This window comes from Parambassis ranga, chromosome 8 (assembly GCF_900634625.1).
Source record: "Parambassis ranga chromosome 8, fParRan2.1, whole genome shotgun sequence".
In the NCBI taxonomy this organism is placed as follows: domain Eukaryota; kingdom Metazoa; phylum Chordata; class Actinopteri; family Ambassidae; genus Parambassis; species Parambassis ranga.
This window is the reverse complement of record NC_041029.1, coordinates 8,617,344-8,879,883: the sequence shown is the minus strand read 5'-3', so window position 1 is coordinate 8,879,883 and position 262,540 is coordinate 8,617,344. Positions and strand designations below refer to the sequence as shown.

General features: G+C 41.2%; 21 protein-coding genes and 1 long non-coding RNA gene across 33 annotated transcripts; 10 read left to right on the top strand and 12 right to left on the bottom strand.

Moving 5' to 3' along the window:
* Positions 1–5,224: 5,224 nt before the first annotated feature.
* On the top strand, positions 5,225–19,440 carry LOC114440221 (uncharacterized). Its single transcript, XR_003671106.1, has 3 exons — positions 5,225–5,236; positions 12,006–12,009; positions 18,711–19,440. It is a non-coding gene; the product is annotated as an uncharacterized LOC114440221 (long non-coding RNA).
* On the top strand, positions 12,599–18,717 carry cyth4a (cytohesin 4a). Its single transcript, XM_028412548.1, has 13 exons — positions 12,599–12,709; positions 13,169–13,254; positions 13,524–13,588; positions 14,235–14,301; positions 15,458–15,576; positions 15,778–15,858; positions 15,994–16,106; positions 16,294–16,442; positions 16,784–16,895; positions 16,996–17,072; positions 17,148–17,219; positions 17,433–17,581; positions 18,162–18,717. Exons 1-13 carry the CDS (start codon positions 12,670–12,672, stop codon positions 18,238–18,240), a joined length of 1,209 nt encoding a protein of 402 aa, XP_028268349.1. The 5' UTR covers positions 12,599–12,669; the 3' UTR covers positions 18,241–18,717.
* A 1,670-nt stretch (positions 19,441–21,110) lies between the features above and the next one.
* On the bottom strand, positions 21,111–28,276 carry fam83fa (family with sequence similarity 83 member Fa). The gene is made up of 5 exons (XM_028412047.1): positions 27,539–28,276; positions 24,521–24,688; positions 22,936–23,057; positions 21,377–22,164; positions 21,111–21,164 (listed from the first exon to the last, which is right to left on the bottom strand). The coding sequence occupies exons 1-5, from the start codon at positions 28,010–28,012 to the stop codon at positions 21,115–21,117; spliced, it is 1,602 nt and encodes a 533-aa protein (XP_028267848.1). The 5' UTR covers positions 28,013–28,276; the 3' UTR covers positions 21,111–21,114.
* Positions 28,277–28,887: 611 nt separating this feature from the next.
* Positions 28,888–38,909, bottom strand: grap2a (GRB2 related adaptor protein 2a). The gene is made up of 8 exons (XM_028412048.1): positions 38,669–38,909; positions 33,898–34,057; positions 33,719–33,810; positions 33,400–33,519; positions 31,275–31,464; positions 30,785–30,877; positions 30,584–30,700; positions 28,888–29,453 (listed from the first exon to the last, which is right to left on the bottom strand). The coding sequence occupies exons 2-8, from the start codon at positions 33,973–33,975 to the stop codon at positions 29,274–29,276; spliced, it is 870 nt and encodes a 289-aa protein (XP_028267849.1). The 5' UTR covers positions 33,976–34,057; positions 38,669–38,909; the 3' UTR covers positions 28,888–29,273.
* A 2,250-nt stretch (positions 38,910–41,159) lies between these two features.
* Positions 41,160–63,395, top strand: radil2a (Ras association and DIL domains 2a). Its single transcript, XM_028412434.1, has 16 exons — positions 41,160–41,761; positions 43,171–43,509; positions 44,026–44,261; positions 45,729–46,057; positions 47,998–48,687; positions 48,802–48,839; positions 49,832–50,001; positions 50,086–50,198; positions 53,317–53,536; positions 53,782–53,954; positions 56,959–57,103; positions 58,184–58,365; positions 58,484–58,862; positions 60,979–61,100; positions 61,566–61,705; positions 61,952–63,395. The coding sequence occupies exons 1-16, from the start codon at positions 41,634–41,636 to the stop codon at positions 62,049–62,051; spliced, it is 3,504 nt and encodes a 1,167-aa protein (XP_028268235.1). The 5' UTR covers positions 41,160–41,633; the 3' UTR covers positions 62,052–63,395.
* Positions 63,357–66,123, bottom strand: LOC114440143 (uncharacterized). The gene is made up of 4 exons (XM_028412435.1): positions 66,029–66,123; positions 64,967–65,087; positions 64,765–64,887; positions 63,357–64,169 (listed from the first exon to the last, which is right to left on the bottom strand). Exons 2-4 carry the CDS (start codon positions 65,080–65,082, stop codon positions 63,797–63,799), a joined length of 612 nt encoding a protein of 203 aa, XP_028268236.1. The 5' UTR covers positions 65,083–65,087; positions 66,029–66,123; the 3' UTR covers positions 63,357–63,796.
* An 11,116-nt stretch (positions 66,124–77,239) lies between these two features.
* On the top strand, positions 77,240–87,325 carry unm_sa1261 (un-named sa1261). The gene is made up of 4 exons (XM_028412182.1): positions 77,240–77,528; positions 83,391–83,647; positions 85,164–85,366; positions 85,508–87,325. The coding sequence occupies exons 2-4, from the start codon at positions 83,476–83,478 to the stop codon at positions 86,321–86,323; spliced, it is 1,191 nt and encodes a 396-aa protein (XP_028267983.1). The 5' UTR covers positions 77,240–77,528; positions 83,391–83,475; the 3' UTR covers positions 86,324–87,325.
* A 5,684-nt stretch (positions 87,326–93,009) lies between these two features.
* On the bottom strand, positions 93,010–98,732 carry LOC114440519 (transcription factor 20). Of its 2 annotated transcripts, XR_003671148.1 has the most exons (7): positions 98,374–98,732; positions 95,838–97,801; positions 95,550–95,643; positions 95,238–95,287; positions 95,005–95,073; positions 94,284–94,382; positions 93,010–93,610 (listed from the first exon to the last, which is right to left on the bottom strand). XR_003671148.1 is itself a non-coding variant. In XM_028412990.1 (6 exons), the coding sequence occupies exons 2-5, from the start codon at positions 97,797–97,799 to the stop codon at positions 95,032–95,034; spliced, it is 2,148 nt and encodes a 715-aa protein (XP_028268791.1). In that variant the 5' UTR covers positions 97,800–97,801; positions 98,374–98,732; the 3' UTR covers positions 94,154–94,382; positions 95,005–95,031. The 2 variants fall into 2 exon arrangements, 1 of the variants encoding a protein (XP_028268791.1); XM_028412990.1 differs by lacking the exon at positions 93,010–93,610 and having other exon boundaries at positions 94,154–94,382.
* A 697-nt stretch (positions 98,733–99,429) lies between these two features.
* LOC114439587 (myosin phosphatase Rho-interacting protein-like) lies at positions 99,430–118,432 on the bottom strand. 2 transcript variants are annotated; one of them, XM_028411625.1, is made up of 22 exons: positions 118,187–118,432; positions 116,709–116,786; positions 116,551–116,616; positions 116,022–116,173; positions 115,844–115,928; positions 114,994–115,156; positions 113,345–113,522; positions 110,018–110,123; positions 106,658–106,756; positions 106,182–106,238; positions 106,004–106,072; positions 105,821–105,910; positions 105,617–105,726; positions 103,879–104,401; positions 103,584–103,676; positions 101,297–103,468; positions 101,019–101,166; positions 100,711–100,834; positions 100,461–100,620; positions 100,223–100,324; positions 99,871–99,957; positions 99,430–99,680 (listed from the first exon to the last, which is right to left on the bottom strand). In XM_028411625.1, the coding sequence occupies exons 1-22, from the start codon at positions 118,310–118,312 to the stop codon at positions 99,540–99,542; spliced, it is 4,929 nt and encodes a 1,642-aa protein (XP_028267426.1). In that variant the 5' UTR covers positions 118,313–118,432; the 3' UTR covers positions 99,430–99,539. The 2 variants fall into 2 exon arrangements, with proteins under 2 accessions (XP_028267426.1, XP_028267427.1); XM_028411626.1 differs by having other exon boundaries at positions 100,717–100,834.
* A 1,110-nt stretch (positions 118,433–119,542) lies between these two features.
* Positions 119,543–128,080, bottom strand: LOC114439588 (splicing factor U2AF 65 kDa subunit-like). Its single transcript, XM_028411627.1, has 11 exons — positions 127,936–128,080; positions 126,595–126,769; positions 126,049–126,152; positions 125,454–125,605; positions 125,254–125,370; positions 124,325–124,463; positions 124,176–124,255; positions 122,069–122,191; positions 121,903–121,989; positions 121,558–121,800; positions 119,543–121,029 (listed from the first exon to the last, which is right to left on the bottom strand). Exons 1-11 carry the CDS (start codon positions 127,982–127,984, stop codon positions 120,898–120,900), a joined length of 1,401 nt encoding a protein of 466 aa, XP_028267428.1. The 5' UTR covers positions 127,985–128,080; the 3' UTR covers positions 119,543–120,897.
* Positions 128,081–130,350: 2,270 nt separating this feature from the next.
* On the top strand, positions 130,351–132,184 carry dhrs7ca (dehydrogenase/reductase (SDR family) member 7Ca). Its single transcript, XM_028412544.1, has 7 exons — positions 130,351–130,404; positions 130,663–130,828; positions 130,907–131,019; positions 131,282–131,492; positions 131,569–131,661; positions 131,742–131,894; positions 131,979–132,184. Exons 1-7 carry the CDS (start codon positions 130,351–130,353, stop codon positions 132,182–132,184), a joined length of 996 nt encoding a protein of 331 aa, XP_028268345.1.
* A 600-nt stretch (positions 132,185–132,784) lies between these two features.
* On the top strand, positions 132,785–133,870 carry LOC114440226 (protein NATD1-like). The gene is made up of 3 exons (XM_028412553.1): positions 132,785–133,009; positions 133,427–133,545; positions 133,628–133,870. The coding sequence occupies exons 1-3, from the start codon at positions 132,847–132,849 to the stop codon at positions 133,742–133,744; spliced, it is 399 nt and encodes a 132-aa protein (XP_028268354.1). The 5' UTR covers positions 132,785–132,846; the 3' UTR covers positions 133,745–133,870.
* Positions 133,871–135,834: 1,964 nt separating this feature from the next.
* On the bottom strand, positions 135,835–138,838 carry LOC114440218 (germ cell-specific gene 1-like protein). The gene is made up of 5 exons (XM_028412546.1): positions 138,535–138,838; positions 137,865–137,912; positions 137,291–137,443; positions 136,218–136,329; positions 135,835–136,138 (listed from the first exon to the last, which is right to left on the bottom strand). Exons 1-5 carry the CDS (start codon positions 138,836–138,838, stop codon positions 135,835–135,837), a joined length of 921 nt encoding a protein of 306 aa, XP_028268347.1.
* Positions 138,839–141,561: 2,723 nt separating this feature from the next.
* Positions 141,562–142,397, top strand: rcvrna (recoverin a). Its single transcript, XM_028412455.1, has 3 exons — positions 141,562–141,942; positions 142,070–142,181; positions 142,279–142,397. The coding sequence occupies exons 1-3, from the start codon at positions 141,562–141,564 to the stop codon at positions 142,395–142,397; spliced, it is 612 nt and encodes a 203-aa protein (XP_028268256.1).
* A 2,125-nt stretch (positions 142,398–144,522) lies between these two features.
* On the bottom strand, positions 144,523–166,939 carry gas7a (growth arrest-specific 7a). 3 transcript variants are annotated; one of them, XM_028412043.1, is made up of 15 exons: positions 166,806–166,939; positions 166,608–166,645; positions 164,460–164,583; positions 161,996–162,073; positions 159,722–159,792; positions 157,864–157,926; positions 153,759–153,848; positions 152,994–153,109; positions 151,026–151,100; positions 150,556–150,634; positions 149,598–149,729; positions 148,472–148,595; positions 147,467–147,546; positions 147,168–147,266; positions 144,523–146,069 (listed from the first exon to the last, which is right to left on the bottom strand). In XM_028412043.1, the coding sequence occupies exons 2-15, from the start codon at positions 166,608–166,610 to the stop codon at positions 145,956–145,958; spliced, it is 1,248 nt and encodes a 415-aa protein (XP_028267844.1). In that variant the 5' UTR covers positions 166,611–166,645; positions 166,806–166,939; the 3' UTR covers positions 144,523–145,955. The 3 variants fall into 3 exon arrangements, with proteins under 3 accessions (XP_028267844.1, XP_028267843.1, XP_028267845.1); XM_028412042.1 differs by having other exon boundaries at positions 166,608–166,851; XM_028412044.1 differs by lacking the exons at positions 159,722–159,792; positions 161,996–162,073; positions 164,460–164,583; positions 166,608–166,645; positions 166,806–166,939 and having other exon boundaries at positions 157,864–158,158.
* A 2,331-nt stretch (positions 166,940–169,270) lies between these two features.
* On the top strand, positions 169,271–179,332 carry LOC114439935 (myosin-4-like). The gene is made up of 38 exons (XM_028412146.1): positions 169,271–169,474; positions 169,644–169,787; positions 170,043–170,199; positions 170,276–170,303; positions 170,389–170,497; positions 170,580–170,672; positions 170,761–170,824; positions 170,913–171,011; positions 171,088–171,191; positions 171,273–171,411; positions 171,506–171,624; positions 171,938–172,087; positions 172,172–172,342; positions 172,418–172,724; positions 172,919–172,995; positions 173,168–173,255; positions 173,330–173,447; positions 173,523–173,646; positions 173,731–173,867; positions 173,958–174,213; positions 174,288–174,530; positions 174,600–174,776; positions 174,863–175,008; positions 175,107–175,197; positions 175,698–176,087; positions 176,173–176,299; positions 176,383–176,501; positions 176,572–176,768; positions 176,848–177,031; positions 177,225–177,390; positions 177,488–177,612; positions 177,688–177,996; positions 178,062–178,265; positions 178,350–178,475; positions 178,546–178,716; positions 178,799–178,903; positions 178,984–179,079; positions 179,171–179,332. The coding sequence occupies exons 1-38, from the start codon at positions 169,271–169,273 to the stop codon at positions 179,330–179,332; spliced, it is 5,826 nt and encodes a 1,941-aa protein (XP_028267947.1).
* A 711-nt stretch (positions 179,333–180,043) lies between these two features.
* On the bottom strand, positions 180,044–190,081 carry LOC114439793 (myosin heavy chain, fast skeletal muscle-like). The gene is made up of 39 exons (XM_028411956.1): positions 189,878–190,081; positions 189,631–189,774; positions 189,387–189,543; positions 189,254–189,281; positions 189,049–189,160; positions 188,858–188,950; positions 188,714–188,777; positions 188,531–188,629; positions 188,323–188,426; positions 188,108–188,246; positions 187,903–188,021; positions 187,463–187,612; positions 187,208–187,378; positions 186,824–187,133; positions 186,649–186,734; positions 186,465–186,552; positions 186,266–186,383; positions 186,066–186,189; positions 185,841–185,977; positions 185,503–185,758; positions 185,179–185,421; positions 184,938–185,114; positions 184,714–184,859; positions 184,548–184,638; positions 184,080–184,469; positions 183,870–183,996; positions 183,669–183,787; positions 183,367–183,563; positions 182,874–183,057; positions 182,624–182,789; positions 182,422–182,546; positions 182,042–182,350; positions 181,727–181,930; positions 181,531–181,656; positions 181,281–181,451; positions 181,071–181,175; positions 180,902–180,997; positions 180,687–180,821; positions 180,044–180,482 (listed from the first exon to the last, which is right to left on the bottom strand). Exons 1-39 carry the CDS (start codon positions 190,079–190,081, stop codon positions 180,459–180,461), a joined length of 5,838 nt encoding a protein of 1,945 aa, XP_028267757.1. The 3' UTR covers positions 180,044–180,458.
* Positions 190,082–193,457: 3,376 nt separating this feature from the next.
* Positions 193,458–209,216, bottom strand: LOC114439794 (myosin-1B-like). 5 transcript variants are annotated; one of them, XM_028411961.1, is made up of 39 exons: positions 209,202–209,216; positions 203,322–203,507; positions 203,099–203,242; positions 202,870–203,026; positions 202,599–202,626; positions 202,404–202,518; positions 202,226–202,318; positions 201,967–202,030; positions 201,760–201,858; positions 201,570–201,673; positions 201,220–201,358; positions 200,965–201,083; positions 200,748–200,897; positions 200,494–200,664; positions 200,110–200,416; positions 199,967–200,037; positions 199,482–199,569; positions 199,281–199,398; positions 199,081–199,204; positions 198,869–199,005; positions 198,478–198,733; positions 197,943–198,185; positions 197,687–197,863; positions 197,456–197,601; positions 197,171–197,261; positions 196,705–197,094; positions 196,501–196,627; positions 196,311–196,429; positions 195,886–196,082; positions 195,631–195,814; positions 195,389–195,554; positions 195,194–195,318; positions 194,816–195,124; positions 194,536–194,739; positions 194,330–194,455; positions 194,077–194,247; positions 193,900–194,004; positions 193,694–193,789; positions 193,458–193,601 (listed from the first exon to the last, which is right to left on the bottom strand). In XM_028411961.1, the coding sequence occupies exons 2-39, from the start codon at positions 203,505–203,507 to the stop codon at positions 193,458–193,460; spliced, it is 5,790 nt and encodes a 1,929-aa protein (XP_028267762.1). In that variant the 5' UTR covers positions 209,202–209,216. The 5 variants fall into 5 exon arrangements, with proteins under 5 accessions (XP_028267762.1, XP_028267760.1, XP_028267759.1 ...); XM_028411959.1 differs by lacking the exon at positions 209,202–209,216 and having other exon boundaries at positions 199,967–200,020; positions 200,093–200,416; positions 203,322–203,522; XM_028411958.1 differs by lacking the exon at positions 209,202–209,216 and having other exon boundaries at positions 203,322–203,522.
* Positions 206,622–209,319, bottom strand: sco1 (synthesis of cytochrome C oxidase 1). Its single transcript, XM_028411962.1, has 7 exons — positions 209,003–209,319; positions 208,472–208,588; positions 207,908–207,998; positions 207,621–207,818; positions 207,434–207,526; positions 207,147–207,262; positions 206,622–207,068 (listed from the first exon to the last, which is right to left on the bottom strand). Exons 1-7 carry the CDS (start codon positions 209,153–209,155, stop codon positions 206,940–206,942), a joined length of 897 nt encoding a protein of 298 aa, XP_028267763.1. The 5' UTR covers positions 209,156–209,319; the 3' UTR covers positions 206,622–206,939.
* A 135-nt stretch (positions 209,320–209,454) lies between these two features.
* On the bottom strand, positions 209,455–211,175 carry tmem220 (transmembrane protein 220). Its single transcript, XM_028412562.1, has 6 exons — positions 210,707–211,175; positions 210,601–210,630; positions 210,456–210,516; positions 210,067–210,190; positions 209,862–209,921; positions 209,455–209,758 (listed from the first exon to the last, which is right to left on the bottom strand). Exons 1-6 carry the CDS (start codon positions 210,806–210,808, stop codon positions 209,626–209,628), a joined length of 510 nt encoding a protein of 169 aa, XP_028268363.1. The 5' UTR covers positions 210,809–211,175; the 3' UTR covers positions 209,455–209,625.
* Positions 211,176–211,478: 303 nt separating this feature from the next.
* map2k4a (mitogen-activated protein kinase kinase 4a) lies at positions 211,479–219,405 on the top strand. Of its 2 annotated transcripts, XM_028412095.1 has the most exons (13): positions 211,479–211,919; positions 212,600–212,635; positions 213,442–213,474; positions 215,301–215,403; positions 215,498–215,672; positions 215,767–215,886; positions 215,968–216,087; positions 216,173–216,224; positions 216,307–216,434; positions 217,950–218,027; positions 218,275–218,423; positions 218,546–218,591; positions 218,682–219,405. In XM_028412095.1, exons 1-13 carry the CDS (start codon positions 211,781–211,783, stop codon positions 218,793–218,795), a joined length of 1,293 nt encoding a protein of 430 aa, XP_028267896.1. In that variant the 5' UTR covers positions 211,479–211,780; the 3' UTR covers positions 218,796–219,405. The 2 variants fall into 2 exon arrangements, with proteins under 2 accessions (XP_028267896.1, XP_028267897.1); XM_028412096.1 differs by lacking the exon at positions 213,442–213,474.
* Positions 219,406–219,775: 370 nt separating this feature from the next.
* Positions 219,776–226,696, top strand: elac2 (elaC ribonuclease Z 2). 3 transcript variants are annotated; one of them, XM_028412919.1, is made up of 25 exons: positions 219,776–219,844; positions 220,063–220,286; positions 220,422–220,472; positions 220,559–220,629; positions 220,742–220,806; positions 220,880–220,937; positions 221,017–221,085; positions 221,166–221,279; positions 221,385–221,440; positions 221,535–221,593; positions 221,681–221,753; positions 221,832–221,944; positions 222,021–222,119; positions 222,211–222,349; positions 222,561–222,646; positions 222,947–223,068; positions 223,207–223,303; positions 223,851–223,989; positions 224,114–224,152; positions 224,240–224,349; positions 224,829–224,928; positions 225,018–225,138; positions 225,608–225,686; positions 225,964–226,108; positions 226,306–226,696. In XM_028412919.1, exons 2-25 carry the CDS (start codon positions 220,075–220,077, stop codon positions 226,525–226,527), a joined length of 2,439 nt encoding a protein of 812 aa, XP_028268720.1. In that variant the 5' UTR covers positions 219,776–219,844; positions 220,063–220,074; the 3' UTR covers positions 226,528–226,696. The 3 variants fall into 3 exon arrangements, 2 of the variants coding, with proteins under 2 accessions (XP_028268720.1, XP_028268719.1); XM_028412918.1 differs by having other exon boundaries at positions 219,785–220,286; XR_003671145.1 differs by lacking the exon at positions 226,306–226,696 and having other exon boundaries at positions 219,785–220,286; positions 225,334–225,686; positions 225,964–226,033.
* The last annotated feature ends 35,844 nt before the right edge of the window (positions 226,697–262,540 follow it).

The window sequence follows — 262,540 nt, the reverse complement described above, 5'->3', positions numbered from 1 at the left end:
TGACCGCCGCCATGTTGGTAGCGTCACGTCCGCCAAAACTGCAAATATGGACAAAGAGGGGGAGCACGAGCGGGGTTTAGGGGGGTGGGCGATCATGGAAGCAGGAAACTCACGCTGTGATACGTCAACCGTCTGTCACTCAAGCGGCAACACCTATAATTATGTGTAATTTTACGTCCGAATACAATTGAAACAAGTGAGTTGTAAAAAATTTCACCCCCTGTACAATTGACACTAGAAGAGAACCTATCATCTGAGACCAGAATGGTTTTTTGTACCAGGCTGTAAACATGTTCATTTCTGCTGTGAAGTCGGCCATTTTTACATGGCAGTCTATGGGAAATTACTCGCTTTTGGAGCCAGCCCCCAGCAGTTGCGCCGTGGACTACAAGGTTTGACACTTCCGCATGGGCTTCAAGTCTGAGCCCCGAAGGTTGCCGCTTGGGCAGCACCAATGTGCATTTACTGTTCCTTTAATGGCCTTTAATTGCAGTTCCTTTAATGGCCACTTGAGGCTGGCCCTAAAAGCAAGTTAATCCACTCAGACTTCCATGCTAAAATACCATAACCTACATGGAAATGTTTCATTTGAATTTGTTTAGTGTTCTATTGAAATATCCTTGTGTTATGTTTTTGTTCATTTCTCTGTTCTCTCAGGTGTCACTGTCAACGTAGTGTACTAAAAAAAGCAATAAAAAGATCACATGTGCATTGTTTGTTCATAGTGTTGGTGACAACATGAGCCGTAGTTTTTTTGTGATAAATCAGTGAAGACATTTTTATGAGTTTTCGTGTGAGCATTTATAGCCTACATGCCAGTGCAGCAAGGCTGATTGGTGCCATGGGTCTCATAAAGCAGATGTGTCATCAGCATTTCCCCTTTTTCAGATGTATGGATTAGGCAACACTGCTGCAACAGATCAATAAGATGTGCCGAAGCGGCTCCTTCTCTGACTTGCTATCATCACTTCTCCTCTGCTTTCACAAACAGGCTGTTCTCTGCTGTGAAGGATTTTTCTCCCTGCAAGGCTTCAAAGGAAGCCTTCTCCTTCGTTAAAATGGCCATGACAACAAGGACGATCGACCCATCTGTTGCCACAAGAAAGTGTGATTGTGTGGCCAACCATTTCACATACAGCCCATGTTACATAAGCATTTCCTCTGCAGAGAAGACTGAAAAGGTGAGTGATTTCTCATAAAAAATGTTTTTATTTATTTTTGATATCCTGTGTACAAAAGAACCAGTGATTGATTCACTACTTCCTAGAAGAACTATAATCTGTGAACCCCGAGAGTGTTCTAGATGCTGCAGGCTACAAGGTTACAATTCCCTACATTACATGCGTTTGATAGTCAGTGTCATCACTGAAAGTTCAAGGCTGCAGCACTAGTAGCACTGTTAGTGAACAGTTACAGCAGTGCCTGTGCTTAGCTTGCTCTCACTTAGCAACAAAACGTGAATCATTCTGTATTAATGTTCTTTATGGAGTGTTTATGTTGACATGACACCAACCCTGATGGAGCCCAAGTGTGCTGGGGACAAGATCCCAAAGACAAATTGGACAATGAGGGAGAGCAAGACTGTAGAATTACCGGTACTATTATTTTAATCCTGCCGTGTTGTCATTATTGACCCCAAGTCGACGCAGTTAAAATGACCTTTCTTATATCCTAATCAGTTTGCATAAGGAGCTGCACAAACTTAAAGATGACAAGACATTAGTTTATTGCAGCAAATATTGTATAACAAAATGTATTTGGCAAATCAACTTACACATAAATGCAACGATATTTTTGTTTTATACTGATAAGCATGGCCGACAAATGCACAAACATAAACATTCACATGGCTGATTTACAATACATCTATTATTTACTCAAACTTTTGTTGTCAGCTGTTAGCAAAGTGTCGTCAACTTGCTCTACCAGCTATAATTAAGGTTATGCATGTATTTATTTAGTCTGGTGCTGGTAGAATAGATAACATCACTAATGTAGCTCTTAGCATAAGTTCAATCAGGAAGACTCTGTTCCCATCATTCACCATTTATCCCTATCCGCTTCCTAATCTCTCTCCTTCTATCCCTAACTCCTCTGCTCCCACTCTCTTCTGCTCTCTTAGTCAGGTGCTTAATAGAAAGCACCTCCCTCACCAATCAGCTGTGGCTTTCCATCCTGACCAATCACAGCTTAGCATGAAATTTAAAAGTCTCCATCTCCTCCCCAGCTTTTTTCTGATCGAACCCAGCAACCCTCCTCCACACCAAGCACCACCAGATCCACGCCAGTTCAGGCCTCCTATCTCATGCCCTCCAGCTCTCCACCACCACCAGGTCTAGACCCCAGGGGATCTTCTGATCTAGCGGCCTCTCCTCTTGCGTTTTCCCCCCTTTTCGGATGTGGTCTTCACGACAATGCACATTCAAACTTTGTTTTGCCAGTTCGCTGAGTCTCTTATGATTGAACAGCGTTTGTATTAGATTGTCTTTATCATATAGTTTACCACCAATATATGGAGTGGGAGCGGCACAGCACCTCAGGGAGCAGCCTCCTCCAGCGTCAGAAAGGTCACAAACACTGCCCACATCCTCCCTGCCTGCTTCGTCGTTGCAAATAACACGGCTGTAAATGACAAATCCATTCCTCAAGGAAAACAAAGGCGGCTCTACAAATATGTCAATGAAACTGTCAAATTAAAATATTCCCTGAATGCCTTTTCTAATGAGGATGTCAGAGTCTTTGTTTCCACCTTGAGGTCATTATAACATATAATGTTTGTGCAATTACTAGCTCAGTAAAGAAGGTTGGAATATGCTGGCTGCATGTGGGAGAATATTACAGCCTCTAAGGACTGATCCAATACCAGCCAGCAGCCCCCTCCCTCAATATTTAAAGCATCATACACCAGAGTGGGAGAGGCTCTTTTTCTTTTAGCTATTTAACATTTGTTAAAGCTATTTAACATTTGTTAAATAGTTCTACAAAGAGTTTGATGAGTCAGATGTGAATGATGTAAATGGGATTTCTGCTCCCACACTGTTAGTTGTGTAATTAGCTTCAAGGCTGTGGCAATCTCTGGGCTCAGATTCAGGCAGGAATGTACAAACCGATTCACTTAAAATCACTGTAACCTCTATTTTCAAAAAATATTTCTATCAAAATTAAGTATCTGCATTTTTACTTCATAATTTTTCAGTAACTGTGCAAAAAAAGAGGCCATGTAACTAAAGAGTAGGAGAGTTCTTCATTTTAAAGGTTGCTGATGTAAGCTGGAATAAAACCCTGCCGGCTTCTTTGACCTCTCTGTGATGAGGGGGGGAGGGGGGGGGCACACAAAAGAAAAGACCTGATTTGACATCCAAATAGCAGGTTGCCTTCTCTTCATGTCTCTCAATGAAGAAACTGGCATTCAGAAAGCAAAAAAGCCAAAGCAAATTAGGGACAAGCCCTGTTCTGCATTCTCAATAAAACAAAAGACATTTTGAGAAATCTGACATTTTGGTGTCTCTTTATGTGGAGATGAATTCTAAGATTAATACCACAAGTTTGAAGTTACAGCTCAGTCAGTGAGCCTAACTTTTGCTCATCCATACACTTGATAAAGATACTAACTATCTAGACAGTTGTCATTCAAAGAGATGATGCAGAGTTAGTTTGTTGCACAGTGAGACTTGTTTTTGTAATTAGTTTTTTTTTGCTAACACAACACATTCAAGACAGGGACCACACTTCTTTATTTGCTAATTGAATGGATTTATTCATCACTTCCAGAGTTTTTTGTCAGAATCCAACCTAGCACCTCTTAGCTATTCAGACATGAACCAGCTCCATTCTATGCCCGGAGGGGCACAGAGTGAAGTTAATGCCCCTTTCACATTGAGATCAGGCATCTGGTTATAACGCTCCTTACTGTAGAAGGCATGCCCATGTTTGTGGAGATCAAATCTCCAGGCTGGCATGGGGGTGGCTAGGGTTCCCCCAGGAGTACATGGAGATAAAGAGGATGACCTTTTAGCAAATAATAATGATAATAATAATAATAATAATGTTGACTTTCTAACAGGGTGGGTTTGTTCTGTTGTTTGCTCACTGTCAGTGGAAAAGGACCAACCACATGCAGCTGTTTCAAATTGCTCAATATAAAGTGGTCCCTGAGGAGATTAGTCACTTATCTTCCTTGTAGACAGGCTTTGTGATTTGGATTATAAATCATGGAAAAGCTTAAAGAAATCATTAGATGGTGGAACAGATGGTTCCACACTCAAGTTGTATAATGGAGAAAACAATCAGTCAAGCGACCTCATCCGTGTCAAAATAGTCGTCTCCTAATGAAAGCACAATGAGATCGTCCCTCTGTCCTCCTTCCTGTTCCTCAAAACAACAATCTGACATTTACACAGTGAGAAAGGCACAAGTCAGGGTTGGAACTTTGCGAACAAATCCACCTCTATGTCTGCCTCTATAGTGAATTAGGACTCGGATACCTTTAACACATTTTAGTTAAATCACTTCTTTGCGTCTGTGTGTGAGCCATATTACAAATCACCACTTCTTCAAATCAAAGCTGCATCTTGTGTGTTTGTGTATCCAGGTGTGGCGGCTGCTTATGCTTAGTGCTTATCGCCCGTTCCTCTAAATGAAAAAGTAAAGCCGTTTCCCATGCTCCTTTTATCCGCTTTGACGGGAACCAGCTGCTACTCCGATTAGATAAGTGTTCTCTTTTCAGGCTGTCACCTTCATAGCACAGCTTCTTACATAGTTTCATTTCATTCCTGACTTCATGTTAATTTTCCTTTGGACAGGCCCTTTGCTCTTCTGTCGGCTCAAAGGAGCTCCAAATGTCAAGAACACAAATGGAGTTCAACGTCGGAAAAAAAAGCAGGATCAAATGGAGATGGTGCTCGGCATCTGTTAATCAAATCTTGCCATATCTGTGCAAGCGTCTTTTGTACTTTCTGAATTAAAAGACAGAAGCAGATATGCAAACCTCCATGTCAATACATTTTTAATGTGATCAGAGATGTGCACAGGCAGAGAGCAGCATTAATACCAATAGAGTGGCTTTTTAAATGAACCTCACATTTTGTTTTCGTCCAATATTACAGGGCTGCAAACTCTCTCCAGACTCCTGTGTCTGTTTACAGCCGGGTCTGTGCATTAATTATGTTCAGTTGAGGTAAAAAAAGGGCACTTACTTTGATGCAGAGGTGATTATGTGTGTTATTCACACAGCACCGTGAGAAGATTGTGTAGTTTTCTTCTTGATGCAAGCATTCATTTGTACTGAGAAAAGTGTCAAAAGGACGAGTTCTTCCTTTTGTGCACCTGTTGTCAAGACACTGCTTACAATGCAACAGCGTACCTTCCCTGACCTACGTGACAGCAAACCACGCATGGCCACTTTGCTTTGTGTGCTTTATTCAAGTGATGCAACAGTTCAGCTTAGCCTCCAAGAAGAAAAAAAAATCTATCTGTAAAATTACGATTTCATTGAACTATTTTTCTTAACACAAAAACCTGCTGCATGGAGTAAAATACTTACTATTTAGGTAGCACATTATTGCCAAAATATGACATGGAATCAAATATAAATGTCCTCAAACATCAACCGAACATCTATCTGATTGTTCTTTCCGTTTTATTTTTTAGAATATCTTGGAAGTCTGCATTGTTTTCAGTCAATGGCTTTAAAGTGGCTCTGAAGAGCTTGCACCCTGCTTGAACAGGTCCTATATGTGTGTATCCGCACAACATTAAAGGACTGCATTGTCAGTCTAGCTCCACACACTCAAGGGTCCTCAAAGGAAAAACACACACACACAATGCATCTTCTAATAACAATGAATACATTCATCTAGTGATGTTTAACAGGCTTTGATGTGTTTGCTAATATGGTATGTGCATTAAGTCAACAAACTTGTTGAACTAGGAGACTGTTACGTAAAGACTCTGCAGAGTGTTCTCTTTATTAGTGAAACACAGCAGGTTGATTTGAACATTTGTATGGGAGCAAAGGCAGGTTTATATAAAAACATCTAAATGTGTGTTTAGATTGTAAATAAGGATGGCGAATGTGACTCCACCTCCTCCCATTGCATATAATTGAGGCCAAAATGTGTTGCTGACAGGTGCTCCCATGTTGGGGAATAAAAAGGTGACATCTTGGAACTAGAGTCTGTGGAGGTCAAAAGGTTAAGCCAAAATTCTTCCCAAGCATCTACCCACTTTTGCATCAAGCACACCCTTAGCTTAACTTTTGCCTGTCTTGCCTGCTCCATTGCTGATTGTCACATCACATCCTCCTTTTTTAGCCAATCGTCGTCCCATGTCGGCCACTCAAATCCCAGGATACAAGGTGCACAAAATCCCTGTAGTTTTAGTGTAGTTTTCTTCTTCCTGTCCTCCAGAATAATCTGTGATCAACAGTGGTGTGGGTGTAACCTCTTTACAGCTAATCAGTGATGAGCCCCTTCAAGTTTAGATTAGCCATCGTTCTTAATTATATTCAAGTTGTTTCAAGGTGAAGGACAGACATCTCAAAATGACGTCACTGTTCAAAGCAACAGCATCACCTGAACCTAACAACTCATTTGTTCTCCTGATGATCTTGGCATACTTTCTCATAAATTGAATCTATTGAGTTTATTGAGTTTACTCAAATAACATATACATGATTCAGCACAGTCATAATTGAGGAGCTGTTCGGGAGCATTCAGCAGTCTCACTCTAATAAGATGAATAGTGATTGTGAGCCCATAATAGTCAGCGAACACAAAAGTTTATTTCTGTCCATGAGCAGTGAAACCTTCAGCTTGTGAATCTCAGTAAAAAGGCAGTGAGTCATTGCTACACCAACCTTGAGAGCTGCACCACCACATTCCTTGAGTAGAAAAGAAAAGAAACTGTTCTGTTGATATGAAATCACTTATGGAATTACTGTAGCCCCATCTTCTGGGTTAAATATCAGAAGGTAAAGCAACAGAAATTTTTATCATGCAACTGTGGGAGAGTTAGGCTAGGTTTAGGCATGAAAACAGTGGTGTGTTGTGGTGAACGTGTGTTACAGCAAATATGGTTGTTTTAAACAGGGAAGGAGCAGCAAGCTGTGTTCCACCTCCTCCCTGCATGCCTAGATCTTCTGCCACAGCCACTGGAGGGCGCTCTCACTACAAGGTAAATATGTGGCAGCACAGTTCTTTTTTTACAGTTTTAAAACGTTTCAATCAACCAATATTAATTAAGATTGCTGCAAGCTTGAACACAGTTATATTATATTCATGCTTTCCAGATGATCTATACTTGAATGACTTTTCCTCTGTCACCATTGTTACATTAAAGTGTGTTTGATTAAAGTTCCTGAACAGCAGTGAATTGGTGCACATTTTGATTTTCCCTCAAGATGAGTTGTATGGATTAACCCTTAACACACTGCCTCCATCATGAGTAGTACTAAAAAGCTTTACTGCCTCATAGAGCTGCTTCAGCCCTTATAGCCTTGGTTGGTTCTATCCACGAGTAACTTCCTCCAGAAGCAATACTCACTGTAGCTATAGTGATGGAAGAAGTAAGCTGCTTCTTCTCTCACCAAGCTGTAACTCCAGCCATGCATGTGTAACTTCTGTCTCCTCTGAGAGATGAGCAGGTGCGCTTTCAGTGCTCACTTCTGTTTTCCCTCGTAGTTAAATAACTCTCACAAGGCCTTGATTGCCTGTTGTAAGTATAAGTCTTGCCATTCGAAGTACATTTCTGCTGAAGTCTAAAAATGTTTGCTTGTATGCAGACGTAGAAGTCTCTGAGCTGGATAGCATTAGAGTCTCAATGTGTTTGGTTTGCTAGCATTATCAGTCTGCTTGATGTTTTGATTGTTGAACTATTGTTGTTGATGTTTTTGCACAATAACAAAAATACAGATTGTTAGTGTAATATGTTAGTTAGTTTTAGCAGTTTACTGCCAAACTGTCTCTTTGGAAACTTGTGTGAATTGTCAGAAGCAGTGCCCCTTCTTTGTTCTCTGTCTGAAAATTAATTGCTTTACTATCCACTTGTTTTGGTAGCATATTTTCTGAAGTGCATCCTGTGCCAAAATTATGCAGCAACAAAAACAAGAACTTTGTAGGTAAAAAAATATCTCCATGAATATAAAACATCCAAAGACCTATAGAGACTATTTAGGGACTGTTTTTCCTTTCACAGGCCCTGCCGATGATATTTATCCCTCTGGAGCATGCATAAGTAGCTCCTTCAGGACTGCGCCAGGTTTTATGTTGGTATTCCCACCAGCAGGCACTGTAACTAGGCATCACTGCAACCAGTCACATGTGTTTACCCTGTATGACCTTGAGAAAGTGTGAAGCTATAAGCTTTAAGTCAGATTAAAGATCTTAAATTGTATCTGACAAGAGTATCCTAAGTTAAATCCAGGGTTGTCTGACAGTTGATCGCAGGCTTTGAAACACCATTGAAAATTCCATTAAAAGTTTATAAGTATGCAAAAAGGAACCAAAATTTACTTCAAAGGTTTAACATCTGGAAACACCGTACATTACCCGTTTATTATGCTTTATGCATGCTAATTTCTGCACTTGTATTGTTCCATTTAACAGCTGTGTTAAAACAGCACTGTGTGTGGACAGTCAATAGGTTCATGCTGACTTCAGCTTTAAGCATTCATTAAGTATGCATGACAAGACCAGTCAAAACATGGATCCTGTCACCTCTGCTATATCTGCACACTGCCTACATTCCTATGCTGTAAATAGATCTGCATTTCTTACATACTGGTCTCTAATATGACAAGGCAGCATTTGCATTATGGATTTCAAGTTGCCACGGCAACTGGATAAAGCACCAGGACCTTAAATGACAGGCTAAAGACAAGTGCTACAAAAAGAGAGTTTGCAAATGAAGAAGTGTGTTTTGTGTTTTTGCTTTTGTGTTGGGTTGAGAAATGGAAGGCAGGTCGCTGTTTGTCAAAGCCTAGACAAATCAAGGCACTTAGTGCATTTGTTTGTTCAAGCGGATACATTCTAAATGGGGCAAATTGGGATAGATGGCACCTCAATAATTACCAATATAAAGAACAATATAACCTCTTCCCTGGTTCACTGAGTGCACCTGCAGGTCCAGAACTAACGCTCATGCTTTGTGAGTTGGGACTGTCAGCACCTGCCGAAGCACAGGAAATTGCATGTGCTATTCTGATCCATTTAAGTGTCTGGAGCTTCTCTGTGTAAAGCTTACAATAGAAAAGTTACATCTGACGACATGTTACTGTGCTAGGGACATGTTAAAGGAGGCTGGATGTTTGTGGTCACTGTATATCTGTGTGGTGACATTGCATTCTGCTTGTGTGTCTCTGGTTGGCTAGTAATTTTTTAACATTTCAAACATTTAATGATTGTGGCAAGATATTCATTATGCATCTGATTAAGGTCATTCTGTATCTCATTGTGATAATTCTTTGTGTATTTGTGGTCCTCTTTTATCTCATGAACGTCATTCTGTCTTTTGAATCAGTTTTTAATCAATTACTGTCACATTATGGTCATTTTGTGTCTTTTTAAACCCTCACGCTTACATCCAGCGGCCCAGCTGAGTAACCCATTCCTGATTGATATTTTAACAAGGCTGCCTTATCACAAACTAAATATGGAACTGTGGGTACAGTGCATTCTTCATTATGAACAAAAGATGACAGACTGTAGAGAATAAAGAAGCCATTACAACAGGATCAGAGCAGCACAGGCTGAAAAGGCTGCAGCTGGCAGATTACCTCCTTTTATAACAAACACTCCTGGTGATTGGCAGCAGGGAGAACAGACCTAATTTGACAGGGGTCAACACAAAACAATCCATCAGAGAATGAATGACTTATTTGTGCTGCTCAGCCTATTCATGTCTGCGCTGAAGTCATTTTTTAGTTAAAGCACAAGCTAGTTGGAGACGAAACAATGCACGATGTGACTTTTTTCTTCACACTAACTTAGACGGTAAACGTTATAACCGTATATTGAAAAGCTCTCTTCTGTGAAGCAAATTTCCAAACATCATAACATGGTCAGCCTTACTTACTAAAACACCTGCAGTAGATGTAACAAGCTAAATGTATTACACATTCATGGGAGAATAGTCAATTTCTTTAACAGCTGAAGTGCTCTTTCAACAGCAATAACACACTCAATGAGTGCTTTATTAGGACCATCATAATTCTGATGAGTCAAGCCTTCCTCTGCTGCTGTCCTCACAAGCTATTCAAGGAGTCATATTGTAGCCACTTTAATGCACAAAATTGAGTCAGTGTCAGAAAACAATATACTGGTTTAAAATAGTTGTAGTAAATTAATCAATTAGGATGTAATAAAAATGGAAAGGAAGGAGAGGAGACGAATCTGGTGTCTGTGTGAGCCATGGATGGTTCTTCAGCCCAGCCAGGGTGGCACATTATTTAGGGTTTCTGCCAGAAAATAATTGCAGTCCAAAGAAAATTTTAAAAAATCATACAATACAAGATCCACATTCATGTGTAGCTTAGTACATCTGACTGCAGACTAAAATAACTGCATTAAATTTACCATTATTTCCGTGAACTTAAGCACCACATCATCCGTTGATTATTTTTCTGGCTCTACCCCCCCCCTTATTGACCCGTAGCAGTTAAAGGAAATGACTTGCTCCTTTTAAAATGATCAATTTATAACTACTTTAAAGACTTGTTCCAGTATTACATCACGGACAGGCTGGAAAGTCTGATGTTTTAAACACAGATTGTCTCATCAGATTAGATAACAAACACACAGAATGTGACTTTATGACTAGCCAGTGTGAAGCCCCACTAGAGGGGGCCCTCATATTAAGAAATGAAAGAAGCCCTCTTCTGTTCAAGTGTTTCCTTTCTGTAAATTAAGACATGGTAATCTGAACACCAACCAAGATTGACTGAGTCTGCACTTGAGATACATTAAAAGAACAAAATGTACATTTTAAACCTGGAGCACTTCATGAGGTACACACGTACCACTCTGGTAAATCCAATACAGCGGCACCACCTTACAGTCAGCTCTTAAAAAGCGTATACATGTTTGCATTTTTAGTAGTTTGTTGGCTAACTCGGCTTGTTCATAACTTCGACTGCCTTCTAGGCTCCTACCAATGAATCAAGAGAAATAACAAAAATGCATGGCTCATAATTGACTAATAATTAATCAGATAAAACTGTAATGTTGGGTGGGGAACACTAAAGCTGTAATCTGCTTTTAGTTTGTATAGCCTACAACTGTGGTAGACTGTTAACCTATCCTTGTGCTTGTTGAGGTGCCTGATGAAGTTGGACGTTGTAGAGCTGGCATCGTTTCTCCTGACACCACACACTCTGCAGGTTGCCGTTCGCTTGTTAGCCATCTGTTCGAAGGCGTCATATCCAAATGTTTTCACAAATGGCACAGCTACAGAAGAAGTTGCTGTCGCTACGGTTGTCAGGGTTTGTGCAGGTGAGCGGACACAGGTGCAGAATGCACCCAGGGAAACCCAGGGAACAGAACAACAACCTAACAAAGATAACAGGACACAGGATTAACAGAAAACCCAAAACAAGGAAACACAACCAGAACTAAACACCAGGTTGTGACAATGGTCTGTTGATTTGAAACCTGTAGCTGTGTGCATGCACTACGTTGCACGTAAAAACACATTTTAAAAACTAAAATGAAATGAAAGTCAAGTCTCAAGTTATTAAGGGCAAGTCTAAGTCACAAGTCTGTTTATGCGACTTAAGCACGACTCCAGTCGGAGTCTCTGCCTCGAGTCGCCATCTCTGTCACAAACACAGACAGCCAGGCAGTAGATTACTCTGGTTCATTAAATGCATTAGATTAAAGTTAAAAGAAGACTTGATTGAAGCAGCTTTATTACATAGCAACACCTGTAGGATCTGTATTTTCTACTTTAATAATGTGTAGGATGGGGAAGCAGTGGATGAGGTTACATAGCTACGACTGCTTGGATTTCAGTCATGTAAACACAGTCATACTTCACAAAAAAGGGAGCTTATATGGTAGAGATGGTAATCATCTTTTTCTGTATTTGTGAGGGATGAAGCCACATGATGTAACAGGCTGTCTTATTTTGGCTGGGAACAGGAGTGTGCATCAGGATCTCATGATTATGACTTATAATTGCTAATTCTGCACAATTCATCTTGGGAGGCTCACAGGAAATTTAGATAAAAACCATCCTGATTAGTGTTGCTGACTAACAGTTTACATCCTGTTTCTTGTAGTTTTCATTTACTCATACAAGATTTAAGATTTTCCAACTAAGAAAAAGAAACTTAAGCTCATGTTCACTGGTATGTAGGAGTACCATTAGTATGTCCTTCACATATAGAAGGTATAATAAGGCTATTGTGGTTCAGCTGCTTCTAGTAAAAAGTAAAAATCCTTTTATATATCATGTATTTATAATGGTAGATATAGTAGTATAATAGTAATGGCCGTGTTGTGCAGTTGTATCAATGAAATGTCTGCACGTCATCGGCAGTGTTGTAAGCGGCACTGTTGAGTGAAGTCGGAGTGTTTCCAGTGTCACAGCTGAGAATTGCAACGCCAGCCCTCTTCTCATTCTGACTCTGTTGGTTTCCTGTTCAGGCATCAGTCACTCTGCACCATCAACAACATGGCAATATGCCGAAAAGACAGCTTCCTCTGGGGAAAAGGTATGTTTGTTAATCCTTTACTTTTAATTGTTTACTTCTATGAATTGGGTGGTTTAGCTGCTCAGGGTTGACTGTATAATTTTGTATTTTTTACCTTTATATGCAAAATAACACATTATTAACAGTTTACTTAAAGTAATCTTCGAGGTCAAACCCTTTAATAGCTGAAGTTGATTTGGCCTTTATTGGCTCTAGTGTACTCAGGACCACTCAGTTTCTTAGAAGAGAGAAAGAGAAACAGTTATTTCTTCTATCTATTATTCATTGATCACTTATCTTCCCAGTGAAGTATGAATTTGAGATGCAAGAGAGGCAGCGTAGGTGTGAGGGAGGTTGTCAAAGTGGTGCTTCATGCCTGCTGAATGCTTTGCCATCCAGAACTGTAACCGTCCCACTGCTGATGCTTTCTGTCCCCCCCCCCCCCCCCCCCCCCCCCCCCCCCCACCCCCAACCCCGCAGCTCCACCAAAGCTGCCCCCCCAAGCAAAGAGGAAGCAGGGTGACACCGCTGAGATTCACAAGTTCGAACTGCTGGATGACATTCAGGTGCGGTGTGTTTTAATATATGCCTCTAAGGTCCTTCATTATAATGCCTCATTATTCTCCTGCATGCACCCAATCCTGGCAGCCTCAGCAGAGTATTTCACAGCACGCCAAAGGCATTTCATTCACAACTTTTAATTTAGACGTAAAAAAATTCAAGGTTATCAACAGATGTGGACAAATTGGCTTGATTGAGTCTGCAGGTGTCTAGGCTGTAAAACCTCGGTCCTTCCCTTAACATCGCCCCTGTCTTCCTCTACACTTTCTCACAGAAGCTGAGGCTGGAGATCAATCACATCATGCCAGACCTCCACAGTCCTAAACCAAAGGAGCAGAAGTGAGTATGAGCTCATTTTTACAGCAGCACTTGTGACTTATTACGGCCTCTTCCTTTTGTTTGAGTGACACTTTGATCCCATTTAGCCACCCACAGCACACGTTACTCAGTTTCACACAGTCATGCAATCACCTTTATTGACACTTTTGTTTGACATACAGTAGTCAGAAGTCAAAATAGCCTCTGTTAGTCGATACCTTTCCAGTTTGAAGTGTCTGTAAAACTGCTACTCAAACCTTTCAGCCTAATGTTATTTGCATAAAAACCTTTTCAACTTTTTTGTGTCAAAATATACCACCGTAGTTTAATTGAAGTACCTTGGTTTCAACAGTTTCAAAAGTTTATTCAGTTTATGTATATCATTAGATATTTCAGTTTTAAACTACATGGGCCTAAACACTGTGACAGTTTAAGAAGGTTTTTTATTATGTTTGAATGGCTGTCTAACTCTAACTATATTTGGGCTTCCTGTTGCCTTTGTCGCTACATACAGTCAGTGTTAACCTATGAGCATTATGATGCACTATTTGGCTTTAGCTGTAACTCATTTACTGGTATGACCAAGCCACAGTTTCTCAGTAATATAAACCCAACCACCCCAAAGTGACTAACAACCCTAAGTGTTGCTTGTCTTTTTGTTTTGCAGTAAACATGTTATGAGGAACAGAAAGTTTCTACGTGGGAAAAAGAAATTCAACATGGACCCCAAAACTGTGAGTTTAATGATCACAGATCAAGTAAAAAAAAATGGATTCCTTGGTCTGTTTGTACAAGCAGCTTATTACAACCAGAGTTTTGTTGTGAAAGGACCTCTAGTCAGGTATTTTGGTCACAAAACTACATGCATTTATGTTGTAGTAGTAGCTCTTCTGGTGGTGCTGGTGATAGAGAACCACAAAGTTGATGTTTGGAGGAGGTCTGGGATGCTTTCTTTCAACCAAGATTGTGTCATAAACATATTATGTTGTTGTAATCATGCCAATAAGGTGTTCTAACCCAGTTTACATTTAAACTTTTTCTGTGCCCCACGCTGACCAAATGTAACCCTAGCATTGTCACAACCCAAAAGATCTTTGGGCCATAAGAAGAGAAGGACAACAACAACAATAATGAAGTCATCTCATTCATTAGTTGATCATACATAGTCTGGAGTCACAGTAAATGTGCAGTCAGTGACATTCTCCTTCACTTACTTCAGCTCCACTGCATGTGAAGGTCACCAGCGAGATGACAGTCAAGATAACTTGACACACAGCGGATGTGGATTTGAGAGATGTATGCGCGATGCTCAGAAGTGCAAACAGTGCACCCGCACCGACGCAGAAGATGAGCAATAGCGAGAAATAAGCCACTTCCTTTTCCCTGAAGTAGGGCAGAGACGCCACTTCACCACAGCAACCTCTCTCTTTTCAATTCTTCCTCGCTGGGTCCCTGGGCCTGTGACCGCTCTGCGCTCAGACCTGAGGACGTGTATGAGTGGGAGGATGAATCTTTTTAAGTCTTGCAGGGGTTAAGTTGAAATGATTTGAAGAACTGCTTAGCGGGAGTACACTCTCATAATAAAGGGTCATATTTTGAAGATTTGGCTCTGAGCATCCTTTGAGATGAAGAGATACCAGCATGCAATATTCATTCATCCCTTATCGTCTAGTGCACGACAAGAGTGACTCAAACGGAGAAGAAGAAAAACTTTCACAGTGTGTGATATGACTGGTTAACAGCTGATAAAAAATTTAAACAAGTTGTGCCTGCTGTTTAGCATTAAAGCTTTCTGTTGCTCTTTAAGAAACACACACTTAAATTTAATTAAAAAAAACACTCTTATTTTCCAAATGATGTTTATAAATGTGTGACTCACCTTTGTTGCAGGGCATCCATTACCTGATTGAAAATAACCTACTTGAGTGGCGAGCCGAGTCTGTGGCAGAGTTTCTTTACAAAGAGGAGGGACTGAACAAGACTGCAATTGGCAATTTCTTGGGAGAAAGGTACCATATTCACACAGCTAATGGGGAGCTGGGATGGGATGGAGCAGAATCAAAGAGGAATACTTACATGAAGTGGCACAACAGTTAGATAAATAAGAATGTAAAGTCCATCCTTCCTCCTTAAATGTCTTTGTTCAACTCTTTTGTTTTTAGTTTGGGTAGATTTTGGGGATTTTTGTGATTTTTATTATCTGCTTTCAGGGAGGAAATGCATCTACAGACACTGAAAGCCTTTGTGGGTCTGCATGAATTCTCTGACCTGAATCTGGTGCAGGCGCTGAGGTTTGTGAAGCTCAACATTGAATTATTTCAGCGTTGTTACCTTTGGTCCCGTTTTACTCATTATGTGGAAATCCTTTTCTTACCAGCGTGTGCTCGACTTTTCAGTATGTATGCTTTCTGTACACCTCCTCATAGACAGTTTCTGTGGAGCTTTCGTCTCCCAGGAGAAGCTCAGAAGATTGACAGGATGATGGAGGCGTTTGCAACCCGTTACTGTGACTGTAACCCAGGGGTCTTCCAATCCACAGGTACGAGCAGAAGGAGGATGATTCATTCCCTCACAATGGCAAAAAAAATGCAGCTCTGTTCTAGTTACACTAGACACAATCTCTACTGTTAGATTTGTTTAAACCAATAAGCTTTGTTTTGGCTCAGGGAGGAAGGGGGGGGTCACCACACAGCTGAAGAACATTAAACTGTGGTTTTCTGAAACAGACACCTGCTACATCCTGTCATTTGCCATCATCATGCTCAACACAAGTCTCCACAACCCCAACGTGAAAGATAAACCCAGTCTGCAGCGCTTTGTTTCCATGAACAGAGGCATCAACAATGGCGAGGACCTGCCCACCGAGCTGCTCACGGTCAGCTGGATTAGGTTTTCATTTGATCGTGTCTCATTATCGTGCCGCTGTATGAATCCTTCTCTACATAGCTGCAAAGATCTTGAAAACATTAACATTTTATAAGCCTCCAAGAATCTGCATGTCAACAGTAGTTCAGAGGAATGTCATGTCATTTATCTCTATCTAAAGTCTTTCCTTATCACAGATTTTCTGGTTTTCATTTTTTCACTCTAACAGAGACAACTTTTGAGTACACATGCATTCATATTGAACATGTCTTATAAAACAATATAGAGAATAAAATAATAGTCTGGGTCACAGTTGAGGGTAAACTTAAAGTTTGCTCACATATCTTCCAGAAACTGTACGCCAGCATCCGTAGCGAACCGTTCAAAATCCCAGAGGATGATGGGAACGACCTCACGTTAACATTTTTTAATCCAGACCGGGAGGGGTGGCTGCTTAAAATGGGTGAGACATTGATTTTAACAGTACACCGTGCAAGCTGAGTTGACTGTAGGATGTCCGAGCGTCTCTCTGGCCCTGTTTTACTTATTGTTATTTGTTGAAGGTGGTCGGATTAAAACCTGGAAAAGAAGGTGGTTCATACTGACAGACAGCTGCCTGTACTACTTTGAATACACCACAGTAAGTATCAGTCCCACAACATATGATTAATAGTCAAACCTCCTCCTTTTGACTTCCATCCACCTCGTCCTCCAGGATAAGGATCCGATTGGGATCATTCCTCTGGAGAACCTGTGTGTCAGGAAGCTGGAAGACTCAAGCAAGCCGGTAGAGTATCATTTAGTTTCGGTCTCAGACTTTACACACACATACACAATGTGCTTTTCCAAACCATAATGAATCATACAGCAGCTGCTAAATGAATTTCTATCACAGGTGCTCAAAACAATGACTCACAAGGCTATCAGAAGACTATTAAAATAAACAGAAAGCATATGCACACGCGGTGCTACCCGTGTGTCTGCTTGTGTGTTTAAACAGCACTGTCTGGAGTTATATAACGCCAAAGGACAAAAGATCAAGGCCTGTAAGACGGAGAACAAAGGCAGAGTGGTGCAGGGTAAACACCAGTCTTATAAGCTCAACGCAGCCAGTGAGGAAGAACGGGACGACTGGATAGACGCCATCAGGTGAGAGAGATGTGCTGACACATGGTAGGCCGTGTGCCTGCCTGGGTCAAGGCTTAACCTGAAACACATGAACAGAAGAGTTCAAACAAACCATAAACTCATCTGACCCATTTGTCATCTCAAATCTTCAACTGCAGCTTGATCATACAGAGTCATGGACTCAACTGTTACTGGGTAGGCCAAGCTGGTTACCTGGCAACAGTTCAGAACTGAGAAATCATTGTAAGATATGAATAGTCAGTTTTTTTCTACATATTTATGAAGAGGGTTGTTAAAGTAACTTTAAGTGGAGCAGAACTAGGCCAGCTTCCTCTTTTCTCAGCCTTTGCTTACTTAGCTAAACTGAGATAAGGCTAACAGGAATTTGGTTAACGGGCCGCAAAAGTTCATCCTAATGAGGGCATGAAGGTTTGATCTGTTTATTATTTTTGGAAGATGCTAGAAAATATCTGCAGGTTTCAGTTCTGCAAATGGTTTTAAAAGTTGTATCACTATTTTAGCAGAAATAGGAGGAAATGAAACTAAAACACTTACTGCTGCTCTTGAAGGTCTCAAACTGAATCCTGATTTTGTTTCTCAGGGCGAGCATCACCAAGGACCCTTTTTATGATTTGGTATCTGTACGCAAGAGGAAGGTCATCAGCAACACTTCCTCATAGGACTGAAACTGCAGGCATCAGTGAAAAAGTGGATCTGCACTGGATGTTTGAAATTTTAATAGAGGAATCATCCTAAGACCAAACCCCGAATCTCACAGCGTTTCACAGAAATGTGCAAATTAGGAAGTGACACTTGGCAGAATGAAAGAAGTGAACTATTCGCAGTTTGAAGTCTAACGTTACTTCTGCATTAAGCGCTTCTCTAACTTCAGACGATGAGTTCCACTGACAAACTGCTGCAGGAGGATGGGAGGAGGACCCACAGTACTCAACAAAGACACACAAGAGATGCAAAGTTACCACAAAGACACACAAAACAATCACAAAGAGATGCAAACAGATGCTAAATGGCCACAAAAATATCCCAAAAGAGACGGCAAGCACAACACAAAACAACCGCAAATAGAAACAAAATGGCAACAAAGATGCAAATAATCTACACACATCATGGCCATAAAGAAACACAAAAGGGCTATAAAGGCAACAAAGAGCCAAAATGACCACAATGACAGCCTGGTCGAAACAGGGGCCACACAGCGATGGACAAATATTTCTCTTTACGTATTACAGTTTTTTATTGGTTTATTTGACTCATTGATTGTACTGACAAAAGTAGCTTTTGTGTTTATTGTCACACAGCCAAGGCTGTAACTTTCTTTAGAAAGCCGAAGACTTTTTACCCCTTTGTTACTTCTTTTAATGAAATAATGTCAGTTCTTTCTTTTATGACTGACGAGTGTGTGTAAATCGAACTTTAAAAGGCTGAAAAAGTCACAAACTTCTTGTCAAGGTCTAAAATTAACTTATTCACGCTGACATGTACAGAATATATTATTTACATCTTTAAATTTTTATTATTGTTTGTCTAATTTAATAACTTTATTTTAATGCTTAATGCAAACTACTTGTAAAATAAACAGATTTTGGATGAATATGAAGTTCTTTCACCAGCAGATGGCACTACATTATCACTGCACTCCCTCATTAGTCAAGGAGCACCTATTCAAGTATTGACTTTTGGTGCGATGTATTGAATAGTATATTTTTAATTACAAAGTAGATTGTTAGTAGTGGTTAGAGGCTATGGAATTCTTGGTATTGTAAATCCTTTTAATGAATATCTGATTAACTGTTTCCTGTGCACTTCTTGAACGTGATGCTGCGACAAGGAGATGTGGTTTCCTGTAAAACAGACACACACTGAAGAATGAAAAGAAAATTCAATTTCCTCAAAATGTGTTAAAAGTTTGCTACAAATTTAAAATTATATGTTGAGATGAGGAACTATGCTAAAAATGTGATAAACACTTTATACACTACTAGACTAGGTTGATGCTGTTTAGTTGGTTGTGTAATTTAAGCAGCATCACTGTTTTGTTTTTTTTTTGTCCACCGCAAAAGCACCCCTAAAGAAAAACCTTAAAGTTAAGGTTTCTTGACTACTGACGTGCTCCTTAATGCTGATCTGCCTGTTCGTCTGGCTCTTTCTGGAAATCAGCTTTTTAAAGTATCCTGAATAATGGTATGTAAACCCTGTGTTCTGGTTTCACTCACATGAATAAGCCCCTTATCCTGGTTGTAAGAAGTTTCTTGTACTCCAACATACCTGGATACTGGTACATCCTGGTTCTAAACACTTAGAAACCTCAATACATGGATATGATTAATCATGTTGCTCAAATAGCAAAATGTCTTGTACCTGGACTGTTTTAAAGCATTGCTATAGATATGACTATAATGCAGATTTGCCAGTTTGGCAGATCCTGTTTGAAGTCAGCCGGCAGATATGGTCAAAACAAGGATCAGCTGGTGATCAGGTGTGTGTGTGTGGCATAGATGTTGGTGATCAGCTTTACCTTAGTATTAGTATTGTAGGATTTGAGGACCTCTGTTAGGGCGCTTTGTAACAATTGTCATCTCTGTATCAGGATATTATAATACACAGGGGGCCCTGTCTATTATAGTGGTTGTTTTGTATTTGTATTTAGGTCCTCTTCATAATAATTTGTTGCACACCGACCTGTATAATTTCGTACATTGTGATGCTATCTTAACCCAAGTGAGTCAGCATGATCAGTAATCAGCCACAAGCTCTCGACAGTTGCAACATCATTATTGCAAAAACACACACTGTTGCTCTGCTGTGTGGTGGAGTGTGGACGGACAGATGAGGACTGTGTTTTTATGGGAGTTCAGTTGGTGTGGTTCTGCTTCTTCCTCCACCCACTGTTCTTCTACCAACCACTCCACTCTTTTGTGTATGCTACATTAGATCACACACGTCTGATTGTCGTTTTCGCATCTTTTTTATTCCATTTTTGCTACAGATTATTTGCTTCTCAAGTGGTTCTCAAGGATTCACATTTCAATTTCTGTCAGTTTCACGTGGATTAAAACGAAATCCCAAAAGTGCAAGCACACAGGACCTCGTACATTATTCACAGCCTGTACAGCGCATTTGGATACAACACTAACTCTGTTACCAAGAGTCCTTGGTAAGGCGACACTGAGGGACAACACTGACAACACAACTGATCACTTTTCCTGTCTCTATAGCAACCAGAATAACTACCAGGCGTGATGTAATCTAGCCGAGCCGCCTGCTTTAGCCCTCTGAGCATTCCAGCGTAAATAGAAACACTTAACCGTAGAATAATTTAATACAAAAACAAGATAGAAAAGCTAAAATAATGGCATGGCAACTTCCTCCATCACTTTGGCTACAGAGTTGATACTTTGTGGCTGCAGCTGCTGTTTAGTAGCATCACATGGTTGCAGTAAGGTGACACTGAGAATCTGTTGCTGCAGCGAGTCTAACCATGAGATCCTATTTATATCTCACACTATGCTGTATTGTTTGTGTTTTTTTCAGTCTCAAGACTGGATGCAGTTCTTCTTCTGATGCCGCCGCCGGCTTTTGTACCCTGTTGGGCAGAAAAAAACAGATTAATTCTCTCTAAGTGTTTTTTTTGAACGATTTACAAAAATTGTTTTTACTGCATGAGGTTTATATTAAACACATCTGGAGTTTCCATAATTGCTATTTACAGATTATTTTAACAATCAAATGACTAGGTATTTGTAATCTTAATATTTGATATGGGTTTCAGATAAATCACAACAATTGATCACATACCATCTTCGTCTCCTGTGTTGATGGTCTGCAGAGACATACTCCGCTGAATGAGCTTGGATGGCTTCCTGGTTTTGGATTTCAGTGGTCCTGGTTTGTCTATGACCTCAAATGAGTCCTCCAGCTCATTTCCTGCGCTGCCATTGGTCTCTGGCACTTTACTGGTGGGAGAGGGACTCTGAGAAGTGACCACCCCTTCCTCTATAGTCTCTGTACTCTGATTGGCTCCTTTGCCTTTTAAGAAGTGCCTAAAGGAACTACGCTGTTTCTTTGATCCAGGTGCATGGTTCTTCTTCTGGCTAACCTTTCCATCCTCATCCTCCTCCTCTGCAGGTGAACCAGGACTCTGTGGGGAGGCGTGCTCCACCTTTTCCTTGCTGTCCCTTCTGGTATGAAGGAAGCCGTTTCTTTGGGTCAGCCCTCCATCCTGCTGATCCCTTTGAGTTGACAGGTCTTGCAATGAACCTGTGAGGCCCAAACTGTTCCCGAAAACCAGGGAGTACTTGGGATTGTGATATTTATGTGCTGGTACTTTCAGGTCGATCTGTTTGGATTCTCCAACTGATACCTGAAAGCGGGACATGGAGACGGGCAGAGGCTGGATTTGCTCCACCTTTGGCTTCCTGATGGGTGTAGGAAGCGGAGGTTTGGTGATATTAAACTCCCTGTAGAGGTCCACCTGTTCAGACACAGCATACAGTTCTCTGAAGTCGTTGTCAAAAAAGTCCACAATGTGTCCTGACATCACAGTGATCGTGTTCCTGTCCATTCGAGATGAACTCCAGGTGAAGCTGTGGAAGAAAAAGGGACTGTGAACAAAACCTGTGGTGGAAAAGTGAACTTTTGATGAGACATTACATAACTAATCAGACAAGCTTAGCTTATCATTGACCTTTTTAATCATTTTTAAATGCGATAAACCTGCAGGATGCTTGAGACATGATCAGGAGGAGGTTCCTACAGTCATAAAGAAATATGCCTCATGAGTCAAAGGATGATGATGCTTCCTAAAAGGTGTATATCAGTCACTTTTGACTTGGACTGAAAGCTGCTGTGGTCAGTAATGTGGTTTAGCAGGGCTGAGTGACAGGCCATGTGTGCTGCCAACAGGAGCTTAAATGAGATCATTACTGCATGGAGTCTGGGTCAGAAATCATGACTAACGCTATGATTAGTTATGATTTGAAGTAGCAATACAGAAGTTATATGGAGGATATGATCAGCCCACTCACTCTGGTGTTCATTCACCTCTTTCACACTGTTGCACTGTCATTTAAATATCTGCCCCTATATAAACTTGATTAGAGTTTAAAATGGATGTGTAATTCATTTTAAGTATATATATTTATTTTTAATAAGCCATGTGACGCACAGAAAGCTCTTTGCTTTGTCAGTATTCATAATGGACAATAAGCGTTCCCTTGTTCAGACCAGATGCAATCATGTAATTTAAATAATTCATTTCTGCCACTTAGGATTTCATTTTTAATTTAATCTAAATCTTTTTTCTTTATTTACTTTGGAGTCTAGATATAATGTATCCATAAACTCTAGATATTCACCTGTACGACCCAAACATAACTTTCTCTCCATCCACCAGCATGTATTTGGAGCACAAGGAGCCGGGCAGTTTTCCAAAGGACAGGGCCAGCCCTGCACCTCTCACCATCCGCACACGGAGATTCTGCAAAGAAACACCCAGGTAATTACACAATTCAGAAGGCTTAGCATCTCACAGGTAAGCCTGAGTACACACAGCTATCAAGAATCCCCGACTGTACCGTGCATGACTGGCTCAATCCTGCAAGTGCCAAGTCAAACTGTGCCGTGCACACCTAGTAACATAATGTCAACTTTGTCACGAAGCACAGTCTAAAAAGCAAACCGCTTGGATCATGCTTGTTTACTAAAAGGGAAGAGAAAGAAAAAAGGAAACAGAAAGCAGACTGAGTAAACTGGGAGGAGGCTTTCCTATGCTGTCAGCGGTGTGAAGGCAAAGCATCAAGTTACAGTCTTTGGACGTGTTCTCAGGATCTATGAAGGTTCATTTGTAAGAAGTAAGAGTAACAGAGCCCGGTGCTCTGAAAAGGCCTTTCACAGCCTTATCAACTGACACCACTATGGGCAGCTCTTCCAGTGCCCCAGTTCAACCAGACTGGAGCTACAAAACTCTGCGCACAGCAGATAAGGCCTGGTATTGTATCCCTGTGCAGATAGGATGACAGTCTGACTCAGTGAACTGCTGTTCACTCTTAATCAGCATCATCTTTTCTCAGGTTCTACAACACCTAAATGTTCATTCAGGTCGACGCAGGAAATATTCCTCCAAACTATTTGTAGGCTACATTAATGTTTTGACATAGCTTTTTCATATTAATCCTATCTTATTAACCTTTTATTATTACTATTACTATGATAAATGCTACCACAGAATATCTTATCTTAGCTGTTTCTGTTACCTTCAGCTAACAGTTTCCACTTCTCTACACTGTTCCTATATACACTCATTATATTTTATTATACTAATATAATATTTTTTATATAAATATTATATTATTTTTTATCTTAATGAAATTTAGAGGACCTATTCTTAAAGTATCTATTTATTTATGTTAATTCAATATCAAAACTTTGTTTTACAGGTAATCTTCATTTATATTCATTCATATTTGACAGAATATTATGCTAAATTCAGCTTAGCTTTTGAAGTTCAGTGCAAGTGCAAAAACAGAAACACCTTTAACAACATATCGAATATGGTTTAACAGTTTTTGTTGTTCTACTGGAGTATCATCAGATATCTTATTACCCACACCTTTCCTTCCAGGAAAGGGTGGTGTTTTACAGATGAAATTCCTCCATTGTGTTGCTGTGAAGTTGTGAGTAGGTGTATAATCGTCCCAGATTTGGATGCACCAATCCTGTAAGAGCTCCGGGAACAAAGCATTTAATCGAAAACTACTCAGCAGTTTACTGTCAGGTTTTATCAAGTCATCTTTAACCAGGTCAGGCTTCTTCTAAAGAGCAGACAGATGATTCACAGCTTGTTGTCATTTATTCCTGTCACTGTTGTTGTCTACCACTGTGCTGTTTTTACATGTTTGTTTGCAGTTTATGTGTATGAGCCTCATTGCGTCTCCTCCTCACCCGCAGATGCACCGCATTAATCTGCAGCCGGGAGCACATGTCCAGAAAGTGTGGCACCCCCCTGGCCTCCAGCACGATGTAGACTGCCACCCCGCGCCGCGACGAGGCATCCAGAAGGTCCTGGAGGATCTGCAGGTCCGTCAGCAGATCCATGACAATGGCAACTGCCTAGGAGACACAGAGAGGGGACACAGCTGGTACGGTCCATGATGTATTTATACATGGACACACAAAGCAGAACATACATTCTATAAACCCTTTTTCCTGTTTAACCCCTCAGAGCAGTCAGATCACTCCTGGTTTCTTCCAGACAAATAAACGTTTTCCCCACACCTACTACCAGTCTGCACTATGACCTAAGAACCAGTGTCCTATTTTATTTTTCTGATGCGACAGAATTGAAGGAAGAAACAGTTGATGGCTCAGCAGAACTTGTTTTTCTAGGTAATTAGAACAGTTATTGACAAATGTCTGGACAAGTTCCAACAGGTTACAAATCAGATGCACTGCTAATCATTTCAAATTCAACCATCACATAACTTTCATATTGTGTGTGTGAATATCTTTATAGCACGCTCTATTTGCTATGGCTGTTTACCGTTTCACTGTCACGCTGGGTTTTTATATCCTTGAGTGCAGTTAAGAGCGATCATGTGAGTCTTTGTGTGTTTCCTTCCTGCATCTCTGCAGCAGGTTTAGTGTAAATCTTCCTGATTTAACCTCTTTTAACTGTTTAAGGCATCTTCTGCATAACAAGGATTAGATTTCTGAATTTCTATAATATAAAGTGTCTTTGGCGCTAGAGACACACTCTGCTCTTCCTTTTCATTAAAAACTTCAGAATCGTTTGTGAGTCAGAAACAGAAATGTTGACACTAGCGAGCTGTAAATTAAAGACGGGAGCATTCAGAAGCCAGCTGTCATAACTAGGCCAGCTTCTGTCTAAAGTTTGTGTAACAGCATGTCTGAGACTCCCTGAGTAAACTGCTTGGGAGTTTAATATGTAACCAAAAGGTATGTCTTCTGTACTGCTGTTTGTTTTCTGATCCATGACATACTGTATGGCTGACGCTTCGCCTTGTTTATTCTGTTTATTTAATGATTCCTTCTCTGCTGCACAGAGACGTTAGTTGTGGCACTTTAGTATTCCACGTGGCGTCAGACAATTAAATACTCCATTTAAAATAAGATTAGCTCGCCCATCTCACAGAACCTTTATAATTGCTTTTTCTAATAAAAATAAAACTGGGTGCAACATCCTTTGCGATGCTGCCTCTGCAGCTTAATGTAGCTCAACCGTTAACAACCTGTCACCTTAGCTCGCTTCAACATAAATTACACAGCAAGGCTCCAAGTCCTGATTTGAAATAATGGTCTCCTATAGAGTCCCATTATGCTTCCAGGATTAGCATGTGTGTGTGTGTAAAGACACTGCCAACACTGAATGAGTCTTTTAAGTATTTGGCAGCATGGATGATTTACTTTTCCTCCAGGGGAGCAATCTCAGCATGTGATTGGCTGATTAAGGGTTCTGATCTCTTGATTTGGTCGCTGAATAGATAATAAAGAAAATTAGCTTTTGTGTTAAAGTATATATAGCTCATATAGCATATATAGCTGCTAAAGCTCAACTCGCTGCCTCATCCTTTGTGACTTTTAACCTGCAGCTGTGTAGCCTCCACTTCTGCACAATCAGACCAATCACAGGTGAGCCTCCTGCCGCATACCTGAGAGGTCAGCCAATCAGAAGGAAATCTGGGAGATACATGGTTGAGGGGAAGAAATAAAGAAGAGGCTTGTGCTGGAGCTTAAGGATCGTGGGGGAGGTTAAGGGTTTCTGCTGCATGTCCTGATGTGAAGCTGACATTTAAAGCTGCGCCACATATGACTCAGCTTGTTAAAACTTGCACACACTCTCCCATTCGTGCACGATTTTATTACGTGTGACTGCTCAAGCTTTTGTTTTATGTCTAACTGGAAAATTTTGCAGATGTAATGCCGGTAAGCAGGTTTTCTCTGCTGCATTTAGTTTTTTTAAGTGTATTGAATTATGTCATACAAACACTTTTTAGCTCTATTCATAAGGAAATAACACAGAGGTGACGGATATTACTAAATAGCTTATAGGTTCAAATTAATTGGAGTTATTTATTTATCATTGATGGTTAATCTCCCAACTAATTGGGACTTTCTGTTCTGTCCACATGGTGGAAAAAAATGTTCACAAAACAACACCTTGAGGCGGATTACTCTGTCAGACTTAGAGTCAAACTTATTTATATAAAAGACTTGAGACTTGAGAACACTTGGACTGTTATTTAGATAGTAACATTTTAAAACATGTTTGTTATAGTTAAAAAATGACATGTTATTATCATCAAAATAGTTCCTGATTTTGCATAGATCACTACTTAAAAATAGCATAAATATGCATCTTTAGTTTTTTTATTTTATTTTATTATAAATGCCTTAAAGCTGAGAGCCTTGAATAAAACATGGTATCCATTCCACTTATGAAACATTACTCTCAGTCTGGGGGTCCTTTGTGGTCACATGATCAGCCAGCAGCCAATCTCCGAGTCATTTCAGAGTTATTGTCCTGTTGTGGGTCGAGCAGGTCAGTGACTTTGTTTTTATGGCACTACGTGCATTAAAAGTGTTTTTCCCTTTCTGGTTTTCCAGGTCAACCTGTAATCTGCTTTACATATAAACTGAGGCTTTGACGTTTAGTAAATAAAACCATCTCTCCGTCTTAATCTGTCTGGTCTACCTGATCCTGATCTCACTGTGTGCACAGCAGCAAGGACTGACAGACTGTTGAATGATTTGACTTTGAAAATCAATCTTTGCAGTTCTTCCTGGTGTTTCTAGAAGGACCACAGTTGTTCTTTGCTGTCTATCATTTATTGCGTTTTAAAGTTGGAGATGCTGACAGATAAATAACTGAGGAGACGTCATCATCATCTTATTAAGTCGAACAATAAAAACTTGTTTCTTGTTTCTTCTTTTTCCAGTTACCTTGTGTGATTCCTGTATCAGCCTCCTCACCACCTCCTTGATGTGAGGCCCCGGCTCTTTGGGTGGATGTGTGTACACAGACACGCGAGTCACTCCCTTGTAGACACCGCTGCTGCCGGGCCAGCCGATGTCCAGGGACGGGACCTCTGTGTCGGACATCTGGGGCCAGTATGTGGAGTGGACCCCGGAGTCCGCGCTGGAGGAGCCCTTGGACTTCTCCTGTTCGCCGGACTCGGAGTCGCTGTCCGTGTCATACTCCTGGAACGTCTTTCGGATGAGTTTGACCTCCCGGGCGGAGAGGAAGTCCTTGATGTTGTCCTCCTTGAGGCGCATCTTGAAGGATCCGTCCCCGCTCCTCAGCAGCTGCTCCAGCGCCGCCCGCTGCTCCTCGCTGTAGTAAAACTCCGGTCTGGACTCCGGGACCTTCTCGTTGACGTGCTCATCGTCCATGCACACCAGCTGAGATTCCGCCATGGCAAAAGTTCCCCGCTGTCTCTGCCGCTGCTTCACACGCCTGTGCTCTGTGGAACTGCGCTACCTGCGCTGACAGGTAGACAACAGGTAGCAGCAGGGGGCGGAGCCAGCAGGTAGGCTGTGAAGAAGCCCGTGTTATCAGACGACTTCCTGCTGCAGGACTTTCTAAGTATGGGTGCCGGAAGTGGTCAAAAATGTTTCATTAGTTATACTCTAGTACAATTTAAATTATGCTTTAAAAAAGAAATATCATCCCGCTGTTAATCTAATTTACACTTTTAGACTTATTAGTATTAGTATAGGCCTACTGCATTAAGAGCCTTACAAAAGTAAATACACTAATTATAGCATTAAAAGTACAGTAAAAAGTACTTCACTACAATTTTCATAGCCGCCATTTAATCCCAAAAATAATTCCCATACCTGCCTTTTACTACAAAATCCACGTATTAAGGACTATAATCACAAATAGGACTAAGAGCAGTGCTTTTAAATCCACGCTTAATTCCTCAACATTGAAGTAAACATAAAAATCCAGTCATAAGTGCTATGACAAAGAATTGATAAACCACGATGTGTTAAGTTTATGCTGCAATATTGCTCTAAGTCACATTCCTCACACTTTTACTGGGGTGTTTTGTCCTGCTCCAGATAACAGTAATCTCCTGTGCAGCTTTTATTTTGAAGGCCACCAGTTTTAGACTTGTGTGTTAGTTTTTGCTATCTTTATGCATCTGGGCAAGATTTGAAAAATAACAAGGGAGATTCCAGGATGAATAAAAGTTAAACTATATTAAAGGAGGATAAACCCTCTCTATAGTTTACATGAAAAGTCTGTGAGTTTCCCCAGAAATTCCTTATCACCATGAGTTAAATTTAGTTGTAAAAAATAATTTTATTTTCATGTCAGTAAATTGCAAGGAAGCATTCAGACTTTGTACAAAACTTTTTTTTCTGTAAATGTGGCTAAACATGAGCAGAAAGGGTTGATTCATCAGCAGCTTGGTCAACGAGCGCTCAGCAAATAAATACCTGCTGACAGACATGTCATGATACAAAGATGAAACATTCTCCTGTGCCATCTGCAGCACTTCCTGTGTGCTGGCTGAACATGTCATGGATTTAGTAAGTTCCTGCAGGAGTGTCTGCTCTCTGGTAACAAAAGCTCTGTGTTTACGTTCAGAAACACATTTGGAGTGTATGCAGATCCACTCTGTGTGTGTGTGTGCAGGCAGAGTAAAGATGTCGCCGGGGTATTTCATCACAACAGTGATGTGTAGTTTGCAGGAAATAGCCCACTCCTCCCCCGCAGCCTCCCTTTCCACCACGATGCGTCGGTGCGATCCAGCACCTCGATGATGTCACCGGCACAAAAACCGAGTTCGTCGTCTTCCTCTGCGTTGAAGTCGTACAGCGCCTTCACCTGCACCATGGACGCCCTCTGTGGAGTAAAAGCAAACTCTGATCAATACCTCACAGACGGCTTAGTGGATGTGATTGTTTCATAGGTGGGGTTGCAAGGCTTTGTCTGCACTGAGGTTGTTGGGATCTTAAGCTGGATCCATACTCCGCGAGACAAAGAGCGGAGAACGCGCTCCACGGGTGGTAAGAGATACAAAAAAAAGGTCTTTTCCGCACTGAGGTACCATACTCCGCGAGACGCGTGTGTGCAGAACTCCTCATACGGCCCGCCCACTAAACTATAAGGAAAGACTTTACTGAGTTTTTTAACACACCACAAGGACTTGTGCCATGGCAAGAGGGCATTATACAGAGAGGGTGCCTGCAACAGCGTGAGATGTCCGGCGATGAGTTGTGAAAATGCGACATTAAAAGTAACAACAGCAAAGATTCAGTGTTTGTGCCTTTATGACCACATTTGCACATCTACTGTGTTCCAATGTGCCTGCGATACTTCAAACTGTCCGGTGATGAGCTGTGAAGATGCGACATTAAAAGTAACAATAGCAAAGATATACAGACATTGTTAACGAGCCTGTTATGCCCGGGTATGTAGGAGTATATAGAATGGTAATAACAGTCACCATCTGGTATGTGTGAATGGCTGTCTGGAGTTATTGGTGACAAATCACCCTGACTTGCCTTTCTTTCTTTCTTTTATTGCTCATCATGCAAAACCAGTATGGTCTTATCTAAATCTGTTGAATCAGTGCTGTTTATACACCTACCTATATACCTGGAGAGGCTCTTGCGCTTCTCCACTTTCATCACGCCCACAATAAATTCCGACCAATCACAGCATGGTTGCCGCACAGCCTTGAAAGACAAAGTTCGGCCCGAACCCTGTGCACAGGAGTGCGGATCAGCGGGCGGTCAGAGACAAAAAATGACGTCATTTTGTGGGCGTAACGTCTGCAGGGGGGGAAAATGTCTTTGTCTCGCGGAGTATGGATCCAGCTTTAAAGTAAGGTTTACTCGTATTTGGTACAATCTTCATTATCTCTAATGATGATGTGAAATCAATCACAAACCCCCCCACCACCATTTTAACTTAAATGCTTGTTTCTGATGTGTATTGTGCTGTTTAGGATCAGTGTGTAGTAAGCTGACCTGAGGCAGGGGCAGGGTTTCAGAGGTGCGCCTGGGAAGATGAGCAGAACTGACAGGGCTACTTCGTCCTGTGTGGCCAATGGTGGATGCTCTCTCCTCCAGACCAGGTCTTTTAACCTGGGAAAACAAGGGTATATATGGTCTTTCCAGTCCAAAAGCTCTATTTAGCTTATTAGGCGATATTAGGCGAGTGAGGTGTACCAGCTGGCTGTGAGGCTGGTCTGAAGCTCTGCGCGGTGCTGCAGAGACGGCAGCAGCTGTGTTACGTTGTTCAGGCAAACTTCCCCTCTTCACCTGCCGGAAGGAAGCAGACAGGAAGTAGATAAGAGTGCACAGTTACAGGAGGCACTATGCATACAAGACGGCATATCTATTTATATTTTCATGAATCAAAGTTTTTTTTTTCATCAGTGGGGTTTTTATAGTGAACAAGATTAAGGTTATCACTTTGAGAGCAAACAGGCAGCAGAATGTGAGAAATCCTTTGAGCTCATACAAACATACTCAAACATGTAAATGTCAAAAGATGAGTCTAATATTGTCTCTAGCCCCCCTAAATATCTCTAAATAAACCAATAAGCATTTATACAAAACACCAAAACCAATGCTTTTTCTCTTCTATTACAGTGAAATAAAGATTTATAGTTATCTTCATTAAAACACCATGAACATTAACCCTGACACCTCTTACCGACTGGGCTGTGGATGCAGCCTTGCTGCCCGGGCTGCCATCGTTGAGGTAAATCTCTCTGGTTTTAGAGATGCTGCTGTTTTTGTAGAACTCCACCAGCTTGTTGAGGGAGGTGAACTTCTCAGACCACAGGAAGTACTGGCCTTTGTTATCCCTCATCACCTTGAAGTGCTGTACGTCACTCTCATGTCTGAGCAAAGATGAAAAGAAAATAATAACTGTATATATTTTGGCATTGTCAGAGGATTTTTTTCTTTACAATAATCTCTGAGCTGTCATTAAATTTAAAACAGACATGCAGAAACAGTGCAGTTAAAGTTAAACAATACATTCCCAGGTTTCCTTCATTCCAGACGTTCAGCTGTCTCCTCTGCTGGATTGTCCTCTGCTGGTCAATGTGCAAAACTACAAAATCAAAGTTGACTAGAAAGCAAAAAACTCCCAAATAGCCTACAGACACAGATTACATGTGTACATTACTCCCTATTATTACTAGGCTGTGTTGAATACAACAACACAACAATACAATAGGTCAATCTGGGTTCTAATCTTAATCCTTTATAAATTCTGAAGGGCAGATTTAAAACAGACGACAGCTACGGTCTTTACTTCAGGGTTAAATCTGGTGTAATGGCTTGCTTAAAGTTATCTTTCCTTAAAAAAAACAACCCTTTGGTGCCATGTGTATTTTTACTATTGCGGTATTACCATGTTAAACAGGGGCTCAGCAATGAGCGTGGACTCTGTAGACTACTTCCTTAGAGATGATTGAAGCAAGGCGTCTGGACTTGTAGAAGAGTGAGAGAGGACTCTACAAGTCCAGACACCTTGCTTCAATCTTATCTACGTATTATGAACTGGATGACTGCGAATCTTCATCAACATAGACTACTTCCTGTTTTATTCTGAAATCTCTCTAGCCTGTTATATCTTGTCTTTTTCCCTGCCAGGTTTTGTTTCTGCTTTGTTTCTCTTTATTCAGCATATAAATCTTCAGCTTTCAGCCACTCAAAGACTTACTTACATTATTACAGTAATATTATAGGAATAAAATTATTTGTATGTAACTTAATTATTGAATAATTATTTAATTTTCATCAGCTTTTGAATGCCCTTATTTTGTGTTCTATTTGGGGTCAGGTTATGTTAAATGTGAGTTCCTTCATTTTTGTTTTGAGGAGGATACTTTTGAGGGGAACAAGATCGAATCTTTTGTTGTGAATTCGATTAGCTCTTTGCTAACTTCACATGGAAAAAACACTTTTTGGCAACACACATTTAGATTTTTCTGCAGCCATGCTAACAGCTTGGTAAAAATGGTTTGTGTTAGACATCAAGTAAATACTTACTAGTAGTAACTTACTAGCAGTAAGCCTTTAATTGGAGCTGGGAATAGCATAATGATAATCGAACTGAAACTAAAAGCTAAAACATGGCCTTTTGTGTTACATGTTTTCGATTCCAAGCTGAAGAACTCAAACAAAAGAAACAGCAGTGTGCATTTCCACCATTTTCACCACTGATATTTTGCATTGAAAGTCAGGCCGAACAGTGAAAAAGCAGTGTGACGGGTTGTAGACGTGTTAAAGTAAACACAGTTCTGTCACAGCCTGCCTCTGTGCTGGTTCCTCTGCTGCTGCAGATGTCTCTGCAAACAAATTTCAGTCTTGCAAAATCTGCAGCACACAGTTGTGATGAAGTCATGAGTCAGAGTACTTTTTAATGTATGTCAAAGTTTCACAGATATTATTCACACCTCAACGTGACCACATTAACAACTTGATGTGAACAAGTAGCATCGTGTGACTTACCAGTTACATATTAACAGAAATTCTTTTTTTCTGGTCAATTATTTACCAAAGCTGGGTTTAAAAAGGAAGTTTGCTTTGTCAGCTGAAATTCTCGGAAATTTGAAGTAGAACTGGTCTGTGTCTCCAAACAGAAGGTAGAACTAAGCCTGCAGCTTTTCAACATATCAGTCTCATCTTTTTTCCTGTTTCTGTCTTGTTTTGTCTGAAAACTCAAATAAAAATAATAATTTTAGCTGTTGTAAAAGGGTGTAAAAAAATGATCAAATCCCCTCAATCTAAAAATAACTGCCTCAGACTGACACCGTTTCACTCACTTGACAGAGATAGAGAAGTCTCCAGGGGAGCTCTGACACCCTCGGATCATGAAGTCTCCCACGTCTTTGTACCTCAGGAGGTCCTCTGCAGCATTGCGACTGGCATTCTCCCGAAACCACCTGCACACAGAGGCCACAATGCTCCTGATTATTTGGCATGAACAACAGGTACACACATTCACACACCTGCCAGTGTTAAATAAAACCTTCTGTTCCAGACTAATGTGATTTAAGTACCAGTATAACAATTGTTTTCTCTTTTATAGTGTTTGTAGTAATTAGTCCATAATACTGACAGACATTTATAACTGTTTCTCACCCAGGAGTCTGCATTTCAATGTAGTTTTTTGGTACAAATCCTTCCTGTCCGTTTATCTCAGCTTTACACCACTCATCTTGTAGACTTAAAATCTGATCAGAGGCAGAGACAGAAGTGATGTCATACATAGGTAGTAAAAAAAATAAAATAATTTAATAATAATCTAGTCACACACAGACCTTGAGAATATCACCCTTTCGGAAACTGAGCTCATCGTCTGCTGTCGCAGTGAAATCATACTTTCCTCTGGCCTCCATTAGGAGCAGCTGAAGTGTCAAAAATGGTTTAACAACAAGCACACGTAGAGCGATGAGGTGTGAGTCCAGGACAGTTGTTTCTCTGCAGGGTAGAAGGTAAACACAGGAAATTGACATTAATGCACATTAATGTTCTGAAAAGATTTAAACATCTTTACCTATCATGGCACATTGACAAAAACCTAATCTTTGTGAAACCTCTCCCTCCGAGGTGCCAACGCTAAACCGATACAGTAAAGAACAGTATTTTGGAAGTCACAGGATGATTTCTAAATGGTTAAAATGTACTTTTCAGATTGTGCTTCTGATTTTATACCACATGAAAAGACCTTGACAGCATGTGCTGCAATAAGAATGGGCTCGTAGCATTAAACATTTTTTATAGATACAACAAAAGTGTTCTGTTTCAACCTTTCTGTGAGAATCATATTATTTCTTCACCTGTTTAATGATGGAAGGCAAGACAAATATAATCTATTAACGTACTAAACTATAAAAACATGACTACGTCTGCTTCTGGTAAATATACTGTGTGTGGTCACATGTCACTCAGCAGTTAACATGAATGAAAAACACGGAAATGACATGCAGGCTGTAAAAGGAACTGGGAAATTTTAATCTATTTTAAAATTAGGAAACAAACACATACACACAAGGCACTTCTCCTTCCCCCGTGCTGTTTAAAAGACAGATACAAAAGGAGGGGAAGGAGGTCATCACATCATTAAAGAAAATGTAATTATCCAATTAAAAGTTCTAAAACATGGATCAAACGGTTTTAATCCCATGACAGCAATTACTGAATTATTGGTTTATTCTCCCACAGATGTGAATAAAGCTTCACTCTTTGTGGTTACAGAGCAAAGGATGTGGTGAGTTATCGTCAAAAAAGAAGAAGAAGGCAGGCTCCTTTGCCTAACTCAGGCAGCTGAAGGGCGTTGTGCAAACCTACACCTTTTTTCTTTGATCTTAAGGACAGGAGGAGCAGGACTGTAACATGCACTCTGTGTATTACCCCTTTCCCAATGGGGAAAACAAATGCCACATAATAAAAAGATAATCTTTTAATCCAAGCATATGTCTTCAAAATCAACCCTGTTTTATCCTGTAGAGAGCACATGCATCCCAAACCACATGCTGAATAAAGTCAAGGCTAAACAGTTAAAGCACAAAATGTTCCAACTCAACTCAAACCTTAATCATACATTTAGATATTCTGTTGTAAGTAAGTACACCTTTTTACAACAGCTAAAGTAAGTAAATGTAAGAAACCTAGCTCAAAGTACAGTGTTGAAATGCAGTCAAAGATATTGTCTAAGAAAATACTTCACACTCTAATACAGGAGTCATTTGTAAACAGTAGAGAAACTCACCTAAAACAAACTTTAACGTAAATTTAGGGATGTCCCGATCAGGTTTTATTGCCTTTGAGTCCGAGTCCGAGTCATTTGATTTTGAGTATCTGCCGATACCGGGTCCCGATCCGATACTTTCAAGATTCTCTATAAAGGCTATAAAGGATTTCAGACACGCAGCAGCTCATCGAGACCTCGCTCCAAAAGCAACTGTCATACCTAGGCCTGTCATGATAACAGATTTTGCTGGGTGATTAATTGCCAAGAGAAATTATTGCGATAATCGATAATATTGTTGTTTTGAGACCATGTTCAACTAATATAATGATAACGACATATAATGCTAATACACCCTTTCAAAGATCAATAAACTTTAATTTCTAAAGAACATTTAACACTGGAAAGGTCCCAACCATCAACATTATTATTATTATTATTAATGATATTAATATTAATGTTGATATTATTAATATGAGTAGTGGTAGGCCTATTACCATGGCTTATCTGAGCATAGTCAATGGAGTTAAGTCAAACCAACCAGCACGTCATGAGCAACAGAGAGCCAAACAACACGCACTCTCTGGGAGTGGGCTCACCTGTACGCACATGTGCTTGTGTGCGCACGCCTTTGCGTTTGCATGTGTGTATGCGCATCAGCACCGTGGTCTGCTCAGAACATCCCGTAAACGTTACACAATGAGTTAAAAAATAAGAACTACCTGTGGATTTGACACATTTTAAGACAGAAGCCGTGGGACATATAAAGGCCGTCGGACTCACTCCGGTGTGTACGACGCACCGGAGTGACGCCTTTTGTCATCCAGCCTCTTTGGCAGCGAGAGGGAGAGAGAGAGAAAGAGAGGAAAACAAACCAGCATGCAAATGTAATTTATCGCGGCCGAAAAACTTAATTTATCGTGCAATTAATTGATTTATTGTTTATCGCGACAGGCCTAGTCATACCCCTACACTACAGGACACAGAGCCACCCTGCACAGAAGGCGTTAACTTTGAGAGCCCTAATATATCCGAGTCCTGATCGGGAGGTAACGTCCGATTCCGATCGAGTCTGAAATCAAGTAATCGGGCCCAATTTCCGATCACGTGATCAGATCGGGACATCCCTACGTAAATTACCTATACTTACTTACAAAAACATATGTCTGAACAGCAGAACAGCATTTATCTCAATGTAAAGTAGCAGTAAACGTAAAGACAACTATTGAGCTAAAATGTTAAAGTTAAATACTGTGTGTAGATGAGTGCTTTTGATCCATTCAGAGCTCAGCAATGAGCCAGACAGTTAATGACAGTCCATTGCTTGGTCATCTCAGCCAGATTAAGTGGGATATAACATCTTCACTTTATTAATTGAGTTTTAAGGGATAGCGTAGTTATTCCCAGCAGCTGCTTAGTGACCATCTTGTGGTGTTCATATATTCATTCCCGCTGCAGCCAATCAGAGTGGAGTATCTACACAGACAGCAGCACAACATACAGTATAATGAAGTGGTTTTCTTAAACTTCAATATTCAGTTGTTTTCTTCGTCGATGTTTGTTGTTTGGCTATGTTCGGTGATATTCTTACATTTTCTGGTAATTTTGCTCAAATATGATTGATTACTTCCAAAAGGAAGTCTTTTTGTCTCTTTTTTGTGTATTTACAAGACTTTGATCTTGGTGCTTAAACAACGTCAGCATTATTTTGTACTGGTGATAACAACCAACTGCAAACTGCTGTAAAAAGTGTTGCCTACAATGCTCAGTGAAGTTTCACAGTGATGCACCTGCTGTCTGTGTGCACAGACCCATGCAGATGCACAGGATTTCACTACCAGTTCATCGAGTACTTTGACTTTATTTTTTTAATAAATTAAGTAGGGTTTGAGGTATTTGAGAGGAAGTGAGACCAAATATGACCAGTAATGTCGCTAAATTCCAAAATATTTGCAGACATATAACAATTTTAGTATTTTAATCAATAATCTTGTAATATTTATCTAAATGTGTTGTTTTTATATAAACTAGCATGGCTGAAAAGAATTAGACTCTTCATGGGTGCAGCAAACTGTACAGTCTGCCTTACATGCAGTAGAATATTTTTTTAAATAATTAAATAGTAACAGTGTAGCGCAAGGACCACATTCCTTTTAGAAAGCAGAGGAGCCATATTAAGTATAAAGAATCTCAAATCCTGCTTAGGCTCAGTACGTCCACGACTAAACAAGGCTGGTAGGTTTGTCGGGTATGAACATGGCCACCCCTGAATGGACAAACTTGATCCTTCATTCAAGCTTCAGCTACAGAAATTCATTCAATCTAAATATTTTACTCAGCTAATGCTGCTTGTGGAGGGGCTGTATTAAACGTATTAATCCAGGGGCTCTTTTTGTGAGTTTGTCTGCTTAACAGGGGTCATAAGGGCTCATTCTTCATTATTGGATTGGTTGCTGGTTGGTATATAAAGATTACTACAGCAACATTAGGTCTCACTGAGTTATGTCAGACCTTAAAAAATAGTAACAAAAAAGGTGTAGCAAACACTGCTGAGTTTTGAATACATATTAGGCACGGGAGTCTAGAACAGGCGTGTGAATGTAGACTAGTGGTCAACCTGCTGTGGGCTTCTTGTGACTTTGTGGTAAACTCATCCCTCTTCTCTCTCGACGGCCGGCTCCCGCTAAGTGAGAAATGTGTGTGATATGTTAGAAGAGGACGTGTTTTGATACCACTTCTCTCAGGGCTCATGCTTTGACGCGATGACCTCTGACCCTCGGACAGAACAGATAAATAAATGTGCATTGGGACCGGTGTATGTTTTAACAGTTGTAGTCTACAACAACACTTGTCGCATGCTCTCTCTTTCTGTCTCACCAACAACAGCTTTTCAAACCACTTCCCCAAAGTGAGCTGACTTCAACATACAGTTGAGGAACAAACAAACCTTTTGAAACTGACAGATCTGGTAAATGAAAGCATAATTAACTGAAATATCACTTCAGAAATGAAGATATGATGACGGATGTGGACCATGGTGTCCACATTGCAATGCAGCCTTGATAATTGAGATAATTTATGAATCATTTAAACATTTATGACTCTTCTAGAAAGTCAGATTATGATGTTTTGTGTGTTTGTAGAGCCTGGATTTCTGATTCAATTAAAATACATACACTGCCATAAGATACTGTAAATATTTGATTCATCTGACAGGAATGACAGAAGGAAGACAGAGAAATAGAAACAGGAAGAGAAGTGAGGATATAGTGTAATCTGTTATTTGTATAATGAGATTTTGTATTGGATTATTTATGTATATTAAACATTGTTCAGCTTACCTGTCCTCTTCTCTGCAGTGGGTGAAGTTTTCTTTTTTTGAAGCCTGGCTGATTCTGTCTCAGGAGTGTGAACACAGTAGCATTGCTGAGGGTTCAGAAGAATATTAAAGTCCAGGTTTAAACTGAAAGTTGTTTTCCTAAAGTCCAGGCTGGACGAGGTCGACTAAAGACAGGACGTTAAGTAGCTTTCTGTTTCTCTGCAGTCTGTGGTCACGGACGCCGCCGCTGCTGCTTAAACAGAGCCGCCTCTCTCTTAAGACTGAATGTAACTTCCTTCAGCATTTCAAAATAAAGCTCCACAGGCTGCAATGGGCTCTGCTGTGAAGACTGTACTGTTGGTTTGAAGCAAGTTGCTATTTTATGAAAACGTATGTCTTTACTATACAACTAAAAGTGTCATCATTTTCAATTCCTTCAAAACAAATGTGCATGTGTAAAATGCCTAAAATCTCCCAGTGCATTATTTGTGTACAACATGGAGCCCTGTGCTGCCTCTTATGATAAACACGACTTTACAAACTAACAAACCAGCCCCAGGAAAATGTTAAGGCACAGAATCAATACAAAGATTGATTTGTCTGTGGTAATTTGCATCACAAACACATAAGATGAACTGATTAGTTTACAAGCTTGCAGTGCTTTATGTAAGGCATAACACACAATTGATGATGTGACTGAATTATTTAGAATTTATTTAAGATTAATATAGATTAATTATTCGTAGTTATGCTTATTGACTGCACTGGTGCTGAGGCAGTGCTGACATTTCCCACTAATCACTTAATTTAGTTTTGATGGAGTGTATTGATTGACAGAAAATCTAACTGTATGTAATTCCTTTATGGAAGTGCTTTTTAAAACTGTTGCCTTCACTCAGCTGTGATTGACCCATCCACATGTAAACACTGTGTGCAAATCAATGCTTCATCTACCAGAGCTATGAAATATTGATTGTAATGTGGTTGTTGTTTAAAACCTCATAATTTAAGCACGACTAAATTATTCAGTTATGTACAAGAATGAGTTTTGCCTCTCAGTCTGCACTTGTAGATGAGAAACAAGCAGACTGCAAGTATCCTGAGTGTGTCAGAGCAGACAGTTGGCAGGAAAGCGTAAAGGTGTGCATCTGACCTGAATCTCCAAACCGCTTACTGTGCACAGCTGCTGCTGGTGGATCTCGCTGACATCCGCCATTCTCACTCAATACCACAAGATGAATACAAATTTGTACACATTTAGGTAGACTTGGCTTTGTGTACTGCAGGTATAAGCTGTGGCCAACTGTTAAAGTAATTACTTACAGTATTTTTTTAAACACACTGTAATGTAATTGTAACCAGATAGGAGAATATTTGTATTTCCATATGCAGCATATATTATTGGTTATGCATAACTCAGTAGATAGGTTTAACTTTGGGGACTTTGCACTTATAGAGCTGTCTGAACACTTCTGTCTGTAAGTATTAGGCTACTTCCATCCCCAAATAGTACAAATAGGAGTGTTGATGGTGTGAGAGTTCTTGTACAGATTCACGCAGGCAACCTCTTTTGTAACTGCAAGTGTTTCTATTATAGTTATAGTATATTCAGCTGCAGTTGTTAATTTTTGCCACTGGATGGCGCACTTGATGCACACAAAAAAAGCTTCAGTTACTGGAAAGCTTTAGGTTTATGCTCATTAGCTGAATTTTGGGTATTTTGAATGTTTTGAATGTTAACATACAGAATAAAGTATTAAAATTGAGTATTTGTTGAATCTCTGTCTATACCTTACTTATTTACTTACTTACTTACTTACTTACTCACTTACTTGTTACATTAATACATTATTACACTGTTCCATTCGTTCATATAAGGGTCTATGTTTACCATTTCATCCGCCAAGTATTTTATGTTCTGTTCATTTTATGTCTGTTATGCCATGTCTGTCATGTAAATTTAGCCTTACTGTAGTTTATTTACTTAATTTTATCTTAGTTTTTATCTTATTGCATGTTAATTATTATATGTTCTTTGTATGCACCAATCACTAAGGCAAATTCCTAGTAATGTGAACCCCCTTCACTTACATGGCAATAAACATGATTCTGATTCTGATTCTGATTCTGATTCTTACAAAAAGCATGTAAGAATAGATACTACATATTATAAAGTAGCCTAGTAAACATTTGTGTCATTTGTGTGTTAATAAATTAGTGTGTGGTGCATAAATGTGCGCGTGTGGACCAACTTGACCATCTCAATAAGGACATGTCTGCCATTCTGACTGTTCTTCACCGCTTCACGTGTGTTTTAAGTGGCTCAGGTTGTTTTAGATATTGATTGGACCGCTCTATTTCAATGAGAGTCCTCACAAACATACATAGTACAGTGGAGTGTGTTTTGCCCCGCCTCCTCGCCGTCGGGGTGCGTGACGTCGCTGTTACGTCGCCTGTGGCGGCTCTTGCTCGTGCGCCCAGCAGCAGGTTGTTTCATTCAGTCCGCTCTGCGCTCTCAGGAGGAGATAACGGGATTTATCATGGACCGGGCTGTTAGTGCACTCGTTTTCCAGCTACTTCCCCCCAGAAATGGACCAAAGACGTGAGAAAAGGCGTTTTTCTCTTCCTTTCCGCTGAACTTTTATTCCACTTTGGATTTCAGTGTATAGGAATCTCATACAGACGTTTAAATCTGGTCTTCCTCTAACTTGTATGGAACTTTCTCAGCAAGTGAACGTTTCAAATAACGGCCATCAATTTTGTCTAATGGATGCAGAGACATTGTTGGAGTACTTACAAGATTTCTTTTGTCATTTTTGTTTTGGAAGAGGTGAACGTGGACCGTTTCTTGGTGGAGACGCTTATAAATCCCGAAAACGTCTCATCCCCTAACGCTAGCTAGCTAGCTGCGGATAATACGATGTCCTGGTGGTCTCTGCTGTTGCGGTAGTTTTTTGTTGTATTTGTCTAAAAGCGTAAAAACAATCATGATTTCAGAAGAGAGAACCAGCCACGTAAATAAACAAGCCCTAAACTTCCCTGTGGGTTTACTCATCCGCTCTCCCAAGAGGCGCCTGGCCAAACTGGGAAGGAAACCCAGCAATGGATCTGTCCAGTAAGTCCACATGAAGCAGTGGCAACACTGTGCTTTCATTTGTTTTATTATATTAATGACTACAACAGCAGTTATGATGCCAGCACAATATAACCAATTTACCAACACGCCGTCTTAACAGTGATGATTATATGGAAACAACTTTTGAGTGCCCAGAGTACTGAGTGCCAATAAAACTTAATTAGTGTAAGTCTAATCTAATGTTATATACTGTTTATATCACCAAATTAAGATTATGAGTGCATCACATTTAAAAATGTATTCATGTAACTTAAGAGTGGGTTCCTTGTGCTTTTTGAATGGGCAGAAATTTACAAACAAACACATCGACAGTGTTTAAACTGGTGGTTTGGTTAAAATGGTTTGTCTCCATTGACTGCTTTTAAGTCTGTTTTGTTGCAGTTAACACATCTCATTTAAATCTCTTTTAAATTATACTATAGTTAACTTGGAATAAACCCAGGGATTCAATAGGTCATTTCGAAGCATTAATTTTCATTAGTGTGTACTGGGAGATGGAACCGCCTGCTACTGCTAGGCAATTATGCCAGTCGCACCTCCTCCGGTGCCTATAGGTCAGCTGTAGGGTCCCCAGACAGGAACCACAGATCACCATTGTTTCGCTCTTTTAATCCTGGAATGTCTCCTGGTGGCGGAGCAGTGACTGGGACATCTCCCTGTCACCCCTTGCAGCTAATGGGTGTTTCCTCCCTGCAGGACTTGTTGGGGTTAGTTATTTTTTCCCCAGCACATGTCCTTCCTCCTCCCTTTCTCAGCCTCCTCTGCCAGCTTTTAGGTTGCCTCTGGTCACCCCTGCAGCCCCTTATAAAGAGTGTTGTTGACAGCCCCATGATCTAGCCTCGGCACCCAACTTACAAAAGATAGATGATATTTTTTCAGCCATCCGACACTCAGCAGCCAGCTCTGAGTACTTGGCCTCGGCCTTGATCCCATCCTCTGCTGGTATCATGAGCTCAATGAGTATCACGAACTTTGTGGAGAGATGTAGTAGTGATCTCATCCAGGAAGCAAAGCTGCCTGTCGAGGTCTACTCTCATGTTCCACTGCTGGTCAGGGGAGAAAGGACTCTGCCGACAATCTCTTGATGTTGCAAACGACTGATGGCTTGGTCAAACTCAGTCTGGGTGTTCCACTTCCAGCCTGTCGGAACCTTGACATTTGCATTCCTTACAGTCTGGTCAGTGGATTCTCTCAATTCAAGAACGAGCATCATCTTTTCCTGCTTATAACCCAAACTAGTGGCTTTTTTTAAATAAAAGCCCAAAACAGGTAAACTAATAAAGCTAATACTTAAAACATTGGCAGGTGCAGTCCTAAAAACATTATTTTGCCACATGTACTGTATGGTGCATGTGCAGGATTGCTGAATATTTTCTGTCTCTACTCAGGTCCAACAATTCAGACAGCACTGTCCGCTCTACTGAGAGCGCGGGTGTCCGGCAGCCAGCCAAGAGCAAAATCCGCCGCCACAACAACAGGTTTTCAACTGTTTTCAACCACAGTCCCAACCTGCGGGATGCTGGACGCCGTAGCCCAACGGTGGGCAGTGGGAGCCTGTCAGGTGACATCCAGGCCACAGATGACCCAGCTGAGCTTTCCAGCCAAATGTCTGTCCCTGGCATATTGAAGATTTTCGGCAGCGACATCTGTCAGGGCACCAACTACAAGAGTGTGCTGGCCACCACTCAGTCCAGTGCCAAGGAGCTTGTGAAGGAGGCTCTAGAGAGGTGAGGGGTTTCAGATGGTGCTGAAACATGTTCAATAAACTCTAGCAGAATTTAAATATGGAAAACCTGAGGATCCACTAAACATTATGTACTGGATCAGTCTTCAAACCATGTGATATGACTCACTACAACCACCTCACAAATCTCCTGTTAAGAGCTTTGAAGTTTTTGCCATAAAATTACACATGATTCTGTAATGCCATGGTAGGTTTTCCATCTCAAATGTATTCAAAAGTTAAATCAAATGGGGCTGTAGCTGTTGAAGCTATGTATATAGCAGAATGACCAAAATCAGTATATGTAGTGCCAATTTTTGGACATTACATCACATGAGTCTCTCAAGCAAAGATTGTACACAAAATGATAAACTGCTTAATAATACACTGAAGTCTGAGAGTCTCCAGACATATTATCAGAGACATTTGTGAATACTTGGAGATAAAACAGAATCTCCAGGCCCCAGACGTTTAACATCCACCCCCCACTCTTACAATCCTCCTCTCTCTTTTTGTTCAGGTACTGTCTGGAAAAAGAAGATGCCAATGACTATGTGCTGTGTGATGTGATTGGCCAGACGGGGGCTGATAACCAGTGGAAGAGGGAGTGCTTCAGGGTGGTGGGTGACAGTGAGAGGCCCCTCATGCTGCAGTCACTTTGGAAACCTAAAGAAGGCTTCTCCAGACGATTTGAAATCCAGCTGCGAGCAAGTGTTGAAGAGCAGAGTTTAAAGGACAGAGACACAATCACAGCAGGTATACATGGCCACTAATATCTTCATTGTTGGACTCATGTTTTCTTCTGACATCTATATGCCATTTTCAGTAATGTAGAGATATTTATTTACCTTATGCATGGGTAATCAATCACTCAGTCTCTGCATGGGGAGCCTTTATCCTTGTGTCTTATTGCAGGCTAACAGCCTACATTGTCAGGCTTATCACCAGAACGGGGGAGATGGCATGCATGTGAGAGAGGTCAGGAGGAAACAAAAGCTGCAGTGAGGGATAGAGGAGGTCAGAGTGGCCCCGCTCTTATCTTTGTTTTATTTCAAGGGCCCATCAGGTCCCCACGAAGCATCAAGGCACCGGGCAGCTCTTCCCAGCGGGCCTGTAGCTGCCACAATGTGGCCTCTCACTGCTGTGTTATTCTTTCTATCAGACCTCACTTCCTGCACACAGGGGACTGCGCAGCCCTGTTGACTTTGGCTCAAGCTTGTTGTGGTCCTCATCTGCACTGAACCAGTTCACTGCTCTGTTGATACTAGCTTTTTAATCAGGCTTTTTTAATCATCTTTGTCCTGGTCACCGTTGCACGCAAAACCTTAGTACTAGATTTATCTTTGCATTTTGTTTTTATATTTAGTTGTGGTATTATGATTTTTAGACTTAATTCTACATTTAGGAGGAAGAACGTCAATCCTTTCATTTAACTTGTGGAAATAATGTGAAATTCAAAGTGGAAAAAATGTTCCCAAGTTACTTAAACAACAACAACTCACAGTCTGCAGTATATAATTATCAGTACTCAATTGAATTCTACAGAGCTCTCGTGGGTCTGTTGTGTCCTCCTCTCAGTGACCGGGAAAAGTGCTCTTTACCTACATGGGTTTTTAGGCAGCAAGCCCATTCTGTCACTGTGGTGCTGAACAATGTGGAAAACACCCATTTCCACAGCTGATAAGAGCAGCAGAGTGCCGGGTGTGAAGCCGGGCTCTTCGGACATTCCACTGCGCTTAATGGCTCCAAATGAGCTGAATAGTGTTTGTGTTGCGTCAGGCTGACCGAGCGGCTGTTGGTATCAGATAGAGGTGTCCACATCTCACTTTCCCTGCACATTTCCCCTGTTTTCCACTGGTTATGTTGGATTTGAATTGGAGCCAGAGCAGTGAAACTTTATATTTGCTTTTAGGTGGATTTCTGTTGCAGTACTTCTGATTTCGCTGTCATGAATTCTGTTAAAGATGGTGTAGAAAGTCTGAAAAATAAATAATTGTTTAAACAACATGTTTTTGGTACAAGAGTCAAACATTGTTAAGTTTGACACTGAGCTCTGACTTTGTTTGACCGAAACACTCAATAACTGAGCCTGCAATAGGCAGCATGACAGTATCATGAGTCAAGGCTTTGCATTAACTTGTAGGCACAGCAGTTAATTTTTCATACTGTTAAATAAGTGAGATGTACACACCCAGTAATCCACATTCTCCTTGTCAAATCCAGGTATCAATGCTCAGGCTCGTAAACTGCAGAAGAGCCGCTCCAGAGTAACCTCCCTGTTTGTGGATGGCAGCGGGGAAGATGCAGATGGACTCGGGATCTGGAGGAGCCTGAGCGAGATGGATCTGTCTGCGATGGGAAAGGAGGCCAGTCGAGCCCAACAGAGCGCGCTCCGAGAGGACCCAGAGGCCGAGGCTGACAAGGAGGTGCTGCGGCTTGGAACGGAGAAAGAGGAGACAGAGAGCAGCGATGACAACACCACCCAATACTCCATCCACCCACCCTTTGACTTCCCCTACTTTCTCCTGCTGCAGGGCTACAGCCACAGACAGGTAAGTGAAAGATAACTGACAAAAACGTACCTGTTCTGACTTTAAATAATTTGGATAGAAATGTCATAAGTACTAAAATAAGCCATAATTAATAACCAATAATTATAATCGGCAATTTGGGACTTGTGCATCATGACAAGTGGTTACAGTACAAGACATTTAGCAACAAAATGTAGGCCTACAGCTCTTTTTTAATGTTGGTAGTTAGGTAGCATTAAAGATATCTTTAGAATTCTTAGATCACATGTCATGGGTCAGAGGCTTCTTCAGACTGATGATTGGAATCAACTAATAATGTTACTAGTATATAAGCAGGTGGGTATTGCTGTTATAAACTGGCTGGGCTCAGAAAAAGCATGTAAGTTTATATAATGGGTAAATATACTAAGCAGTCAATTTTTCCGTTAAAGGAGGACATGACATGTTTAAATAAACAGTTATTTCATATCTAAATATGTACAGCCAAGTGGAAAATTACCCCCTAAACAGTGAAGGACTTTTCAGAAGGACTGGCCATCTCCTGGCAATGTGTAAACACACAGAGCAAAACACAAGCTTATCGGAGACAACGGGGTGGAAACATGAGTGTGGGATTAAACGTCTTACGTTAAGACCTTGAAGAGAAAATCCCAGAGTCTGAGAGTCGAGCAGTGGTCACCTGTGTTATAACAGGATAAAGAAGAAGGAAACATTTGCCAGAATGGAAGTGAACTACAGAGTAGTACTAGGACCAGTGTCAGCCTCTTTCCTCTATACAGGACAGCATGTCTGTCATCATATGCCAATGGAATGACAAGGAACAGAGCATGCACCATTCACAGAAGGAAACCTGCTCAGGAAGTTTGGCAAAACAAGTAGATAACCCTGATTACAGATGCACTGCAGAGAAGGATAAACACAGAGGGTTTTCTCAGAGGACATAAACACTTTAACTGCTCAGCTGTAATCAACATACCAGTATACTCGATCAGGGTTTTAAACTATGCGTTACTTACAAGATATGACCGTCCTTGCTGTTGTGTCATTTACTCTGAATCACTTCTTTACACAGCTAATTTTGCACAGTACACCAAAGTCAGGCTGTGGCTTCAAGTCAGCCCATTCCCAAGAACAGGAAGCTCTTTCTCGCAATGTTTTTATCCTTGCCTGTAGAGATTGCTGACTATGCAGGATGGTGGTAGCACCACAGCAGTCCTAGCAGCAGTACTCTTCACAATAGGTCAACCCAAAGCCAAAGCAAAGGAACAAGGCAGATCTGTGGAGAATCACTGGTAACAAAACAGGAACTGAAAGCTGACGTTAAGGTTTGTTATTGGGAGGAAGCAAAACTAAATTAGGCCTGCTTCTACCAGTTGTATTTATTTATTGACTCTGAAATGTGTTTGCACTATCATAAAATCGTGAATGCACATGTTTCACAGTCACGTCTTGCTAATACAACAGCTAAAATAATAAATTAATAATTATATTTTGTATATTAACTGTATATTGTAGGATAATGCTGGTGTTCTGTGTGATTTCTCTTGTGTCGTGTCTGGGAAGTAGATAATACATCAAGACAGACTGCTTGGCTCTGACTAGCACAGATGATAGGCTATCATCACCTGACTAATAGTCTTAATGTAGTGACCCTGAGGTCGTGGGCATCAGCGACGTCTCACTCATAAGCCCTTCCATTCCTGTCTCACCTCATGCTGCCAGTGCATGTTGTACTTCTCCTAGCAGCTGATCTGCTGTTCTTCACATGCACAGTGCTGGTTTGTTTCCAAAATGTTACACAAGGAAATCTGCTTCGTCCTACACACTGGCTTCTGTTCAAAACTAAGGTTGCAATTAGTGGCAATTAATTTTTTTTTAGCCTTGAGGTCCAGCTTCACTTTTCACACATCTTGTGCACTACACAATAAAAGGTCTTGATAATTAATATAATATTTTTACAGGATTTTGTCATCTACCTGATGAGTGGAACCTCAACCATCTTTGGCTGCTGCAGGGAGCACTGTAACGGAGAAGATGAAGAGAGATTAAAGGTGGACATTCTTCTTTTTGCTCCCGATGTGCTGCCCCAGCACTGTTGTGTAAGACGCTTGGACTCTAACAATCAAACCTCCACAGGCGAGCACAAAAAGACATTGACAATGCTTAAACCCCTCCATGGTGCTCCTGTAACCAGAAATGGTTTCCTTCTTAAAGAGGAGGTAGAACTGAACCCAGGGGATTTGGTTGGCTTGGGGAAACACTATTTGTTCATGTTTAAGGATCCTACCAGTGCACCAGGGTCCCTTCACACCCCTCCTTGGATGTCCAGTCTCTGCCCTAACTCTTACTCAAAGACCTCTTGTTTATCATGCGGTTCCTCTATTGCCACAAAAAAGTTCCAGAAAAAGCCTTTACCTCCTCAGTGGAGAGACCTTGAAGGCACAGAGGCTTCGCTAAGCTATGAGCTGGAGCAGGAAGAAAGGGTCCTGCAAGAGATTCTGGACATGTTTGACCCCAGTGGAAATAAACCAAAACTGACGCCTGCCTTTCTGCTGAGCCTCTGTATCCAGCACTCCGCTGCCACATTCGAGATGACACACTTCAGGCAGCTGCTGCTGCGGATAGCAAGTCAGATCCAGTTAGTTATGTGGGTAAGGATGAAACTCTACCCTACACTCTATCTAGTGATGTCTGTGTATTCATCATACTCAAGTGTTTACTGATAACCTAGGTATGAAAGAGCTTATATGTGTTCTCCCTCTCAGGAGAAGACAAAGGAACTTGCAGCAATCCAGCCGGAAACGTGAGTATGCTAAACGTCCCAGAAATACATGACAATGAATACCAGCTACCCGCAATGACATATGACTCCTGGAGAATTACTCTCTAAATAAAATGACATGATTATCTGAAAAAAGGGTTCCTTAAATCCAGAAGATTACCCACACATAAGCAGCTGAGAGTCTGTGGGAGAGTTACAAAGTCTGCTTTGTCATCAGTGTCACTTACATTTTACTGATGTGCAGAAATGTAAAACTCAATGACACAGAGTTAAAAGGAGAACTACCAAAGGCTCACTGAAACAGAGGTCAGACTTACTCAGGCTTAGAGTTCTGTTGTCACAACAAACAGCATATAAATAGATAGAGAGATAAATCAGTGTGTATGTTAAACACTATAAATACTACAGTGTCCATATTAAATACCATTGGTGAAGAATGGGCTTCACGTTACAGTAATTTTCTGTTGTCTATTTTGTTTTAATTATATCTTTTTTGGTGATAACTGCGGTTAACTGTAATGCCAGCTAGAGGACATTTTGTATTATTTTATCAAGAGAGAAACTTAATGGGTTGAAAAAACATTAGACACACAGCAATTGACATAAAATACATGTTAAAATAAAACAGTTAGAAAATACTGTAATTAAATAAACTATAAGAGATTTGAGTTGTCCTGAAAGTAGACTGACTATCAGCAGACCATACCATCCTAATGAGTGTGGATTTATTTTAAACACAGAATAGAATGTAAAGGATGTTTGTGGAGTGGTTATGGAGTAAACTGGATGATGAGACTGATGATGGAGTTTCATAATCACATTTCCCAGAGAACTTTTTTAAAGAACTCAGCAGAAAGAAGATATTTTCCTTTGTGTCAGCCACACAAACACATTTGATTTATTCAAATTTGGGTCATGTAAAGTGTCAAAAAAAAATTTACATCATGGAGTTTATAGACTCTGTCTTGAGTTGTTTCAGTACCAATCCTATGTTGGTTGTGTTTTTTCCTCAGGAGCTCTGGTAACACACAGTCTGAGCAGCTTCAGCTGCTCAGGATGGAAGAGCTGATCCCAGGTCTGCAGCCACTGGTGCTGTGGATGGCCAACTCCATCGAACTACTGCACTTCATCCAGCATGAAGTCCCTCAGTTGCTGCCCTGGAGGCAGGACAACGAGGATGAAGGTGGTTATTGTATCTGTTATGTTTTTCACAGCTGTTGGTCCTGCAGTCTGTGTGTATGTTAACATGTCTTGTGTGTCTGGTTAGGTCTGCTGGATTCTGAGATGTCTTTGACTCGGACAGCCTGTGAGGAAGCCATGACAGTCCTGGAGGAAGTCATCATGTTCACCTTCCAGCAGTCTGTCTACTATTTAACAAAGGTTAGCTTCCACACAAAATGTATGCAGGATAAATAATAATGACATCAACATGTTTCACATCCTCAATGTGTTGGTCACATGTGAAGCAGGAAATTGAACTGTGTGAGCACTATATTCTGTTTTTATTGAGCCTATTCCAGACAGAAAACACAATAACAGAATGGAAACACAAACTCTCTGTCAGGAAAGGCCTGTGAGAGCCGGGTGTCTTTTCCACTGACTGCAGTATAAACACAGACAATCTTTTCTCTCAAGGTTATACTGGTTTTTTGAATAACAAAACCTGTGGGAAAACACAATGTGAAGATGCAAAGGCTGACTTCTGATATAAAGTGATATAACAGATGTTATTTTAGGTGGTCCACAGATAAAGTTAAACAATTCTATTACATTGTTACTCACTTGTGTGTTTTTGTTTTGTTTGCTTAGAAGAAGAAGTGATGTCATACTCTCTAATATTCCCCAGTTGAAATATGTAAAGGAAATCAAATATAACAGAGGAGACAATAGGAGAGGATGAGAAACGTTTACTAATGTCTGTTGCAGATTTAATTTATTCTACTGTAAAGACTACAAATATGCAAACATACTGTACTTAGGTTGAAATAATTGAAAGTATGAGTCAAGGTTAGGCGCATATGGGTGACAACAGTCACATCTGCTGTTTTACAACACATCAGGACACTCCCAGGAGTTTACAGGACTTTCCCATGCTAAAGTATGCTCATTATTGATCTCTGTTTGAACCATTGACAGTAAAAACTATGGACAGAGCTTCCGTGACGTCGCCCGTTTGTTTCTCAAGAGCCGTTCTGAGGCTCGGTGGGAGGTTCCGGGATGTGATGACCGCCGCCATGTTGGCAGCGTCACGTCCGCCAAAACTCCAAATATGGACAAAAAGGGGGAGCACGAGCGGGGTTTAGGGGGGCGGGCGATTGTGGAAGCAGGAAACTCGCGCTGTGATACGTCAACCGTCTGTCACTGAAGCGGCAACACCCATAATTATGCATAATTTTAAGTCCGAATACAATTGAAACGAGCGAGTTGTAAAAAAATTCACCCCCCCCTACAATTGACACTAGAAGAGAACCTATCATCTGAGACCAGAGTGGTTTTTTGTACCAGGCTGTAAACATGTTCTTTTCTGCTGTGAAGTCGGCTATTTTAACATGGGAGTCAATGGGAAATTACTCGCTTTTGGAGCCAACCCCCAGCTGTTGCGGCGTGAATTACAAGTTTTGACACTTCCGCATGGGCTTCAAGTTTGAGCCCCGAAGGTTGCCGCTTGGTTTGAACCCAGTTAACAGTACAGCACAGATGTTTAAAGTCCCCATTTACTCTGGAAATATATAGGAAAAAAATCTCTGTGGCCATCTTTGTGATAAATTACTATTTTAGAAGCAACTGAAGCTTCAAAGCACAGACGCTGGGACTGGGTTTACAGTTAAGTGGGAGCTGTCTTATTAAATGATTAAGCTTAAGGCGCTATACTTTATGAATCTTTAAATAATAAAACCTTTGCGGGTAATTCATACTTAATAGATTATTAGTCCAAGCTGAGTGTTTTTGTAAGTCTTAAACATGTCTGGGATGTTTGTGATATTTAACAGGAGCAGCTTTAGAAACACCACCATCCTGCTCACAGACTGTTTGAGGAAGGTGGGGAAGGAAGCAGGAACAGTCTGCACTGTTGTTTTCAATCTGCAAACATTATTTCTGTTGATTTTGTTGCAAAACGTCCATACTGAAACAAAAACAGTGCCTTTACTGTATGTTATTCAGGTTTACAAAAGATCCTTTTCTAAGCAGATTGTCATGCATTTGTCACTCAGCTCTAGCTTTATTCTCAACACTAACATAAGCTCTTTGAAATACACAACACAACATTTAAATGTAGAATGTGTTTGGGTATTGTGATTTTTGTGTTTTAATGCAAATGTAGGATTAGCAGTTATGAGTTTGTTTCATGCAGAGGAAGGCAAACTGTCATCAGAGAAACACCCACACAAGAAAAGGAAGGGAGGGGGAGAAAAAAGCATTTTCTCTCTAAAATCCTTGTAAAATGACTGAATGTACATAATGTACAAATAGCACTTCTTCTTTTCCTTCTATCCTAGGCAATTTATTATGAGAACAAAATGAAAGAAAGTGCGTATTTAAAACTGTCAAATGAAAAAGTTTCTGGTACACAGGATGTGTTTTAAAAAGTGTTTACAGCCTCCCTGTCCATGAAAATACTGCTGTCTGTCTCCACGGTGACAGATCACCACCTGCACATCTGCTGCGTCTCACTTTAAGCTATCAGCTGACCTGTTACCTCAGGCATGCAGGTTTATTGAAGCCCTTATTGCCTCTTTGAGACATGAGGTCATTATCTTAGTCATGGCGCATTGAATGAGTGTGTTGAATGAGTGTGTGTGTGTATGAATCCAGTGGTTGATGTCATGTGTATGAAACAATGGCAGAACTGTGTCAGAAGGAGTAGAGATAAGAGCTGACAACGAGGAGCCTTTGAATAAAGCAGCTTCCAAGATGATTTTGCAGCGCTTGCAAAACTTTACCTATATGCTGTAGTATATATAGTAATATAGGTATATTGACCTAAAACTCATTGTGTTATTTTTTTTTTATTATCTAGATTTTTAAAGTTGCATGGGGAAGCTGAAAGTATATATTGGTGTGACCTTAGTTACTTACTACTTACAGAAATGAGACAAAATACTGTGTAACTATAGGAGTGCTGACCTTTGTGTTTAAGGTTTCCTGTACCCTCTTTGAATGGCTCCCTCTTGAGTCATTATGTCATTGTGCACTGTGCACAGCATCACCTAGTAGGTGACAACAGGGACATTTCTGTGCTTCTGACCTTGTACTTGATATAATTTGGATTCCTGCAAGTGGAAGGGGGTGAATGTGGTGATCTCAGCATGTCTTTGCGGTTTACAGTGTGTGCTTCTCTGAGCAGTGACAGCCAGTATCAGCCTTATCTCTGCTTTATTTCTGTAGTGCATTTGCTGTTGAGGGTATTTTCCACTTGAGAGGTTCATATCATTCAGTACTTTGTACAACATGCAGAGCAACATCGATGTGAAATGTCATCACCTCTCTCTCTCCACAGAGTATGTATTCGGCACTCTCCGGTCTGCTCGATGAGAATCCGTTCTCTGAGAGCGGCCAGCTACGAGTGCCCGATGGGCTCGGCGGGATCCTGGAGGTTCTGAAGGAGGCGCTGAAGCTTCTCACAGCCTTCCAGGTGCATCCAGACATCTCGTTACAGCTGTGCACCTACCTGTTCTTCTTCATCAATGCTTCGCTGTTCAATGCCCTCATGGAGAGAGGTAGGATCACAGCTCACTGTCGCACTGGAAAAATGTTTGTGTTAGCTGTCTTTGTGTTGACATTTGCATCCTCACTTCTAATATCAATATCTAATGTGAACATCATATATCTGTGTTTTTTGTTAAGGATTTAAATGTGCGTTACAGTACCTCAGTTTAATTGGTATTTTAATGCATGGTGAAAAAGTGGCCACATTGATATCATCCGAGCCACTGTACTAATCAAATACTGACTGGTTGTTCAGGATCTGTTGCTGGATTCTACCAGTGGTCCCGGGGTGTGCAGATCCGGGCCAACCTGGACTTGCTGATGGATTGGATCCAGAGCATCGGTTTGGGTGATCTAGGTGCCGAGTTCTTCCAGAAACTTTCTGCTGCTGTCAATCTGCTGGCCACACCCAAAGAAACCCTCCTGCAGGTCAGAGGACATCCGTTTCTCCATTCCTGTTTGTCTTACCACAGGCGGGTGTAGCCTCGATAGCCAAGTCATGTTTACGTCAGCCTGAATGTTTTCATTGTCTTTAAAGGTGTCAGTGTCATACTGATTTAGTTTGGTATGTTTATATATTAGGTGCAAAACCTTCCGTCATTGGCAAACCTGCCCTTCATTTAACCCCTTTCCCTGTAAGCACATATCTTTTCTCTCCAGCTTCTAATGACAAACTGTATGATGAGGCCATAAATGTTGGGAAGAGTATTGTCTGTGATAGGATTATTGGTTAATGGTTATATTACCCTTGAGAACACGTACACTTTAAGTGTCATGCTACCATTTGCATTGATTAGATACAAGGAAGTAGCCTGCAGGAGCAGAGTAAGTAAACAAACTACTGGTAAGTGTTCAAAACGTGACATCATGGTGCCAGTAAGGGGTGGCCATTACTTGGAATCATACGGATCTCAGTGTATCCTGTTAGCCAGCGTACTATGTAATACATTATTAGCTCTAATCCACTTTATTTCTGTTTAAGAGCCTGAATGAATTTAATGTTTAGACAAATCAAACACCTGTAAAGGCATCATAAAGCATTTCACACTGTCCTCATCAATGTATGATTTGGAGTAAGATACTGCGTCAATCAAACAACACTACATTTGGGAACAAACATTTTATATTTTCTTCTTCTCCTGTTCAGCCTGTGCTGCAGTAGCTTGCCAATTTAACACTTAATCTCTTCTTAACCACATCATTCTCTTAGTTACCTATTCAAAACGTGTTTACACGTGGTACCAGGAAAGGAAGCTGAACTCTTACTTGGCTTGTTATCAAAGTAAAGGGACACCAGCAAATTAAATACCCCATGTATGACACATGAAGTACAAAGCCCTTTCAGACTCATAGAACTACAAACCTTTTCTGGGTTTACAGGTTTATGCCACCTTAAACATGATGCTATGGAAGCTACAGCGTGTTATTATGGTGAAGTCACCATGTGCACACGTTGATGTGTGAATAGAAAGGCTACATTTAGAACAGGGACCTTATATGAGCATTATATGTCCATGTATTAATAGGTTTCTCACAGTATATACAGTATAATATATAGTTATTCCTAAAAAAGCCTCTCAGATGTGTTTATTAAACAGTGTGATAATGTGGGGCCTAACTCAGTGAGGAATTACTATAAATCAGGGGACATTGCTTAAGGGCACAAAGAGGTGGGTAGGAGCGTAAAGAGTAAAGAGTATAGTCTGAGGTCACAAAATCTTCCAACCATATACAACAAAAGTTGATACATACATGCTGTAGAATCATTGTTGATTATTGATATTGGCTATTTTAATAGTTTAAAATTATGTACACTGTCTGTACATTGCTATGAATCATCAATTTTTGCAGGCTTCATTGTTTTTTTCTGCTGTATTTTAACCATTTAACCTTAAAACTGTAGACTTTGCTCACTTTAGCTGGTTATTCACTACTTTGTTTTAGTGGGATTGTAGCCATCTAACTGCTACTTCATCTGTATCAACACAAACAATACGCCCACTTATTTGCTGTGAATTCTCCAGACTGAAGCAGACGTGACACGGTCATAGTAGACTCGTGCACAACTAATTTAGGGTTGCAATGATCCTTGTTTGTCTCCATGGGGGCTGCTGTATTTGGAGGAACTGGGTTAGTTTTACACCCTGAGGTCGACACCTGTTTTCACTGTATGACTCGCAGTCACAACACAGCACCAGCCTGCTCAAGACACGGCTGTCGAAGGGTTCTGTCTCTCGCCTGCCAATAGGATTGAGTGGTTGCTAGGAAGCTGCTGGTTTAATGTGTCCCTCCCCTGGAATGAGGTCACTTTGTTGCTCCCACAAAACAGCACACACCCTTGACAGATTTTTATTTTTCCATCTGGAGTTCTGGGCTTTTGAGAACTGAAGTGGCTTGCTTGCACAGTTGCAAATTACACCAGGGGGATGTGGCGTCGCTTGTTTTGCCAGCATTTTGGAGAACACAACATCTGGGGAGTTATTTTAGGAGAATATAACTGCTAAACATTAAATGTCAGACATAACACACAGAGACATTTTTGAGTTTGTGTTTATAAGCAGAATTTAAACTTCACCTTCTGCTGAGCTCTGTGTGGCGTCTGTGTTATAAAAGGAGGGCAGAGACCCAACAACATTTAGCTTATGGTTTCTATTGTGGCCCCTGTATGTCTGGGCAAAGTCTTACTTCCACCAATTCAACTAGAAACATATTGCATGGAGTACGTAATGTTTGTAATGTTTCTCTTGCAATAATCTCATGAATGGCACAGTCAAATGACTCACCTGTTTCCTTATCCTTGAGCTACTTTCCATAGTCATCAAAAGATCAAATATTGTCTTTCTCGAGTGTGGTTGAGTGAGAGCTGCTGTGAGGAAATAAAAACTATCATGATAAGGACATTCACAGCAACCTGAGAGGCTGAGTGCAGAGATAATAAAAGCTTTACACTTCTCACGGTGCACAGAACAAGGAGAACGTGTTAATCAGCGGTACTTAAATGAAATCCAGTACTCACCTTTTATTGAAGTGCAGAATAAACACAAGAAAAGCAGCAGTATGATGACAGTGACATTTCAAGTGCTACTGTGTTCAGAGAGAGAGAGAAATGTTTTCCCATGAGGCTTTATTACCACATCTGGCCCTGGGGTGACAGGGACAAAAACTGTTTATACATCATATAATTGGCTTATGATACTTTAGATGCAAATGAGAGAGTAGCAGTGAATGCTCGCTTATATGGAAATAAGCATGATGGGAAAATACTCCTCTCTGCCACCCTGTCATTCTCACAGTGACTACAAAGGCATTTTGTGGTTCTTAAAACTTAACAATCAGTGAAGTGCTTTTATATTCCTCAATTTTAAGTTGATGAAAGGGTTCAGAAGAAGTTTGCTTCAAGTTCTGTTTTCCTTGTTGTTTTATGTTCGTCCAGGCGTCCTGGGCTTCTCTCAGGACAGAATTTGCTGCTCTGAAACCTGCCCAGCTTCACCACATGCTGAGGGAATACAGCTCTGTGAAGGCCTGCCCCACAGGATGGAACCCACCACCTGATGAGGCACAGGATGCCATCAGAACGGGTGAGTGACAGATGTGTTGCTCATAAACTTACATTTTATTGTGATTGTTAATGTTGTAAACACTACATTGTGTTGTGGAAAAGTTCAAACTAACTGATTTTAAAGGTAAAATCATCAGTTCAGTTCATTTGTTTTTGTGTTTGACAGTTTCTAGTTGTCATGAAAATATTTGAATTTATCACAATTACTTGTGAATATTTTTAAAATTATAAAAGCAAAACTTAATTAGGTGACATCCATTTAAATTATGTTACCACAAGCATTTTCCCAGCTGTCCTCCCCTGAGGAGGCTTTGTTTACAGTAACCAGACTCCTCTATCAGCAGGAATCAGAACAACCCATTGTGTAACCTGCATGTTTAAACTTGACAGTCGACATGCCTGACTGCACAAGACTTTGTGATGAATAACAAGGACGTAGCAAGTTTAATAACTTGATTAAAAAAAACTGACCACAGCTCAGAAACTCTAAAGAAAGCTCGATGTTGCCGAAACATCAGCTGACAGAATGAAGTCTGTGCTACTCGGTCTAATGTTCCTGTTTTTTATTATACCCAGTACATTCACAGTTGTTTGTCATTAGGGTGTGTGTTGTTAAATGAGCATGTCAGTCTGTGTGGAGACATAATAGTAAACATTTGAGTTTTATTTGGCATGATTTCCATGATGAACTGATGAACTGAGCTATAAGTTTTACGGTCTATGTAGGCCATTTGGGAAAAGCAGTTTATTGGGGAGAAAGATGCCATTATCTCAGCAAAAGAGATCTATTTACAGAAGTAACTGGCTTAATGAGGACATGCTTCTCTAGAGTAATCCTCCATCAATCAGCTTCAGCGAACCTTCACCTCTCCCAGCAGGTTAGCTGCCCCCTTCGCCCTTCGCCTATTCTCACCCCTTACTTCTCTCAGACTAATTGCAGTCTGCTGACTGATCTGGTGCCAGCAGCATCAGTTCTGCACTTTATTTACACCTCATAAACCTAAATAAAACAAACATAAACTGTCAACGTCAAATGTCATTGATCAGATCAGGTCATAGGTGATGATTGATATCAGTCTTTCCTCCTCTTGTATTGCAGCTGACATCCTGGAGAGCTTTGATAACCACCCGCCTCTCATCCTGCCCAGCAACACATTTCACCTGGAGCTCGGTAAACCCATTGTGGAACCAGCTCTGTTTGAACAGCTCAGCCATCTGCAGGAGTTCATTCGTCGGCTCCTCTGCGATGAAACCCGAACACAACCCGATGCGGAAGTACAGGTAATGAGCTCTCTGACCCTAGAGCTCAACATTACTAGAAGTCGGTGGCAGTCAGGAAATGAGACACTTTGATGTTTCTACATCTGTTATTGATTAACTTAAAACTGCCCAAACTCAGGCTCTCAATGGAACGACCACAGACAGCCAGTCTGCGACCTCACCTTCCATCAGAGTCTTCCAGGATCCTGCCCCTCAGGAGGTCTCCAACACAGTTACCTGCACCTCACCTCAGACAGACCTAGACTGTACCTCCCCTGCAGAACCACCTCAGGCCCGGGAATCGCATGGTGACTTGAGCAGCTGTGAGGCAGTTCTGACCCAGAAGCTAAAGAGCTTGGAGCTGCAAAACACCCTCCCAGGACAGGCTGACATAGGCTACCACAAGAGCCTGGCTCTGGACCCGTCCTGTCTCCTCACTCCACCCAATACCCCTCAAGGTATGGAGCTGGCTGAGCTGGAGGCTGATCTGCAGGAAGGCACTCGCCAGCTAAAGAAAGGTAACTGATATGTGATCAAAAACCTCTTCTCTGTATTCTTACGGTGGTGTCTAGCAAATACAGAACAGAGTTAAACATAGACACACATTTATCTAATATAGGATCTACTACCTAAGTATTGAGAGACCTTAACTGGATGACTGGACTTTACCACATTCCCACTGTGATGGCCCACTGCATATGTAACTAAACTGCTTGCCAAGACTAATAATGGTTTAATTGAGATTGATCAGTTATGACAATAACAGTCCAGTCCTAGATGAAATGTGTATTTTTTCCTCAGTGTGGCAGACACTTTCATTGCCACACTAACACCTGTAAGACATTAACTGAAACTTGACAATGGCAGATGATAATTGAGAGTTAGAGTGTACACAGAAACCATGAAACAAAGAGTAAACCGCACCACCACTACACATAAAGACAGCATCTGAAAGGCCTATTCATAGCTTTACTAGTCGACAGCAGGTTTTGATTCAAATGACACACAGCTCCAACCTTATCCCATGTTACTCACGTCTGGAATGAGGTCACCAGCACTTTTTCCTTCCAAAACCTCACTCGCCTCCCCTGACTGACTGATTCTATTAGGGAAAATATTTAGTGACTTGACCTTGTGCACCGGCTGCATATTTGTCCCCGGCAGTTCCAGGTCTACATAAAGGTGCCCCAACATAAAAGAAGTGGAGCGCCATCACCCTCCTCCCTTCATCTTTTACTGACTCTGGAGGTCAGGAATTTCAAGTGGAAGGCTGTGCAGGGTGGGTTCACTGTGCAAAGGAAAGAGTACTTCCTCTCCCGCCCCTATTGTTTAAGGACGCCTCCATCATGAGTTCATCTGTAGGAGTAGGAGGGAGTCACAGAGAAAACTGACTGCTTCAAATTCAAGTTTAAAGGAGCCATACATAAATCCAGAGTGTATTTATTTAGGAGTGTAATTTTAAGTAACAATATTCTCAATATAACGTTTTAACCTGATGTGTATGTGTTGTAGCTTGTATAATCAGCTCTCTACTTGAAGTTCCTAAACACTAATCAGGCTACAAGAGCATATAGCACATAGACTAAGCCATTCAAAAAAGGGCTTAACATTTTAGTCTCAATAAGTGATGAGGATAGAGGGGGTCTTCGCAGCATCACACGAGTCAATTTAGTGCAGAAACTCCTTAAAAGCCTTCAGATCTAAAGCAGACCTTCAAATGCCATCACGTGCTAGTGGTTCAACCTGTGCTAATGCACTCCTTACAGACCCCCCACTGTGGCTGTGCGCTCTGGCAGAGGGAGTTTAAGCTGCAGGATTTAGTGGGTCTTAATCAGACGTCTTTACTCTCATTGGTTACTTGTTGCTTTGTGTTTTCTCTTTATCAAAAGTAATTTGCCTGAACACTTTGAGGATTATATTGAAACCAAACCATCTGCCACATTCAGTGTCTATCTGTACTTAATGGCAGGTAATTCAATGGCAGGTTTATCTGCACCATCAATGGAATTGCATAGAGATGGACCTGTTTGTTTAATTAGTTAATGAATATATCAACAAAAATATGTGTTTTGTTAGAGTTTCATGTTTTATCACAGAAATAGTTGCAGTATTTGACATCCTCTCAGGAGCTCGGCCCTATCAACCAAACATGTCAGACCTCAGCTTCCACTACATCTACCTCTGTGGTTTCGGCCGGAGGCTAATGTTATTTTCAAAGTTTGGTAATCCTTTAATCTGGGCAGAGGAGTTACAGAGAGATGGTGATGTCAGGAGAGAAAAGAGCAGTGGCCGATCCGTCATGGGAATTTACAGCTGGGTTGGTGCGTGGAATCTTAATCGGCAGCGGCATTGTTTGAGGCAGGTCCTGCGTGGGGGGGCAGACTGGCTGTTGGGAAAAGGTGGTGGCGAAAGGGGAGGAGGGGTGGAGCAGCAGGGGTGGGAACAGATTTTACAGGAAGCTGCTGTTGCTGTGTTTGTGACACACATGGGACAGTGGAGGTACCAAGAATTCCGAGTTGGAGAATTTGAAATAATGATAAAAATGATTGTTTTTCTTTTCATCCTTCACTCATGTGCTATATTCTACTACAGTCTCCTTTTTGATCTGATCAGTTTTTCTGTGTGTTTGTGTAGTCAGTGTAAGTGCTGAGAGGAAGACGGAAAGAGTGGAAGCAGAAGAAGACAGAGAGGAAGTGTTCACGGTGGAGCTTCACAGGGGGCCTCATGGTCTCGGGCTGGCCCTTGTAGATGGAATGGTATGACGTCTTATCATTGTGTCCCTCATAGCACTGTCTCAGTAACAATTACTGTATTTACAACACAGTCATAGTGTAAAAGAAGGCAAGCTCCTAATTACTAATCTGGACACAGAAAAAGCTTGTGAGATCTCATGAAAAACACTAATCAGATCAGACTGTAAACTGCAGGGATTTCAACTCAACTGCACCTTTAATCACACTAAATGTTCTTACTGACATTTGTAGTCCCACCAAATCAACAAGAGGTGATTCAGAAGTACTGTCTTAATGGCTGCTAACCTATATAGTCAATTGCTAAAGTCAAGCTTCGATATCTTAAATTTAGGGCAACCCATCCATGAGCAAGAGCATGAGCTTTATCTTAATCCATCTGACAGTGTTTTAGATGTTTCTGTCCTAACCAAAGCACACACTGCATCCTCTGTAGACCTATTCACAGCTTTTTTTCTGATTTCTGTACAGAAAACGCCTCTGAGGATGAGCGGCATTTATGTAAAGTCAGTGGTGCCTGACTCACCAGCTGCACAGTGCCAGAAACTGAGAATGGGTGACCGTATCCTGGCTGTGAATGGCATCAGCCTGGTTGGGATGGAATACAACATGTGAGTACATGCAGCTATACAGACAACAGCCAGGACCGTAATTAGTCAGCAATTTGTGGTTAAAATATTAGTCTGAGTGGCAAATTTTTAGGAAAAGACCCGTGTTGTAACTACAGAGTTTTTCCTCAAATGTTCAGACAGTGAAGTTCACTCTAAGACTTGGTGTTGGTAACTTAGCTCAGTTAATAACTTTCAAAGATGCATACCACCCTGATCTAACACCTTGTTGTTTTATTTTATTTTCAGTGGGAGAGAGCTGATTCGATCATCAGGAGATTCTCTCAGGCTGCTGGTCGCCAAGATCGACTCAAAAACAACTGGTAAGACCTCGGCAACTAAATGCTGAAAAAAGAGCGCTGGCAGTCGATCAAGTGCAATTGGGAATACGGGAGGACGTTTTATTGCAACATCCAAAGTCAGTATTTTTCAAAGGATGGATTCCTAGACCAAAGGAAAACACACTTCCTTCTTTTTATTTCGTTGTGGAATGGAACTCTATATTTGTGTGTAAACAGCATTGAGACAATCAACCAAAGCCACTGTGATGTTCCACAAACGCAGACTGTGGGCATTTTACTGGCAGACACAGAGCAAATTTTTTAAAAGCTCACTTTTGCTGTCCTAGCCTCTTTGGGCCTATAAACAAACTCTGCTCCATACTCATAAACCATGGAGGCAAAATAGATGTCAGTGGCGACTTGCAGTTGTGAAGTATCTATTTGAATGTCTGAGTTTTCTGTCTCCAGGATTGGTCTTGTCTGGGTTAAACTGGAATTATTTTGCAATTCATTATTTTAATTCTGGCTATTTAAAGAAATCACTGTGAAACCTTATAATTTACCAAAGACAACTGCTTAGGGCCTCAGGATTATATAATTGAATCTGTTTCCAATTAATGGTGGTATTCTGTGTCCACCTTTTCATTTTGAGGCTGCCCACAGATTTCTTATATGTAAAAACAGCAGCAATGAGACGTCAGTAAACGTCCAAGTTCAAGCTTTAAAGCATGTTGTTCCACTTCTACAAACTTTCTAAGGTGTTAACAGCAAATGTTGCCATACAGCCATATAGGAAAAGATATCAAACTCTGGTTACACCTAGTGCTTATGTTTGTATTGTGGGTTATTTTCCTGAGTGGGTGTATAAACACAGTGAAGAATGCCCATCACTTTTGAAGGTTTAAAACAGTTTAAATAATAAAAAATGTCACCTTACTAAGAGGGTTGACTCTGCCTTTTACACCCTGCGACATTAAAAATGCAAATTTGAAAAAGCTAATGTTAAAACTTTGTTAAAGGATTATAACATTAAACATCATTTAAAAACCTTTCCAACATAATAACAGAAAAATGTGCTTGTGCAGCTAAAATATGTTTATTCTGATTTTTAGATAAAATACTATATTCTGTGTACATATGAAAATTTGAAGAAAAATGTTATTTCTTCTGCTTCAGTCTGTCATCTCTACACAAAGCTATACACTAATATGTAAAGCAACTTTAATGAATGAAAGCTGCATCTTGGAGTTACTGACCATCAGGATGTGTTTTAGCAGCTATCACCTGAAGTCTGTCTGTGTTTCCATCCTCTGTGTTAACAGTGTTAAAGTTCACACAAAGTATTCTGTTTTGTAATATTTATATTGCGCAGTATTTTTGAACCTATGGAATAAATATTATTTTGACTTTGATAACCGGTGTGGCTCCCCTTCTGTTAACAGCAGCAGGGTTTGTAGTGAAGTACATTTGCAGCTGGGATCTAAAAGCTCTGCTGGGTGGAGCAGCAGGGAAGCTGCTGGGTGTGTCGGCTGCATGGCACGCTTTAGTGGCCGCTGTTTATAGCCACTCTGTGGTTTCCACTAGCCAGGCACTTTCCACTGACTCCAACATGGCACAGTTCAGTCTCTGTGGCCCCCCTGAGGCCCCAATTAAAAGCACTGCTTTATGCTGGTGTAAAGATTTGCTCCTTCTGACTTTAAACACAACGCTGAGTGTGTGATTAAAATGTAAGCAGGCCACAAGGTGCTGAGTATGAAGCTCCCTGCAGCTTTCTGACATAAAACCAGGCTAAAAACATGCGCAGTTGTGTAATTTACAGGCAGAGTCTAGCCCTACTGGCAGCAGAGTCTGGCTTGGACCTGAAGTAGTGGTCACAGTTGAGAATGGGACAGTCAGTAAACAGCAGTATGTAGTCGTAGTACACAGTGGCCTCTGGAGGACTTTTCTCCAGCCCTCCTTTGTAGCCACACTCCTCTAAGGACTTCTCCAGAGGCAGGCGGGCCTGCTCTGTGGGTACCCTGCTCCTAAAAACCTCTAGCCTGGTGGTCTGGATCGCGACATGGTCCTGGATCAGACTGATCAGACTGAACACTCTGCTCTTACTTGACAAAACCACCTCAAAGTTTCCAGGATGGGCAGCAACACGGTCGAGTTGGATCAGTCTGACACTCAGACGGATGAACCTGCTGGATGTTAACAATAAAGATGTGATTGACATTGGACATTGGATTGGTTGTGTTATTGAGTAAATGTATTGTTTTATGTTGAGTCAGGTCAACGAAGGCAGCAGCACCTGCCCACAGTCCAACTAAAGGTCACACTGAGCTGCTTTGTTTGCAAAGCTGTTGAGGCTTCTTGTGTTCTTAAGTTGTAATTTTGGGTGTCTGAATGCAGTGTAGCTGCCGGAGACGAGTCATAGTGTGATTTACAGCTGAGCGCTGAGGGTCAGGAATAACTCTGCCTGGTTAACCTCACACATGGAGGTTTGGCCTGATTGAGTCTGTCAGCAGCTTCCCAGTTTGTCCCAGTGCAGCCACAGAGCCTGTTGAAGCTGCTTTTCTTTGGGACATGTCTGATGCCTGTCTGGTTCTATTTGACGGAATGTTTAAACCAGGATTGTGGCTTTATGTCTATCCTAAGCAGAGGTAGAAGAAATACAAGAATACAGTAGTACTGCAGTACAAATAAAGATGCTGCTTCAGTAAATGTAGTTTTACTCAAACAGGACAGGTGCTTCTGTCTTTGTGTCTGTGAACGACAGGTGTAAAATGTTTGGGATACCTTTGATTTTTAGGGTTTAACAGCTTCTGCCGACTGTCCAAACAGGAAGTATTTTCTGTCTCAGCTGCTGATCGTCCTTTCAGGAAGTCCTCTAATATCTGAGCGTAGAGCTCTGTGTTTTCCCTGAGGACAAAAAATCAAACACATACCGTATAAAGTTCCAAAGACGAAAGATATATTCAGCACCAGAGTGTCTTCTCACCTCAGAGACTGCACTTGTCTGCTGAAGTCCTGATAACTTATTGTGTCGTCGGAGTTCTTCAGCAGCCGAGTCAGCATGTGGAGCTGAAACTGCTGACAAGGAACGCCCATGTTCATCAGACCTGCAACAGACTAGTGAATGAATATGCGTTTATGACCATCATATTAATTTATATAAAAATACGCTTTGAAACGAATTAGACCAAACATTTGCCCAACCGGCAGCCAGTCCTGAGGAAGTTTATTAGCACACCTTAAACCATTTTACAAAACTGGTTCACAAACAACAATAACATATTGCTAAACTGTATATGTGCTGTGATGCTGCTGTTCACACAAAAGAGTTAGCCTTCCTGCTAACATTAGCACACTTACATGCTCTCAGTCACATAGTAAAGACCTTTGTTTAGCATGTTGGCATTTTCAAATCAGCACATAGTCTAGATATATTCTTTCACACATTTAATCGTAAATTTGATTTTTGACCCAAAGTTGCTGAAGTTAGGATGATGTGATTCATCCTCTGAGGGCCATGCATACCTGTAAAATTCCTATAAACATGACGCCTGAGATTCATCACCTTATTACCTCTGTTATAGTGTAAACTACCTCAATAGATGAACAGACATCCTTCAGTTTGTGTGGTTTGAAACATTGCCAAAGTTTGAGTCAGAGTCAAAGCTACAGCACGGTTCTGCACGCCTGAGCTGAAATCTCCACCTTTAAAGGTCCTTTTGAACAAAAGTACAGTTTACTCAGTGCGTCCAAAGTCTGTCTTACAAAAGGGACATTGTCTTGGTTTTGTTTCCCAGAGCCAGCTGCTCTTATCTGTGAAGGGGGGGCGATGAGAGGAAATGAGGCTCTGCTCACATTACATAAGTCTGATTCACAGCACCCTCCATAAATACTTCAACATAACCACTTATTTCACCATGAACGTCAGGCTTATCCTTAACTGACATTCAAAGCAGCTGAAAAAAAGGCTGTCATGAAACATATATCCCAGAAAACACTGACTAAATATAGAGGACGGGGTGTTAGGGAAGGTATAGAAATGGATTACCCAGTTCCAAATCCTTTAGGTCGACTGATCTACTTGTGTCGTCACAGCAGCCGAACAGCTGATCAATCTGCAGCTGATGATCAGAAAACCAACGCGTCATGTCATCCAGGAAGTTTTCAAACTCCAGCCTGTGTTTCTCCACGGTAACCTTTAATTAGAATTTATATAAATCCTGTTACGATACACCACAGTTTGCAGGATCAAGGGTTCTTACACTCATGGTCACAGAAGAGGAAATGCTAACAATAGCATGGTAATATCTCACATTTGCTGATGATGCACACATCTACTGCAGGAAAAATTCAAATCTCAGATGTAAAAGTTTGTTATCCTCAGGAGACTATGATTATCAGACAGGCTATTTCAGACATTTTACTTGATCATATAAAACAGTGCAGTGTAATGGTGTGTTTCTCTGATTTATTTACAGTTCCTTTATACTTATACCCACATTTTTTTTCTTCTGTTTGGATTTAGGGTTCCGCTTTTTGGATTTGAGGTGCTGCTTTTTCTTCTTCATGTTTTCTTCTTCTTACATGCGGTCATGTGAAACACGAAGGAAGCAGCACAGTAGATAGGAGGTCGACTGCTGACATCACTCACTGGAAGTCACATCACCAATATCAGGGTTAATAAAAAAAATATACATTTTCCATTGTTTATACTTTGATTTCGACTGTTTTTGCTGACGTACTTCCATCTCACCTTAGCAACTAGATGGAAGGATTCAGACATCAATCCTGTGATTGGACCTGGACCACACACACACAACTTTTAGGAATAGTTCAGTGATTAATCCCATTCCTCACCACGACAGCACCAGAGTGACAAAAGGAAAGAATGGGCACGATGGCTCATCCTTCCTGCTCATCTTAAACAATGAAGGCAGGAAACAAAGTCACAGTGACCAGTTAAACATGGTGAGCGTGAGACTGCTCACACCCATCCCTCGCGCTTCCTCAGTCCCAGTGTCCCAGTACGGATCCCAGTCATACAGCTGGAATATATACTGGGATGGACCCCCTCCCTCCCATACAGACAGGAAATCCTGTCTAGAGACGAAGATGAGTCTTATGATAGCCTACCTATGCGAGAAAGTGGGAATTCTGAATATAGTGCCAATATTTGTCCCCCTTTTACAGAATACAGAAAATAATATATTTATTCCCTGGTACGTACATTTTTAATCCCTGAATGAACTGTGAATCAAAAGATCTTTTTTTTTCTTGTCAGTTTCCTTCAAGAACACTCTGACACACGTTGGGATTCTTTCATCTTTGCTCTTCTAAAATTCCTTGAGTCTCATGCATATTAATGTCCAGGATCACTTCAAAGTGGATTTCAGGTTCAACCAGCCTCTGTGCTGTGCTCTTGGTATGTGGGCTGAGGACAGGCCTACCATTATGTGTACCCATGCAACATGATATTCAAGAACAGTTTGCTCATGCATGAATTTATTTATTAAGCTCAACCAAGCTCCACATAATAGTAGTGAGAAAATAATATAATGCTGGACTACTGTTTAAAACAAGGCATCAATGAGCTGTGAGCCTTTGTCAGAGCCAACCTGTAGCTACTATATGACTCGATCATAATCCCTGCTTACTGTGAACACAAAGGTCATATCTGCAGTATGGGCTCCTGCTAAACTTATTCCTATAATCCCCGGAGTGATGAATGAGCAGATTATTTTTGTTTATACTTGCTATCACTGCAGGTCATAAACCCCAGGAAGAGTGGATTTGTCCAGTCTACTGCATGTTTAGTAGTGGTCCTTTTTTAGTCACTAAGAACTATTAATCCTGAATATATATTTGACAAGCGCGCCCCCTGTTGGCCTTCATTATGATGTGCATGTATTGGCTTTAACAGTAAAACATACTATCACTAATATCACTAATTTTTTTCTCTGTATTTATTTCTCTTTTTTTTTGCCCCAAAACCTATTTCGCCACTGTTTACTTTTTGCAAATGACATCAGCCCTTATTTACATTTAATTTAAGTTATAAATAGCCTACACTGCAAAACATGTATTCTGTGTAACTAATGTATTAACAGCAGTAAAATGAATTAAAAAAAACAACATTATCATGTAACGTAATGAGTATGAGAAAGAAAAACAGATAAAATATCTTGAACATGACTCACATTTATATCAGAGCTTCCTTTTTAAGTGTTCTTGTTTCCTCTGCTGAATCACAGTGTTGACCTGTTGCTACGGTAACCAGTGTCTAGGCAGGCTGTACATAGATTTAGCAACAGATACAAAGGAAAAGCTTTTCTTCTTCTTCTTCTTCTTCTTCTGAGGCTGGAGTTCTGCTTCCACAGAGCCACAAAAAACATGGAGGCTTTTAACCAAGTGTGGAGTCATCAAGTTTTGTGCTGTGTGTCTGAACAAGGAGATTTGGTATTTGCAGAGTGGTTGAGATAAATGTCTATTTGTTAATATGTTCCTTTTCTTCGTTCCCATGTTGATAATGTAAATAAAGTTGTTTAAAAAATGAAAAAAAATACTTATATAAAGTGACACGTTCACATGATGTCCACTAGATGTCAATAATAGGCTTTTACAGTGAACAAAATAGTGAATTAAATAATAAATCAAAAGTATCATAAAGTTTACTTTTGAAAGCTGAAATACAAAATAAAACTAAAAGAAGATTACATTTCACTATTGATCTAAATACTGCTTATATTTACACCATCTAATAATGTCATTAGGGATCATGTATTAGTCACATTTATTACAGAAACCACATTTTAACTTTTACTAAATTCTCTGCTCAAACTCAAAGGAGCTTTGATTTTTTTTTTTTTTTAAATTAAAATTTAACACAACTAAATAAAAAAATGCTGCAACTCTGCAAGCATGACTCATCAGGGCTCTCAGCTGCTTTTATTTCTGGATCATTTTCCACACACAGTTGTCAAGTTCTTTTTTTCTGGAAAGGTTTTCTCTCTGTCAGTGGAGATTTGATGTCAGGAGAGTGTCAGCACCCACAAGACGAGGCGACGGTCTCGCTGCATATGAAACCCAAGAGAGAAGTAAAACCTAAATCACTAAAATCCACACTTTTATCAACACTGAATGAGAAATGTACTATAAAGAACACCTGTTATTATCAATCTATTGTCTGTAGGTGAGTGATGCAGACAAATTGTGTTTGACCTGTAGAATTTTAAAGCATAATCTTGCACTTGTTTTATTTACAGTGCTGCACACTCTATATGTGACCTGCTGCAGACTCTTACTGCATATTTAATCATTCTTATGTTGTGAGAATTCACATTTCTGACATGTGTGCATGCATTTTAATGGAACTATTTTCATATTACACATCATGTCTAGCTGTAAATGCTTTGATCCATTAGCCTACTTTTTTTTTTTACATGATTCCCTTGCTCACATTTTCGTGGAGCATATGTTGATGTTGTTATTTGCATATTTTTACATAACCCAGCTCACTTCTTTGCTGCTTATGCTTGTTTTTTTTCCTTCTTCATATTAATTACAATTTCATACTTCCATGACACACTTTCCTTTTTCTCTCTGCTGGATTAATTAAACATGCGGGTTAACTTGTCAGCATGTTTATGAACTAAATAATATATTTCAGTTTCAAGTGTGGGAAAGCAACGACACACTCTGTGTGGACAAAGTGCTGAGTGGCAGGAAGTGTTCCTCCGCCGGTGAGGCTTGTTGAGTATTCCCCTCGGTGCTCCTGTGTGTTTTCTGCTGTGAGGTGTTGTTGTCTGGCCTCGCTGGGTGTTCCAGTGTGTGCGTGGCTGGACTGGTGAGCGGGGTTGTTGTCATGCTGTCTCCCTCTGCTGCTTCACAATCACACTGGTTTCAGGTCAGTCGGCCACTTTTCCTTTTTGTACTGTCTACACAATCAAGTCTTAGCAAACATTAGAGAACAGAGAGTGTTGTTAAGACCCAGATTTTTATAATATAGTTCAGTAATATGTAGGTTAATGACATTTAACCTACATATTTATTTCCTTTTATTTATTTTTGGTGATTTTTTTTGTCATGGATCAATCAGAGCTGCTCTCCAGGATATCTTTGGCCCTTTTCTGTCAGTGATGTAAATGGATGTAAATCCTCTCCCTGTGTTGTTTGGGTGCTGTGAGTATCCGGTGTTGCCATTATGTTTTCTGCATGAATTAGTGCCTGCAGCTGTAGAGCCACAGGACCAAGATAAAAGGCTGAATTATTCCTGACAGTGAGACTAATGACTGTATTTTTTCGTGCCTCATAAATTCAATATAACTAAATTTCACTTACAGAGATGGATCGGCTGTTTGTTTACTGAGGCTTGAACTGCAGCAGCTCCTGCAGAGTGGTGATCAGTCCACTAATCAGGCACATGAACAAACAGACTTCTAAGTTTTTGTTTTTTTTTCTGAAGTTTGGAGAAAAATGTCAACCAGGGCTTTGGCAAATGTGCACGTTGGCAGCCACAAATGTCACAGAGAGGTCGCTGTGTGGAAAGTTTCACCTTAAAAACCCAGAAATCCTCTAGCTTGGTGCCAGAAAGGACAATGAAGTCTATAGATTGTAAGCTGGGTGCAGGATTTTCTCAGCCGACCTGATTATCTGTTACCTATTTGTCACCAGTCAGCATTAAAATAGCTGAATGTCTTGTTAAACAAACTTTTTCAAATTTAAGCAGGATGTTCCAAATGAATTAAAGTTGTGTTCAGCTAGGTTACCATGAAATCAGCCTTGTTAGATCTGAGGTCCTAGCTCCAAGGCTAACTTGATGCTATATAGTTTGTGTTAAAAACAAAACAAAGTCCTGTTTTATTTTATTCCACGCTTCAATATTTTTAGCTCAAAGGCAGCAGTAAAGGATGGGTGTGGTAAACAAACAGATGGTGAGGTTATATATTCCATATGAATCATCATGTACTTTTAGCTTTAGCCTCAGTCTGTTTGTGATGTGTATAAGTAAAAATCTAGTGACTGTTCATGCCTTCAGCTGGAAGAATCAAAGCATTTGGTTTGTACTCAGGTCACTGAGAAGCCATTTTTAAAAGTAAAAAAAGCCCAAAAGTTTCATATACATGTCAGTATGTCACTGATAAGTAACATCAACACAATCATATTTGACCATAATTAACTGAAAAAGCCCTCCCATCTCGCCGTCTCACAGACCCAGAAAAGGTGACTATGAAAACATCCCCTTTAGAAGTTAGTTCAAAGTGAGATTTCCACGTACTGCCTTCCTCCCTGTGGATATAAATAAATAAGAATTTCAAGAAAGGGCAGAAGGCAGCTTTTAATCTTGTGGCTTTGATTTTGCGGTTGAAGACGGGTGAGATGTGATGATGATGTGTGACTGTGAAGCTGCTCAGCTAACGTTTGGAGAGGATCATGACCTGAGCCGGCTGCCTCAGGCAGGTACAGGCAGGTAGAGAGAGAGAGAGAGAGGGAGAGAGAGAGAGAAAGAGAGAGAGAACAACCTGTTGGTTATGAAACCACGAGGTGACAGGAGTCTGAAATCATTGAGCTGTAAATACATGGTTTACTATAAGGGTTTATTCAAGTTATAAATATGTGTTGGTTCATTCATTCTAATCTAATCATTCAGTCTAGTATTTCTAAGGTTTTCATCCAGTGGTCTTAACATAAGAAAGTCAATATACTTTTATTTTTTATTTGCATTTCTAAAGATGTACTTTATGTCTACACCTCCAGATGAAACCGCAGATGAGCTTTAAAGCTGCTGTACTGTTGTTTTTGAAATAACGCGAGTGGCCTTTCGCTCTCCATTTGCTTTTATAAAAAAATTGCGTTCTGACTCAGCGCCTGCAGCAAAAAGAAGCTCTGTACTTATCACTGTGTTTAGATGAAGCTGGTGACCATCATCTGTACCTCAGCTCCACTTTGTGTCTCTGCGGAGCAGCTTGAGGAAACTTTGAAAGCCTTTTTTTTAAGATTAGATTCAGTTTGTATACGTGATGGGCATGTAAAGCTCACATTTAACCCTTTGTCTCCCTTCAGTGAAGAAAACTGAACCATGTTTATACATCTTTAATGTAACTGGCCGTGAGGACGTGAGGAGGCGTCTCAGTTTGTAAATACTACGCTATATTTCAATCAGGAGAGACTAGATGTTCAGATGGGAAAGAATTTATTGAAATACAGTGAATGAATGAATTAAATGTGCTTTGGCGTTCTAGACCCCGATGCGATGACCGACATCCGAAGGGGGAAAGGACAGGAGATGAGGCCGCTTAGGCAGGAATCCCCCGGGTCTAGACCTGGTGGCGGTGAAGGAGCAGAAGAGCAGGGGATGAGAGGCCTTGTCCTGATGAGGAGCTGGTGGAGCTTGGGGTGGAGGAGGGTTGCCGAGATCGATTCGAAAGACAGCTGGAGAGGAGACGGGGAGATATTTAAATGAATTGCTGAGCGGTGATTGGGCAGGAGAGGAGCGAGGGAGTTGCTCTCTATTACCCAGCTGATTAGGTGAGCGGCAGAAAAGAGCAAAGGGGCGAGGGAGCAGGCGGGACAGGAGTGAGGAGGACGAGAGGGAAGCGGTTGGAGGGAAGTGATGAAAGAGAGGAAATAGTCTTCCTGATTGAACTTGCGCTAAGAGCTTCATTTGCTGTAACTGTGTCTGAGCAGGTGGTGGAAAGAGCAGCATAGACCCTGGTCTTAATCTATAAGGGTATAATATGCATTTCTTCCTTTAGCAGCAATAACACGACATGCTAAATTTGAAATTCAACCTCATTTACTGGGAATGGAAATGGACTCTTTATTTATTTTAGTAACCTACATGTCTAATTTCCCTACAGAGATTAGATATCTTAATCTTAATCTTAATTTCATTGTAAAGTTGATGCTGCGCAGCTAAACAATATGCTGGATCTGAACATAAATACGAGCTGAGACAGTGAGCTCTACGGCTTCTTCATTACAGGGTGGTGGTGGTGAGGCTCTCTGCAGTCTGCTGATAATCAGACGCTCTTAATATTCTGAGCAGTGAGCTGCAGGGTCAGGAGGAGCTGGCATCTCTGCCTCCGCTGCTGCTGCTGCTGCTGCTGTGAGCATCCTCAGAATCCTCTGCTCCTCTCACCCGACTAAACTTCCCAGACTCTGTGTGTTTGAGAGAGAAATCACATGAGCATGTTTGTGCGCACACATTCACTAATTACACACTCTGTGACACAAAGACGTGGCATGGCAGACAAGATGAATTATACTCATCTGTGACATGTGCGGCACAATAGCTAGAAGCCACGTGCATCATTGTCTCAGATTACAGCTGCTATTAGACACACTAATGCAATGTTTTTTCAGCAAAACACACTCTCTCAAACACACACACACACAATCATAGGTGCTTACAGAGTTTAAGATTCTAAAGTGCGCTGATGGTTGAATTGTTCTGAAACCTCCTCTTGTAATAACAAACAAAGTCATAATTTCATAACAATAATCAGGGAACCACATCAGCCAAATTCACCATATTATGCTCACATATATCACTGATGATATATTTAGCTCATATAGATGCATAATTCCAGCAGTTTGAGCCACTATGTGTGAACAACCCTGCAAATCATTCAGTGCAGATTTATTACAATTGATGACTTCCCCTGTACAGCTACACGCTACACGAGTGTGATACTGTTTAATTTACTGTCTATAGCCACAGGAAGCTGAAGTGGCTGTCTGTGGCAGCCATGAGGTGACTTTCATCATTTTAATGTATCTCAATTTGAAATTATATCACAAGAAAGAAGAAGATTTTTTCCCTGAGGATTTATCGATTATTATAAACCACTTGCGTCCATTAACAAGAACCAGAGGACAGCCTCTGAGGACAGCCTCTGAGGACAGGGACGGTGATGAAAATAAATATTCTCTGTAACAGCCACTATTGTCAAGGAAGAGCTACAAAAAATATCATAGGCTGGCAAGCAGGAGTGATGTCAGAGTGCAGTTTGTTTTTCTTCTGAGCACGTGTCCGCACAGTGTTGTGTCTGCTGCACGAGCTGCTCTCATTTGCTGGAGTGCTGTGTCCTGTGTGGGGGCGGCTGCGTTCTCTGCTGGTGAAAAGCGCACATGGCAGATGTTCACTGTGGCAGATCCCACCAGCCTTTACCTGGTATTACTTCTGTCCTCTGCGACATGTGCAACAACAAGAGGCTAGGAGGGGGTGGATAATTTGACTCAGGAAGCTGAGAGATTAAATGAAAAAGACCAGTTTTCCATGGTATACACATATATATGCAAGGACATGGTGAATATGACAGGAAATGTTGGAACATTAAGACTGGTGATGTTTTTATGCACAAACATTTGCTACCAGTGTAACACCTAAAACATAGGTCCAAGTGTTAGTACTTCCTTAAAGAATGTGTGCGTAAAGCCAGGACTGTTGCTGTTGAACTCGAAGGTGTAAACAGTAGAGCACCTACAATGTACGTATCTGACCATTTAATTAGAGTCTTAAATACCACTGAGTCCTGCTGTTTGTCTGAAACCCGATAACCTCCCAATAACAAGGCACTGCTCTGGTGTGGGGACTAATTCCTTTTCCAATGTGAACGCAGCATTCAGAGTAATTGTGCAGCAGCCTCACACAGATTGTCATCAGGCTGGGAAATTGAGTCTGGTTATCTGAGGAGAGGCTCTAACAGACAGGCCGGTAAACCGGCTCCCCTGTGTCTGACTCCTGGCGAGATTAAAACCACTGGATGTCAGCCCAGAGGGGTAGGAGGGGGTGTGGGGAGTTCATGTTGCTGCATGGCATTCTGGGACATTGTAACCTTGATTGAAGGAGTCCCAGCTGTTAGTGGATTTTTTTTTATTTTATTTATTTTGTCTGGCGGTAAACAAAGTGGATGTGATGGAGGGGGTGAACGTGAAGCACAAATCCATCTGTGATCTCTAATGCTGCACTTTTGCATGAAGCCATAATCCAGGTCTGTTCCACCTGCTGACAGAGAGTGTGTTTGTCTCTGTGTCATGTAGAACAGCAGGTACACTGACTTCCTCCCAGCCTTGGGATCTCATTATTCCTGCCTGAGGAGAGTTAATCAAACAATGCAGCCACACAAGCAGCTATGTTAATGAGCCAAAAGGCAGCTAATTATCTGCACTTAGACCTCCTGAAGGAAAACTTCCCAATGGCACCTTTAAAGTGACATATTCTGCAGCTGTGAGGGGGGCAGTGTTAGCCACTAACTGTGGATTAGCTGACCTATATAATACTGTTTATATTGTCTGGTTGTGTTCAGTGTTTCATATATGGGGTCTTGAATATATAAAGGCTCCTACTTATAGCTGAGAGATGTGGGATTATGATGCCAACATGAAGGTGACGGCCATATGGGTTCAAATCATGATCAGATTTTTATTAAAAGGTCAAAGGTCAATGCGGCCGCGATTCCTTGAGAGTGAGAAAACTACTAAAGAAAACCCCCGAAAATGGCGTACTATGTCTTTAATGTTTTTTTTAGAAGACATACATCTCTGTGGAGATACTGCCAGATGCCAGAGTAACCTCTCCCTCTCCTCCTCTTCTGGGATTAACCGCCTGATTTAAGGTGTTGTCAGATTGTCAATTTCTTAAAGGAGAACTCCTCCCGGGAGGAGAGGACCACTTTGTCTGACTCAAGCTGAGACGTTCACAAGATGTAATGGCATAATTTAAGGTGTGGGCTTTTGGGATGAAGCTTGCAGGCAGGTACTGTACAGACATGTTCATGGTAGAGTAAACAGCTCTGGAATGTATTCAGCACACTAAAAAAGAAAAAAAAAAATCAATGTGTGTGCCATCACTGATGCTGCTTGTTTCACTCTGTCCCGGCTCTCATGTCGTCCATCTCCCCTGAGACTAATTCCTTTGCCTGCAGAATAGCAATCTGGTGCGGTGACGCAGCTAAAGAGTCAGGATGCTGTGAACTGAAGTCATTCTTTGACTTCATGTTTCTATACAAGCGAGGGATCGCAGGAGAGGACGCCTGCAGAATAATCAACCACTGCAGGTCGATGATGCTGCTCTGCCCTTTATCCTGCACACAAAGATCTCTGCAGCTTTGGAGACGTCTCCGTGTCTCTGGCATTTAAAAGACATCAAACTTTTCCTGCAGTTTTCACCCTAAACCTTTGATCCATTTCAACCTGATTTATTGAAAGAATCATTTTCTAACCTTCCTTTAAACAGAAACTACCTGTGAGAATTTTATTTTTCACATAGATCATGTTCATTCAGGGAATGATTTCTACAACCACAAGCAGGTAAGAAATTAGGATTTATCAGTTAAAAATGGCAATTTGTTGTTAAAATCTAGGTCATAATTCACCCTCTGTATCATTAGCCCACACACACAACCCAGCCAGCATCACAGCCGGAGGCCTTTCACAATAAACTACTGTATAATCCTCCTGATCATTAGGCTTTCCATTGCAGAAATCAATCAATACACCAAACCCCAGTGTCACAGACCCATTACTTTTGGGGAAAAAAAAGGAAAAAAAAGGCACACTTCATTTCTGAATTCCTCTAACCAGGAAGTGCTCTCCAAGTTGTTCTTTCCATGGAAGATAGAAATACAAATCAGCAGCTTTCCTCAGCTCTGAGTGACACTGACACCTTTTCCATTCATTGTGACACATCGATTTAACAGCAGCACGTTTCACCAGTACATGCTGTGCTGTGCTTTCCTTTCATGGTGCATTCATGGACGTGGAGGAAATGTAAGGTTTGAACTGTGTTTACATTTGATGTTCAGTAGTGTAGTTTTTCTCAGCCATAGTCTTCATCTTGATTAAAATTGTGCAGATTTTAAATCTTAATCTTAAATGGGGGAAAAAGAATGCCCAAAGCCTAAAAAAGGCTTCCAAAAATAAGTTGTTAATGAAATATAGGTAACACAAATCTCCAGTTATTTAATTATTAACTGCTATTAATAAAAGAAACTTGCCTGTTTCACTTGTTTTGTTTACTATGTTTTGTATTTGTTTGTTTTGTTCACTGGATCAAACATTATTAAATTAGTCCCCAGTTTAACTACAGTAAAAATCTCAACCTTACGGTGATCATAATAGTTATCTTTATATACCTGAAGTAAGTCTTAGGACTCTTCTACTGGTCAGTGTTATCAGTATTTGAGTAAATTCCTACAGTCCTGAAAGGCATCCTGGTCTCAGAGGAGCGCACCGCCGCTCTGCGCTCTGATTGGCCGTCCGAGGCGGTGGGCGGGTCCGCCGGCAGAGAGCAAAGACAATAGAGAGCGGTTCCAGGGAGAGTCAGCGGTGGACAGACGGTGACAGGCAGCATCGGTGTGGACACAGGACAACCCCGGTCCCTGCTGAGCATCAGCCCGCACCGCGAGGAGGACCCACACACACACACACACACACACACGTACACACACACACACACGAAGCTGCTGGCAAACAGCTGCGACGTTTCCTGTGCCTGGAGGAGCGGAGCGCTGTCTGGATGGACTGACAGCTGCAGCACTCTGTGAAAGGTAAGACCTGCTGTGATCTGCCCCCCCGCACGCTGCTGGCTGTCTCCAGGTGTGTTTTGGACGTTTTCCCGCTGAGCTGCTGATGGCTCACGGTGCGTCCTGTGTGTGTCTGTGCGTTGCTCCTCACTTCAGTTGTGTTTACAAGCCTGCAGGCTATTGTTTAGCTGCACCTATTCAAACTGCGTTTTTTTTAAACTTAGCCCGCCTCTATTTTTTTATTTAATTGTCTTGTACCAAACAATAAGTTAGACATGCAGCATGTGACACATGTGCAGAACAATGGAGCTGCTGTGATGCTATTGTGTTCAATCTGAGATCACTGGGCCAGTGTCTCTGTCACTGGATTTAATCACTGACCACACACTCCACATTTGTAGACCTGATGTCCATTAACGTTCACACACACACACACACACACACCAATGCTTCACATGTGCTGCACGCTGCCAGGGATGTGCTGCATGCTTTGTGTCTGCAGAGCCACTGTTGAGGTCTTTGTGCTGCAGGTCTGTGTGTGAGCCTGTGCACAGTGTGTCTGTGAGCGGTGACGCCAGCCCTCCTCAGAGCTGGGGTCTCAGGAACAAAAACATGCTGATACATCAAATGTGAAATTTGGACATATTAGGGTTAATCAGTCAAGAGAGAAACACAATCATTTTTTGTAAGTGTAGTTCAGCTTCTCATTATACAGGGTTTGACCAGTTTATCCCCTTTAAGGTTTCGATTAATGATTATTTAAGTTATTGAAATATTGAATGAGCTGAAGGTTGCATCTTCAAATTTCATTCCATCAAAAATCCAAATATTCACATGGAAAGGATCTGTCTTAGACACAGTGAAGCAGCAATAATCTGCATATATTTCACTTCTTTTTCACTATTTATGCTTTTGCTGTGTAGTAAACAACAATAACTCTCAGTATTGATAAACTGTAAATCACATTTTTTGAAGGTTAAACAAAAGTTGACCTTTTTTGGATGGAAAAGCAAAAACAATCATCCATATTGAGTATTAGTTATTTTTTTAAGCATAAATGGTTTGTGATGTTACCTTAGTGTTTATGTCTGAAGGTTTTTTGTAGCAGCCTCCTTTTCCTGGTTCTTTCAGCTTTAGCTTTTGTGATATGTTTGCTGCCAGTAATTAGCTGAAGGCTGTGTTTTAAATGGCTAATCAAGCTAAAATCAACTAGCTGATCAATGTGCCAGTTATAGTCATTACAGTATTTTAGATGGTGTAGACTAGATATGTGACCCGGTAACATCTGAAATCAAAGATGTTTTCAAGGTTTTTAGATCAATATCACATTTTTTGTAGATGTGGCCTTTCATTAATTTGAAAAAAATAACAACACTGACTGAGGTTTTATTCTGCAGGCAGGGAAGACGGTCGGAGAACAAGAAAGAAAGTGAGATTAAAGCAGACAAAGGGGGGTAACATTACACATTGTAGTGCAGCAGCACAAATGGCTTGACATTAAAGCAGAGCACCCAGTGATGTGCCGCCGAGTGTGCAGGCACAAAGCCTCAGTGTTCGTCGGCGCTGCAGGCCGAGCCAGTGAAAGCTGGAAGCTTTGATGTGCTCCACAGCTCCATGAGCACTGTGGGAGCTGACGGCTGAGCCCCACCGCGGGGCCGAGCCACAGGCCGCCGCCACACAGTGGAGACATATCCGTGATCTCAGTGGGAGCGTGCAGGCCAATGACTGTAACGGCTGGCATGATGTAGTTTCACTTCTCCAAACATTTCCAGAGGACAGAGCTGCTCACAGGGCAGAAATAATCTCTCTGGTTTTGTTATATGTCTCCGGGCTGAGTCAGAATAACATTTCACACGTTAACATTAGCTCACTGGCTCCGAGTTGAATGGTTAAGAATGACAATGGATGGAGCTGAAAAGCCAACAAAAAGTAGAGGACAGAAGTCAGCACATTTCATGGCTGCGAAGGGAAGCAGGTAAAGATTGGTTTGTTCAGCTTGGGTTCATTTGGTTACGTTAGGAGGGTCCAATGGGAGCCAACATCATCGAGAGTAAAACATCTCCAACCTGCTGGACTCTACCAGAGCTCTGTAGGTGTCCTGACACTTCAGCATCACAGCAGTCTTTGTCACTACTTGAACAATTCCTATTGAGAAATAACATTTCTGATGGTTTGTCTTTCTCACAGTTGCTCAGCTGATGTAACAAAGCAGAGGCAGAGCTGTTCACCAACACTGACTCTGCAGGTAACGATTGCTCTGCTGGCTTGTGATTATGTGCTGCAGTTAGAGAAGGTGTGACTGAATTCAAATCAGCGCATGATGCCTGATGACTGACTGATGACATTTACAACAGCTGGAGCCATTTTTTGTAGTCACATTGAACTATATAGTTAAAAAAAGGAGTGATTCAAATGATTATTTATATTATTGATCTTTTTAATGACGTTTTTCAATTATCTAATTACCTGTAAAATGTCAGGGAGCGGTGTAAACGGGTCCATATCACAGTCCCTCAGAGCTCAAGGTGACATTTGAAGAACGTCTGCTGTAGCAGAACCAACACAAACAGATACTGAATGTAGAGAAAACTGTGTTGAAGCAAAGCAGCAGATTATTGTTTGAGAGGCTTGAAAAAGACTGACTGTCATATTTCATCTTATGTATAAAAACATGAATGAAGAATCAGTTGTTAAAAGCTCTCTGCTGCTTGACTGATTTATTAACCGACTGCTCCAGTGAAGCCGTCGTCCTCAATTTAACACCATGTTTACAAGGATGTTTCCTGCATCATTCAAGCTCCTGTGGATGGTTGTTAAACAACCTGCCGGACTGGCATGACTCAACTCTTCAATCAGTGCCTGCAGCACAGAATACTGTTCTGTTGATGCACCTGCAGGACAAATCTGGATGTACATTGCATTCCTATTAATATAGCTCAGTGAGATTTTGTATTTGCTTACATCCAGTAGTGAGAGACATGATCACTGAAGTCATTGGGATGAATCATCCAACCACGCTGGATGTCTGCAACAAACTTCCCGGCAATCTGTCTAATAGTTGTTGACATGTGGACCGGTGAACATTCATAAAGCAGATGCAGGCTGTCCTCAGTTATTTTATGTTCTGATGCCCAAATCAGCATTTAAGTGTGATTTAACATGATACTAGCTGAAGCGTTGTTTTCCTCTCCCGTGCATTTGTTCAGTAAGTATTTTTCAGTTGGGTGACAGTATTGATTTAGCATTACCAATGATTAATTAGGTGCCGATGGTTTACAAGTCGATGTTGGTCTCAACACAAATGAGGTGGCAGAGGCTGTTTTTCCTGCAGTAAGAGGGAGGCCATTACTCAGCACCTCTGTCACAGCTACTGCCTCGTGTAGTCATAATAACTAATAGGTAATGATCAGAGAGATCAGAGTTCCAGTGTTTAGATTAGAGGATGCAGCGGTCTGAGGTGTGGTGTGTGTGATCTTAGCATGACTTCAAAGGGGCATCAGGAATGTGGTCTGCTTTCTTTAGTCCTGTTAAAATCCATTCAGTGTCATTTTACATGAGCTGGGCTGTAGATTTATGATGTCAACGGTGTGTAAAAATAACAAATGATGCATAAATTAGACTAACCTGGTTGACAGGTTGTAGGGTTGGTGTCAATCAGGCTTAATTGAGCCACGGCACACATTTTTTTTTCATGTAAAAAAATTCCCATTGCAACGTTTTCCCCTTAGAATAGAGGAATTATGCATAATTATAAGTGTGCAATTTAAATTACTGTCCACCTGCCACAGCTCCACGTCCTTGTCTGTATTTGGAGTTTAGGCAGACTGTGATGGTGCCAACATCCATGACGTTTTGTAAATAATTATATACCATGAAACATTTCGCTTAAAAAGAAGGGCAGGAGGCATCACCGCCACTCCTTCAACACCTCAGGGGAGCAGCTATGGCACCGTTACCCTGAGAAGGAGCGTTGGGAGTTGTAATGAACATAGACAGTCCTAATTAGTGCTGGTTGTGACTTCTTTCATCTCCAGGCCCTTTGATATGACAACCAGTGTGAAGCCTTCTGTATGTATACATGTCAAGGTTATTGTTGTTAAGTAAGGTTAAAAATGGAACAAGGTAGCAGAGGATGCGTCCCTCTGCTTCAAATGGGCAAACTGACACTATGATGTTGTCTCTGCAGATGACGTAAATGGCGCTTGAATTTTAATTGAACCATGGCCGTAAATCCAAGTTCTGCAAGTTCTTTCCTGAGCAGGTGCTTTTTCTCTGTTTGCTGCTTCGAAAACACAACGGCTGTCTCATCTACTCTGGGCTTTATTGACCTTGTTGTGGGGATGCTGCTGAGTGGACTGGTGATAGACAGCCAGTTGGCTCCTTTGGGTTCAGCTGACTCCTCATTTTTATCCGCTTGTGGTACTTTAATGTTCGGCACACAGTGTTTGTGTCTACAGTGATTTCCATCATCCAGTTTAATTTTGTGCTTTTGTTTCTGACATTAAAGTGTGTATATCAGTTTATGGACATTGATTAACAATTGCTAACAGTAGTGGTTTTGTTTCCTGCCACTGAAAAGCTGCCCAGCGTCTCCTTGATGCTTTTATTTTGAAGGAGCAGCAGTATGAAATATTTATTTAGCATTAGCAACAACTGAATGTATAGTTGATGGTAAATAGGAGATAATGTTATGTTACAAAGGGACTTCAAACAAACACAAAATTGTTTTTCACAATTGCACACTAATCCTGGAGTAGCAGCCAGGAAAAGTGTGAAATAACTAGTAAAATAAACTATAAGCTATGAGGACTACACTGATGAATAGTTGTGTAATTTGGTCACAATTTAAAAAAAAAATAATGATTTTTATATTGTAATTTTCTATAATTGTTAATTGTGTAATTGTTGTGAGTACAGTCACAGTTTCGCTGTCACAGTGGGGCTTTCTGGTGGAACATACTGTATGTTGTTGTTTGGTTTCATTGTTTTCACACGCTTTACTGGAGTTTTGTGTACACATTTCCTCACCCTGCACGCACTCACGCTGTAGACGGGCGCTCTCGCCAAGCCAGGCAGGCACAGATGGACGTGATGCACAGGATGTGGCTATCATCCCGTCTCCTTCCACACTTTCTCATCCTTGTTAATGAGTGATGGTACAATTCTGCTGCGCCATCAGGGCTGCGAAGTCTCTCTCCAGTCATTCAAGAGATCTGTTCAGCAGACGAGTGTTTGTTCGTCTTCTTTTGGTAGCAGCAGAGGGAGGAAGGTGAGACAGATACGCTGAGAGTGGAAGGCAGCAGGCGCGACAGAGTGGAAACACATCAGATCAGAATTAGACATTCATTAACACAGGAGGATCATTAAATGAGCTGCAAAGTACACGCATCCACAAATAGCAGCACTTTGCTCCTCTCAGATCCAGTTTGACTCAAATCATTTTCTTTATCTGCTTCATCTGTTATCAGCATGCAGTGTCTTGAAGGCAAATAACGGGGGACTCATACACAGTCACGTTTGATTTGCATGTCCTTGGACAAACATGCAGGCAACAGGTTGTTGTGAGGGGGGAAAGTGTGAAGTTTTTATGTGGCTTTTTAGCATTTAATGGTCAATAGACAAACAGGGGGGGAGGGGGAAAGCAGTGGTTTGACACATGGAATCAAATCTGGGCTGCATGCTTTTTTCTGCCTCGGCAGCAACATAATTCAGAGGTTACACAACAGCAATTATTTGGCTTGTACTCAAAACCTTCTGATTTTCCACCTTTGTTGGCTTTCATATACTGCTCTCTGTACAATTGAGGGTGTGTTGGACTGGAGACGTGGGTGGGTCCCGTTCCTTGTTGTTAACCTTTCTTTCCTTCCTGCTCCTCCTGTTCCACAGGAACATCCGTCTCCAGACCGGTCCCCCACCCACCATCCACCCACCCCCCACTATTCTGCCCCAGCCTTTGTCTCTTTGTGCCACGATGAACTCCTCACCCCATGGCTCCCGTGCCTCCATCGACATCCTGGAGGAACTACAACTGATCGCCGCCCAGAACCTTGAAAAACTGGACATCAACAAATACTATGAGGTCGTCCGTGAACTGGGCAAGGGCACTTACGGGAAAGTGGACCTGGTCATTCACAAAATCAGAGGTAATACCAGGAGCACAAGCACAATGTAATTTCATTCTGGTAAATTACCAGATCACTCAAATGCAAAAAGGAAAAAAATGAGCAAATTTGCAGGGTGGCAGTTGCAGTAAATGGGATGTTGTTCTCATTTGTTAACCCACTAATCTGACTGGGACTCATTTTAATGAGGGCTGTAGTTGTTGCTCAGGTGGCGCGTTTTAGTCACGTTCTGAAATCAGAGGCACGCGCTCATTTAATGCAGCTCATGACCCAGACTGCCTAAACTCACCACTTAACTAATAGAGAATCTGTTCAACCTCCTCACATTAAAAGCCAGAACAGTCCCATCTGCTCTGAGCCTCTTTACAGTCTCCTTTTTTAATGGAGCACAAAGTTTCAGCCACAGCATCCGTCTGAAGTGGCTGCAGTCTGTCGCACAGAGATGAATTTTGACCTTTTCCAGCCACTAAAGTGGGCGGCTGAAAGATGGATGAAGAGCCATGTGTACCTGAGCTTCCATTATTTGCTAATATCTGGGACAGCATCGTGTCAGAGCCATGAGAAGAGCGCAGCTTTAATTGTTGTCAAAACTTTACAAAGTGTTATTTTTATCAAATGAATCTAGAGAATTCTTCACATGTAGTAATAATTATCTGGGGGAAAAACAGGCTATATAACCAAAAAAATTTAAGATTAGACGTGACCTTATTTTTTTAATATATATTTATATAGAGGTAGAAATCTTAATTTATCAGGAAAACCACACATTTAGTCACTGGCTCCATACAGTGATAGTTGTCCGCACCTCCGTGGATATACAGCAGGTGCTGATGGAGCCAATCTGACCTTCTTTTATTGGTGCTACTGTGACAAATGTAAAAACTAGAGCTAATATTTGGACTCCCAGTATATAACCCCGCCAAGCCCCTCTTGACCTTTTCTGAGTAGCTGCATGATGTAAAACGCACAAAGCACTTTGCAGAGCTGATCCGGTGCTATTGGATCGTCTCCGCTGACACACTGATTGTTGGTGCAGGGAAATTCTAGGCAGACATGGCAGCTCTCCAGGTTATTGTCTGGGGTTCGGATTAGTCCTGCCCTGCTGCCGCTGAGGGGAGATGAGGCAAGTCATGACAGCTGAATGTGCTCAAGTGCACCCTTTTACATTCATTCTTGTCTTTAGCTTTCTAATCTTATTGTCAGTTGTAACTGAGCTGTCAGTTGTAACTGCAGCCGGGATCCTTTAGAATATACTGCAGAATTATCCCCAACCAGAATATCAGTCCCATTTTGGTCAGCCTGGGAACACACAGTAACTAGTCCAGCACGGGATTTGCAATAGACGATAAATCTCCTGGAAAAAAAAAAAACATCAGGATTTAATTCTGTGTGGAGATTTTAATTATTCATGAAATGGTTTTAATTAAGTTTCTAGCAAGCAATTAGACGGCTGTGAAATAAATCCCCAAACACTTGAATAGGGTGGAAAAAGAAGCAGGATTGGAGGTTATGTAACCCGTCCTGTCCTCGTTCTCAGGCACAAAAATGGCCCTGAAGTTTCTGAGGAAGAAGACCACCAAGCTGAAGAGCTTCCTGAGAGAGTACAGCATCTCGCTCTACCTCTCGCCCTGCCCGTTCATCATCAACATGTACGGCATCGCCTTCGAAACGGACGAGTACTACATCTTTGCTCAGGAGTACGCCCTGGCAGGAGATCTGTTCGACATCATCCCCCCACAGGTGAGAGCCGGCTCACACATATCTCAAGAAGGCCTGGGTTTGTTATTAAAGTTAGGATTCTGGGATATGAGCAGATTTACTCTGAGACTTCCTGATTCTGCTTTGACTTTTTGGTGTTACGTCCCCACTCTCTCTGTTCAGGTCGGACTTCCTGAGACGCTGGCGAAGCGCTGTGTCCACCAGGTGGCCATCGCCCTGGAATACCTGCACTGTAAGAAGCTAGTCCACCGAGACATCAAGCCAGAGAACATCCTGATTTTTGACAAAGAGTGCAGAAAGGTCAAGCTGTCAGACTTTGGCATGACTCGGCGTGCCGGTTCCCCTGTGAAGCGTGTGAGCGGGACAATCCCATACACGGCACCAGAGCTGTGCGACACATCACGCCACGAAGGATTCTGTGTGGACTACAGCACGGACGTGTGGGCGTTCGGAGTGCTGCTGTTCTGCATGCTGACGGGGAACTTCCCCTGGGAGAAGGCCATGCCCAATGACACCTTCTACGAAGAGTTTGTCCGCTGGCAGCGGCGCCGGACGAGCACGGTGCCATCACAGTGGCGCCGCTTCACAGATGATGCTCTACGAATGTTTCGTAGGCTCCTCTCCATCGAGCAGGAGCGCCGCTGCTCTGTTAAAGAAGTCTTCAACTACTTCAACCTGTGCTGGATGTTGGACACGGAGAACGGGAATGGCAGCAGCGCTGGGTTACCGAGCAGCGCGCCTCCTCTGGACATGAGCTCATCCTCGTCTGAAGAGGACGTATTAGTGGACAGACTGAAGCAGCAGAGCCTGTCGCCTGCCTGTGTGGTGGCGAAAGGGGGCGTCATGATGGACACGCACTACTCCTCCATGTCCACCAACAGCTCGCCGTCCTCCACCGGCAGCTACGAGCGGGTCAACAGAGACAACAACGAAAGAGGACGCATCCTGGTGGCCACGCCCATCGAAATCTGCGTGTAGAAATGGCCGCTCTGCTTTGAGGCTAACTGCTCACGCTGGTGAGCGCTGACGAGGAAGGTTTCTCCGAGTTTAGGAGGAGAAAAAACGAGGAAGCAAGAGGGGAAGAATAGCGACCTGTGCTTAGAATCAGGAAATGATGGACAAACGTTGTAGCTTCTGATTGACTCATTTCTGATGAAGACAAACCCTGAGGAAATGACTACCTGAGACAATCACACGCTGTAGCCTCCTGTATGTGGTCTATACTTCTGTTACTGAATTAGTACATTAACTCAACGGATAACCTGCGAAGATGAAAATCTGAGGCGAGGAAACAAAAATAACCCACAAGCAATATGTTCAAACAAATAATCTGTGAAGAGACGTCGGCTTTGTGCATATAGAGACTGTGCGTTTTAACTGTAGCGTTCCATTTCATCTTCGGTAGATTTGTTGTTGTTGTAAAGTGTGATATTATTTGGGATTAAATTATTTATTTATGTCACGTGTATTTATGATTTTGTTTTAATAAGAGGCAGAACAGATCTGAGGTCTGTTTTTTTTCCTGTAGGAAAAAGGGTTTGTAGAAGCAGGCTACAGTTTTCTTTAACTACTCACCGTTGCTGTTGTTGTTGTTGTTGTTGTGATCTCATTCGTTTTTCCAACCTATGATTTCCTCTTCTTGTACAGTAACCAGTCCTCCTATTAAACTGCAGTGTAACTGGGACCATTACTGAACACTGCTGCAACCCGGTTGCAGCACATTGTGAACATTTTGTAACAATGTGAGGTAATAAATGAAGAATTTCTGAAAAATGAATTGCCAGATTGTCGTAGTATGTAATAATTGACAAGTTAGAGGAAAAAGCATACATCTTTGCATGGTTTAGAACACATGAGTAGCTACCCAATAAAAACAGTCAGATACTGATGGGGATACTGACCCTACAGATTTCTTTTTCATTTTTTATTTATTAAAATGAAAATGTGACAAGGTGGATGAATGTAGAAAATTCTTTAGGATTTGGGCATTAAAGTGCTTCAGACGTCACCTTTTTTTATTGCATGAAGTAACATTACTGTGGTGGAAATTTGTTGAAATAAAAACCATGAAGTTAAAAAATGAAGTGCCTTTTTTGTTACTCCAATTCAATTTAGTTTTATTTATATAGTGTCTTTTACAATCAAAATAGTCTTAAGGCTCTTGACAAAGACCCAGAGTCTGAACCCACTTTTGAGCATACAGTGGCGAGGGAGAAACATGAAGAAACCTTGAGCAGGACCCGGCTCATCAATATGTGAATAACAACACTCTGGACCAAGTCTACAGCAACGTGAAGGACCCATACAAGGCTGTGCCCCGCCCCCACTTTGGACAATCTGACCATATCTCTGTGTGCCTCCATCCAGCCTACAGACGGCTTCAGGACTGCTTTAATGCTACAAACTGGGATGTGTTTAAAACTGCTGCTTGGAGGGAGGAGGGAGGGAGTGGACTGTTCAGGAATAAGCATCAGCTGTCACTAGCTACATCAGCATATGCGTTGATAACATTGTCCCCAAGTGCTGCAAAGTATTTCCTAATCAGAAACCCTGGATGAACTGAGAGGTACGTTCCATGCTGCATGCACGCTCCACTGCATTCACCTCTGGTGATGCTGAAGCTTACAAAAAGGCCAGATATGACCTGCGTAGATCCATCAGGGAAGCCAAGAGGCGGTACAGACTGAAGCTGGAGGGATACTACAACAACTCAGACTCCCGGAGCATGTGGCAGGGCCTACGGCACATCACAGACTTCCAACAGAGGAGCAGCATGGTCACACACAGCCACAGAACACTACCAGATGAGCTGAATGAGTTCTACACTCGCTTCAATACAAACCAACATCAAGGGATTCTCACATTCGCCACTCACTGTGACTTTGAGGTGTGCAGGGCTCTGAGGAGGACAACATCCCCAGCCTGAGGTTTTTACAGATATTTTCAATGTGTCCCTCTCCCAGTCACCTTTTGACCCCCCTGCAATTCATATATACTCACAACCGTTCAGCCATCCGCACAGCTCTCCCACACCTTGAAAACAAAGACACCTATGTTTGAATGTTTATAGATGACAGCTCAGTGTTTAACACTGTCATCCCAAGCACACTGGCTGAAAAGCTCTTCACCCTTAGACTGACATCCCCCCCTTCTGCCATTGGGTCCAAGACTTCCTCACAGACAGACCCCACACCCTCTCACCTATGACTACGTCCCCTCCCAAAGTAACACATCCATCATCACCTTCGCTGACGGCACAACCGTCATCGGGCTGATCACTGGTGGAGAGCCTACAGGGAAAAAAGGTGGCTCAGCTCAGCTGGTGTCCTGGTGCCAGGAAAATAATCTGTCCTTAAACTCAGAGAAGACTAAGGAGATGATTATTGACCTGAGGAATATGAGAGACCAACACGTCCCACTTTACATCAACGAGACCCATGTAGAGAGGGTGAAGACCTTCAAACTGGTCAGCACCTACATCAGTGAGGATCTCACCTGGACTCACAACACGTTGGCTGATCATCAAGAGGGCTCAACAGAGACTCTTCTTCCTCAGGAAGCTGAGGACATTTGAAATATCCTCCTCCTTATCAGAACTTTCTACAGATGCACAGTGGAGAGCATCAAACTCCATCACAGTCTGGTATGGGAACTGCAGCATTCAGCACAGGAAGGCTCTCCAGCATGTCATTAAAATGGCACAATTCATCTGTGGATCAGCCTTCCCACCTCTACAGGACATCTACAATGCCCTGGTCACAAAGAGATAACATTATCAAGGACCGCACTCACCTACAGCACACACTGTTCACACTCCTGTAGTCTGGCAGACGCTTCAGGAGTGTGAAAGCACGGACAACCAGACTAAACAGCAGTTTCCATCCACAGGCCAGCCGGCTGCTGAACCGCTGACTGAACTTTGGACACTTATATCATCATTGCCACGCGACAATATAAAACTTGCACATTCGTTTGCATATTCCTGCACATACCTCTTTGATAGTAATGCATTACTAATGCACATTAAATTTTAAAAAACACTTTACCCTCTGTACATAGTATCTGCCATTTTGTTTTTGTTTTTCTTATTTTATTTATTCTTTCTTTTTTCTCATTTGTTTTTATCTTAACTCTCTGTTGTGTTCTCTACTCGTGTCAAGGGAACTCGCAAAGTAAGAATATGTGGATAAAACACCAGATTATTGCCATTTGTTATCATCGCACTTTGCAAATCTTCCATTCGATCAACTCAAACAGAACAACAACCCTACAACAAAAACAGGCTGAATATATTTTCAGCATTAAATCAACTTTACTGTATGTCGGTCACATAATTATGCTCCAATAAACTCACAGCGCCCCACAAAGCTGTAAAAGCACTGAAGCATGTTTTAAGCTTGGCTGTAATGAGCAGCGTCTGCCTCCAAAACCTTGCTGGAAGCTGGATTACATAACACTCCTACCCAGGAAGGCCTGAATCTGATTTCATATCCATACATCAAAAGCAGCTATAGGCGAAAATCCTGAACTGAAACAGACCGATAGAAAAAAAAAAAAACAGGAGCCGAGTCTTTTCAGTGTCAGTCCAATAAAAGTCAACTCAATCTGCCCGGATATAAAGGAGGAGGAAAAGAAAACAGCTGAGCCTGAGAGCAAATCATCACCCTGCATGTTCAGCATAGTAATTACAGGCGAGCCCTGCGCTCACTGATCTCAGCACTGTTACATATTCACAACAACAAGTTGTTTCTCTCATTAAACAGACAAAGTAAATAACAGATGTTGGTCACTGTGCGCTCTTAGACATTTACAACAGCTAATATATATTTCCCAATCTGATTATAACCTTTAAAGTTCCATATGAACGGCTGTGGAAAGTCACAGTTCTGATCACCTCCAGTTTTATTATTGCTAATGGTGCCACATCAAATCAAGTGATGTCTGTTGACAACACAGGCAATCTGTTTAGTGAGCCGCAGGTGCACATTTTGAATGATAATGTATCCTCCAGTCCTTACAGAACCTTACAGGGAGCGTGTGAGGCTCTAAATATGGCAGCAAAGACAGACCAATGTAAATTTATCTTAAAACTGGCCTTTTCTCCCCCATCTACATGTATCAAATGCCTCTGCATGATCCTTCTGCACTGCATGTTGTGGTGTATTTTTTACATCAAACACGATTTTAAATGGATGTTTTTCACATGTGTGACTCGTGTGGGTTGCAGCTGCAGCAGTGTTTTTTTTTGTCCCGAGCCACCTGCATTAGCAGCAGATCTGTGCTGCAGTGATAGCGATGAGGACTGAGATCGGAAGGAGCCTGTCAGTCCTAAAAGCAGAGATAAGCCTGCAGCCGTGAGTGAAGCGTGGCGTATTCTGAGGCAGGAGGTGACTGTGAAGATTGAACATTAGAGAGAGAGAGATAAGGGGAAATGAAATGAGAGGAGGAGCACAATAAAACAGGGGAAGAAAGGCAATAGAAAAGAGGGTTTCAGGTGCAGCTGCAGGGGTAAACACTGGAAAGAGGTGACGTCATGCGGCTGAGACGTCTGAGAACACAGTCACAACCCTGATAGCAGATTTTACAGGATGAGTCTGGTTCATTTTAACCTGAACTAATCACATTACAGCAGGAGCTGCAATACCCATCCAGAAGAGAAGGTGGCAGCAACAACAACTACTGAAATCAAAACAGACCACAGTGTCAGGAGGACTCGAACCTCGGACTCCTGAGTGAAAATCCACTGTCCCTATTCAAGCAGGTGACATAGGGTGATATGTGAAAATATAATGTTATGCAATATGTCCATGTCCTCTACAAAAACCCTGAGGCTGAAAAACACAGCTAAACATCAGCATTTTAAAATACGTTATTAGCATTTAGCCCAGAGAGCCGCCATTATGAATTCACAGTCTCGCTTGGAAATGTCACGACTAATTCTGTGTGGTGACTCAGCAAATAGCATGAATAATATATGGCCAGCTGATCAAGATAAATCCTCATGAAGCAGACCCTCAAATGTGTAACAACTGCACTGAACACTTCCCTTTCAGCTGCTGTAACCTTCCTCACCAAAACGCTGCAGAAGAAGACGCCGTCTGCAGCAGCATCGATGTGCTGACACCGGCTGCCAGGCTTTTTTTTATAGCAAGTGGGAGCAGCAGGTCTATTTTAAGTTCAACAAGGTGGCTCATGGAGGTGAGGAGCGACATCCACATGCTGCCGCAGGTCAACACAGCAGCCTCATAATGATGCGTCGGAGCAAAGCTATGAAATGCTCTCAGATATAGACAGTGTCATGTGCTGGAATGACTATTTTCACACTGAGGTGGGGTTGTGAGTCAAAGGCAGAGCTCAGTGTGAAAGGTTCAGATAATAACTGCTCTGCATTGGAAATGCAGCAGCACACTGCCCACATGTTCAGCTGTTTGGCTCCCATAAAAAAACAAAAACAGGATGTATATTTAACCACATTAGTACCAGCAACAGTCACAGCCTCTGCTTTTTTTTCCTGGTGAACAGATGCGATAAGGCCAAAAACACTTACACACTTAGTTAAAATTGTGATGAGATTACAGATTACAGTGCCAAATGACAGCGTACATCATTATAGAACAATCTGTGTGGAAAGTATAGGGTTTTAAGAACAACTGGACACTTGGATACTGTTTGTACAATGAGCTACAATGTGGATCCAGGGTCTAAAGATGTGACTGTATGAGTGAATAAAATAATAACTGAGCGTGGTAAATAATGATCGCTGGTGTCAAATCAAGTTGTGAATCCTGTCTGTATTGTTCTGTATCTACAAAAAGACATCAGAGCAAAGACAAGTACTGTCGAACTGTCAGAATTTAGGCATTGACTTGGTACTAAAGTGTCAACTCTCATGACACCCTACAGCACAGCATGTCTTGATTGTTCTCAGGGTGTAGGCGGTTCATATTCAAGGTTCAAAAAAAGGCCTCAGAGGATGAAGCACACAATGAAATCCTCTCACAAAAAGCTCAAGACGCAGGTAGTGCTGTGGAACAATCCACAATGCAACATTCACTGCTGAAAGGAGCAGAGGATTCATCTATTATGCTAAATAATACCAAAATAAACAATGAGAATTCTCACATGCCCGATTGCAAAGCTGGATCTACCACTCGTGTCATCACCTCTTTAATGTGTAAACTTACATTGAAATGACACCAAACATCCGTCCAATTACTTTTGGCAACTTGCCACTGTCTGTTAAAACTAAACTTTAGAATGAACGGCAGTTTTTAGTGTCTTCGTTTATTGAGGATAAACGATCAAGTGGCACTAAAATCACAAAGGATTAGAGATAAATGTTTTCACAAAAGTAATTTTGCTTTTTCATTGAAAGGCAGGCAGATATTTTTACTCGTTTAGCAGCAGAAAGTTTTAGAATAAATCCCTTCAGATGGTTGGTGCGTTGCCAAACACGCACGCTATCTTCCTCACAGCAGAAAAACATTGTGTTCCTGTGTAGGAGATGTAACCGATGTGCATCTCAATCTCTGCACACAGAACATTTACAAGAGCATTAGGAGAGCTGTGTAAACACAAACAAAGATGATTTTCTGTTTTCTTGTCTTTTATTACAAAACATTAATAATCTTTATATTCCTTAAAATAACAGAAAGTGCAGGCATGAAACCATTTTTTAAACAATTCAGTCCAGTAACAACTTGCTTGTGTAAACCCAAACACAGGACGCACAGTTAAGAGCTGCATCAGGTAAATCCAGCTCAATCGAGACATAAAGTTAAAATACATAAAGGGTCAATTCACTCAAATCACAACGATCAATTTACAGCAGGGCTGTTTATCTTGTCAACTGTATACAGGGATTGGTAGCAGATGATCTGTGTGAAGAACTAGAAGCCTACGACAGGAAGGCTGGAACGGCCGAACACATAAGAACCACACTAAACACTGTGCAAAAACATGTAAAGACACTTTTAAATCAAATTAAACCTGTGAATATATGATTATTATTATTCAGAAGACAAATACAATGTCCTGTTGTGACCATCAGCCTCTACATTCAAAAATTATTTCATGTTTCCAGGAATATCAGTTAAAATCTTAATATTCTTTGAGTCGATTGCTTTGTGATTTGGTTGAACTGATCCTTTAAGTTTACACACTCAGATATCTGTCAATAATGTTACATACACTAAACACTGATATCTTTCTTCCCTCTATCTTCTCTCAAGTTTCCACATCCTGTAAGCAGAGAAGCTTCCAAACCTGACACCAGGAATGAAAATTAATACACTCCAATAATGTGAATGTACAGTTTGTGGTCTCAGTTAGCGAGGATGAGATGTTCTTTGAGATTTAGTGTTTTTTTTTTTTTTTTTTAATGTAAATCTTAGCTTAGTGCAGCTTTATATTAAATTAAAATAATTTTATTAGAAAAGGAAGAACAGACATAAATAACAGCCGATATAGTAAAATTGTACTATAAAGTGCACTGTAGCGAACGTCGACCGTGCATGCAGCTCGAGGAAAATAAATTATGTGATGACTGATGCACAAACAGGAATAGAAAAGTAGTACAAAAACAGTAGAAAAGTGCCCTCGTATAAAGTTAATATAGACTATACAACAGATCAATAAAGCTTATTTCAACTCTAATGTTCAAATAATAATATGTCTGGCTAGTCAGGAATAAAACACACGTACGCACACACACACACACACCATCTCTGCTCAGCCCAACCAGCATGACCCACAACAGAGTGTGTATATATATATATATATATATATATATATATATATATATATATATATATATATATATATATATATATATATATATATATATATATATATATATATATATATATATATATATATATATATTCAAACTAAAGTGGCCCCTGGTTTGATCTGCCTGTAGTGACGAGTGGACTCTTACCAAAAGGTTTTCCTTCTGACACATTAAGTAGTGTTACAAAAACAGCTGAGGCGAAGTCGGGCAGCTCTCGTCGCACCCTGAGGAGATCTGGGGACCGTTCTGGAACAAACAATACAAACACAGGAGGAGCACGTAAACCTGGAGCTCTGGACAGAAACAAATTTCACTCTTAGGCTGCTCACATTCCTGCTGTGTACCAACATCACTGTTCACACGCTGGCTTAGTGTGTGTCAGGATGATACTAAACTCGTTTCTGCCCCCACATGGTTATGTGAGGAACTACAGCGCATCTTACACACACAGTTGGTGAACATTAGGCGCTTATCAGCAAGCATGTTGTTGACCTTATGCATCGATGGAGGTTATTATGATAAAAATATATTAAAGGGTAATTTAAAATATTTTTTAAAATAATCTGACATCAGCTTTTGTAATGCTGACACCTGTAGCTAAAAACGAAACTTCTGGAAATGGGAGGTGTTAATGAGCTCTACTGATTCGATGCATACATGTTGTAGCTGTATGTAGCTGAGCATACACTCCCTGAAAGGAAGTGTATGTTGTTTTTTTTAAGGAAAAGATGCAAAAGGTAAAGTAGTGACCTCAACAGCTAGGTATGTCACAGTAGCAACTATTAGCATTTTAAACATTAGTATCTGCATCTTTCTGTTTGCTTCTGTTAGCATGTGTTTATTTAGAATACAGATCAACAGTACAAACCTGCAGTGCCCCCACACTTCTTCTGTGTCATCTCTTCTGCTGTCTGGCTGCACTTGTGAACAGTTTGTTCTGTAGGATACAAACACACACATCAGCCAGAAATCACTTGACAGTAGTGTGTGTTGTGATGATGATCAGCACACACAGAAAATGAGTATGGCAGTACAGGCCGTACAGCTCCTCACAGCTCATACTGTACTCTTACACAACAGACTTAGTTGTTTTTTTTTTACCTTGTGCTCTGGACATCTCATGGAAAAGTTCTCTTCGTTCAGGACACAGTCTGAAAAACACACAAATGAGCTTTGATATATCATCATTCCCAAGACACACAGATTCCCTTTTTGTCATGTTGAGTGACAGCAGCAAAAAACAGTATCATCATCATCATGAGGTCTGTCGCTTTAAGCATCATTTTTTTAAAGCCAGAGTTAAAACAGGTCACCAAAGATTTTAGGTCACAGCAGTTTAAAAATAAAAGCAGGACACAAACTAATCAAGAAAACAGATTTATACGATCCCAAAAACTCTATGTGATGCTGTACCTGACTGACTGGCACATCTGTAGTGATAATTTCTGGTGCAGCCCTTCTGGAAACAACCCATTATTGCACCTGTTTGTTGGCAGGTTGAACAAATCTGAAAAACACAATCAGTCAATCAATCAGTCTGTTTCTTCTTTATTAGGGACAGCAGTAAAATCCAATGCAGCAGTTCTTCCATACAGCTGGCTTGTTTGAAGCCTAGAACGTGCAAGATACTCACATTATCCATGTGATCATAATGTAGTTGCCCAGCTGTTATTTTGATTTGAGTGCTGGCTGTTCACTTACTGTTTCCTGAGCGAGCCAGGAGGCCTCCTCCAACCCGTACAGCTTTCCCCTGACTAGGAAGACACCAGCGGACCAGATGCCGCAGTCCTCGTGGATCCAGCACTCATCCAGATGAAGAGGCACCTTTTGTGATGAGTGGTTGTTGTCTTCCAGCAAACTTTTGGCAGCACTGCAGTTGTGATTTGAGAGGTTTACTGAACAGCTATTAGAAGAGAGTCCATGTAAATCCTCCTTCTGCACAGTCCTACAGTTCTGAGTGTCCACAGGTGGGCCTGCGGGGTAATATGGGCCATGGAGGTCCCCGAGGCCCATGACGTTGGCTGTCTGGCCACACAGACAGCACAGCAGCGTGGACTCACACCTGCTGTCCGAGCTGAGCCGACCTAGCTGGAAACAGGATGTGTTGGGAACGAACCCAGACAGGGACCTGGTGGCTGTCTGCTGCTGTCCTCTTTTGCAGTCCCGGACTGTTGCCTCCTCCTCTTGATAGTTGACCACAGTGCACATCCTCTGCTCTATGTGAACAAACGGGCAGAAACCGCCCGATTTCTTGTCTTTCTTTTCCTCATTAGTGTTTGCATATTTAAGCTTTATCTCTGGCTCTCTGGGAGAAAACAGAGTAGAGGGCCCCGTCTGAGGGCGTCTTTTTCTCCTTTGTCTTTTGAGAGTTCTTTTGTTTTTTGTTGTGGGTTTGGAGGCTGAGGCCTTTTGCTGCTGGTGCTGCTTCTGCATCTGCTGCTGCTGTAGGATTTTAGAGCTTTGCTTCTTTTCCCTGGTTTGCCTTTTTAAGCTTTTAGTTGTAGAAACAGTTGGGGGCTTCTTTCGTTTGTTATTGATGGTACTTGCATATGGCGCTTTGCAAGGAGGCGGGTCTATCTGCTCTCTCTTTGGAGACATCCTGTCAGCACGGATGTCCACGTCTGACTCCTCTGAATTGCTGCTTGCCCTTTGTGACAGATTTGGCGGCGAAACAGATTCGTCTGTGCTAGACAATCTCACTGCGTACTCCATCAAGTCATCAGACTCACAGCTTTCATTATATATACCCACTGCATCATTTTTGACTTGTCTCCTCAGACTGTGGCGAGACACGTTGCAGGCGTACTGAGGCATTTCAGAGAGCGATTTTCTAATTCTGGTACTGCGTCGAACTTGTCTTGGGGGAGGTTTCCTACTCTCACTCCGAGGTGGGGTTTTGTCACCAAGGTGGCTTTTTTTCTTCTCATTAGTGACTGACACTTCAATTACATCACTGTCGTCACTTGAAATATCTACTGCAGATTCAGCAGGGTTGCTGTAAACAGCACTGAGGTCTGACAGGAGGACTACAGGCCTGGTGTGGTGCACAGGAATGTCCACTGAGCTGTCTGAGGAGTCTTCTGAGCATGAGCTATCAGGACTGGGCGAGCTCAGGGGCTGAGGTAGGTGATAGCAACCTCTCCCTTCATCCAGGGAGGACACGGCCGGGGACAGGGGCTCCACAATGTGCCTCACACTGTCCTGGATGAAAGTACTGCATATTAGCGGTTCTTTCGCTGAGGAAACAAGGAATATTACATCAGAGCCGCTGTCACTCTCCTCTCCACCACTGCTCTCTGGGACAGCGCCACCACTTTGGTCAGGCCGGTAAAAACCTGGATGCCACAGATTGCCGTGAACTCTGTCATGGTACAGATCCAGTCCCGGAGCAAGAGGTGAATTCATATAGCTCCCCAAAGACTCTGGGCTCTGCTCCATGTCCCTGCAGTGGACTGGTGCACCCGGAGCTGTAGAGAGAGAGTTGTAGGAGGACGAGGCTCTCGATCTGTAAGAAGAGGTAATGTCTGTGCTGCAGCTCGGTGGACGTCTGTGGTACCACTCAGGTTTCTTTGCCAGGTCCATGGCTTCTGCGTGGCTCCGGGTCAGGGGGTTGTAGCTCTTTGACAGGTCCATAGCCATGAGAGGTGGATCCTGAGAGGACATCACTGTAAAACACAAACAACAGCATTCCAGTTAAGGCACACCAGTCATCCTCAAGCAGACCCTAACATCACATTTCTAGCAGCCTGTGTTTTTGTTTACAGAAAATTTTTAAGATGGTTATAAAGCCTGAATATTTTACTTGATCAGCACATTTCTCTGTGGCTTACAGGAAAAACAACACAAAACAAAAATATGTTAGGATAAAACTAAGAATCAGGTTATGCTGATTTATATAAAATTAATATTATTGTATTGAAACTGTGTAAATCTGAGTAGCTGTAATATTAGAAAATGGATTTAACATTTTAATCGGAACACACTTGAATCTTGAAATAAACCTGAAATTCATCGTTTATGGGTTAAAAATGATGATAAGAAAACATGTTTGTAAAAGATTACTATCAAATGACCTATTTTCAAAACATATTTTTCGTCGATGAACTAACTGACAAGTTGATGCAGATGTGCTTCTAACAGGTAGGCCCGTTAATTAACCCATCCATGAGTAATGTAAAAGGCGATGTGAGCTTTCTGCAAGAGATTTATTGCAGTGATTACAAGTTGGCGGTCTTACCCCTCAGGTGGCTTCGGTTTAGACGGACCTAACCGGTCCTGAACGTCAGGGATTAGGATGACACCTTGCCTGGAGCAGCTCGGATAGCGGGGTTAGCTAACACGCCTCTCCAGGCCCATCATCAGGACTGAATGTAAACAAAAGCAGTGGTAGCCCGCGTTCATGCTAACTGGCTAGCTAGCTAACGTTAGCACGCTAAGCTACTGCTAAACCCAGAGGACACTCGACGCGACAGCGCTGTATAAACATTTTTGTCAAGTAAATCCAGCAGGTATTCTCGAACTCCTGGCTACTGTTGGTATTTTAAAGTTGTCATCATGGACACCTTCTTCCTGCTGAGTCAAGTCTCATCGAAGAAATCTGAACGACACCGGAAGAGAAGCATTCGCCTTCAAAATAAAAGCTCTGAAAAGCTAAGCGTCGGTTCACAGGTTGTTTCCCGAGACTCAAAGGTGTCCCCCACAGTCCACTGAAATAATAACATTCAAAATTGAAAAAAAAAAAAAAACATAAACAACATATTAAAATAGCCTGTTCTTGGTTTTGGGGGAGGCTGATTAATGGTTAAAATTGTGATGCATAGGCTTAAATTATATATATATCATTATGTATGTTGTATGTTACTTTTATCTAGGTACATTCACTCTTCTTTCGAAATTGCCTGATTATTTCTTGCTGCATCTTCACAGATCATCAAAAATTTGGAAACCACAGCTGAGAATTTTTATCTTTTATGAATCTTATCTGTATTACTTTTATACATTTACAAAGGTCAGTTGCATTATAGAGGACACCAACACAACCATTTAATGTGTCAATTCCATTTAATAAAACACTCAATTATGGTAACAACACTGCAGTGTTAATAAATGTATAAATATAAATTAAAGTGTAGCATTATGTGCCAGATCAATTCAATTCAGTTAACAAAGGTTAAAACAACAAAGGTTTAACAATAATAGAATATCTGCACAAACACATTATATTACAACACAAACAGTAACCTGATTTTTATATTATTTGTTGAAGACAAACACAATGTAACCTCACAGAAAGGTTAGTAATAATAAAGTACTATAAACATCAAAACTAAAAGGTGATTGAAGTTAGATATGAGCTCATCGGTTTGCATAAAGACAACACTGATCAATGTTACAGCTGAAACCTTACAGTGAAGAGTGTCCCAGAGCCTGATGAGCCAGTCGCAGGTTTTCTCTCAGCTCCTTGGCTTCCCGCTCTGCTTTCGCCCTCACAATGCTCAGCTCTGTGTACATGTCTTTGTACTTCTTTGTTGCATTCCTCTTATCCTGCAACATACCAGAAATCAGGTTTTGTAAACTGACTCCAGACTGGACAAGAATGCCGCTGTTTCACTTTTCGTTTGTTTTCCTACTTATTTTATACCTACTATGTCCTCAGTGTTCAGTCGCCATCCTGCAGAGGTTTCACCTGTTGCTGTGTGGCAACTGCTACTCTGCGCGACTGCATAGCTCTCACCTGTTGTGCTGAATGCAGTTCATCCTTCAGAGAAATGATCTCCTGCTTCAGACACTGGACCTCAGACTCCTTCACTCGCAACGTAATCTAAAATACAAAAACTCATATCAATGCAATGACTAAATGACACACACATAAGCAGTTTAACAGAGTTGGAAGTTTTGATCTTGGCTGACATCTTCAGGAGCAGGACCAATTCAGGAGAATTCTGATTTAAGGCTCTCCATGTGGGAATACTTGCCAATGATAAACATTTAAAGCTGTGCAGTGAACAAAAAGCAGAATAATTCCATGTAATGTAGTAGTAGGAGAAAGTCACATACTGTAAAATCCACTTAGATACTTTTCTCACCTCCAGCTCGTACACATCCATTCCTTGACTGAGCGGCAATGCATCCTGTCTGGCCAGTGAGCACAGTCTGGTGATCTCTGCGGCGAGGTGACCACTGAGCTCCTGGAAAAGTACAAAAAAACACAACAATCAGTCTTATGATTACTGTCAGATAAATATACCAGTGACCCTGAACCGCTAAAAGATTTTCTACAAATAAGAAAAAGCACACCAACAGTTGATACATTGTGTGTATCACCTGGTTTTTGGTCCTCAGCTCCTGGTTTTCCTGCTGGCACTGACACAAGGCCTTCCTCTCAGCGTCCAGAGCCTGGACAAGGTGTCCATTCTCCAGACACTTCAGAGAGAACTGCTGGGACAAAACGTCAAGCTCCCGCTGGTAGGAGGCCACTTCCTCACTTTATAAATACAGATATTAAAACATTTTTTAAAAACCTGTCCTTATGTTTTTTTTTTGTTTTATCGTGGCTGTGATGCCGTAGGAGTACCTGTACCTGTGTCCCCTTTGAATGTCTTCTAGGTCTGTGTCTCCGTTTCCATTCTCTGACTGACATCTCCTGTGGATCTCCCTCTGCAGCTCCAGACAATGAGCGTTCTTGATGGCTTCAATTGCTGAGAGAAAAAGAAGCTATAATTATGGTGTGCTTATACTAAATCTGTAAAATGAGTCCGTCTGCCACTGTTCTATATCTTAGGTTACTTTCACAATGATTGGGCAGCTTTGCTGTAATTTCTCTGATTTCTTTGTGATCAGCTGTGATGTAGAGAACAAACCATTTTCCGCAGACCTCCTTACCAGTAGCTGTAGCAGCACTCTCCTCCTCCAGCAGTTTGTCTCTCTCCACCAGGAGCCGCTCCACTTCATGTTGGTGGCGGCGTTGCAGCTCCTCAACAACCTTCAGGTGAGACTCCTCCATGCAGGTAAACCCATGCTCACATGTGGCCTGGAGGAACAAGAGACACTTACATTTGTCGCAGCTAATAATAGTCCAGATCTTGGCCTCTGGCTGTATTAGACGTAATAGAAACAAGCTAAACCTTACAACTTGTGAGTTATCAGTCTGCACCACCTACCTTCAGCTTTTCCATCTCCTGTTGATGCTGCATCTGCACAGAAATCATTTTCCCTTCAAACTCTTCTTTCATCTCATTAGCTAGCGCAGACAGCTGCTCCTCCAGCTCCTTCACTTTCTCTCTCAGGGCAGAAATTAGCTCTGTCTCAGCGCTTGGATCTGTCTCATCACTTTCTTCAAAGTGTTCCTCTGAGATCTTCTGGATTTCGACAACTGGGATTTCCATCCCGTTGAGCGAAAGATCTTTTTCAGTCATCTCATTTTCTATTTCATTTTCTTCCATGCTTTCCTCTGCATTATTCCCATCTGTACTCTGTAGCTCATCATCAATTTCCTGTGGATAAGTCTCATCTGTCTGGCAGCATGTGTTCACCTTATCGTACAGTGAAGAAGTTAATTCTTCTGTAAAAGTTGCCAAACTTGCTTTTAGCGTCCTGTTTTCCTCCATGAGGTCAGCACAGTTATAGCAGAGTCCTCTCTTGCATTCTGACATGTGCCTACTTAGGTAGTAGGAGTATAGTGCTTCAGTAGCTGCAGAGTGAATAAATGAAATAGACCAGGGATCCCCTGAAAACTGAACATTATACAGTCTATCTGCAGTTATCTGCAGTTCGGCGGAGGAGGTGACCTGATTTAGCAGAAAAATCTTCATCTGTGTGTCACACAGCTGCTTATTGAAATCAAACACACCGTTTCCATTTGTGGTTTCTGATGCTGTGATATCTGAAGTATTATAAAATGTGTCCAAATCTTTAAAAGCCTTGCTCTCACACATTCCCTCTGTCTCCAGAAGCAGACCGTGGCCTACAAGAAGCAACTGTCTCTCTAACATCATGTGTTCTGTCACACCAACAAAAACTTCTTCCAGTGGGTCATTCTGTTGGGAGACATCCTCCTTCAGTTTGTTAAGCAGGAAACCCCAGAATTTTTCCTCCCACTTCAGCTGACTTATCATTGCAGGACTCTTCTCCTCTTGCTCACTTTCCTTTACAAAATCCAACCTGTTGATCACCTCTAACAGTTTCCCCAAAGCTCTAAGCCTCAACATCAACCCCTCTATCACTTTCTGGATCTTTTCTTCAGCAGAAATATAACTATTTCTATCACTTTCCTTCAGCCTCTCCTTCTCTAACTCTTCTCTCAGCTGCCTGATATCAGCCTCTGTCTCAGCAGCTCTTTGACAGTAAAGTCTTTCTTTTTCCTTGAGCTCTGTGTTTTGCTGCTGGAGCTCTGTGTAGCTCAGCTCTGACTTTTTGAGCTGCCTCTCAAGCTCTGTCAGCCTGGCTTCTGTAGCTTCAAAACAACGAAGCAGGTATCCTTCCGTTTTCTCAGCACTTTTCTTGGTTTCACTCTCTTCCACTTTGTCAGTCTCTGATAGGTCACTCAGCGGAAGGAGAGCCTCTGTTTCCCTCAGCTTATCTTTCAGGGTGGTAATCAATATCTGGGCCTCCAGGAGCTCCTGGTTCTTTAAACTTAACTCCCTCTCCAAATCTTCTAACCTCGTCTTACCCTGCTGTTCCACTTCAGGGAGGTGATGGGGCTCAGTGTAACGACTGCTGAGCTCTGCTTTCAGCCTTTCTATCTCACGGTCTGCTTCTGTCAGTTGGTTTACCATTTCCTGGTTGCGCTGGTTCAGAGCTTCGTTTTGGCCAGTGAGTAGCTCCACCTCTTGGGAAAGCCTCCTCAACACCATCAGATCTGGAGCAACATGGTTCGGTGAGGTATCATCTGCCTCTGCAGGTTTCTCCATAATCAGTGAAATGAAGTCACAGTTAGTCACCTGTGTTTCTGAGGTGGGGAAAAGCGGACACTGTTTTCTGTCCAGCTGATTCTGGGGGTGGGTTGTCCCATCAAGTCTTATATTATCTCCATCACTCTGAGAAAGCTCAGGTTGGCTGTCTGATGCAGGTGATAACAAGGGCGTAGCTGCTATCTCAGGAAGCAAATCTTCCAGTTCTTGCAAATGGCCCTCTGTATCATGCAGCCAGATGCTGGGCAGCTGAGGTGCTGCTGAAGGTGGTTCATGATCAAGGTGCTCCTGCATATCCTGTCTTAAAATGTTCTGCTGTTGTAGAAGCTCTCTGGCCTCATTTAGATCCTGTGTTTGGCTATTTAAAGGCTCTTCATGTGTCTCTTGGTATAATTTTTGTTCTGAACAAACAGGAGGTTCCAGCTGAGAAAAAAACAAAAAGGGACAAAGAAAGATAAGGTGCTTTATGGTAAACATGGAGCCAACAAGACATTGACCACTGAAGCAATTATCTGAGGCCAAAGAGTATTTTACAGACCTGCTGCTGATAAATTCCTGCTGAACTGAGTTGAGCCTCCAGCTTGAGTCTGCAATGCTCTGATTCTGCCAGCTGGACCTTCAGATCCTCAACCTACAACAGAACAATACAACTAAATACATAGAACAAGGGCACGGACATCCTTAGAAACCCAGGTACAACAGAACCATCCATTATACTCATCTTCAATTAAAAAAAATGTCAGTAAAATCATACATGTAAAACATAAATGTATTTTTTTCAATATGTAATCCATTATAAACCGTCTCTATGCTAATAAAAACTCTCCACTCACCCTCTTTCTGTAACTGTCCAGTAGCTTCGGCATTTCCACAGCGTCCCTGGCTGCAGTAAACAGCGGGACTGTCTTCTCCAGCCTGAACACATTTTTCTCCACCTGCTTCCAGCACTCTTCTACCTCCTCCTCCATTCTTTGTTGTGACTTAGGACTCAGTGCTCGGACACTGCTGTCAGCTGTCGTATCCCCAGTCTCCTCCAACCCCAGAGAAAATCCCAGCATGCGCTCGTACCTTTTCCTCCTCTCTTCCCGTCTCTTCCTTCTCTCCAAATCGCCCAGCTCCAAATCACAGGGAGATTTTGTCCTTGGAGGATCTGCATCCGCTGTTGGCTTGGTCTGAGGCCTGAACTCAGCCCAGTCAAAGGTTCTGTAGCGTCCTTCTCGCCGTCTTTCCATCACACCCCGGGGTTTAGGGTTAGGGTCTCTCTCTGCAGGGGTATCAGTGGACAAGGAGTCCTGAGTCACATCTGGTTTAGGAAGGACCTCAGGCAAGCTGCAGGACAGATGCTGGCCAGGTAAACTGAGAACAGGAAATATCAAGTTCAGTCTTCTAATCAGTCACCTGTAAACTAATTTGAACAGCACAACTTGTCTAAAACTGCAGCTGTAGCAGTGATGCCCTGGCTGCATTTTTACCTGCTTCCAAAGAGTCAACCTTGTTTAACAACTGTCAATTCAGATGCTCCACAGTGTTAAAAATGAGCATTCCTCAGGAAGAAAACACCATCTAACTGACAATAAGATTTACTTTGGTGATCACTGGAATTTGAGACTTGAAATACAAACCTGCAAAGAAAACACTTAGCGATCCACACACAAGAAATTTGGACAGCTAGCTATTACTGATTTGTATTCGACACCTCAGAATGAACCACCAAGGACGACAGACTCCAGAATTATGACTCTTCAGAGCCATGCCATACCAGGAGGTCATAAAACTCTGGTGCATTCCAAAGGGACACTTTATACTATAATGTGCTCTTTCTTTTATACTATTTGAATGTATCTAAGTCATATTGTTGCAACTTTGTTCTTACTGTTCTTCTTCACAGAGTTTTTCAGTACTCTGGGCGTGAAGAAGACTAGCTCTCTCCACCCAGAAGATACGCCCAAAATCTGCTTGAGATATAAATTCTCACTTGTTTGTTCTTTAGCCCAGATTAGGAGAAGAACACAGATCAGATCAGAGAGATCAGCACAGATGAGAGATGAGAGTAGACGTCTTCATCTCAGACTCTTTTTTATACATTTTTAAGTTCACATGCATGACTTTCATTTTGACTTTTATGACCAACTGGTGTTATGACTGAAAAATGTCTGCTCCACTTCACACCGCTGCATGGCTCTGAACCTGGTGAAATCTGCTGCCTAGTAGCAACACACGACACCTTCGGGAGAGCCCACTCATAGTCGCGTCCAGCTCCGCAACCTTCACAAACCCCTTTTACAACTGCACCTTGATAAGGGTTGATGTCAAAATTCTAATTGTAACATTCAAAACACCAATTCACAATTTAGGATTAGTTTATTTTGCTTTATTGAAACGTAACTGCATTCTCTCAACACCAATTTATTAATTCTTTTAATTTGTATTTCCTCTTTGTGTATATATGTTCAAATTTACTCTGCATAAATCTGTTATTTTATTCTGCATATACTACATTAATTGTTGCCTTGTGAGGCTACCTAAAGCTTTGTAAGCTTTATGCTACATACATGAAGTTTGACTGATTACCTGGCAACATCAGGGGCGTTTGCCGGATGTACATTCTTCATCAGCGCATGGATCCAGTTCTTGCGTATCCCTGCAGTCATGGCTGACAGTGTGAAAACACCCTTTGGGGTCTGCGGCACACAGCACAGGCATTTAACTTCAGATGTGAGGCAGTAAATGAAATTTTGACCATTATATGAAAGAATGCTTAATGTGATGTCTTACATGAATCTGAAAGCCGTAGTTTCTTTGCACTTGGTACTCAGACACATTGTAACACTTTGTTAAGTCAATTTCTCCTTTGAGATCTGACGCCTGAGAGAAGCAAACAACATCCTAAAGAACTGAATGTAAGAATAACTACTCATAAGTACTTTTTTATTTGAAAAAAAATAAAATCCAAAATACCTCCTCAGCAATGGAGTCCTTGTAGTATCTCAAACTGTCAGTCGACAACACAAACCAATACTTTTTCCACTAGAGGGAAGCAAAGGACAAGCAACCTCTACTTAATGTATGGAAACCTTTGAATCACCAAACAGAATCATAATTAGTCGATTTTAGTTTAGGACCTAGGAGCACTCACCTGATGATCTTCATCCAGTTTGACCATCCAGCCTTTCTTGAAGTTTAATAAATCTGGCTGTAAACAACACATACCATGTATATTTAATGTTATTAATATTTATAATTTTTGTTGATATTAATGTCACACTGTCAATGTGACATTTTACATGTCCTTTCACTGCTGTCTAATGCCATCATCATGCCAGGAACCCTGCTAAATGCTAACAATGTAAAGTTCCTGAATTAAATACACAACTTCCTCTGGAAGTTCAGAATAAAAGTCTTGGAGCCTTTCCTCCAAGATGGGTGCAAAATCCATTTTTAGTTGTTTATTTGATTAACATTTAGTATCAGCCAATCAATGACTTGTATAAGCAGCGAACAGCCACTTCAGTGGGATTTTAATGCAGAAAAAGTCTTTGATGGTCACTTGACATAAAGATCACATCAATTATTTCTATTCTTGTTCTTCTCAGTTTGAATCAGACTTCTTACCGTCATGACCATATCTGATGTTCTGCGATCCAGGGACTTGGATCTTCTCTGGGGAGGGGCTGCACTGAGCTGAGCTATGTCTCCACATGACTGGAGTTTCTGTTAAAAGACCACAAAAAGCAACAAAAATCATAACTTTTAGGTCTCAGTCAGCATGGAGGCAGTTTGTATGTGCAGCCCACATTCCATCAGCCAGAGTAACCGATAGTCTGGATGCTTGGCAGAGATGTCAGCTGTAAGGATTAGGCCTGCTGTAGAGCGCCACAGGGAGCCCAGCAGGCCTTTCTGCACTGCCTGTTAAACTCTTACTCACATCACAAGTGAACTGCACATGGATGACTGCATTTGGCTCAGGAATGCATGAAAAGGTTTTAGAGGCTGCATAATCCCTGATACTCTGTGGCTTTTGTTTTACATTTCAAAATGATGCTCCAAAACGGAGAAAGAGAGAGAGAGTCCTGCATGCTTCTTATGATCAGGTTTCATGCTGGCTCTCACAGCACGTATCAGTCTTTTTCAAGTTTGGATTACACAGCATTAAATGAAACAAGGGTACGTTTTCTGTTTACTTGAGCCTCTGCTATTCAAAAGATTCATTCTTCTCTCTTATATAACCACTTTAATGGGAAAAAATGACCACTTTAATTGCTACAGAGCATTCTTTGTGAGTGCGCTCTTTTTTGGCATTTACGTTGAAAACTATCCAAGGACACAACACACGGGGGAACACAGCGCTCTGACTGCAGTGTGAACTGATCTTTTTTTTTCTTGCCAAACAATTGCTGACCGCTGCAGACAGAGCCTGTCCTCTGTTTAGAGAAGAAGCCTCCTGAAGCTGAGGGGGAGGAGGAGAAGGAAGAGGCCGTCTTGGGAATCTCAGCTCTCAGGCCTGAATAAACTCCACATAGTCTGTTTTGACCTTTTCCTGACTACCAAAATAAACGCACCCAAAGACAGATAAATCTAAATTAAATGGGCTCAAATGTACTGCAGTGTATTTAAAAATCAAATCCTTTGGGATAAGTGTGTGTGTTTAATCAAAGATTAACAGCTGCCACTGCGATGACCATCTGTGTTGCACTGCCACTGTGCAATGTTTTTTTTTTTTTTTTTTACATAAACTGCTGAGGAGTATTTCATCAAAGTGGTGAGAATATACCTCACAGTCAACTCACAACCGATGGAAGCCGAGCAAGTCACATCTGGTATATTTCATTTCATAACTATAAAACACAGACTTGTAGAATCAAGCACAAAGCACATCGGTCCACAGTGAAGAAAGCAGACATGTTTGGACAAAACTGCAGTTTGTGGCACTACTACAACAACTTGGTCTGGCCACTTTAAGGATAACTGGCTCACAGAGAAACACAATACTTGTTACCTTGAATGGAGAAGTAAATATCAGACAGTTCCCAGAAGCCTTATGGCTTTACATAAAGTTACACCTATATCCTCTACGAATTGACCCCAAATTTAAAAAAAAACTGTGTTTCAAATTAATCTGTGGTGTACCTTAACTTGAATTGAATTCTCCTGTAAATCAAAATCATGTCGGTGTGCTTCTGTCTATAAATCAGTCGGGGTATTCCTATAAAACATTGATCCATCTTCTGTATCAATCAGCTCTTAGATTATAAGAGAGACTGGCATTCAAATCATGCCCTGAGGCCACAGATAGTGACTGACTTCATAAATTAGTACCACTTTCACCTGAGGTTATCTTTGTCAGTCTTACAGTTTTTTTTTCTTGGACAAAAAACTAAACTACATACATTGTTCTGAGATTATCAGTCATTGATTCAGAGCCTGCCTCATGTTCAATAAACCTTAAAACACCAGTATGACACCAAAATAAACTGCATACCACAATGGTGGGACATAAACAAACAATGAACAGACAGGCTCATCTGTGTGCTGCAACACTGCCAAAAGGAATTCTTTCTTTTACTTTTCAGACTTCTCATTTCCATTAAATGACATCACAACATTTCTCAATACTGATGTTGTCTGTCTGTTTTATGTGATACTGTCACACACACACACAGATACCGTACTTGTTAGGGTTTACTCACCTCCTTAATCACTAGGGTCTAGCGTGACACCACACAGTGACTATCATTCACAAACAGATGTGCACTAAAGTAAATTGAGGCCTTACTTTTTACCTTACCTTACCTTATTTAACTTCTGAGGACTCCCTGGAAACCTGTCTAGAAGAGGTATGCCCTCTCACAGATTACAGCAGGCGGACTAAACACCCTCAGGGCATCAAAACCAGTTCTGTTCACAAACAAGAAGCAGCGCTGAATGATTCACTACCTCGCTCCCACCTGTTAACACATGCACTCACGCTGGAAGAAACACATGTCTCAACATGGCCGGACTGACTTGTCCACGCGTTTCATGCCAAACGCTTGTCACCTGCTTTTTAACAGCATGAACATAATGCAAGCTACGAAGATGCAACAGACCTGAATGAATCATGAGCTGTCTTGTTTACACACAATGCCTGACTAATGTGAAAAGCCACAATGTGAATGTTAGAAGATTTATGTCTGTCTGTAGTGTCTGATCAGGTCAGATCTTCAAAATTCATACATAACACCTGGCTGTGTGAGTCACGTTCAAACCAGACCATCCGAGCCCAGTACAAGCTGAATGCAGCTGGATACAGTGAATGGTCTTAATCATGGCAAACCCACGCTAGGATTAATCAGCATTACCTATCCCAGATTATTACTCTCATATGGTAGCAAACAACCACTGCCAGGAAAATGTTGGAATCGCTAACGTTAAAAAACCCGTTATCATATTTTCTTAATCAAGTTTATAGTATAGACTTAAGCATCCTGCAGGAAGTCGTAAATAACAATAAAAGTCACTTCACACGGAACATTTCCATTTTTTGTGTGCTCTAGTGGGCTTCCTTTTACAAAAGTAAGACTATTACAATATTACTCATCACTCCTTCTCTTGTTTTTAGTAAACTCCACTTATTGCTATCCTGTTTTGCTATCCTGTGTGGATCATTTCCTTAACTCAATCAAAATGGTTGTGGACTCCTTGTGAATTTAGGGTTGTATTCGATTTTTGCATCCAATCCAACACTTTTCCTGAATTGGCCCTGTGTCTGCCATTGCTACAAACTGCAACAATGAAAGGCAGTAAAAAACCTGCCTGGATGATTTTAAATAGGGAAATCATTCTCATGTATCCTCTCTCAAGAGAGACATTTAGTGTTGTTATTATTTTTATCCACATTGAAAAGTAAAAAATAACTTCATTGTGTTAGGAGCATCTGAAGCTATTCAACTATCCAAGGGCAGAACGACATGAAAAAGTGCATGATGTGGTTACCTCTCTCTTTTTGGTGCGAGCCTCGCTCCTGCCCTTCCTGGAGCCAGCTGTCTCTCCCACCTGCTCTTTTTTGGAGTCTTCCAATCCAAAGAACCTCTCTTTTGAACTGTTGTGGATGGAAAACATGAACAATTAATTAAGGTGCGTTTACATCACAGGAATGTTTCCTGGAAAGATGTTTTTGAGGACCTTGGTGTCCCCACCTGCCTGTCCACTGTATCAAAAACAGTCTAAAGTTAAGATTATTTCAAACTTTCTGAAGGTTCAGAAACATTTTGTCCTAGGATGGAAACATGGATTGAATATTCTTGCTCTTTCCTATGTAAAGGTAGTAAAGTTCTAAATATGTTCTTCTTTACATACAACTCAGGGACTAAATGCTACTTAGTTGTTTAGATATTTATTATATATTTCAATTCCATCCTATCTTTGATTTTTTTTTTATTCTTGGTTGGATCTGCATGTCTGCAACAAAAAGAATTTCCCCTCTGGGATGAATAAAGGAATTCTGATTCTGATATCTTTAACACCTTGCATTCTCAACAAACACTGTCACAAACAGGTTGTTCTGCTTGTAGTTTTTGGTAAACAATCATCAGAATGAAACAATGCAATAACATTCAGCAGGCACTACAGCAGAAAAGCAAATCATAACATGCTGAAGGAAGTTTTGCTCCTGGGAAAATTCTTGCTCTTATTACTTGAGAAATTTTAAATTTCTGAACCTTTTAGTAAAAAAAAAATAAAAGAAACTTTGTGTGACTTTGCTAACACACAGGCGGACTCTGACATGATTTAATGCCAATCTAATAATAATTAAAGCTGCAAGCAGCATTGCGGGCCCTCGCGCACCTTGCGATCCGTGGGGTCATCGCAGTCTTCTCTCCTATGCTCGCGTCTCCTATACTCTCCTGTGCTATGCTCTCCTCCTCTCATTTCCACAGATATGCAACAAACACATGTTTACAACCAAACTTTCCTGCTACCAGTAGGTGGCGCTATGACCGTATCATCCTATTAGCATATATATCTGTTTAGACTCGGCTCCATGGCAGTACTGTAAGATTTTGTCCACATTGCATAAAGTATATGGGTAGTACTGCATAAAACACAGCGAGTTCCTTTGTAATGGCGAATGGTCAACTTTGAGGCCACTCCCCGCCACACGGTAATACTTTTGAAAGAGTTTTGGAATGCGTCTATTCCCTATGGTGTCCTGAGTGGACACAGTGAATTTCAGCTCAATTGCATGAAGTATGTGAGGCGTGAAAAGTTTTGAAGCAGGGTCACAAATAGGCAAAAAATGGCCACAAAAGTCAAAATGGTGGACTTCCTGTTGGGTTTGGAGGGGAGGTCCAAGAGAGTTTTTTGTGCGTCTTGGGGTGATACACATGTGTGCTAATTCTCATGATCCTGTGTCAAACTGGCCAGCGGGGCTACGCATTAGGGCAATAAATACAGTGAGTTCCTTTGTAATGGCGAATGGTCAAGTTTGAGGCCACGCCCCCGCCACACCGTCAGACTTTTGTAAGAGTTTTTGAATGCGTCTATTCCCTATGGTGTCCTGAGTGGACACAGTGAGTTTTAGCTCATTTGGAGGAAGTATGCGAGGCGTGAAAAGTTTTGTAGGAGGGTCACAAATCGCCAAAAATTAACAGAAATTTCAAAATTGCGGACTTCCTGTTGGGTTTGGAGGGGGGGTCCAAGAGACTTTTTTGTGCATCTTGGGGTGATACACATGTGTACCAATTTTCATGACCCTACTCAAAACAGGCCAGGGGGGCAGGCAGAAAAACCTATGAAAACACAACATTTTGTGTAGCCAGTAGGTGGCGCTCTGTCAAAGCCTCAATATTGTTGTATAGATGTGTTTAGGGTCAGACTCTGATCATACATGTGACATTTCGTATAGATCGGACAGAAAACGAAGAAGTTATAGAGACTTTCTGTGTCCTCAGAAATGGTCAAACTTTGAGGCCACGCCCCGGCCACACCGTAAGACTTTTGTAAGAGTTTTGGAATGCGTCTATTCCCTATGGTGTCCTGAGTGGACACGGCGAATTTCAGCTCAATCCGTTGAAGTATGCGAGGCGTGAAAAGTTTGGCAGCAGGGTCACACATCGCCAAAAATGGCCACAAACCTTCAAATGGCGGACTTCCTGTTGGGTTTGGAGGGGGGGTCCAAGAGACTTTTTTGTGCGTCTTGAGGTGATACATATGTGTGCCAATTTTCATAATCCTGTGTCAAACCGGCCAGAGGGGCTACGCGTTGGGGGCGCTATAGAGCCATTTTTATATGTGCATTTCAAAAGTCAGCAAATTTCAAAATTTTTCGGGCGAATGAATTTTTCTACCAAGTTTGGTGAGTTTTTGGCCATGTTAAGGCCTCCAAAAATGCGATCTCGGAGGGGGAAAAAAAAAAAAAAAAAAAAAAAAAAAAAAAAAAAAAAAAAAAAAAAAAAAAAAAAATAATCCTAAGGGTTTCAATAGGGCTCTTGCACCATTCGGTGCTCGGGCCCTAATAATACCTGAAAAGCATACATAGAGTAAAAAAGAGCCTAGAAGGCACTAAGTAAATCAACTGGCAGAGAGTGATTGTGTTATACATTCTGTAATAACAGATGAGGCAGATTTAGTCAGTAGCTTCTGTTGTTCCTTGTCAGTGTGATGTTTTGCTGCCATCACTGCCTCTGGAGGGTGCAGACAGCTGTGTGCCCTGAAACTGAGCTTTAACTCAACCATACTTTCTCTGACAGGCAGGCGGGCTGTCAGCAGTGAGGTCCTGAGAAACAATGCTGCAGATATCTAATTACACCAGCGTTTTGGAATTTCTGGCCTTATTTGGGGGGATAAGTATTTTCTGTTTTTGTTTCCCAAAAAGGCAACAAGACTAAAGAGCTGCCATGTATCTCTTCATGTGACCAGTTTACATGCTGCTGGGGCACAAACTGGGAGGGTTTCTTTAAGCTAAATTTAAAAATGCAGCAGTCAGATCTCTAATGGAGGGGTAAGAGCGTGAGCCTTTGATCTGGTGTTTAGCAGTGTGTGATGGCTGTTCGACTTTATACTGGTCGGGAGCAGGGAGTCAGTGGATGTCCTTTGTGCTAATTGCTTGCACATTTACCCATTTTCCTTTGCCAGTGCACTAGCTTTACTCACCGATTACATGCAAACATACATACAAAAATAAAAGCCAGACTGCTCTAAATAACTGAGCTGTTATTTACACATTATTTTTAAAGGGGTTAAGACTAAGAATACCTTTATTAGTCCCACAATGGGGAAATTGCGTTAGATATCAATAACTCTCCCCTGATTATTGCTAACCTTCTGTCCTGTCTCTGGTTCTTGTTGTTCTTGTTGTTGGCATGCTGGCTGTTACTACCAGTGTTGGGGTTTACATCAGCCGCCAAGTCCAGTGAGCTGCTTGGGCTGCCAAAGCTTCCCGGGCCATCCAAGGTCACGCAGTTCGTGGAGACCGGGCACAGGTAGGAAGATGCATTGCCTAGAGTAAAAAAAAAAAAGATTTCACACCTAGAGTAGGAAACTTTAACCAGAGTTTAGTCTGTATTAACAGCCTCTCTTCAAATCTCCAGCAGCCAACAAGCTGGATGAAATCTTTATTATATTATTGTTTTCAAACAAGCCATATGAAAGTGTCATTGTTACAGAACAATTTATTTCATTAACCCAAGCCTCAATAATACTCAAAAATGGCCCAACAAAGAAGAAATGCATTTAATTATTCATTTATACTTGCACTAGATGTTTGGTAGTAGAAAATGTCCCTTTTCTGCAATATTAAAGTAAAAAAGCAGAAAATGTACAGGAAGAATCACTCAGGCGGTGAACGTGCTTTAGTTTTTGCTTCATCTGTAAAGAGGAAAATCTCATACAGTGTTAATACTGTAAAGTTGCTATGGGAGTGTAAACAGAGGCACACTGTATGTAAAACCATATGACAGCTAATTAATCATTTTTGTTTGGGTTATACTCACTCACCGTCACAGAGCCCTAATACTGACATCACTGTGAATCAACAATGATGAGAAGACAAATTGAAACTTTTTAAGTATAAGGAAGAGAAAAATAAAAATGTTCTTTATCTATATATCTGAGATGTTTGTACAGTCAATGAAACAACATGCCAAAGGACAATTTCGAGTTAAGTGAACCTGGATGTGTTTCCTGTGTATGTGTAACTTTGTACTCTCCAAGTTTCGGGCAAACAGGGATATAAAATCCATATATTGGTGTTCCTTGCAGCTTTCTAAAAAACCGAATCTTTAAATGACTATTTTGACCAAATAACCAGCCTATTCATCTGTGCATGCAGTTTGTTTACAACTGTGATGACGACTTTTTTGGAAAACATCTCACAGAATTTGATGATCCTTCAAGAAGAAACTCTGTTAAACAGGAGATTCCTGCGTCATTCATTAGACAGAGGGACCTTTGTGTTTACCCTCCACCTCTGTAATGAACCGGCCTATAGTCACAGTCAGCAGGAGTTAATCCAGACCTTTATTGAAAGGGCCCTGCAAATAAGTCTGACGCCAGATGGGGACTAGTGTCCACTTTGTCACAGCACAAAGCTCCAGTAGGTAGAAATACCCGTGCTGTGCTAGTCATCAAGCCTATTAGGACTTGTTTAAGAGGCCTTTTATAGATCATGTCTGCTGTTGGACCTTTATAATGCCTGAAGGTCAGAGACATGATTTCCTGAACATCTCTCAGTGTGTTTATGTAACTCCACTTCCTGTTGGAACTGAAACTACTCTAGCCTGTTCCCACGACTACGGGTCAGCCTATACACAGACTGGTTAGACAAGAGTTATATTAAAATGGACAAATAAAGAGCTGTAAGTGTGTGAACATCTGCAGGACGTTAGGACAGTGCGAGTGAACAGGAAATGGCAGTGATTGGCTGATGGACATGAAAGCCCTGCTATGTGTGTGTTTTGCCTCTGCTGCACCTGCAGGGGTCCGTTCAGAGCTTGCGGGATCTGTGTCAGTGACAGTCCAGACGGGGGTTACATCTGCTTCTGCTTCTTCCTGCCACCGGCTGGACTCTGCGGGGTCCCTCACCGAGGACGGAAAAGTCGAATCAGTTGCTGCCATCTTTGGTGGACTGGGTTCCTGTTTGATAGTGACACAGACAACAGTTAGCACTGAACAGATAATGACAGATATTGTAAAGATTTTAAAATGTCCTCTTATATGCTCTTTAGTAGGTTAAATGTGTGTGGAAAAAGTGTCTATGGGTTTATGGAAAAAAATCTCAAGCTAAAAATAATGTACATTTACTCAGATAAGAACATTTTGTAATTTTCTGTGGAGTATATAGCTCTGAGAATGATTCTTCATGCATTTACCTCATTAGCATATCTGCATGCTGACATAAGGACTAATCTTTTGGTGATAATAAATTACTTTCACTAAATTTCATGGCAAACAGATCAAATAAAAAGAGAGTGTATTAGATGTATACATGGATCCAAGTGTCCCATTGAGGAGGCTTATCCTGCTTTTGATCACCCTGGAGACATGTACATGGAACATCTGGTATACATAGTAAATGGTGGTTACTGATTACTGCATGCTGTTTGTGCTGAGCACTGTGATGTCAACATCCAATGGTAAAATCTGGCATTTCTGTAGCCAACAAATGATTCTACATGTTTTTATTGAAACTTCTTTATAGGGCATGTTAACTTAGCACTAGGTACATGCACACAAAACATGTTATTAACCATCCTATCATTACAAAATACCCTAATATATTATATCAGGACCATGTGATCAGGCAGCCATTTGATTTCTCACCTGATTTGCCACAGGTTCAACTTTGCGTTTCTTCTTCGGATTTTGCTTGTTAGTCCGTAGATAAATCATAAGTTGTTCACTCCACCTGGTGAACAAGGACAGCAAAGAGACATTACACAGGTGGAGGAAGGAATTGACACTTGAATGCTTCTAGAATTTTTTTTTTTTTTTTACTGACCCATTAATGATCTCTTTATTGTCGCCACGGATAAATATTTCCTGCTCTGGAGTGATGATGCAGAGGGCATTTCTCTGGCCTGTCCTGGGCTCAGCATCAGCGATGTCAGTGCACAGATTCATGTTCACTGTCCCCTGCGGCAAAGTGCTTGGCTGCGGGGAGAATCAGAGCATTTAAATTACTCTGGTAGAGCTAGTTAAGAAATCATGTCTCCTGAAATTTTGTTGTTAGATCTGATTGCCAGAATCAGATGAATGGCAGTTAAACAGAGAGCAGTTTGCGGTGTTAAGTGGAAAGGGATGAGGGAATGAGATTTGAGGGGATCACAGAGAGAGAGAGAGAGAGGGGGATGTGTGCATTAAAGGACAAGCTAAGCCCAAATCATCTGCTGTGGTTCTGCACATGACATCTGGCCTAAAGATGCTTGCTTGATCCCAACATACTGTAGATGCATATACAGAACAAGGCTTACTGTACACTGCATGCATGTTATTTTGGTTAGGATTTTACTATCTGAGCTGTTTCTTACCAGTTCATCCAGAGCAAAGCTCAGGCTGCCATGTTCATAGAGGATAAAGAAGCGCCGCTGCCATTTCTGAAAGAAAGAAAACACCAACACTTCAAGAAGGCGAACTCATGCAGAAATGGGATATCTAAGTTGTCCTGCTCAGTTTCATCATGTCCTACCCTTGACCTCTGCATTGGGTTGTTGAAATCTGTTCCCACAGGTGCCAAACACAGCCATCCTCCATAGATCGGTTTTGCCTGGAAGAGAAGTGGACAGTTAGCATTCAGCTAACCAACGCAAAGAGAACACGTCAGTCAATCGTTAGGCGTGCCACAGGCTAGGGTGAAGTGTCTTGCCCAAGAACACACAACAGTGACTAGGGAGGAGTTGGGATCGAACCACCAACCTTCCGGTTATTGGACAACCCTGCCCCAAATTAATCAAACGGTATCAAAATATTTGAATCAGTATCATATATTTATTTATGTCAAGAGACCTGATCTGAGCCTTTCCTGATAAGGAAAGTTGTTGTCCTAATCCATATGACTATACACAAGAACTGAAGCGAAAATTCTGACATTTGGATATGTAGTATAAAAAATATCAAAAAAGGCAGAACTCATGTTTACAGGAAAAACAGCTCAGTGAGTTTGCAGGTTGAGCAACAGTGCTTAAATTACAGGGCACAGTGAGACCAGGCAGAGGGACACACAGTGATAACATATTTTAACAATGTGAGGCATGTAGGAAGCTGTCATGACAGTTTCCTTACAACACTGACATACATGACAGACCTGCAGGAACAATGTTTTCAGAAGGCACCAGGCAGGTGCAGACCTGACTTATCAGAAAGCACCAAATATACAGTAAAAGTCTAAATTTGACTTTTGTTGCTCCCTTTCTGACCTTCACACCACATATCTTAAGTTTGTTAACCGAAAGAGGATTTGTTTTGTTGTTGTTGTTGGATTTAGAGAAAACATTTACTGTAGATGGTAAGAGAAACTAATTCCCAAACTGCCTTTAGAAGCCAAAATTAGATGATACTGCACCAGAGGGATTAGTACTCAGATAGAATATAACCACAAGTAGTGTACTCCCACTTCTCTATTTCATGATTAAATAACTCAAACTTCTTAAAATAAGATCACTTTGAAACTAAATTTATTTTAGTAAAGCTTCCTTTCATATAAAGTTAGGTGAAGAAGAACATTGGTACTTGAAGTTAGGGACATAAATGACTGTCATTAATGAAGGCTCTGTTCTTTTTAGCCTACAGGATCTTCATTAATATCATTAGCAACACCTGTGTTTATATTATGTCAAAATGGCCGCGATGAAAAAAGTATTATTGGCGGTCAGCAGTTAACCTTAAATTAAACCTAATGCTCAATTAGTTTCATGTCTGTCTGCTTTTAACGTAGTTGTGGGTGTAAACAAATAAAATGTATAAAGAACATAAACAACATAAACACCGTAAGCTATCAAAAAGCTTCTAAAATGATGGTAATGTCAGAGTTGGATAACTATGTTAAGTTATGTTAAGTTAAAAGCGCGCAGGATGCCAAACACGTTAGGAGATATTAAGATTTTTAGGATTTTAAAAAATGTTTGACTGTACAAAATGTCACCTTAAATAAAACCGACTTTTGTTTACCTTGTCCATGTCACAGTCGTTCAACAGATGCAGCTCCCGAGACTTGAAGCAGTTCTGGCATTTACTTTTATTAAAAATATTGGCTTGAAATTTGCTGCACGGACTCGTCGCCTTTTCCCCGGACATGTTTCACTAATCGCAGCTCTCCCCCCGCGGTGAGAAATCCAAGCACACCCCGCTGTCCTCCTCCTCTGTTCGGCTTTGAATGAGGCGGTTTATCCTGAACGAACATCTGTCAAACACTGATCTGTGTTCGCCTGTCGTCATGGCGCTGTCCTCCATAGACATACATCACCGCTGCACATCCGGTTAAGACCTACAAAATAAAACCAGCTACTGACGCTTAAAACTTTAATAAAACACACATTACAATAAAAAAAATGAATGAAAAAAAATAAAAAATAAAAAAATAAAAAAAAAAAATAAAAAAAAATAATGATTAAAAACTCACTCAATATCCGGTCAATTCCCTAAAATCAAAAAAAAAAATATTAAATACAATAAGGAAAGCAGCAAAAAAAAAACGACTAAAGACAGAATGTAAGTCACAGGTTACAACTTACATCATGTCTTCTGACATGAAAGTAGCTCTCGTTCATTTTAATTTAATTATTTAAATAAATATAAATATTAAATGATGTTAACTGTTGCACCATTATCACAATACAACATCTGGTCACAACCTTCAAAATAATACTCTTGACTTTTTCCTTCCTTCAAATAAACTGTTAATGAGGCTGCCATCCAACACACATTTTTCAGCAAAACAGCGTATACAGCAAATAAACATGATACCCGTGTATGAACACTCTCCCAAGTCCAAATGTGGTGAACATAAAGAAGCTGTATTATCACACTCCCAATGATTATTTTCAGTCTCTTAAGTCTTTGTCACAGAAACAGCAGGAAAGCAGAAAAATGGTGGATGCAAGCATTTATTCAAGGCAATGGCAGTGGCAGGAATTGTACAAACTGAAAAATGTTTTCAAATGTTTTCAAATTTTTGGCCGTCCAAAAATGTATAAAATACTGTAATTGTTTAGATATGTTCTGCTTGTTACACTAAAATACAATTTGCTTACTTTGAAACTGAATCACTCCAAGTTCTAATGCATTTGTTGGGTTATTATATTTATGCCTGCACTTTTTAAGCAGATTATAAAGATTTTTATAATAAATTTAATTCCATACATTTTTTTCCAACAATGCAAAACAGCACAGAAATGATAAAGCTTTTAAAAAAAAATGATGCTATCTACAAAACGTAAAAGTGCTTTTCTCAACATGTGCATATATGTTTTAATCTATTATTAAATGAGACCACAAAGACAGATTTGGTTAAGTTATTCTGATTTTGACCACAAATTGTAGAATATTGCGGGTTAGATGGACACAATTGACCATTTATTAATCCCCAATGTATTATTTACTGTTGCTACTTACATTAGTTTACAATAATTCAGGTGGCAAAGGACACAATGGAAGCACCTTCTCATCTGTCAGTCTTTGTGGGCTAAAATAATGACTGACTTTATGACCTGCATTGTTTAGAACTAAACTGAGGCTAAAGCTGGCAGGCATCTTGTTTATTTATTTATTTATTTAATTAAACTTTTATTTAGTTTATTAAATGAAATCAAAATAAACCGTTAAAGTAAATATATTGTTATATTGCACGCATGTTTCTACAATAAACTGGCTGTAAATGCAGTTTGCAATCTCACCACTAGATGGCACTCAATCCTGCACACTGGTTCTTTAATTAAACTCCAGGATTCAGCACCAGCTTTCATAGAATAAGTTGTTTAGTCCCTCTGTTGACGCTGCTCAGTGAAGGGTTTATGTTTGTATTAAGTATTTAGAGTATTGCTCTTACTACAGTACTAGTTATCGTTGCTGTGATTGGTCAGAGGCTTCTTCAGGGGAAGGGGTTTAATAAACGGTCAACAGACCTTTTGATTGTTTGTTTTTAAAATTTTGATTCATTTTCTTGTTTCCAGGCAGCATCTAGCAGTCCCTTTGCCAATCAGATATATGTCTTTTCTTTAGACACTAGGTAATATTTACAAAATCTCCTTTGAGGCTTTACTGAAGTATCTTTAAAGAAAACAAGTCAACATTTGGTCAATGTAAGCAGTACAGTAACAGCACTGTATATGTTTAAGGAACATTAAGAGGTGAGAAATATGGTAGCAGGAATTGTTACTTTTTTCAAATAAATAAATAAATACATAAATAAATAGAAACTTTTTTTCCTTCCCTCACGCAGGAAACAGTTTGATGGCTTTTCAAACCCGAATCTAAAAACAGAATTAAAATGTTTGTGCTCAGGAAAGTAAATCTTAACATTTGTAGTTTTTTTCGCTCATAGTGCATACTTGATAGACAACTACTCTGGCATTGTCAGGCAGTATTAGTTTAGGTTTAGGTAAGATACATGTCACATTCATTCTACTGCAAATGTAATGTATATATTTCATATTTTTTTAAGCTTAGAATGATTTCAGGTCAACGGTTGGGTAAAAGGTTAAAGCTGGAAGTTGTTCAGTACTGAAGAAACACACGCTGCAGTCCGGATGGTTAAGAAGATGATGTAGTAAAACCTTTGTGAGTCTAGTCTCTAAAGGACACATTCACAACATTCAAAGAAGGAAAGAAACGGACTGACGCCCAGCTGACGGACAGAAAGGAAGAGGGGCTCGTCTGTGCTTTCAAAACTCGTGTCTGTGATACATGTCTGGATCGTAGTATTTGGTGACCACTACCCTGTTGGCAAACTTGCGGCCGGTGAGGGCTTGCATGGCTTTCTGACAGTCTGCGGCAGAAACATACTCCACGAAGATCTGACAGAGAAAAAAAAAGCTCAGTCAGGACTTTATTATTTGAGTTTTCATACATGTGCTATAAATCTGTTTGCACAATATGCCTGCTAAAAGTGTTTACACAGTGCAGCTTCAACAGCCTCTTTTGGGACCGTCTCATGGGGAGAAGCTGTGGGCTGCTGTTTATCGTATGTAGGGAAGTCAACCACACAGTTATTTGCCAAACCAGCCATTAAGCTTATATCCCTAAGGAATTCTCTCGTAAAACCAAAGCAGAGCCTTAAGAAAACACTTTGCCTCGTTCTGGTGTTTCAAGCAGTGATGGACTCCTGCCCCTTTAAAAACATCCTTCACAGCTATGCAACTGTAGAAGATGTCATTGCAGTAGACACAGGAAGTCCACTATGCTTCAAGTCAAAGAAGAAAGGCCAGTTCCTGCAGTGCAAAACACTTCCTAATACAATATAAGACTGATGATTTAGAGTAAAATAAAGAGCATCATGTAAAACCCAGTATCAGTACAGTACATTTTGTATTGCATGGACGCACCTTCCCACAGCCAGGAACTTCAACCCCATCGACAGGCCGGGGGATCTCAATGGAGCGGACGCTGCCGTACTTGCAGCATTCCTCACGAATGTCTTCCAGGATCTCCTCATAGTCCTCGTCGTCCACCAGCTCCTCTGGCAACACCATGTTAAGAAGGCACAGCACTTCTGTGGGCATGCCAGAGTTCTGCAGCCTCTGAAGCCCAGGCACCTGTAGCGTCACCGGGGTCTCTATGATAGAGGTCTGCAGATGGACAGCTCACAGCTCACACACACATCAGCTATGTGCACCAAACATCTTTGTGCTTTAAAAAAGCTAAAGGTGAAATAAAGGACTTGCACTCACAGGATTGGCATTTTTAGCTCCCACGCTCGCCCTCTGGACGATCAGCTTTTTGTCACCTAGCTGCATCCCATTGAGCCCAGCTACCGCCTGAATACACACAAACACAAACATCTAAACATCCCAACAGACCAAACGACGAAGCGATTTATTTCAACACCAGCGTTACCTGATCGGTGGCACTGATGTCTACATATTCGCAAAAGGCGTAACCTTTCGACAGTGACGTGGCACTGTCCTTCACAAGATTGAACGCTTTGAGCGGCCCGAAGGACGTCAAGAGCTCCTTCACCTGCAAACAGGAGTCAGACAGCGTGATCTGAGACCGAGAATTCACTGCCAACATTAAAGTCTACTGAGTGAATTCTAAATGTCCATTTGATATTTAAAAAAATACGTTTAACACCATGATGGGAAAAAAAACAAAAACAAATTGTATGTGATTAAACACAGGTATGTGCATTTTACATGTTACAGATTTGGCACTGCTATAATGAGTTCTGAAAGGAAAAGGAAGAGACAGTACTGTGGAAATGGGATATTATTTAATAAACCACTGACATTATGGTCAGTGGTTCTGCAAATTATTTTTTTCTGTAGTCTTTAAAAAGTGAAAAAACATTTTCTATAATTTTCAGGATTTATCGCTTTAACAATTAATCAATAGTCAATAATCGAATGTTGTGCATTTACAGAAAACCAGTATGTTCTTACCTTTATGTTTAAAATAAATAATAAAAAAACAACTTAATATATCCCTTTAAAACCTCCACCAATAACACCCTCAAATCTTAATGATCAATCCAAATCCCCGGATCCTAAACGCGCTCCAAAAGCATGATGGGAGAAAGAAAGTAGCCAGTAAGGGAGCCTGCTGGCTCGCAGTGTATCCATGTGAGGACCAGAATGTCTTACTTGCCTTGTGTTACATGTTGGCATGGCAGCAGTAGATGAGTACTACTGAACAAATTATGAGCGCAGACTTAACGATCTTACAGGCCCCTAGCTGGGGACAAAGTGGGGGAACAAAAATGAAAGAGCTGTGAGTATCAACGCAGTGGCAGTGACTGCAAGTATTAAAGAAAAGAAGTCAGTGAGTAATAGACATCAGGCTGTATATGTGCTCTGCACACTAATTAAACGTTAATGAGACAGAATGGACAGTTAGAATTAAATTCAATGCAAAACTTTAAAAAAAAGTGCACCACCTGCCCACCTGAGAGCAAACTACGACTTACTGTACGCTGGCCTATTTAAGTCTTTATCAAAGCAACAGTCCACCTTCATGTCCACTGGTGTTTAAATTGATCACCACCACAGAAGTGGACTTGAACTTCTGATGACTATGTAGAATCATATCACATGCTGATGCAATGACCAACTTAGATCTGACAACAGACGCTACTGTTTTCTTTGGTTGTTTCTTTGCAAGAATGAACCAATTAGAATTGCTTGACCTCTGTATCTGTAAAATATGAAAATTATTACTTTGTAAGCTGTCTATTTGATTTGTTTTCACAGAGCCAAGCTATAGCTGTTGACAGTTGACAGGGACGGGGTTATGTTAGATTATAAAGGGAAAATAATTAGGGATGTACTTTGACATTTCTGTTTTTAGCAATGTAATGGAGAAATCAATTTGCACCACTGTGTGCAGCAGAGTGAGAGTAATTATAAACAACGAGTCAGAGCGCGCTCTGCTGGAGCACTATGTCATGACATCAAATCTAAATAGCAACAGCAATATTCTCCCATCAGATCACTGACCTGTACAGGCTAATGTTGGTCTAAGACATGAAAGCTGGGTCTACTGCTTCATATCAGGAAGTGGGTTTTCACTAACTGTGGGTCACAAATGGTTTTGAAGGTGGACTCTTTCTTTGACAACAGATTTCATATGTAAACAGACTGGACTTTGCTTACCTTTCTTAAATCAGTATGCTTAGTGTGAGAAAGGTATAAGCATTTTACTTTTGATGTCATTGACATACTGTTTGTTTAATATGAGAAATGTAACCAAATAAAAGCTTATGTTAAAGTATTAGATACATATCCAGAAATATAAAATATGAAATGTGATGTTTTTCCTATGGTGGTATTTTTTGCACGATGGTGTCATGTTTTGTTTTGATTGATGTTCATTCTTGACTTTTTATTAAAGAAATGTTCATGTTCATTTTTTTCTGTGTTTCTTTTACTGTGACAAAAACGTCGCATGTGAAACAAAAAGTGAAGAAACATGAGTGCAGCTGTTTGACCAGCTTTTAGTTCAATACCTGATCGTCGTTAAGGTAGTTAGGCAGGCCTCCTATAAACAGTTTATGCGGGGAATCGGGGACGACAGTGGAGACGACACCTACACAAAGAAGAAAAGTGGTCAAACACTGCAGCTTGTTTTTTATTTTGAAAAGCATCGGAGACAAACCTGGAACGTGAAAAGCAGGCTGCTCTGAGATGCCGGGTAAAGGCCGATAGTCGTGAGGTCGTCTGATCTTCAGCGACTGACCCTGGAAAATGATTCCATCAAAGGCCATGGCCTGCGTTGTCTCGTCTACAGAACGAAACTAGGAGAGGAGACATGATGCAGAGGTATTATCATAACAACATGTGACTGGACGAAAAAAGCAGGGCTTCAACAGGTCTATGACAAATGTCACAGTGAGCTGCTACTGATGGAAACAAACTGTCACGCCTTCCTATCTGAGATTGATAATTACCCTGCATAGCTCCGTACATCTTGGCTAAGCTCAAAGCACTGGCTAACATTTGTGTTTTAGAAGAACTGCTGCAGAAGCCAAATCTCTGTCAGGCTGGAGGAGAGAAATGGACTGTGACAATTCCCTGCTCTCAGCTGAAATTTATGACTCAGAGACTGCAAGTGTGCTGGCAGCTCTGAGAGACTGAGGGAACCCTCCGAAGCTGAATGTTAGCGTGCTGATAATTAGTGGATATAATGCTCACCATGCTGGCATTTTGGCATTTAGCACTACAGTAGCAGTAGGAGTAGTGGTGGCTGATGGGGTCATTTGTGTTTTCTGTAGACATATACAGTCATTAAAATGAGGTGATGTGTGAGCAGAGATGTCATGAATGAATGGGACTGCAATACAAACAACAGGAGTCCTAACCAGCTGCATTCTATTAGCTACAGCATCCTACAAAGGTTAGAGCTGCAGGGATTGTTAACTTACACTACATGTTTTGGCACTCAATGAGGGAAAGCATCACAAAAATTGTACCTATTAAGGCCAGTGCACATACTGAGCTCTGAAGTTTGCATGCCATTATACTTACCGTAATATGATATTTGTCAAATGGATGAAGTGCTGTATTAGTAGTAGCATAAACACTTACCTCTAGGAAAGCAAAGTTCTTATCCTGATTGATCTGCACAGCGAGGACGGGGTTGCTCGGGGCTTGTGACAGACCTGCGAGACGCATCTGAGCGTTGAAGAACTCAGCCATGGACTCCTGAGGAGAAAGGTATAAAACACGTGATTGAAAACGCTGAGACACCAACACGTTAATGTTTATGTGACCAAGAAGACTTTTACCTCAGTGACTCCAAAGGGGATATTTCCAACATACAGGCGTCTGGCTTGTCTTGTCATCTGACTGCCAACTATGGGCACTTGTGTCGGTGCTGCAGCCACTCCAGTGGTGGTGGACGTTGCCAGCAGAGCTATTGTTGGTATCTGGCCGGCCGCTGAGGGAGAGACAGCAAAGCTACAAGCTGCACACCAAAAAATCACCCAAAGGCGCTCGAATCATGGTATTTTGAGGCATAATGCTGTGAAGAGCGTAAAGACAGTGTTCTTTTCTTTACATCTCTACAACTAATCTTGGTCCTAACTACTATACTACATATCGATCCCTCTTTCTCTAAACTCCTTTCCAACTTCTGAATGCATTTGCCTGTTCCAATCTTACATTTACATTCATACTATCATTGATCGTCCTGTTGGTAAGTCTGTCAACACCTCTGATTTGCAACAAGGTTGGACAGCTCACCATGTGAACTAGTTTTGAGAGACCAGAGTTGGGCTGGTTACAGAAATGCATGCAAACTCCTGAGCGACGCACAGCTAGATGTTATTCTGATCAGGCCTGCTTCAGCGGCTAGACAGGCAGCGAGAACATGACAGGTACCTTGCATAGCTTTGTATTGCATTGGGGTGATGTGCTCGAATCCAGGAGGAGGAACATCCCAGTATTTGTAGGTCCTTTTCTTCCTCGTTCGCCTCGGCGAGTGGCTGCGTGAAGAACAGACAGACTAAAAGCTCAGTAAATGTCTGCTGCTTTTCTAAATGGACCTTTTAATGTTGCTATGACTACGTAAACCCGAGTCATTATTTTCATTATACAGTTTGCCTTTGTGACTTTAGAACAAATAAGCTGAACAGTAATGAATGACCATTAAAGACCTACCACTTAGAATACTTTATCTTAAGTGCTTTCAGGGAACTAAAGATGTAGAAAAAAGCTGTAATTTACTTTGATGAGTCATTTTTCAAGAAAAGAAAGACTCCCTAGTTACAGCCTCTGAAACATTAAGGCCTGCTGATGTCACAGTGATTTGAAGATTTTAAGTTTTGGACAAAACATTTGAAGATCTCACCCAAAAACTGTGAATAAAACAGTTTTCTGAAGTGTATTAATGAAGAAAAGCACATACGTGCTGGTTTCCCCACTGACCTGTGCTTCTTGTGGTCCCGGGAGGAGCTCCGGCGGTCCCGGCTCTTCCTGTCTCGGCTGCGGCTCCGCTTCTCTCGGCTGCGGCTCCCTCGGTCTTTGCTCCAGCTGCGGTGCTTGTCTCCTCGGCCTGGAGATCCACTACGACTCCTCTTTTTGTGCCTCTCTCTCTCTCGTTCTGTGCAATAGGGAAGAGACAGCAACAAGAAGAATTATACGAAACATATATCACATTAAACTACATATACAAATTATTATTATTTAATAAAATACCTTCAAATTAGATCAGACAAGGTAAAATTGCCTAAAATGTCCAAATGTCTCTTTTCTCTTTGAATAAGGAGCTTGGATACCTTTTAACAGTCCGATCATACATCTTTGAGAAATCTGACAGGTTAATGTGGCCTTCTTGGCAGAACATGAGTTAAGACCTTGTTACCTTATCGATAAAGTTACTCCTCATTTCAGGGTAGATGTGTTCCTATTGGAACTCAGCTTTGATTAAATGTCAGGTTTTCAATATGGAACATTTAGGTTTTTTCTTTTATTTAATTTTTCTTTTCATTTAATTTCCATCATTCCATCAAGTGCTGCGATAGCTCAAATATGACAAATAAAACAGCAAATATTCACTTAGAATATAAAAAAATCACAGAGATAAATATTTAAATATATTTTTTCTTATTTCTAAATAATTTAGAAATTATTATTTAGCTGTTGACGAAGTGGCCTAATAAATATTATTACTCATTATTATACAATTTTGAAAAAAAAAATCTTTTCCTAAATGTGATAAGAAATAAGAAAAAACGATTCATTATAGGAATGACAGGAATGTTGTCATTAGTCAATAAATATTGGTGATTTTTAATTACATAAATTGTATTGATATTGCGTTGCAGCTCTTAATAACGGACGCCGAATTGAAACAAACCTCTTATTTATTCAGAAAAATGTCATTCAGTAACTCCCATGGCATAAACTGACATTAAAGAAGTGAACATTATTAAAAGGTGCGACAGCTGAGCGGGGTTCCGCCTCTCGTTTCCTCGCGCAGGTAAACGCGCTGTGTGCTGGCACCGGCTGCCCAGACTGCGTTCAGGGCTGCGTGCATGTTTAACCACAGCTGTGTAGCAGCTAAATGATTAAAAAAAATGAAGCTAAATGCTAATTATAATGACACAACCCAGATAAAGAAGCTCAGTCACAGCAAGGAGGCTGAAGTTTCTGTCAGGTCAGTTTATCCATTCATAAAAATCCACTGACTGAGCTAACGGTGCGTACCCGCGCTGCACTGCTAGCTTGCAGCCCGAACTGGGACACAGACAGACTGACAGCACTCACCTTGTCGATTCTCGCTCAGCTGCTTCTCAAACTCCTCGAAATCAGACATTATACAGAGGAGGTGGCAATGCACAAGATACAGCGGCTCTGATTTAGGCTGAGGCTGAAAGATGAACCGACCTGTCCGGTGTGTCAGTGCTGCAAAAACCCCGAAACCTCAGAGGAGCCCACATACAACACGCTACATCCGGCAAACCCTTCAAAATAAAAGCAGTCTGAAAACTCGTTTAATTAGTAAAAAGGCCATTTAATGATATAAACACAGAAATCGATTGGTAGATCAAAAGTAGATATCAAAGCAAAAGCACTTTGATAACAAAAATGCAACAATGACAAATATTTTACAATAAGGAACAAAAACAAATAATGAAGCTTTTTATTTAGGTAGCAAAAAAACGAAATATCTACAGTATATATAAAATAAAAGCCAAACTTGTAGTAAGTGACTGCTTTTATTTTGATATACAGGCTGGTTTCACACTGATGCTTGGTAGACTGAAAATTAAACCATTGAATTTCTACACACACACACACACACAATGTGAAGACTTGCCACATATCTGGACATTAATCTTATTTGCAAGAATTGATACTGATGAAATGCAAGCATGAGAGCTGGCTCTATAGTGTCATTTGGCATTTATAAATATATTCAATATATATGCAAGGAGACAAACACACATTCATATATGCAGTCATGTAACAATCATACTTATTCTATGCATCCAACTAAAAAAATGTCACATCTTAAGGAAGGCGCTCTTGCAGCCAATGGAAACCCTCTGCCTTCTGCCAGCCATTCTAAACATACCATACTGACAACATACATGGAGAATCCCCCTCTCAGCTGTGCTGCTATTAAAAGAGCTCAAATCCCAAAGTATTGCTGTGACAGGCTGGCCGGCTGACATGTTGGAGGAGCTCTGCTGAGGTGTGCAGCTACAGCTCCTCAGGAGAGGAATTACTACCTGCAGAGGCCCAGAAGCAGTAAGTGCTGGCTGATTATTCATTTCTTGTGGTGTGGAAGTTATGTGGCTCAGTCAGAGAGAAACGAACAGTCTTATTCGATCTGCCTCTGATTTATGCAAAGTGCACAGCCAGTGCAGCCAATGGGAGAACTTTGCTTTAATGCTGAGTTTATTCCAGACACAGACGGCAGAATGGACCAAAAGGCGCTCTGTTATTGGTTATGGAATAATGTGGCGAGTGCTCTGTGACACTGAGTCTTTGTGAGAGTCACAGCATCTATTTTTAGGATAGTTTATATTTAGAAACCTCTTCACAGGCCAATAGCCGGCGCTTGGCATGGTAAATGCAAACTGAAAGGTTACCTGCACATTCCAAGTGAGCGTCGGCCTTCATAATCCGATGGCTGTTAGGATGGTAACAGTGTGAGGTGCTGCAGGTGGAGGCCTCTGGACGCAAACATGGAAACTAACCAAATTCCAAAAGCACCATCACACACTGAAAGAGCCTTTGAAATCACGTCATGTATCTGTAGTCGATTTTGTTTTTGTTGTCGTTTGTAGTCTTGTATCTCATTGTAGTTTCATTTGCAGGTATAGGCCTTTTGCACCTTTGCATATATTGCGCGTCTTTTTCTGGTCAGTTTGAATTATTTGGTGGTGATCTGTAGTCACTTCATGTTTGCTGTTTGTCTGTATTTTATAAGTGTTTTGTCTGCTCATGTGTTTTGTATTATGTTTGTGTATTTTGTTGAAATGTAAAAGAGAATATGATGCTACTGTATTTTATGAAACAGCAAATGTCCCAGTGTATATGTGTGTGTCATCCAGAGGTGTGGACTCAAGTCACATGACTTGGACTTGAGTCGCTTATTTGATGATTTGTGACTTGACTTGATAAAATGTAAAAAGACTTGCAACTTGACTTTGACTTGAACGTCAATGACTTGACACTTCACTCGGACTTTAGCCTTATGACTTGAAAAGACAAGTATGTTTAAAAAGTGTAGACTAATCATTTTATTTCTAAATTAAATGTCAGCACATATATTTCAAATTTCAGCTTTTACAGTTTTGTACATGTTGTGACTTAATTTGTCCTTGTTTTAATCAAATGTGTGACAAATAAACTGCTGATTTAAAAAGTATGCAGGAAGTGGCAATTCAATATTGTATTTCTCTGTTGTTAAAAGGACTTGAAATGACTCGAAATTCAAAGTTTCAAAGGACTTTGGACTTGACTCGGACTTGCCAATACTGACTCGGGACTTGACTTGGGACTTGAGGACAAAGACTTGGGATTCACATGTGACTGGCAAAACAGTGACTTGGTCCCACCTCTGGTGTGATCACTGCAGTGGTATTTATATTACTGCTATAAGAGCCTGGTTAAAAACCGTCCTCTCTGTCTTTGTTTCAGAGTCATAAGAACACATAGTTAGATAATAGAATGGTTGTAGAGGGTGAGATGGAGTCCAATGTAACAGAGCCGGAGAGCTTCTGGGTATGAAACACTCCTTCATGGTGTTAGACATCTCATCTCACCTCATCTGCCTCGACAAAAACAAAAACCATTTTCCATCTAAAAAAAAAAAACATGTTGGATTGAAACATGTTTTAACACAAGAAGCTATGCTAAGCTAACTAGAGACTAGATGTTTATTGATAAGCATGATATTCTAAACAGTGTGTGTATTCACAGAGATACATGTGTTCCTCCATAGTAGTAACAAACTGAACTCCTTTTCAGGACATCCTCCAGGACATGGACCCAGCGTGGACCACCACTGTCCTCGTGGTGCCCTGTGTTGTCGTGCTGACAGCTGGATTCTTCTACCTCTATGGTTTGATTGTCGGCCTGCTTTCCAAAACATCGGTACGCAATAAAGTGGTGGTCATAACGGACGCATTGTCCGGGCTGGGAAAAGGTAACGCAGACACTATTTTAAAGATAAAAACACAACACGCTGACTTTATTGTTGACTTCAGCTGTTGTGTGTTTGAAGAATGTGCAGCTGTGTTTCACAAAGGAGGAGCCAGGCTGATCCTCTGCGGGAAAGGCTGGGAGAAACTGGAGGAACTTGCAGATGACTTGACGAGCACCTCGGATCCTACAGTAGTAAGTACAACAACAACAACAACAACAACAACAACAACAACAACAGTCAAGGAAGTATACAAACAGTGAAACAAGGTGAGAAACTGTAGTGATAGAACTACTCAAACTGAACGACATACAGATCTAATTACAAGTCCTTAATTCAAAAAATCCTGCACACAGATTATAATCCAGCTACACTGTATATAACCGAATTAGCACAAAGCTAATACATACGAGTTTACCTGCAGACCTCCTCTTCCTGTCTGCTCCCCCTCCTCAGACGTTTCCTCCTAAACTGGTGATTCTGGACTTTGGAGATATGGACAGCATGCCAGAAGCCATCACAGAGATCATGGACTGTTACGGCTGTCTGGATATCCTCATCTTCAACAGCAGCATGAAGGTCAAAGCCCCCGCACAGAGTCTGTCTCTGGAGGTGGACAGGCTGCTGATGGACAACAACTACTTTGGGCCTGTCACACTGGCAAAAGGTGGATGATGGGAACACATGAGGCAGGATTTTAATGTGATTCAGGTGTGACAGAGTGGGTTGAATTTGTGTTTCAGGTGTGTTGCCATCCATGATCTCGAGGAGAAGCGGTCACCTGCTGCTGGTTAACAGCATCCAAGGAAAACTGGCTGTGCCTTTCCGGACTACTTGTGAGTCGATGGTGGGAAATATAGTGATAATGGTGATGTACAGGCAGCTGTGCTTTACAGATGTGAACTCTTTATTCCAGATGCTGCATCTAAACATGCTGTTCAGGCCTTTTTTGACTGCCTGAGAGCAGAAGTGGAGGAGTACGGCATCTCCGTCAGCACCATCAACCACACCTTCATCAGCTCTGCCTCTGAGATGACAGAGGCAGCAGCCTCCAAGTCCTTCTGGTCTTGTGAGTGTAGTCAAACTTGACTTTTAGTGATCATAATGTTGCTCTGAATGCTGAAGTATTGTCTTATCTTTGCTTTACCTGCAGTGCTGTACACCAGGAAGCCCCTGGGAGTCTCTCCGGACGAGGCAGCCACTGAGATTGTGAAGACTTTAAACAACAAGAGGAAAGAAGTGGTGATTGCTCCCTCGCTTCCCAAGGCGGCCATTTATGCCAGATCCTTCTTCCCAAACGTGTTCTTCGCTGTGATGGCTGCAGGAGTGAACAACACTGTGGCTGCAGAGAAGATGTAGAGATGCTGCCTGCGGTCATGACAGGACGTTTATATCACAGGTTTGCTGGTGCACACTCAATGAATCAGTGGAAGGGAATGGATTTTTGCAGTTTTTTAAGTTGGTCGACGGAAATAAAGAAGCTGAAATGTTTTACAGCAGGAGGTCAAACCCACCATAAATGTGTGAATCAGTGTTTTGTGTTATTAAATCGTTTTGAGTTGAATTTATATATAAAAATAATGACTATTCATTAAGGTTGCCTTAAAGGAAGACAATCATCTGTTGTTAGACAGGATGTTTTCTTCATATTAACACCTGTAAAATGATGTAACGTATGCATGAAAAGTACAAAACATACATTTGTATTGTTAATAAAATGAAAATAAATGCTGTTTTTCTATATGAATTGAAATTTCCTAACAGTTTATTACAACATCCCACGTACGTATTAATGTATTATTTGTTATTATTATGTTTTTTTTGTTCTGTTAAAATACTATTACGTTTGAAAAAACATACCTCCACATGGTAGATAAAATAACAGGCATCTGCTGGTTTTATTTAAAAGGTCAAAATAAGGTCATTGGTCACAGTGTACTGTCTGCCGGCGCCCTCTGGTGGACATGTTGGTGTACAGCTGTTCGTCCGCACACCAGCGTGTGGCGTGAGTTTCATAATAAATGGCCTTTAAATTCATTTCCAGACTTTCGGCATCACCTCACAGACTCACGTCCTATCAGAGTTTCTTCAGCGCGTTAAACTGCAGCTGTAGCGGAGGAATAACGGTGGAACACGACCGACACAACCGACGCTTTACCGTCACACCAGGCAGCGGCGGCGCCGGTAAGCACACCGCTGGGGGTGGAGAGGCTCCAGTGTCGGCTAAGACCTTAAAGGAAAGCCCGGGGTTCACTCGAGGCCTAATGATAGAACAACAGGAGTGAGCTGTATTTAAATATCTTCAACTTTCGTATGTGGCTAAAGTCATCTATGACCCCATGGCTCTAACAATTCGGCGTTTACATTATCAGCAGAACAAGGACATTTAGTGCACTTTTAATACAATAGCACAGTAACAGCAGCAACATAATGGTGCCCTAAAGCCAGGTATTCTTAATGGGAGTTTGGTACTTGAGGTCTCATTCAGTTTTCCTATTTTATTTGTCTTACTGATATAAAAACACAATATAAGTTCATTTACAGCAATAAGTGATACTTTTACTTTGGGATGCTGGTCACATTAGTGTCCTCTGTCCTCAGGAGACCATGAACGTGCAGTGCTGCATTACAGATTTATCGGAGAGAAGGAGGTGGACCTGATGTCCACCTTTGTACCCGAGACGTTCAGGAGCCAAGGTGTTGCAGCGCTGCTGTCACAGGTAAGAAGAGTCTGAGGCATCATTAGTCTACCTTTCATATATGACATGTTGGTTTTCATATATTTAAATGCTGCTTTCACAGGCTGCCATGGACTTTCTGGTAGAAGAAAACCTAAAGGCTCGGGTCTCTTGTTGGTACATAAAGAAATACATTGATGAGCATCCAGAGCAGCTTTATAAAAAACTCATCATCACTTGACTGCGGCTTCTTTTTCTTCTGTGTGTGCTACCTCAAATTACTTTCATACAGGTCGGAATCCACAAGAAAAAAGAACCATGCATTTAACATTAACCACATTACAGTAAAATGAAGAATTAAAGAAACTGAAATGATTTATATATAGTAGATCATCAAATTGTACTTTTGTTTAATGTTTTGTATTTATTAAGGTGTATTTTTTTCTAAAATAATTAAATACAATTTTACTTTTTCACTAAGTATGTTGATATGTATATATTGTCCATGTATGAAGTATGTCTGTTTGCTCATAATGACCCAAAGTATGACATAAATGTCAAATTATGCGTATTTCTTCTGCTTGTTTTTAGAACATACGTCTACAAAGTTGTAGTGGGAAAGGTTCTTTTTTTGGCAAATATCCATAAAATGAATATATACACAGATACATGTATTCATTTTATTTGGGTGTATATGTTAAATTGGCAGGTCATGATCTGTCTGTAATGGACCACCAATCATACTTCAAGGCTGAGGTTAAGACAGTCCTCCCTACTTAGCAAATGGACACAGAAATACAGTTTAAAGTAAGAAAAAGTGACCACAAGGACATGTCTCAGTACGTCCTGATGTCATTAGAAGGAAAGAGGAGATAAAAAAAATCACCCATTTCACCACAGGTCTTGCATCAGAAATCGGCGTGTTTGGTAACCACAGTATATCTTGGATTCTGGCCACTAAACCAGATTACTTCTGTCACCACAGCAGCAGTGCTCGTTTATCAGCAGGGGAGAGAAGAAGCGCGCTGTAAGAGATCAGCCACTGTCAAAACCAGTCAGGGTTTTTAAATTGATTCGTTATTTTTTCCACAGCTGTTTAAAGAGAAAATCCTTAAGTGAAAAGCACAGTCAGTCATTTTTATTTTCTCTTTACATCACACCCTCCTGTAAGGTCTGCTTGACTACATGTGTCATATCTGTCCCAACAGATGTCAGCCTTACTCCATCACTGCACCACTGTTATGGTCTGTTGCTGTTAATGTTTCATTTATATATTCAAATTTGAACATGTGCATTCGAAAGAATCAGCTAAACAAAAGACAGCAGCTGTTTGAGGGGTCTGAGTGCCATTAAAAGAAAATTCCTGACTTGAAAGTTGTTTTTGTGACAAAAAAACAACAACACATCATTCAATGTGTGGGCATCTTTGAAGTGTTTTTGTAAACTTTCTTGCATATTACACACATATACAGGAAGTGCCTGGCAGGCAGTCACAGAGCTGCATGACCAACCAGCACAGGGAGAATCAGCTCATCCCATCTCTTCCTGTTAAACAGTCGGAAGTCAGTTTGCACATAGTAGACAAACAGTCTGATGTTCACATCATATACACACACACACAACACGAGACAAATGCCCCCCAGACCCAGACACGTTAAAGGCCCCCGACCCCTAAAAAGCAGGAAGACAGCAAGACTGAAAGAGACACAAAACAGCTGCATGTGTGTGTTTGGTTGTTGTTACTTTGTGGTTTGTATTTCTGAGGTTAAGCCTTTCATTTGAGGTGACTTGTATGTTTGTCTTGAATTGCACTGCAGCAATCTGTGTTTTTTGTGTCCTTTGTATGCCTCTGTGCGGTTGCTGTGCATCACTTTATGGTGATTTTTTTTGTATGTTTTGTGTCTCTGCAGTCATTTCTAAGACGCTATGGTCATTTGGGATAACTTCGTGGACAATCACTATGTCTGCTCAGTAATGCGTTGCTAGTTTCTGTCACTGAGTAGGTCTGACAGTTCAATCAATGTGAACAGAAACAGGCGGGTTCAGCCACAGTTGAAGCAGATGTGAAGCAGTAGCGTGAACATCCTGCAGCTTGCCACAGCGCTGTGTGAAGACATGTCCCCTTCTCAAATAATGGTGCATGGAGAGATTTGATTAAATGCATGTTGTTAAAGCCGCCGGCTTCCCGGGACACATCTGATGTGCGGCAAGGAACAAAACAAACAAATATTCTCCTGTATTAAGATAGATCTAAATCCAGGAACAAGAGTCAATCTAGCTCCAGCAAATCGGCCCTGGAAGCAGCTTCAGTCAGATACAGCAGTCCGCTGTTTAACAGTATGCCTCCCCTTGTTGTTCTGGGACAGTGTCAGTTTCGACTACATACATTGTCCCTGTGGAAGGTTTGTGGCCGTTGACCGGCAGTTCTAGTGGTGCCTCAGTGTCAGCTGGCACAGCAGTCAGGTACATGTCCCACATCTGCTCGGGAAGGGCCATCTCCATCATCTTTTGCTTGATCATCAAGCTCTTCTCAATGTTCCGCCGCTTGTATTTGAACTCTATGATTGTCTTTGTGTATCTGTTCAGTGCTGTGACAGCGGAGCCCATACAGGTTCCAAAAGAGCCCCATGCTAAGCTGAGGAGAGGGAAAATGAAAATGGAGTCACTGCACACATTCTAACAGATTTCTAGTAGATATACAGAAAAACACTTACACATAAGACCAGCTGTAGTCCCAGGTCTTGGGTCTCCAATCCTCTGGTCCCATAGCAACAGCCAACTGGAATATGGTAGTAAACATCATGTGGGCCACCATCCCACAAAGGCCTGAGAACAAGAACAGGTCTGTGAGGATTGTGCAATACTGTCAAATTTTACTCCAATCACCCAAAGTAACAGTTACATTTTTCATTTGCTAGGTAGTGACATTTTAAACTAACATTTAGGCCAATATTAGATAATCCATTTTCAGGTTAATCCAGGTGGCTGCATGAGAACACGCATAAAAGAGCATTCATACATCCACCTTGCTTCGCTAATGTAGGTCATGTTTTTTAACAGTTTTTAGTTAATATTTATTTTTACATAGCATTATGATGTTTATAGGAGCCATTTATAAGTGAGAAACACCTCTAGCATTAAGTTAGTGGTTGGTTGGTTTTAAAGCACTACGTTAACATCATTAAGGACTGTACTGTCTATGGTCTAAAACAATACGACTATCTACAGTGAAATATTCAGGCAGACGGTGGGTGAGGTGAGCTGGCCTGTCCGATCCTGGCCCTCCCTCATCCAGCGGTCTGTCTCTCCACAGCTGCTTTTCTTGGGATTAACTCATAACAACAGGGGGGATGGGGGAGTAGAAGGGGGCGGGAGGGAGCTCCTCTGGGCCGGTCTTGGCACGGCCCAAAACCACGGCCCCGGCTCCAATCCGATTAGTCCACAAACCAGTAAATCCCCAAAGGCAGTGAGTGGACAGAGTGCAGTTAGCTGCTCCGAATGCTTGCTGACTGTCAGTCTCTCCTCGTTCAGCCACCATGACCTGCTGCCCTGCTCCTTTTCTTCATTTTCTGCTATGTTATCTGCATGCTCCGGGTAGTTATGATCTCTCTTATTTATATAAAATATAATGTGAAACCTTAACACATTTATACACTAACTGATCAACATACAGGTGTATAATAGCATGAGACAGAAACAGCAAAACTATGTCAACAAAAACTTTGGTTTAGGAGCAGAATGTGAGGTGAGATGGTTTATCATGAGCGAGGTGCAGAGCATCATTTACCTGACAGGGCTGTTAACACAGCAGCAAAGGCACTGAGCTTCAGCTTGTTCATGACACTGAAGCAGGGGCACTGCTCCAGAGTCATCAGAGCCCCGCCTGTGAAGAGCAGGCTGAGGTACAGGCTCTCAGCCACGATACATAACCACAGCACCCCTGGGTACACAGAAAACAGAGGGAGAGACAGAAATCAATTGTGTTGTCCTAATAATACCCTGTCCCTGATGAGTAATCCCACTGTATAAAAGCAGACATGCATGTGGGTACAACAGGTTTGCTCCTTTCACCAGATCGTCTGGGCAGCCTGGAATTATAAAATCAGGACAACAACAGCTAGAGTTAGGTGTTCCTGATTGTACCTGGGTACAGGAAGTGTTTTTCTTAACCCTATCATTGCAAATATGCAAACAAACTCATTGCACATGTGTGATGTGAAAATGATGGTTTGAGGTAATGACCATGAACTGCCCCTAACTATCTGATGCCTGAAAACAGCCTGCAGTAAGATGTGTGCCAAAAAGTGGTTGTTGGAGCTATAATCAAAACAAACACATGTAGTGACAATAGTTTTACTGACCTCTTTCATGTTCAGGTGCAATCTCCGAGAAGTCCCGGCAATCAAACCCTGTGAAGAAAATACAGAAAATCTAGTCTCCACCATGCACTTTGGTACTAATTACCATTCACTGTTCCAATCACCTGACAAAAGTCCTGCTTCATTGATAAATACAGTTTAAAATGTATTTCAGAGTACTTTTTGGGGAAAAAACTATTCTGTAGAAAGCACACTTTCCATATTAGTGGTAGTTGGTAGACAGTTTGACTCCTAGTTGCATGCAAATCCTTATACAAACTAATTTTTCCTAGTCTTATTACCAAAGCTTATGAAACCAAAGGGGACAGTTTGCATGCAAGGCAAAGAGAAATGTTTTAATCTGGGAACAGTCATGCAACTGATATTCTGAGAATAACTACAGTGTGTGCTTTAACATTAAATTGTTCAAATCTTTACTTATGACTGCTGCTAGACTATCAAAAGTAGACGAAAGCTACAATGCACAGTATTTACATATAAAGCCAATTTTCTGTTCCACATTTTATCTCCAAATGATGTTCAAATGATCTACCATAGTAACTTTTTGCCAATAAGGGGCTGTTTCCTGACTTTTGTGCTTCCTCCACACATACTTCCTGTTTAGCTGTACCTACATCCCAGCCTGAAGCTGAAGGGCTCGTGGTGACCTTACCGTTCATATCGACAGCCTGCTCACAGGAGAAAAATATTCCTGTGTGGAACTTCCTCATGAGGAACTTCTCCTCTCCTGTCTCAAAGATGTACTGTACCAAGCGGCTGTCGTTGATATTGGAGCTGTTGAAGCGAATGCAAAACCCCTGCTTGACCTTCGTCGGTGGTCCTGTGCAGAAGGGCTTGACCACCTTCCTGGTCCCCTCGCACCAGTAGCTGGTGGTCACCGCTGATAAGGCAAAAGCAAATGCCACAAAGTTTAGGGTGAGCGCCAGAGAAGCCCGCCGCCCGCGCTCTAGCCTCATGGTCGAGGCCGACCCAGAGGAGATGAAATGAAAAGGCAACTAATCCAGGCTTTCGATATGTAGCCACCGTGTTTCGCCTCCCAGCAGATATATCAAATCTTCATAATCTTGTTGCGTTTGGGGCTCCTTGGGTGAGAATGGTGCACATCCCTCCGCCAGCTCTACTGATGCACTGCCACCTTGATTGCAGGATTCATCCTCCACACCTCCAGAGAAACAATGAAGACCCATGGCAGTCTTTGTTTCTTTCTGCTGTATTTGAACTCTTTCACTCTCTGTGCTGCTTGTCCAGCCTGATCGCTCCTCCCCTCCTATAAATCTTTGCAATATTATCCATTACAAATGGCAAATTATAGTCCAGACTTTCTTTGAGCATATCAGCAAAAAAAAGATTACCATAAGCTTAGGTTATAATCCAGAACAAGAATCTTCCTACATTTTCCTGAATTTTCTGCATTTCCGAAGCAATCGCAAACATAAGATCAAATGCCTGCTCTACAGTCACTGACCTATGACATAATGTGTAATGGCTCATAGGAAAATCCATCCATAATGTGTGCTTACATGCGGGGCAAATCTCCTCACGTCTAATAGCTGCCAATGCGGCATAAACAAATGAAGACAGATTACTCACGGAAGTATGTAAAGGAGATGGCAGATGTTAGGAGGAACATCTGCTGCCTTAACTCTCATGTATTTGTCGTTTTTCTAGCAATAACTTCCCATCATTTTCTGCACAGCAAATGTGCTGTCTTTGGTTTGAGCACAAGGCTTATTGTTAAAAGCTTAAACATATAAATAAGGCCTCAAGATGAACTGAAACAATGCTACTGATTGCCTCAGATGCTAACATGCTAAAAGCTTTTTGGATTTAAACACAGCAGCGATGGCTGAGGAAAGCCTCACAGATCTGCTACTCTACTGTAACCTTGAATATTCTCTCAATCGTAGCAACCCTGCCATGTTGTCTGAGACAAATCCAAACTACACTGAGAGGACACAAAGCTTACAGAGAATTTAGGATTATTTTAAATCAATGAGCAAGTTAAACTCATGTACACTAGTATGACAATTTGAATTATGCAGGACAACCCCAGCTGTCCCACAGCGAGGTCCACTTCAGTCCTGTGCCGAGACAAAACTAACAGTATACAAGACGTTTCAACAGTGCCTCAATGAAGAATAATAATTAAGGATGAAAATAATAATAACCGACAATAATCTAGGTGTAAGCCATCCGCATCATTTCCATTTAAATCTCCTGACCTTTGCATGAGTTGAATTCTCTCGAATATAAAGAGATTATTCTTAACATTAGCTTCCATGTAATAAAAAACACAAACACAAGATGAGTAGGCCCAGCGTTACAGTTGATGAAGCAATAAGCTGGTTGTACAGTGAATGTTTCCTAAGACTCATTGCTTTTTACATAATAATACTTGCATGGGTATAGGGGGACAGATGTGAGCTTTGAATGCCTTTTCCCCAGAGATAGGGGAAATGTTAAGTGATTATGTAATAACATGATGATATTAAAAAGGACAAAGAAAGGTCTGCCATTCCTTAAACTGTAGGTGCAGTTATTTGATCTCAGATTATGTTTTTCTTTTAAATTATTGTATTTATGTGACATAGCATTTAGTTAACAAAGATGCTGCTGGATTATAAACAGCTATGCGTCACTTGTTTAACTGTTGTGTCAGGATTACAGTAAGCAATGGCTTCTTGGTCCTTGACGCATGAGATAGATTACTGGAGATTAATATGGATGCTGATCACAACAAAACATATAATTAACTAACTACATTGCAGCAGTATGAAAGGGTTAACCGTGCATCATGCTGCTGTTTGTTATGTTATTTCCTTTAGTGGGTGAGCACTGAATCACATACAACATGTAATCATTCACAGGGATAAGTGGAGCTTTTCTTCTGTAACATCTTTCCCTGTGTTAAAGTGTTATTTACTGAAACCTTATTTCCAAAATGCATTGATTTTTTTTTTTACAATACATATACTTAACTTTCATCAATTGCCCTCATTCACTGCATTTTTTGGCACCACTGCAGCAGATGGTGTTGTAATCTGGCCTGAGACTATTATAGTGTGGACGCATATAATCTAATCCCACTGTGTACAGGCAACTGAGACTCTGCAGGGCCACAAGACGACCCCCAGCATCCAGGCGGCCTAGTAAACACACTTCTAATAGATTAATATTCTGGCCCTGTTTTGACCTCTTTTGTCAGATGCGGAAATTACAGAAACTCCTTTAGAGTGCTGCATGTGTCGCTTTTCTGGTCTATAATTGGTCCACCAGCACGGGCTTTGCTGCTTTTACCCTGTATGTTATTTGCTGCATATGTCATTTAAAGTATATTTAACATTAAATCTGTAGCTGACCCTGCAGCATCCCTCATATTTATTTCCCCCAGATGTTGAGCTTTAAAGTGTTCACCACCTGTTGCTTTAAATCCTGTGTTTATACTTCGCGTATTTAACTGCGTCTTCAACAAAGGTGTCATAGAAGTGTAACTCTGTTATCCCCTTAATCTTCAAGGCAGCTGTCTGGATTTAGGTAGTGATGACCATAATCCCATTTGGCACTTTGAGGGGCTTGCCCGGGTGAACTCATAGCAGAGTAACACGGAGGAGCTTCGGAGAAGTTTAACCCCCCAAACGCGAAAGGAAAGGAAGGACAAAAAACACTTTTTCTGAGCAGGATGGGAAATACTAAGAGCAGCGCTTTGTCAAAAGAGCTCCTGGAAGAACTCAAATCTAACACCAAATACTCTGAGGCCGAGCTCTGCACATGGTATCAGTCCTTTCTGAAAGAGTGTCCCGGTGGGAAGATCAGTAAGGAGCAGTTCGAAGGCATCTACGCCAGCTTCTTCCCCGACGCAGACCCAACAGCATACGCACGCCATGTGTTTAGGAGTTTCGACACCAATGCGGACGGCACTTTGGACTTTAAGGAGTATATTGTGGCACTACATCTGACCTCCGGGGGAAAGACTCTGCAGAAGCTGGAATGGGCCTTCGCCCTGTATGATGTCGATGGAAATGGAACCATCAGCCAAAATGAAATCCTAGAGATTGTTAGGGTATCTATAAATTTTTCGTATGTTATATAATCTTTGTTTAATGTTTGTTTAACTATGTATTCCTAGAACTCCTGCAAAGTGAAAGAATGTTGTTAAGGTGTCTTATAAAGTACTTACTCTTCTGCAGTCGATATTCAACATGATTCCTGTCGACGACCAGAAGAACCTTCCCGAGGATGAAAACACACCGGAGAAAAGGACGGAAAAGATCTGGGAGTTTTTTGGAAAGAAAGAGAACGGTAAGTACTCTTCATTTAAATAACAGCATAAGAATGACTTTATTGTTTCCTCCTTTCCTAGGATTGATGTTGTTTTACTTGTTGTTGTTTTTCACAGAGAAAATTTCTGAGGGAGAATTCATTCAGGGGGTGATGGACAACAAGGACATTCTGCGTTTGATACAATACGATGAACCTCAGAAAATCAAAGACAAGCTGAAAGAGAAGAAGCACTAGAGGGCTAAACGAAAAACAAAGAACAGGGCGAGAAAGCCCCCACTAGTCTTTTTTCTGTTTACAGTTTAACATGATATGATTGCTTGTCTGCTTGACTCACGTTTCTCTCTCTTTTTATTTGATTTTTTTTTGGCCCATTTTGGCCAAACAATGTGTAATTTGTGTCTTTGTATACAGAAAGTAATGAAATAATTCCATGTGACACTAAAAAAACAGAAGCAGAGGAACTGCTAAAATGTGGATGTACGAGATTCACAGTGTATCTGCATTGAACAGAATCATTCTAAACAAAACAGTGTATCAGTAGCAACTTGATTGTTCGGGCAAGGACAATGTAGTGTCTACAGACACATGGGGGTCTGGTTTTAATAATAATCTGTAAGATTTGCTCATAGAGAGCTGAAGATATGAAAGACAGTCTTAGTTTGTTAGTGTACAAACATATTTTTAAACAATATTTAAAATATTCATCCATGCAGATTTACTTATTCTCATATTCCATCAGGCCAAACAGCAAACACACACATGGTTTGTACAAGGACATGTCTCAGTGTTTCATGATTTAATGGCTGAGCTAAGTGGTTGTGCTAATGTTCGTCCAGCAGTGCTGAAGGATTAGTCTTTTTGATGTTTTGCCATACTAGAAATTATAATACTATACAACTTAATGTTTTATTATTTATTTGTACTGTGAAAAAGACACTATATAAACTGGCTACCCTGGCTAAATGCTAGGCTAAACCTAGAGTAGCACCTAATACATTAAAAGCTGCTTGAGTCTTATTAGCAAGTTATTGTTTTAGAAAAATCAACGATGTGTCTCTGATTTTAATATATAAAGCTGTAAATGGATAGTAAAAGATAAATCTTAATTTACAATAGAATCACCAAATTGCCTACTCTTGCTAAACGCTAACTAGCCTTGTTGGCAGATCAGCACCAATTGCAATCTGTAGCATCTACCTACAATATAAATAACTATATTTAAGCTAAATTTCTATATATTCTGTTGCTATGAGGTTAGCTTTTTGTGAGTGTTTTATTGTTTTAGTTTGAAATTACACATACTTTTAAGAAAACGTGATAAAAATGTTAGCTAAACTGCTAGCCACGGGGTATGGTGGCTAGTTAAGGCTAGCTAGTTTTAGCCAAAGCTAACTCCCGAATTTTTGTGTTTACTGAAGTTGAAAAGACAACATTAATTTAATAACCATATACAAGACAAAAGCTAAATGTAGAAATATCTTATCTCTTATTATATTTACTTACCATGTCATTTTCTGGGGGAAACTGCATGAAAGTAACCGAAAATACACGACACTGTTTAGCAGAGCTGTAGCTTCCCTGCAGCCTCTGAGTCTGGTGGATGTGGTTAAACTGATTAAACTCTGCATGTAAAAGACTGTTCGAACACTGAAGTTTGTACATATTACATCTGTTGGTAATGTAAGGTTGGTACGGTAATAACCTGTGTTAGCTGTGTGTGTTAGCACTGGTTCCTGACTTTGTAAGGTGTCCTCGCCTCGGGTCCCTTTCCCCTCTCTAGCATTTACATGGCAGCCTTGACAGGCTAATTTCCTCCCTCATATCTGGCAGCTAGCAGCATGTTTTTTTTCTTTTTCACACTTCATTCATTAGGTTGAGAGCAAGAAAGTCGGGAGGAGAGCTCCTTATAAAGGGAATTAGGCTCAGTTTAACAATCCGCCTGTATCGGCCAATCCTATTAGGATGTGAAGGTCAGTGGAGACAAACATGGTGAGGGTAATTAGCACAGTGAACAAGACACTTGAATGGACTCTACAGCGATCTATAATCTGCTTGTTTAGATATACAGTCAATATATATCAATGCAAATATGTCATAAAAATGATTAATAATTTCTTTAAAAAAATATATTCTATTAAGAAATATATCCTGTTAAATCCAGCAATTATTTGTTTTTCTCATGCTAAAAATGCTATTTTATTCCAGCCTTTCATTGATCTAGTGTTCACTTTTGAGTGATCACGGTAGAGTTACATAACAACATGTCATTTCATTTTCAAAGAGGAGATTTATTTGTTGGACGCTGCATTCTTCAGTACACCGTCTGGACAGAGGTTTACCTACCATCAAACATTCTTTTTGAAAAACATCGGGAACATTTGGGATTTAATGCACGTTAATGAAAACCACAGCAGGGGCCAGTTAACTCAACCGTTACATCATCATCATCATCATCATCATGTATGAATGAATGTTTGTCAAGAACATTTAAGTTGGAAACGTAACAACTCGTCACACTTAGTGCACAACACAGACACACACCGATAAAAACCTCTACAACAGATATGCTATTTAAAAACCTGTGCATGGAGTCCTGCAGTTCACCTGATTTAAGAAAAAAAAAGATGATGTATTTTTATTAGTGTGTTATTGATAAGGCTGGTAAAGCATTTGTTTATGTTTGTGAAACTGAAAAATAAAAAGGCAACAAATACCACAACAAAATATAAAGACAACAGACACACACACATGTAAACACAGACACTGTACATGCAGACTCTGAGCAAAACAAACATTGCTTCTGTCAGCTGGCTTTTGCTCCACTATCATCATTATTTTTTTTTTTTAATACATAATGTAATTTGGTGATTTTTTTCTTTCTGCATGTGGAGATATTCTCTGTACATTTACCCCAAAAAATAAAACAAACAACATAGTACAGTGCAAACACCTCGTCGGCCTGAACATCAGTTCAAACATTTCGGACAGTAAAATACATCTAGCCGGTATGTACAAATGTACACTGACGCAGAGAAGAAGAAGAATATATCAAGAACATTCCAGGTATATAACCGTTAGGCACTAAAAGGTGTTTCAGTGTGACTTGGACCACCTTTTTCCTCCAGACCCTATGGCCTAAACCCCCCCATCGACCACGTGTTTCAAGCTGAGGTTAACTGGATATTAACGCTGTACACCTTTTGAGTGTGTGTGTGTGTGTTAATTCAATCAACTAGACCAGAACGACCATCATGGTTCCACAAACTGTGCAGCTCTCCATATACAGTAAAAGCAAGATATTCAAAACATGCATTTCCACTATAATGAACCAGCAAAATATGAAAATATATCATATTCATTCTAAGATCTCAGTATGCTTCAGTATCTGTATCTAAAATAAAGATAATATCAATCATCAGACTTTTTTTAAACTGGAAAAGAGTTGATTGAAGCTAAACAATCCAAAATACATAGATTATTTTTTTTTACTTTACAACAGGTAAACAGCAGAATATGTTCAATGGCATTCATTAAGCTAATGTTGATTATGATGGGGTTAGAATTTAGAAGGAACATGCTGGTACTTGGAGCTGTTTCCTGGACTCAGACTGCATAAGTGAATGAACCTTTCCTCTGTTGTTATTCCAGGCAGAGAGAGAGAGAGAGAGAGACAGAAGATGAGCAGACCCCAGGAGTCTGAACATGCACCGTCCCAGATTCACTGTTGTCTGGGACTTTGTGGACGTGGTGTTTGTTTGTTTTTTTAATACTGAAGACCGGACGGCAGATTCCCTAAATGTCCATATCCACGGGCCGAACCTCGCCAGTGTTGTTCTCTTTCACCCACAGCTCCCTGTCTTTGCCCGGATCCACGTTCTGCAGCAGCTGGTCGACCGCCTCCACCGTCTGCAAAGACATTGATGTTCATCATTAATTTGATGTTATTACTCAGCAGATCAGATACCGTGAACGGTCGGCAGGATGGCTTCTCTGTTGCTGCTGTAATGCGTTTTCCACAATGTGGGATGGAGGTTTAATGATGTATACTAACTAAAGACTGCAGTAATGGCTGTGGGAGAGAAGTGCAGGGTAATATAATGCGACTGTGGATGCGACTGATTAATGATACAGTAAAGGTATATTGGCCACATGTTTGCATCATAAACATACTTGCACTTCCACTAGAGGGCACCCTAGATCAAGACTTAAGATGTTCCTTAATGCTGACAGTGTTCACACATCCTGCTCTCTCTCTCAAAGGGTATTTGTCGCTGTTCAGGGGTGTTGTGCAGATGTGGGTGATTGCAGTCTTCTAACCTCTCCACCTTCCCACTGTTTGTGTGTGTAGCATGTCTTTGATGGACTGCTTATGTTTAAATCATTTTTAAGCTTGCTTTTAAGATTGCTAAGCTAAGCATGACTTTACCAAAGGCTATACTATAGAGCAATCATTGCTCTGTGCTGACTTAAGCACAAAAGTGAGTCACTTTGATCATTAAAAGTAAACGACGAATGACCTGGATTCTACTGAACAGATCATCATACAGGGTTCATCTGTAGTGCGTGGAATTCATTTTGTTAGCCGGCACACAGAGAGGCACACTTGATGCTGACAGAAAAATGTCTCCTTAGATTTGAAGAGATAACTCTATACCTCCTCCCAAATAAGCAGAGCATCAGGGGTGGCTTCCTCTGAGGCACAGAGCGGTCACAGCCGGAGCGCCAGCTGACAGAAGGACACCGGGGGCTCGGCCTGTCACAGTGTTTACACTCACCATCCCAGCTCAAGTGGCACGCAAGTCACGTCAAAGCAGATACAATCAGTGATAAACGAGATGATGGTTTGATCAGGTTCCTGTGATCATGTCATTGGCTGTGTGTAGGATTACAAATGCTGACAATCATTTACAATGTGACAGAGTGATACAGGAAAAACACAAATAAACCATATATAACAAAATATTTTAAATAAACATAGAAGCTTAAAATGTGTATGTCACTCACGCTCTGATTGAACATGTCCGTTTCATGCCGCAGAGTTGTGTACTGGCGTAAGTGCTGCTGGATCCACTCGATCCGCTCCACCTCCAGTTTCTCCAGCTCCTGCAGTGGCAGGAAGGCAAACATCAGCACATGTCACAGATACAGAGAAGATAGAGAAGTTAATAACGGAGGGGATGCATCACGCTCTGCAGCAGCAATTCATTTCAAAGTCCAGAGGGAATGATATACAAGTAATTAAGATAAAAACTAGAGATGTCAGCCGGACTACACCCAGTTTATTAAAAGTACAAAGGCTTTACCATGCTGGTGGTGACCATCTCTTCAAACCACTTGGACTGAGTTTGGTTGTAGAGGTCCACACATCGCATCAGGTCGTCTCCTGGACAAGACAGACGATAAAAGGTAAAAGGTTGAGCAGAGGTCTGAATTTAGAGGGAGGAAACTGACACATCTTAATTTTTACAGATTTTCCAAATCCAGCTCTGCTCATTTATTTGTATGATGCATGATAAATGCTGCAATACCGTGAGGATCAGCAGAGGGCGCTCAGAAGTCACTCATCCATGAGTACAAGAGCTTGTGAGCATTTTTACTATACAGCAGTGTTTAAGAATGCACCTAATGCTAATATACTGATATAGAGTTAAGCAAAAACCATATTTTAAAACGTGAGAGCACAGATTAACATTTGAATTGATCACATTTGTAATGAAACTTAAATTTGTTATTGAATGCATCAATTCTACATTGTGTTTGTATTCGTCTGCAGAATTGTTGAGTTTTCCATTGCAGAATATTTAAGGAAGGAAATGGGTAATGCATCAGGATTTAGCCTATATCATACATACATGCTGTGTATGTGAGATGTAATCTCTTCCTCCTTTTTACTGCCTGCTATCCACCTCTATCCTTAAACACAGACACTGAAACCCAAACATGCATTCGTAGGAAGTGTGATGACATCTGAACCAACCTCGTGGTAGGAGCTACACAAGGCTGACATTATTTCACTGTAATGCATGAGCACCATTGATTAGTGCTGTGGACTGTGACTAATCTGCTGAGAGGAGCAGAGAGGACTTTTTTCTCCAGAGCAGACTGATTACACCCTTCTTATTAAAACGTCAAACACAATCTGTCTCTGGTAGGATTTCATTTTTCCATTTTTAAGAGTGTATATAAAAAATAACAAGGATGTGCTTTTTAAACCCTCATTTTCAGTTCATGGGTGAGATTACACGCTTTGTTGAAGTTCTGCTTGTTTATTAGGAGACGTCCAAGTGACTAACACTTTGACTTCTGACCTGCTTGTGTGGATTTCCGTCGGGCCTTCTTTATGTCCTCCTCTGTCTTGTTGCTGAGTTTGATCTCCAGCTGCTGGGTCTTCACCTCCAGATCCTTCTGCCTGTCTGCCAGGGCTTTACGGGCCTGTGACACACACAAACACACACATTACAGAAACAATAAATCCTCAGATATACCGTACCTACATCTATTACCAGAGTCATTACAGCCTTTCTTCATGTTGGCTACTGACATCCGTTCTCTGATCCTGGTCTCATCCTTTAATCTGTTCTTAATCCATAACATTGAGTCTCTTTTTCTGTACAGAGGCACCCTTCAAGGTCATTGTGTGACAGTGTTTAAAAAGAAAACATACGGTAAAGTAAGTGTGACATGTGACAGGCAACAACAAACAAACTTCCTGTTTGTTGTTTGACCTGTGTGTGAAAAACAGCCTGTAACTTAGGGTGTTAATCAGCTAGTTATTACAGCTTTATGAACATCCTGAGGTGGATTAAGAAAAGGGATGATGGAAAAGACAGTCTGTGTGTGTGTGTGTGTGTGTGTGTGTGTGTGAGACAATCAGTTCATAACCACCCTTGTTTCTGTGGTAGAGTTTATGCTAACAGTAGCAGCTATTCTCATTATTGGATTTGGGTGAACTCATACCCCAAAAATTCGCCATAGATTTTAATTAGTCTTTCAATTACATTAAAGTTTAGCATCAGTCTTTAGCAGAGCATGAGATGTTTATAAGTCCAGAGGAATTCCTGTAAAATATGCCTTTAAATTTATAAAATGAAAATTTAATCCAGACAGCAAGCTATCATCAAAATATGAACTTGTTGATAGATTGCCTCACTTTTGGCCTGCTCTCTTTTTGGCAGCAGAAACACAGTATTTACATATTGCTACCGCCCACCACCACATGACACACACACACACACACACAAAACAAAATGAAATGTGAAGACAGATCCATTCATGAACTGATTTAGCAGGTGGGAAGCAGCAACAAAACTCTGTGCCATGATGGACTGAGTGTAGGAGTAAGAAGGGCTGTTATCATTATGTCATCATCTGATGTAAACACACAGTGTGTGTGTGTGTGTGTGTGTTTATGTTCCGCTGTTTTCTCCACGCTACCTTCTCCACGCTGGCGTAGCGGCTCGCCAGCTGCTTCCTGAGGTCGGCGATGTGATGGTCGTACTTCTTCAGGTCCTTTTTGAAGTTGTCGCCTCTGAATGTCAGCAATGGCTTCTCCACCTCTGAGTGTAGCTGTGAAAACAAAATGTATGGAACATAATATGTTTATGTTAATGTGGAGGACATAATATCGGAAACACTTTTCTGAAATCTTGTCTTTTTTTGTAAATAGCAAGAGATTGTCTTCATATAGTTCGTTGTCAAGTTGAGGTTTAAATGATACATCCATGATGCATTGTTTACAACAGTTTCATTACTGTGATTTGCTTATTTGTGCAGCGCCTCTACAAAATCAATACCTCTGTTGACACAGTGCATTTGACTCCGAGGTTTATTACAGTCAGACCTGAGACGTGCAGCCAAATGTGTCTCATTGGTAATAAAGCCTGTTTCCTGTTCTGTAAAGTCAGATCCATCACCACAAATGGAGACAATTATATTTTCTCTCACCAAACACTTGCCCCCATAATAAGAAAACTGGCTTTTTTTATGACACTTCAATAAACTACACTGTGCCTGTCAGCAGTGTTGGCCCTCCACGCTGAATGCTAATCTTGTGAGAAGCTGCTGCTTCTGCGGGCTTGATAAGGCTTCTCATGTTGCTGCCTGACCATACATTACAGAGGCATGGTGGTGTAGGGGGAGAGCCTGCATGGTCCTGGGTGGGTGTCTCGTCAGAACACGTAGCTAATTAATTAGACAACAGAGGGCTATGAAAAGCTCCCAGGCTCTCTCTGCTTTATTTAAGGCTGTGTCTGAGAGCCAGTGTGCAGTTTATGCATCGCTGGTAATCGGGACTCTGGGATGGGTCATTTTCCTCGGTCAGTGCTGACAGAGTTGAGGTAAACAAGGCCTGTCACCTCAGAATGTGGCTGGATCAAGTATAGCAGTGCATCACCTTGTTGGAGAACTTGAGGTGAACTTCAGCTTCGTCGTGGAGACTCTTCTTCAGCTGAGTCCAGGCTTCTCTGAGGGTTCTGCAAACAGATAAATCAACAGATAACTACTGTGTCTCCCGGGCACTCATCAAACATTATATCAGTATGGCAGTGAGCATATAGAAGGGACAAGAATGCCAAGAGTGTGAAGGTTTTTTGCTGCTAGCATCATTGCTGTACAACGCCTCACACTAAAGCATGACTTATAGTTATAAATTCAGGTTTCCAGCTCTAGAAGTTTTAAAAGCTTTGTTTTACATCTGACAGACAAATATAATAGCAGGGACATTCTTTGAAAGAAGCATCAAACACAAAACAAGTCTATTTTTAGTTGTGGCGATTATTACTGAAACTGTCCAATGTCTGCAGAGGCAGCTTTGGAGGTGCACTCACTAAATTCATCTTAACAGCGTCTGTTTATTGCACTCACCCTTCCTCCTGTGCTGCCAGGGGGCTCAGAGAGAGCTTGGAGAGGTTCTTGGCATACTCTTCCTCAATCTTTATCCTGAAACACCAAACAGTGAAACTGTCACATGCCTTGCTCAGAGGAGGACACTGATGCTTTTTTGATACAAAACTTTGGAAATCCAAACTGCACACACACATACACACACACACACACACTGCTATATTCTACAGAGCACATTTTCAGAGCAACTGATCCCTTGGGTTAGAAATGAGATGTGCTCCTCAGACTCTCCCTGAGGGACGCATCTGAACATTTACCATCCACACCTGAGTAAATCTGTCACCTAAAGAAGGTCAGACAGCACATTCATTGACTTAATGCTCAGATTCTCGCAGGCGCAGAGTTACTCGGAAACAGCAGAAAAGGTCAGGGTTGAATAAAAAAATTCTCTAGAAGCATTTGGGAACCGGGGCCTTGTTGAGCACATTCAGGGAATCTTCATTAAGTTCCCACGACTCCGGACGAGTATAGAGGCTTTGTTGAACAAGGTGGAGCTAATTATATAGAGAGGTGTGAGATCGGATGTAAAAGTTATTCAAAGGGCTTCTGGAATCCTGGTGCTGATTCAGTGGGAGCTGCTTTGTTTGAATCTATAGCTCATTGATTACAGGGTGGAAGCATATAATGCAAAGTTGGGGCTCTTTTAACCTACAATGTTATTACCAAACACTGCTGCGGCCATATCTGAAGCAGAGAAAAACAAAGAGACACGCACTCCTTGGTCTTCAGAGTGTCGAGGTGTGTTCGGGCTCATTATCCTGCTGCAGTAGGAAAACTTCTCCACTAACCAGAGTGTGTAGCACATCTCTATAGTGTGGAGTGCTGCTTCTCCTCTGTCAAGACAGTGTTGAGTCCCTGCAGGTGTCCAAAAACAACCACCATATTCCCAGCAGCATGTTTCATTGTTGCTTTGACACACTCTTTCCTGCTGGTCTCCTTACACACACACACACACACACGCCCTTACCGCCACACATCAGTAACTGTTCCCATCATCCACTGTGAAATGCTGAGAAATAGTTTAAAGATACTCACCTTACACCTTTTTTTTTAAAATGATTTTGATCTGTATTGATGTATACAGATCAATATAAAAATAGGTACTGTAATATCACACTTTGTGGTATTATGGTAGAATTTTAGTGATCTTTAACTTTCTACAAATACAAATTTCCTCAGAAAATAGTCACAGTGCTAACAAAAGAGCACAGAAAAACTGGTGCTGATAAGAACTACAGGGAGATAACAACTCCCGGATAAAATGCCACAATTGATTTTTCTCTCTACAATAAAAAAACTGCACATTTTAAATCCAAGATTACCTCCGTATGCAATCTATCAATCGATTACATGTTACGTTGTATACATGCAAAATCTTCATGTGGTCTTTAAGAGAGGTCTGTGCCACATAATAGTTGGATTTTTATAGTTTAGCCGCACCAGCTGCCTGCTCTAGCTCTGTGAAAGTGTTACTGTGGAGTTGTTGGGGGAACTATTTTCCTCGGTGGATTAATCTACATTTGATGGAGTATTTCCTCCAGCAGCACAGCAGGCAGTGTATTTGGGCCAGTGTCTTTGGTAATTAAGAAACATGTCACCCAGTGCAACGCCCATTGATCTGTTTTTAGCAACAAAGGAGCTCTGTGGCACAGAAGAACAACATATGTCAGGAGTGTTTTTAAGAATCTGTTGACAGGAAGAGAAACTAATATTCTTAGTGTTTTCCTGAGGAGGTCACTGATTCCCTCTCTTTCATCATCTTGCATCTTGATGTGACTAATTTCTACTTTAAAAAAAATTTGATTTTCCAGCTTCTGCAGTGTGACTATTTCTGCCTCTAGAGCAGCTCAGTGTCTGACACTTTCGCTGCTTAATTAATTAAATCTGCTCACAACAAACTGCATTTCTCCAGTCCAGTCCAGTCATTACCTCTCATGGATAAACTCAGCCATCTCTTTCTGCATCTGTTTGCCCTTCAGCTGCTTCTGCAGAAGAACTTCGAAGCCCGCCACAGAGGTGGTCCCCTGGGGGTCTTTCTTGTCGGTCTGAGAAAGAGGAGCGCATCATTCAGTCACACAGGTGCACTGACAGAACATCCCGTAAATCTCTGGGCTGTTTGTGAGAATGAGCTATGTGTGGTGAGTCAGATACTGCGCGCATGAATACGTGAGTCACGCTTGAATGTCAAGAAGGGCATGCGTTGGTGTTGTGATTGTGTGCGCGTCAATCACCGATGAGTGCATGTGTGTGAAAGAGGTTTGGGTGATGTGTGGCGATCTGTTATGTTTGTGACAGCAAACGTGATGCAAAGGTGCCAGATTTGTGTCACACAGCAGGACCGAACAGCAGGTTAGCACACAAACAAAAACAAAACACAGCAACATGACATGACAGGCTGGGGACCAGAGGATCAGATTAAAATTTAATTTAGGATGGAAATGTATGGAAACTGAAAATTACAGGAGCCACCTGGGAGATGTTGGGATCATTGTGTTTGCAGAGATGCTGTTCAAAACTCAAACATGAAAACCAATAACATCTTTAGTTAAATGAGGAGGAGAGCGCTGGTATCGGATAATTGGCGTCTTTGCACCTAGTTCAATATAAGCATTTCACTTTGTCAGCAAAGACTCACTCTAAAGGCCAAACCAAAGGTGATGATGGATGTTATTTATGGGTCTTAGAGGGACTCACCCAGAAGTAATCGCAGTAGCTCCATTCGTTGGGTTTAAGGAGCTGCTGCTCCGGACCTTCTCCAGGCAGAGGGAAAGTCACACAGTTGATCTGGAGCCAAACAAAGGGAGTAGTAAGCAATGTGAAACAGAGCTGCTAACACTTTCAAAAGGTCTGAGCATCATTTGGATCATGCAGATGAGACGGAAAGATACATGAGTAAACACATAAATGTGGTGATCCAGAAAGGTGACCCGTGAGGCCTGGGGTGGGGGTTGGGACAGAAAACACAGAGGCAACACTCAGAGAAAAACCAAGGAGAAACAGTTTCTTGTGTATTCCTCTAACTGGACAAATGAACTTTATTCACTTGAGAATACGCGGTGTTGCAGATAAACACACCCAGCGCCCAGCCTGAATACAGACTCCACGGTCCACAGCGTCTTCATTTACTCTCAGGGCTGCAATTATGTAATGTTCACCATCTGCAAGCCCTCCCTCCTGGCACTGCAAGATACCCTCTGTGCCATGTCAACTGCTGCTGCAAACTGCACGGGCATCTAGACAGGGTGCTTTAACCACAAACACACACACACAACACACACTGACTCACAGTGTTTACAGCATGAGTCCACCACTGTACTGCACTGTCAAAAAAGACTGAATTCAAACAGGCAACATCTACCAGCTGGCTGCAGATTTCTGTCTTACTTCCAAATTTCAAATAATGGTGCGATTATCAGTTATGTGCATTCATGTTGTTGTTTACTATCTTAGCTGCTGAGTAACGTGTCAGGGTTAAGGTACCATATTGGTAAGGTTAAAGGCCTTTAAACAGAGGTACGGTGCAGGTTTAGTGTAGAGGCACAAAGTTCTAAAAATGAATAAGCACCAAATATAAAAGCTCTGATCCAGCAGTATAGATACATAAATTTTCCTATTTGACCAAGGTGATAGCAAAGTGGGATTCAGTTCAGTGACAATAAACAAAGATACATTCCACAACATTATTGTTATTATGGATATTAACACAGCCACAATATTTGTGTGGCAAACATCTCATATTGTGAACAGTGCCTCAATATTTGTAGTCTTTTAGCTCTCAGTTACAACTATAGAGCTTCATGTATGTCTCCTTGCTGTTAGGCTGGTATTGGTAGTGATGAAAGTGAACCAGAGCAGTAACATTACAGCTGGACAACTACACCGTGAGCTAAAAGTCACAAGAACTCTGCACAACCAGGAGAGAACATTCATTAGACATATACAGTAGTTTTTGGCCCAAAAACAGTGGAATGTAGGTATTCTGCATTTCCATTTCTTTGCACAGCATCTCTGTCAGGGGGATTCTCTCCCCTGATGTGCTTCTCTGCAACAGCGAGCATGAAAAGTTCCAGCGACCACCTGACTCTGACCTCTTTATTCTCTGTTCTGCCACCGTGACACTTCATCTGAACAGCTTCCAATAAACAACTTAACAGATGAGTAATGCTTTGTTTCTCTCTTATATAATCACTGAAATCCTGAGGAAGTGTAATGGCTAGCTGCCAGTGAAGCTCACTGATACAACAGCAGACAAATAAAACATGAAAGAATGTGAGAAGATGCACATTAACTCACAGTAGCACGTTGTAATGTAAAAGAGCTGAGAGTGTGATTTACTCTGTGTGTCGACCAGTCACTTTGTTCATTTTCTGCCTCAGAGATCATACTGATTGTCATGGGCACCAGATTTTCCATTACACTGGCTCCACATTTATCATGACTGTTGTTTGTCTCCCTCTCACATCCCGTACAAAATGAGACCATTCATCTAAAGGAAGCCTGTCTGGCTAACTTACTTCTCCTTTATGGCTGCTTAGTGAGGTACTCCAGGGCAGGGAATAAAATATTAATATAGATTACCTTTATGACACAGCATGTAATAAATCCTTCTGAGCGATCTGAGGGCCATTTTGGGCTACATTTGAAGTCCAGACATCAGACTCTGGATGCTGCAGAGGGCTTTAATGTTTGGATTTAGCACCAAAAAAAAGCTTCAAGCAACACATAACAGTGCAGATTTGTTGAGTGAATTGGGACATTTTGTCCTCAGTCAGCATTCATAAACAGTCACTCTCATGGGGGGTTTTGTATCCAGGCTACAGGCAATGCTTATTTCATTACATATTTTTGTGTTTATATATTTATTTCCCTCTTTTTGTTTCTTTTGCTGAGGTAAGGGGAAAAAATCATGATACAGTCATGGACAAATGGCCCATGAGAGATGAAAACATAATGGTTTGGCAGTCGAACAAACAACTGAAACATCGCTTCCACTCTCTCTCACTTCCATTTCTTTGCAGCATATTTCAGCATATAAGACTCTAGAATGCTCTGCCACTGTTGCTAAGCGACAAATTACTTTTGCTGTAAAATACCCCCCCCCCCACCACCCCCTCTCTTTTTTTTCTCCCCTCTGCACATATACACCTTCTCTAACAAAACAATCTCTGACTTCCTCTGTATCTTGACCAATCAAAACCTCCCATCCGAGTCCCGCCAACGAAGCCAGGAGACACTCCGCTGAGCACACACAGCATAGCAACAAGTCAAACCACACGTGAATGAGTGCTTAATTAAAAAAAAACAAACAAAAAAAAACACATGAGTTTGGTCACAAGCGGTGAAGGTGAAAACAAGGTTGCACAGCGGCTGCTTCCCCAGTGTGATGTGTGAAGCCTCGGCATCCTGTGAGGGTCCATTTTGCCAACAGTCATGGATGTGTGCGTCTCCATGACAACTGTGGAGGGGTTGTGTAATGTGAGGTGCACCATGGTGAAAAAAAAACACACACACACACCTCTGAGGGTCACTGATTCAGACGTTATCACCTGTATGTTTTTCCAGCTGCAGCAGAGATATTTTATGTTTATGATTGTTGTTTATGTTCCTGCAGAGATCAAGTCCTCTCCGCAATCCAGTTTCCAAGAAATAAACATACCTCAGCTCTACAGGAGGATTCGATACAAGTGAAGCCTGAACACACAGTCAACAACAAATGAACAGGGGGAAGCTTTTGAAAAAAAAAGGGCCCTGCACAGAAAAAGGAAGAGATCCTTTCAAACAGTATGTCTTCAGTAAATATCTGAATGGCTCCCCCTCTTCTCCTATGGCAGTGTTTTCCATTTCAACACCCATTAATCAGTGCTATTGCCTTTGTCACCATGGAAACTGGACTTGCTGCATCTCTTGCAGGTCTGCTGAGGTTTTTCACAATAGCCAGACTGATGGCTCCCATGGTTGCAGCAGGTCAGTGAGCCCACCGAGCGCAAAATCGACCCCTGTGAGACACAAAAGCACCTCTGTCTGCCTTACCCATCACCACCGCACGGTCGCCTCACCCTCACCGCCACCTCCACCCCCACTGCCATCATTATTAACTGGGAGATTACATAAGCAACAGCTTCTGTCTGGGCATCTTGAGACAAAGCTCCTGTATACTTCCCCAAAAATATGAATGCACTCTGTTCCTCCTCCTCCTGCTACTGAGAAGGAAACTGAGGAGTTTACTGCCTAAATTCTGCTTCAAGTCTCAAATGATGTGCGACCTGCACTGCCCAGCTGATTTTATGAGAAGCCCTTTGAGGGAGAACGAGAGGGGACGCAGTACCATACTGAGCAACAACTGGATGACAGAAACCCTCAGAGATCACTGACACTTTATCTGACAGACGATTCTAAAAATACCAACAGCAGTCTGCAGGCACCTCGATCAGCTCCTCACGTTCCAGTTGCTTCAATCATTTGAAAACCATTTGAGCATAAATTTAGGTTTAACAGGCATTAAATCCATATTATAGATTGACACTGCTAAAGTCAGGGACACAGAAATGAGTGCAGGACTCCTAGACATCTTCTTCATTCAGACTAACGTGGCATCCAAAATGCAGGGAACCCCCCCACGCTACTCCACGAGGACCCACAATGCATTATGATTTGAGCAGCAAGCTTAAAGACGATGTCAACAGATGGTAGAAAAAACCAGGGGATGTGAACTTATTTATGGCGCACGATGAGACACTCAGAGGAGGATGAAGAGAGACAGGAGAAGATGAAGAGGAGGATTGAGTTCTTGGATACTCACAGTGATTTTGGTCTCCTTGACCTCCTTGATCTGCCTCTTGGCTGGCGAAACAGAGCCAGGGGGCTGCGGGGCGAGACAGGAGGGGTCGTCAAAACTCTCCTCAGTGTCAAAGCTGGCTTCCATCATCATCCCTCTCACCTCCTCCTGCTTCTCTATTCTGGGAAAGCCTCACACTCTCCTCTCTCTCTCTAACACACACTCTCTCTCTCTCTCTCTCTCTCCCCACGCACCAAAGCTGCCTTCAGTCTCACAAGCTATGGAGTGAGTGGAGAGGAGTCGCGTTGCAGGAGGAGGGGAGGGGATATGTGTGTGTGTGAAGCGATGGGAAGATAGCCTTAGGGGTGAGGAAGAGGAGGAAGAGGAGGAAGGGGTGGGGGGGGGGGGTGTAGGGGTAATTGGTGGCGGCTGTGGGAGCGTGACGAAGCCTAGCCCCTGCTTAAGCTGCTGCTGTCACAGGAGTTTTGAGGTGGGAGGCAGCGAGGAGGAGGCTCCTGCCCCTATCACCACCTTACCTTCAACCCCCTCCTCACCTAACGATGTCCACGCAGCAAGAGAGAGAGAGAGAGAGAGAGAGAGAGAGAGAGAGAGAGAGAGAGAGAGAGAGAGAGACCACTAAGCCAATTCTGGAATGAAAGAAGAACAAAGACCAACAGAGTACAAAGTGAAGAAAAAACAGGAGGAGGAGGGGGATTTATTTACATGAACCTTGCCACACCTCCCTCCCAAGAGGACCAGATAGTGAGGGAGGAGGGAGCAGCAGTGGCATTGGTGGGGGCTGGTTTGATGGAAATGGCTGAACGATGATCTGTAGAAGACTAATTACGATTAGGGAAAGCCAGAGGAGGGGGGAGGAGAGAGAGAGAGAGAGAGAGGGAGAGAGAGCAGAAGGGAAAACAGGCAGCCAATGAGTCGTAGCCTCTCTGTCTGTGGAAGCAAAGTGTGTTTTTGAATGAGTTGCATGCACATGTAAATGGTTAAGAAGGTAAGCAGAAGAGTTAGGTCAAGGTGTAATATCAGCTGTGTTCACAGCTGAGTGAGCGGTAAGAAGGCGGCAGCTGAACAGTTAACATCTGTCTCATATGACAGCACTTCGCCTGAGGCATCAAACGCAAGACGTGTGCAGAGCAGACACCACACGTGATCACTGCAGCGCTCACACCTCCTTACAACATCCACCTGCTCTGGTTCAACAACACCACCACAGCAAAGAACGTGATTGCCATGAATGAGCATGATGTTCTCACCTTTGCTGTACAAAACATGGCGGCTGGCGGCTTCAACCACCACGACTGCGGCGCAGATTTTGGGATCTGTGGTCCCGATACCCCCAGCGTGAGCTGTGGATGTCTTGGCTGGCCTCCTTTCTGACAAACTCTGACATGTGGAGTCCAAAATCTTAGCTGCCCATATGGCCCAACTGTCCATCTATACTTTCCTGTGCGATCATGACACGGTATGCCCTCATCTGACTCGTAATTAGTCACATGGGTTGGCATGTAGACAATGTTGGCCCTGGTTCATAGGAGCTGCGGGAGCGGCCCTGCTTTCAGTGGACACAGCTTGGCAGATTTATATGATAGATACACTGATATTCTGTGAACTGAAAACAGTGCTCGTGCTGGATGAAGCGTGGCTTTGATGGTTTAGCCAACAGAAAGTCAAATTCAAATTATGATAAATCAGATGTCCAAGCAGTGAGGAGGTTGGGTTGCATGGATGTTGTCGGCCAAACATAAGAGGCTGCTAGGGTAGATTTCCTTTCTCAATGACCAAAGTCACACTCTCACCTAATAATGTATTTCAATGGTGGCTTTATGACACTAAACCCTGTGCGCTCAATAGGCTTTTTGTGGCTTACCTGTTTGTACAGTGTAGCTTTCCTCAGATTAACATTAGCAGTCTCTGTGGGCTGACTGTGGGATCCATTGGCTGAAAAAACACAGATAATCAACCAAATTAGTACTGATGACAATAACACACACCCTTCAGGGCAATAACTGTAAAGACATCAACAAGTTTGAGGACACATTGAAAATCATAACATCTTCTTTTTAGGTTTTTATAGTATTTTTCTTCTCCTTACATCCACATATGAACCCATATTGAGAAATATTATTATTAATGAGCCTGGCCCTCGAGGGCTTGCAGCTATCTAGTAATGTCCCTGGCTTCTTTCTGCAGTCCTGTAGTGGTTCTCCATCGCTTGTGATTCATGAGCTGTCCGTTTCCTGCATATCAAATCAGCCCATCTCTAGCTGAAGGTAAACACGTGAGCCCGGCAGAGTGCGACCCCCGAGGCCACACGTCACAGCCCGGCACGCTGGACAGAGCCGGACGCCTCCAGGACACAGAGGCAACTCCAAAAATAGAGATAGTGATCACTTTGCTTATACATAGAGGCTCTAAGAAATCTATGACCTGCATTGACCCCCTCAGTGACCAGTAAAATTGAATATTGGATTGAATATTTTCAATACATGCAGCTAATCAGTCAGGCACAAAGGAGAAAAGATCAGAAGCCGATGAAGTCTGTTGGAGTGATGATCTTTTATTTTTTTAATATCTTTTCAGTCTTCACAGGAACAATTGGCCGTACCTTAAATATCAAGTTATAACCAGCAGCAGGAAACAGCTGGAATTCCTTTCTTCTGTTAGAGATTCTGTTTGAGATTATCAGCTCAATAAATACCTCATTTTATCTTGTTTGTTTAATCTGTGTAAAAGCAAGTGTAAAAATTACTTTAACAAAAGGTTACACAGTAAGTTTGACTGCTTTTAGCTGGGAGCAGTAATTAAGAGGAGTTTATGCATGTTATTGCTGTTGTTGGCTGAGATCTGACAGAAGATGCCATTTTATTTATTATACTGATGCTACTGAAGTGTGCAGGTAAACACATAAAAATACTCACATAATAACAGACAGTGAATATTTGGACTTAAATTAGCCAAATTAAAACTAATTGATAAAAAAAATGCAATTTCACCTGTGCCTACCATTCATCCTGCATATTATCTACATCTAAAAATGTAACTGAGCTGTCTGTCATGTAACTGTCTTTGTGTAGAAATAAACATTTCTAAAGCTTAAATCTTGCAGCCTCAGTCCAGCATCTTGTTTGACCTACATTCCCTGAAAGCTGTGTTGTTTGCAGGGGTGGCTGCCTGGGTCTACCTCAGTTTGGAAAAGCAGTGTTGTTGTGTCTGCATATCTTATGCAGCTCAGCAGACATTTAGAGACTAGCTTGTGAACAAAGTGGAACATTTGGTGGCTAAACATCCAGGTATTTCCCTCTGGAGCTGCATATTTATATGTCTGCGATGCCGAGGCAATTTAGTCATATCACTCCTTTCAGATACAACATCAGATTTTCTCAATCTGTCTCAACCTGCCGGTTAGATCCCCAGCTTCCTGTTCAGAGGTTAGCACAACCCAGATCTGATCCTGGCCTTCTTCAAACACCATTTTCTCTACGGAGGATCACACTTGTCTGGTTAAATGCTGACAAACTCCCCTGCAGCTGACTGCCTCCACTGCGCTAGTTTTCATTCTTCCTCTAAGTGTTTGGGCCACACGCCAGCAGAAAGAAGAAAACCATCTGCTATCTGCTGAGATGTGGTTAGAGAGGATGCTGGCAGCGATGAAACATAATAATCCACTCATTAAGAAAGTCTAGGATTTCCTCCAGTCGTGCTAACTGAGCTTCACGATAACGCAGTGGAGAAGCACATTACAAGAGATTAGTCAAAGGTTTCTGTAAGAACCTTTTGGCTAAGTCTCTGTACGATTAGTGTTGAGTCACATTTAGCTGAAGGAATCTGGTTTTAGAATATTATACAGATTGGTACAGATGATGAATGATGGCCAGGAGGCATAATCTGTCTGCCTGAATAAAAAATTAAGTCACAACCTTTAGCTCCAAATGAAAACAATCTTTATAAAAGAAGCTATTTACCAACTGAATGAATGAATTTCCCTGTTTCTCTAGTTTTGTGTCATTCTTATCAACACAAACCTTAATTAAACTCATTTTCCCATCCCTTTCACCTCTTTTTTTAATACTGTTTTTGTTGTTACGTTGTTCATATCGTTAGAAAATGTGGATGGCTGACAGGAAAAAAAGCCCAGCTTTACCATATGGCGATGAGTTCTGTGGTGCCAGCGGTCTCTGTGGGGCCTCAGCTGACGAGGAGGGACGCCGCCATGTTGTTTCTGGAACAACACAAACAACAGGAAGGAAGGATGACGGTGGGGAGAAAAAAATGTGGAACAGTTTCACAGAACATCAGCTCCTCATGATGAAATGCCTCATTCAATATGATAAATAACACACACACACACACACATTGCATTTCTTAATAATAACAAAAACACCATTGTACATTATGTCAATAACTATGTATCAGATTGCCTTTACATTGCCAATATCTTCTTACTTTAATGGCCCTATTGTTTAGAATGTATTGATTTTTGCTTGTGAGCATGTATTGCTATTCAGACTTTATACATCTTATGATCCTATCCCTGCACAGGAAATCACAGAAGCTTAATTGAACAAAGTAAAAGCAATCCGACTGCAGAGATGATTAAATTAATTTCGTCAAAAATAAAAATGATGCTTGTATGTTTTGGTTGAAAAAAAAAAACTAAAAAACTTCCTCCTGGATAATTTTGCTGCCTGTACTTTAGCTGTCCATCACATACAATTGATCACAGATCATTCCACTTAGCAGAGCAAGATGTCCTTTACGCTATAGTATAATGGGAGTGCAGAAATATTTTGGCAGAGCTGTTATTGTGGTGGCACAAATGTCCAAATAGTGTGTGGATGGAAAGCTGAAAGTGAAGAATCATGGAAATCTGTTGTTGTTATGTGTAGATTACATGCAATGAGTGTGTCTTAAACATTTTTTAGCCACTAATCTATCAATAAAATGTGGTGTCTGCTACAAGCTGAGCAGGAAAAAGACTGTCTGACAGCTGGTCCAATGCTGAGTGAGCAGCAGCAGAATAAGAAGACTGACAGCTGCCATCTTGAGTTGTCAGATTACATGAAGAAGTTGGGCTGATGGCAATTTTATGGCAGAAAACAGTGTGCCAGAAGACGGGCGATGATCATTCTGTGCTTCTTCTTCATCTGGTAGTGTAATGGATATATGCTTATTGCTAAAGAGTAGCATCCCTAGTGATAAGTAGCCCTGTATCCCACCTACTTCATTTAATTACATTGAGTATAGGTGTTAGATTTCATTTATTTACTGCCAAGCTGCTTAGAGAGCATCAACCTGCTCCAGCTCCTTCTGATGGACCCCCTGCCACTCCCAGGCCAGCTGGAGATGGGTCCTGGGTCACACCTGGAGCTGGTTATGTCCACCTCACTCTGAGCCTTTCGCAGATCTATACACTTCTACACAGCATGCCTGACCACTTGTCTTATTGTTCCCTAGGCTAAATGTAAATTAAACATAATAACAACAACAACATAATAACTCATAATTCCAAATCCCATTGTGATATTTGTGGCTCCAAAGGGATTAAGTGAAAGATTTTCATCTGATCCTCCTTTGTGCACCAGTTCTATTAAATGACTGAAAACAAGCAGCTTTCTTTATAACACACTCCATGCCAGCTTTTGTGATGGTCCATATTCAGACATGAAACAGCAACAAAACAAAAGTGACTGCTGCAGCATATGGTGTCTGAATGTAAAAATAGCATTTGGGCGATTTTTTTTCTGATCAGTGTGCAGTGTGTGTGTGTGTGTGCTGTGAGCCAAAGTGCAATCATTGCCAGAGTTGTTGTTGAAGCAGCCTTAGTTTGTCCCGTGGGAGCTTCTCCTATCCCCCTGGATTCCTTCCCAAATGAGGTGTAAAACACACACACACACACACTCCAAAGTGTGTGACAGGTCGCCTGCCTTCCAGCCTCTGTATTAATATCACTCTTCAGTCTCTTGTTAGAGAGCAGCATATTAGAGCAAACGACAAACAACAGACACATCCTTCCACTTGTGAATCCACAGATATCTCTGCTCGGCCTGAAGTGCCGCACGTTTAAGATAATCAGATTATAGCGCATCGAATCTGCAGGCCTGTCTCCACATGAACGGACTGCTGAGACACGATGATGGCGAGGAATGATAATCAGTCCTCATAGTTCACAATGTGACGGTAGCGAGAGCTGAATGCTGCAATATCCACTGAGATCAGCATACTGGAGGTGTAGTGATAATGAACTGCTGAAAGGCAAAAACAATAGAGTTTGACTGTGTAAATCGATTCCCAATAAGTGAAACCAAAGAACAGTAATAATGTTCGATCTCATTAAGGAGTGAGGGTGCTGAAACTACCTCAGACAAAAAGACAATTAAAGCCCCTGCCTTGCCATAAACATCTAACCTTATGAATAGACAAGGAACAATCAAAACAGAAGATCAGCTTGTGGAGCTGTGCACGCTTTTGGCTGACAATGACAGAGACTGCTGATAGTGCCAACTAGAACCTGACTCTACACTGTAACCTGCAACATATACAGATTATAGAATATAAAAACAAACCATGAACAGTTGACTCTCTGGTACTGCTGTTTGTTTTCTTACCTTTGCTGGAGCTGTTGACGTAGTACCTCTGTCCCTCAGGTGATGTGTAGCTCCTCCATCCTGGGGGAAGGGGCCGCCTGTCAGTCTCCTCTCTGGGTGCAGCAGAGCTCAACGCCACTGGCTTCTGTCATAAACAAATACACATTTTATCACTACATAAACTTAATTGCAATTGCAATTGAATTGAATAATACAGAACACATTGAGCAAGATCCATAATTGAGAAGAAAGACAGATAACTGTGTTGTGAATGCTGAAACCTGTGAAAGTGGATAGCTGAATCTACCCCCATCTATAATGTGCTGCTGCTTCATTAAAGTTTATACAACTTCAACCCACAAGCTTGCATACACAGTAAATGTCGGAGTCATCACAGCCTCTGCAATAAGTAATGTTATTATCGTCAAATCCCCATTTTGCCTTTCAGCGGTTCTCACTTGCTAAATAATGGTGTTATTCATATGGAGAAATATGATCCACTAAATGGATAAATAGTGATAAATTTCTGCTCCACCTTATCAGCAGTTCCCAGGAGTCTGCACTGCCATAGAGCCTTATTTTTTTATTTTTTTATTTTTTTATATTCGGGCTGCACTCTGAGCACACAGGCCCAGAAATGACTGCAGTGTGCTTTACAAGGGAAAAGTCGTTTTTAATCTGCAGGGTTCTCTGCCTGGCTGTTCATTTTCAGATGCAGCGGTGCGTGGCCCGTTCAGATCTGTCTGCTGAATCTGACAGAGAGACTGCTGAACTTCAGCATGGAGCACACCAATCACACATCTAAGGGGAGGTGGGCGGATGCAATCGGACAGATATATAAATGGGGGGGGATTATAACCGGAACGATAAAGGAGTCATATCATGTTCTTTTTTGCCCACTTGGGTAACAGGGCAGAGTGGGCGGATAGACTCGATTGATGTGTGACATTACAGGGAATCATTGGCTCTTTTGACTGCGGCTGAGGCTTTCTGCAGCGTTTCAGCTGCTGAATTCACAGTGAGGGGATGTTTACTGCACGGAGAAGATAAGTGACATCCTCTCCTGACAGTTAACAGTGACCCATGTAATGAAGAGTCTGTCCTCCCATAAAAAATGACCCTAGGTGTCATTTGTGCAGCAGTTTATTAGAGCCTATAGATTTATTGCTAAGCAACATTTAGGTGGCGGTCGTGATTAGACTTTCATTTTTCTAAATTCCATTAAACTAGTAAAAACTTGCACAGTAGATTATCTAAGGGTCAGAAAATGTATTTACACCTGTCAGCCTACATCACATCAGATGCCAAATCTGCAAAAAAAGCACTGCAGGGAGGAGGTCAGGGTGGATGGACGCATCAACGCTGCATACGTTTGAGTATAGGAGATAGTACAAGCTCTAAGTTTTATCTTTACTTATCATGTTGGAGGACCTCCACTCCACCGATGTCAGCTCAGTTTTCTCTGACAGGAATAGAAACTAACAAGACAAGCTGTGTGAGACTGCTCGCTGCTTCCTTGAGCCTCTGCTGTCTGATGAGGACTGACGGGTAAAAAAGAAAGTAAGGCATTTAGATCCCTTTCAACCAGGCAGGAAAATGTGGTTAAGAACCTCGGCTTCCACACAGTGGTGAAAGAGAAGAGAAGTGGAAAAAAAGCATTAAATTAGGACATCACAAAAAAGTTATGATAATCTTATATCTATGATTATCACAGTGTCCATGTGTAATTTTAGATCGCTCCACCAACTGTTAAAAGCACTTTTTTTTCACATGGGTTGTTTCAGTGCCCTGCGGCAGCTGCTGAGTTTCAAACAGCAGCAATTACAAAAAAAAAATCAAGAGGAAGCCTTGGAGAGGAGTGTGCAGTCACTCCACACAGGATGCACATAAAAACACAAGGAAAAGCAGTTGCATGGTGGGAAAAAAGATGAGCCCTAAATTCTCTGCAGAGGATAAACTGGCATTTACAGAAGCACAACACATTCACCAGCGTGCTGGCAGCTTGAAAAACACAAGTAAAAAAGGGGAAATCAACTGATTTTTAAATTACATGTCTGCTTCATTTACCAGTGACAGTTCTAATGCTGATTACAAAGTCTCCCAGGCCTCTATTTGATACTGCCTAGAAGACCCATATTAGACAAAAGGCAATTAAAATAAAGTTCTTACCATGCTGTTACGCTGAGGAGCAGTCAGTCAACCAGCCACTGGAAACATGAATGAGAGGACAGAAAGGATTATTAGATCTCATTACTGTCCAAAATGATCCAAAGCCAGCAGGGTCACAGCTCAGGAAACAGAGGGAACACAGAGAGACGCTTAATATCCTTTAAACTAAATGGCTTTTTCTCCTCACCCCACTCATACCAAATAAAAGGCCTGGCAGAGAGAGAGAGAGAGACATGCTTTGGTTCTGATCAGTGCGAGACATTTTCTGTATGATTCTTTGTTGAGCAGAGAAGTCCAGAGGTTGTCAGTCTGTGTCGGGAAACACAAAAGCGGACACTGTCAGACGGTTTTGTGATGTACAGGGACATAACAAGGACTTTTCTGTCTTGCTGGCTCGTTCTCTTCTGTTAAATCCAAGTGGCTCTGCATATATTGAGTGTCAGGCTGCTCGTACTCACATAGTGCAAACAGATGAGGTCTATGTCTCCGAGGAGGAAGAAGTTAAAGGACAACATACAAATAACTAGTAAAAATCTTCAAGAATGGTTTAACTTGCTATGTTCCACACAGCATTAAACTTAACACATGACATCATATCCATGTGTCATTTTGATCTTTGTTGTCTCCTCATTCTGTCACTGGAGAACAAAGCAGCTGGTAGAAAAAATAAAAAAAAGTGAGGGGGGGGCTATTTTTATTACATTTTCTATTTTTTATGATGAATCAAATAAAATCAGTAACCCAAACAGATCTAATATTGATGCCTCTAAGCCAAGCGGCCCCACATGTGTTTTCAGTTCATCTCAAACTGACACAACAGTGCAAAAAACTTTAATCAAAGTCAATTATTCATGTGGAATATGACAAATCCCTCATCACAGGCATATTATACACATTTGTTACTTGTGCACCTTTAATAGGAGCATTCAGAATGTCATGGTGATAGACGAGGGTCAAAGGTCAATCCTCAAATGTTCAATAGAAAAAGGTTTGTCTCTTGTTCTATACCCGCATAAAATTAGAAGGCAAGACTCTTATCCATGTTTTATTACAACCAAAATCCATTAGCTTCTAATTCAGAATGCTTTTGGTAGACTCCACACATGATCGGGTTTTTATACGACGCTTAAGAAGTCTATAAAGAATTTAAAGGTTTCTATTAGCATGGGTGCAATGTGATTTTATAAGCAATTTAAAAGGAAAATGAGTCAAAGTCTGACTGATATCAATGCAATCCAAGTGAAAACAGATGCTACGATAAAATCCTGCCCTGTTACCTCACCTTGCTGTGACATTACAGCTACATGACTCCATGACCTCCAACAAAAGCTTCACCAACAACTGACAGGGATGCGATCGGTCAACGCTGAAGATCACCGAGCATCCTCACACACACACATACACACACACAGAGTAAGAATCTACCTCTCACACCACACTGTTTAGTTTGGAGTGCAGCCATTGTCTCATTGTTAAAACAACTGTATCCCGTTCAGGCTTTGATGGCCTTTATTTCCGCACCAGCTGCCTGCAATAATCCTCTAAAAGGAATATAATCAATCCTCTTCAAATCCACTTTTAAAGGTTGTCTGCCTGTTCGTGTCCGGACACTAATCACCTCAGTCTGTTTTATCCACCAGAATAGCAATTTAAGGCTCCCAAAACATGCTGGTTAATCAGGAGGAATATGGAGCTTAGTTCTCATACAGATAGAATAAATAAATCAAAGCTCCACATCAGCTCTGTTAACAGAGGGCTGTGTGAGTGGTTGAGCTTTTTTAATTTGCAGGATTTGTGTGAAAATGAGCATAGTTGTTAATTTGTTTAAGTGATAAGAATCGTATCATATAATTTATTTTTTTATTCATTTCTTTTTGTCCTTTTCTTAGTTGTTTGCAGTAATGTGTTTTATTATTCGTCATCATTTTAACATTTTAAAAGATGCCTATGTTTTACAATTTAGACTGACAATCTTAAATACCTTATTGTTATTTATTCTATAAATTCTATAAATAAAGTCTGTAATAAATTTGGGATTATTTATTTATAAAGTATGCGAAATACAGTTTCCTGTTTTATGCCCTTTTTTTTATTTTCTTGCTATGGTACCAATATGGTAGATTTGTATAAGCCTTTAAATGGGAAGTTGGTAAATAGTTTAATACCAAAATAACAATAGCACATGCTACATGAGGCTTATATAAAATAGTAATAACTTTGAGTATTTTTTCTTATGATTTGTAAAGCACTTATTTTGGTTTTTTATTTATTCTAAAATTCTAAACAAATGTGACTCTTTATTGAATCAAAAGCTAAATATAACTGTGCTGCTCCTTGTGCCTAATCCCTGATCCATCCTTGTCTGTGTCCAGGTCTGTGTAACTCTAGTGGTGCATGCCCATGTAAAGGAAGAAGGCTTCACACCAAGGACAATGGTGCGATATAAAAAGGGACAGTGCAGCTGGTTTATTTGTTTCTGCAGGGTACAGCGCCCCGGTGTGAAACTGCTACTGTGTAGAAACTTTTTTTCAGAAGCTACTCTTGAGTGTTCCTGTCTTGGTCCAGTAAAGTAAGTGAGTATGATGTTGTTTAGTATACAAACATTATTTGGTCATAACAATAATGATGTGCTGAATGTGTTGTTTTTGATTAAGGAGGACATCATGAGCACAGATGGGGAAATGGCAATATTTGGGCCAGCTGCCCAGTACCTCCGTAAGTCTGAGAGGGAGAGGACGGAGGCACAATCTCGCCCGTTTGACAGCAAGGCAGCATGCTTTGTCAATGATGAGAAAGAGCTGTATGTGAAGGCTGAGATCCAGGACAGAGCAGACGGCAAAGTGACTGTCAAGACCACGGATGACAGAGTGGGTGGAACAAAGAGCTACACTGATAAACAGCTTGTGTTAGATTAAAAAACAGCCATGAATGTGTTTGTTTATATACAAGATGTTACATTTTATTACACTGGAATTCTGGTTAAACACGACACTGTTTGACTTCAGAGCCATAGATTTGAAAGTGTCTGTTTTCCAGACTTTAAGCGTCAGAGAGGACCAAGTGTTTCCCATGAACCCGCCAAAGTTTGATAAGATTGAGGACATGGTGATGATGACGCACCTCCATGAGCCCGCAGTGCTGTTCAACCTCAAGGAGCGGTACGCAGCATGGATGATATATGTAAGTACTGATAAAACAGAAAGATGCAAAAGTTATGTTTTATGGGATAAAGAAAATATGATTGAACGCTCTTCAAAGCAGTTACATGATAAAGGTACAAAATAACTACAAATGGGCACTAAATACTTTCTAAATTAATACAATAAATCTCAAAAGGGAGACAAAATGACAACAAAGTGATGCACGTTACAACAAAAGGATTACAAAGAGAGAGAGACACAGTGACTACAAGCAGATCTTGGCTTTGTTTTGTAGACTTACTCTGGCCTCTTCTGTGTGACTGTGAATCCTTACAAATGGCTGCCAGTCTACAACCCAGAGGTGGTGCAGGCCTACAGAGGGAAGAAGAGGATGGAGGTTCCCCCTCACATCTTTGCCCTCTCTGACAACGCCTACCAGTTCATGCTCACAGGTACTGCAGCAGGATGTCAGCGCACATATTCTCATCTCAGCTTCTCATTTCCTCATGTTTTGTCTTCCATCCACAGATCGAGAAAATCAGTCTATACTCATCACGTAAGTTTGGAGCAGACTTTACATATTTATGAGGACATCAGACATGTAAATTAATCCAGATGTTGAAATGTTTGTTTTATCTCAGAGGAGAATCTGGTGCGGGAAAGACTGTCAACACCAAACGTGTCATTCAGTACTTTGCGACAATCGCAATGACTGCAGAAAAGAAAAAGGACACAAACAGTAAAATGAAGGTGAGTCAATGCAGATGGTAGAATCAGATTTTTGTTTTCTCAGAGAGAAAGCATCCCGTTCACACATTTAGTTCTATAACAGGGGACTCTGGAGGATCAAATCATCCAGGCCAACCCACTGCTGGAAGCTTTTGGGAATGCCAAAACTGTGAGGAACGACAACTCATCTCGCTTTGTGAGTGAGCCTGAGAGACTTCACTTTAATTACCAGACATTAGCTCAACACTAAGAGAAAGATGGTATATTTTTGTTTGGTGAATTAGGGTAAATTCATCCGAATACACTTTGGGGCGACTGGTAAACTGGCGTCTGCAGACATTGAAACATGTAAGCTATAACTTCTATGGCCTACTGAGTGAGGTAAATGATTTTTCTGTAAAGAATACATCTAATTTGATCTTTTTCTTCCTCAAAGATCTGCTGGAAAAGTCAAGGGTGACATTTCAGCTGGCAGCTGAGAGGAGTTATCACATCTTTTATCAGCTTACTTGCAACAGGAAACCTGAACTTATTGGTAATCTAATGAATCTGTTTTAATCCTATCTGTTTTATTTTTTCCCATTCATGTAACTTGATTTGTCTCCTTTCAGATCTCCTTCTCATCACCACTAATCCCTACGATTTCGCCTTCATCAGTCAAGGGGAAATCAGCGTCAAAAGCATTGATGACGCAGAGGAGCTAATGGCTACAGATGTGAGCTGAAAAGCAGACAGTGCTCGCTCTTTTGGTGTGTAACTTCACATCTGACTTGCCCCTTTTTTCGCCTAAACACAGGAAGCTTTTGATATTCTAGGCTTCACCAATGAAGAGAAAGTGTCCATCTATAAGCTGACGGGTGCTGTGATGCATTATGGGAACATGAAGTTTAAGCAGAAACAGCGGGAGGAGCAGGCAGAACCTGATGGCACTGAGGGTGAGGGCTGTGTGTCAGGCTGTTATAACAAAGGAGGAAAGTTTGAATAAAGGGATAAATATATAAAAATGTATTTTTAATTTATTTGTTGCAGAGGCAGATAAAGCTGCATATCTGATGGGTCTGAACTCTGCTGATCTGCTAAAAAATCTCTGTTATCCCAGAGTAAAAGTTGGAAACGAGTATGTCACCAAAGGACAGAATGTGCAGCAGGTAACACCACATTAAAACACATTTTTTCTTTATATACTATCACAGCAGATTATGAAGCTGTCAGATAGGATGTTTATCTTTTGATAATTGCATGGCTGATAAGCATAACCTCACATAATTTCATGAATACTCAGAAATATCAGTGTTTATAATGATCACCTTTATGCTGCTTAAGCTGTTCACAGTGTATCTAAACTACCAGAAAACAATGCACACCTTTCACCCTGCAACCAACTATTTTCCATTAAAAAGAGGTAACAGTGAAGAAAAACTGTATTTATATTTTTTATGTCGCCTTTTGTTTCCTTTCTAGGTGTACAACTCAGTCGGTGCTTTGGCAAAATCCGTCTATGAGAAGATGTTCTTGTGGATGGTGCTGCGAATCAACCAGCAGCTGGACACAAAACAGTCTAGACAACATTTCATTGGAGTTCTAGATATAGCCGGCTTTGAGATCTTTGATGTAAAATTTGAAAAAATATGTTCACATTCACCTGAAGCTCACAGAATAGTTTCTCTGAATATGATTCTTTCTGTCTGTCTTTAGTACAACAGCTTGGAGCAACTCTGCATTAACTTCACCAATGAGAAGCTGCAACAGTTTTTCAATCACCACATGTTCGTACTGGAGCAAGAGGAGTACAAAAAGGAGGGGATAGACTGGGAGTTTATTGACTTTGGTATGGATCTGGCAGCTTGCATTGAGCTCATTGAGAAGGTAAATTTTAAAATATAAACTTGCACAGAATTAAATGTTGTCATCATTAATGAGAATGTATGTTTCCCCCCCTAGCCAATGGGCATCTTTTCTATCCTTGAGGAAGAGTGCATGTTCCCAAAATCAACAGACACCTCTTTCAAAAACAAACTATATGACCAACATCTTGGCAAGAACAACTGCTTCTTGAAGCCTAAAATTGTCAAAGGGAAGCCTGAAGCTCACTTCACCTTGGGGCACTATGCAGGTAACGTGGACTATAACATCACCGGCTGGCTGGAGAAGAACAAGGACCCACTGAATGAGTCGGTGGTGCAGCTTTACCAGAAGTCCTCAGTCAAAACACTGGCTATGTTTTATGCAAGCTACTCTGGATCAGATGGTAAACATAGTTTAAATACTATTCTTGTATTATTGCCAGAATATTTACTCCAAAAAAAGAAAAACACCAGACCTGTTAGCCTTGACACAATGCTAGAAACTGATCTGTGCATTAAACACATGCTGAGTGCAGAATGAAAGTTTCTTTGCTTATTATATAAAGTGAAAAAAGTTTCAAATGTGCCATCTATGCAGAGGCAGCTGCAGGAGGAACTAAAAAAGGATCCAAGAAAAAGGGGGCATCCTTCCAAACAGTGTCAGCTCTTTTTAGGGTAAGATATGAGACTCACAGTCTCGTGAGTCTTAGACCATGAAATTCATTTCTCAGAAACATGTTTTATAGGTTCTGCTTCTTAGGAAGGACATAAAGTTGTAAAACACTCAGCATCCAGATCTTGAATTAGCAATAGCTAAAAACAGCCTTTCTCCTGTATTGTCTGACAGGAGAATCTTGGGAAGCTAATGACCAACCTGAGAACCACTCATCCTCACTTTGTCCGTTGCTTGATACCAAATGAAACCAAAACACCAGGTAGTTTTAATTAATGCCATCATGTTTATGTCGTTTATGTCCAGCGCTAAAATGGCTTACTGGCTTCCTTGCAGGCGTTATGGAAAACCAACTGGTTATTCACCAGCTACGTTGCAATGGCGTCCTTGAGGGCATCCGGATCTGCAGGAAAGGATTTCCAAGCAGAATCCTCTACGGGGATTTCAAGCAGAGGTGAATAAAGCTTTACTTTTAAATATTTCATTATGTTTGGTCTTCATATTCTAATCTATCATTTCTTCCATACAGATACAGGATTCTTAATGCCAGCGCTGTTCCAGAGGGACAGTTCATGGATAACAAAAAAGCAGCAGAGAAACTGCTGGGCTCCATTGACGTGGATCACACCCAGTACAAGTTTGGACATACAAAGGTTTTTATTTGTCTGAGCACACCATTTAAGGGGAAGAAATGTTAAGTGAGCGCATTGAGATGCAACAGTTACCTATAATTTCAGGTGTTTTTTAAAGCTGGTCTGCTTGGTGCTTTGGAGGAGATGAGAGATGAGCGGTTGGCACAGGTTGTGATATCCACTCAGGCTCTGTGTCGTGGCTACCTCATCCGCCTGGAGTACCAGAAGATGATGGCCAGAAAGTAAAGATAAAAAATTTCATTAAATACAAACAAAAATACCATCACAGGTAGGGTGGAATGCATACCAAATTAAAAGTTTTACTTTGACAGGGAGGCCATCTACACAATCCAGTATAACTTCCGATCTTTCATGAACGTTAAACACTGGCCCTGGATGAAGCTGTACTTTAAGCTCAAACCTCTGCTGAAGAGTGCCGAGGCTGAGAAGGAAATGGCCCAGATGAAGGTGGATTTCACAAAACTCAAGGAAGATTTGGTCAAATCAGAGACTCGGCGGAGGGAGCTAGAAGAGAAAATGGTCTCTATTGTACAAGAGAAAAATGATCTTCAGCTTCAAGTCCAGGCAGTAAGTTAAAGCAAAGAAACGGCCAGTTACAGTCCACATCAGTATGCTAATCTTGGTGATAATGTTGACATTAGGAAGCCGACAACCTGCTGGATGCTGAGGAGAGATGCGAAGGTCTCATCAAAAGCAAGATTCAGCTGGAAGCCAAGCTGAAGGAGGTATCGGAAAGACTTGAAGACGAGGAGGATGTGAACGCTGAGCTGACTGCCAAGAAAAGAAAACTCGAGGACGAGTGCTCTGAACTGAAAAAGGACATAGATGACTTAGAGCTCACGTTAGCCAAAGTGGAAAAGGAAAAACATGCTGTAGAGAACAAGGTGAGGCTGTTTACTGCTGATGTATAAAGTTGTTACAGGACAAGAATTGTTATATTGTCTGTTTTTTAGGTGAAAAACCTGACTGAAGAAATTATGAGCCAAGATGAAAACATCACCAAACTGTCTAAAGAAAAGAAAGCCCTGCAGGAAGCTCATCAGCAAACGCTGGATGACCTGCAGTCAACAGAGGACAAAATGAGTGCTCTGACCAAAGCCAAAACCAAACTAGAACAGCAAGTGGATGAGGTGAGCTATACTCTACACACAGTTAACAATGGGGAGAGTAAGTTGCTACTGTAAGATGTACACAATGACCAGGCTTCTATCTGTAGCTGGAAGGCTCATTGGAACAAGAGAAGAAGGTCCGCATGGATTTGGAGAGAGCAAAGAGGAAGCTGGAGGGCGATCTGAAACTCGCTCAGGAGTGCGTAATGGATCTGGAGAACGAAAAGCAGCAGCTGGATGAAAAGCTGAAAAGGTAAGAAGTGGATGTTGTTTTTGTCTTTGATGGAGAAAGAACATTTTAATTAGCTTTTAAATGCCCCCTTTGGATGATTATTATAAAACCTTTTACAGGAAAGACTTTGAGCTGTCCCAGCTGCAGACAAAGATAGAAGACGAACAAACACTTGGAGCACAGCTGCAAAAGAAAATAAAAGAGCTCCAGGTACAGAACTCCAAAGCTCGGGTTTGAGGTTTATCATTTAGCTTTTGGGTCCAATGGTTATATAATAACATTCAGTTTCAGTGAATGTGTGTTATATTGTTCCTCTGGTCAATGCACTCCTGGAGGAAAACAGAACAACCACTTGTTTGATATATTGCTAACCCTTCTGTTACCAACAATCTACCGAGACCCGGACTCTCTGAAGGTGTCCTATGGTATCTGGTGCCAAGATGTTAGCAGCAGATCCTTTAAGTCCTGTCAGGATCAGATTTGTCCCAGCACACCCTCCTGTCCGGTTCATTGTTTGTCCGTCCTTGGACTACCAGGTTGACTGGCAGCATCAAAGCACTCTGTTTAAGAGATGTTTGACCTGATATCTGGTGGTTTCTACCACACCCAACATGTTGATGACAAAAATCATCTTTCGTTGTTTTTCTGAGTGACTGATCCATTAACTTAAAAGGTTTTAATATACGACATGCAATTCCTGCACAATACAGGCTCGTATTGAGGAGCTGGAGGAGGAAATCGAGGCTGAACGCTCAACTCGTGCCAAAGTGGAGAAGCAACGCAGCGATCTATCCAGAGAGCTGGAGGAGATCACAGAGAGGCTGGAGGAGGCCGGAGGGGCCACTGCTGCTCAGGTCGAGACAAACAAGAAGCGCGAGGCAGAGTTTCTAAAGTTACGCAGGGACCTGGAAGAGTGTTCGCTGCAGCACGATGCCACTGTTGCTGCTCTGCGTAAGAAACATGCAGACAGTGTGGCAGAAATGGGAGAACAGCTAGATAATGTCCAAAGAGTTAGGCAGAAACTGGAGAAGGAGAAGAGCGAGTTAAAGCTGGAGATTGATGACCTGTCAAGCAATATGGAAACCATGGCCAAAGCCAAGGTTTGTTTCACAATTCATTTACTTACCTTACTTATCAGGTTTAGATGATAAGGAAATTTTTACTTTTTGTTTTTTTTATCTGAAGATTAATTTAGAAAAAATGTGCCGGTCACTTGAAGATCAACTGAATGAGGTAAAAACCAAAGAGGAGGCGCATCAGAGGCTCATGAATGACCTCTCAAGCCAGAGAGCTCGGCTGCAGACTGAAAATGGTATTTTAATCTGAGAAATCTAACCAAACTCATATAAACTCACACACCAACTATAACTATTTCTTTTTACACTTCTTATCCAGCTGAGATGTCCCGGCAGCTGGAGGAAAAGGAGTCCGTAGTGTCACAGCTGACTCGGGGAAAGCAAGCCTTCATTCAGCAGATTGAGGAGCTGAAAAGGCTCCATGAGGAAGAAGTGAAGGTACCATCTGACAAAACAATGACAAACAACAACAAAATGTTGCAAATGTTCACCTTTTGTTTCCAATCAGGCTAAAAACGCCTTGGCTCACAGTTTGCATTCAGCTCGTCACGACTGTGAGCTGCTCAGAGAGCAGTACGAGGAGGAGCAGGAGGCCAAAGCTGAGCTCCACCGCTGCCTGTCCAAGGCCAACAGCGAGGTGGCTCAGTGGAGAACCAAATACGAGACAGATGCCATCCAACGCACCGAGGAGCTTGAGGAGGCCAAGTAAGAGAGTTCACCATAAATTCCAAAACAGCAGGACTTCATGTGAGGTGTTATGATATCGAGGGGTGTTCTCCTGCAGGAAGAAGTTAGCTCTTCGTCTGCAGGATGCAGAAGAAGCTGTGGAGGCTGTCAACTCTAAGTGTTCATCACTCGAGAAGACAAAACAGCGGCTGCAGGGGGAGGTGGAGGACCTAATGATGGATGTGGAGAGGTCCAATACAGCTGCTGCAGCCTTAGACAAGAAGCAGAGAAATTTTGACAAGGTTTGCTGATGCACTTGGTAAATTATGCTTAAAACCACATTTGGGGTAAAGATTCCAAATTATATCCCCAAATAAAACTCTATACTATAGTAAAAATGATCTCTTTTGATAATTCCTGCAAAAATCACCTATACATTGAAATAAAATACTTGTCTGAAACAGTTTACTGTATCATAATGATTTCACTGTGTAGGCTGTGGCTGAGTGGAAGCAGAAATATGAGGAGGGTCAAGCAGAGATGGAGTCAGCTCTAAGAGAAGTGCGCTCTTTGGGAACAGAGAACTTCAAGATGAAAAATGCCTTTGAAGAATGCCTGGAACAAGTCGAGACCCTCAAACGGGAAAATAAAAACCTGCAACGTCTGTCAAGGCCCTTTTTGATTTATAATGATGTTTTGGCATGTTTTTTTCTAATGTAAAAAATGTATGTAATTGTACTATATTGTTTATACTACAGAGGAAATAATGGATTTGACTGAGCAGCTGGGAGAAACTGGCAAAACCATCCATGAGCTTGAGAAAACAAAAAAACAGGCAGAGCAGGAGAAGTTAGAGGCCCAGACATCTCTGGAGGAAGCAGAGGTGAACTGAAGAAAAATAAGAAAATTGTATACTGTAGATTATATTGTGGCTGATTGCCATTTTGTTTGTAATCAGGCCTCCTTGGAGCATGAGGAGTCCAAGATCCTGCGAGTCCAGCTGGAGCTGAACCAGGTGAAGTCTGAGGTGGACAAAAAAATATCCGAAAAAGATGAAGAGATGGAACAGCTAAAGAGAAACAGCCAACGGATCATCGACACACTGCAGAGTAATTTAGATGCTGAGGTCCGGAGCCGAAACGATGCGCTGCGAGTGAAGAAGAAGATGGAGGGAGACCTGAATGAAATGGAGATCCAGCTGAGCCACGCTAACAGGCAGGCAGCCGAGGCTCAGAAACAACTGAGGAACATACAAGTTCAACTCAAGGTTGGCAATGGTCTGCAGTGTTATTACAAACAAAATGCTCCATTTAATCATTTGGCCATTTTTAGGAGGTCCAGATTCACCTCGAAGATGCTCTGAGAAACAGTGATGACATGAAAGAGCAGCTCACCGTGTCTGAGCGCAGAAGTAACCTGATACAGTCTGAGATGGAGGAGATCCGAGCAGCTCTGGAACAGACTGAGAGGAGCCGCAAGTTAGCGGAGCAGGAGCTGCTGGATGCCAGCGAGAGAGTGCAGCTGCTTCACTCACAGGTTCACATCCAACAGTGTTTACCATGTTTCATTTTAAGCTTCAGATCAATAGTCCTTGTTCTCTAATGCAATAACGGCTTACAGAACACCAGCCTGCTCAACAGTCGCAAGAAGCTGGAGGCTGACCTGTCCCAGATTCAGGGTGAGATGGATGACAGTGTACAAGGAGCCAGGGATGCTGAAGAGAAAGCAAAGAAGGCCATCACTGATGTAAGTGGATTTCTCCCAGATTCAGTTCTTCAGTTACAAAATGCAGCAAGTGCTTTGCTCCATTTTTCAGGCTGCCATGATGGCTGAGGAGTTGAAGAAAGAGCAGGACACCAGCGCTCACCTAGAGAGGATGAAGAAGAACCTGGAGGTGACCGTGAAAGACCTCCAGCAGCGACTGGATGAGGCTGAGAACCTGGCCTTGAAAGGCGGGAAAAAGCAACTCCAAAAACTGGAAGCACGGGTAACAATGAAGGACTGAAAAATATTTTTACAGTGCCAACATTGTAAAATTGTGGCACTGTTGTAAGTAATGTAATTTGCAGGTTCGTGAACTTGAGAATGAGCTTGAAGCAGAACAAAGACACGGGTCAGATTCTGTGAAAGGTCTCCGTAAACTGGAACGCAAAATTAAAGAGCTCACTTACCAGGTAAACACAGAAAAACCCTCCTCTTGGATTTCCGCAGAGTTTTTACAAACGTAAATTATCTTTCTGTTAAAAATAACCAGTCTGATGAGGACAAGAAAAACATGACGAGGCTGCAGGAGCTGGTGGACAAACTTCAAGTAAAGGTCAAGGTGTACAAGAGACAGGCTGAAGAAGCTGTGAGTGACTTTTCTCTTGTCCAGTATCAATGAAAGTAAAAAATATTCTGACAAATTCTTTTTTTTCCCTCATTTCTTTGTTTCCTGACAGGAAGAACAAGCCAGCATTCATCTGACCAAGCTGAGGAAGGTGCAGCATGAGCTGGAGGAGGCTGAGGAGAGAGCTGACATCGCAGAGTCACAGATCAATAAGATGAAAGTCAAGAGTCGTGACATGGGCAAGGTTAGTGAGCCATCACATGAAGACTTATGAAGACTTTCACAAGACTTAACTTCCTTCTTTCTCATTTTTCAGACTAAAGACAGCGGACAGTAGTTGGCTGAGATGACGACAAAATCCCCTGATGTGTTTTTGAGCTAGTTTGCAACATACTCCTAACCTAGTGTTGTTTTTCTTCATTTAAAGCGACTGTGGGTATATTTCCACACATTTAAATAGTGGCTTATTTGATGAAGCAATATTATTACAGTAGTGAATGTATGTTGCCTTAATTGCAATAAAATCTTAAAAATGCACTCTGTGATGGTTTGTATTAGTCCAGAGGTACCAATGCTGTTATCATTTTTTATTTCTGTAAATATGATGGAGGCCTAGATTTCACAAGAAATATTATACATGACAAATCAAGGTGCATTTAAAGATTTATTATTATACTAAAACTAAATGCACACAAGAATAGAGAGTAAAAACAGTAAAAATGGTGACTGAAGAATGACAGAACAGGATTCAGAAAGACAGACCAAATACTTACATTACTACTACTTGCATTACTACAAGTACTGTAGTACATACTACAGTACTTGTAGTAATGCCTATAATAAATATGTGGATTACATGTAAAAGTTAAGGTGTTGGGAGTTGGGTCCATATTATTTATATGATATCACAATGCTTTAAAACCTAGTGATCAAAGAATAAAAAAAATTGAAAACAAAGCTCTATTTAATAGTTTTGTGCCCCCATGAGGATCCAAGGTTTTGTTAAAACATAATTTGTTAAAGAGCGTTTAACATCCTCCTGCAGCGCCCCCCTGCTGTGTGGAATAAATGACAACATCCTCAGACTGCCCTGCTATTTTTATTGCAAACATCCAAACATTTATGTTCACTGACAGAAAACAGCAGATTCAACATGTTTTCAAGCAGATCTATATAGGTCTATTTTTTTATAAACCATGATTAATGGTGCTGTTCATCAGTGTTATATAAGGGGATTAGTATAATTTAGTTATTTCGAGGCAAAGTCAGAAAATGTAAGTTGTTGTGGTTTAATTTTTAGTCAGAATTTGTAGTAAGATTTGGCTATATGAGCCATAACACACTGTGTTATTAATATTAATAGGAACCCTTTAACTATAATTTAGCTTTTCTTCATACTGCTATTCACCCTGTCCCTCTGGTGCCTGGAAAACAAACACATTGTACTGTTTATTGATTTGCATTCAAATAATGATTATTTAATGAAAACCATTGGAATATCCTGCCAAAAACTATTTTTTAAAACATTTTACAGCAATAACAGCAATCATGCTGCTCCGTTTCAAGTCTCAGTATAGTAGAGAGCTATGTACAACAGGAGTAATTACAAATTATATAAAGTACAGTACCTTACTGCCGATTTCCCGGCTCTTGGCTCGCATCTTGTTGGCCTGAGATTCGGCCATGTCAGCTCTCTCCTCTGCTTCCTCCAACTCATGCTGAGCCTTCCTAAATCTGGCCATGAGCATGTTTGACTGCTCCTCCTGAAAAATCAATTTGTTTTGAGTGAACAGACACTTGACTGTATCCCTGAATGCATCTGTGCTGACAGCAGTTCACTCACAGCTTCTTCAGCCTGTCGTTTGTAGGCTTTCATTTTGATCTGCAGCTTGTTTACCAAATCCTGCAGTCGAATGTTGTTTTTCTTGTCCTCCTCACACTAAAACATGCAAACGTCTCTCAGTTACATGTTGTTTATATCCATTAATAAAATTAAAGTTGTTTATATTTACCTGATAGGTCAGCTCTTTGACTTTCCGCTCATATTTCCGTACTCCTTTGATGGACTCAGATGAACGTTTTTGCTCTGCTTCAAGCTCGTTCTCCAACTCACGGACCTTTGTGTAGATAATATAATTATATTAGTGTGATAATTAAATAATGGTGGAGGCATCTTAAGTGAATGATCATTATGAAGCTGTGACCAGACACAATATACAAACCCTGGTCTCCAGTTTCTGAAGCTGCTTCTTGCCTCCTTTCATGGCCAAGTTTTCAGCCTCGTCCAAACGGTGCTGCAGGTCTTTCACTGTCACCTCCAGGTTTTTCTTCATCCTCTCCAGATGAGCACTGGTGTCCTGCTCCTTTCTCAGCTCCTCAGCCATCATGGCAGCCTACAAATGCCACAGCAGGAGCCTTTAATACCGTCAAATCTGCCATGACTACAACAAAAGCCCTGTGACAGCGCCTTACATCAGTAATGGCTTTCTTGGCCTTCTCCTCTGCATTCCTGGCCTCCTGAACAGCTTCCTCTATTTCACAGTGAAGTTGTGTTACATCAGCATCAAGCTTCTTTTTGGTGTTTAGAAGACAGGTGTTCTGCAAAGACAAAAGTAAAAGAGATGACTTGTAAAGTGATTGCTTGACAGGGTGATGCTGGTAAACCTACCTGTGAATGCAGAAGTCCTGCACGCTCACTGGCATCGACCAGTTCCTGTTCAGCCACTTTGCGACTCCGCTCTGTCTGCTCTGCCGCTGCTCGCAGCTCTTCGATCTCAGCCTGCATCAGGGTCGTTCTGCGCTCCATCATGGCCACCTGCTCCTTCATGTCATCCTGTCCTCTCACAGAGTCATCCAGGTGGATCTGGGCATCCTGAAAACGCATTTAGTTGTGATGTTATTGTCTGCCATGATCTGTAAGGGCTGATTCGTAACGATGATGTGCCCTCCTGACCTTTACCATTATTATCAGTTATGTTTGTACCTTGAGTTGCCCCTGAACGTTCCTCAGTTGTTTCTGGGCTTCGGCTGCCTGCCTGTTAGAGTGGCTCAGCTGGATCTCCATCTCATTCAGGTCTCCCTCCATCTTCTTCTTCACTCGCAGGGCGTCGTTCCTGCTGCGGACCTCAGCGTCCAAAGTAGCCTGCATAGATTCCAACACTCTCTGGTGGTTTCTTTTTAGCTGGTCAATCTCCTCATCTTTCTCAGCCACTTTTCGATCCACTTCAGATTTCACCTGGTTCAGGTCCAGTTGTACACGGAGGATCTTGGACTCCTCTTGCTCCAGGGAGGCCTTAAAAATTCAGTTTCGTTCAAACATCTGGCTAACAATTTAAATATTTACTCTTATTTTGTGAGTAATACCTCAGCTTCCTCCAGGGCAGTCTGCATGTCATACCTCTCTGTCTCCACCTGCTTCTTAAATTTCTCGAGCTCATGAATTGTCTTTCCAGTTTCTCCAAGTTGCTCTGTCAGGTCTGAAATCTCCTCTGGGGTTTGAAGTATTGAATTAAAAACAAGTAAAAACTACAGCTTTATCTGACAAAAATCACAAAGTTTCACTCACGTTGCAGGTTTTTATTTTCCCTCTTCATTGTCTCCAGATGATCCAGCGCTTCCTCATATGAGTTCTTCAGTTTGAAGAGCTCAGTGCTCAGTGATCGAGATTCTTTCTGAGTGCCTTCAAGCTCCGCCTGGGACTCCTCATATTTCTGCTTCCACTCTGCTAGAATCTAAACAAATCATTTGAATATGAGCTTATAATGGCATAATATTAGGAAGTATTAGGTGTCACTGGTAAATGTCAAGTAAAATACCTTGTCAAAGCTTCTCTGCTTCTTATCAAGTGTAGCAGCTAAGCTGTTGGATCTCTCAACGTCAACCATCAGGTCTTCCATCTCGCTTTGAAGTCGCTGTTTAGATTTTTCCAGCGAGGCACACTTTGAGTTCACAGCTTCGATTTGTTCCTCTGCCTCTTGGAGACGTTGGGCAAGTTTTTTCCTGTTATAGGAAGATAGATAGGAAGATAGATATAGTCGCTAGTATCCCTAAGGCAGCGACAAGCATTGCTGGGTGAGTCATTTGCATTGTAAGTGACTGTAAATGTAGTAAACATGGTCTCCTTCCCTGACAATATATTTTTAGGAAATAATATCCAGAGTTCTACCCTGTGGTGTTATATCATGTAATATATCATACACCATGGACTGAGCAGAGAAAAATATTACTTGTCAAGACAAAACATTTGCATAATAATGTTTTGGAGAAACTTGATCTATTGATGATTGATCTAATATCATGTATATGTACTTGGCTTCCTCCAGCTCCTCTGTGCGTTGGATGGCATCAGTCTCATATTTGTTTCTCCAGAGAGCGACCTCAGAATTTGCCTTTGACAAACTACGCTGCAGCTCAGCTTTGGCCTCCTGCTCCTCCTCATACTGCTCCCGGATTAGATCACAATCATGACGAGCTGACTGCAAACTATGAGCCAGGGCATTTTTAGCCTAAAGGGGAGGACAGCAATAATGTGAAATACTGTACCAAACAAAAAAAATAGCCAAGGAAAGAATGAGAAGTGATGGTTTTGATTAAGTGTGAGCTTTGATCACCTTTGTTTCCTCCTCAATCAGTCGTTTTAACTCTTCGATGTGCGTGGTGAAGCCCTGCTTTCCTCTGGTCAGCTGGGAAATTAGACTCTCTCTCTCTTCCATTTGTCGGGAAAATTCAGCTTTAACAAGAGAAATCAGAGAATGTTCTTTAATTAAGATGATGCACTTTGTTGATTTCAATAAAAGAAGTAACAGAATTACCGTTCTCAGTCTGGAAACGCGCCCTCTGACTGGTGAGGTCTGAGATTTGTCTCATGTTTTCTTCGTTTTTGGTCTTCAGCTCCATAACTTGATCTTCAAGTGTGCGACATATCTTCTCCAGGTTTATCTGTAAGTATATAAAAAGTATAGAAAATTACAATTCTCGCTTCTATATTCCCAAATTCACAATTTCAGTTTTTCAAATCTCACCTTTGCTTTTGCAACAGTTTCCATATTGCTGGTCAAATCATCAGTCTCCATCTTCAGTTCACTTTTTTCCTTTTCCAGCTTCTGCTTGATTCTCTGGAGGTTGTCAATCTGCTCTCCGAGCTCGGCCATGCTGTCCGCCTGCTTCTTGCGCAGTGCAGCGTTTGTGGCCTCATGGTGCAGCGTGGACTCCTCCAGGTCACGCCGCAGTTTGAGGAACTCAGCTTCGCGCTTCTTGTTCATCTCGATCTGAGCGGCGGTGGCGCCTCCGGCCTCCTCCAGCCTCTCGCTGATCTCCTCGATCTCCCTGGAGAGGTCAGACCTCTGTTTCTCAATCTTGGCTCGGACAGCTCGTTCAGCCTCGACCTCTTCCTCAAGTTCTTCAATACGAGCCTGAGAACAGAAAACACAGCATCGTGAAAGGTAAATAGATCACAGTCAATCTAATTAATTGTATATATGTTTTATTACATGGAGTTCCTTCATCTTCTTTTGGAGTTGGTTGTTTATTGCCTGCTCGTCTGCAATTTTGCTGAGCAACTGGTTGTTTTCAAATTCTTTTCTGTGAAGACATTAATACATTTTGTCAGTTTAATACCCCCTCACACACATGCATTGGATCAGTGCATGAGCTTACTTCTTAATTTTCTCCTCAGATTGTTGTTTGTCATTTTCTACATCCATCAGAGATTCCTGCGTCAGCTTCAGATCCCCCTCGAGCTTCCTCTTGGCTCTTTCAAGGTCCATGCGGATCTTCTTCTCTTGCTCCAGTGAACCCTCAAGCTTAAGAAGCAAATTGTTCAGTTAAGTTAATTAAGACGTTTAGCAACAGCAGTGTTAGAGTGTGTCACAGCAACTCACATCATCCACTTGCTGCTCAAGCTTAGACTTGGCTTTGGTCAGAGAGTTGACTTTGTCTTCCTCTGCTTGAAGGTCGTCCAGTGTTTGCTGATGGGCCTCTTGGAGGGCTTTTTTCTCCTTGGTCAGTTTGGCAATATTTTCATCCTGACCAGCCAGCTCCTCCATCAGGTTTTTAACCTGCATAAACACCACTGTGAAGAAAATTCACAACTAGAAAGAACATTCAACTGAAATCACAGACCTTGTTTTCAGTAGCATGTTTCTCCTTCTCGACTTTAGCCAAGGTTATCTCCAGGTCATCAATGTCCTTCTTGAGCTCTGAGCATTCGTCTTCGAGCTTCCGCTTCTTGGCAGTCAGCTCAGCGTTCATCTCCTCCTCGTCCTCCAGTCTCTCGGTCACCTCTTTGAGTTTGGCCTCAAGCTGAATTTTGCTTTTTATTAAGCCTTCACATCTTTCTTCTGCGTCGCACAGATTTTCTGAGTCCTGGAGTAACAATGTTGATGTTCACTGATTTGGAGAATGATTTGATTAAAATCAGTGGCTTTTGTCTGCCATGATACTCACAGCTTGCACTTGCAGGAGGAGATTATTTTTCTCCTGCAGGAGAGAAACCATTTTCTCTTCTAGCTCCTTCCTCTTGGACTCTGACTTTGCCAGATCGTCTTTACATTTGATGAAGTCCTCTTTCATGGTTGCCATCTCCTTCTCTGTTTCTGCACTCTTTAGAAGCGGTTTTATTTTAAAGAAGAGTTTCATCCAGGGCCAGTGTTTGACATTCATGAATGAACGTAAGTTATACTGCAGTATCCAGATGCAATCTCTGAAAGAAATACAGTGGTAGAATGTTAATTTAGTCTAGTATTTTTATTGTTTTTAAGGAAGTTCTTGTGATTTTGTCCTACCTTTGTACAATTAATTTGGAGAATTCTTCTCTCATGAGATAGCCTCGGCACAGAGCTTGAGTCTGGGTGACGAGAGAAGCAAGTTTTTCATCTCGCAGCTCTTCCAGAGTGCCCAGCAAACCTGCTTTGAAAAAGACCTGAAACCACAGGGTGTAATGTTGAATCCAGTCACTTCAAAGGTAATCAATTGAACTGTACACCACTCAATGGGGAATTTAGACAAACCTTTGTAGAACCAAATCGGTACTGTGTGTGGTCAATATCAATCGAACCAAGAAGCTTCTCAGAAGCCTTCTTTCCATCGATGAACTGTCCTTCTGGGATGGCACTAGCATTTAGGATTCTGTATCTGTTTAAATACATTAGTAAACACTCTTTTAAATTTGACATAATGACATACATGCTGCATTTCAAGTATCAATAACCTCTGCTTAAAGTCAGCATAAAGAATCCTGCTGGGGAATCCCTTCCTGCAGATCCTGATGCCCTCCAGCACACCATTACAGCGCAGCTGGTGGATGACCAAGTGGTTCTCCATGATACCTGTAGTTAAAGTAAAATAAATTGATTGGCAGATTCTTTAATATTTAACTAGAGTAAACAGACATTCACTTTTATGTGTACCTGGTGTTTTCACTTCATTTGGAATCAGGCATCGCACAAAGTGAGGATGTGTGCTCCTCAAGTTTGTCATTAGTTTTCCGAGATTTTCCTGCAAAAGAATAATTATATATAGTATCTACCATCTTAAAGGCTCAATACAGAAAACAAAGGAATATGTCTCCAGAGACTATCATCACATCTGTACCCTGAAAACAGCAGACACGGTCTGGAATGAACCCCCTTTCTTCTTTCCTCCCTTCTTTCCACTTTTGCCACCATCACCACCTGACTCTACAAAGAAATAACAGAAACATCAGCTCACATTACAAACGAGCATGGTAAGTGATCATATTGCATTGCAAATAGTCTTTTATCCACACCTGCTTCTGTACCAGAGAATGAGGCATACAAGAAAGCCAGCAATTTCATTGATGACTTCTGGTAAAGCTGCACCACCGACTCATTCAGTGGGTCTTTGTTCTTCTCCAGCCAGCCGGCGATGTTATAGTCCACGCTGCCCGCATAGTGCAGCAAAGAGAAATGAGCTTCAGGCTTGCCTTTGACAACCTTTGGCTTTTGGAAAGCACTGTTTTTTCCAAGATGCTGGTCGTACAGTTTGTTCTTAAAAGAAGTGTCTGTGGCCTTGGGGAACATACACTCCTCTTCAAGGATGGAGAAGATGCCCATTGGCTGTTGGACAGGTGAGACATTTTGTTCAATTTAAGGCAAAGTCAATTCTAGGCTAAGTAGCAACTTTATCCTACCTTTTCAATGAGCTCAATGCAGGCTGCCAGATCCATACCAAAGTCAATAAACTCCCAGTCTATCCCCTCCTTTTTGTACTCCTCTTGCTCCAGTACGAACATGTGGTGATTGAAAAACTGTTGCAGCTTCTCATTGGTGAAGTTAATGCAGAGTTGCTCCAAGCTGTTGTACTATAACAACAAAGCAACGTTTAAAGGCAGAGTTTAACTGCTGAAAAATAAGAAAAAATTAAAATTAAAAATTAAAAAACTCACATCAAATATTTCAAAGCCAGCTATGTCCAACACTCCGATGAAGAACTGCCGGGGCTGCTTTGTGTCCAGCATCTCATTGATTCGGATCACCATCCACAAGAACATCTTCTCATAGACAGACTTGGCCAGAGCACCAACTGCATTGGTGACCTAAAAGGAAGATGTTGTTAATATATATACATATAAATATATACTTTATATATGAAATAAATAAAGTGTAGTGTAAGTGAAACTGCCATTTTTCTTTGTTTACATTATTCTCTGCAGTGTTTTGAGGCTGCAGCCTGGCAGCTAGGGAGACTATGCTGACATTCATGCCATGCTAAGAATAATAAGACCATTAAAATCTGGGTCAATTAGGGCAGGCACCAAATGCAACTTCCTTTACTACCACCTTCTCAGCTGTGTACATAATTTTTATGCATATAGCTGAGTCGTACCTGAGGGACTGTCTGGCCTTTGGTGACATATTCATTCCCCACTTTCACTCTGGGGTAGCAAAGGCCTTTCAGCAAGTCAGCGGAGTTCAGGCCCATGAGAAAAGCGACTTTGTCTGCCACTGAGAGATACACTTGTGTGAATATAAGCCGAACGTCTTTAATATGAAAATGTTAATATTTATAATGAAAACACTACAGGACTCACCCTCAGTGCCATCAGGCTCAGCCTGCTCCTCTCGCTGTTTTTGCTTGAATTTCATGTTCCCATAATGCATCACAGCACCAGTTAGCTTGTAGATAGAGAGTTTTTCTTCATTGGTGAAGCCCAGGACATCAGTGGCAGTCTGTAACACAGGGATATTTAGGTGAAATTTGTACTCGTTGTGGTCAAGAAAAGTGACTAGTGCAGAGTTATCTCACGTCTGTAGCCACCAGCTCTTCTCTGTCATCAATGCTAGCCACAGTGATCTGCCCCTGGCTTATCATGGGGAAGTCATATGGGTTTGTTGTTATGAGCAGCATTTCTGTAGGGAAACAGAAAGTTTTTTTTCAACTTTAGTTTCAACACTAACATCAATCCATAATAGACTAGAATAAAAATAATAGAATAATAGAATCCCACCCTCACCTATAAGCTCTGACTTGTGCCCAGTCAGTATCTGATAGAAGATGTGGTAGCTTCTCTCTTCAGACAACTGAAAAGTTACTCTTGACTTTTCCAGCAAATCTGCATGGGATGACAAGCAATAATCAGCAAGTGTGAGTATCTATTGACTCTTATAAACACATCAACTTGGGAAAGCAAACTTACAAGTTTCAATATCAGCAGAAGCCAGCTTTCCTGTGGTTCCAAAGTGGATTCTGATGAATTTACCCTGTTAAATATGCATTCATGTGTGTGTGATATCAGAAACATTACAGCAATAAAAATATCAATTGTTGCCATCTTCCTTACAAATCTTGAGGAGTTGTCATTTCTCACAGTCTTGGCATTTCCAAAAGCTTCCAGCAGAGGGTTCGCTGAAATGATTTGATCTTCCAGAGTCCCCTGAAAAGCAAACCCATCTCCATCAGTCGCATATTTCAATAATCTCAATCAATAATTTCAGTAAATCCCTGTTTTTTTCCCACATTTCCCCACATTACCTGGATTTTTCCAGATTGCTCCTTCTTGTCTGTGCCACCAGCCACTGCGATTGTCGCAAAGTACTGGATGACTCGCTTGGTATTGACGGTCTTTCCTGCGCCGGATTCTCCACTGCAAACAAAGGATACAAGACAACCTGAAGACAACGCGGAAATACACCTGGTTTTTTAATGTTTATATTATAGGGCAGAATTTTAGACTCACGTAATCAGGACAGACTGATTCTCACGATCTGTTGGTGAAAAAAAGAAATATGATGTTTCAATCAACAACAGTGGGGGAGTACCAAAAATAAAGCCATCAGAGGCATTCAGTGTTCCAATGAGAGAATTCTTACCTGTAAGCATATTTTGATATGCATTATCAGAAACGGAGAAAATGTGCGGTGGGGCCTCCATGCGCTTTTTCCCCCTGTAGGCTGCTACCACCTTTGGGTCATACACTGGCAGCCATTTGTAAGGGTTCACAGTGACACAGAAGAGCCCAGAGTAGGTCTGTAGGGGAGAATATATGTGAGCCAAGAGCAGAAATCACTGAGACACGAGACAGAGAGATGTGAAAACGTCCTTGTCATTGCTTACATAAATCATCCACGCTGCATAACGATCTTTGAGGTTAAACAGCACAGAGGGCTCGTTGAGGTGCGTCATCATCGCCATGTCCTCAATCTTGTCATACTTTGGGGGATTCATCGGATGGCAGTCTTCCTCCTTGACTGTTACAATCTGGGAGAATAATTGGAGAAGATGTAAGGTTACTGATTGTTAGAAATGAGAAACTAAAAAATAAAAAAACAACAAAAGTGTAAAAGTGTAAATTAAATTTCACCTCATCAGCTTCAGTCTTCACGGTGACTTGGCCACCTTCATTTTTCTGGATGACCCCTTTGATGTACAGCTCCTTGGGACTGGGAACAAAGCAGGCAGTTCTGGCATCAAATGGCCGGTTCTGAGCCTCAACTCGCTCCTTTTCAGGCTTGCGGAGAAAGATGGCCGCAGGCCCATACTGGGCCATCTCGGCATCAGAGCTCATATGGATATCTCAAAGATACAAAGAACATATCACATATACAAAGGATTTCCATGAAATTAAGGATATATATTTTTTATCTTACTTACCGGTTTACAGAGCCCAGTTCAGGTAAACTAAAGGGAGCACAATGTTGCGTTGCAAGCGAAATAAAATGAGGCTCTCACTGTTGACAGACACCAGAGGGGCAGATGACAGATCTCCTAAGTGAACACCAGCAGGAGGCTGAGGCTCCTTTTATTAAGACAAATATGCTGCTGAAGCAAACCGGCTGCTCCAAACTTGGCAATGTCACTCTGTACAAACATCCATCAAGAAGCATTATCGATCTTTGCGTCACATTTATATATGGCACAGGATTTTGTAGTGGTAATAGGAACATGTCAGCAACAACAGGTGATAATCTTTAAGAACTATTTTTACATGTTGTCCATACTGTCAGGAACTGCTAAATGTTTTTGTTGTTTGTTATTTAGCAGGGCAATGCTTTATTACATGATAATAAATTCACTTTGACTGAGTTGATTTAATATCTGCAGTCGTATGTATTTAGTGTATTTATGCTTATAAAACACACACACACAGTGTCTCTGTGATGCACTGTGACCTTCATGTTCATCCTGACTTGAGGACCACCTGCTCAAGCTCCTTCAAGGCACCTTGCTTAGATTAACTGGCTGAAAGTCAAGACAGGTGTCAACGATGTCAAAGTCAACATGAACATTTTTACAAAAATAAAATTGAATATGGAAGTTCTACTGTTAAAGAATGATTACATCAGAACAACAGACTCTCTCTGAGAACAAATGAAAAATAATCAATCAACACTGCACATTACATTAAGCATCTGTACAAGTACACAGCCAATTTGCTATTTTTTTCAAACTGTAGCATATTAAAGGTGAGCAAAAAATAGCGTTACATACCAAATTATAACTCATAAAAGACTACCAAAAACTTACCAAAACTATTAAGTCATCACAGATTTTAATTTAAATGATGTCTGTCAAAACAGCCTAAACATGTTGTATTTATTCTAAACTTAATACCATAAAGAGTTAAATAATTTGTGCCAAGCAGGACACCGTTCATTAAAGATAACGGCAAATTTAAGACTTTAAGAACATTACACTCTGATATTAAATTTAGATGATTTATGTTGTTCACGTTTACATGTTCTTTGGCACTCTGAGGTTATATTGACAGCAACCTTGAAGGAAGTTTGTCTGTTTGTCTGCTCTGTTTGCAGGTTAACACGTAACTGTGTCTGCTAAGTGCCACACTTGACAGCGTGTAACCATCAGAGGCGTGCGGAAACACAGCGACCGCTTTGTGACGCATTTAGGATGAGTGTGTGTGTAACTTAATATCTCATCATATTAAGGGGGGAAGTGCACAGAAGTGTGAACAGCAGCTTGTCAGCTTAGAAACACATGATGTCACAGCATGGAAGACATGCTTATATGTCCTGCACTATTAAGATGTAACATAAATACAATGTTTTGAGCAGTATTTGTGTATTTGTGTGACATTTTTATTTGATTGTTTGTCTTGTTGTAGCTGTTTTGTCTCCTTTTTATTGCTCTTTGTCTTTTCTTTTTGAAAATAATTGGGTGGTTGAGTGAATCACCCTTACAGTCTGACCACTTGGTGGACTCACACAGTCCCTGTCAGTCCACTTAGAATCCTCTTTCTGTTCTGCACACAACAACCTTCAGGTGCTGAAGTCCTCCTCTCTCCTCTCTCAGAGGTTACTTTAAGTACTTAACATGTAACCCTCCTTGATGAAAGTCAAACATACACAGCGGTAACTCTAACCCTGCTTCACAAGGATTCCTACAAATGTCATGAACATACCAGCTGCTGCTGATTACTGCAGCAGTGACAGCAGTGAAAAAGCAGGATTTTAACAAGGTCCATTTTAACTCACATGCATGTTTTTTCTATGATGGGCACATGTTAGATCTGTTTTTTTTATCTCATCTCCTTGATCTTCAGCTGTAGCTGTGAGGTAATGTGATTTTTACACCTGAACTGATGGAGCGACTGCAGTGTTAATGAGCAGATTGTGGCTTAATATATGTAGTGTGGTGGCAGCATCTGAGTGGAACCATGTTGTTTTAAAACATTTGATTATCTGTTAACTGTTTCTGAGTCCTCCACTATGTCTTTCTTTTTCAGGATTACTTTTTCCTTTTTGTTGTTAGTAAAAGAAAAAAGAAACATATCAGATTGTATAGTCTTTATTGGGACTAAACATGACTTGATGAATGTGTCAAGCATGGATAAAGTGTCTCCACCTTTTGGTGATCAATTTCTATTGCAGGTGACCGAGTCATTTCCTCTTCATATCCTAAGAAGATCAATGCTTCTCTTCTCTTTGAGCATTGTCATGTTGTTAAAAAAAAAAAACTAAACAAAAAGCTGGATTTTGTTATTTTTCATTCAGATTTAGTTTTACTACTCACTGAATAATGGATGCTCTATGATACCATACATTTTGACTACTCAAATAATCAAGAGAGCTTTGTTATTAATTTCATCACTGCCTGACACTCATAAATGCATTTTCTGTGTCTTAATAAATTAATTTTAGTCTTGGTCAGTTCATAAATATCGGCAGCGTCAAAACTATTCCTGGAGCTGTCGCTGTTGACTCAACTCAGTGTAGACTGATCCCAGGATTAACTACACAGAATGCTGACCAGTTGCTGCATAGTCTGCCTTTTGAACATATTCATGTTCAATCTGTCTTTATACTATCATAAAGACAGATTATTATAATCACTATCAGTGACAAAGCAAAAGCATTTAGTGTGGAAGGTTAATGTTGGCCAGTCCATATACCGGTAAGTGGTCTGTAGTGAAGCATTTTAATTGACTAAACCATAACAGGATCTGGGATATTTTGATTTTTTAGCCTTATGGTTTTGGATTTGGTAGATTATTTAATTTTTAATTTTTCTCGTAGCTTTCCAGTTATAACCTCCAGCAGTTTAATGGTTTAATTAGAAAAAATACTTATATTCATAACAATAACAACCAAAGCCTAAAGTGACATTGTTTTTTAATTAATCTATGTTTCTACTGCATTCAAAACTCCTAATTCTGCTCATAACTGAAGCTGTCAGTGTAGTCTTGTAAAGGCTAAAATATAAAATACTTGGGTAAAATGCAAGTAACTCAATTTCCATTGACATTCCATTCCAAATTAGAAACCTCTACTTCCTATTAAAACACTTGAAAATGATTTCACATATCTCACTATTACACTGTCCTAACACAAATCAGGAAAATAATGAAAGCCTTTTGGAAGTAAATACTGTAGTATGTCATCTAGTACTATCTGTCTTAATGCAGTTTGTATCTGTGGAGATTCCTATTCCCCTTTATTAACAACATCTCGGCTCTTTGCTCTTAGTTTATTCAGCTGGGACTCCGCGATGTCGGCTCTCTCCTCTGCTTCTTCCAGCTCATGTTGTACTTTGCGAAATTTTGCCAAATGGATGCTGGTTTGTTGCTCCTACGTGCCATAAAAACAGTATCTATAGTCAAACTATTTTTGATCCACAACATGCCTACATTTCACACAGCCTTGAAGTATTTTTTACTCACCGCCTCCTCACACTGTTGCTTATATGCTTTCACCTTGAGCTGCAGCTTGTTGACCAGATCCTGTAGTCTGGCTGCATTCTTCTTTTCTTCCTCACCCTGAGATAAAGCATTTGTAACTTACTTCTTTTTTAATACATTTTCTGTCCAGCTCCAAGCAATCCTGTCTCAGCATATGAAAATCCCTGTTACATAAGAGGACTTGTTACCTGATAAGTGAGCTCTTTGATTTTTCTTTCATATTTCCTCACGCCTTTCATAGCCTCACCGGTGCGTTTCTGTTCTGATTCCAGTTCACTTTCCAGCTCACGGACCTTAAAAATGAACTTAGTTTAAATTACTTTTTCTCTTTTTATTCTCTTTAGAGTTGTTCTGTGGAAACATACCCTTGTTTGAAGTTTCTGGAGCTCCTTCTTTCCTCCTTTCAGAGCCATCTGCTCGGCTTCATCCAGACGCTGCTGCAAGTCTTTCACAGTGGCCTCCAGGTTCTTCTTCATCCGTTCCAAGTGAGCACTGGTGTCCTGCTCCTTTTTCAGCTCCTCAGCCATCATGGCAGCCTGTATAGGAATGAAAATTTACTGTGAATTGTTTTCCCAACCTCAAATTTGCCTGAACAGTGATTAGGATTAGGAGTCTCACATCCATGATGGCTTTCTTGGCCTTCTCGCCGGCATTCCTCGCCTCCTGCACGCTCTCCTCCATGTCTGACTGCAGCTGAGCCAAATCAGCCTCCATCTTCTTTTTACTGTTTAGCAGGCCGGAGTTCTGTTAAAGAACAAGAATCCAAGAAGAGATGGAGGTATGGTAAGTAAAACAACCTGTTTGAACTATTTATGTGTTCTCACCTGAGAATGCAGCAGCTGAATCCTCTCGCTGGTCTCGATCAGCTCCTGCTCTGCAAGCTTACGACTTCTCTCAGATTGCTCCAGCGCAGCCCTCATCTCCTCAATCTCAGCCACCACCAGATTGTTGCGGCGTTCCACGATAGCTAGCTCCTCCTTTAGGTCCTCCTGACTGTGGAGGGCTTCATCCAGATGGACCTGGGTGTCCTGTTTCAGAAGACAAAACTTTTATAAAATTGGCCAAACCTTTGAGTGAATGTAGAGAGAAACTGATCACACCAACCTTCAGCTGAGTCTGCAGGTTCCTGAGTTGTTTGGTGGCCTCACTTGCCTGCCGGTTGGCATGACCCAGCTGGATTTCCATCTCGTTAACATCACCCTCCATCTTTTTCTTTAACCGGATAGCATCGTTTCTGCTGCGTGTCTCAGCATCCAGCGTGTTCTGCAGGGTATCCACGGTTCTCTGGTGATTCCGCTTGAGCTGGTCAATTTCTTCATCTTTCTCTGCCACTTTCCTGTCCACCTCTGACTTGATTTGGTTCAGTTCCAGTGTAAGGTGCAGGATTTTGGCCTCCTCGTGTTCCAGGGAAGACTGAAGAGATAGAAATCAGCAGTTTAATTTGTAGTTTTCTTCTGAAACTTGTTTATGAATTAAACAAACCTCAACTTCCTCAAGAGCAGCTTGGGTGTCTCTCCTTTCCTGCTCAGTCTGCTTTGCAGCTTTCTCCAGCTCATGGATAGTTTTAGCAGATTGTCCAATTTGCTCAGTAATATCAGTCATCTCCTCTGCAAATGAACAGGAAAACATGTTTTTATGGGTATTATCAGCACCAAAAAAATGCTGCAAAAACCTTACCTTGAAGATTTTTATTCTCTCTCTTCATGTTCTCGAGGTGATCCAGGGCTTCTTCGTAGGAATTTTTTAGCTTGAAGAGTTCTGTACTCAGGACTCTAGATTCTCTCTGGGAAACTTCCAGATCTGATTGACTCTCTTCATATTTTTGTTTCCATTCAGCCAAAACCTAACAGTGGAGAAAGCACCATGTTTTGTCAATGAAGCCTTGACATGATGAAAAGAGGAAGAAGAAAAAGACACACCTTGTCAAAGTTTCTTTGCTTCTTGTCCAAAGTGGCATTGGCAGCATTTGACCTTTCCAGCTCAAGCATGAGATCCTCGACCTCTGCCTGCAGTCTCTGCTTGGTTTTCTCCAGTGATGCACATTTAACATTCGCTGCCTCTGTCATCTCCTCAGATTCCTGCAGCCGCTGGGCCAACTTCTTCCTTTAAGTCAAAGATAAAAGGTGTTAAAGCACAGTAAACCCCACAGTAAGAACACTCTGTGTGGTTCTTACTTGGCCTCTTCGAGCTCCTCGGTGCGTTGGATGGCATCTGTCTCGTATTTGGTTCTCCACTGAGCCACGTCAGTGTTCGCTTTGGACAGGCAGCGCTGCAGTTCAGCTTTGGCCTCCTGCTCTTCCTCGTATTGCTCTCTCAGCAGCTCACAGTCATGACGAGCTGATTGCAGACTGTGAGCCAAGGCGTTTCGTGTCTGATAAGATAAAAGAGCAAAGTTGTTAAAGAATGAATGAATATTCAAAACAGGTACCTCTCCACAGAGCATCTTTTGAACAAGACAAAAAGCTGCACTACCTTTGAAACTAGAGGTGCATGACTTTGTAGTTATCAGTTTTTCAATAAACAATAAAACAATAAAACATTGTGCACATTGTGCCCTTTGAAAAACTGACTGTATCAGACTTTATGGTCCCTTTCACACCTTAATTTCTTCATCCATAAGTCTCTTCAGCTCTTCAATTTGCTGACTCCCCACAGATTTTCCTCTGCTCAGCTGGGAAAGAGTGGTCTCCTTTTCCTCCAGCAGGCGTGTAAGTTCACCTTTTTAGGAGAAAGAGGACTTGCTGACAAACTCATCTGAAAATAATCTGTTGTCGGTTTTTATAACCTACCATTTTCTGTTTGTAGACGAGCACTCAGGGTAGTATAATCACTGAGAGATCTCTGGGCTTCATCTGCTTTGGTTTTGTATTCATTCATTTGGTCTTCGAGGCTCCTGTACAGCTTCTCCAGATTAGCCTGAAATATTGATGGTCAGTTATTGAATAGACAATCGAAAAAATTATTCTGAGACATCTTTGTTGACAAACATATACCTTGCTTTTCAGAACGTTTTCCATGCTGCTGGCCATGTCATCGACTTCCATCTTTAGCTCACTCTTTTCTTTCTCCAGCTTCTGCTTGACTCTTTGAAGGTTCTCCATTTGGTCACTGAGGTCTGCGACGCTGTCAGCCTGTTTTTTGCGCAGAGCTGCAGCAGTGGATTCGTGCTGCAGGGTGGCCTCTTCCAGATCACGACGCAGCCTGTGATATTCGGCCTCACGCTTCTTGTTGAGCTCGGCCTGAGCTGCGGTGGCTCCTCCGGCCTCCTCTAGCCGGTCAGTGATCTCCTCCAGCTCTCTGGACAAGTCGGACCTCTGCTTCTCCACTTTGGCTCGTGTTGAGCGCTCAGCCTCGATTTCCTCCTCCAACTCTTCAATGCGAGCCTGGAGTAGATGTATGTGTTAAAATAAGCATAACATCACATAACACATTGTTAGATTTCTGTTATAAATTATTTACCTGAAGCTCCTTAATCTTTTTTTGTAGCTGAGTGCTGAGGGCTTGTTCATCATCAATTTTGCCCTCAAGGTTGCTGATTTCAAAGTCCTTTCTGAAAAGAAAGTCAAGACAGTTTTTGGAACAGTTAAAGTTTCACTGCTCTGGGCACATTTTTGTTTGTTGACGTTTAATGCCACATAGAACTATGTCTTTAAGGGTGTTTGTGTTAATGTTTGTGACATTAGAATTGAGTGTAAGTCTAAAGTTTTTAATTAGTAATTATTTAACCCAATTATTCCATCTTACTTTTTCAATTGTTCTTCCGCCTGCTGTCTCTCATTCTCGAGGTCCATGATGGTTTCCTGGGACAGCTTCAGATCCCCCTCCAGCTTCCTTCTGGATCTCTCCACATCAGCACGTATCTTCTTCTCCTGCTCCAGGGAACCCTCCAGCTGCAAGAGATGATTACACCAACCACTGAAGCATGCAAATGAATGTGCACTGATCCTATGGTGCATTTAATTTGTCCACACTCACATCATCAACCTGTTGCTCCAACTTGCTCTTCATCTTCATCAGAGAGTTGACTTTATCCTCCTCAGCCTGGAGGTCGTCTAAAGTCTGCTGGTGAATCTCTTGCAAAGCTTTTATCTCCTTGGAGGACTTAAGCAGTTGTTCCTCAAGAGAGGTTAACTCCTCGACCAAATTTTTAACCTGAGAAGAGAAACGTTTTTATCTTCAGATATTAAATAATCTGTTTGAACAGTTTGCTATGAAAAATCATTACAGACACCTTATTTTCTGTGGCGTATTTTTCCTTCTCCACTTTTGCGATGGTTAGTTCCAGGTCATCTATGTCTCGCTTGAGCTCTGAACATTCGTCCTCTAACTTCCTCTTCTTGGCAGTGATTTCAGCGTTGATCTCTTCCTCCTCTTCCAACCTCTCTGAGAATTCTTTAACTTTAGCTTCCAGGTGGATTTTGCTCTTTATCAAGCCTTCACATCTCTCCTCAGCATCACCCAGGTTCTCCCTCTCCTTTAGAACACAGACACAATGGTGAGTTTTGCTTTATATTGTATAAATAGCGAAGTTGTGGATTAGAGTTTATATCCAAACTTTGCAATGGTACCTTTTTGTCTCAATCTGTTGGAGCCTGTGTCTGTTCTGCTTTTATTTTTATTCTACTTTCTGTTGATCTCAGTTTTCCTGGATCAATAATGTCCCCTCCTATCTTAACTCATTATTGAAATAGGTTTTGAATTGCAAATTGTATTGATTTTTCACTAAATCACTACACACCACTTTGCTCTACTCTGTGTTTACATACTGCTTGGATCTGAAGGTAAAGGTCATTTTTCTCTTGGACGAGCATGACCATCTTCTCCTCCAGCTCCTTCCTCCTGGCCTCCGACTTTGCGAATTCCTCTTTGAGTCGGGCGAACTCCTCTTTCATAGTCTGCATCTCCTTTTCAGCCTCCGCACTGCGCAACAGAGGTTTTATCTTGAAGAACAGTCTTATCCAAGGCCAGTTCTTCACATTCATAAATGAACGGATGTTGTACTGGATGATGAAAATGGACTCCCTGCAGGGAAAAATAAACAAAAAAGACTGTGATGCAGATGTGAAAAATGTAGTTTATTGACTTGAGTTTTATGTTTTTTATGGTTTCTTGCCATCTAAGTAATTATTTTTCTCATGCCTTTAAGTGTGTTACTACCTTTTCTTTGACATCTCCTTGAACTTCAGCCTGGTTACGTAACCTCTGGCAACAGCCTGGATCCTAGTCATCAGCACAGCCAGACGCTCATCCCTCATTTCCTCCAGAAGACCCAGGAGGCCAGCTTTGAAAAACACCTGTAACAAAGATCTGAATTTTTATATCTATTTTTAGATAGATGTACCAACATGTGCTTGTGAGAAATACAGTACCTTTGTGTATCCAAATCTATACTGGGTATGGTCCACTTCAATAGAGGACAAAAGTTTCTCTGAGGCCTTCTTGCTGTCAATAAACTGCCCCTCTGGGATAGCACTAGCATTCAGAATCCTGTATCTATCACAGAAGAAGAAATATAGGTTCAACATTCTGCTGATTGTCTGACATAAACAAAATATGTGTAGTGTATTACCTCTGCCGAAAATCCCCATAAAGAATCCTGCTGGGGAATCCTTTCCTGCAGATCCGAATCCCTTCCAGCACACCGTTACATCGCAGCTGGTGAAGCACCAGATGGTGATCCATGGATCCTATAGAGCATGAACAACATTTAATCTCAGGTTAACTTCACACGGACATGCCACAATTGTCGTCTTCGTTCCTTAATTGTCACCTGGTGTCTTAGTCTCATTTGGAATGATGCATCTTACAAAGTGTGGATGTGTGGATCTGAGGTTGGCCATCAGTTTGTTCAGGTTCTCCTGCAGCATAAATAATAGGTTATGATCTCAGACAGATACCACCAGCTATCAGCTGTTACTGAGAATTAGGGAAACAAGATAAAATCAACATTATATAGCTTAGATATGTTACCCAACTGCTTGGTGTAGCATCAGTTTTTTTCATTTAAACATTCAAATAAATATGCATGTTTTCCAAACTCTTCAAATAGGCAATATATGAAGCACATTTACTGAGATATTTTTAGCTGCAACAGTCTTGCCTCTGAGTCCCAATGATTTCAGTAATTAGCCTAATTGAGTCGGAGCTTTAAATACTATGAACAAACCTCTCTGACAATTTGGCTGATCAAAGTTTGTGGCCACTGTGCCAAGCCCAAACATGAGCAAACCAATTAAACAAATGATTGCCTCTTACCCTGAAGAGTGCAGACACAGTTTGGAAGGAGGATCCCTTTTTCTTGGAGCTTTTCTTAGTTCCATCAGCGTCTGTTAAAAACATGAGACAAAGTGTAACTGAAACAATAAAGTAAGAAAAAGTGACATGTGTTATTAACTGACCATTAGCAGACGCATATGTTGCAAAGAGCTGAGAGAGCAGTTTGAGGGAGGCTTTTTGGTAAAGCTGCACCACAGTGTCATTTAGTGGGTCCTTGTTTTTCTCCAGCCAACCACTGATATTGTAGTCTACAGTGCCAGCATAGTGCATGAGGGAGAAGTGTGCCTCTGCTTTTCCTTTGGACAGTTTGGGCTTCTGGAAGATGCTGTTTTTCCCCAGGTGCTGGTCGTACAGCTTGTTTTTAAAGGAGCCATCTGTCGCTTTTGGGAACATACACTCCTCCTCAAGAATGGAGAAAATTCCCATCGGCTGTAGGGCAGAAACATGATTAATGTATTACTCACTGTTAATAAGAACATTTTTGTGTTTATTTTACAGGGATGCACCTTCTCAATGAGCTCAATGCAGGCTGCCAGGTCCATGCCAAAGTCAATGAACTCCCATGCGATCCCTTCCTTTTTGTACTCTTCTTGCTCCAGAACAAACATGTGGTGGTTGAAGAACTGTTGCAGTTTTTCATTGGTGAAGTTAATGCACAGCTGCTCCAGGCTGTTCATCTAAATTAAACAGCAACATTTCACCTATTAAACAATAAAGTTTATTTTTAAGTGTTTTCTACATGTGCATGAATTTAGTTTACCTCAAAGATTTCAAAACCTGCGATGTCCAAGACGCCGATAAAATGCTGTCTGGGAAGTTTGGTGTCGAGCTGCTGGTTGATCCTTGTGACCATCCACAGAAATAACTTTTCATACACAGCTTTCGACAGGGCACCCATGGCATTGTTTACCTGAGAATCATTGTTTTCAATTAAAATCTTTACAAGTAATGATAAACAGCTGAAGAAAACACCGTACCTGCTGTGGAGTCTGTCCTTTGGTGACATACTCATTTCCAACCTTGACTCGAGGGTAACACAGTGCTTTTAGCAAATCAGCAGAGTTCAGACCCATCAGGTAGGCAACTTTGTCCGCCACTACACAACGTTAAGCACAGAGGAGTGCACATCAAGTTGGCACATTGACAATTGATGACTAAACCTGTGACATACCCGCACTTGACACCTGATTGCATATTAATTTAGGCTTGAAACGCTGCCTCAGACGTCTCACCCTCTGTGCCATCGGGCTCCGCCTGCTCCTCCCGCTGCTTCTGCTTGAACTTCATGTTCCCGTTGTGCATCACAGCACCTGTCAGCTTGTAGATGCCAACCTTTTCCTCTGTGTTAAACCCCAGGATGTCAATGGCGCTCTAAAGAACAGATACAGATGTGGAAAAACAGTTCTATTGTCTATTTATCATTAAATTAATGACTAAAAATGACTGCTTAATTTTAATAATGTTGCATTTTTAGTATTACTATATCATAATAAATTCCTATGATTAAAAATATTTTAATTTATTTCACAATAGCAGCCTAAACATCATATTTCCGCACATAATGTGACAGATGTGCACTCACGTCTGTGGCCATCAGCTCCTCTGTATCACTGATGCTTGGCACAGTGATTTCACCCTGGCTGATGTATGGATAATCATAAGGATTGGTGGTTATCAGAAGCATCTCTGGAATGGCACCCACAATGTACTTAATATTCTGCACAGTGTCAATATTTATAGAGAATGTTATAATCATTTATCAGTGTATTCACCGATTAAATCAGGCTTCTTGTTTGACAAGATCTGATAGAAGATGTGATAGCTTCTTTCTGCTAGTAGCTGAAATGTCACCCTGGATTTTTCCAAAAGATCTAAAAACAGACAGAATAAAACAACCATATAAAAATGTTCATATACAGTAGTAAAATATAAACATCATGATTACATTGGTACCTTGTAAAGTGAACATTGAAACTTACAAGTCTCAATATCCGCTGATGCCAACTTCCCCTTTGTTCCAAAGTGGATGCGGATGAATTTTCCCTGAAAAAGTTTGACATGTATGTTGTGAAAAGCTACAGTGCTGACATACTATATTTTTCTTCATTATAAAAAAGATAAGTATTTATTTAAATCTGGAGTGCACACAATATCTGGGAGTGTTTCATTGATTTCATTCATTTATTCACTGTTGCATAGTATAACTAAAGTTCCTTTTTATTTGATAATTAAACTCACAAATCGAGAGGAGTTGTCGTTCCTCACGGTCTTGGCATTCCCAAAAGCTTCCAGGAGGGGGTTGGCCTGGATGATTTGATCCTCCAGAGTCCCCTGTAGAAAGAAAACAGTTCATTTTTTGTGATGCATCGTGCCAGCGTGCCTGATCACTTGCACAGCGGTAATGTAAATTAAGAACCTGCAGTCTGCTTCCAGGTTGCTCCTTCTTGCTTGAGTCCCCAAATGATGCAATTGTTGCAAAATACTGGATGACTCGCTTTGTGTTGACCGTCTTCCCAGCTCCAGATTCTCCACTGATGAAAGTGCATCAGATAAATGATGGCGAGGAAGTGACTGTGTAATGTGTAAGTAAACAACAAATTTCTGTACTTACGTGATCAGAATAGACTGGTTCTCTCGATCTGTTGAAATTTAGTTTATTTACATTTATTTAAATTTTTTTTAAATCTTACAATGTTTCATCAGTTTGAAAAAGAAACAATAAATACATTTTAAATTTGCAAAAAATGAAGAAATTCTATCAACATTCTGATATTCATCATACCTTTAATGTAGCATTAAGCTTACTCAATTTAAAACACACAACAAAACTGAACTGACTTGAGTTCGCCAGGTTGATGTTATGTTTGATATTATGACCAGACCTGTGAGCATGTACTGGTATGCATTGTCAGAGATAGAGAAGATGTGTGGAGGAGCCTCCTGACGTTTCTTTCCTCTGTACCCAGCCACCACCTCTGGGTTGTAGACTGGAAGCCACTTGTAAGGGTTCACAGTCACACAGAAGAGCCCTGAGTAGGTCTGTGAATGAACAAGAGTTTTTCACTTGGTTGAAGTTATGTTAGAAGTATCAACACAGACAGTCACACTTACGTAAATCATCCAGGCAGCATAGCGATCCTTCAGGTTAAAGAGCACAGCTGGCTCATGGAGATGTGTCAGCAGAGCCATGTCCTCAATCTTGTCAAACTTAGGAGGATTCATGGGACGAATGTCATCCAGGTGCACTGCGACAACCTGAAGGATCATTTTAATATGAACATTATATAGAAGAAAAGAAAATGGTGAGAATGTGAAAGTTTAATCCTACACCCACCTTTCCACACTCAGTCTCCACAGTGACCTTGGAGCCATCCTGGCTTTTGATTTTTCCTTTGATGTACTCCTGCTTTGCATCAGGCACAAAAACGGCGGTTTTGGCATCAAATGGCATATTCTGGGCTGCGATCCTCTCCCGTTCTGATTTACGGAGGTACGGGGCCGCCACCCCAAATATTTCCATCTCTGCATCACTCATTTTTTTGTTCCGGAGCTGCATGATTCAGACAAACACTCAGAAAATAAATGACACTGTTGCATGTGAAAATACTGACATATTGCTATGATAATACTGACCTGAATGCTGCAGACACAAGATGAAAAGACACAGGATGCCCGATTCCCACAAGTATGTGAAAGCCTTGGAATAACAACCAACACTACACCACACTACACCTCAACCTAACAAGACTTTGACAGCTTTTTATAAGCGATGGATTGGCCCCTTTCTTCTCCTATATTTGGAGATGTGGCTTCTACGCCACCTTGGAAAAAGACAAGTATGTCCATTTTGTATTTCATACTGTCTATGTATAGCTGTATTGTGCCACTTTTAAACAGTTTCGATTGTAATCCTTTAGACTGTCCATTAAAAAGCAATGAATGCTAAGGACAACAGCTTATGGGGCTTACGGTCCCAACACGGCGGGCCTAATTTTCTGGGATCAGGGAAGATTAGTTCACTTGGGGCATTGCTGAAATTCTGGCATTGGCTGTCTGGAGAGACAGAGGCGGACATGACTGTTTGGGTTTGTATTGGGAGCAGCCGGTGTTCATGGGCAGCATTTAGCACATTACATATCAGTCTTTGTCTATGAAACTCTTATCTGGCATTTATCACAAAATATTTTTGTGTTTATTGCCTGTATACTCATCCTACCCTTCACATATGTTGATGTTGAAAAGAAACAGTAGACAATAGAAAGAACAAACCCCCCCCAATATAAGTAAGACCTTGATAATATTTTGATGAGCTGTCAGCATATTAAGCTTCTGAGTGCAAACATTTTGCTCATGGCTCAGACTTTATCACCTGGTAGGTACATGGCACATTTTAACTCGATGTGCTTTTTATTTTGCATGATGCACTGGGGCCTCTTCATCACTCTGAACCCTCTTTAAAATCATTAAAAATACTTCATGCCATGGACCTGTTGCTTTAGTATATCTGACACAATAAGGAGTTAACAATGAATCCATTCGAAATCCTTTGAGTGGGTGTCTATTATTGTGTCTGCCACTCCAAGGTTCAATATGCTAAAGTATGTGCCTTTAAATTTACAACATGCCACTATAGAGTGAAAGTGGGGTTTATTGGAAGCTTTGCTGGCTGTTTTATCTTCACTCATCTTCATCTTCACTAAGTCTTTCTTCCAAAAATAACACTAGTTCTGTAGTTAAAGGGAGCCTTGAGTCTTTTCACAATTCATTCTCTTTAAAGCAGAGGAAACGATAATACAGAGTGAAAAGATCCATATGATAGGGGCACTCCGTCTGGCAGTGCATCACAGACAGTCTAATTGATGGTGATTTAATAGCCTCTTAATGTCACTTGAAGGTCTGGCAACAGCTGTGATTATAATTGGCTCTGGGGAGACAAGCGTGACCCAAGCAAGGCAGTCCGGTGAGAGGACTCACCCCTCAGTCAAGTCTCAACACAGCAGCAAATATGTGTGTATGAGTCTCACTGAGACATGAATTCAAGTGTTGCTGGACAAGAAAGAAGAAGCAGGGAGAAAATCCCTCTCAGCTGCTAGTGGGGGGACAGAGACTGAGGCCTGCATGGTGAAAAATAGATCTGACACCGGGTGCATTTACACAGGATTAGGGGGTCAACAGGTAAAACAAGGACCTGCATCAGGGTATCGCTACTACATGCAGGACAAATATGCAAAAAAATCTATCAATTTATTTAAAAAAGCAAAATGTGTTACATGGGTGTTTTTTTTTACACGCGTAGACTTCAGTTTAGGATTAAACTCGGTACTCAAGAACAGCTAAAGCTAACAGCACTCCGTGATTAGACTGACAGCATGATCGATCTTAAGTGGGCTGAACTGTGGGAGGTGCTGTCAGAACCTGGAGACCCTGCAGATCAATTGTGCTGTCAATCCATAGCCTGTTTACACGGTCAGGTTCAAATAAAATAGTCCAGGAAACGTGACTCGAAAGTTTTTTGTTTTTTTCCTTTAGAAAGTAAGATTAGTTAAAAAAAATAAAATAAACAGACTACCTTTCCTGACAGACTATAACAACTGTAAACTAGTTCATGAGGCAAAAAATATAAAAGATTCATTTTGATGGTCTGATGCTTTCTTGTTATTTTTTTAATGAAGCAGCAGTTATAAATTTCACAATTTGAAGAAAACCAAACAAACTAATTCTATCTTAACACATCTCAGTATTATTTCTGAATTTTATGTGATTTGGCAAAATTTGCAAATAAATGTTTTAGAATTAATGAAAAAGTTGATAGATTGTGGATGGTTAAGGGGGCATGGAGTCTCTTAAGAACCCTTCAATGAATCCAGATATCAATATGTTCCACTTTTGGCACTTCATACAATAGAGGTCAGAACCAATAGGGCCCCTCTCCTGCAGGAATGAGCGTGGTGTCTGGTGGTGGAGAGCCCATCGACTGCTGTGTTTGCTTTTATAATCTGATTTCTAAAGGAGGAGTGCAACAGGTGTGCAGGCGGATAAGATATTAATAAATCAATACCGGCTGGTGGCAAGATCATAGCTTCTCTTTGCCGCCTATTAAGTATTAATAGATATAAGGCCAGATCATTTCTATTAAAGTAAACACTGTAAAAACATACTTTCAATAATAGCACTGTGGTCAATACATCATTGTGGATCGTGCCAATGGAACATTAAGTGTTTCAAATTAAATCTTCTATCAGGCAATGATCAGTTGTAGTATTTTTTCCCCACTTACAAACCCAGAAAGTCTTGGCATTCAAAAATAACTAATGAAAAAATAAAGACAAAATAAATAGATGCTGCTGCTGAGAAACTGGTTTCCATTTTTTTTCTTATTTTTAAGACATGTTTGGGATTCCATTATGTTTGACAGTAAGGTACTTTCTAACTATACTTTCAATGGTCTCTTATGGTACAGCCTGTCCTGAGTCAAAGCTGATGTGCAGCACCAGATCCTACCACTGGGTGTCTCCAGAGACTATATCATAGCTTTTCAGCCATGTATGTGTATATAAGCTATAGTCTTGTGGTTATACTATAACACATCTATATTTGTGCCTATCATGCACAGAAACAAAAATCCAACGCACAGTTGTATTGAATCTTTTATCGCTTAAATCCAGTGTTCATCACATCATTTGTCTTCAGTGGATTTCCTTATTGTTTGCACCCGCCATATGGAAACACATTTCCAATTTATTTCCATCTAACAGCAGTGTGAAGGGCGTTATCACTAATCATATAGATTAATAGGGAGCAGACCCACTCTTCTTCATACCACTGAAAGGAATGTCTCTTACATAATAGTGTATCCAAAATAAATAAAGGCCAGTATAAGAAGGCAGTGCTGAACAAAAACACCTGAGGACAGTTGTTGTCAGTTCAGGGTGGGGTTTAAATGGGCTGCTGCTCACTTCTTGTACTTCCTCATGTGAGCTGCTATTGAGTTGGTGATCTCCACGTTTCTTTTGTTCTGTCCATAATACTCCATAAATTCTCCATCAGGGCCCACGAGGTACATGATGATTGTGTGATCGACCTAATGAAAACAGGAGGTGTAATAAGAGAGATGCATTTCTTCATGTAAGGTTTAACTTTCAAAATGAGTTGTACTCACAATGTAGTCATTGTCTTCATCCTTTGGTCCCTGGCTGTAATACACTCTGTAGGCTCTGGAAGCCTGCTCAACCTGAGCTGGCGGCCCCGTCAGGCCAATCAGCTTTGGGGAAAAGTCTGAAGGAATAAATTAGAGAAATAAATAACATAAAGATGCTTAAGCCCAAGAGTCATATTTTAATTAAATGCATCACACCTGCTGACTGATATGATGCTTTATCATAAGTAAATTTGACCATGACTATAGTTATTACTGTCATTACATAAATATAAATGAGGATTTCGTACCTTTTACATAAGCAGCCATAGCTTCTGGAGTGTCCCTTTCCGGATCAATGGTGATGAGGATAGGTGTGAGATTAGGAAGAGACTTTATTTTGTCTGTGGACAGCCAGAAACACAGCAGGTGTTTAATAAAATGACAACAGCAGACTTAATATTCCTGCTCTGACTTCAAACACAAGTGTTTTTTTACCTATTGCATCCACCACTTCAATCATTTTCTCCAGTTCATCCGGGCAGATGTCAGGGCAGTGAGTGAACCCAAAGTAGATAAGTATCCACTGGCCGAGGAAGTCCTCGCTCTTGGTGGGCTTGTTGTTGTGATCAACGAGCGAGAATGGACCGCCCAGAGCTGGTCTTCCTATTGATTTGTTCCTCTCTTTTTCAAGCTCTGCAAGTTACAGAGTAACAATAGGCAGATAATATTATTTAACATGTATTTGAGATATTAGCATGTCTTACTGTCTAGAGCTTACTTACTTTCTTCCTTTTCCTTCTTGAAATACTTCATCCCTAGCAGCAGAGCGCCCCCGATGGCAAATGTTGCTGCTAAAGATTTCCATGTCACAGGCTTTTAAGAGGGGACAAGAAAAATTTGAATAAGCAGTCATTTTTCAAGACTGATTTATTGTGCCCACTAATAAACTCTAAATAAGTTGCTTTAGAAATATTGACAAATTGTTTGATGCCAAAACTTCTCAGAATACAGTTAAGAGGTTATTATGTGTCACCTTTACATATGATGATGCCAGAGATGTCTAAACGCTAGTTGCGTTTCGTAGCTTGAGTTTTCCACATATATGCTTCAGTTTCTCATTCAAAGTAACCGCAACGTACGGTCAGAGCAGGCACGGAAACAAACGCACAACCTCAGAACTTATCTGTATCTCTGTGGTCATTTTTGCTGACATATTAAAGAAGATGTTTGACACCCTTAATAAAAAGTGAAACAAAGCGACTTGTAGACTGCATTAGTAAATATAAAAGCAACCTGCTCTTGCCCTGAGTGACAGAAGCAGCATCTAAAGATCATCTAAGACTTACCCCCAGCTTCTTGGACCTGTCCTCTGATGATGGAGGTGGAGGCAATGAGGAAAATGTTCTTGAGCCTTTCTGATTCAGCCATTGTGTTCTGCATGTGTATCGCTGGCTTGCATTGAACTGGTAAGAACAGGAAAACAGTGTGTGCTTAAAGTTAATACACCCCTATGCTTTTAGTGTCTATAAGGTACAATGCCAAACTCCATTCAAACATTCTCCAATATCAGGTTACGCTGTTGGACAGACAGGTGTAGCTTGAACTGAAGATGTTTCAAGTGTACAAAACAGAGCAGCTAGCATCTTATGTTACTTACAACAATTCATTAAATATGCTTAAGTGAGACTTTCTACATAACTAAGATATGAGTTTCCTAAATACTGCTGTAAATTTGGTTAAAATGTGGTATAAGTTTACTGTTATTTTTGTTATTGTTATTTTCTAGGTACGAAGATGACAGAAATGCTAATTTGCCAGTTTTCTAAATAGAGTTTAGTGTTTACATCTGCAACTGTTAGCTAATAGCTTTGACCTACCAGGTAGCTGTGAACCCTCCGCAGAGACAGTGTGTGTTTCAGTTCAGTTTCTCTCTGTAAGACACTGTGCGTGAGTCTGACGGCTTCAGTCTGCGTGACTTTGCTATGAAATAACCGGCAGCCCAGGTTGTGATATAAAACCCTCAAAGCCATGTTCGGACCTTGACAGAACCGCCTGCAGCAGCTAGGAAGTGGCTACAAGTTTGATAAAGCGTGAAAGGTGATGAGAAACGCTGCATACACCCCGCTGTTCCAGAGTCAGCACTTCATTTCTGTGCTAAATTAAAATTGTCCTTTGCAAACTGAAAAGGCTGATCTGAAATCTGTAACCGGGAAGTTATTAAACACAGGAAGTGACGTTTCACACGTTTTCTTCGTTGACCTTTCTGGTGGCTCTCTGCTGCCACCTAGAGACAGGAACGCTGTCATTGTAAAAACAAAGACGTGCAAACTCATGATTTAGTTTGTTTAATAAATTTTATACACTGTACTTCATTTGACAGACCTTAAATGGATTTTGTAAGAGTTTGTAACAAAAGTGCAATACATTTAACACACTTCAGCTGAAAAGAGGGAATGTATTTTGTGCTTTTTGTCTGGCAACATGAGTAATAATCAGGTGTCTAAATGGCAGTTTTACAATGTGACGGCCAGTTTGATCTCAGCTCATTATTGATGTAGTAGTAAAGCCAGGCCACGATGGGAAAGACTGTGATGGCAACAGCTGTGGAGACTCTGAGCATCCCAACAGGAGCTCTGATAATAATGAGTAAGGATAAAATTAGCACAAGAAGTGACTCACAAGAATTATTTTTGTTTTAAAAAATTTAATAAAGGACATATATATGGTGCATCTTACCTTCCAGAGTGGCGGCACAAGAGAAGCCAAACTACTGTCAGCAAGAGACCAGAAAATTCTCTGATGGGGTAAAGATATATTAAATGCAGATTACTCTACTTCTCTTAATAAGCATGCCTTTATTTCAGTTCAGAGCAGTTCAAATCAATGCATCAGGAAAGATTTCTTCTTCTTTAGAAAGCTGTAGTGAAGGTGTTTTTATTACCTGCCCTCCTCCTGTTGAAAAATCTGTGTGATTCCCCCTCTATAAAGTGTCCATCCTAACATGGCAATGACAGCACTGGACATCATCACATGGAGATCAGCAATACGCCTCCAGGGCAAAGTCTCTGCAATGGGGTCAAAGGAGCTAAACGTTAAAAAAGACAGCTGTACAGACACGATAAAGCCACTTGATGGCACTATCAGCACTGGAAAAAAATGCAGTAGTGCAGAGGTCAGCAACTTGGTAATAAGTGTGGAAAACAGGAAAGGAAACTCAGTAAATGTTCAAGGCACAATCCCTTTTCTTTTTTTTTGTTGTTCTTGTTGTTCTTATGAGGCAGTGCACCTTGTAAAATGACAATTCATAGCTACCAGTGCAGGTCTCTCTACCTGTGACATGAGGTTTCAAGCCAATAAATCCACACAGGACTGCAGGAACACCATAGCCAACCTGAAAGAGGAATTGTTGTCTTGATGACAAAGCACTCAGAAATCTCAACATTTGAAATATTCTGTAAAATGTGTGGAATCTTACCATCCATAAACCTGCGTCTGGATCATTTATCTACAGAGTGAGGTCAAAAATGCCCAGTTATTGATCACAATTCTCAAGTGCAATGGTTCCTAAACAAAACACTCACCTGAACATATGAAGCAAGAGCAAAGAACAAAAACATGAAAACGTTGCAGGTTTGCCAAATAACACAAAGCCATGTCTTCTTCTCCTTACAAACTTCTCCCATTGTTGATTATAACCTTTCACTTCCCCGCCCGGCCAAGCGGGACGTCAAGACGTGAGAAAGCACACGCACTTACCCAACCCAGCTAGTCTGATAAGACAGTTAGGGGTTCACTCGATATTCACGGCTACACCCGAAATGTGTTTGAAGACGCACAATGATTATCAAACTATTTAAACGCCCTATCTAAGAGGCACATGCATCATGCCACAATATCTCCTTGTCCTGATTCATGCAAAGACAGCGCCATTATAGTCGAATTGTTTTCTTAATTTTGTTGTGGTTTTTGTAGTCTTATCGCTTAAAACTGAAGCCAATACACGGCTGTTGGACAATATAGTCGATTAAACCGTGGACTGTTTCTGTCGGGGACGTCTCGGTCAACAAAACGAGCACACACATGCTGCAGAAGAAACGGAAGATTGGGTCTTCCGGTATTTCTTTACAAAATAAAACCATAATGAGACTTAACATGCAGAATGTCTGTCCATCATATAGATATTATGTCTAATCCTTAATTAGCTTTTAATTGTCGGAGCAAATACTTTGTTTGTGTCAGAAAATGCTGAACTCAAGCGGAAGAAGCTTGGTCTAACTTGTGTAACTTGTTTTATTTTGAAATATTCACTACAAAATATCCGGTGCTGGCTCGGCTAACAGCTGCTAGCATGTCGCGACTGTGGGTGTTGACATGTCAGTGTCACTTGGTCAGCTGATTGCGGGTCGTAAAGCCTCTGGGGCTAGCCAGTTTAGTTAGCTTAGCTTAGCTGAGTGTTTATTTTAACGTTACTATATAGGCTGCCTTAACGTTGCCTGGGCGTTTTAAAAAATTTAAGGTATTTTAAACTCGTTTATAGCCACTGACTGTTCTTTTTGTGGCGGAAACCATCCGTCAGTGGAGCAGTGATTACTGTGGTAGGGAGGGACGGAGTGAAGTTGCTCTCCGTGTCTCTGCATTGCAGCCCGGTGCTGCTGATGGAATTCAAACACACAACAATGGCGACTCCCAGCCCAAACAACTCAACAACACCTAGCAGCAATAACGCAGGATCTGCAACACACCAACACCACCAGTCCCAGTCTCAGCACATTACAACAATGAGCAGCATGCAGGGTAAGTGTCAGGCGGAGGGGAAATATCCGCTTAAAGCTGGGAGCTCACGTTCTGCTGCAGTGAAGGTTAATGTTAGCAGGGCTAGCCGTGGGAGGTTCAAGCTATTCCCAGGACCGAAAAACATTCCCAAGGGAATGGACGAGCATTCTTGTATCTCCCAACATGATCGTGTTAATTGCTTGACTTCATCAATTCGAATATCAGTATCAGTTGTTATAAGTTGAACAACGCATTAAATGTATTTACTGCAATTGTATTAAATTGTAGCCCGTCAATTCTCCTCTGTGTTGCCTGGGATGAAACTCGCCAAATGCCATTTTATAAACGACCTTTTTTTCGAAACAGCAATATTTGTAGAGGTCCTTGAAGCTAAGTAAATTATTTCGGCATAAATGAATTATGCATTTGGTTTGCCGCACTCTTTCTTCTATAGTAGATTAAACCATGCTAGTGTTGCTAATGTCAAAGACCTTCACTAGTAGGTTTTAATTTAAAGTAATGTTGCAGTCTTTGTGTTTGGTTGGCCATTTTAAATAGATTAATTTGGTCTTGGGATTTCATACATTCTTTACAGATTTATCAAGGATCTAATCTTAATAGTCAGACATAGCACTAACAAACCCAGTGCTCATTACAATGCTGTGATTGTTGTACAAACACCTTCTCATTTTAACTTTCAGAGTCCAACACCTGCTGGAGATGTCAGAGTGAAACAGGTAGCTACACATTTCATTGACTTGGTAGAACAGAACAAGCTTTTAAAAATCAAAAAGATGATTTAACCTTGTCCATACTTTCTAATTTTTGCAATTTTTTATACTCATTTAGAAATTCACATATCTTGCATAGAATTTTTGATGAGTTCAGTTAAATTAATGCATGTTAGTTTTGTACTCTTTACTTTCTACTACAATGAAGTAGATTTAATTCTAACTCAACCTCCCTTAATGATTTTTATAGTGTGAATTATCTGTGCCCTCTTGTGTAACCCTGTTTCCATTTCCACCCTGACCATATTGATCTTTTACTTTAATGCTGCTAACTAATGATTCCTAACTCCTGACATGATGCTGATTGACGGTGAGCTGCCCAAGAAAAAAAAAATGTTTTTATGTCAAAATCATTTCATGATGGTACATGGTAACTCATCCGCATTTCTAGATCCCATTTGTTTTGTTTATTTTACCTACAGGTCATTTTTCCTCCTTCACTGACTCATGTTCAAATGCTTGTAGCCGTGCCAAAAATGTGTATGCATGCTAATGCATTACCCTCCAGAAAATGCATTTTAACCCGCAATAGAGTGCTGCAGAATATTTGACAATGCAGCAAAGCAAAGGCCAATTTCTGTGATTATTTGTTACCCTTTTTTATTTATTTTTTTTGAAAGAAATTGGCAAATCTGTGAACCGTGAGGTGTGCTGAAGTCGAACTGACACTGTGGTCTCTTGAGGAAGACGTAGCAAGCTGGCAAACTGAAGGTGAAATATAACAAAAATAAAAGCTGTCTTCTCACCTCTAGGGTTTCAGATAAACCTGTCTGGAGCTCCCCCAAGTAAGCCAAACCTCTTTTGCTTCAGCACCAACAATTCTCATCCCTTTGTTTCCGCCTGACAGTCTGGTATGGGGGAGTCTGTCTTGCTGTTCTTAACTAATCCCAGTCCAAACTTCTGATGGGTTCAGCTAGGCTTGTGCCTGCACCTGTTTTTTTTTTTTTTTTTTTATCAGTGCTGCACAAGCCTAAAATTAGGAGCTTCCATTGATATTGTGGCATAAGATCTCCATCTTTTTTCAATGTGATGGAAGAACTCTACCAACTAAAAAGACCATTTAATAAAAGAGTGTAATGGAAGCTCTGCTTCACAGGTTTTCATTGTGTGACTAACAAGCAAACATTGTGCCTGTAGTGTTTTTCCCCCCAGCTGGTTTCTTTTTCTGTTTTTTTTTTGGCATGGGTGCACTTCAGCATAGCACTTGCTTGTCGAGACACGGTACACACACCTTCAAGTTGTCAAACAACTCTTTTCATTGAATCCTATTAGAATTCCAGCACACACACATTCTTGTGGTATTTTGGGTGGAGTGAGCTGTCCTCCAAATCAATTTGAAATCAAAGCAGTTGGCCTGAGAAGAAGCATGTTTCCATCCAGATGTATATTAGTGTTTTCTTTTTCCTCCCTCTTCATGTTTACATTTTGGGTTTTTGTGTTTGCATTATGAATGTAGGTGTTTTTAGCAGCATGCTACGTCTGTTTCTGCATCACAATCGCAGGCTCAGGGTAACAGTAGAAAGTAGAATTTCAGTCTAATGTTAACATGCTTTCGTGCATATGCCTCCTATTTTACATTCTCTTGAATGTGCCCTTATGCCAGGTACACTGTGTGTAGTAGAGAGCCAGACCAACACACTGATCAGTTTGATTGTAGGACTGTAGGAGGATGCTTAAAATTTGCACTCATTTGCCATGTTATCAGGCCCATGGAGCCTAGAAATGATAGTCCTCTTCAACAGCTCTGCACTAAATCCTCCCTCCATGAAGGCTTAACTAAGTCATCCATCCTATTTATACATATATCCAGTATATTTTAAAGAGTTTTTTTCTAGAAGATGCTCTTTTTCTAACTGTAAATTCACAGTTCTAAGAAGTCTTGTTGGTCAAATAGTAATACAAGAATCAATAGCGCTTTATGCAATCTAAAACATTAGTGCAGCACTATTGAGCAGCAAAAGAATGAATTAAGATAAGAAATAAATAGTACTATAACATCACATCCCTTTTATTCAGCATGACATATAGTATATGATGTGTAAATGTTGCAGCACATGGGTGGTGTATTTGCGATTTAACTGTCATCAAATCCCATGAAAAGACTAAAACTAACTATAACCTCCTTTAGTACCACATAACACATTACCTACTTAATGTAGGGTCCTCATATAGTTCACCACTGTTGGCAAACAAAGTGAGCAAGTAGCACCTTTCTTATGGATTAAGCAATTGTGGTAAATGGGAATTTGATGCATCAGGTTTTGGTACACATGCACAGGCTTTTTGACAGTGAAACAAATATATCCTGCTTCATATTTATTATGATTTGAAATCAAAGGTCTGTAGGTGAGTATTTGTTGGAAATATGACAAAATGTCATATTTATGGTGATGGAGTTCCATTCTGTTAAAAGCATGGCATTTGTGGATTTTAGTACATTTTGATACTAGTTTCACTCACATTTCTGTTGTCTCGTTTTATGGTTTGTGTGTTGGTTTTCGTTCACCATTCTGACCATTCATGGGGGTGGGGGTGTGTTTCTGTTCTTGCTCGGTCCCTCTGTGTTTGTTGTATTTGTAAACATGGCATGAATATTCTTCCTCCCTCTCAGGTAAACGCAAAGCCCTGAAGCTGAACTTTGCCAACCCTCCAATCAAACCCACGACTAGATTCACACTGAACACGGCCGGACCGCCCTTCCAGAACCCACACATGTGAGTGAGCTTCATCAGGCTGTTTGTCATCTCATTAATGAGCCATTTCTTCTTTATTTAGCTGGTTTTGTTTTTTCTCCTCCTCCTCCTTTAGAGAGAGGCTGAGAACGCACAGCATTGAGTCATCAGGGAAGTTGAAGATCTCCCCAGAGCAGCACTGGGACTTCACAGCCGAAGATCTGAAAGATCTGGGTGAGATCGGCCGAGGGGCCTACGGGTCTGTCAACAAGATGGTGCACAAGCCAAGTAACCAGATCATGGCGGTCAAGGTGATCATTTACTGTCTTTACTAGGACTGAATATAGGAACAGAGTCTGCTGGATGCAGAGTAAAATGTTCTCTCGGGACATTTTTCTTTTTCAGAGAATTCGGTCCACGGTAGATGAAAAGGAGCAGAAGCAGCTGCTGATGGACTTGGATGTGGTCATGAGAAGTAGCGATTGTCCTTACATCGTGCAGTTTTATGGAGCTCTGTTCAGAGAGGTGAAATAAGCTTTACTGTCTCTGTGTTGGTGTTCATACGGATCTTTCCTCCAGAAAGTGACTTGACTTCTTGTGTTTCAGGGCGACTGTTGGATTTGTATGGAACTTATGGCTACCTCGTTAGACAAATTTTATAAATTTGTATACTGCTCATTAGACGAAGTGATTCCAGAGGAAATATTAGGAAAAATAACATTAGCTGTAAGTTCTAATAACACATTCCTCCATGTTTTTATAGTTAGCCAGTGCAAATGGTTCTCCTAACTAATTTTCTTTTTTTCTTCAGACTGTGAAGGCACTTAACCACTTAAAAGAAAACTTGAAAATCATACACAGAGGTAAGAAAAAGCCAGATGCTTCCAATTTCACCATATGTGTGACATCACATGTGTTTTCACCGGCTCATGTTTCTCCGATCAGACATTAAGCCGTCCAACATCCTCCTGGACAGGAACGGCAACATAAAGCTGTGTGACTTTGGCATCAGTGGTCAGCTGGTGGACTCCATCGCCAAAACCAGAGACGCAGGCTGCAGACCGTACATGGCAGTAAGTGGCACAGTTAGAGTTGGGAGTGGTGAACCAGGGAAATCACAGCAGGAGTCTGGGAGGTGATTACAGAGCAGCTTAGGTCCCGCTGAGAAATGATCAGTCACATGCTGCGTGGTCGCCAGAATAAAAGACTCTTGGTCATAACTGACTACCTTTAAAGTGATAAAGTAATCAGAGCAGGTGATTCCTGGTGATGCTGTTGACTACATTGAATATTTGGATTTCAACACCGTTGATCTGTTAGTTTGCAATCAGTGAGCAGCCACTGTGTGCGTGTAACGCAAAGGGGTGATCTCATCATGACACCATCACTCCAGGTTATTTTTTGTCAGAGGGTTACATCAGCTGGGAGCTCCTCCCTCCCTCCCTCTCTCTGTCCCTTATCTTCTCCCCCCCTACCTCTACGGCAGTTTCCATTCTAAATTTGGTTAGGTACTACGGGACCTCCACACACACACTCTGCCCCCTGAAAAGCCAAGGCAGGGGCACTTCATTCATGACTTGGTTCGAGTCACCCAGGAACTTCCCACGGCCATGAGCTCAGGAATCTCAGCTCGGGTTTTTTGTTTCCAGCTGGCACGCACACCAGGTGTGTGATCGCCATGCTGCCGGTTAATGACGTGCAAATACAGCTGGGGAGCCTGACGTATTGTTTAAAAATGTGAAGACAACATGTCCCCCGCCCTGCAGTCAGGTGTTAGACGTATATGGAGTTTAAATTTAGAGAATCAGTAGCTGTACACTACATTCTTTATATTTATATATATATATATATAAAAAAATAAATGAAGTATAAGTAGATTTTGATATTATTCCTCGTTAATAATATCTATTTGACTGCAGAGACTAAACCGTAGCAGATGTTAGCAGGCTCTGTGCAGCAATCAGCTGCTGCTCCATAAAAACCCATCAGAGCTGCAGCACAGACCGTCCCACTCTACTTAGGTGACATCAGCATCTAATTCAGGCCCTGTAAATGGGCCAGCAGGGTGCTTCCTCCTCTCAGTACTGCAGCAGCAAAAATCTCTGCAGCCCTCTGACACACTACGTCGCAGCGTCCGTTCTCTGGTTTCAGGATGAACTGAAGGGGAGGCTGCAGATGAGTTTGAGTTGTCAGGCAGGAATGAAGTAACATGCTTCATATGTGTGAGCTGATGGTATCCGTTTATGGCAGGTGAAGACATGCCCAGAGGTGATGAGCTGGTTTGGTATTCTCAAAAGTGAGACTGTCTCACAGGGCAGTTGTTTGGGTTTTGGCAACACCTGTTTGTTTCTAGTCTGGAACTCAGAATGTGATAATGGCATTGAAAACGGTGGGTTTCATACTGCAGAAGATCCTGGCTAAACTCTTAGATATTTACATATTTCAGCCTTATAGAACAAGATTTCTTTAATACGAAATAAATATTTGAAGCTGTGGAGCTCTAAGCAACATATCTTTTCCTTAAAATCCAGTCTGTAAGATCAGTATTTTAACCCTGTTTCTGTATTGTTATTGTTTCTGTCTTTTAGCCAGAGAGAATAGACCCCAGTGCATCCAGACAAGGTTACGATGTGCGATCAGATGTTTGGAGTTTGGGAATCACACTGGTGAGTTCTATTTGAATGTGCATAAACTAACCTAAAACATGAAGAGGAGACAAGCATATTTTTGTGTGACCATGGCAAAAACACTTCAAAATAAGAGCTCAGATTAATTATGCACTATTTTCCTTTTTAGATTGAAAATTCTCATACCAATAAGATAATCTTGTCCATGTGTATTGTTTGATTCCATACAGTATTTCACCCCTTATTTGGCACTTTGTTTTAAATTTGCTATGGGTATATGTTTCAGTATGAGTTGGCCACGGGACGGTTTCCATACCCAAAGTGGAACAGTGTGTTTGACCAGTTGACGCAGGTGGTGAGAGGAGACCCGCCCCAACTGAGCAACTCGGAGGACAGGCGCTTCTCCCCAAAATTTATCGCCTTTGTCAATGTGTGGTAAGCAAAGACTGTGGAAATGAGCCTCAGGTTTTCTGTTGTGCTTTTGCCCTCTGGTGGACAATAGCTGAACCGCACCCTTCAGTGTTTTAACATTTGTACATTTTGGTCTTCTTTTCAAGCCTTACAAAGGATGAATCGAAAAGGCCAAAGTACAAAGAGCTTCTGGTAAGTTGATACTGAGTCACTATAAAGATTTTCTTTGCCACATTTGTTTTTCTGTGCTTGATGTTTGTCTTTTTTTTTGGTTCACCGCAGAAAGATCCGTTCATTCAAATGTACGAGGAGCGCTCAGTGGACGTAGCTGGTTATGTCTGCAAGATCCTGGATCAGATGCCAGCCTCTCCCAGCTCTCCTATGTATATGGACTGATAGCAGGACAAAACACTGATGAAATGCACACCATTCTGCAACAACAAAAAAGACAACTTAAGTAATCAAAACAAATCCTTGTGTAAATTTGCTTGGTCCCCTTATTGCAGTGTTAAATGAATTGTAAAGGAAAAAAAACACACACCACCTGAAATAAAAGTGGTGTTCATTTCAGTCATGTCTGTATAATATATTAGCACACTTCTGTTTCTCTCTTGTTCACAAACACTCAGACGTACAGTCACATAAGTATAATAGCAGCTGAATAAAAACAATCATGACTCATCTCGATGAGGGTGCATCTCAGAGATCTCAGTGATTATTACTGGTGATTTTAAAGAAATAATAACCTAATAACCTGGAAGTTGTATTTATAGAACCAAAATCATAGTTGATTTGGAAACTCTTCAGCATACTGGAATCATGCTCTTTGTGAATTGTCCCACCTCTTCCATGTATGTGAATGAAAGCATTGTGTTTGGTATCTTAATGGAACTGTGCTTCTCTGGGTACAAAGCAGTATAAATAATAAATATGGTGGTCAAAGTCATGAGTCGGTGTTCACTGTGCAATGGATGCTGATGTATAAATAAAGAGAGAGAAGGGAAAAGTTGTTCTCTGTGTCTTTATTGTTTGAGCGGGTTGAACAAAAATTCAGCATCTGTATTAATGATAATTCTATGTGCAACTAGGTGCACTGCAGATATTTGATAAGGACTGGTAATAGACATTTATTTTATTTTTAATTAAGGGAGGATATGGTTATTTAATTAATTACATTTTATAGGTCGCACAAATGTGAAATTTTATTTTTAGATATTTTATTGTAAAATAGTTTGTTGACGTTATTCCTCTTTTACAGATGTTGCTCTATCCCCGCCCTCTTACCTGAAGACGGCGCTGTAATTGGTCCTTAGACCTGCCAAACTATCCCAAACACCAATGAGCAGTAAGAGCCATCGACGTCATCATTAGATGCCGGAAGAAGACTCACATGTGTCAAACCAACCTCTAAAGTTCTGCGGGAATGATTACACAGCAGTTGTTGGGTAACTAATCAATCAAAAGGGCGTCCAGAAATGGCTGCACAAGAATAACAGAGAGAGTGCGGCTAGGAGTAATTTATCAATTTACGTTTTGTGACATTTTTATTATGAATACGGTCCATGTTAAGCTTAGGTTGCTATTTGTAAAAGGCATAGCTCTGTCTGCTGCTCCTCCGACAGTCGCACGCAGTGATTTTCGTTTCCACCGGACTGTTTTCCAGCTTTTCCGCACAATGGCGACCAATAGAGATAATTTTTCTGAAAGTAGACCGCCGCTGGGTCCGAAGAAAGCCAAGCAGAAGGAGCCGCTGCGCAGACTTAAAACCAAAGAGAGCAGAAGTAAACAGGGAGACCTCAGCGGACCAGCCACCGTGTACCTGCAGGTCGTCGGTGCTGGAAGCAGAGATAATCCTGTGTCACTTTATGTCTTCTCAGAGTACAACAGGTACTGAAGCCAGACACATAGCATGCTATTTGTACTAGCCCTCACCTTTACTAGTGTTGGAGAAATGTTCAGATTATACCATTATTATACAAATAAACATACTTGGTAAACAAACACCCTTTCTCTCTGCTCCAGGTACCTGTTCAACTGTGGTGAGGGGACACAGAGACTGATGCAGGAACACAAGTAAGTGTACAGGCTGCTGTGTACACAGTGTCATCATCTCAAATAAAGCAACAACATTAGCATGTGTACTTTTTTTTCTGTGGCAGGTTGAAAGCTGCTCGCTTGGATAACATTTTCCTGACCAGACTGAGCTGGGAGAATGTGGGAGGTTTATCAGGTCAGTGGCATCAATCTGTTTATAGACCACATCTGTCTATACTGCCAATATCCCATCATTGAGAATCTGATTCGTACAGCTCTTCTCAGAACACATGTCTTCTCTGCTGTAGGGATGATATTAACCTTGAAGGATATCGGTGTCCCAGAATGTGTCCTATCTGGGCCTCCACAGCTGGTGAGAAGCTGAATCATACCACAAAAACCAGCCTTTTAATAGACTTAAGTTATATCTGTTTTTTTAATCCTAGGAGAACTATCTTGATGCCATCAAGTCATTTTCTGGACCGCTGGAAGACATCAAACTGTGTAAGTTGAATTTTTTTTAAACAGAATTGTACGCATCGTTTTATACTGCAGCTGTATTTACTGAATAATTTCATCTCAGCGGTTCGACCATATACTGCGGAGCCGTACTCCGATGAGACCATGACAGTTCATCAGGTGCCAATCTTTGGTGAGTTTGCTGCTTTTATTTTTATTTTTAAGGTCAGTTGAGTAAGAGATTCGATTGTCCTCCGACTCTTTTTTGTTTAGGCAAGGCGAGGCATGATGGTGAAAAACACTCCTCCAGATCAAGCAGGAGCAGCCCCGGGCGGAGATCTCCAAACAGAGATGACTTTCACATGAACAGCAACAGAGATGATGCAGGTGAGTCTAGAAGCCAAGTGTCCTGTAGGGCTGAGGGTCATGCTTTCAAATTGAGGTATGAATAAAGGTATAAATGTGCAGTTATTTGTGTCAAATATCTTACAGCTGAAAGACAAATGCCAGCTAGAGCTACGTCATTGCTGGTTGCCTTTGTGTGCAAGGTAGGACGTGAAACTCTACCATCCTCTGCGTGTTTATGATGAGCAAATTGAAGATGTGAGTTTCTTCTTCTCTCCCTGTCAAACACTTTCACAGCTTCACCCCAAAAAAGGAAACTTCTTAGTTTCTCAGGCCAAAGAACTCGGACTTCCTGTGTAAGTGGGTTGCATTGTCAAGTTTACACTTATGATATTAAATTATTCGATCACATTTAAACTCTTATGCAATCTTTCTCCCCAAAGAGGCACAGCAGCTATCGGTCCACTCATTGCAGCTCTGAAAAATGGGAATAGCATCACCTATGAAGGAAAAGAGGTGCTGTGTGAATCTTTGACACTTATCAGACTGTAGCTGTAAAATGTATCTGCTGACGCTGCTGCTATTGTCCCGCAGATCCGACCAGAACAGGTTTGCACTCCCACTGACCCCGGACCAGTCTTCATTGTTGTCGAGTGTCCGTCTGAAGAGTTTGTCGAAGCAGTCTGCTCCAATCAGCAGCTGGCAAGGTAACAGTGCAACCCATAAATTGGGATTCTTCTAGTTTTTGTGTCGGTTTTAAACTAAACCTATCATCTCCTTCAGATACCAGACAGGAGGCTCAGACCACTCTGCTGTCCTGGTCGTCCACATAACTCCAGAGTGTGTTTTGAAAACAGATCAATACAAGCAGTGGATGGAGAGGTTTGCATTTCCTCACTGTGCAATCAAACTGCATGAACACTTGCCCTTCATTTGGCCGCAGTGAGCCTCAGACTGCCCTATGTCTTTGTAGGTTTCCATCCAAGACAGAACACCTGATCCTTAATGAACAGGTGTTTACTGTCCACAATGTCAGAAGCCACAAGATTCAGGCTCAGCTCAACATGATTCACCCAGAGATCTTTCCAGAACTCCAAGCTTACAGAGCAAAGGTAAAATCATTCAGCAGGGAAGGGACGCCATTCTGCGGAATTGCCCTTTAATAATATGAAAGTTAAAGTCAGAGCAGACGGGCGCAGATCCTCGTTTTGCTCTTTTACATTATGGTTCTAAAGAGTCAGATTTCTCTAAGTGATAAGTCAGGTAGATAACAGGAGCTGTAAGAAAACATCAACCTCTCTTCTTCATGTTTTTTCATTTCAGGAGCCTCAGGCTGCTTTACACGTCCCAAACGTCAGAGCCGAGTGTCTGCTCAAGTTCCAGCTCAGACCTGTAATGGAGTGGCAAAGGTTAGTTTGTCCTTCAATCCCCCCAATTTAGCCAACATTACTCTGCAGCTCCAAGCATTGCCTTGTCACAGAAAACAATCTGGAATGGACTACTGCACTCAGCCGCTTTCTTCTCTTCTTTTTTAACCTCGTCTTACAAGTGTCAGTGCTTTTTTTATTTTCCACACTGTTTCTGTCAAGTACTGTAGAGCTGCATCAAGGTCAGATGTGGGAGAAAAAAAAAACATATTCCTGTTTTCCTCGGTAGTGTTTGTGCAGGCAGTGGTGTGTGTCTTCTTGACTCCATGTCTCATTTGTTAGAGATGCCATCCCCTCCTGCAACTCAGAGGAGTTTGTGAAAGAAGCTTCTGAGGTCCCAAACTTTCTGAATGAAGTGGACAAGTGCAGGAAGATGAGCGCTGCTGATTCTGCAGAGCACACCGGTCAGTCCTAGGAACTTGATACACAAAAAGAAGCCTAGGGTTTTTAAGAATTGGTTATTGTTTTTATGGTAAAAAAGTGGATGATCTGTTGCTTGTTGAGAAATATCAATTAAAGTATGATTGTATTTTCCAACACAGATCATGGAGAAAAATACCCAGAGGTGGTTTTCCTGGGAACAGGATCTGCTCTTCCGATGAAGATCAGAAACGTCAGTGGCACTTTAGTTAACATCAGGTATGGCTGACACTAATATCAGGTATGCCGAAAATGTGATCAATGTGTAAATGCATTGAAGCGTTTATTCTAAAAATGTAATAACAAAATTACTAAATGCTTTATGAGGAAGTGCTTTTTTTTTTTTTTTTTTTTTTTACAAGACACACTGCTTCACACGGCATCTTTTCTATTTCCATTGTTCTGAAGCACATGCATGTTACCATGATTGCAAAGGTTTTTTTGCTGGTTCTTTTTAAGGTTGTGGGTTCATGATTTGATCAAATGATTTCAGATAGGTGTGGATTCAACAGTAGTTTCTTATTTTCTATTTTTCTGATGAGCTTTCTTAATGTTAAAGTAACTTCTTAATTAAACCAGTACATTTTCAAACCTGAAAAATTAAAATATGTACAAATTTGTCCTGTATAGGTAAGTAAGTAAGAGTATGAGTGTCCTCCAATGCCACGTTATTCATTTTTGGCTGGAAAATCCTGGAAAGTTGCAGTTTGTTGTTTTGTGTGTGTTTTCATCTTCAACGTCTTTGTGTGCTGGTACCCACACCAAGCCCAAGTCAGTCTTTGCTGCTGGACTGTGGGGAGGGAACCTTCGGCCAGCTCAGCAGACACTACGGAGACGGCGTGGATGATGCTCTGTCCAAGATCTCAACAGTCTTCATCTCACACTTACATGCTGATCATCACACAGTAAGCAGCCGTACACACACACACACACACACACAACACACATTAAACTGACTCATAAAAACACATTTACACTCAGCCTGCTCCTGATAGCTACACTTTCTGACATTCTCTTCTATCTTCTTAGGGGCTGCTGAAGCTGCTCTACCAGAGGAAGAGGGCTCTGGTATGTAGCAGACCTCCTTGTGATTAATATCTATATATTGTTTCAATTATTGTTTTAAAGCCAGAAATGTGTCATTTGTTTCTTTAGGTAACTTTAGGAAAGCCATTTAGCCCCATCTTCCTGGTTGCTCCGGTTCAGATCATGACCTGGCTCAACCAATATAATGACTACTGTGAAGAGATTATCAGTCATATCAAGTATGTGCACACAAAGACATCAGTGTTGTTATATTACTATTCTGGCACCTTGTACCTGGATATAAGTGCAGGTTTATCATGCTATGTGCATAGTGCAGTGGTGCTTTACTACATTAGATTCGTTAGCATCATACCATGTACCAGTGTCATTCCCTCCACTGGTCTCTATTTGTACGCACATTATACCTCTATAGTACAGCCATGCAACATAGACTGTGCTCAGTCATACTGCTTACTGTACTTGGATTTTTTTTATTAACACTTACTCTTAATGTAACTTGTGAACTTATGTATTATTAGACATTCTAAATTGGTTTTGACATTAAATGTTACACACTGAAGACACTAAATTATTAAACTATTTACAGTCATTTCACAGGGACAAAGAAGAGCCTAGATTGTTTGATCTGTTTTCAACCATATCTAACACAATAAGATGCTGCAGGGATGTGTCTGACCTCCATTGCTCTTTCTTTCAGCCTCATCCCTAACCATGTGCTATGTGATGGCGCCGAAGTGACAAAGCAGAGGACCAAGGCCTTCGTCCAAGGGCTACTCAAAAAGAACCATTTTAACGGGGTCTGCTGCTGCCATTTTTTTTCCACATCCTTCAAAATACAAGCTTTTAAAGTCTGTAATTTGTCACTCATCATGTTTGTGTGGTTCAGTTCCAGACTTGCGGCGTGCGTCACTGCAAGAACGCTTTCGCCTGCAGCTTCACTCACCAGTCAGGCTGGAAGCTGGCCTTTTCCGGAGACACCATGCCCTGCGATGCATTCATACAAATCGGTTAGTACCACTCACAGTGATTAAAGTCCATACATCACCAAAGTGTATCTAGACATACACGCATAATAACAAATTGAGCGTATGCTTTCAATATTTCAGTGACTCATGTAAGGTCATCCTAACTGCAGCTTGACTACACGGGTTGTTCTGAATAATTTATCCGATATTTCTTAATGCTTTCGATCACTCTTGTAGTTGGCAACCTGTCCTAATGGTTCCTAAGGGATCCCACTTCATTGACTCTTCTTAAATTGCTTGACTGGATTCAAGCCAAGTAAAGCCTCCCCGAGACAGCGAGTGCATCCCATGCCCGTTCATTATAGATGGCTCAGCTCACCAGACAAACAGGGCGTGCCGATTCTTGATTACGCCGACCACCTGATTGATTTCCTGTGGGACAGGAAGGGGCTGTAAGTGCATGTTGGTAATTCAGGCCTGCACAATTCTTTTTTTCTCCCTTTTCTCTCAGGAAAGAATGCAACCCTACTAATCCATGAGGCGACACTGGAAGATGAACTGGAGGAGGAAGCTGTAGAGAAAAGGCACAGGTGAGCTACCCTGCAGGTACTTTAATATGATTTATGGAAATGAGGGAAAAGAAGCCAGGAAAAGAATCCACCTTTTTTGCTGATTGGGCATGCTGTTATTTTCTGAGTGCATTGTAAAATGCCCCCCCCCCCCCGATATTGACATTTCCATCCTTTTTTTTTTTTAACGGTGGTAGCTTGGACCTTAACAAAAACCTCTTTTGTGTCCTTACAAAACAATTGGCACTTTCTTCATGAAAAGTAAATCTCTGACTTAATGCTTGGTGATTTCTGACAGCACCACCTCCCAGGCCATTGGCGTGGGCATGAAGATGAACGCAGAGTTCATCATGCTGAACCACTTCAGCCAGCGTTACGCCAAGATCCCCCTCTTTAGCGAAGACTTCACTGACAAAGTGGGAATATCATTCGACCACATGAAAGTGAGTAACATCCCAATGCATCATTGTGATGGACGACCAATAAATCCTCCCATTTCCCTGAAAAATATGGTCTTAGCATTTTAGCTTGGTGTTGCTAAACTGTTACTCAGGATGCAGTAAATTTCTCTCTGCTGCTCTTTTTTGCAACCTTTCATACATTTTTTTCATTATTTTAATGTTTCCCTTTTTACCCCCAGATTCGCTTCGGAGACTTTAAAACTGTCCCTAAACTGATACCTGCACTAAAAACCCTATTCGCTGAGGAGCTGGGCGAGATGGAGGAGAAAAGGGACAGGAGGGAGCTGAAGAATCTGAGAGGGAGCGGCGCCGAGTTGGCCTGGGTGGAGCAAGGTGCCAAAAGAAACCAAGAAGAACCAGTGACACACCACATAGACATAAAGAGGATGAAAACAAGCTGATGTAACAGTATTATATATAATATTAGTTAAGTTACTTTAAATGAGTGCATTCTGAGTTTTGATTATTTAACCTTGAGATTTTTATTTGGCATGTGTGGTTTGATTGTAGAAACAACTCTAGGCTGTAAATTTGTGTTTTTTTATTAAACAGAATAAAATCTCACTCTTATTTTTGTCATGTTCTCTATTAGCTGTGAGGTTGATTTTGTTAATTTATCTTCCACTGCTTTGATCAAGACTGAAAAATGATTATTTTTTGCTCTCTCTTCAATGATCACAGACTCTATTGATTTATATTTTCATACCTTCTGACAAATATTACACACTGAGTCAAAGATGTGATGCTGAGTAGTTCCACAACAGTCCACATGGGGGCTTCGTTGTGCTATCAGAGCTCATGCCAACCTGTTACTGAGGACAAAAAAAAAGATCAGCCACCATAGTAATAAAGCCCATGAAGAGTGGCTTATTATCATTTGCCACTTGAGGGAGTGGTGGCTCCAGCCATCAGAGGAGTCCGGCCTATTGTTTAAAACCATTAGATGGTATTGACTCACTGGCTCAGCATGGGAAGTATCTTAAATATGTTTTGTTTAAATGTTGCATTTTGATTTGACATATGACACATTCACATACAGTCTGCATAAATTGAATGATGCCAGAGGTCTGACGTTTCAATTATATAAAAGAAGGAACCCACAGAGGAAGCATTTACCTCAGCCTTGTTTTCCACCTTTCTGCTCTAAATTCATGGCTGACGGTAAAACCGTCTTAACCGAGAGGATCCCCTCTCCCAAGATAAGACAGGTGCCAGAACGCTGAATAAATGTGAGTTTTCTGAGATTAGTGGGGTGAGTAGTGGGTCTGCGATTAGCCTATTTTCTGAAGTGTGAAGCAGCGAGATGAAGATGCATTGCTCCTCAGCCTCCAGAGTCCATTTAAGGGCCTTTGCTGCCACAGAGGCCGCTTCTATCGGAGGAGGCATGAATGATAAGCAGAAAAGGGCAGAAATGGGTTTTGACATAAGCATTGGTAAATTGATGGACCTAATCATCTCTTGACCACCAGTGGACCACTCCAAATGAATATTGAAGGCACAATTCTAATGGATTTATCATGGTGCATTTAAGAAAACCTCTCGAGTTTTGAGAATCTGTCTGGCTGGCTTCAGAAGGATGATTCAGATTTATTACTGCCAATTTATTCTTCCTAAAACCTTACTTACAAAGGCATCTTTAGACAACTAAAAGACAGGGGTCTGATTAGGTTGAGGTGACAGCTGTTGTGCAGTTAACTGCAGGTTCCCCTATAATGGAAGCCCCGAGAGACCAAGACACATGGATTGTGATGAAGTGCTTTCCTGGCTCTTTGGTCGCTCTGCTGTCAGTGATGCTTCACTGTGTCGATCAATCAGTCTCCTGTATATCAACAGTTGTCCAATAGCTTTCTGTACAATATTTTAGCCTAACATGCGCATCCTTATGTAGGAGGAAGCTGGAGAACCTGGAGAAAACCCACACAGTCCCCAGAAAGGCCTCACCAGGGACTGTCCTGCTGTGACAGTGCTAATCACTGCACCACCTTGCCACTCTTTATGCACCACAAATTAAACTTAATGGATTCCCCTAGAGGTAAATGTGTCTTCTGTCATTTAGGTGACACAACCCTTCAAGCATTTACAAGCTGCCAACCCTGTCACAGTGAAATGTCTTTCTCTGGAAACCCCAACATTTGCAGGACTTTGAATGGTAAAGATTCACCTTCCACTCCTGTGCTTTACTATGTATGAAGGAGGAAGTCATTAGAATATATCATCAACAGGCACCTGAGCTATTCATGTTTGTCAACGTTTATTTAGTGTGGAATGAAGGGAGACAGATCTGAACAGAGCAGGACGGCACCAATCAGATACACCTCCTCCACCTGAATCCTCCGCCTCAATACAAAGTCAATTATGCAGCCCCACTCGTCTCTCCTCACATTTTCTGCTTGGCTGCTGATTCAGAGAGCAGCCCCGTTCTGCTCTGGCAGGAGTCAAAGTGTGAGGTAATCTGAGGGGACTTGTGAAAAAAAAAAGGGAGGCATCAGGAGCTTCTCAGATTTGAGGTCAAAGTCTGGGCCGGCACACCACAGTCTCACGGACAGGTCGGTAATTGTTGACAGATTTATTCCAGCCAATCTGACCGGCTATTCCTGCATTACTGTCCGTCACCTGTCATCTCATATCGAGATCTTCATCCAGGCTGTTCAGACACTTTTATCCATTGGCTGTAAAGCACTAAAGCCAGAGGGGGACAAACCCAGAACCTCAACACACAAAAAAAATTGAGATCAAAGATCTAAGCCAGACCTTTGATAACTCCTGGAATAGTGTGAAAATAGCTTTTTCAGATGTGGTAAAGCAGCTTTTGTGCAAGGAAAGTAAAGGCGGTGCGACAAGGCATTAATATTCCATGTAGCTCTGCTTGGGTTAGCCTCTCTCCCCAACCCCAGGGTGGCTGCTCTGCATTAACAGACTGTCTGAGAAAGAAACCTCAGGAGGCTCAGAAAGCACTGGCACTCACCTGGCCCTGCATGTGAATAAAGCATAGATCTCCTCCCAGCCGGGGAAACAATCAGCTGTTCTAATATTCAGAAGCAGTCGTCGAACAAATCACGCCTGTTTGCTGATTCAAGAAAAAAAAGAAAACGAGGCATTGAAAATCTTTGTTTTTACACGGTGAGCTGGATAAACTAACATTGATTTTTCTTTTTTCCCCTTGTTTGTTTCCTATTTTGACATTCAGATAAAGACTCACAGAGGATTTAGGAGACTGCAGTGAAACCGTAAAAGATGCTTGACATGCGTTATTCTTCACTTCTGAAATAAAGTTCCCATGAGAGTTTGTGTACGTTGTGTGGATCAGGGAAATTCTCCCCAAAATATCAGTCAAGAAGAGGATTATAAAGCAGCTTTTTTTTTGGGTCAAGCTTCTTAGTTTTTGACACTTTGTTCATGGAGGAAAACATCATAGCTGCTGCTCCAGAAACACTCAGTGCTTTAGTATTTGAGACCCGGTGACTGACACAGATGTGGTTTGTGGTCCAGTCTGTGGGGAATACTGATGAATGTCACTGTTAAGAGAAAGAAAGCAGCCAGCCCTACTGGTGTATATGACATCACAGCCTTACACAGGCTGACGGATAAGTTTGTCTGCTAAGGTAGAAAGGCAGAGTCATCATCCCTGTCAATGTGACAACCTTCATCTTAAGGGAAGCGTGGGCTCCAAATCAGGTGAATAGGCAGACATACAGTAGTTTGGACTTGTGGGCTGGGCCGTTATCTTGGCGGATGATCCTCCTCCTGTCAGCTGAATTTTTTTGATTGTCTCAGTGCTGCAGGTCTGTTTTCATCTCAGGAATTGAGGAACTGTCTCTGGTTCGATCTTTGTGGATCCAAGTCTGATTTGCTAAAGAAATCTCTTAGGATCTGCCTCAAATATGGCAGATCGTCCTTGGACATGTGCTGAATGTGCTTCTCCTCAGGTCCAAACAGGACCCAGAAGCTAAGACCTTGGCCAGTTTGAGTTTGTTTTTGGATAACTGCATGAACACAGTACTTGGTTGATGTCCAGCTCCTGTGAAAATGCATCATGGACAAAGGGATATCTTCCAGGCACCCTCCTGGGTGTTAAGCCCTTTAAGTGGATGTATCGGATGCCTGCAAAAGGCTGCTGTCATCCATTTTCTATAGAAACAGTGAAAAACTTAAAACTTTCTGTGTAATATCTGCCTTTGACCTCAAACTTTTCCTCCTCTATATTACAGAGAGGTGAAGCACTGCTTTAAGTTTCAAGTGTGTGGATATCTACAACTAGTTGTCTTGTGTGAAAAAAACAACAAGAGGCGAGCTTTTAAATTAATGACATACTTTAACTTCTTAATCATAACGATTAGCATCACTTGAGCTGGGCAGGAGAAAGAGAAGAGGCCACTTCTGTCGGGACAGGACTAATTATACAGTCCTCATGTTAAATGCATTAAGCTGCTAAAACACACACACATTTACGTTGTTCATTACCTCCAAACTTTATAGTGGTTTTTTATTGCTACAAGTACAAAGAAATAAAAATTATCTCTGCTGATCCATTTACTGTTTCCATCGAACCATCTCTACTATAATGAGTACCATGCATTCATGGTTATTTTTAAAAATACAGACCTCATGGACATTCTCCTCATCCAATTAGACTCTAATTGCTGTGAAATGTCATTTCAGGCTGAATCTGACAGCAGTGACTCATCCCCATAACACAGGAAACATACCATAACCTCATTTTTATTTATAAAATGTTCCCATATTGGTTAATGGAAATCTATAATTGTCCTCAAAATGACAAAAATTTAGTCCCATTGAAAGAACAGAATGAATGTAGGCCAACAATCTAAACCCCATTTGTTTACTGCAGTCCAGGTTTCCATACTAATATTTTGGATTATCTTGATGCACTATGCACAGCTTTACAAATCACTTCTAGCTCCACTCATCTGCAAAACCTGTTAATACTGTATATACACTGCTCAAATAAACAAATAAAGGGAACACTTAAACAACACAATGTAACTCCAAGTCAGTCACACCTCTGTGAAATCAGCCTGTCCAGTTAGGATCAACACTGATTGTGAATCAGTTTCAGCTGCTGTTGTGCAAATGGAACAGACAACAGGTGGAAATGAGAGGCAGTTATCAAGACAAGCCCTATAAAGCAGAGGTTCTGCAGGTGCTGACCACAGACCATTTCTCTGCTCTCATCCTTTCTGCTTGATGTTTAATCACTTTTGCATTTTGTCAGTGCTCTCGCCCCTAGAGGTAGCATGAGGTGGTGTCTACAAGAAGGTGGCAAGAAGGTTTGCTGTGTCTGTCAGCACAGTGTCCAGAGCATGGAGGAACAGAAGGAGCACTGCCAGAGCCCTGCAAAATTGACTAATGCTTTAATCCAGGTCTGGGAGGAGATCCCTCAGGACAACATCTGCCGCCTCATCAGGAACATGCCCAGGCATTGTAGGGAGGTCACACACTGAGCCTCATTTTGACTTGTCTTGAGGAACTTCCACTCAAACTGGATCAGCCTGTAAATAGTGTGATTTTTTCCCCCCACTTTTATTTTGAGTATGGTTCCAAATCTAGACCTCCATGGGTTCATAATTTTGGATTTACATTGATCATTTTTATGTTATTTTGTTTAAAAAAGTATAAAAAGTAATCCACTATGTAATGAATGAAGATTTTTGTGTTCCCATTATTTTTTGTTTTAAAATAACTTTATTGTGTTTTTACTTCTTTGTATACTACTCTTATTTGAACTCTATTATACATTGTTGGTTGTCTTTATAGTGTATATTTTTTGTCTTAATTTTTTTGCTACTGTATCTGTGCTGTTGCAATAATGCAATTTTCTCATTGTGGGACAAATAAAGGTTTAATCTTAATCTGTCTCCGGTGGCATTCAGATTGTGACAGTTTTTCAAACAGTAGAAATGTGCTGCAGCAGAAACAGGGGAGTAAAGTGTGTCAAGGTCAAAGCAGCATGTGGGACAACCTCTTCACACCCTGTTGACTTTGAGTTCAACACACCGGTAAAAGTACCGGATTCAACAAAAACAATGAAAAAACAAAAATGTGAAACAGATGCACTCTGCTGTTGCACTTCCACAAAAGCAGAAACTGGGATGCAGACACGGCTTCACGCTCATTCCAGCATCTAACTGACTACTGGCTTGTAGCAGTTAACCAGATCATTGTTGACATGTGTCTGTGAACTGAAATCAGACAAGAGAAGAATAACGGCAATTTGTGCAAACATTGAAGCGGTCTGTGCTCCATCCAGGTGTTCTGAACACAGAAGATGTCAGTCTGTCCATCATGAGGTAGCAGCTGGAGAGAGAACAGAAGGCATCTGCAGAACAATGTGTGTAAATGAGCAGCATTATGACAGTAAACAGCAACGTCCAGGGCTGAGAAATGAGGCCAACGTGGGAATACCTTACAGTGTAATACCGCCGTTTGTCTGCAAAGGGTGGCTCATACAGACTCAAAAGCATGTTGCTACCAAAGATGCACATCATGTTTTATGAATGCTTTGCTTTGGTTCAAATCAAATCGCTCACACACATCACCTGTAAAGACGAACACAGGTGGCTAAAATCAGCCTTTTGTCATCTTCCACATGTGTGTTGCAGAGAAAAGCGTTTCTGATCCACTCCCATTGTTACTTAAATACATCCAAACTGCACGCTTTGTGACAAATGGTGTCTGCCCTTTCATTGTGCGTTATTAGCTTGACAAATGGCTGAATTGGCCTCCTGTTGTACTCATTAGGAAACACCTGAGTTTAGTGTTTTTTTTCAGTCAGACAGGATGTTTTTTTTCTGTCTTCGCTGTAGCTTTAGAAATAAAGAAATTGCAGCGGTGTTGTTCTGCCCGCAAAGTTTAATAATATTAAGCAGTTTATTGGGATTAAATTTTTTTCTAAAACCAAAGAAAAGTCACATTTGTGTACACAGTGAGTTAATGTGCAGAAACTTTAGAAGATGTGTAACCAGAGACATGAAACATCTACTACCGCAGTTTTCATGCAAATTAAATGAGATCATCTTGTTGCTTTTGGTGCTTGGCCCGCTGCCTTTACGTGCTCCCTCTTACTAATGAGGACGAACACAGGTGCTTGAAATGAACCTACTGCGGCTCTACAACTACAGAAGTCAGGACTTATCAGCAAGATGTTTCTCAGCAGGGAAGCTTAACGCCTATACCAGATATTACGTCGTGTTGTAGGCTTTTCCAGAGTTAAACATTTACTCTACTTGCACAGGATTAGTTTAACCTTAGGACCTCTGGTAATTTGTCATAGTTACAGAGGTTCTCTGTGTGAATCTGCTCTGCTAATTTCAGTGGATATCTGCACTGCAATAAATCCACATACAAAGCCACCAGATTTTAAAGTTAAAAATACATTGTTACATCTTATTTTTTTTGTGAGTGTACCTTTAGAATTTGAAGAGGTGCAGAATTGCACAATAAAAACAGATTAAATCTGGAATTGCATAAAAAAATGCAGATTAAATCAAACTAAAGGGGAGGACTGTAAATGAGGGGCCCTGTGTCGCTGCTTCCATTAGCACTATCAAGCTGCTGTAACCAGCGTTCCTTCAGCACATTGTTAAGGAGCTCCAATTATCCCGGGTGGTCCCGCTCCGTGAACCATCCTTCAACTTCCACGTCCACCTCCGCAGCTTTGATTTCCCTGCAGGCTGGCGTGCAGTCCTGCTGCATTCAGGCTTCAGAGGCTGGCTTCCCTCGCTTCTCCATGTAGCTTCACACCTGCAATGAGAGGGAAAACCCATCCCTGATCACTCCTTGTTATCCTAAAGGTGGTGGAACATAACCACCTCCCTGAAAGAAGAAGAGAGGGCTGTGATTGTGAATTCTTCTGTTTTTGATGAATCAAGATGAAATGCCGGCCTCTGGTAATAAGCTCTCCAAGAAAGAGAAAAGTGAAAACTTCCTTCTTTCACAAATGCTAATCAGCGGTGAAATGAGCAGCTCAAATCCTCCTGGGCCGTAAAGCCGGGAAAAGAGAGTGACAACATTTCTTTACCGCTGTGCAGAGAAGAAAAGGATAATCACACTCTGCAGTGGCTTCTGTGTGGAGATGCTGTGAAGAGATAAACACAGCCCCCTCGGGGAAGGCTGGCAGACAAAGACGGATTTGCTTTATCTTCTTAAAGAGCGACATACGTGAAAGGTTGATTCAGGAAGGCCTGAGATAATTAAGACCTCAGCCTGATGTCAGCCTCTTTCCTTCTGACAGGGCATTTAACAGCAGAAGACTCGCACCTTTATATGTTTCATCCGATTCACGGTGGAGCAGCATGTCTGTGTGTCTTAAGTTGTTCAGTGTGTGTGTTTGCAAATCTGATATGACACGCCATTTCAAAATAAAAGCTTTGATTCTACACTCTTGACAGTGTAAAAGAGATTACAGCAGGGACTTAGTGTCTCAGTATTTTCACATGACAAGATTTAGCATGTAAGGATTTAACGTATTGTGACTCTTTTTTATAAGACACAAACCTACAGAGACAACAAAGACAGGAAAAAACAACCACAAGTAGACGTACAATGACCAGAACAAAACCAAAAGAGACAAAAGAAGTAACAAAGCTATGAAGAGTGACCACAATAATACAAAAAATAACCAAAAAATCTTCAAATGTGATTATTAATCCAATTAAAATGTGCATTTTTGTCAGTTACATTGTCAATATATGTTTATTGGACCCTATTTTACTGGTTTATTAACACATAATTCTTAGAAAGAAACTCAAAGCACTTGTTAAAGAGATCAGTCAGATACTGATTACATTAAATTTGTGCTTTAAAATATCAATATAACACCATATAAAGGGAAACAGTAGAAGTGTGGACACCTCTTTGATAGATCTGGATGTTTAACTCATTACACTTTCTCTCTGGACTGAAGTGAGTTAAACAACCTCATTGATTTAGACCCTGTGATAACGATGGATTAAGATGGCTATCAAGTGTTGTCATAAAGTCACTTCTCTGTGTGATATACATTTTCAATGGGTAGTGGGTGGCTTAAATGAGAAATGTTATTTGTAAAAATGATATTAAGGTGGAAAGTTTGCGAGCCAAATGATGTCTCTTTTTGACAGCGATATGTCTGAGCATATCAGGATAGAAAAAATATCCAAAACTGTAGACACACCACAACCTCCTCCCTATATATGCTGCAAATGTGTCATTTAGTGTTTGTTAATGTGCTCTCCTCCTTCTTGCCATCCCCCTGAGCTGCAGCATGGCATTATAATATACTGCTGAGGTACTCTTCTGCAAAACAATGCTGTGTCTCCGGCACAATGTTGCAGCTGGGTTGTTTCCTAAAGTCCATTTTCTAGCCTTCACCTTTAACTGAGCACAACAAGCTGAACTCTGTGCTCTCGCCGCCGAGCACAGTATAAACAAGAAGACACTGGCAAGAAGACAAATCCCTGGTAACAGCATTCAGATCACTTTTTTTACTGCTTTTGTCTGCTGAATAAGAAATGACAGCTTACAGTACAAATGAATGAACCCAGTCAAATGCTTCTGAACAGACACACACCCATATCCACAGGGAGGCCAATTGTTTCCGAGCTGGGGAAGTTTTCATTTATCACCAGGAAGAATCAGGGGAGGGAAAAAAGGGGATGTGAGAGTGTTTCTATTGAGGAGAAATGAATGGAGGCTTTAGCTGAGGTAAGGGTTTCTGGCTGTGGTGATGAATTGGTGGAGGCCTATTATCATCGAACGGTGTGGTGATATAATCTCAGTCTTTCCATAAATCCCTGCCTGTGTCCTTGGTGTAAATTTTACTATTATGCTACAAAAATGTGCTGCTGTACAGTGACATAAGGTGATTCAGAGTTCTTAATGGGAAGAGCAGCAACGTATGTTTAAATATGCACAAAGCGCCACTGCTCTAATATATTATCACTCATACATTTATGAAAATATGTGTAAAATGACCACAGTAAAACATCAAATCATTACAAAGTGACCACAAATGGCCTGCACAAGATGCACGATAACAATAAAAGGAGACAAAGGTTGTGGTTAGTTTAGCTCCTCTGTTCTGCCACAGTGGTAGGAAGTGGTAAAGTGTTGTGCATTTTGTTTTTAAACACAGTCTGGTGAAGTTGTATAGATACATCTGAATCTCAGAGCTGTTTAATTATACATTTATTTCGGGCTCTAATCTTCCGAACAGAAAGTGAGTAGCGCTGACAGGTCGGTTTACTTCAGCTCGGGGGTCGTAGCTGGAGGTTGGCTGCTTGTATCATCTGTTAAGTGCCCTCCAGCGCAGTGATGAATTCCAAATAAGACAGAATAAGACAGGAATGAATTTGTTGGTTATTTGTGATTGTGATCTCATCAGTTTAAAAAAAGCTGCTCATGTACAGAATGTATCTGCCAATACAGTCAAAGATCACAAAAATCACTATGTTCCATAATGTATGTCTACCCCCCATCTGTATTAGCATTTATTTAGAATACTTTGAATGTTTTCGTGCTCATTAAATGTTTATCCGTGAACTTCAGGGCAGTCCAGCTTGCTCAAATTTATTTGAGAGCATCACTTAAATGCACTTTGCTGCAGAATATGGTGAAAACTCTGCAACCCTGCGTCCTGGAAATGTTTATGCAGAAAATAGTTCTGACTGAGTGACATATTTCTATTCATAAAACCACTGCAATGCAAACCTTTACCTCTGTGGGAGCTTCATACATGCTCCACCGACCCTGACCACCTCCTCAAGCCAGCATCACATCTACTAAAATAATTTTCTTAGAATTCTTGTATATATATCAGATGGAATTTCTTAGAGACAAGGTTGAGTATTAGCCTGATATCATTGCTACTTCTAGAAGTAAAGCTCTTTAAACACAAACTCTTTGACCTAATGGATGGTAGGAGCAGAGCAGTACATCAGATTATTGAAATCCTATAAGTTGGTTGTTTTCCTCTAAATATTTCTTTCCCATGACCAGAGGCTGTAAAAAATATTTTCCTTGCATTTGATTAAAATCCTCTCTTCCCTCCCTTCACAGCCTGCAGTGTAAATCTGATCATTCTGCCTCATTGCCTCATCACATTCTGAATCGAATCATCAGACCCTTAATGTGGCTGCACTGCATTGTGTTGTTTCTTCTCAGTGCAGTTTTTTGCTGTCCCTGAAGCAGTTCAGTTAAACCACGATGAAAACCAGAGAGGAGGATGAGATGGACTCATCCTCTCCTCTGCCATGATCTTCTTCAGCTGCTGGCAACAAAATCCGGCACTTGCTGTTAAAATTGAGGAAAAATAACAGTGGGAAGAGATCCGCCTTTGTAATCTCTCACCTCCCCAACCCCCCTCAGATGGCCAGTAGGTCATCCTATAAGTTTCTCTAATCTGTGTGAAATCCTAACAAGTGTAGATCTGTACAGTTTACTTTTATTGAGAATTATTTCCAGTCTCTTTGGCTGTGGAGGGAGACCTGGGGGATCTGAGCCTGTCCGAGCAAGAGACATTAATTTCCCTGCAGTAGGCCTATGGTTGCTCTATTTATACAAACCCCAGATAAGATCTTTACATTTGATGCCACAGCAGCAAGTTTAAAATCCTCCACCACACCAGAACATCTTTACCTGCAAGCACACCATAAGATGGCAGTTTTTGCTGGGAAGTTTTTTCTTTCTTTAGTTTTCTGGCCTGAGCAGTTAATCACATCACAGCATAATCCAGTCAATCCTTGCAGTGAGACACCACAAAACACCACCATCTGTAAGTTGTGCGTGGTTTATTTAAATATTTGTTTGCTTCGCTTTATTATTGGGAATAAATAAATTCCTGGTAGTTTGTTGACCTTTTCATTTCATGTGGCCTTTTATGTGTGTTTGGTTGTCTTGTTTTTGAGTATTTTGTATTTTGTTTATAGAGTATTTGTATATTTGACACAATAGAATTTGTATCTTTTCCAGTTTTACAAGAAAGAGAGACTTTCACAATTAAGCCTGTCAATTCATCAACATCTGATCCTTATAGGCTAAATTGTTGAAAAAAGACTCTAGCTGTCTAGCTTAAAGGACACTGCCTGGAACAACATTTTTTGGTGAGGACAGCATAATTACCATAATGAAGTTTCCACAGAATTTTCATTAATTAGTGTGTTTATATTGATTACTGCCCATGATCGTCCAAAAAGAAGCAATCTGATTGGCTAAAAACAATTCAAAATGCCTGCACAGTATATATTGTGCCTGCTATTTCCAAGGTTTTACTTGATTAGTTTTGTAAAGTGTTTTAAAATCAGAGTAAATAGTTCTGGTGTTTTTTAAAGAGCACGTTTGGTCCATGTGAGGTGTTTAAATGTGCTTCCTGTGTTTTAAGGTCATGTTTATTGGGGTTTACAGCCAATTCCTGTTTCCTGTTTTATGGTAACCTCTGAGGCTAAAATGAAGCCCCAAAAAATGTAGTTCATGCCACAGCCTCTAGGGGCTGGCTCCTAAAGCGAGTCAATCCTCACAGACACCTATGTTAACACGTCCAACTCTACAGCAGCGTTGTCTCTCCAACATTAAACCTCTGTGTTGTCCTCAGTTTTTTTCATTAGCTGACTCATGTATTAGCGTTTACCCCAGATATCTAGTTGTTGGATGCCTAACAAGTCGTTATTTGTTTGTTCTAATATCCCAGCTGTAATAGCACATTTTATTGTACTGAGCTCCCACAGAGCACACAAATAGATCCAAATAACTAAGCTTCTTTTAAAAAAAAAAAAAAAAAAAAAAGACTGACCTCCACAGGAATCCAAAGGCAGACAACTGAAGTTAATCAGCTCTGCTACAAATCTCTTCTCCTTTCCTCTCACAATCAGCAGCAGAGTATTGCCTGTCCGGTGTAATCACAGAGCTGTCTCAAAGCACAGGAAGCCTGCGTGTGCACTGGAGGTTGAATATGACAGACACATTCCAGATAAACAGAAAAAGAGCAGAACTTTCAGCAGAGAGCATCCTGTGTGCAGTTAGATGTGGTCTTGAGATGAGACTGCGACCGTACTCTGAATGCAGATTCACAGCTTGAGTGTAGTATACTGTAGAGGCGTTCATTAGGGTGAACAATTATGTCTAACACAAGAAACCAAACACACCTACACAGCCGGCTTAAACTGAATAAAGTGATATCAGATTCAGAGACACTTTCTTTTAGTGTTTTGTTTGAACATTCAACACATAAAAGTGCTGCTATCACACTCCCACTTTAATTTTACATTAAATAGCTTTTAAAATGTACTTTCTGCAGTCATGTATTTCTAGTTATACAAAACAAGACAAGGTGTTAGCTTCAGTGTGAATTGTGGTCATTTAGTGTACATTGCTTATACTTAGTTCGGTTTCCTGTATTTTTCTGTAGTCCCCATGTGTCAGTCAGTTTTTTTTGGTGCCTCGTACTTCCTGTTTTATTTTGGTACTCAGCTTTCCTTGTGTATCTCAGTTTGTATTACTTCCTGTCAATCTGACTCCTCTTAAATTAGCTGCTCCACCCCTTATTGTTTCCACCTGTGTCTCATTACATACATGTGCTTCCCCACTCAGTTTTTCCACTTGCCTTTGCAGTCTTTGTGCTCCTATACTTCCTTGTGCCCCCCCCCCCCCCCACAGTGTTGTTTCTGTTAATATTTTATTCTATTTATTGTCTTTTTTCCCTTTTTTCTGCTTCTTATGTTATTTATTTGTTTTTTGTGCTCACCTCTTTGTTACTCTTTTCCTTCTGTTTTTTTGTTCTAAATCATTTACAAAAACACCTGATAAGACAGGCTGCTGTGCTGCAGTGTGTTTCCGTCTCATGTTTACAGATCCTCAGGCCCTCTTGGCTCTTCTCAGAGTTTCACTTCTGGTTGCAGAGTAACTCACTCCACATTAGAAGCCCAGAAGTGTTGGGAAGCCATGTTGTAAAAAAGCTATTTGAAAGCCATTACTGACGCTGCATCCTGCTCAGGAATATCATTTCCCATCCTCAGTCAGTCCCTGTTTCTCTGCTGTCCTAATTTGTGCTGTGGGGATATTGCTTGTTTTCTCCCACTAACAGGCTGCACAGAGAAGTAAGAGCCGCGCTGCTGTATAGTTGCATCCTATCTCTTCTCATCCTCAGCTCATTATTCCTCCTCTGGTATGTGCAAACGCAGTAAAGGCTAGTTTTCTGTTCATTGCCGGTCAAATAACTGCTCCTTCTACCTCTCTGTCTCATTGTGGGAGATGGGGATAGAGGGCGATTCTCCCAGGGAAACAGAATCTAGACCAAAGCCTTCCTGAGCGCTGGCCTCATAATTAAATTGGCAGATTAAATTCTCTCTTATTGTGGAGGATTTAATGAATATTCACTTGGCTTGGGATCGTCTGGGTGATGTGAGCTTTGCTTTAGTTATCACATTGACCCCATCAGACTCCAGCCTTCCCTCTGCTCATCAGCTCAGCACACACTGAAGACCTTTTGACTTAATTGATCTGCACTGTAGTGACACTAATATGGATTTCTCAAGGCAGTAATGTTGCCTTGAACATGTTACTGGTTTATATTTTTTTGCAGAAACATTTAATGGATTAATGGAACATAAATCTGTTAGGATAGTCAGAAAATAGCACGGCTCATGTGTGCACCTGTTTCCTGACAGGTGACCTCTTTCATGTGTCTGACCTCTGCGAGCAGCAAAGGTCAAAGTAATGTGATGAGTGTAAGAGAGGAGACTCTCCAGGGAGGATGTTGGGGTGGATGGCCGGGATACTAAAGTGTGTGACTTTGACAGGAGGACACCGCAGCTCCCACTTAAGCAGCATTTCTTCCTTCTATGCATTGTGAAAAGAAAAAAATAGCATGAGATGTAAGGAAGATGTTTGTAGCAAACATTTTCTGTCAGTGTATTTTCACATTGCTTGACATAAGAAAATGGAAGAATAATGGTCCAGCTGGGGAGGCAACCCCTCCTGGGTGAAAGTCAGTACTAGAACTTTTACCACCCAACTCCTCCGGGTGATTGTGTCTTTCTACTGTAGCTCAGTGTTGTTTCTCTGGCCTGATTTAGTACTGCCACCTGCCACCATTCCACAGCAAAGGAAGTCCCTTAGTCAGTCCAAGACGTCAATCTAGGCCACACAGTTTTAACATTTTTTTTTTTTAAGTTTATTCACTGCTACCCTTTGCTGTCTGTTGGGCTGCATGACCACGTTATGGTAGCATAGCGCTAGTTGTGAGATGCAGTCGTGTAGAAACATTGCATTTGTGGCCGATACTACTGTAGGAAGGCTTGTGTGTTTTTTCACAGCCTTCTCATAAGCTGGGTCACTCAGAGGTTGCTTCTGGGCTGAATTTGGGTAACAGGTCGCTTTTTTTTTTCAACAGACCCACACTAGAGGATTTTATGCCCAAATTGATTTTACAGTTCACAAACAGGGTAGCAACCAAAGCACACAACACAAGTGGTGGTTGTGTGCGGGAATATAAGGAAAGAGACTATAGCAACAACAGCAGTGCCTTTAATGTGTCGCATGCAAAATATATCTTTTTTTTTATTGCTGCAGACCAAAATACAGTTTGACACGTTTCACGTGTGACATTGTGACGATCGGTCACTTATGGGATTTATTTTGTTTGATGGAAGTACAATTTAAAGATTAAATTAGGTTTCAGAATTCACTTCTGACAGTAAAGTGTAATCAGCAGCATTATATCCCCATCATTGGATGACATTTAAACCCTTTAGTGACAGAGTTTTTTTTCTTGATTGGTAACAGTGTGACAGACAACTGACGACTGTGTGTGTGTGTGTTAGATTCTACCCAGAGGGGCAGGAGAAGAAGGAGGACAGGTGGAGGAGAGCTGGGATATTTTGGGTGACTCCTTTCATGCCATTATCACTGTCATTTTGATGGTTAGGCATTCATTAGGCTTGTCCAGCGACCACCCTGAACCCTTCCACAGTGGCAGTTAATATGTAATGTGATTTCCACTCTGTGAATACGATTATGCTGTGTGACAGGCAGAGGAGGGCAGGATGCAAGGGCAGGTGCAGACAAACAGGGAGGAGGTCATGCATAATGAGGAGGAGAACCGGCCTCTCGTTCCCACAAAGAGAACATCGATGCTGACAGCTACAGGATTTGAGGAGTTCAGGCGAAGAAACAAAAACAAAAATGTCACGGTGAGCCGACGCCTGCATCATCACAGAGAATCTGTTTGTGTGAACTGGTGTCCCAGTACGAGGGATGAAACCTGCAGCAGGATGTCCTGTCTGCTTTTGAGTGTTGCTGACAACGCAGCCGAGGCTCGCCGCTGTCTCATCTCAGCTGCACGCCAGTTTAATAGACTCTGCACACAAGGACTGCAGAGAACATCTCATCGCTGCACGACTCTTTTTCCCAACTGATCAACCTATCAGTAGAAATTGAGCCAATGAAAATGTTGGATTATTTATTGATCAAACAATACAAGGAGAGCTCAAACCTTGTGTGTCTATATGAAAAATAGGCACCCTCGTCATGCAACAATCATGCATCAAGCGACAAACTTTTCCTTGTTGCTCACTTTTCACATCTACAAATGTCTGCAACACAATCAATGCCCTGTGTGCCATTATGTGTTGAGGGGAAGGATTGATTCCTTTTTTTTCGCACATAATCCTCACTGCTGCTCAGACTTTTTGTCAGCTCAATCAAATGGCACGGCCTTTTTTCTACCGACCAGATAACCGTGCGAACCTAATGGTCGACTCGTTGTAACAGTGCTGCAGTATTGACAAATGATCCGTTGACACTTTGATTGTGAAACTTGGAGGCAAGTTATCCAAGTGTTCTCACAGTCTCTTCCAAAATGCATCTTTATTATGATGTTTAAACTTTCCAACAGGTTAACATGATCATCCTCAATAATCACACTGATCATTGAGGATGATCCTCAATAATCAAACTAATGATCAATAATCCTCAATTATCACACTGATTGTCCTGATTGGCCATCAGAAATCAAGGTTCAGCACTCGATAGATCTCCTTCTAGAGCTGCATTATTCATGTGGAACTCTTGGTGTTTGGTGCAGCTGTTTTTTTTTTCAGTATTATCCGTTCCCGTTCATGCAGCAGAGCATTAAAAAAAAACACCAAAGTTAGAGTTGGAGAATGTTCCCACATAAATCATACAGCGTTATGAGTGGTAACAGCTCGGGCAAAGTTGAGCAACTGTGGTGAACGCTGAAGAAAATAAATCATTTATCACCTCTAACTGCACCACTGAACCATTCAGTGGTGAAATAGAGGAGGTGGGCCCCGGAGTGCTTTGTCACAAAAAAAAAAAACAACTCCCGTCTATCGCAGTGGACTAGAGTGCTCCGTGGCACTCGGCTGTGGGGCTCGCACCGTGAGTTGGAATTCAAATGAAGGTTATGTGAGTCACATGTGGGGGTGATGGAAGAGCCGCAGTACATGGCTGAGCTGTCAGTGTAATTTGGAAAACTGGTTGTTAGTTGATTGCACTGTTGCTGGCATTTTGTGGTGGTGCTCTATTATTTTACTCTAGCAAAAAGAATCATATTAACCACCTCTGTCCTACTATTACTGCTCCAAAATGAGGCCAATTTGCCACAGTGAGAGGCAACAGGCTGGAATTGGTTTCAATTAAGGAGCTGTCTAAAGGTGTTAAAAGGTCTGAGGCTGCCTTTCATTTCAGCAAAGCAACATCTCACACACTGTTCATTCAATGTAAGTCCTATCTCTAGCTTCTGCCTGCTGTCTCCTGACAAGTCAGCAGCTTCCTCACTGCGCTCATTTCCCTTGGATATATCTTGGAGATCAGAAGGTGCCACAGATTTATGGCTCCCTAGACTTGACCAGTGACCAATCTGATTCAGCAGATAATTGCTGAGTATGAGCTGTTATCAACTGGACAACCAAGGTGCCTTGATTTATTACCCAGATTTTCAGGTGAACTTCATCAGGCAGGCTGTCGGAGCAGGCGGAGGAGAACAAGGCAGTGTATTCTAGAGGTGCTGAAACCGTGGGAATGTAAAATGAATCGCTGGCAGGGAAAGTTGTTCGGCTCTCAGAGGTTGTAAAGCAATTAAATACATGGATAGATGCCAGACTGCATGTGGAGGAGAAAAAAATGGGAGATTTCAGTGTGACAGCATACCAACAAATAAGTGTTCTCCTAGCTAACAAAAGAAGTGGCCCACTGATGCAACACATTACACTGTGATAAACAGCACAGTCAACAGGGGTGTAGGAGAACTGTTTAATTACATAATACGAATATGTAAATGGGTAATTTAGCTGCACTTACATTCTGCTCTACATTTGTTCACTGAGCTATTTGAAAATTCAACTGAAACTGCAAAAGACCCATGCTTCAAAAGTTAGGCTGCCCTGTGGGAAAAAGACACCATCTTGAAACTACAATACAGGTTTACTTAAATTATTTTTTTTGGTTTTTTGCTGGGTCTGTGTCCCCTTAATGGAGAGATTTGGTGTTTATGACTTATACAGCAACCAGATGTTTTGTCCTCACTTGTAGGGAAGCTGTCATGTCATCCATATTTATTGACAGTCAATGATGAAGCTCATTTGTTAAGTTTTGTTAAGTTAAGTCAAAGCTGTTATTTAAATTAAATATTTCATTTGGAAAAGTCATCAGCATAACAATGTTCTGCCTAAATATTAATTAAAATGATGTAACATTTATTATAGATAGATTATAGATGTATGAGATAAAAGCCTGAAATGGTGTGTCTTCACTTTTCGTCCAGTGTGTGGGTTCACATGGGGACTCAAAGTGTTTTTCTGCTAGAAAAAAAAAAAGGCTAAAGAGAAGTGATGTTACATGGGCAGAAAATGACATCAACAACAGTCTTTTCAAGGACATCCCAAGGTAGCCGAGGAGCTCACACTCCTCTGAACATCGCTGCTCCATTTGCCATAGGCCACGACGGGAGTGCTCTCTCACCATTATCCTTCTCCTTCCACATGTGACGACAGGCTCTTTAAAATGCCACCCACAAGGGCCAAAAGATGATCGCTGGAATGCGATTGGCTCTGGCAGGCTGCTCGGTTGCTATGGAGCAGCTGTGGTTTTTCAGAAAGGCTGAGTTTCATCTCAAGAGGATGTAGTGACGGCTGTATGCCAAGGCTGGTAGGTGATTTGTCACATGTCTCTTAAATTAGAGGCAGATCAGATTAATGTTTAATGAATTTTAATGATCGCTGTGAGGAAAATGGGTCACTTCAGCTGCAAATAGTCTGAGGACACAGCAAAGAAAAATAGGGTATTAATAGCAAACAGCGTACGATGATGACAATGTAAATGCTAAAATCTATTTTTATCTCTTTTCAATGGATCCTAAAAGTCCCCCATAACATCATTGATTGATCATGTCTTTACTCAATAGAGACATAATATAGTAGAAATAAGTAAGGATTGATTGTCTGAAACAAGCTGAAACATGTGCCTTCAGTCCCTGTGTGATTACAGCAGCCTGGACAAAAGCAACTGTGACACAAGCTAGTTGCTAAAAGAGATGAGTGGTTTTACCATGTTGTTAGACCTCAAAATGAAAGCCAATTTAGGGAGAATAAAATGAAATGTCACAATCTTACTTTTTAAAGAAATATGTTTTGTATTCTAGTAAGAAATTACAAATTAATTCTGTTTTCCAGGCTCCAAGGCTTTTTTCCACCTGAGAGAAACACGCTGCCTCGTCAATTTGCACCATTCTGTGTGCAAAGATTAAATTAAATTAAATCTAAAGTTCTTGTCTACCTGCTTCCACTTCTACTTCCACTTCTGTGTTTGCACATGCGCAGAGTGAGAGGTTGAGTTAAATCACTTCCTGGCGCTGCTTCAACGGTACGATACCCTCACAAGGGGATTTCAAATAGACCATATGATCGCTGATTGGGAGCTGGCTGTGAGGGGTTAATCACTGCTGCATTGACTCATATCTGACTTTGGTATAACAATCGCTACCCTCTGAATATTTACCATATATATGCACATTGATTGTTTGCATCTGTGTCACTAGAAGAAAATGCTGCTGCTGCTGCGGGTCAATGACAACAATGCTCAGAACATGCATATAGATGAAAAGCTGCATGTGATTCTGACATGCCCATACTCATTCATGTCACATGGCCACATATCATATATATCTATTTATGCGATTTTATTGAAAGTGACGTCTGATTCAAAAATCTGAGCATAGTCTACGTTTGTTCGATATTGCTGTTACCTCACAGTTACCGCCACTTCCTGATTTCAATATTTGTCTCCAGCCACCAGTCAAATCGCCACCTAAAGCAGGAAATCAATATATTTTGAATATTAATGTCATTTTTTAAAAGACTAACTCCTGTCTGAATCCTGCTTGTATAGGTTCAGATCTGAGGGTTAAATAAAAAAGGATTAAAAATCAACTGTTGTGCTAGAATCAGCGTTTTATGACCTCAGTCTTACTTGTGTATTCCCACTAGACTCAGAAACAGCACAGCCAGGTGCCGTTTTACCGTGGAGGGTAGAAGCAGAGTCATGTTAACATCGACTCTGACCTTGTTGCCCACATTGTAAAGTGTGCCTGCACTGTATCAAAAGTATCTCCACCTGCTGGAAGTGATTCATCTGATGGAACTACACACCTCCACATTGTAAAAATCCATTATACTTGTTGATTATCTACTAATTAAAAAGTAAACGTTGCCTAAGACACTGAGGCGGTAAATATGGACCGCAGTGCCATGCATGTATAATTGATTTTCTGCTCTCAATTTCCAAAGGATAACAGTGAAGATGAATTATTCAGAAAGTCCACACCTCTCAATGGATGGGTGACCTTTAAGAAGGACTTTAGCCACGCTTGTTAGTACCTGACTGATAAACTCAGAGCTCTTCAAAAGGCTCCAAAATTCAAAGGGTGAAACGTGAAATATGGGAGATCATTTTTTAAACCGCCCCCGTCTTCACAGATTCGTTTTGGCAGGTTGTGGAAAACTCAATTTTCCATGAAAATCTGCTGCGAGAGACACATCACATTAGATCGGACTGATTGTAAAGTCATTACATGGATGCAAACTCAGGCAAATCAAATGGATTCATCACCCGTGGTTGCATCAGCAGAAGAGCGTTTTCACAAATAAAGTTGTGTTTTGAACATCGATCCAGACAATAAAACTCGAATTTCCTATAAACTACAAAGTCACTTTCAAACACGTCTATGAAACAAACTCAGCACTTAGGTTGGACTCATTTGTGTGTTTTTACATCGAACAAGCTTGTTTTTATCCCTACAAATCCCCAGACATGTCAATATGGCTTTTATTGTTCAGTAGCTCCTCTATTGCTGCGCTCTCTACCTCTATGCAGCATAAAAAGTGTATCTCTCTCTCTAGATGGCTTGAATTGCAGTATTCCCACTATCAATCTGAAAGAGAATAAAACATTTTCCCACTACACAAGGTTCCCTTTCCAAGCAGCTATAATTCCCAGAATGCGCTCCTCTTTTCATGCATTTTTGAGATGAGGAAAAGGATCCAAAGGCCAGATACACTTTGATCATTCAGTTGTTTGTTTGTTTGTTTGTTTCCAAATGCCCGGTTCTCTGTTTTTATTTATTTATCTATCTTTTTTTTTTTTTACTTTGAATTGATAAACCATCTGCTCCCATGACAGTTCAGAGCAGAGTGTCATCAACTGCACTGCTCAGATTCTCGCAGATGCTGCTGTCAGGCTGCCAGCCGGAGAGCCAGAGACATGTCCTACTGCTGACTCTGTCTGTGTGTGTGTGTGGAGTGTTTACTAGAAAAACAGCTTCTGGCATCTTGAAGACTTCTTAAATTATTTACCTTCTTTAAAGGTAATCTGGTTGACTGACATGAAGAATATAGTTTTTTTTATCATGTTCACATCACTGTGAAAAAATAAAATTCGAATACTTGTTGGGTTGTCAAAACACGTGTCTGTGTCCTTTGTTTATTCCTGCTGCATGGAATGTTTGCAGATAAGGATTTGTTGTTCTATTTATTTTTATGTCGTCCTCCCCAGAAAAGAATGACAGGATGTCCATGTTTAAGTCCTTGAAAATGGAATGTGGGTGTGAACTCTTTGTGTTCATCGGGGCCCTGATGGTAGACTTAACATCATGTGAAATCAAAACAGCTTGCGGCGTCAGGGGGCTCGAACGTTGGACTCCTAAAGCAGCGATATTAGCAGAAATGCAACTATGTGTTGTGTCTGGCAGGAATATTAGTGACCAAATGTGGGTGGGGCTTCATCAATTTTATAAATTGATCAAGTCAAACCAATACTTCTGTTTAAGAGCAGATCCTAATATGAAAAAATGACTGTATGGAAGGTCTAATCAAGGTTGTCAGAATTGTAATTTGACTTATCCTGACTCTGTGCTCATTATACAAGCTGACACTGAGGCTGGATTTTCAGTTGAGTCTCAGCATATTTTAGCAGCTTAGCTTTTCTGATTCAGAGATGTATTTGCAGAGGAGAAAACAGGACTTCCAAACCATTTTGTGCAAACTACACAAGTGTGTGTGTGTGTGTGTGTGTGTGTGTGTACGCACAGAATTATAGACCTTCTGGGTGTTACAGTGTAAAGTAAAAATGCAAAGAGACTAAAGACAAAATCCACAATAAAGAGGGAAAACAAGCCTCCAGCTTTCCTTCTTGCAGTGTAAAAGGCTTTTGTTGAGTTGCAACATGTTGGAATTGACAATCCCTTGTTTGGATGAAGATGAGACTGACTTTCATGTTGGGGCATGCTGCCAGCTGTGTAAGGCAGAGTGAAGGTATAACAGCTAAACATGTAAAACACAAAAGCTGCATTGAGGGAAATCTCCATTTTTCTTCCATTATTCAGCCGCGTTCCTTTGAAATTTGTCTTATGTATGATTGAACATGGCTTAATTTTAGATAGGATTTTCTGAGAGGAGTACTTGCTATTTTAAGCCCCCAACTTCTGTCACACTGAAGGAGTCTGTGACATGGGAACAGCTGGTAAATGACATGGTTAATATGCACTCGGAGCACGGTCACCTTAAGAGGGGCTGGCAGAGACTAATGCAGGAGGAAAGTCAGCTAAGATTGATCCATACCTCAGTATGTGTAAATATTCATGTCAACACAATGATATGCACTGATGGAGCACAATATACTATACACTACACCTGCATTTATGTTTCATTCTGTCTTTGATAGGATTGTGACTGATTAAGCACTTTTCCCCTGTTGTTTTGCGACGTGGACATGGAGAGCCTCAGCAACAGATCCGATGGCGGTGGCACGGTATAAACGCTAGGTTCAGCATGATGAAGGTGGTCCTTTTAACATGCTGCACTTCAAACAGACAAGGCTGAGATCTCATCCACCATGTAATCTCCCAGCCACGGTTCAAAATGAAGCTGTCTCTTTTCTTTCTCTCTGTTATTTCCAGATTATAAGCATCGGAGAGGCAGATCTCATATTTAAAAGTAAACTTTAGAAGAAGAAATGTGTGATTTAGCCACATTATTGTGCATTAAAGTAGGATTAAGTCATTTTAGAAGAATTGTGCTAACACCAGAAAATCACAATGTGTTAGCAAAGAGGTCCCAGGGACTCCTATAAGTGCTGTATGTGTGTATTATGCATACAAACCACAGAGAGTGCCATTGATTTCCTTTATCCACCTACCTGTGGATAAATCAGGGCTGTCAGTGCGTGTCAGATGTTTGACTTTCTAAAGCAGCTTCTTAGCCTCTATATTTGCTGTTAAGGTAAAAGAATACATGTGCATGTGCAGATAGTCTGCCTTTGTTCCACTGTAGCAAACAGTTCTTCCATTAAAGCTTTGTTTTAATAAGATACTTTTTAAAATCAGATTTCCTCAGAAATAATACACACATTTGTATTTGTAGTGTTCTAATATAACTGTAAGACAATAAACATCAATTTGTGCCTGAAAAAGACTTAATTGTGCAAGGATAAAACAAATAAAATCTCCAAGTTGGGAAATTTAGAATAGAGTGTTTGTGGGCCTCTCTCCATCTGCAGGTTTAATCCACCCACAGGATTTGAAAAAACATAGTAATTTGATGCAAGATAATGTAATGTAAACTGCTCCCAGAAGCTCACATTCAGGTAAGCAAACACAGTCAGAATCTCTGTTGTCAGAATCATTTTTTTCAGCCTGTTAACAAGAAATGAAGGCTCCTGATGCTGCCTCTGCATTCATCCTATTAGGAATAATTAGGAAGCTGTTTCAGGCTGTGAAAAAGTAGATGACTGAAAGCAGTTGCTGCAGGGCTGCAGGTAGGAGGCGACCACCTGAAGAGGCAGACTCGGAGAGAAGGTCTGAGGTTTTGAATTCGGGAAACAGCTTCTGCAGACTTCCAGTTTCATCCCATAATGATGTCTGACCCGCCAAAAAATTGGGAAATATGCCATTTTGACATCCCATTAGCCTGCAGTCCAGTGCTGTGGACAGCTGTGGCATATATTGGTCTGTCCCGGAGTCTCACCACAGCTAGTGGTCAGATTAGATTTTTGTGGATGTTCATTGTCTCCAGAGGCTGATTCGTAAAGAGTTTCTTGACTCCTCAGGACCTTTTCTCAAACTTTTCATTCAGCTTTTCCACATTATCCTATTATCCTTCCCTGATTTGTCACAGCTTAATCACATGACCCTTGACTGCTTGACAAGGGTCATGACTACTCGTGTCACCCCGTCACTTACTTCCTGAAAGCGAGCCTTTTGTATATCCATTATTGGTTTCCAGGTCTTCACCTCTATATGTCCGATACATTCATACATAACATTACACGTATTGAACAAACGTTCTGCTGCTAAGGGCATTGCAACACAATGTGTCAGCCGTTGTGGGTAAACACCGCTGATATCTTTTTAATCCAGACTGGCAAATCATCAAAGCAGGGAACAGGTTTTTCATTTTAGATAGTCATCTCCACTCTGTTTAAAGTGTCCGAAGATTGTCAGCCTCATTCTGCGGCCATCACCTGTCAAACACCTCCTCCACCACGCCCTCCACGCTCGACATCGGCCCCCGCTGAGGGCGAGAGATGGGGTTGGAGTGGAAGCGTGTACTTTGGAGTAGCACGACACGCGCTGTCTGGAAGATGCTGTGTGCTTGTGTATTTATTTATTTATTTCTTTTTTGGTAGGGGGAAGAGTTTGTTGTTGAGCGGCCCGTCAAATCCTGTCCCCCACCCCAACATCCCCACCCCACCCCCCTTACCCCGAGGACGCTCAGACACTGGCATGTTGACAAGAGCAGCTGCCTCAGTCAACCCTGTGTGCTGATAAGAAGCAGCACATCTAAAGACTGAATAATGGCCTGCTGTCCTCACGCCTGCAGATCACTCCCATGCTGCAGGACAGCAGGGGACAGGCAATCAGCGCTCAATCTCTGGGCATCGTGAGGGGGGAATAAAAAAAAAAAAATCAAAAGCAGTCCATGCTGGATGATGTGTTTACTCTGACACAACTGGGATACACTTATTAGACGTACCAGTCCATATATAAATACAGCTGTAAAGCTTTATCACAGGTATTGACAAGTTGGTCTCCCGTGAATTCTCAGACTTCACTGATTATAAATCCAGTTTGTTTAATCTTTTTTGCACTTTAAGCACTTTTTTTTCATATATCCGTACCTTTTCTTCTTTTGGCAAGAAAAAGTAAACCCCTTATCTCTGTCCTTCAAATGTCTTGTAAACAGGATTTGATGGGCTAAAGCTCTCCGCTCCAGAAGGCAGAAGTGTGGCGAGCACTGATGAGCGTCGTTCCTGCTTCCCAGCTGGAGAGGGAGAGAACTTCTCCCTGAAACTCACGCTCTGCACCAGCACACTCACCTATACTGTCTGTCTGCAAATTATCAGCGGATGACAGTTTTATAATTCTGCAGGGATGATGAGATTATACTTCCCAATGTTAAATTACAGCTGGTGTGAATATTGCACTCCAGTGTGTTTGTGTCACATTAAGTTGCAGCTATATTCTCTGCTGCATTGCTACGGTTCTCTGCAGTGTGAAGAAGCTTCGTTTATCCTGCACAGCTCTGCTTTTGTGGAACATGTGGAATTTATATTTAGCATCATTAAGAGTCACATCAACACTTGACAACTGTCATTAACATCTCGATTTATTGCTGGTTAGACTAGAATGGTCAACTACAATCTCATGGAAATGATGCATCCTTTGAGGAGCAAGATTTGAGTTGTATATATATATATATTAATTTGACTTATTTCAATATGTACCTTTAGCCCAAAGCTAAGTAAGTAGGTGACAACAGCAACATTTAAAGCCTTCTCTGTGTTTCTCTAAGCTTCCACAGAAATGGGTTTTGACTTTAACCCAGTCATTTCCAAAGTGGCCTCACCTCCTGACTATAATGTGTCCTTTTGTGTGCAAGAGAAGGTAATTAACTGAGCTATAAAAGCTCACATAGTTTATTGGACTGACAGGAACAAATGTATTGTTTGACGGACTCCATCCTTGCAATTGTTTCTGGTTATAGGTGAGACTCTTTCTGAATATTAATTGCAGCTACTATAAATAATAATAATAATAAAATAACTTCTTTAATCATCTTTTAGTCTCACAAGCTGTCAGACCAAACAAAAAGTTGTAAGGATGTTCATTTATTTGTTTGGTACAACCGCTATTAATTAAATGGCATATTCTACTGCTTGTGACTAATTAGTGACATTTATTGAAGATGCTCTCCAGAGGGTGAACCCCTTCATATCTTTGACCTTCTACATTCTTTTCTCACTGGCAGAAATACCACATACTGTGTTAGACATATTGCAAAGTATGTAAAATAACATTTCTATTAAATTCATGCAGGTCTCATGGGGATGAAATGTGCTATTTGGAAGCCATATGTTCAATTCTATTATCCACAGGTCAAAATGTAACTTCACAGTGACTCATAACCTGAAAACCTGGTTGTAATGGTATCTCATGACAATCGTACTCCAGAGAGGACGAACCATTTTGGTTCAAAACCCTCCTGTGACTGACTATAGTTTTTATTTGAAGAAAGGATCTCAGTAATGAATCAGAAATGTGAGCACACTCCCTCAGCTGTAACTCTCCTGTGATATCGAAGTGACAAAATGTTTGCTCATTACAGAAAGCCCTTTAACATCCCCATACAAAACAAACAGCTCTGCCTTCCCACTTTACCATAATGCATTTTCAATCCAGTGCTGTCAAAGAAGTGTCTCTAAGTATCATTCCATTGGAGCAGACATGATCAAACATTCGCTACAAAATGATTCGGCCTCTCTGATGATATGTAGCCAGCTGCCACGGTGGCTGTTTATACCTTATGCATAATTCATTAGGAATGTATGACCCATAATGCATTCTCTGTCCATTAATGAGACAATGCTCATTATTTTCCCCATGCTTATCACACAGACTCACAACAAAACAAAATCAATCTGCGTCACCGCCTCCTGTTGAGGTCGGTAAAAAAAAAAAAAAAAGAGGGGGCAAATATTGCTGAGCTTCACGTCTTTCGCAGTGTGTTTATAATTCAGAGTGTCCTCTCTGTTCTGAAGCAGAAACAAAAATCCAAGTGATCAATCTGATTGTTAAACAAAGCCAGCCTGTATGGTGAGTAGACAGGGACACCGATCTACTCCAGCAGCAGGACTGAGGATTGAGATCAATAGTAGATACTGAGAGACTGCTGCAACCAAGACGAATGTTGTTTCTGCTGCACTAGTATCATGCACCATTAAATAATGGAGCATAAATATCTGGGCTTATGTTTCATCTTTTGAAAGGAGAAGGGTTTGAAATGATGACCCAGCCGTCACATCAAAGTCCTGCTGATTGCGAAGTAAGTTGCATCTTTGTTTGGAGGGAGAACACGGCTCATTATGTGAGAGCAAGAGACATTTTTATTTAGTGCTTTTCAAGGCATTTATTCGGCTTTATTGTGTCTGAGAAACACAACGGATATCATAGGCTGGAAATCGTGTTTACTGCATGCAACTGTAAAAGATGCTTGCTGGTCCTGATACACATTTTGCCTCAGGCAACCGAAGAAAAGTCTATTCACAGCACAACATACAGAATCAATAGACAATCATGTCATCTGGTTGTTTTCACATAGTTTGGTAATTACCAGCTTTAATGACTTGTAGGGTTTACATCTCTGAAAGAACCAATGATGATTTAAAATTGCAAACTTTTTATGATTTCTGACATTCTAAGCATTTTATATGATGATGACAATGGTTAATTTACAGCCAATATATCCATTAAACACGTTTGGAGTATTCCGAGCTGATGTTGTGACATTTTAGGAGTTTGCCTGGCACTAAATTCTCAAAATGCACTAAAATATTAGATTAAATTTCTAGTAACATATGTGCGCCTGCTCACAGTGTTCTTCTTGTAATTTCGACCCCCCCATGAACCCTCCCTCTGCAGGCTGCGACATCTGTCATGCCCCGAGCCTTTGATCCCGAGCTGTGAGGCTGTTTGGGGAGAGATGGCTGATATGGTAGATTGATCATTTCCCTAACAGGATGTCCTCCAAAAAGTCGGGTTATACTCCAGTTTCCAATTTCTGTTCCCGTAAACAAGTATATATATGTCTGTGAGGCCGGCTCAGGCGAGGTGTGCACGGTGATGCAAATTTGGAGTGATGGGGAGGGCACGGAAATGTTAATTGAAAGTCAGACTGTGTTTCCCGCCTCAGATTTCAGATTAGAGAGAGCCTTATTTTTTCTACTTAACCTTCCTGCTGTTACTCAGTCTAACCTAACCTTAACCTGAGTCTTTATCGGGACACACACTCTGTCAGGTGGCCATCAGGTGGAAGAAATACTCCCTTCCCTATCGTTTGGCCTCACGGGCGACTGCAATAAAGTGTTTTGTCGCTTGTCTTGAATTCCATCTGAGGTGAGGACAAATTTGAAATATGGAGACTAATGTTTATGTAGCCTAAAGCAGGTAGCCTCCAGGAGACCTTAGAGGAGCAGGTGGTGGAGGTCTGCAGAGGTAAGCTTGCTTCTTCACACACACAGATTTCTTTCATTTTCAAACTTGTAGTCTTCAGATCACAGTTTCACTGGAGGCAATTTATCAAACTTCACACAGCTTCCCCTGGAGACACAAAAGGCTTTACGGCATGTAACTTTTTCCACATATTCACTGGTACTCCAACCCCTAAACAGAGTGGAGCACCCAAGAATGATGAAGAATGAACTTACAGTAAAATTAGACATATTCAAGTCCATAATGAGGGATATAAACCAGGAGGCCAAATTAATAAGGCTTCAAACTACTCTCATTTGGTCATGTACTACTGAACTTTTCTTGTTTGGATGCACAGCCACAATAGTAATAATCATTATAAAGTAATGGTTATGTTGGCAAATGTTATGAACTGATATAGCTCATATCAAAGGCTCAGAATATAACCTGTTGGGATTTTCAGTGTGGACCATCTAAATTGCCTTATAAGACATGGATATTTTATCTTACCAAATTTCAGCATCTCACAACAGTAACAAGAAAACATCAATATTTCCAGTCATATCCAGCCTCAGCAGCTCCTCGTACACCTCTGGGAGTACTTCTTGGATTCAAAGCTTGATAGGCTGGCGAGGCTGTAATGACTGTCCCCAGGTGTTTCATGCAGATCTGTCTCGTACACCGCTCCTCTGACGGTGCACGTTGTGCATGCAAGCTCTGTGATTGAGGCCTCAAATTCTGCTGGGGATGATTACGTCTGAGGCAGAGAGGGACAGCTGCCAACAGACGGAGCTTTCAGCCATAGAAAGAGCAAATGTGGAATGTGATGATAAAGCTGCTCGTCTTCTTTTTTTCCACGTGCGTTCTTCATTATTTATTTGCCATAAAAATGCCTGCTCATTCTGTAAGGTATAGCTGTGCTCACACATGACAATACGTCCATATGGATACATTGTTGAGCTGTTGATTAAAGAAAAAAGGGTCGATGATTACCTCATTTGCTGCTGAGATTTCTGGCTTCAGCTGTTTATGTAAATTATGCCTGTCTCTAAATTGAAAATGCCATCATAATCAATTTGTGATCCACTATAACTATATTAAAGCTGAGTTGTCACAGTTTAATTCTGGTGGGGATCTGTATTCAGCAGTAGAGGACTCTCCATGATCCATTGTGAGATTTGTTGAATGCACTATATAGCTTTAACCCTTCTCCCTACACACCTGGCCTGAGTCTTAGTCATAAAACCTTACTCTTCACTTGCTGTTTTACTTTGAAATGATCTTACTTCTTGTTTTTACTTCCTGTGATTTGATAATTAGGTACCACCTGGTTCCAATTATCCGATCAGTCCCTCAGCGTAGGTATTGTTTCTACTCACCACCCCCCGTTTCCCGGGTTACCGTCATGCGTGATACTTGATAAACTTTAATTTCTTGCCTCCCTACATTATCTCTGCCTTGTTTGTAATTTTGAAATCAAGCTTCTCCCTGGATTTTTCCATTTCGCCTTACTTGTGTTTTTGGACTTTTGCTCTTCTGTCTCCTGGAAACTGCTCGGCTCGCTCGCTGTCTTTGTTTGCCTGTTTTTCTGGAGCTTTTGTTATTAAAGCTGGCTATGGGTCCTGTTTACCTGAACTGTTCCACCACAGTTGATGCTCAAGACAGACAATAAAAAGTCTAAAAAAGTCCCAAAACCTAAAAACAAAACAAAAGTAAAGTTTTTATGTACATTGAAAGACAGGTAATTTAATTTCAGCCTTAAAAATGTCAAAGTTGTATTTGTAACCAGGAATGGATGCTAACCATTACCATCCAGCACAGCGTGACACTGAATAAAACTAGCTAGGCCTAATAATGTAAGCTCTCTGTAGGATGCATGTAAATATCACGTCAGTGTGCACATATGCTGTTTTGGAATGTCAGCTTTAATGCCACAGCGCACCTCACATATCAGTGTCACACAGATAAGAGTGTGTGTTGTATTTACATGGAGTGGTGTGATTCAGCAGACAGTCTGACATTTCTCAAAATCTTATCTGTCTGACACAGATTATGACCAAAATCTTATTGGGCCCAAAGTGTGACATGCAATAAATCTGTAAGAAGGCTCTTATCACTCAGTGTGAGGGCTTTAAGAGATAGAAATATCCTTCATGCAGTGAAACTGTTGAAAGTCGGGTCTAGGCATTATCCAGACTTATGGGGACGCTTCTTAGATTTTTTTTTTAATGTTTTCTTTTTTTTGTTCGTTTTCTGTTTGTTTTGTTTTGTTTTGCAAATCATATTTTTGGATTTGCTTCTAATTTTTTCTCTAAGAATTCCAAGTAGAGAAATGCAGCTCACACACACACAAAAGCAAAGATGTGTGTGTTCAACAGGTTAAATCATCTGAGCCTCAGTGGCGGTGAGAAATTAGGTGAAGGACAAACTGTGGATTGTGATTCATTGCTTGCCCTCACTTCATCCTTGCTTTGAGCCGCCAAAGGAAGTTAAACCAAAAAAGAAAAAAAAATGCTCCACTAGCTTTCAGGAGCTTATTCTTGCAGCCCTGGTGTCCTACTTAGAATTCACTGTCAGTACCGCTGGCGTCGGGGCTCCGTGTGCAGTCAGCTGCTGCCGATCCGGTGCAGGCACGTCAAACACACAGTGTGCTAGTCATTAGCGCAACAACGGCCGAGTCTGATGATTAAGCTGAGTTTGGGATTTTCAGAGGAATTTCTACAACCAAGAGAGCAGAGAATCATTTTTCCAGCTTTTTGTGATTGTGAAGGAGTCGGCTCTGTTTGAGTCTACACACTTCCACGAGGTAATTTAACTGCTTCGATGATTAATGTCAAACACAGGCCAGGTGATGTGTGATGCCACAAACATGTTTGTGTCTGACAGGGTATGACGATGGAAGTGTATACTGAGGATGAGGTGATTATTATGGTGAACATCTGCCGAGTTAGCTTTCCTCATAGTCTTTAGGCTGATTGTTTCTGTTTTACAGACCCTAATGTCACAATATGCTGCCTGATCAGCATTAAGTATCAAACAGTGGAAAATGTAGCAGTAAAGAAGCCAAATTTAATCAAATATTGTTAGAACTGCCACTGCACTCTACTCTAATGAATCATTTGTCCTTTAATGTTGTGTATTTTTATAGGTCTATGTTGGGGCCCAAGACAAAAATTCAGTGTCCATCACCATTGTGTTATAAATAATCTGACACCAACCAAAAAATCCTTCATTTTCTCTGGCTGTCATTGTAATTTGAAATGCACAACCACTGGCAACGTATGAGGGAGTGAGGCGGGGCCCCTTTGGGGAGGTCTCCTACTGTCATTTCAAACTTTGTACATTGCCACTGCTGTAGTGTAAAGTTTGTTGGCCCTTGAGGGTCATAAGCTGATACATGATTTGAGCATCAAGTGATTGGTGGAAAGGCACATTAGGGTTAACGTTTTAATTTAAATATTGAGTTGTATTCTGGGGTTAATCAATCAATTAAATCAAAGAAGAAAAGAACACAGAGGAAAGATTCATGGATACCAATGTGTGCAGCGACAAGCGGCCAGTCCTCCTCTGAACTCTGCAACCTCCCCTTACGACATATCCACAATGCAATCATCACATGACTTTTACCTACTTTCACCTGCATGAATAACACCAAACACACAAGTACAAAGTGAAGCACCATTAATTACTGAAACAGAAAGAAGTGACTTTTAAGGCTGACTGTTTCGGTGACGTTGTCACGCTTTGCCGTGGACTTTTCACATTCTCAGACCTTTCCATTAAAGAAGCCCCTTCACATGGTGTCAAAAGATTACCCAGCCGAGGCGCATTAAAATGAACAAAGTGCTGTGCAACTCCCATTAGCTGAAGAATTTCTTTGAATCCGTGAACCTCTGGGAGGCCTGTCTGAAGAAGAAATAGCTCTCCTAATTAAGTGAAGGGACTGAACATCGAGTCAAGAGTAGTGAAGCGAGTGGACATAAACTTTGACGAAAAAATAAAAGATTTTGCTGGAGAAGCACTTTCCTTTATGAAACCCAGGAGTAAGAAAGATAAGAGAACAGGAAAGTCGTGTCGTGTAATGTCCTGTCGTCGGCTGGCCTCATCACAAAACACTCAGCGCTGTGGTGTGCGTTTGACAACCACACAGAGGACCATGGGGAAATGCTGAGGCGGCCACTGCGACGCCCGCAGCTGATTAACTCCAATTGAGGACTCATTAACATTCCTGCCGGATCATCACATGCACAGTTGTTGATGAAAATCAGTACTGACAAGTCTATAATTATGGGACACTTCTGAATTGGTCTGGATGACCGGCTCCTTTCAGGATGAGGGCACAACGAGAAAACCACCAACTCAGAGAGATGAGGACAAAAGTGACATTTGCAGACTTGGGCCTGTTCCCATTGATTGCTTTGTCAACATGTAATCTCAGTGCAGCATCGCGAGGGGAAGGTCGTCCAAGCAGGATGGCCCAGGGGAGAATCTGAATAATGCAGATAGCCTAAGTGAAATGTAATGACGGCTATACGGAGGGAGGAAACCTATCACCCCCCTCCCACAGCCTCCTTCTCCACCTCCATCTATGTGGTCCTGCTCCAGTGCCCTTGTCGCTGTCTCTTTTCCCTCTGTGCTTCAGCATGTCCCACTTTCACAATGGGCAAGATTTACCACTTTGCAGACGAGGAGAGCACACTTTCACCAAGATGAAGGCTATTTATTTTCCCCCTTCAGCGTGTGGCAGATTGAGAGCTTGATATACAGGTTATCACTGGTGTATCTAGGTTTCCTCCGCTGAGGATCACACTCACAGCTACATACTGTACTCTAGCCCAGTTCTATCTAGGGGTTGCACTGCCTGGTGCCTTCACACTGGTGATGATTGCAGTGTGTATGTGTGTGTGTATAACTGCAGATGTGAAGCTAGAAAAAAAAACATGGCAGATGATAAAATATTCAGTCACAGTGATTAGAGGCAGCGTTCTGAGTGCTTAAGGGGGAAGGAGATATTGTTCATTTGGAGCTCCATGATGAACAGATGTCCACATGCTGCCTCCCTGGCATGAGCTGCTGGAGTCAACAGATGCCCTGGACCTTGTTCCACCTTGGATGTCGTGATCACCACCACCTGTGTGATTTTGGCTGCTAATTGAACATCTACAGCTCGCTAATGGCCTCGGCTGCTGTCGTTAACCACCTCCTCATGTTTCCTGATGTTGGGCAGGCACATGCATGAGGAGTGATCCAAACCTTGGAACCCCACCAGGAGAAAATGGTGCCGGAATCTGATGGCAGATCTGACCGATGCTACTTGCATGGAACAATAAATCTAAGGACAGCTTTTTAACGTCTGACTTTAACAAACTGTGCTTTTTTTCCACAACTAAATTGCCTTTGAAAGATAAAAACCTTTGACACAATCCTCCGTCAGAAAAATGTCACTCAAGATTAAATGAATCGGGCAGAGTGTCCAGCCAAACGTCCTTGAGATGTTTTCTGGTGCTCTAACAAAGTCCTTCTTCATTCTTAAGTGATTATGTCAATGATAGTACATTTATAGTGAAGCTACCTGTCAAGAAAATGTCTGCAGACGTAAGTAGGTGTTGATCAAATGTCTAGTGCTTCTTAGTCATGGATATTGGTCTTTCTTGGAGCAAACTGTGATACGTTGACCATCTGGGGACTTGTCGCAGTTCTGCACTGGGCACAGCCAACACAAAGTATTATGTTATTGAGCTGTATGTACCATACTTATTGTACATACATTTATTCATCATTTGGTGCAAAGAATTTCTGTTTATCTGCAGTTTTTGACACTTCAGTATGAACTGATTAAATCTGGAGGTCAGAGGTCAATGATCTGTATGATAATTGTGACAAAGCATCTAACAATGTTAGGATAAAATGAGCTAGTGTTGACATTATAAAGAGATCAAAGGTCACTGATGTGACCTTTGACATATGAAAAAAAACTCTTCATGTGAGTCTGCACTGATGTGGATGAAATTGCAACTAGGTTGGTTTGCATAGGCAGACAACAGCAAGGCAGTCATTATAGTTTCATTATTTTAAAGGTCAGATGACAACATGTGGTGATGATCACAGGCTGGTGATTTGTAATCAGTATTGATAATATTGGGGCTTCTTTCGGCTCTTTAAGGCTCTAAACGTTTTAGAAAGTTTACATTGAGTTTCAGCTGAGTTAGCCAAAAGTGACACTTCCTGTTGTCGTCACATGTTGGAACACCAAAAACCACTAGATTCCTTTTTTTTGCAGCCAGACAGAAATATGACAATACACCAGGACTTGATGTGATATGTGGCATTCCAGTACATGATTAGGTCACTTTTATGGAAGAACCAGGGTGGTTTGACAGAAGCGGTACCTTGGGGTGATCTTGTACTTCCTGGCAGATCGGCACGGAGGTGGCAGGGCAGAAATATGAATGTCGTCGTCACTGGTTGTGCAGCATATCACATTAATAAACCACCTCAATGCATCATTCTCCAACCCTCCGGCCTGGACCGCTGCCCAGAACAAAGAGATTGAAAGTCATTTGAATCAGGGGTGCAGAGCAGAACTTACATGAAATGAAAGCTACCGACTGCACGGCTGGTGAATACCAATCACGCAGAGGAGGTCGGTCGGAGCAATTGGTTAAAAGAGAGACTTTTGCAGATTAAGAAAAATTACAACACATTCAAAATATGTACTCTGTTCTTGACAAATGTACTGTTATTGTACAAAGTAAGTTTAAAGAGCCATTATTTTAAGAGAAATCTATAGAATGTCATGATCCTGAGCTCTTTGTTGTTTTTTTCTTTGAATTAAACCTGTGTTTCCTGGTTATTCTGGTTATTCGTGGTTTTTTTCAATGTTTCTGGCTCTGTAGTAGTGTGTCATGTTTCCTGTGGTAAGTTTTGTTTCCTGTTTTATTTTGATAGTCTCATCTTCCTCATATTTCACATGTGTTTTACTTCCTGTAGTTTCCCGCCTGGTGTGATTGCCTGCCCCGCCCTGATTGTTTTCACCTGCGTCTTGTCACCCCGTGTCTATTTAGGTCTTTTCTTCCCCTTTGTTTTTGCCCGAGTGTCTTGTTCATACCTGTGAGTTCTTTGTGTCTCTTGCTTGTGTTCCTCATTTTGTTTTGGGGTTCTCATTGAGTTTTCTACATTCGCTGTGTTATAGATCCTAGCTTGCTTCGGTTAGTTCATAGTTGGACCACCTTGTTTGAATAAAGCTGTCTGGAAACAGTGCTCTCTGCCTGAGCCTGAGTCCTCTCATCTACAAACCCTCACATAGAATGTAAATGAAAAAAAGCTTCCGACTTTAACCCTATATATGCCATACACTAAAATTATTTTACTTGATCCTTTCCTTA

Coding starts and splice junctions, on each gene's coding strand:
- cyth4a (XM_028412548.1), top strand. CDS start 12,670: ATGGCAATATGCCGAAAAGACAGCTTCCTCTGGGGAAAAG. Junction 14,302..15,457: donor TCAACATGGACCCCAAAACT/GTGAGTTTAATG, acceptor CCTTTGTTGCAG/GGCATCCATTACCTGATTGA. Junction 16,896..16,995: donor GGGGTGGCTGCTTAAAATGG/GTGAGACATTGA, acceptor TATTTGTTGAAG/GTGGTCGGATTAAAACCTGG.
- fam83fa (XM_028412047.1), bottom strand. CDS start 28,012: ATGGCGGAATCTCAGCTGGTGTGCATGGACGATGAGCACGTCAACGAG. Junction 24,689..27,538: donor TGATACAGGAATCACACAAG/GTAACTGGAAAA, acceptor TGTGTCTCCTAG/GCAGTTGCCATTGTCATGGA. Junction 21,165..21,376: donor CAACACAGGAGACGAAGATG/GTATGTGATCAA, acceptor TCTGCCCAACAG/GGTACAAAAGCCGGCGGCGG.
- grap2a (XM_028412048.1), bottom strand. CDS start 33,975: ATGGAGGCCAGAGGAAAGTATGATTTCACTGCGACAGCAGACGATGAG. Junction 33,520..33,718: donor ATTGAAATGCAGACTCCTGG/GTGAGAAACAGT, acceptor CTCTGTGTGCAG/GTGGTTTCGGGAGAATGCCA. Junction 30,701..30,784: donor ACCAGCCTCACAGCCAGCTG/GTACACCTCACT, acceptor TTGTTTTCCCAG/GTTAAAAGACCTGGTCTGGA.
- radil2a (XM_028412434.1), top strand. CDS start 41,634: ATGATTTCAGAAGAGAGAACCAGCCACGTAAATAAACAAGCCCTAAAC. Junction 44,262..45,728: donor CAGAGACACAATCACAGCAG/GTATACATGGCC, acceptor TGTCAAATCCAG/GTATCAATGCTCAGGCTCGT. Junction 61,706..61,951: donor GTTGGGATGGAATACAACAT/GTGAGTACATGC, acceptor TTTTATTTTCAG/TGGGAGAGAGCTGATTCGAT.
- LOC114440143 (XM_028412435.1), bottom strand. CDS start 65,082: ATGAACATGGGCGTTCCTTGTCAGCAGTTTCAGCTCCACATGCTGACT. Junction 64,888..64,966: donor AGACAAGTGCAGTCTCTGAG/GTGAGAAGACAC, acceptor TTTTGTCCTCAG/GGAAAACACAGAGCTCTACG. Junction 64,170..64,764: donor TTAAACCCTAAAAATCAAAG/GTATCCCAAACA, acceptor GTTAACATCCAG/CAGGTTCATCCGTCTGAGTG.
- unm_sa1261 (XM_028412182.1), top strand. CDS start 83,476: ATGAACTCCTCACCCCATGGCTCCCGTGCCTCCATCGACATCCTGGAG. Junction 83,648..85,163: donor GGTCATTCACAAAATCAGAG/GTAATACCAGGA, acceptor CCTCGTTCTCAG/GCACAAAAATGGCCCTGAAG. Junction 85,367..85,507: donor TCGACATCATCCCCCCACAG/GTGAGAGCCGGC, acceptor CTCTCTGTTCAG/GTCGGACTTCCTGAGACGCT.
- LOC114440519 (XM_028412990.1), bottom strand. CDS start 97,799: ATGTCCTCTCAGGATCCACCTCTCATGGCTATGGACCTGTCAAAGAGC. Junction 95,644..95,837: donor CCTGGCTCGCTCAGGAAACA/GTAAGTGAACAG, acceptor TGTGTTTTTCAG/ATTTGTTCAACCTGCCAACA. Junction 95,288..95,549: donor CAGATGTGCCAGTCAGTCAG/GTACAGCATCAC, acceptor TGTGTTTTTCAG/ACTGTGTCCTGAACGAAGAG.
- LOC114439587 (XM_028411625.1), bottom strand. CDS start 118,312: ATGTCCGGGGAAAAGGCGACGAGTCCGTGCAGCAAATTTCAAGCCAAT. Junction 105,911..106,003: donor AGGACTCCATTGCTGAGGAG/GTATTTTGGATT, acceptor TGCTTCTCTCAG/GCGTCAGATCTCAAAGGAGA. Junction 101,167..101,296: donor AGGAGATGGAAAAGCTGAAG/GTAGGTGGTGCA, acceptor TTGTTCCTCCAG/GCCACATGTGAGCATGGGTT.
- LOC114439588 (XM_028411627.1), bottom strand. CDS start 127,984: ATGTCTGATTTCGAGGAGTTTGAGAAGCAGCTGAGCGAGAATCGACAA. Junction 121,801..121,902: donor GAGCTAAAAATGCCAATCCT/GTGAGTGCAAGT, acceptor GTCCATCTGCAG/ACCTCTATCATAGAGACCCC. Junction 121,030..121,557: donor AAGTTCCTGGCTGTGGGAAG/GTGCGTCCATGC, acceptor TTTCTCTGTCAG/ATCTTCGTGGAGTATGTTTC.
- dhrs7ca (XM_028412544.1), top strand. CDS start 130,351: ATGGTTGTAGAGGGTGAGATGGAGTCCAATGTAACAGAGCCGGAGAGC. Junction 130,405..130,662: donor CAGAGCCGGAGAGCTTCTGG/GTATGAAACACT, acceptor GACATCCTCCAG/GACATGGACCCAGCGTGGAC. Junction 130,829..130,906: donor ATTGTCCGGGCTGGGAAAAG/GTAACGCAGACA, acceptor GTGTGTTTGAAG/AATGTGCAGCTGTGTTTCAC.
- LOC114440226 (XM_028412553.1), top strand. CDS start 132,847: ATGGCCTTTAAATTCATTTCCAGACTTTCGGCATCACCTCACAGACTC. Junction 133,010..133,426: donor ACCAGGCAGCGGCGGCGCCG/GTAAGCACACCG, acceptor CTCTGTCCTCAG/GAGACCATGAACGTGCAGTG. Junction 133,546..133,627: donor TTGCAGCGCTGCTGTCACAG/GTAAGAAGAGTC, acceptor CTGCTTTCACAG/GCTGCCATGGACTTTCTGGT.
- LOC114440218 (XM_028412546.1), bottom strand. CDS start 138,838: ATGAGGCTAGAGCGCGGGCGGCGGGCTTCTCTGGCGCTCACCCTAAAC. Junction 137,444..137,864: donor TGCACCTGAACATGAAAGAG/GTCAGTAAAACT, acceptor CTGTGTACCCAG/GGGTGCTGTGGTTATGTATC. Junction 136,139..136,217: donor GACTACAGCTGGTCTTATGT/GTAAGTGTTTTT, acceptor CCCTCTCCTCAG/CTTAGCATGGGGCTCTTTTG.
- rcvrna (XM_028412455.1), top strand. CDS start 141,562: ATGGGAAATACTAAGAGCAGCGCTTTGTCAAAAGAGCTCCTGGAAGAA. Junction 141,943..142,069: donor AAATCCTAGAGATTGTTAGG/GTATCTATAAAT, acceptor ACTCTTCTGCAG/TCGATATTCAACATGATTCC. Junction 142,182..142,278: donor TTTTGGAAAGAAAGAGAACG/GTAAGTACTCTT, acceptor TGTTTTTCACAG/AGAAAATTTCTGAGGGAGAA.
- gas7a (XM_028412043.1), bottom strand. Junction 159,793..161,995: donor ACAGAACTCATCGCCATATG/GTAAAGCTGGGC, acceptor GTGTTTTTTCAG/CCAATGGATCCCACAGTCAG. Junction 153,849..157,863: donor TCAAGGAGACCAAAATCACT/GTGAGTATCCAA, acceptor GTTTGGCTCCAG/ATCAACTGTGTGACTTTCCC.
- LOC114439935 (XM_028412146.1), top strand. CDS start 169,271: ATGAGCACAGATGGGGAAATGGCAATATTTGGGCCAGCTGCCCAGTAC. Junction 172,725..172,918: donor AAGCTACTCTGGATCAGATG/GTAAACATAGTT, acceptor CCATCTATGCAG/AGGCAGCTGCAGGAGGAACT. Junction 177,997..178,061: donor ACATACAAGTTCAACTCAAG/GTTGGCAATGGT, acceptor GGCCATTTTTAG/GAGGTCCAGATTCACCTCGA.
- LOC114439793 (XM_028411956.1), bottom strand. CDS start 190,081: ATGAGCTCTGATGCCGAGATGGCCCAGTATGGGCCTGCGGCCATCTTT. Junction 185,115..185,178: donor AACATGCTACTGAAAACAAG/GTCTGTGATTTC, acceptor GTGTTTATGCAG/GTTAAAAACCTGATGGAGGA. Junction 180,822..180,901: donor AACGACAGGCTGAAGAAGCT/GTGAGTGAACTG, acceptor TTGATTTTTCAG/GAGGAGCAGTCAAACATGCT.
- LOC114439794 (XM_028411957.1), bottom strand. CDS start 203,522: ATGAGTGATGCAGAGATGGAAATATTTGGGGTGGCGGCCCCGTACCTC. Junction 201,084..201,219: donor GGAGCCCGATGGCACAGAGG/GTGAGACGTCTG, acceptor AACGTTGTGTAG/TGGCGGACAAAGTTGCCTAC. Junction 199,006..199,080: donor ATAGATTTGGATACACAAAG/GTACTGTATTTC, acceptor TCTTTGTTACAG/GTGTTTTTCAAAGCTGGCCT.
- sco1 (XM_028411962.1), bottom strand. CDS start 209,155: ATGGCTTTGAGGGTTTTATATCACAACCTGGGCTGCCGGTTATTTCAT. Junction 207,819..207,907: donor CAAGAAGGAAAAGGAAGAAA/GTAAGTAAGCTC, acceptor TGTAACTTGCAG/AGCTTGAAAAAGAGAGGAAC. Junction 207,263..207,433: donor TATGGCTGCTTATGTAAAAG/GTACGAAATCCT, acceptor TTATTCCTTCAG/ACTTTTCCCCAAAGCTGATT.
- tmem220 (XM_028412562.1), bottom strand. CDS start 210,808: ATGGGAGAAGTTTGTAAGGAGAAGAAGACATGGCTTTGTGTTATTTGG. Junction 210,191..210,455: donor CTTGAAACCTCATGTCACAG/GTAGAGAGACCT, acceptor ACCCCATTGCAG/AGACTTTGCCCTGGAGGCGT. Junction 209,759..209,861: donor TTGTGCCGCCACTCTGGAAG/GTAAGATGCACC, acceptor CATTATTATCAG/AGCTCCTGTTGGGATGCTCA.
- map2k4a (XM_028412095.1), top strand. CDS start 211,781: ATGGAATTCAAACACACAACAATGGCGACTCCCAGCCCAAACAACTCA. Junction 215,887..215,967: donor ATGGAGCTCTGTTCAGAGAG/GTGAAATAAGCT, acceptor CTTGTGTTTCAG/GGCGACTGTTGGATTTGTAT. Junction 218,028..218,274: donor GGAGTTTGGGAATCACACTG/GTGAGTTCTATT, acceptor TATATGTTTCAG/TATGAGTTGGCCACGGGACG.
- elac2 (XM_028412918.1), top strand. CDS start 219,949: ATGAATACGGTCCATGTTAAGCTTAGGTTGCTATTTGTAAAAGGCATA. Junction 220,807..220,879: donor TATCTGGGCCTCCACAGCTG/GTGAGAAGCTGA, acceptor TTTTAATCCTAG/GAGAACTATCTTGATGCCAT. Junction 225,687..225,963: donor GCTGTAGAGAAAAGGCACAG/GTGAGCTACCCT, acceptor GATTTCTGACAG/CACCACCTCCCAGGCCATTG.